Raw genomic sequence first — 246,110 nt, 5'->3', positions numbered from 1 at the left:
GCTGTGAGAAACATACGGAGGAAAGTTTAGACATCCTCTCATACGCCTGGGGCTCTCCCTAATCGGCCACTCAGCCAGCTTGTAACTGACTACAGTTACCTGAGTGAACCCAGCCATGATCAGCGGAACTTCCCAGCCAAACCACAGACTCAGGAGCAACAATCTAGCCTCCTTGCTTTAAGGCACTCAGTTTCAGGAATGCTTTTCTAGGAAGCATTATTTGGGGGCAATTGCTAATTGATACAGTAGCCAATGGATTATCAACATTTTGCGATTGATTGCAATAACTTGGAATATAAAAAGAGAAGGGTTTGGATTTTCATTTCCTCTTAGTCATCAGGGTCTATAAATCTGTGATGCTTGAATTAAAGTTCTCTCTGAGGAAGACCTGCACAGGGCTTTATCTGTGTCTGCAACAGTGTTACATGTTGGTCTAATACAGTTGCCTTCAGGAATCACATATTTCTAAGGTAGATGGATAAAGTTGTGACCTCTACAGCAGGACTTTTTCTTACTGTAAACAGCAAGCCATACTTGGTGTTCCTTCACCCCCATGGTCTCATATACCACTAGAGGGAGAAAAAAGACTTAGAATAAAATATGCATGGTTCTTAAATCCTATAAAGTGAAATAACTTTGTCCCCTGACAATCTAAATAACTTATGGTTTCCCCCCCATACAGATCCATTCATTTCAAGGAATGTTTTTGGTCACCTACAACGTGACTTTTCTCCTCAGAACACTGTAGTTGAAAAAAATTGAAAAGTTGAAAAGAAAAGATATTAGAATGTAAAACATTTTAAGTTTAAATATTTTATTTATCCCTAAACAGAATGTATGAAATTTTCTTGGTTTTCATAGGAGCAAACTCATCAGTAATATTTTCAAAATCAAGTTCTAGGAAAAATTAACCATTACGAAGCACGTTAAGGGGGAGAGGGATAAATTAGGAGTTGGGGATTAGCAGATGCAAACTACTGTATATAAAATAGATAAACAACAAGGTCCTACTGTTTAGCACAGGGAACTATATTCGATACTTTGTAATAACCTATAAAGAAAAAGAATATATATACAGTGGAAAATATTTTTATTTCTTGTTTTTTAATTGAAGTACAGTCAGTTTACAAAGTTGTGTCAATTTCTGGTGTACAGCATGATGTTTTAGTCACACATATGCATACAATATATATATGTTTTTGATGCCCCCTTAAATTTTGTGCCTGAGGCAGGTGCTTCTCTCCCCCCACCCTGGTGGTGGCCCTGGTCACGGGCTTTAGGGGGCAGATTTATAGCTGTTTTTTAAGGAAACAGGATAACATCCCTGTCACCCCTTGCTTAAAAACACTTGATTATTAAAGAATGAAATAATACCATTTGCAGCAACATGGATGGACCTAGAGATGATCATACTAAGTGAAGTCAGTCAGAGAGAGAAAGACAAATATTGTATGACATCACTTGTATGTGGAATCTAAAAAATGACACAAATGAACTTACTTACAGAACAAAAACAGACTCACAGACATAGGAAACAAACTTATGGTTACCAGAGAGGAAGCGTGGGAGGGGTAAATTAAGAGTTTGAGAGTAACAGATACAAATTGCTATATACAGGATGGATAAACAACAAGGTCCTACTGTAGAGCACAGGGAACTATATTCAATAGCTTGTAATAGCCTATAATGAAAAAGAATATCTAGACATTTACAACTGAATCACTTTGCTGTACACCAGAAACTAACACAACATTGTAAATCAAGTACACTTTAATTTAAAAACACCCGATTATTAATAATATTCCATTAGTGACACTTTCCTGCACGTACAGGGAGAACTATGAACTATATTCAGTATCTTGTAACCTACGGTGAAAAATAAGAGAACGAACGTATGTTTAAAAAAATTTTAATGTAAAAGTCACGTAACATAAAATTCACCATTTTAGACAATACAGCTCAGGGATAGAGCATGTGCTTAGCATGTACGAGATCCTGGGTTCAGTCCCCAATACCTCACCATTTAAACTATTTTAAAGTGCAGAATTAAGTGTCTTACAGAAAAGTCAAAATGTGCAATCATTACCTTGTGGGGTCATTTAAAAATAGTAACCTTGGGTTCCAAGCATACTTGGCACAAGAGGTTTGCAGTGGTCTATTCTAAGGGCAAGCTTCAGTTGACTTCCAGTGAGCCAGGCAAAAAAAAAAAAGAACATTTGTGTCAGTCACTAACCAGGACTGTATGGCATCAAATCTAAGCTGCCCTTCTGATAAGACACATACTGGGCTCTACTTGATTCTCGTGTCCTACAGGGTGTCCCCCAGGGTGAACCACCATCACCCTAATTCCAGCCAATTCCCACACCAGACCCCACCATTTCAAGCTGTGGGAAGTTTGCTGAGAAACCATCGTTTTTAGGTGACTGGCAAAGGAGGAAGTGGCATTTGTGTTTTATGCTTCAGGTCTACGTGTTGCTAAAAGGATAATATTTCCTCCTTCTCTTGAAACGTGGCTTCCTCTTCTGTGACAGTGAGGAGGGTTTAGCATTTGTCAGAGTGGGTAGAGCTGATTACAGCGCCGGGGTGTGTGTTAGCTGACGACTTGGCGAGCAGCAGCTGGCGCGGTCAGATGGATTAAATGAAGAGGGTTTCATGAAGAGACCATCTAAGTGTGGGCAGGTAAAAGTGGTTCCGGACCCAATTCCAATGTGTGTGGCTTTCACAAAACAATTCTCTGACACCAACAGGGTGTCCAACAATTCAACTCAGTTGTGACACTCTCCACCCAGAGGTAGCACCACAGGTTAGAGGCTTGGTCCCACAAGACTGCCTCTCAGCCCCTGACCAGCTTCAGATGCCAATCACAAGCCCCAGTGTCCCCTGTGCGTCTGTCCCACTGGCTGTAGACCAGAGGTTCCAACTTCTCTCTCCTCGAGTTCCATTAGTTTGCTCGAGCTGCTCACAGAACTCAAGACAACATTTTACTTACTAGAGTACCAGCTTATTATAAAAGGATACAACTGAGCAACAGTGAGATGGAAGAGATGCGTGGCTCAGAGTATGAGGAAGCAGCATGGAGTCGCTGTGCCCTCTCCAGGCACGCCGCTCTCCCCAGATCTCCGGTGCTCACCAACCCGGAAGCTCTCTGACCCCTATCCTTTTGGGTTCTCATAGAGGCTTCAATACACAGACACGACAATTAGATCATTGGCCATTGGTGATTGATCTGACCTCCAGCCCCTCCCCCTTCCCTGGAAATCAGGGGGTGGGGCTGAAAGTTGCAACCCTTTAATTACGTGGTTGGCCCCCTGGCAACCAGCCCCCATCCTTAGGTGCTTTCCAAAAGTCACCTCTTTAACATAAACCCAGTTGTGTTTATGGAAACCCATGGAAAGGGGCTTGTTATGAATAGCAAGACACCGGTTCACCTCTATGGCTCTGAAGTGGTTTCAGGAACCGAAGACATGATGTTTTAACACAAGACGGTTTCCTCACTCATCACTCAGGAAATCCATGGGTTTTTTTTGGAACTCTGTGCCAGAAATAAGGTGAAGCCCAAATACATATTTCTTATTATAAAACACAATATCCCCAGCAGGTTTAAGGGAAACCAGTAAACAAGTTTTGGCCATTCCTGAAAAAACCTTTCTTGCTGGTAAAATGATTGGCAGTTTTATTTGAAGGTGTGCAGGGTGATAAGGCTATCTTCACCAAGGTATAGAAGCAAGCCAAGGGGCCAGTCACTAGGTGTGTGTCTGGACTTGTCAAGCCAGGAGGTGTTTGCCGTGTTTGTGCTGGACCTTATAAAAGAGTCTTTTAACGTGGGTGAGAAGGCAATTTCAGGACCCCTCGCTAATGGGACCAGTCAAGAATTTTACCAGCCAAGTAGATGAATGTAATTGTATTGGGTGACCCTGTCTCAAAGATCAGGAATTATTTTCCCAAGGTGGTGAGCTGAGAAGTGATAGGGTCATAGGGAACTGGGTAAATACAGGATTGATCGCACTCTGGACTTCAACCCTCTCCCTAACAAGTTCATCACGTTAAAGGAGCCTTCTCAAAACTGGATCCACCTTCTTGACATAGATGGTGGTTGGCACTCGCCGTTACCAGGTTTTCCCCACTGGCCACCATCAACATCTCCAAATTCATTTTTGAGGTGCTTTAATACGGTCCACACTGGTGATGTACTATTTAAATGGCTCAAATGAAAAGAGAACAAATGGACCCTGCATTGTGCAAACTCTCCAACCAATGCCCCCAGCCGTCACATCCACCCACAAGACTCCTTGAGAAACTTGAGTTCAAGATAAGAAGCCGTGCACTTCCTTTTTCTGGTTGTTGTTCACTCTGAGGAGCTGCCAGACGGGGTGACAAGCCAAGGGCTTTTCGTCTTGTGGGTAAGGAGGAACTGGTTTTGTGTCTTTCCACGGAAAATAGAAAATGTTTCGCTTGTGACCTTGGGTCTAGAAAAATATCCTGGCTCTGGAAAGGTTTTCAAGGCTACCTTGTTACATGTACAAGGCTGCTTTGTTTCTTGAAAGCTGCTCTAGGGGCATCTGCCTCATGTTCATTTTCCCATCTCCGCTTGGGCAAGGGCTGTGTGTGTTGCATGGCGGGGTAGAACATACTGGGATGCTTAGGCGCACTCAAAAGAGGTGGTGAATTGAATTGTAAGGGGTTTGAAGAGAACTGAAACAGGAAAGTTTCAAGAACAGAGTCTGAAGCAAATGCTGGTTTGTGAAGCTTGGTTCATTCTTCTCTCTGTCTCTCTCTGTCTCTGTGATGTAAAATGTATTTCTTCCAGTGGGTCATGGTAAAAAAAAAAAAAAGAAGACCCCCAAATCAGCATTGCTAGATGTACGAAATAAATCAGGCACAAGGACAAATGCTATAGGATCTCACTCATGTGGAAGCTACACTAATCAAAGGCACAGAAGCGGAGAGCAGAATGGTGGATTCCAGGGACTGGGGAGAAAGGAACAGAGGAAGTGAGGTCGAAGGGTTATGAAGTTTCAGTTACACAAAACGGATCGGTTCTGGAGATGTGTGATACAGAAGTGCCTGCAGCTAACAATACTGTATTGTGTGCTTAAAATTCCCTAAGAGTGTGGATCTTCTGTTAACACACACACACACACACACACACACACACACACACACACACACACACACACACACACCATACAGGGGCAGGAGGAAGTCCTGAGAGGTGATGGATATGTTCATGGTCTTGATGCAGTGATGGCTTCATGAGTATATAGTTCTTCCCAAACTCAACGTGTTGTATACACAAAATATATACAGATTTTTCCACGCCACCCATAGCTCAGTAAAGTGGTCCAAAAAACCAAAAAACCTAACTCAGCATTGCCAGGGGTCTCAGCTGTGCTGAAAACATTATCACTTCTTTTACATAAAATACTCACTTCAGTTAAACTGGTTTCAAATGAGTCCTCAAAAAAATTACCCCTATTTAGACTGGGTTTCTTTATGTTGGGAGATTGCACAGTGCATTTTAGAGTAGGTTTTTGGAAGGGAGGATCAGTGCGAATGAAAAAGGGAAATGAATTCTGGGGGAAGAGAAAGCATCAGGAAATAGCCAAGTGTAACTCCTCAGAGATTCCAACACACAGGACTGAATTTTTAATCAGGCAAATCCTGTCTGCTGCAGAGATTGCAAGCAGTCTTTGTGGCCCGCTGGCTCTGCATTTAGGGGAAAAGTGGATCTGAATGTCTTCAGGCGAAGGCCAGGGTCTCCACATCTCCACTGTCTCCTGACTCGCCTCAAATTCCCCGGTGGCCTCCCTTACTTATATTACAAGTTTAGATCTAGGGGGCAGTGGGGTTTGGGATCTTGGTGCAGGAGTTATGTGTGGTCTTTGGACTCAGACTGACTTTTTCCAAGTCTTAGCTTTGCATTTTATGAGTAACACCACTTTGAGCCAGTGGTATAACTGAGCCCTCATGTCTTCATCTGAAAAATGGGAGGATAATTATGAGATCTACATCATAGGGTGGCTGTGAGCTTTCAATGAGATAGTACTGTCAAGGCATTTAGTTGGGTGCTTGACACACCATAGAAGTTCCGTAAGTGTTTTTAGGAACTGATAATAGAAAGGTTGAGAGAACTGTCTGCAGCAAAATTTGATCTACATACTAGATACCAGTGTGTGAGTCACAAATGTGTGACTAGCCCATTGAGGGCCATCAGAAATAAGAGACTTTTTCTGGGATGGGACTTCTCAGACCACTGCTTTGTTCCTGTGGGGGCTTCATGGGGCTCTTACTAATTCTCATCACCACTGGGTAATGGATATGTCCTTAGCATGCAGAGGCCTGGTTATACATAACGGGAGTCACGGAAGAGGCATGAGAGCTCTCCATGACCACCATCATCACTGCTACCTCCACCACCACCATCACTACCACCACCATCCCCATCATCACCATTCCCACCACCATCACCACAACCACCATCATGACCATGACTACCACCACCATCCCCATCACCACCACCATCACCACAACCACCATCATGACCGTGACTACCACCACCATCACCGTTACTATCGCATCCACCATAATTACCACCATCACCATCATCAAAACCATTCCCTTTGCTGTCACTACTTCCAAGTACATTACTTTCACCATTACCACCATCATCATCTTTATCCCCATGATTAATATCACCACCACCACCACCATTACCGCCATCATCATATCCTGTTCTCATCGGTTAACTTTATTCAGCACCTGCCCCGGGCCAGGCAGGTGTTGCATGATCTGAAAGGTTATTTCACTGAGTCAGCACAATTCTGTGAAGTATACGCTCTTTCTTTGCTCCAGTTTGCAGATGAGAAAAACTGAGGCTCAGAGGCATGGTCCTTACACCAGAGTCACTGAACTAGTAACTGAAGATTTGCAATTCAAACTCGGGGTTTCCTGGGCACAAGTTATGTCATCTAACTGTGCATGGCCAGCATCTAACTGTGGATGAGGCATTGAGAGAGAATTGCTCCACAGTCTGGCCTTAAAGGATTCCAAACGAAGAGATCAAAGCAGAATGGAGATATAAAAACAGCATAGAAAAGGCAAGGAGCTGCCAGAGAGAAGCCAATTTTTAAAGCCATTTTGTTTTCCCTTCGATTAAAATATTTTGATTAAAATTTTATCATTGTTTTCTTATTGCTAAAGTAATGTATAAAATTTAGAATTACAGTTAAATAAAAAAGAAATTTAAAATCACTCACAATGCCATTTCCTATTCACATTTATAGTTCCTTTAAATGTAATATTATATATTTTGCTCTACTACCTGCTTTTATCTTCATGCCGTACCACAGTCACTTTCCATGTTATTTTAATAGCCTCCTGCAGCGTCACTTTTTATTATAATATTGAATTATTTGCATTACACATTGTTAAATACTGTCTTTCTTCTTACTTACATTTTATGAACTATTTTCTTCAAATTCTTTAGATATATCTTCCCAATTGATGCCTTTATCATCCTTTGAGCATTATGTACTGTCTTTCTTTGTCTCTTGTAATAGTCTTTATTTTATGATCTATTTTATATGATATAAGTATTGCTACTCCAGCTTTTTGTTTGTTTGTTTTTGGTTTCCATTTGCATGGAATATCTTTTTCCATCCCCTACTTTCAGCCTGCATGTGTCTCCAGCCCTGAAGTGTGTCTCTTGTAAACAGCATATATATGGGTCTTGTTTTTGTATCCATTCAGCCAGTCTATGTCTTTTGGTTGGAGCGTTTAATCCATTTACATTGAAGGTAATTATTGATACATATGTTCTTATTGCCATTTTGTTAATTGTTTTGGGTTTGTTTTTGTAAGTCTTTTTTCCCCTCTCTTTCTTCTTTTTGCTCTCTTTTCTTGTGGTTTGAAGACTAGAGAAGTTCCTTTAACATTTATTGAAAGCTGGTTTGGTGGTGCTGAATTCTTTTAGCTTTTGTTCATCTGCAGAGCTTTTAATTTCTCCATCAAATCTGAATGAGAGCCTTGCTGGATAGAATATTCTTGGTTGTAAGTTTTTCCCTTTCATCACTTTAAATATATCGTGCCACTCCCTTCTGGCCTGTAGAGGTTCTGCTGAAAAATCAGCTGATACCTTATGGGAGGTCCGTTGTATGTTATTTGTTGCTTTTCTCTTGCTTATTTTAATATTTTCTCCTTATCCTTAATTTTTTGTCACTTTGATCACTACGTGCCTTAGTGTGTTCCTCTTTGGGTTGATCGTGTGTGGAACTCGCTGCGGGTAACTTTGTCATCACTGGCACCACTTTTTGAGTGGTTTAACAGAGCATATTACAGAGTACATTGTGTTTGCTAATATGCACTGGAAGTTCTTACACAGTGTTGTTTTTTGTTGTTGTTGTTGTTGTTGTTGTTGTTGTTGTTGTTGTTGTTGTTACTGGAAGAAACTGGATAGTTTGTCCTGTGGAGTTTCTTACCGTCTGGATCTTGCTGATTCCAATAGTCCAGGATTTCAAATTCTAGCAGAATATTCCATCGGAGGCATGTACTCTTTCCCACTTGTTGGGTGGTAACACTTGCTTCCTATAAGCCACCTGCTCTGATCATCCTTGCCGAATCTTTCCTTGAGATAATTTCCCAGAAGTGACATCATTGAGTCAACAGATGGGCAGAAATGGAAGAGTTTTGGTAAACACCAGTCACCTGGCTTCTCAACTTTGTGGCCATCAGAAATTGATTCTCATGGGGCTGATTCATTCCAGGAGCACTTGCCACACCTTGCGTGAGAACATTTCTCAGATCCAGCTCATGGTTCCTGGAATCTCAACTGCTATGGGAAACAGGTGCCTGTCCCTGCTCTTAGGTGAGTGGAACCAAGAATTCCCCTCTCTTCTCCCTGTGCCCTGGATATCCAATTCCGGCTTTGGTTGCTCTCTCAAATTTGGCACTTTCTCCAGATAGTACTGTGCACACATATCCTATGAGAAACTCTTATATTGAGTCTCTAAGTTGCTCTCTCTCAAGGCAGAATGGAGACAAAGACTTGGGTGTAAGTAACTTACTGGGGAGGGAGAGGGGGATGTCAAAGAGGGAAGGGAGAAGAGTGAATGAAAGGAGGGCTAATGAGGGGTTACCACTGTCTGTAACTGGCACTCAAATCCTACTGGGGACCCTTCCGGTATGTGAGGTGACTTAGAAGGGCAAGGAGCCCTGATCCTGGACCACTTGACCTTGTCACAGGCTGCAGGAAAATGCCATTTTCTAGAGTAAAGCAGTGAGTTATCTGAATGCATAGGAAAGCTCTCTGGGATAGGCGCAGGGGACACGTCAACCGTCTGCTATGCTGACTGACCACCAAGTGGGTCCATGCCACGGCTTAGTACATTACAGTGACCTGGACCTACCCATCCTTCTGCTCTGGGCTTGAGGGTCCTCAAGGTCATAAAAATACCCTCAGAGGACTTGAACACAGACTAGAAGTCTTGTCAGGAGTTGGGTGCAGAACCTCTTATAGCTGTAATCAGATGCAGCTCACGTTCCAATAGTGTAAGATGCCCTCCTGTGACTCTAGTGTTTCTAGCCTGCCAGGAGGAACCCACAGTGAAGCCAGCACACGGATGACTTGGCAGGAGACAAAGCCCCCAACTCACTCAGGTTTCAGCCAAGCAGAGCCTCAGGGCATCCCCCATCTGCACCATCCCCCCTCTCTCTGTTCCAGGTCTCAGTGTCCTGCTGGCTCTGTCAGGATCAGAAGCAAAGAATTCCGGAGGTGAGTTTACTCGTTGTGAGTTGGGATGTGGAACCTGCCTCCAGGGGAGAGCAGGAGCCCTTCTGGAGAGAACACCCAACCTCTGCTACTCTCTGCCAATTCCGTGGGGCGCCCAAGCACTGTTACCCTTTCTTCATCATCAATGTCACCACCCCCATTTGTTAGCTCTTGCATTGCACTGGGATCAGTGCTGAGCAAATTACATGCACCATTGCATTAAATCGTACTGACGTTCCTTCAAAGGAGGTTCTGACGTTAACCCCGCTGGACCAATGGCCCTGTAGAGAAGTAGCTGGTTCAAGGTCACAAGGCTGGTGGACATTGGACTATCCCGTTTCCTTCCCCAAAGCCCACCTTTCAACTCATGTTGGGAGGTACCTTTGCCTTTATCCCATTTCATGGGTTGGGTCTCCCCAGAAGCAGATTCTGAGATCAGGACGTGAGAACAAGTCATTTACCTGGAAGGCAATTCCCAGGAAGCACCAGCTCGGAGGGGAAAATTACAGGCAGAGGTGGGGCGTCAACACAGGACCCGCTGTCAAGCAAGTGGCACGTGGTGACCGGAGCTCGCTGCCCTGGAGACTGCTGGACAGACCAAGGACAGTGCAGCTCAGTGGATAAGGAGGCTGTTTTCTTACTGTTTATTTTTTAAAATGGCTGTACAATACAAATCACACAAAATTTGCCATTTTAACCACTTTAGGTGAGCGTGAAGCACATTCACATGGCTGTGTAACCACCACCGTCGTCCATCCACAGAACCTTCCTCCTCTTGCCAGACGTAAACGCTGCGCCCATTAAATAATGAATCCCCATTCCTCCTCCCAACAGCCCCCAAACCTACCATTCTGCTTTCTGTCTCTATGAATGTGGCTGCTCTAGGTACCTCATATAAGTGGAATCACACAGCAGTTGTCCTTTAGTGATGAGCTGATTCACTTATAAAAACGTCTTCAAGGTTCGCCCATATTGTAACATGTCAGAATCTCCTTCCTTGTTAAGCCTGGATAGTGTCCCATTGTGTGAATGGACCACATTTTATTTACCCATTCCTCCACTGATGGAAACTTTGGTTGCTTCTGCCTTTTCGGCTTTTGTAAGTAGTCCTGCTGTGAACATAGGTAAATATCTGTCTTCAAGACCCTGCTTTCAATTTCTTGGACTATGTACCAGGAGTGGAACTGCTGGATCCCATGGTAATTCTAATTTAAAAAAATTTGGTTTACAAATTGCCACACAGGTTTCCACAACAGTTGCACCATTTTACATCACTACCAGCAGTGCACTAGTACAATTTCTGTACATCCTGCCAACACGTATTTTTCTCTGTCTATTTTTGATAATAAGAAAGATGTTTTTTTTTCAATCCACTGTCATTTAATACATCCAGTCAGTCATTGATCGAGGGAGCTGCTCCTGGGTGAAGAAGGCATTGCTAACCTGCCATGTGGTGAGCAAAGAGGATGCTGGCGGCCAGAGAAAACCCTCGGTAGAGAAACACAGGTGCCGGCAGTTGGAAGTTGTACTGTCAGGCAAATGCGGTGTTGGTGGCAGAGGTGGGATAAGGGTGGGGCACTGCGAGCATCTGTGTTCAGCAGTAAGATGGGTGCGAAAGGGGTGCCAACAGAGCTATTCCCAGGAGGACGTTGTTCCAACCACAGCATAAGGAACATCATAGGTGTTCAATGAATATTTCTTGAATGAATGAATGAGCAAATGAACAAATGGATCCCATGTTCAATTGCAGCTTTCTGTCCGCCGTGCCCAGAAAATGCCGACTGCTACAACAGCACCCACTGTACATGCAAAGGTGGATTTCAGTCCACTTCTGGGAGGAGATACTTCAAGCCCAATGAGAAATGTGAAGGTAAAAAGCAGTCCACACTCACCTTGGAGTTTGGAAAGGGTCAGGGACATCCTTCCTGGCCCCAAATACTGTGTTTCATAGGGGTGCTGGTATTGTAAAGATGCAAAAATATTACAAGATGAAAAAGTCAGGGCTGCCTCAGTGGCCTTAGGGAAGTCCCTATCCCTTGTCTCCTTCTCACTCTCATCTTAGTACTGGCTTGATGATCCCTGATACTGGCTTGGTTTTTCTTGAGAGGAAAGCGGAGTTCCCAGGACCCTGGGCTCTTGAAGGCTGAAGCGCTGATTTTTTGTTTTTTGTTTGTTTGCTTGTCTGGGAATTCCACAAGGGCAGGGATCTTATCTGTTTTGTTTATTGCTGTACGCCTAAGACAGAGAATCATGTCACAGAGCAGATACCCTACAAATGTGTGTTCACCAAGAGAAAAAAATGAATAAATTATCTTGGCACTCCATGTCCTCCATGATCTGGTCCCACTTTTCACTACTCCCATCTGCTTGAGCCAAAATCCTTTTTCATCTCCAAAATTCTAAAGGTCTATTTGAATACCAAGGGAAGTACCACTCCTGAGCATCTAATTGCTGGAACTGGGTATCTGATTGATGGAGTTGTAGTGTCAGTTCAGAAGGTGAAGCAGAAAAGAGTAAAGCATTTAGGATTTATTTTATTTCATTTCACTTCATTGTTTTTTTAGTTTTTGTGGGGGGAGGGTAGGAAATTAGATTTATTGATTGATTGATTGATTGATTGATTGATTGATTGATTTTTAGAGGAGGCACTGGAGGTTGAACCCAGGACCTTGTGCATGCTAAGCACACACTCTGCCACTGAGCTACACCCTCCCCCTCAGTTCATTTTTATTGTGACAAAATATACATAACTTACAGTTTACCATTTTAGTCATTTTTAGGTGTGTCTTTCAGTGGTACTAAGTACATTCCCATTGCTGTGCAACCATCGTCACCATCCATCCACAGAATTTTTTCATTATCCTAAACTGAAACTGTATTCATCAGGGACTAACTCCTCCCAGTCCTTAGCAACCACCATTCCTGCCTCTGTTAATATGACTCCCATAGGGACCTCCTATAAGCAGAGTCATACAATACTACATTTATTTATTTAAAAATTTTTTAATTGTAAAATATGCGTAACATAAAATTTACCATTATAACCATTTCTAAGTGAACCATTCATTATTATGAGGTACATTTACTCATTTTTGTGCCATTATCACCACCATCCGTCTCCAGAACTTTTCTATTTCCTTTTTTTTTCCCCCGCTGGGGGAAGTAGTTAGGTTTATTTATTTACTTTTTTTTTTTTTTTTTTGATGGAGGTACTGGGGATTGAACCCAGGACCTCATGCATGCTAGGCATGTGCTCTACCACTGAGCTACACCCTCCTGCCTTCCAGAACTTTTCTCATCTTGCAAAACTGAAACTCTGTCCCCATTCAACATTCACTTCCCACTGCCCTTCCCCCAGCCCCTGGTACCCACCACCCTACTTTCCATCTCTGTTAGTTTGACTGTTCCAGAGACTGCATATAAGTGGAATCATGCAATGTTGGTTGTATTTATTTTTTTAACTTTTTGTTTTGAACTGTGTTTTTTAATTGATTTAATAAACTGTGTGATTCAAGCATTAAAAAAAACCAAGCCTCTATCCTTACTGCAGTGTTTTGACTTGCCACCATTGTTGTATTCCAAAGCCCCACGTATACGCGGGTGGGTCTACTTCTGGATTAGTTGGTCTGTTCCACAAGTCTATTCATGCACCAGCAACTCATAGTTTTATTGAAGTTTTATAGTGTGATTTAATGTTTGGTAAGGTCAGTCCTCATCTGGTAGTTTTTCTGATTATTCGTGTATGATAATATCAAGGCATCTCTCTCCATAAAATACATGTAGAAATTTTTTTTTTGTCGGGTCGTATTGGCTTTATCAATTAACTTAAGGAGAACCCACGTCTTTATAATACCGAGTCATCTTAACCAAGAAGAGACATCCTGGGTACGTCTCTGGCTGATGTTGGATAGTAGAGACGTCACAGGCAAGGGAAGGTGGTATGGTTTTATGAGAATAGAAAATGACATTTTCTCTTGATTCACAGATATTGATGAGTGTGAGACTGGACTGGCAAAGTGCCAACAGAAGGCATATTGCAGAAATCAAATTGGAAGTTACTACTGCAGCTGTGTTCCAGATTTTCCCATCTTCAACTGGGTGGCTAGCATCGTTAAACTGAATCATGACAAATGTTATGGTAAGAACCTCCGAATACTCTCGCCGCTGTGAAGAGGGAGGCAGGGGGAGAGCTTTTGAGAGTTCTGCCAATTTCAGGTCAGGGTAAGAGAGCAGAGATCTGCCCTGGCTTCTGTCACGCTTCAAGCCACTGTTGTCCTTGGTAATCTTTTCCTGAGAGATCTCATTCAAGCCCATGGCACCGACACCCATCTCCATGTAGATGCCTTACAAATTTCTGTCTCCTGCCCGGACCTCTTTCCTGGCCTTCCTAAACGACACTTCTAATTTTCTGCTGGGCTTCTCTACATGTTCCTCTCTGACTCTCGTTAAGTTCAGTTTCTGCGTCTGCCTGCCTGCCTGCATACTAACACCTGTGACTTCCTGCCGGGACCTCTGCTTCCAATCCAATGCCAAGGGTTGATCTAGTGTTCCTCTTTCCTTATTTGTAGCTCCTTTCTCCAACACTGAGAAACCTGGTTCTCACTGTCCAACCTGTGTATTAATTTGCTCATTCCTAGTATAATTCCAAGTTTTGAGTTAGATGGATTGGATTTAATTTTTGGCCCTACCACCTACCAGCTGCATTTTGGGCGATGACTTAACTTCTGTATGCTCCATCTGTAAGTGAGAATGCTAACAGTGTCTGCTGTATTGGTTATGGGTTGTGATGTAACAAATTACCCTGGCGCCAGTGGCTTTAAACAACATACAGTTGAATCTTGAACAATGTAGGGGTTGGGGCACTGGCTTTCTGCACAGTTGAAAAATCTGTGTGTAACTTGACAGTTAGCACTCCTATCCATGGTTCCACATCTGCAGATTCAAACAACCATGGATTGTGTAGGTCTTCCATACATATTTGTTGAAAAAAGTCTGTGTTTAAGTGAACCCATGTGGTTTAAACCCGTGTTGTTCAAGGGTCAACTGTATATTTGACCTGCATATTTTACAGAGTCTCACAGCTTCTGTAGACCAGGAAACGAGGTATGGCTTACCTGGGTTCAGGGTTTCTCACAGCTGCAAAGTGTTGGCTGGGGATGCAGTCTGATCTGAAGGCTTGATGTGGGGGCAGATCTACTTCCAAGCTCACTCACGTGGTTGCTGGCAGGATTATGTTCTTTGAAAGCTATTGGCCTAAAGACCTCAGCCCCTTTCTGGCGGTTGGTGAGAGGCTGCTCTCGAGTTCTTACACAGGTGGGCTTCTCTAGTTTGCTGTATTACAGCTAGTGCAAGAGAATAGCCACACAGAGACTGTAAGCAAAACAGAAGTCAGTTTTTTTTTAACCTAGTCTTGGAAGTCACATCCTCTCACTTTTGCTGCATTCCGTTCATTGGAAATGAATCACTGGGTCCAGTTAGGAGGGGAAGATTACACAAGGGTGTGAATAAAAGGGTGTGAGGTAGGGATTGTTGAGACACATTTCAGAAACCTGCTCATCTCAGGCTGTAATGGGTGGAACGTCACCCCCTGGCCCGATTCCTGTCCACCTGGAGCAGGTGAACGAGGTCCTATTTGGTGACAGAGTCTTTGCAGACAGAGCCAAATCAAGACGAGGTCATGCTGGATGCAGTTGAACCGAGCCCAGTAAGCCTGATGTCCTTATGTGAAGGGGAAATGTGGGCATTGAGACATAGAAAGACGTGCTGAGCCAAAAGCAGAGGCTGGAGTTACAGCGCTGTCAGCCAGGGACACTGGAGACGGCTGGCAAGCCCCTGAAGCCGAAAGAAACAGAGAAGGGTCTTCCCCAGAGGTGGCGGGGGGACCACAGCCGTGCTGACATCTCGATCTTGGACTTTCAGCCTCCAGAATCTTGAAAGAACCCACTTCTGTTTTTTTAAGCCACCCGGTCTGTGATACTTTGTCTCTGCAGTCCTGGGAAGCGAATACACCCCACTTGCGATGATTAAGGCAGGCAGGAGAATTAGCACAGTGCCGGGAACCTAGGGGAGCGCGATAAATATTAGCTATTATGCTATGCATATCTTGGTTCTAGAATCTTCTGTGTTCCTTTAAATGAGATAGTGGATAAGAAGGCACTTTAAATACCATGCTGTTGAGGGGAGGGTTTAGATCAATGGTAGAGCGCATGCTTAGCACGCACGAGGTCCTGGGTTCAATCCCCGGTACCTCTGTTAATAAACAAAAATCAAACAGACAAACCTAATTACCTCCTCCCCCAAAATAAATAAAATCAGAAGTTGGAAAAAATAAGTACCATGCTGTGCAGACAACAGCAGGCATTATTGCTGCCTGTATCTTATTATGTCAGTTAACACTCATTCCTTTGGGACACCTTCTCTGTGCCCCCAGTGTGACCCTTTTCAGTATGTTCCCAACTCATCTCATCCTATTTATTAAGAACATGTTGACTCTTGCAATAACTTAATTATTTATTTGTCATTATTTGCTTGGTGACTTTCCCACCTGACCGCAAACTCCACAAGGAAACACCTTTTGTCTCTTTATTAACTTACATCCATAAGATTTAGCCTGGCTTTTGTAGGTGCTCCATAAATACTATCAACTGAATTGTTTAGTTGGAAACTCCATCCTAATTCCTTTTAAACTTCTACTGTGGAAGGCATTTGGGCCTTCCTAAAGGGGAGTTAGGAGACGGTGTGGACACCTCGGGGAAACAGCCAACGCGAGGATGGTTGGAAGAAGGATGTGTATCCGGGCGTGTTGTCTGTTATAGTCCGTTGAACTGCTGATTTTCTTTCCCAGAGGATGCTGGTGAGCAGCCACCGCTACCAGGGAAGGTTTGGGTGAGTAAGGTGTCGCCTAGGTTTGGAAAACAGCCGATCAGTCTTACTATGTCATTCTCCTGCTGAAATACTACCATGGCCCCCTCTGGCTTACAGCACACAGCACTCCTCACCCAGGAGTGATCTTGTCCTCTATCCCAGGGGACAAATGGCAATGTCTGGGGATATTTTGAGTTGTCACAACTAGGGTGCTACTGGTATCTAGTGTGTAGAGACCAAGGATGCTGTTAAACATCCTACAATGCGCTGGGCAGGCTCCCGTGACCATTATCTGGTCTCAGATGTCAGTAGAGAAACCCTGGGGAAGGGTTTAAATGCCTCAGCTGTCATTCAAACACCGGTATCTAGAGCTGTGTTCCACCCCCTCTCTCCATCACCACTTCCAACGCACTCTTTGCAGGTTCCAGACAGCTCACCCTTTAAGCCTTCCTGTTCTCATAAACACAATGGACTGGTGATACACCCTTATGGGCTGTGTGTCATAGACGAGAAAGTACATATCCGCTTGATAGCACAGAGCCCAGCGGCACCTTAATACATGCTATTGCCTTCTGGGCTCACCCAGCCACGTTTAATGTGTCTTCCTGCTTTCTTTAGTTTCAACGAGTCTGCTTAATTAGCTTTTTTCTTTGAAAGGAAATTCTAAGGAACAATGGCAGCAAAAAACACATTGCAGAAAAGGCTACCCAACTTCTTCAACAAATAGAATTGCTCATATGGAATAAGAGTTTTGTTTCTCCCGGAAAGCATGAAAATGCTACGCTTGACATAGGTAAGAAACAGTCAGCATCTTCCTTATGCCCCGAAAAGTGTTTGAGGGTGACCTTCCATCAGACCTTGTGTTTATATATTTATATGACATGGAGAGAGTTCACCCAGGGGATTCTTCCCAAATGCAGATCTGCTTCTAAGTGATGATTTCCTTGGAAAACTTCTATTTTTTATTTTTAAATTAAAAAATTTGAAATGTAGTGGATTTACAATATTGTGTTAGTTTCAGGTGTACAGTGTAGTGACGGGTTTTTTTTTTTGGCAGATTATATTCTGTTATAGGTTATTACAAGATATTGGGGGTAATTCCGTGTGCTATGCAGTAAATCCTTGTTGCTTATTTATTTTATGTATAGTAATTTGTTAATCCCATATTCCTGATCTGCCCCTCCCTGTCCCTTTGGTAACCATAAGTTTATGTTCTGTGTCTGTGAGTCTGTTTCTGCTTTGTATTCAGATTCATGTGTATTAATTTTTAGATTTCACATATAAGTAATATTATATAGTATTTGTTTTTCTCTGTCTGACTGATTTTACTAAGCATTATATTCCCTAGGTCCATCCATGTTGCTGCAAATGACAAATTTCATTCTTTTCATGGCTGAGTAATATGCCACTGTATACCACATCTTAAGCCAATTGTCTGTTGATGGGCACTTGGGTTGTTTCCATGTCTTGGCTATTGTAAATAGTGCTGCTGCAAACATTGGGCTGTATGTGCCTTTTCAAAGTAGAGTCTTTTTTCCAGATGTATACCCAGGGGTGGAATTACTGGGTCATATGGTAGCTCCACTGCTAGTATTTTAAGGAAATTTCATACTGTTTCTGGGACACCTTTAAATGCTTAGCTTTTCTTTCTTAAAAATTAAGTTCTCCCCTCCCCAGACACTCCATTACACATTATTTTTTTTTTAATTTTTGCCCTTTAAATATTCTATGGTAAAGGCTGAGTTTGCCTACCCTAGCTCCAGCTCTGGGAAGCCTGGCCATCTCCTCTCTCCCCCTGAGCTGTGTGGCCAGTGCAGGATACTCATATCATGTTAACCACTTCATCTCCCTTGGCCAGAAAGGAGAGAGTAGTACCATCTGGTCTACCTTGCCTGCAGTAAATGAAATCACCAGTAGGGGGTCTTCCAAAGAAGAGTGATCTTCAGCAAGTTTCTTAGGCAGGAGATGTGCCCGAAGCAGGACTCACTTTCTTACCGTTTTCAGTCTATGAAACCAAGAGGTGCAACGAGACAAGTGAGACTATTCTGGAGGCTGGAAATAACACGATGAATATCGACTGTTCTGCCGCCTTCAAAGGAGCCACAAGAGGTACTGTGTCTAAGACGGACTCTCTTGACCTCCAAATTCTAGGCACTGCTGTGTCATTTCTGGGTGGCTGGGCCAAGAGATGGGGCTTCTAAAGGTTTCAAGGTAAGGAGATGCTGTGTGGTGGAATTAAAAGGTCTACCTTGACCAGTAACCAGGCAATTTGGAGGACACACTTGTGACAAACACACAGGTTCAGACAGAGATCCCTTGATATGCTTCCTTAAAAGGGAGGGGCTGGTGCATGCTGTTTCCACGTGATGATCCAAAAAAACTCCCTCTTGATGGTGGCAGATGACTGTCGCCTTAAACACTCTTTCCCTGGGGAAGCATTTTATGATCCCTCTATTTAAAATAGCCACCCAGTCTTCCTCTATCCTGCAGGTTGGCAAACTTCTTTTTGTAAAAGGACTAGGTAATAAATATTTTTGATTTTTCGGCCAGATGCTTTTTATTATACCTACTCCACTCCGACATTATAGTGTGAAAGCAGCCATAGATGACACATAAATGAAGGGACCCGGCTACGCGCCAATAAAACTTGATGTGCAAGAACACGTGGTAGGCGGGATTTGACCCCCAGGCCATAGTTTGCCACCCCTGCTGTATTCCATCACTTTATTTAAGTCTCTGCATCACATCCACACTATGCGATCTTTTTCTAATTCATTTATTTGCTTGTCCATCTCTCCCACTACAACATCGGCTCTCTGATACAGGGACTACTTTTTCCCCTGTCATGTTACAAAGTCTGGCACATGGTAGTTGCTCAGCAAATATTTGATGAATAAATAAATTAATTCATGCATGAAAAATATTTTAAAGAGAAAGACCCAGTTGCCTTGAGAGTGTCTTCACTACCACTGCAGTTCCTCTAGAAACATTCCTGGCTACTGATTGATCTTCACTCTTTACTGTGAGCTTTAGAATATCAGAGGGGGAAGGAAAAGATCTTAAAAGCAGTTGATTTTTTTTAGCGGAGCAAATAAAAGTGCAGGTGGCAAGTGTCTCTGGGTAAACCTGAGATGGTGGCACATGAGTGACTGCAGCTGAGGAAACACTGCAGCACGCTGTGCATTGAACTTCTGGGACTTAATTATTCTTGCGTGAAGGAGGGGACGGGAAGAGGATGGGAGGGAGATAGAGGGAGAGAAAAAGAAACAGAGGCAGATAGAGACACAGAGAGGTAGAGGAAGGGAGAGAGGGGAGGAAATTGAGAGAATGAATTAAATAGAGTGAGTCATCCTGCGAAATTTTCCATTAAGTTAGACACCCCAGAGTGAGCTTGAGATGGAAGAAGGGAATGTTTGGTTTCTTCATCCCACCTGAGTTTCACCTTCTGAGGATGAACATCTTGCCTCATGATTCTAATTTTGATGTCGAGGGCTCATATACATTTTTACCACACATCAATGGGATATTTTGAGTATAAATCCCTTATAATGTGTGGTGCATTATAATACATATTACACAGGCAAAACGCTACTCCCCAAGCCACATGTGATAGGTGAATTAGGCAGTGGAAGGGATTTCCAAGGAAGATTTTGGCTATACCTAACGTTTGCCGTATGACCCTCACACAAAACACTAGCGTACCCATTCCGCAAATTCTAGACACCCTATAAAATGATTTTTCTTCCATTTTCTCAGATAGCAATGTTGTTGCACTGATCACTTACCGGTCTCTTGGGAATATTCTAAATGGATCCTATTTTGGCAATAGAAGAGGGGCAAAGGGAGTCAAACTGAACTCTCAAGTGATGAGTGGCTCCATTGGTGTGAAGGAAAGAAAGGATCTATCTAAACCTGTGTTCCTGACCCTCCAACATACTCAGGTGAGCAAAACCTAGGCTAGTTCTGTGTGCATTACTTTGTGTGTGTGTGTGTGTGTGTGCGCGCGCGCATTACTTTAAGGGATGTATCACCACAGTCCTGGTAGGAAACTGAATTCTGTTCTGATCATTCAAAGAGAACCAACGGGAAATGTTGAGGTACTGTGGGAAACTATTATCACATTCAAACTTAAAATTGCAATGGAGGAATGAGCATTGCTGAGCCCAGGGCAGGCTGGAGGCATGGAAGAGGGATTGCCCTGGAGATGGAGGTAGCCTGCAGCAGAAAAGGAGTCTGGAAGAAATACGCATTCTGCCTCTCCTATCATCCAATGTTCTCTCACCAGTTCCTCTCATTGGTCCTACCAATGACAAGCAGCGTGAGTCAGGTAGTTCATAAGGGTCAATCCTGGGAGATCTGAGATGACCAGAGATGGGCAGAATAAAGGCAGAATAAACCCCACGGTCAACATGTGCTATGAAACTCTTCCCCACAAGCATTCCAGAGGAGAGAATTTTCCCAGTCCAGGTTCCAACCCAGTGCATCCATGATTAGCCTGTAAAACCAGAAGGAGACCCGCTTTTATGCTATTCTCTTTCCAGCCTGGCGGTAGCAGGAAAAAACATCTCTGTGTCTACTGGAAAGGATCGGAGGAGGGAGGCAGCTGGTCGACAGAGGGATGCTCTCACTGGGGCAGCAACGATTCTCACACCAAGTGCATGTGCTCCCACCTCTCCAGCTTTGCTGTCCTCGTGGCTTTTGCTCCCAAGGTACCACGAATCATGGGCGCGTCCCGTGAACGTGACTGTGTCCAGGAAGCTGTGAGGTCTTCCTCTCCGTGTCTTAGAAAAAGACTGTAAGATAAGGAGTCAAGCAGAAGTAGCTTACTTGAGAGGTAATTCCAAGAAGTACCAGTAGGGGGCTGGGGAATGGACGGGAAAAGGACAGAAGCCAACGCAGAGAGCATTGCCAAGGCAGTTACCGCTTTGGGTAACCGAAGGTTACTTCCCTCTGGGGGATGCTTGGAGTCCACGCAGGAGACACACCTCAGACTCATCCTAACTGAACAGTGAGAAAGCTGAGGTATTTACACACCACCTCCCCTTCAGCCCTTTGCTGAAAGCTGCATCCAGGGGCTGTCCATTCTCCGACAGCTCATTCAGAGTGGCCAGAACGAGCTCAAGCTGACAGAGGAAGCCCTCAGACATTGAAAAGCGGGGTTGTCAGCTCCGACAGTGGGAAAGTTCAAGGTGATCTGAGATCAAAAACGCCTGTTACTCTGCTAGAGAGAGTTAGAGAAAGCCCCTCCGTAGAGAAGACGACTGACTATCATCAATGAAAGAGCCTAGCCCCCCGATCTTCCCAGATCCCAACCGTGTCTCAGATAACTCAGGATTAAAGAAATCTACCTAACTTCTTTCCCCATTTCCTTTTAGCACCCATTTATTGAGCATTTACTATAAGTCAACCATCATATTGCATATTTAAATGCACAGCTTCATTTTATTCATTCAACAAATTCATGAGTACCTACTATATCAGATGCCACCCTAGGCACTGTAGATACAGCAGAGAACAAGACAGATAAAGAAATCCCAGCCTTCATGAGATGACTTTTGAGTGCCGTTGCCCAAAAGGACCACCGGTCACATGTGGCTATTGAACACTTGAAATGTGACATGTGGGACTGAAGAACAAAACTAAATTTTACTTAATTGTAACTTATTTAAATTAAGAAGCAGTGCAAAATATTTTTGCATTAAACTCAACTTTACTGTTTGACCACGTTTTACTTTAACCATTGAAAGCAGAGCATCTGAGCTGAGAAGCACTCAGTGTAAAATATACACTGAATTTCTAAGGCTTAATATGGAAAAAAAAGGATATCAAATATCTCATTAATAATTATTTTGCATTTAACAACAAGGTCTCACTGTATAGCACAGGGAACTATATTTAATGGTTTGTAGTAACCTTGAATGAAAAAGAAAAAATATATATATATATAACTAAATTGCTATGTTGTACGCCAGAAATTAATACAGCATTGTAAATCAACTATACTTCAGTTTAAAAAAATAATTGTTTTACATTGACTGTAGTTTGAACTGATTATATTTTGTTATATTATTATATTAATTATATTACATTCAACACGTTGAACTCAGTCTTTTGAACATATACTATTAAATTAATTTGGCATGTTTCTTTTTACATTTTCAAAAATATGGCTACCAGAAAATTTAAAATTGTGCATGTGGCTCACCTATTTCTTTTCTTTTAAAAAATATTTATTTATTTAGTTTTTGGGGGGGTTGTTATTAGGTTTATTTATTTATTTAATGGAAGCACTGGAGATTGAACCCAGGGCCTCGTGCATGCTAAGCATGTGCTCCACCACTTGAGCTCTGCCCATGTGGCTCACCTACTTCTATTGGACACTGCTGGCTTTAGTTTTTCAACAGCCCTGTGTGATAAATGCTATCGCTGCCCCTATTTTGAAGAAGGGATCACCAGATCTCAGTGAGATTAAGCCACTTGTTTGGGAGACTGAACTGGGAAGCCCATCTGATGCTTCATTAGAATCATGACAATAGAACTGGAAATTATAATGGATTCCTCCTTTGGTGGCTCATAGGAAGATCCTGTGCTGACTGTGATCACCTATGTGGGGCTGAGCCTCTCTTTGCTGTGCCTCCTCCTGGCAGCCCTCACCTTCCTCCTGTGCCGGCCCATTCAGAACACCAGCACCTCCCTGCACCTGCACCTCTCCATCTGCCTCTTCCTGGCCCACCTCCTCTTCCTCACAGGGATTAACCAAACTGAGCCTGAGGTAGGTGATTTAACCAAATTGCCTTGTTGTCATAATCCAATCTAGCCATCTTGATTTGAGGAAAGATGGGGAGAGAGGCAATGATCAGCAGTGATGGTGTAGGGGGAAAAAACAAGCATTTCCATTTCAACTCTCCTCCTATATAACTTTGAACAAGACCTGTACTTTCTGAAGAGCCATTTAGCAAAGTGACTGAGCGTCAGACTGATGGTGTTAGATAGTGTTACAACAGCTGCTGTAACAAATAAACTCCAAAATCCCAGTAGTTTATCAAAAGAGTAGTTAATTTTTTCCATATGGATCAGTAGAGGGTAAACAAACAGGTTTGAAGGGTGTCTCTCCTCCAACTTCAGGCCAGTGGAGGCTCTTTTATCTTCCATGCACAGCTTCCAAGGTCATCCTGGGGTCCTTTCCATCTTGGCCAACTGGCCAAAGAGAAAAAACACGGTGGAGTCCTAGGAGAGAGATTTATATGGACCACCTCAGGAAGTGGTGCATGTCACTTCCTCTTAAATTCCACTGGCTAGAATTCAGTCACATGGTCACACCTAACTGCAAGGCATGCTGGAAAATGTAGTCTCTGGCTGGGAAGGCATTCCCTAGTGACAAATCTATATTCTAGAATTGGGGCTGGAAGGAGGCTTGAATTTTTGGTGGACGGTGGCTTTGCCACACTAATCTACCCGTGAATCTCAACTCTTCATCCTACTTGCTCTATGTTGTTGTTAAAGTAGTTTTCCCATTGAAAACTTCCTCTCCAAAACAGAAGCATTGTCATAGAGCTTTAGTAAGGACCTAGCAAGATAAAACATTGAAATCATCTGGATTAATCCCTCAGGGAATGTTACCTTTTATCTTCACCATGATCATGATCATCATCACATACAGGAAGATTTGGAACTAGATGTTCTCCAAGGCTCCTTTGAACCCTAAAACACTATCATCCCATAGTCTGAAGGTTATGAAAGCACAATAATTTTTTTGAGAGGCAGTATAGTGCTATGGTTATGAGTAATTATGGTCTCTGGAGATAGTTAGGGTTTCAAATCCATTTTTTTTTTTTTTTTTTTACTAGCTGTGTGACCTTGGGGGAGATTTTAACCTCTCTGGGCCTCAGTTTGTTTATCTGAAAACAGGCAGAGGTTGTCAAACTACAGTGCTCAGACCCAGTCTGGCCCCTACCATCTGTTTTTATAAATAAACATTTACTGGAACCATGACCTCTGATGTCTGAAGGCTGGAGAAGATGGATGTCCCAGCTCAAACAGAGAGAGCAAATTCTCCCCCTCTCTAACTTTTTGTTATATTCAGGCCCTTAAGGATTGGATAATGCCCACCTTTACTGGTGAGGGTGATCTTTCTTAGTCTACTGATTAAAATGCTAATCTCTTCTGGAAACAGCCTCACAGACTCATCCAGAAATAATGTTTTACCAGCTATCTGGACATCCCTTAGCCCAGTCAAGCTGGCCCATAAAATTGACCATCATATCCACCCTAAAGGCTAGGTCAATAGAGTATTTATTTACTACCCTTGCCTATTATGGCTTTGTGGACTGCTTCATTTCTTGGCACTTCTGGCCTGCCCCATGCATGGGAAAAGCACATTTCAATGGCCAGTGAGAGCCCCCAGAAAATGTACTGCCTGTGGGCAAAAAGCCACAGGTGCTAGAACTGAAATCCCAGACCAGCATCCAGGAAATAACAAGTGCCAAGAATATAACCAGGGACAGACCACATGAGCTCCACACCCCTAACTCTTGCCTCTCTTCCAGGTGCTGTGCTCCGTCATTGCAGGTGTGCTGCACTACCTCTACTTGGCCTCCTTCACCTGGATGTTTCTCGAAGGGCTCCACCTCTTCCTCACTGTCAGGAACCTCAAGGTGGCCAACTACACCAGCGCAGGCAGATTCAAGAAGAGGTTCATGTACCCTTTCGGCTACGGGCTCCCAGCTCTGATTGTGGCTGTCTCTGCAATAGCAGGACACAAAAATTATGGAACGTATACTCAGTAAGCAAGATGAATTCATTTATGGTGGAAGTGGTGTCCATGGCCAATACATAATCCGAAACAATTTTTTTAAAAATAGATTTTCCAATTATGAATTATAGTTCCAACTAGTCCTTCCTTAAGCCTGAATTCTATTTTCTCTTGGAAATCCCTAGAGCAATATTTCTCAGCATCTTTGGGTTGGATCCTTTTGAGAATTTTGGTGAAATCCAGAGGCTATCTCCCCAGACAAATGTATGTACACACTAAATATTGAAATATAACTTTGGGAAATTCAGGGATGAAAAAAGCAAATCCATGACCCCACGTTAAGAACCTGTGAGCTCTATGTTTGTAGGATTCTGAACGAGTAGGTTGAATAGGTTGAGGTGAATCTCCAAAATATACAGAATAACAAAGTCTTGTGATACATCAGAGATAGTGCTTCCTGTAGCTAGTGTCTCATCTCATTCTCTTCATTATCTTACAAAGTTGTCACTGTTCATTATCTCATGCACAGGAAATCTAGGGCTTAGTGTATCTATTCAAGCTAAAAAGAGAGTAAGTCAGAATTCCCAAGGCAGCGTTCTGCAGGGCAATGTTTTGCTGCTTCACTAAAGAAGTTTTCAAAGCTCCACAAAGTTAGTTGAAGAGGTTAGTATTTTGGTAATGAGGCTTGAGTTCAGAAGCAGGTATGCCTGTGCTAAAACATGTGTGAGAATGTCCCTCTTTAAGTCCAAGAGATGCCCTGTCTCCAGCTTAAGCCCTCTGTCTAGCCAGATGATTCTGGCGATATAACGATGGGGTAGATCAGGGGTTGGCAAACTTTCTATAAAGGGCCAGATGGTAACTATTTTTGTTTTGCAAACCATTTGTGGCAATTACTCAACATTGCCCTTGTAGTGTGAAAGCATCCAAGTCATAGACAATATGTGAATGAATGGGTGTGGCTGTGATTCAGTAAATTTTTATTTACAAAAACAAGGGGTGGACTGGATTTGGCTTGTGGGCCATTGTTTGCAACTCTTGGAATATGTCTAAGTGTGGGAGGTTTTCTGCTGACTAAGTGTTGGCAATTGCTTGTTACTTTTACCAGCTTCATACCACTATGTCCCCTTTCAGAATAAATTATACCACCTTTGCAAACATAAACCATGATAGAATAAGAAATATTTGGTGACTAGAATACTTGGTACATGGACTATGCTTAATTATTAGTGTTGATAGTTTTTTGTAGCTATCGTTTGTTATTTTTACTCTTTTTTATTTTAGCAATCATTTATTATTAAGATACCTGCATTTATTGATCTTAACTCTGCCAGGAGCTGTACTCAAAAACTGTATGAACATTATCTCACTTAATCTTTCCAACAAGACCTATATGAGAAAAACTTTGATAAAAGAAATCAAAGAAGATTCAAATAAATGAAGAGATAGTCTATGTTCATGGATAGGAGGACTCAATTTTGTCAAGAAATCAGTTTTTCCCAACTTGATCTATAGATTTAATGTGTTCCAAATCGAAATCCCAGAAAACTATTTTGCAGATATTGACAAACTGATGCTCATGTTTACGTGGAAAGGCAGATGACTCAGAATAGCTAACACAATGTTGAAGGAGAGAAACAGAGTCAGAGACCTGATACTTTCTGACTTAAAGGCTTGGTATATAACCATGGTAATTATTTAATCTTCCCAATACTTCTGGGGAAACTGAGGCTCAAAGCATACAGCTTGTATGAGATGAGGATCTATGTCTAATCCCATGGAAAATCCGAGTCTGAAATAAACAGCTGGACGTACTGCTCAGATATCACTACAGGAGCCTGAATTCAAGTCCTTTGCCGTCTCCTAAGGAGTAAGCAGCTAATGCTTATCTTTCTCTCAACAGCTGCTGGCTCAAGCTTGATAAAGGGTTCATCTGGAGCTTCACGGGGCCAGTGGCCCTCATTATCTTGGTAGGTGACCAGTGATATTTACTGGTGTGTCCAACCTGGGTCAGCCAAGCATAGAGGGTGTTTCTTATCTGTGAAGGTGGAAATGAGATGAAGATAAGGGAATATAGCTTAATGTGATCAGCCCCTCTTACTGGAAATACTGTCTTCACATGTCTTTCCTCCTCTTCCCCCAGCCCACTGGTTACTTTGATATAAGATAACCCTCTGCAAGGGATTCTTTCAAAAATCTGGTACTTGTTCATTTAACAAAATTTAGTAATTCTTACTCTACATAGAGTGATGTTGTTCTGTCTGCCGGGAGCTTTCTGATTCCATCTGTTGTCCTGGTGTAAGTATGAATAGCATCCTTTTACTCTCAGGGCGTCCTGGCTTGAATGACAGGTATGTCGTTCTCATCGTCCATCGAGGGCCACAGGTTATACGCGTGTGCTGTACCCAAGACCAGAGCCTGTGTCCGTATCATCCTTATGAAGCCTGCATCTTTTGGGAAAGGATTCTTAGGTTTACCTAAAGTTGGGTTGCATGACAAGGATTTAAAAGAAAATTCCATGTCAATTTTCCATGCTGTTTCTACAGATAAACTTGGTGTTCTACTTCCAAGTTCTGTGGATTTTGAGAAGCAGACTTTCCTCCCTCAATAAAGAAGTTTCCACCATTCAGGACACCAGGTAAGACGGTACCAGAACCAGTGGCATCCACAAAAATTTTTTTTCCCTACAGGACCACACTGCCTGGGAAAGGAAATCCTATATAAAAATATGATATGAAAGTTCCTAGTACTAGAGAAAGAGTATATGAGGGCCAACTTATCGAAGAAATAAAAACTATAATTTTCAGTTAACTTAATGTACAACATCATCTCTTCAGTCAACAAACCCTGCATTGGGTGCCTCCTCTGTGTCATGTACTCTTCATATGAAGTTAATGCCCAGAGCATTGAGAAAATACTTCATACGAAATGCCCAGAGTATTAGCTTTCTCCTTCCGGAGAGTTTACCCCCTTCTGCTCTCCATTCTCCTTGGTTGTAGTAACTCAGTTCTCACCAATCATGATCTAAAGGCTTAAAAATAGTGCTGACAACTAATATGAACTAGGAACTTAGATGCTGGGCATTTATCAATATTATTTCACTGCATGCTCACAGCTCACACCTGTGTGTGGGCACTACTAATATCCTTATTGAGAAGAGGAGCAAACTCTGCACCTTGCTCAAGGGCAGGTAAGACTGTTGCATCAGAGAGTCACATGGATATGACTTAAAGGAATATCTGCTCAATTTCAGACCCTGGCTTCGATCTCATCTACTTAACAGATCAACTTAATGTTAATCTCTTAGCCTCGGGGTCTTCCATCCTGGAGAGAGAGGGCGTCACCTTTCTTCATGTTTCCTCCTCCCTCTGTACCTCTGTGGATGAATGCAGGCTCACACACGTGCACACACACACACTCACACTCACACACACACACGCACCAGCTCTCCCAGTCTCCATCAACAATACCACTCCATTTCACAAAACACATGTTTTTTTTTTTTGGAAGAAACCCAATACTATATTATATTCTGGTCATGATACTATCATCATCTAAAATTTTCAATAGAAATTTCTAGAAAGCCCTTTCCACGAATATTTCGATAGGTCCAGGCAAAAGGCTTTGCAGAGAAATCATTTCCAAGAGAAGGAGAAAGCATTATTCCCAGAGGCAGGGATTAGAAACATGGGTTCTACTTTCTTCAAGTTGCATGACTTTAAGTCACTTCGCCACATGAGGGTGTGAGGTTTACTGAAGGCAACGTGTGCAAAGCATCTGGCATGGTGCGCAACATGTAGTGACAGTGATAAATGATAGTTATTGTCATTCTTTTTCTTCCCTTCTCAGAGCCATGACATTTAAAGCCATTGCTCAGCTATTTATCCTGGGCTGTTCTTGGGGCCTTGGTTATTTTATGGTTGAAGAAATTGGGAAGACAATGGAATCGGTCATTGCCTACGCCTTCACCGTCATCAATATCCTGCAGGGAGTTCTGCTCTTCGTGGTACACTGTCTCCTTAATCGCCAGGTAAGGCAGATTATTTTTTGTGTCTCACCAGCCTCATCCCAGAGTCTTCTTGACTTCTTGTTCATATTCTTGCTCTTCTCTGACCTTTTGTATTTGTATTTCTGGTGTTGCCTTGATTCTGGGAAGAGAGTTTAGAAGCACATGCTTGGGTAGGCCATCTGCTCTGAGTCTCATCCATTCAGAATCCTAACATATCTCTTAAGAGCATGCAGTGTCTGCTGGCGCTGCCGTAACAAAATACCATAGACCGCCACAGTGGCTCAGACAACAGAAATTTATCTCCTCACAGTTCTGGAGGGTGGACGCCTGAGATCAGGGTGCCAGTGCATTTGGGTTCGGGTGAGGACTCTTCTTTGTAGATGGCCACTTTCTTCATGTATCTTCATGTGGGAGTGAGAATGAGAGTGAGCTTTTGTGTCTCTTCTTATAAGGACACTAATCCTGTTGGATCAGAGCTCAACCTTTATGACCTCATTTAACCTCAGTTACTTCCATAAAGGTCATATCTCCAAATATAGTCACGTTGAGGGGGTTAGGGCTTTCACATATGAATTTCAGGGGGGACACATTCAGTTCATAGCAGAGCATGTATCAGTCTGGATAAGGTAGATTATGCTGCAGTAACAAACAGCCCCTCCGTCTCTAATTTCAGTAGCATACGACAACAAAGGTTTATTTCTTGCTCATGTTCAGAGCTACGGCTTGATCTATATTGTCTTCACACTGTGATAGAGGCTGAAGGGGCAGCCCCTATTTAGAACATTGGTGTTCTCATAGCGAATAGAAAGGAGATTGTGGCAAAGCACAGCTTAGCTCTCTTTCATTGGCCAAAGCAATTCACGTGGCCATTCCTGGATTCACCAGAGAGAGGCTGAATAACCATCCTGCAGTCAGGTGCGCTATCGGAGGGACACTGGAATATTTGGCATAATCTACTACCAACTCAGAAAAACTTCAGTTCTAATCCCAGTATTTCCACTGACTGGGCTGCTATGTGACTCTACACAGGTTCCTTACTCTCTGAGCCTCAGTTTTCTCATCTGCAAATACGGCACTACATACCTTGCAAGATGGAGAATTAAATGAGATAATGTAATATAAATCTCCTAGAAGTTTGTGGTCCACATTAAGTTCTCAGTGAGGGCCATTGTAATTTTGCTCTTTATAAAATAAAGATTGGGAATAGTTTTCCTGGTACCCCCTCCTCCCCCCTTTGCTGTTGAGTGGAGCTACCGGCAGTTCAGATGCTGGTAACAAAAAGACCATCTTAACACATCATTAATTTCTATTTCACCTTTTAGTTCCTTTTTAATGCTTGGGCCTCCTCACACACAGAAGAAGTAAAATACAACTTAAGTGTCCTGGTGAATTAATGTCGAGTATGAAATATTTAGATGTATTTAAAATAATATGTTAATGAAGTTAAACGGAAGCCATTCATGGAACCAGTGGGTGATCTAGTGTCAGGGCTCTGGGTAAGAATGACAAGGTTTTGCATGCTGGCTATGTGACCTTAGACAAGTCAGTTTACCTCCAAGAACCTCAAATTCTTCATTAATTGGGAGTAAGAAAAGTACCTTTCTCATTGGATTTATGCAAGTGTTAAATGACATATTGGGTATAGAGTGCATCAAACATAGTTAGTGTTCAATAAAGGATGACCTTCATCATTGTCATCACCACCACCACCACCACCAGCATCTTCATTATCATCATCCTTATGACCATAATTCCCTTCATCATTACTGCCACCACCACCACCATCATCAACACCATCAACATCCTGATTATCGCCATATATAGAATCCTTATAGAGCCTGTCATTTAGTAAACACCTCTTCAACAGCCAAGGAAGTTGAATTTAAATCAAATGAATCAACATGAGCACGGCCAGGATTATGCAGAGAACCAATGGAAAGGCAGTAGAGAGCAGGGCTTGGCCTCTATGCCTTCAGTTTCTTATCTGAGAGTCCTTCCTCCCACACCAAGCTCTGCATGTAACATGAGCCTCTGTATCCCTTAGGTGCGAATGGAATTCCAGAAATGGCTTAGAGGGTTGCGGAAAGAGGCCGAAACTGAAAGCACTGAGGTATCGCACGTCGCCACCCACACCAAAATGGTACGATGTGCTCTCCTGCAATGCCGTGCGCCTGTCTCGGCCCAACATCTTGTCTTAGTCTTTAAAGTGTTTTGGTCAATCTCCTCTTCCTGTAAGTTTCTTTGTTTTGGCCACTGTTGTTTCCTTTCTGCCTAGATAATGCCCGGCCCATGGAAATTGCTCACTTAATTTGAATATCTAAATTCCTTGCGTAAGGATGGGGAACAGAAGCTGGGAAAGCTCAGGTGGTTTGCTCACAGCTGCTCAGCAGTCAGAGGAATTCAAAGTCAGATCTGTTTTCCAAAAGTTGACAGCTTTCCTTGGTTGCCACCAGTTGTTCATTCCTTCAGATGGTCAACACATTTAGGGACAAGCTGTTCATGGGACACACAGTTTCACACTGAGGATAATTCTGTTTAGTGGCTGCTGACTGTCCTAAAATTTTTCTATTTTCACACTAAATGCCACTGGTCACGCCTTGTCTGGAATCACCAACGGTCAAAGGATATGTCAACTCGAACTGTGTAAATGAACTGTCTCAACAACAGTGGTCACCAAAAACATGTCACATGGATTCTGGGGTTCACCAAATCTGAGTTCGAATCTTGGCTCTTTTGTATTCTCCTGGTAGATGCCTAGGAAGCAGCTTAACCTCTCTGAGCCTCAATTCACTTGTCATTGAAATGTCTGATTGGTTGGGGATCAAAATAATATACCTGGGATGTGAGGGCGATCTGGCTGCAACATCTGTCACCCCATGGATCGCCAGGTTTGATTCGGTTGATCTGGCTGGCTAGGCAGGTGTCCCCTTCCTCCCTCGCCGCTCCATGTGCGTGCCTCCTGAAGCTGCCAGCGCTCAGTCAAAGAGGACGACCATCCTCAATAGAGGAGGCCCATTCTTCTCGGTCAAGGGCACACGAGTAGCTGCCTTCCCCTGCTAGACCCTCCAAACAAGCTCCCAAAATAATGTACCTGGAAACACTTCGCTGTACACTGAACTGCATCAGCATCACTTTTTATTAATTCCAAGTGATCAAGAGTCAACTATGTAGAAGGTCCTGAGCAATAATCATAATCCTGTATCTTTGGGCAACACTTTACATTCTGAAAAGCATGTAGTCAATTTTATGGTTCTCATTAATCCTCCGTAGTGTTTCAGTGATCCATCACTGTTGTGTTTAAATGGAACCCAAGTGCCCAGGTTCCAATCCCAACTCCACCACCTCCAGGCTGTGTGACTTTGCACATGCCACTTAGCATCTCTGAGCCTCAGTTTCTCCATCTGTAAAATGGGAATAATCATGGTATCTTTCTCATCATGAGAATTAAATGAGGTTATATATGTTAAGTGCTTAGAAGGCTGTCTGCCACACAGCAAAGACAGGAAAGGTTTGTGAAAAGGTAAAGTAATATAAAATTTTAAAAACCCCATCATAGTTGGTGTTTGAGGGGTGGAGGGGAGGCTGTAGAGTCAGATATTAGGGCCTCATTCCTGAGCTTAGAGAAATTCTGACTTATCTCTAGGCATGCTAGAATTTTTGGTTAATTTCTGAGGTGTTCATTTCTCTTCAACGTTTTCTGCATTTTGTTTTCCCCAAGCAAGAAAAACTGGACAAGTCATCGGAGCTCTTCTGTGGGAGAGACCCTGCGTCTGTCCAGCCGCAGCCTAGGGCTCAACTTGTGACTGTTTATTGGCAAAAAACAGAAAGTTGAGCGGCGCGTGGACGACGCCCCCTCGTGGTCACACATGGATTGGACAAATGGCACCGTCCACCTACCATTCCCGTGAAAATGACTCCTTCCCCTATTTTGGCTTCTGTCTCCATAGAGAGAGGGCACATAGGGGAATTCTTAGATCCAGAATCTGTATTGTACATCACGTGCAATTAAATGCTCAAGGAATCGTTCTTAACGATGAGGGAAAATAAGCGGATTTTCTTCTTCCAGCCATTATTACCACTTAGTGGAAGACGAATTGGCTGACATCTGCATTCAGCTTACAGATCCCTCTCTGGCCTCTCTGTTGCATTCTGTGCTCCCAAAGATCTTGCATCACTTGGCATTTGCATAATGCAATAATTTCCATAGGGATTCATATTTAAAATGGGGTTGCAGTCTTGCAATGCAAAAATATACCACCATCCCCACTTAGGGGTGAATTGTCACCAGGAAGGATTTTGTGGTCAGGTCGCCAGACCTTTCCTGTTTTCTTTGCCTGATAACTGTTTTGAACCTACCGGAGAATTTTGTTTTCTTAGTGTCGTCTCCAACATGTCCTAGTATAAATGTTCCCAAATCAAAGCAGTGTGGCACGTCACAGCAGTGATTTGATCTCATTTGTTTTGTTTCTATCTGAAATGTTCCTATTTTACTATTATTTTTAACCCCCTTCATTTACTAACACTGAGATGCATGTCCTAATATTTAATATCCTGTTCTATGGCTTTGATTCAGTTTATTTTTAAGTTTATTTATTTTTCTTTTCTCTCCCTGGCTTTTCTTGATTGACAAATAAAAATAATGTATATATTTAAGGTGTACAATGTGATGATTTAAGGTGTACAATGTGATGATTAAGGTGCACTCTATACATACATATACATGCTATATATATATCACACATATATAGTACACTTATATATATAGTAAAATAACCATCATAGTCAAGCCATGATGATCATAGTCAAGCTAAATACCTATCCCCTTAAATAGTTAGCATTTTTTATTCTTGATGAGAACAATTAAGATCTACTCTCTTAGCAAGTTTCAAGTATACAACACGGTATTGTTAACTATAGTCCCCATACGGTACGTTACACCTCTCAAATTCATTCACCTTGCAGTAAAAAATTAAAACTTTATATCCTTTGACCAACATCTCTCCCCACCTCTCAGCCCCTGGCAACCACCACCCTACTCCCTGTTTCTGTGATTCAACTGTTTTAGATTCCACGTGTAGGTGAGATCACGCCATGTTCGTCTGTGTCTGGTTTATTTCACTTAGCGTAACGTCCTCTAGACTCTTCAATTTGTCATAAATGACAAGAGTTCCTTTTTTAAGGCTGAATCACATTCTCTTGTATATGTATTACAGCACATTTTCTTTATCCATTCACCCAGGGATGGGCACTTAGGTTATATCCATATCTTGGCTATTGTGACTAATGCTGCAATGAAAATGGGAGTGTAGATAGATATTTTTTGAATTGCCAAGCATGCAGTGTTGGCATAGTAGTTGCTGGCTTGGCTCCTTAGCACCCTAAATTTGTCAACAGACTACCTGCCTAATCCTTATCTCTGGATTCATTGAGTGGCTTAGGTGATCAGAGAATTCTGCAAAGGAAAGGATGTAGAAGCTGATGGCTTACAGATCTTGCACTCACGACCCTGCCTTTAATTTGACTTCTTGTTGACCCATGAATATTACACCAACGAAGACTGCCCTTCTTGAAACCCCCAAGACTCTTTAAGAAATAGGAAATAAGGCTTCGTAGTTCCCCCTCTGTTATCAGTTAGAAGCTGGGGGAGCCATGGCCAAGAGTACAAACGTTTTCCTGTGTGGTGAGTATTAAACATTTTATTTTCTTTGGTTCTAAGACAGTTACATTGTATTATTCAAGTAGAGATGGTGCAAAGAGTTCAGATGGAGTTGACTTGTGCTCAACCGCAACTCTGTAATTAAATAGCTGTGTAACTCTGGGGAAATTGCTTTAATCTTCAAAGTCGGACGTGGATACGTGGATGGATATTCATAGACCCTCCTTCCCTGTGGCTCCCATTCGTCCTTCGCTAACACCTCGTTGGGACAATGCAGGTCACTTTGCCCTGGAGATTTTTCTCCCATGGCGTCTGTGCAGTGGAAGCAATGTCTTTAGCATCCGATGTATCACTTCGGAAGTTCTGTGGGTCTCTTCTCTGGGCTCCATGGGACTGGGAATCTTCACACAAGCCCTTCACCCAAATGCCCATAATGTTAACAACTTAGGGAACTGTCAGTGAAAATAATCAATAAACAGCCTATAATAGGAATAGAAAAGTTTTATCTGAGCCAAACTGAGGACTACAGCCTGAGAGGCAGCCTCTCAGAGAACTCTGAGGAACTGCTCCAGAGAAGAATGGTTTTCAGCACAGTTTTATGTTTTGCCAGAACAAGGAACATCAGACAAGTCAAGGATACATTACTTCAAGGTTTCAAAAAAAACCAGATCAGTATGTACACAGGGGGTCAGTATGGCCTTGGTACCTGGGAAGGGAGTCGTATCATCCAGAGTACCAGCCTTGGTGCTTCAGGAAGGGAAGCACTTAATCTTCAATTTTAACGTGGACGGTCTTGACTTCTGGTCAATGCACCTTTTTTCTTTAATAATAGAAGCAGATGTACATTGTATGTTTGATAGGTCACAAACAAGCTATTCTAGAAAGCATAAAATTCAACTTAACTCATGTGTGAGCCTGGATGACTTCCCCATACCTTAATATGTGAAGATCTCTTTGATCAGAATCCTAGTACAACTCTTAAAACAGGAAATGAACACTGATACAATGAAAGCTATATTTCAAAATCTCTAAATACCATATGATATCACTTCTATGGGGAATCTTAAAAAAAAAGAGACAAAGGAAATTATTTACAAAACAGAAACAGACTTACAGACGTAGAAAACAAACTTGTGGTTACCATGGGGAAAGGGAGGGGTGGAGGGACAAACTGAGGGTTTGAGATTTGCAGATACTAACTGCTACATATAAAATAGATAAACAACAAGTTGCTACTGTACAGCACAGGGAACTGTATTCAATACCTTGTAATAGCCTATAATGAAAAAGCATATGAAAAGGAATATATTCATGTATGTTTGTATAACTGAATCACTATGCTGTACATCAGAAATTAATGTAACATTGTAAACTGACTATACTTCAATTTAAAAAGGGGAAAAATTCTTAATAAGGGCCCAGCGACAGCCTTCCCAGCTACTTACTTATATCCCCATTTTTGACTTTTAGAATGTAGGATCCTGCAGATTGTGGAGACAGAGCTCTTCTAATTAAAGTAGCAAAGCACTTTCTTTCCTGTGATGAGTCTGTGTCATTAATCTGCCTCATCCCTTTTCTGTCCTAGAAATCAGAAGTAATAACTGCCTTAAACTTGGCCAGAGGGATGCATTTTGACAAAACTGTGAGAATCAGGTAAGCATCACAACTTGATGAATTTGCATCTGCTTGGATAAAAGGCACACGGAAGGAAGATACTGTCAGAATGGAGTGGGGTACTGCTGAGTGGGCTTTTTTTCCATGGTGCCCATGTGTATTCGTCATATATTGCTGCATAACAAGTTAACCCAGAACTTACTGGCTTAAACAGCAATCATTACCCTCCAGTTTCTATGGATCAAGAATCCAGGGGGTACTCAGCAGGGTGCCCTGGTGCAGGGTATCTAAGAAGGCCGTAATCAAGGAGCGATGATGACATGGAGAAACTGGAACCCTCATCCACTGCTCGTGGGAAAGAAAAATTATACAGCTCCTCTGGTAAACAGCCTGGCAATTCCTCAAACGTTTAAATATGGAATTACCATATGATCCAGCAATTCCACTCCTAGGTACACACTCCAGAAAATTGAAAATGTAGCTCCACACAAAAACTTGTACATAAGTGTTCGTAGGGACATTATTCACAATAGCCAGAAAGTGGAAATAACCAACACATGCATTAATTCATGAATGGATAAAAGAAATGTGGCCTATCCATATCATGGACTATTACTCAGCCATGAAAATGAGTGAAGCCCTGACTTGCACTACAACATGGATAAGCCTTGAAAACATGATGCTCAGTGAAAGAAGCCAGACACAAAAGGCCACCTATTATATGATGCAACTTATATGAACTGTTCAGAATTGGCAAATGCCAAAGACCCCGAGAGTAGACTGGCAGTTGCCTCAAGACTTGGGGGTAGGTGGGTGGAAAGGCTGAGGAATGATAGCTGGGGAATGCACGGTTCTTTGGGGAGTGATTAAATTGCTCTAAAATTGATGGTGGTGTTGGTTGTACAGATTTGTGTATATACTAAAAACCCATTGAACTGTACACTTCAAATGGATTAATCACATGGTATGAGAGTTATATCTCAATAGTACTGTTAAAGGAAAGAAAAGACATTGGCTGGAATTGGCCAATGTGCATGGTTGGTCCCCCTAGTATCATCCAAGATTTTAGAGCCTGAAGATACAATCAAGACCATCCATTCTACCCCTTGTGTTTTCAGATGGGGAAACCGATGCCCAGAGAGATTTAAATGACTTTTTCAAGGTCACACTGCTGGATGGTGGCAAAGCTGTGTCTTGGTTGCATGTTTCAAGGTGTGCGTTTGGAGCTCGTCCGCAAAAACGACTAGACGGACAGTACAGCTGATGAAAAATAAAAAAAATAAAAAGGAAAAATAAATCATCTTCTTCTCTCTTAGTTAAAGGAGACCAATTCTCAGAACAACAGCAGAGAGACTTGCACCCGTTTGTCAAGGCTGTCCCATGACTATGGAGCAGGGAAGACTGTCCTTACAGGTCTGAGGTTCCTTGGCTCTGGTCTCGGACGGACAGTTTTTCCCCCCTACCCTTTGAAGTAGACTCTATGTTTCAGAGCAGTGGTAGGTTCACAGCAAAACTGAGCAGAAAGCACAGAGAATTCTCATGTGCCTTCTGCCCCGACATGCACGCATCCAGCACCAGATGGTACTTCTGTGAACCAACATTGACGTATCAGTATCACTCCAAGTCTGCAGTTTATGCTGGGGTTCAACTCTTGGTGTTGTATATTCTGTGGGTTTTGTCAAATGTACCATGACATATATGCATCGTTACAGCATCATACAGAGTAATTTCACTGTCCTAAAAATCTTCTGAAAAAGCCACCTATATATATATATATTTAATGGAGGTACTGGAGATTAAAATTGGGACCTCATTCGTGCTAAGCACGTGATCTACCACTGAACTATTACCCTCCCTCCTCACATAAGTTTTAAGAAATGTCTTTGAATGACCATTTTACCTATCTCAGGAGTACGACGCGGCATTTTGATACACATATACATAATGAAATGATTAATTAGCATGACAACAGTCAAGCTAATTAACATATCCATTTCTTCACACATTTACCTTTTTTGTGTGTGTGGTGAGATGCCCTGAAATCTACTCTTAGCAAATCTTCAGTATATGATACAATATTCTTTTTTTTTTAAATATGGTATTCTTAACCATTTTCATCGTGCCGTTCCTTAGATCTCAAGACTCCTGCATCCTGCCTAACTGCAACTTTGGACCCTTTGACCAATGCACAGGGATATTTTTAACAAAACAAATACTATAGGTCTGAAAAGTGTTGGAAGACTCCCTGGGGGATCGTCTACTGAGACAAAGTTTAGCACACAAGTCCTGTAAAAGTTCTCAGAATGGGTCATGACACAGGGTTTGCACATTCGGGGCAATCTCATCTCAGAGAGGTACCTTGGAGTTTATGTGTAGAGGTGGGTGGGGTTGTTCAGGCAGAACTTTGAGCCCCCTCAAATCTCCGTCAATGAGCATAGATGCCTCTTCTTTTTACACTTTAAAATTTTATTTTTTAAATAAATCCTGTGGCAAAATGTCAAGGAAGTGTCCTGCAAAACAAAATCTTCTCCCTCCCCAGACCAGAAAGGCGCTCTACAAAAGTAGAAGAGAAAGAAATCAGTTTTATTATGGAATTAGTAGGCTGGAGGGGTGGGGGCTATTGGTGGATTTGTTTGGGTAAAACTCAAGTTCAGATTTATTTGAGTAAAGAATCTGGACCTCACAAAGCCTCCTGTTCTTATAAGCAACCTTGTTTCTAACAGGGGATAAAGGACTCGTATCCGATCCTCACAAACCTCACTTCCCAGCTAACCGCTGGGAAGCAAAAAGAGAAAGCTCTGCTGGTGATGCTGTACCTGCAAAGGGTGGAGGAGGCTGTCTTTACAGCTGCATCCGGAGATGGGAAAGGCAGGCAGAAGGTGGAAGGGCAGTTTATGGGTAAGGAATCGCAACGCTCGTGAGTGCAGCTCCGGTTGTGTGTCGCCGGGCTGTGTCCTGGCCAGTTGGTGCCTCACCTCACAAAATCCCCCCAGCAGTGCTGGGACACAGGAGTGGTCACCTCCTCCACTTCACAAGGAGTCTGAGGTCTAGAAAAAGGGCATGAGTTCCTGGCTTCCTAAATGGCAGAAGAGCCAGGGATTGGACCTTCCAACCAGGTCTGAGCACAGACTCTTCTCTGAACCAGCACACGGACCGCCAGCGTTCACTGTCGGGGACCATTTTGGATTTCATCTCTTTGATTTTTTTCTGCAGGGACCCACCGTCAAGAGTTTGGAAGTAGCTCATTTCATTAGGCACTAAAAATGCTGCAGGGAGTGAAGAGGAGGTGGCTTTAATTTTGGAGTGGGGAGATCTCTTTAGTTCTTATTGTAAATAATTGAGGAAGCACAGATGGCTATTGTCAAAAGACAGAAGATAACAAGTGTTGACAAGGATGCAGAGAAACCAGAACATTTATGCACTGCTGGTGGGGATGTAAAATGGTGCAGCCTCTAAGGAAAACAGGATGGTGGGTCCTCAAAATTTTAAACTTAGAGTAATCACAAGATCCGACAATTCCACTTCTGACTATATACCCCCGAAGAACTGAGAGCAGTGTCTTGAGATGTTTGTACATTGATGTTCCGTATTTGTAATAGCCAAGAAGTAGAAACAACCCAAGTGCCCATCAACAGATGACTGGATAAACACAATGTGGTCCATCCACACAATGGAATGCTCTTCAACTTTAAAAAAGAAGGAAATGCTGACACCTGCTACAACATGGTTGAATCGTGAGGACATGATGCTCAGTGAAATAAGCCCATTACAAAAGGGCAAATACTGTCTGTTCCACTCATAGGAAGTCCCTAGAGGACTCAAAATCATAGAGACGGAAAGTAGGATGGTGGAAGCCAGGGGCTTGGGGAGGGGCTGGGGAGTCAGTGTTGTCCTGGATAGAGTTGCGGTTTGGGAAGATGAGAAAGTTCTGGAGATGGAGGGTGGGGACGGCTGCACAGCAGCATGAATGTGCTTAATGCCACTGAGCTGTGCACTTAGACATGATTTATATTATGTGTTAGTCCCTAGTTCACTGTTTGAACTTGGCCAAACTCTCACTGGGTTTGAACTCCGTTTCTCCAGAATAATCAGGAGGCAGACTTCGCTCTCCTGTCCCGAGCTGAGTGTGATCACACTGGAGCAGGTGGGTAAGTGGATGCTGGTGTCGACCACACGTGCTCTGTTTTTTTAGCCATTGAAACGCTGAAGGTTAAGCAGAGCTGCTCACCGGAGAAGACATTCAGGCTGAGAGCAGAAAATCAGACGGTGACCATTCACTGCGCCACCATCGCGGAGGGGCGCGTGGGAGGTAGCGCAGACGGGGCCCTGGGGCTTACAAGAAACAGCCCGACAGCTTCCCCAGTGAACTTCCATGTTGCTCCTTTATAACACATTCCCGGAATCCGTTCATTGTCACCTAAGTTCCACGCTTTTGTAAAGCCGCCAGGATCTAAGTCCACATGCAGCCCTCACAGCCAGGAAAAAAAAAAAAGATAATAAAGCAATTTCCTATTTCGTTTATTTGCAATGTTTCACAGTAGGAATAGAATGCTGGGTTTCTTAATGACTTCCTCTGTCTGTTCTTTGCGTTAACTCGCCTTTAACCTTCACGATGCTACAGGGTAATGTCCTTAAAACACATGTGTTGGGAAGAGGGGTATAGCTCAGTGGTAGAGTGTGTTCTTAGCATGCACGAGGTCCTGGGTTCAATCCCCAGTACTTCCAGTAAAAAAAAGGAAAAAAAAACAAACTCCCCCCCAAAAACAAAACAACAACAAAAAACACATGTGTCATTCCCCTGCACATGAGCAGTGAATGGTTTCTCATTGCCTACAGGAAAACCCCAGAAAAACTAGCCTTTTAGCTCATTTTTTAAAGTCCTATCTTTGTAGCAACATGGATGGACCTAGAGATGGTCATACTAAGTGAAGTAAGTCAGACAGAGAAAGGCAAGAATCATATGTCACTTATGTGTGGAATCTAAAAAAGTAATACAAATGAACGTATTTATGGGACAGAAACAGATTTACAGGCATAGAAAACAAATTTATGGTGACCAAAGGGGAAGGAGGGGGAACCTGTAAATTAGGAGTTTGGGATTAGCAGATACACACTACTATATACAAAACAGACAAACAGCTAGGTCCCAGTATATAGCACAGAGAACTATATTCAACATCTTGTAACAACCTATAATGGAAAAGAATCTTAAAAAATATATATATATATATATTTGTATAACAGAATCACTTTGCTGTACACCCTGAAACCAACACAACACTGGAAGTCAACTGCACTTCAGTAAAAAAATGATAATGCAAAAAAATCCTAACAATTTTAGTATTTATTATTTATTGACTTATTTATGCTTTGTTTTTAATTTAAACATTTTAAATTGAGGTGTAACTGACTATTAGTTTCAAGTGTGCAACATAATTATTTGATATTTGTCTGACTCATTTTTATTAAAAAAAATTTTTTTTAGTGAAGGATAGTTGATTTACCCTGTTGTGTTAGTTTCAGGTGTACAGCAAAGTGATTCCATTTAAAAAATATATATATATTTTTTTCAGATTCTTTTCCATTTTAGGTTATTACAAGATATTGAATACAGTGCCCTGTGTTGTACAGAGGTCTTTGTTGTTAATGTCTTTGACCTTCATTTTCCCCGAATTATAAAACTAAACTGTGATTATTTATGTGAGTGACTCACTCAGAACACTGTCCCAGAGCAGAGGCTCAACAAATGGGAACGAAAATTATTTTTTCCAATGGCCTGGCATCCCATTCACAAGTGAGATTTAACATGATGATCCCTTAAATTGTTGACCTGGCCACCAAGTGGGCATCACTGAAACCCAGTGGGGCCTTCTTCTTTATCTCAGGTGCTGTTGCATTTATATCCTATGCTTCGATTGGCTCCATCATCAATGAGAACTTTGTGTCTGAGGAGAACCTAAGGATGAAGGAAAAGCTGCATAATTTCTACCTGGACTCCAAGATAGTGAGCGGTACCATGGGATCCAGGAAGAATGCCTCGCTCTCCAGGTCTATTAATTTCACGTTTCAGCATGAACAGGTGTGTTGAAACCAGGTAACTTTATTATTACATCTGCAGGGGTTTTGTCATTAAATGGGAGTGTTTCCGTGTTGATAATTTCACGGGTAGAAAGTCTTTAAAAACAAGTTGGGTTCTCATATCTCTAAGAGAGTTTGGAACATGGTGTTGAAAAGTCCAAAATGAGCCAGAAGTATGATGTGGCTGTCTGGAAAATTTGCATACCCTTGAGGCGGATTTTCAGAAGAAGCCTCTCAAGGGTCCACCAAGGCTCTGGACTGGTCACACCCAATCTGGAGCAAAAGACTCAGTCCTGGGGCCACACAATTTTAAGAAGAAACAAACATGGACCAGCATATGGGATGAACGATAGTCATTAAATTTTTTGAAGTGCTTACTGAGTGCCACACCAAGGCATCATACCAACGACGTTTCAGTAGAAGAGCATCTTAGGTTTCAGGACAATGTCTAAATTTAAAAATGATTCCATCTTCTTCAAGGGGGTTATATTTGCTGTGTCACAATGACCTCAGAACTCGGTGACTGAAGGCAATAAACATGTATTAGCTCATTCAGATTCTGGGGGTCAGGAGTCTTGCAGTGGCTTAGTTGGGGTGGTTCTGGCTCAAGGTTTCTCGTAAGTAAGTGCTGTAGTAAATGCTGACCTGCCTCCAGTCACCTGAGGGCTTGACAGGGGCAGAAGCATCTGTTTTCAAGACGGCGCCCTCACATGGCTGGTGGCAGGCGGTCTCAGCTTCCTGCCGCGCGGGGCTTGCCAAAGGGCTGCTTCAGTGTCCGCACCGCATGGCAGCTGGCTTCCCCCCGAGTGAGTAATCCATGAGCACGAAGGTACGAGGAGGAAGTCTCCTTGTGCCTTTTATGACAGTCTCAAAAGTCACACTCTGTCACATCTGCATTCTAGTCATTACAAGTGGCTCGCAAAGTGCAGCCCACACTGACAGGGAGAGGAGTTAGGCGGGACACTTTGGAGGGAGTGTCAAAGAATTTATGGACAGGTTTTAAACCACCACAGGGATAGTATAGCGTCTGGAACTGAACAGTCTGTGTTCAAATCTCAGCTCCCTTCCTGCTCACCCATTAGGCAAGTTATCCAAACGTCGGTGCCGTGCTCAGCCTGGCAAGCGGAGGTTCTGCTTCTGATAATTGCCATGTGTCTTGTTGACACGTGGGTTAAATGAGTTAATGTATATAAAGTGCTTAAAATCATACTTGCCATCAACAAAGGATGTTGAGAAGACTGGATATCTCCTGCAAAAGTGTCAAGTTGGACCCTCACACCAAATACAACATTAACACAAAATGGATCAAAGACATAAATGTGAGACCTAAACCTGTAAAACTCTTAGGAGAAAACATAGTGGAAAAGCTTCATTACATTGCATCTGGCAAGAGTTTCCAGGGTATGACACCAAAAAAAAAAAAAAAAAAGGTGAAGTAGAAATAGACAAATTGGACTGTATCAAGCTAAAAGCATCTGTACATCAAAGGACACAAACCATGGAGTGAAAAGGCAACCAACGGAAGAGTAGGAAATATTTACAATTCATGTATCTGATAAGGAGTTAGTATCCAGAATACATAAAGAACTACTACAGCCCAACAGCAACAACAATGAATAAATTAATTTTTTTAAAAAAATACGCAAAGGACCTAAATAGACATCTCTCAATACACAGATGGCCAAGAAGCACATGAGAAGATGCTCAGTATTACAAATCATAGGAAACTGTCCATCAGAACCACAGTGAGATCTTACCCCACCCCCATCAGGATGGCTACTATTTAAAAAAAAAAAAAGCATGCAACAGAAAATGATAAGAAAGGAAAGTTGCTTTTAATCAGAATGCCTGCAGTCTGGGGAGATGGCGGACTCAGTGTCTCTCAAAGGCCATCTCCCCAGATTCTGCTCATCCGTGAAAGTTTTAAAGGGAAAAGGGGAAGTAATCTCAGTTAATCACTGAGACAGGAGGTCAGAGCTGTCTCCACCCCCACTGCCTGCAGGCTCGTCAATGTCTTTTGTGATCTTTCCTTGAGATGCTGTTTTGTTCACGAGAGTCTTTCCCCGAGATCACTGGAGGCAGGGCTCAGGATGAGATCTGGTCATCTGTTAATGCCTTAGTCTCCGTTCCTCCTTCTTTGATCTGGGAAAGAACCAACACATTAGGCAAGGTAGGGTGATCAAAAGATTTGAAAAGTGTGCTTGGGCTGGAGGTGGGTAGACCATGCGGGCACCTAGTTCAAGGTTAGTGACCAGATAACAGGGACCTCCTGCAGAAAGCTCTTTCCCACAAAGAGCTCTTTCCTGCCAAAAGCTGCTGACAAGAGGCGGTGTGATTGTTCTCCAGGGGAAGAAGGAAAGCGAATGGGCTCTCTGCGTTTACTGGCATCGGTCATCTTGGTCTACAGAGGGCTGCCAGGTCATTTCTTCAGACGAAAATCAAACCCTTTGCAGCTGCAACCACCTCTCCAGCTTTGCTGTACTCGTGGCATCAACTGAACTGAAGGTAATCTCTGCTTTGGGTAAACAAAATGACCTTTCATTGACATAGAACATTATCAAGTTCCATAAAGAAGAGGGTTGATTGCATTCTAACACTGAAAGGAGATGAGGTTTTCTTTTGAACACTTTAATTTTTTTTTTTTTTGCTTTGTTTTGGGGGATAAGGGGGCAGTAATTAGGTTTATTTATTTATTCATTTTAATGGATAAATTAGGTAATTAGGTTTCTTTATTTATTCATTGTAACAGAGCTACTGGAGATTGAACCCAGGACCTCGTGCATGCTAAGCACACGCTCTACCACTGAGCTATACCCTCCCCTCCCAACAGATAAATAGGACAGATAAATAACAAAGACCTGCTGTGTAGCACAGGGAACTATATTCAATTTCTTGTAATGACATATCATGGAAAAGAATCTGAAATATATACATATGTATGTGTATGTATAACTGAATTGCTTTGCTGTACACCTGACACTAACATTATAAATCAACTACACTTAAATAAAAAATAAAATTAAAAAAAGAAAAGGAACATATACACATATGTGTAAGTGAATCACCATGCTGTACGCTGGAAATTAACACAACATTGTAAACCAACTGTACTTCAGTTTTAAAAAATGAAATTAATCCTCTGAGCAGATTTCAAGTGTACAATGCAGTACCGTCACCACGCTGCACCTTAGGGCTCCAGGACTCATTCATCTCGCATACCTGAAACTTTGTACCCTCTGACCACATCACCTCCTTTTCCCCTCCCCCAGCCCCTGGCAACTACTATTCTGCTCTCTGCTTCTGTGAGTTTAACTGCCTTAGATTCTACATACAATTGATATTATGCTATGTTTGTCTTTCTGTATCTGGCTTGTTTCAGGGTTTTTTTTGTTGTCTTTTCAGCATTTTTTAATTACAAAAGAGTTGTCAGCAACTGGGTATATCCCCCAAAGAGTTGAAAGCAAGATCTCAAAGAAATATTTGCATGCAAGCATATCCACGACAGCTAAAAGGTCAACCGGTAAACAAAATGTGGTCCATCCACACAACAGAACACACTCAGCCTTAAGAAGGAAGGGGACTCTGACACCCGCCACCAGGGGGATGAACCTTGAGGACTTGATGCTCAGTGGAACAATCCAGTCACAAAAAGACAATACCATGTGATTCCACTTCTGTGAGGTCCCTGGGGTCATCAAAACTTCAGAGACAGAAAGTAGAATCGTGGTTGCCTCTAGGGAGGGCGGAGGGGGATTTGTCGGTTAATGAGTGTGGAGTTTCAGTTTTACGAGATGAAAAGAGTTCTGGAGATGGCTGCCGGTGAGGGTCACAAAACAATATGAACAGACTAAACATTCCTGGACTGTCCCCTCAAAAATGGGTAAGGTGGTAAAATTTGCATTATGTATATTTTACCACAAATTAATAATATAGTCCCCAGCATTTAAAAATTGAGAGATTTTGCACAGCCATCCTGATTTCCAGCTTTTTTGAAAGGATGAAAGTGATGGCCATTTGGGGCTCAATAGAAACAGTCGCTTTTTTAAAAAAATTGAAGTATAGTTGGTTACAATGTGTCAATTTCTGATGTACAGACCAATGTCCCAGTTATGCATATACATACATATATTCGTTTTCATATTCTTTTTCATTAAAGGTTATTACAAGATATTGAATAGTTCCCTGTGCTATACAGAAGAAATTTGTTTTTTAAATCTATTTTTATATACAGAGGCTAACATTTGCAAATCTCAAACTCCCAAATTTATCCCTTCCCACTCCCAGCAACCATAAGATTGTTTACTATGTCTGCAAGTCTGTTTCAACAACAGTTGCTTTTGATACAGGAAAAACGGGGCGAGAGAGGACGGCCAGGTCCCCGGTCCCCGGTCCCTGGCGAGTCCCTGGAATGTGCCCCGTCAAGCGAGGGTCCTTGGCTTCACGCAGGAAAGGATTCAGGAGCAAACCATAGTTGAGAAAAGGTAGATTTATTCAGAGAGATGCACATTCCATAGACAGAACACAGATCTTCTCTAAAGGCAGAGAGAGAGAGAAGGGGGGGGTGGCTCTGGGATGCGGGATTAGAAGCTTTTACGGGTCAGTAGCTTCATATGCTAACAAATGGGAGGTTTATTCAACTACCTTGGGGAAGGGCTGTCGCCCACTTTTTGACCTTTTTTGGCCATCCCTGAAGCTGTCCTGGCTTCTGTGGGGGGACCCTTTATCAGCTTTGTATTTCAACGAGTGTATATTAAAGTTCAAGGTCTACCGGGAGTTGAATATTCCACTGTCTTGGTGCTAATTGCTCTGTCATTCTTTTAATGGCTGTGCCCTGCCCCCTTCCCTCCTGTCTCACTTTTAAGAAGGGTCATGGAGCACAGTTTCAAACAGTGCCTATCCCCTAAATCTAGTCTGCTTCTCAAATATATTCCGCCTCCCTGACCCTCTGTGAGTATTTGAGGTTGAAACCTGTAGGCTGACTCTAAGAAGTGCAAGAACTCAATCTAAGCATGTTGCTCTGGACCACTATGTTCTACGGACCTTGTATCCCATTTGCCCAAAGAATGATGGGCATTGCTCTCCACGTCCCCTCAAACGCCCCTCCCCTCCAGGTGCTGTGCTCCGTCACTGCAGGTGGGCTGCACCACCTCTACTTGGCCTCCTTCACTGGATGCTCCTCGAAGGGCTCCACCTCTTCCTCACCGTCAGGAACCTCACGGTGGCCAACTACACCAGCGCGGGGAAGTTCAAGAAGAGGTTCCTGTACCCTTTCGGCTATGGGACCCCAGCGGTGATTGCAGCTGTGGCTGTCGGTGTGGGACACGAACTCAGTAAGCACGATGACTTTGTAATGAGGAAGTGATCATCTCCGTATGAATTCATATGTATCAAAATTCTGCCACCAGCATCGTTCAAGGTGCTGTGGGTGCCCCAGGAAGCAAAACGGACAATAATCAAATAGACATGCCCTATAATGTTAGGTACCATTGAAGAGAAGCAAACAAAGAAATGAGAATAGCAGTGGGGTGGTATTTTAAGTAGTGTGGTCGGAGGCGCCACTGAGAGGTAAACTTTCAATGTCACATGTTACTTCATTTTTTGTATGTCTTACTGTACTAGTTTCCTATTGCTGTGCTAAGAAATTAGCTCAAACTTGGTGGCTTAGGATGGTGCAAACTGATGCCCTTAGAGTTCTGTAGATCAGAAGTCCAACATCGATCTCACTGGGCTAAAAATCAAAAGTGCATTCCTTCTGGGGGCTCGAGGGGGAAAGTCCATTTCTTCTTTGTATGAAAGGCTTTTCCAGCTTCCGAAGGCTGCCGGCGTCCCTTGGCTGGTGTCCCCCTCCCTCTGTCTTCAAAGCCAAACCATTGCATCTCTGTGCCCATCCTTCACATCTCCTTCTGCCTCCCTTTCCACTTCTAAGGAAATCTGTGATTACATTGGATCCACTCAGGTAATCCAGGATAACCTCTCCATGTCAAGGTCTGGAAATTCAATCACACCTGCAGGGTTCCTTTGGCTGCATAGGGCAACATAGTCACAAATTCTGGGGATTTGTTCGTGGACATCCTTGGGGTGGGGAGAGGGTCACGCTATTCTGTCTACCACACCTGCAAATTTACTTCTTTCCTAATTTCTTTTAATTTGAAAGATTACATTTAGTAACAACTGAGCACTCCTGGGTTGAGGGTTGAGGTAACATTCGGAAAACACACAATGTACAAAAGACTATCCACTGAAGCAAGCAATCAGCAATTTATTTTTGAAGTCCCAACTGGAGAAAAAGCACACTGTCGTTTATGGATGAAAGTCAGAGTTAAATCTAAATATTACTGTTAGTAAAAACCTGTTAGTGGTCTATCCCAGTGGTTCTCAGCGAGGGGTGATTTTATCCCTCACCGGGGATATATGGCAGTGTCCAGAGACATTTTTGGTTGCCACAACTTGGGAGGGGGGTTGGCCAGAGAGGCTGCTAAACATTTTGTAATGCAGAGGGCAGCCTGACCATGAAGAACCATCAGCCAAGGTTGAGGGACTATGGTCTATTCAAAACCACTGCTCTGATTGCCATTGAATTCTATAATATAATGACATTGCAACTCTCAGTGGATCTTATATGCTTAATCGAATGGCTCGGTCCACAACGCCTAGAACATAATATGTCTTCAGTGAACGTTAATCACTAACTTTTCCTTAGTGTTACTGTTGCTACTATTATTATTATTATTTCTTCCTCCCTGACCCAGTTCCTGTGCCAATGTTTCTTCATAAGTTTCAGTTTAGGAAAGCTTTTTTCTTTTTCACTGAAGTACAGTCAGTTGCAGTGTGTCAGTTTCTGGTGTCCAGCACAATGTCCCAGTCACACATATACGTACATGTATTCGTCTTCATAGTTTTTTAGGAAAGCATTATTTTGAAGTTTCATTGCATTTGCTTCTTCTTATGAGGAGATGGGAAATTGTTGATCTATTTTTCCTTTCAGCTGCTGGCTTAACTTCCACAGAAGTTCTCTCTGGAGTTTTATGGGACCAGTTTTTGTTATTATTTTGGTAGGTTTCTAATTTTCCTTTTACTTTGGATATAAAAAATACCAAATTTAGTTGATGTGGTAGAGGGATACTTTGAAAAAGACCTATTTAAACTTCCTGGTGCATTCTTGGACTTCTTAAGACAGCACATGCCAAGGAATTATAAACCTTTTTATTTGTGGAAAGAATCCCACAGAACCCGACTGAATCAAAACTGAGATGTTCCATGAATTGAAGTTTCTGACATTTACCTTCCTTACATCACTGATGCTTTGACTTAAAAAAAAAAAGATTTTAGGCCAAGGCCAATCAGCTTTTTAAAAATTTTTGGTGAGACCATTTAACAGGAGATCTACCCTTTTAACAAAAATGTAAGTGTACAATACACTGTTGCTAACTGTAGGGGGTGGGGAGGTAACTAGGGTTATTTATTTATTTATTTATTTATTTATTTATTTATTTATTTATTAATTATTTACTTTTTAGTGGAGGTGCTGGGGATCGAACCCAGGACGTCGGACATGCTAAGCACATGCTCTGCCCCTGACTGGACCCTCCTCAATATTATTAACTTTAGACGTGACCACAGATCTCTAGGAGTTACTAATTTGCATAACTGAAACCTTTTACTTATTGAAATACAGATCCCCAATTCACCCTCCCCCCAGCCCCAGACAAACACCATTCTACTCTCTGCTTCTGTGAATTTAATTTCTGTTTGACTATCTTAGATACCTTGTATAAGTGGACTCAGACAGTATCTGTCTTTCTGTGACTGGCTTATTTCACTGAGCATCATGTCCTCAAGGCTTGTCTCTGTTGTCACATACTGAAGGATCTCTGTCTTTTACAACGCTGCATAGTATTCCACTGTGTGTGTGTCTGTCTGTCTACTATCATCTATCTCAGTCCATATCACATTTTCTTAATCCATTCATCTGTTAATCCACATTGAGATTATTTCCACTTCTTGACTATTGTAAATAGTGCTGCAGTAAACATGGGACTGCAAATATGTCTTCGAGATTCTGATTTCAGTTCTTTAGGCTAAATACCCAAAAGTGGGGTGGCGGAAGCATAGGGCAATTCTATTTTTAATTTTTTGAGGAACCTCCACGCTGTCTCCCATAGCGGCTGCACCAGTTTGCATTCCTACCAACAGTTTACAAGGTTTCCAATTTTCCACATCTTTGCTAACACTTGTTGTTTTTTTCATTTTTCAAATAATTTAAGACTCACAAGAAGTTGCAAAAACAGTACAGAAAGTGCCAGGTACCCTTCCCCCAGCTTCCTCCAGTGGTAACATTTTGCATAACCGTGGCACAGTATCAAAACCAGGAAAATGATTTTGGTACAATAATACTGACTGGACTCCAGACCTTATTCAAATTTCATCTATGATTTAACAGAATGTGTTTTGCAGACAGAATTTGATCATCGATCTTGGGGGTTTTTAATGGTCATGCAAAAATGTTTAGTACATAATTAAAACATTTTAGTATGTAAAAAGAATAACAATGACAAAAAGAAAAATTGAAAAGATAAAACACCAAAATGAAAATAGTGTTTCTCTCTGTGTATGGAAGGACAGATAAGTTCTGTATGTTTTTCTGCATTTTTCTGACTTTTGATAATGACCATGTATTACTTCTCTGATCAGGAAAAAAAAAGAAAGAAAGAAAGAAAAGGAAGCGAGTTTAAAGAATCACTGTGTACATCCAGGGAGTTTCAGAAATCTTAAGCACATATTGTATGTTTCTGGAATAAATTTCTATATCGTTTCTTATTGAAGCATTGGGTATGAGCCTACGCTAAGCTCCATCCTTCATGTCACTTCTACAGATCATCTTGTCCTTCTGTCTAACCACCCTGTGGATTTTAAGATACCATCTTGGTTCTCTTAATAGTGAAGTTTCCAGAATGCAGAACACAAGGTAAGTAGGCATAGAGCCAGAAAATGCAAAGGAAGGAAGGGGTTTTTTGTTTGTTTGTTTGTTTCTTAGAAATTTTCACTGTACAAATTTAGAGCAGTGAAAAGTTAGGGCAATTTTCTGGGGATATTTTTGGTTGCCCTGACGCGAGATGGGGGATGAAGGGATGGGTGCTACTGACATCTAGTGGAGGGAAGCCAGGTTTGCTGCTAAACATCCTATAAGGCACAGGACAGCTCCTCCCCCTACCCAACGTCAATAACACTGAGGTTGAGAAACCCTGAATTAGGGGAATAATGCCTGTGCTGTTTGCCCCATTTTTATGATTTGGGAAACTGTCGACTGAGAAAAAAGAAAGTACAACCTAAAAGTTGAGAATTATGTTTTATAGAGAGGACAAAACTGAGGACATGAGCCCAGAAGGCAGTCTCTCAGACCAGATCACTCTGAGGGACTGCTCTGAAGAGGTAAGGGAGGAGACAGGATGTACAGGAGTTTTCTCAACAAAGATCAAGTGGTCAGAACACCAAAAGATTTAGCGCTTTTCTATGAATGGGAAGATGCAAGAGTCTGTGAGCACTGAAATCGTTCCTTTGACGTGCACCTCAGCTAGCTGGGGCCAGCATCCTGTTCTCTCCCACCCTGAGACCCCTCAGGGTGCGCTGTTAGGGGCGGCTGCAGTGGCTGCGGGCTTGGCAGTGGGCAGCTCCTTTGTCTCCATCCTGAGTTCCCTTGGGGCTCACCCTCAGGGCGGCTGCAGTGGCTGCTGGCTTGATGACCACAGTGTCCTTTGTTTGCTGATATGGCAGGAAACTTCTTTCATTCACAGAACTGTATGGTCCATGGGAAAACTATCTGAACCTCCGAGGATGTATTTCCACAGTACTTAATATTATGAAATATACATTGTAATTAATATGATTGTGTTAACTTATTGCTGTATACAGATGTTTATTAAGTACAGTAAGGACAACCGATCAGGAGATGGTTGCACTGAAAAGATAGCTTGTTATACTCACAGATCCCAAGAGGAAGGGCGTGCTACGCTGGGAGGACCTGGGGAAGCACCAGAGTCTGTTAGGAGGCGAGGGAGAAGGAGAAATTGTGGACAAGAGCCTTTACTGTGGTGTCTGCGGGAAGGGACGGACGAGGAAGGGGAAGCAGGTGTAGCACTGGCTGGTTAGAATCATTGCAGCAGGCTGTGGGGTGCAGGGGCTGAACTGAGTTGTCTGGTGCCCGGCTCTGGGACGATCAGGGCAGCAGGACAGTGCCTGGGACTGCGGGAGCCGGACAAAGGAGGTGGGTGAGGCCGTGGTCTCTGGACTGGTTTATTTGCATTTGAAAGGCATGCAAGTGGCTGAGCTGTTTGTTCTCTCTGCATTGGCTAAGCCCCAGGAGGGAAGGGCAGCCCCTCGAGGGCAGACCCGCTGTTAAAGCAACAGAGTATAAACTTTAAAAATAATAAAATAGAAATAAAAGACATAGTTAGTACACTTATAGTATATAATTATAATACAAAGCCATTGTGTTAATATTATGAACACTAGAACAGAAGCGACTTCATTATACCCAACACAAATATGTATGTCTCTGCATGTACGTATTACCTTCTGAAAATGCGTACTCAACATATATTATCCATTATATGCCAGCATGACGTACCAGTTAATCTCTTTAATATTCCTGCCAATAGTAATCATCTTTAACAGTCTGACATTCTAAGGCAACCCAAGCCTCGAAGCAAGTAGAAAAGCATCGTATCGTGTGATGCGGGTACTGAGATGAAGCTCGGAGTTGTGATGGATGACACCCTTCCGTCTTGGTTTTGGCAGGATGCTGACGTCTAAAGCCATTGCTCAGCTCTTCATTTTGGGCTGTTCTTGGGGCCTTGGCTTCTTTCTGGTTGAAGAAATCATAGACCCCATCAGAATGGTGATTGCCTATTCTTTCACCATCATCAATGTTCTCCAGGGCGTCTCCATCTTCCTGGTCTACTGCCTTCTCAATCGCAAGGTAAACCCATCTGCCTGTCTAGCCATTTGATTGCCTCTGGGTGTCTCACTTTTTACCAGTATTTTCTTTTCTCTTGGGTTTTTCTATTTCTTGGGGGATGGGTGGGGGCTCTTTCTTCCATACTTTATAATTGTCCTGGGTACCACTTGTTTCTTGCTTCTGAGACAGGAGGGAAGGTGGCAGGGCACATCTATTAGGGGAATAACACAGCAATTAGTACCAAGGTGGCGGAAGATTCCACTCCCAGTAGACCTTGAGACCCAAGATGGCGGGAGAGTTGACTTCCAGTAGACCCTGAGCTTCATTATATGCTCGTTGTAATATATTAACAAGGTAAATGACACACCACAACTGCCATGACAGTTCTGAGGCTGACCATAAAAGGTCAAAAGCGGGTGGTGGCCCGATGCCTGGGAATCCCCGTCCATTCCCTAAAATAGTTGGAGTAATCCTCCCACTTGTTAGCATATGAAGTTACCCAGCCCCAAATCTAACAGCCCTGCACCTTGTATTCACTCTCTCTGGCCTTCTACGGTCCACACTCTGTCTATGGAGTATGTATCTCTGAATAAATCTACCTTCACTCTACTATGTCTCACCCTTGAATTCTTTCCTGTGAGAAGCCAAGGACCCTCACTTGTTGGGACGTGTCCCAGGGACTCTCCTGGGGCCTGGGACATAGCCATCCTATCCTATCATCCCATTTTTCCTGTATCACTTCCAGTCATTTGAATCTGCACCAAAATAGCAGAAACTAACTAGAGCCACATAAAGTCCACATTATCTGACAAGAAAAGAATAAAAAATGGGGACAACTTAGTAAATACTAAAAAAAAAAAGCCTTTTACTTGGAAAATACTGAAAAAGACTTTATCATGGGGGAAAAAACCCTACACTCTGAAATAAGTTTGGGTTGTTAAATTTGAAAACTGAGTTTAAATCTGAGCTAATTCTTAAGATGAAAAGGGAATTAATTGAATGCTGATTTTGGAGGGGTGTAATTTTATGCAATGATGCGGGAGTAATGATACAATCTTTTTAATGTGATGCTCAACTTTTGCAAACTGCGGTTTTGCATAAGCATTTTGGGATTTATTAATTTTCCAATGGTCTCTGAATCCTTTGATAGTCTTTAACTTTTTGTTTAGCATGTCTATCTTGTCATGATTCTTTTTAGAATTTCACTTCTTAAATGATCTGGTGTAATTTGCCAGATTCTTATTTGCTTCTAAGAAGGGTTGACAAGTGCTTCTTAAAGGATCAGATAGTAAATATTTTTGACTTTCCAGGCAATGAGACTTCTGTGAGAGCTCATTCTGAGTCCATTCTTCTCTTGCAGCATGAAAGTTGCCATAGGCAATATATCAATGAACAGGCAAGGCTGTGCCAATAAAACTTTATTTGCAAAAACAAGTGGTGGCGTGCATTGAGCCTGGGTGTGTAAGTTGCTGACCCCTGGTCTATTGTGTCTTAAGCAACTCTCCGAGATCACAGTCAATGACTTCATGAGCTTGTGCGTGCTTTTTAATAAAAATTTCCATTTCTCTTTGCAATCAATTTGCATTGGGATTCATGGATTAGATGTTTTACTGTGCGATGGGATTATAGGTGTAAAGAACCAAAATAAGCACTGCATGGGAGGGAGGGTGTAGCTCAAGCAGTAGAGCGCATGCCTGGCATGCGCGAGGTCCTGGGTTCAACCCCCAGTGCCTCCTCTAAAAATAAATAAATAAATAAACCTAATTATCTTCCCCTGCCCCCACCCCCATTTTTTTTTTTAATTTTTAAAAAGCACTACTTGGAATGCAGTTAATGCTCAATTATTAAACATATCTACCTAGTCATCAAATTGAAGTAAATTAATTTTCCTCATTTCATTACAATTTAAATTTAAAATACAACTACAAATTGAAGGCAATTAACCTGTTAGAAACCATGAAAAATAAAACAGCAGGCAAAATGCACACAAATACAACTATTACAAAACTTGTTAAGTTTAAATGTGTTTTAAAACACTAACACCAATGTTCAGTTATGCTTTTGAATAACCCTAGACCTGGTCTTTAGTTTCCAAAGGCTATGGTAATGTTACACTGTACTTATCTTGATAACTTCCTAGCATTATGGTAATTTTATGAGATCCAAAAGGATAAAAAATACTCGGTCCTATAAGGGAATCCTCCTACGCTGCCGGTGGGATTGTAAATTGGTACATCCACTATGGAAAGCAGTATGAGGTTCCCTGAAAAACTAAAAATAGAGTTACCAAATGATCCAGCAATCCCACTCCTGGGCATATATCTGGAGAAAAGTCTAATTTGAAAAGATATATGCACCCCAATGTTCACAGCAACATTGTGTACAATAGCGAAGACACGGAAGCAACCTAGGTGTCCATCACCAATGGGTGAATAAAGAAGATGTGGTGTATATATATAATGCACTGTGTGTGTAGACACACAATGGAATATTACTCAGCCTCATAAAAGGATGAAATACTGCCATTTGCAACAACACAGATGGACCTAGAGATGATCATATTAAGTGAAGTAAGTCAGAGAAAGACAAATGGAGTCTAAAATATGACACAAATGAACGTATTTATGAAACAGAAAGAGGCTCTTAGACATAGAAAACAAACCTATGGTTACCAAAGGAGAACGAGGTGGGGGAGGGATAAATTAGGAGTTTGGTATTAGCGGACACAAATTACAAAAAAAAAATAGATAAACAAGTCTTAATGTATGGCCCAGGGAACTACATTCAATATTTTGTAATGACCTATAATGGAAAAGAATCTGAAAAGGAATATATATATATGTATGTGTGTGTGTGTGTGTGTATATATATATATATCACTTTGCTGTACTCCTGAAACTAACACAACAGTGTAAATCAACTATACTTCAATTTAAAAATAAAAAAGAAAGAAAGAAAACCAATTTTGAAAGATTAAAAAAAAAGTGGGGGGAGGGTATAGCTCAGTGGTAGAGCGCATGCTTAGCATGCACGAGGTCCTGGGTTCAACCCCCAGTACCTCCATTAAAAATAAGTAACTAAATAAACCTGATTACCTCCCCTCAAAAAAAAAATTAAAAATGAGAGAAGTTACAAGAGGCTGTGGGAGTGGAGTTGGGAATTTATTGCTTAATGGTTACAGGAGTTATGAAACATTTTGGAAGTAGATAGTGATGACAGTTGCCCAATATTGTGAATGTAATTAATGTCACTGAATTGTGCACTCAAACATGGTTGCAATGGCAAATTGTGTGTTATGTATATTTTACCACAGTAAAACTATAGGAAAAAAAAAAGAAAAAGGAGTTGACAATAAAATGCATTTTAGAAAACATTTATGGGAGGGCCATTATGGCCAGTGAAGGAGATTGCAAAGGTGACCTAAGGAACTTTTGAGAGAGGGGAGGCAGGAACGCACGTCTCCGAGCTGCTGCTTTATAGCTCTCATCTCTAACTCACACTCCCAGAAGCGATGCCCACCTCTATGTGCTTGCGTGCTCGGGTTCGAGGAGAATACAGAAAATGGTTCAAGCAGATGGAGGAGAGGACAGAAACTGATAGCTACGACTTGCTTGGCTCCACCACCCGCAGCAGGACGGTAGGATTCTCCCTCCTCTCATCTCCCACCGCCTCCCGTGTCTGCCCCTTGTGATTTCATTCATTTGAAATCTTGGTCCTTGCTTTTCAAGAAAGAAGTGGTCTTCACAGACCAGTACCATCAACCAAGGATAAATCTTTCCAGAATCACTTGTGCAAAACTCTGCTTTCCTATTTCATGTCATTGTGAGCTGTTCTGGGGGCCAGAACATGGAATTTTTCTCTTTACGTCCCGATGACCTAGAGCTGGTCTGGTTCACAAAAGCAGACACCCGAGGGCCATGAGCAACAGAAACATTAAAGAAAAATTTCTTATTTAAGTGCAATTTCTTCGCAAGTTCAGGATGGTTACTAACCTTGATGGATTCAAATAAAATTGATCTGTAAATTTTCTTAAAAAGAGAGATTGGGTCTCAAGACAGCAGCCATGGAAGGGACATAACATAGATGCCATTCCTGGTCCCTCGATATTTTACTATGAAAAAATTCAAATGCAGAGAAAGTTTTAATAATTCCACCATGAACACCCATATATACACCACTTAAAGTTCATAACAGTTTAATATAGTGGCTTTATCTCATATCTGTTCATCGACCCCTCCCTAATCAAAGCGTTAACCTTTATTTTTACATCATCTGTATTTTAATTATTCAATCTGTAGCCTTCAGAAAGTGGAATCTGTTGCTTTGGTTCCTTTGAGGCAAATTATCCAAGAACACATAAATAAATCAGATATATATATAAAATAGCCATGCATTGTGCTAAATCCTGGGGAGTCAAAAATTTCCCTGAAGATTAAAATCTTCCAATGAAATGACTTAACACTAGGAAAGCAGGTGGAGTAACGCTGGCACACCGTAGGAGCCGTGTAAGTCTTTGTTAGATAAAAGCAACAAAAATAACAAAAGTTGGGTAAAACTGCAGTCTCCGCAGTGAGGCTATGGGCAGTGACGGCGTGTGCGCCCCGCTCGGTATTTCTGTCCCCGGCTCTCTCATAAAGCCGAGGAGGCTGGGATGCCTGAAACCCACGCATGCGAGTTTGTTTCTACATGAGGTACATTTTTATCTTTTGACCCTGAGTCCTTCAACGATTGGCCAAGCATTTCTCCCACTTTTGCTGTTTCAGGCTTTGAAAAAGGTCAGTGAGGAGTAAATGGTGTCAATCAGAGGCTAAGAATGAATGCATTGCTATCTATGTGCACAAGCTAGAGCAGCAAACTGGGAACGGTGCGGTTTAGGGGACAGCAGAGTGCAGGCGAAGTCGCATACAGAGAGAGGACTCCAACGGGAGGTCCTTCCGCTGAGAATGGATCTCACCAGCCGGAAGCTGTTGCAAGTGAAATGCTTCTAGTTCAGCCCAGCAAGCCTGCCTTTCCCTGACCTTGAGCAGGTGTTTCAGCTCCGGGGTCCTCGGTGCCGTCTGTCCAGTGAAGAGGCTGAAAGCATTTGATCTGGTAACAAGTACTCAGGGACAGCCTTCTCTGTGCGAGGCATCGTCCTGAGCCTTGAGAGGACAGTGATGAGGGGCAGAGGCTGTTCTTGCCTTCAGAGAGCTCAGAATGCGTGAAAAGATGGAAACGGAGTAATTCCCACACAAGCAAGGGCCCCATGGGTTATCACTGTAGCAGCCAAATTCCTTGCAACCTGCTGCAGATTATCGTTTGATGCAATAACTTCTATGGCTCTTAGATTTTAATCTGGCAAACACCGGCTCACTTCTTATTTCATTTATAATTTTCACACTTGTAACGTGTTTTCTTTCCCTTCTGTCAATTTCCCAAGTGAAGATGGTGAAAATGGTGGACTTTCCTGGGAAGAGCAGCAATGGATCCTCATAACGTAACTTAACAAATGCTCCGGATTCATCACCTGGCTTCCCTGGTGGTAAAAAGGAAGACTGAGTATCAAGCAACTTGTTAAAATGTGTTTGGAGAACTTTGCATCACACACTGGCTGTGTGGACAGAAATTATGTTTTCGTTCTCTAACGTGGCTTGTGAAACTTCGTCATAAAATCTTGACTCAGACTCTCACACTTGTTACATATTTAGCTTATTTTTTTGTGGAAGCAAACTGTTTTCTTCCTTTTTAAAAAAGATTAAGGCTCTCTGCCCACAGATTCTCCCAACATGCTTGTCTGGTTTAGCACGAGTTTCAGCTCCTCGGTGTATTTTTCTGTTCTCCCTTATTGCTTGTAAATTAGATATTCTGATCCTTTGAAGAAGGGTGGGTCTTTGATGCTGGAGACTCAAGAGGAAAATATAAGGGAGAGAATTTTTTTAAAAAGCACTGGTTGATTGGCTGACTTGCACAGTGTTTTCTTTTTTTAATTGAAGTATATATAGTCAGTTTACAATGTTGTGTTAATTTTTGGTGTACAGCATAGTGATTCATTTATATATATTTCTTTTCATATTCTTTTTCATTATAGGCCAATACAAGGTATTGAATCTAGTTCCCTGTGCTGTACAGTAGGACCTTGTGATTTGCGCAGTTTTGAGGAACTGGGAAATACCGAATACTGACATCATTGCTACTCCTAGCAAAGAGTGTCTCCAATTACTTTTACATTTTACTCGCATAATATTAGAACTTGAAGTTATCTACAGTGTGAAATTTACACATCTGTGGCACGTCACTGAGGTATTTGACGTGAATTTTTCCCATTACTCAGGACAATGCAGTTCTCCAGAATTAACACAACGTTGTAAATTGACTATCCTTCAATTAAAAAAAAAAAAAACCTTTAAGATTGGGATTAAAAACAAGCAAAACAGCTTTAAGATTGGGATAAAAAATGCAGTTCTTTTTTTTAAAAAACAGTTTATAATAAGAACTGAATGATGTATAGTTTTTCTGTAGCCACTTGCTCACGTAGTCTGGACGTGCTCTCCTGTTCTTAACTCTATTTACAATCTAAATTTGTCTTCTTTTATCAAAGCCTCACAGAATTGCTGTGTGTGTGTGTGTGTGTGTGTGTGTGTGTTAAATTTGCCTCTCTTACAGTGCTAAAAAGTGTAGCACCAGCTGTCGAAAACCATCTTGCAAGTTATCATCATGGCCAGGGTGATGACCCTAATGTATATGCTGATAAAGGCTGATGTGACTTGAGTAGGGTGTGTGTCTGTAATCAGAACTGATGAGGTTCGTTCTTTCACGCACTCATTGCTAAAAGAAATACTGTTTCTTATGTTCCTATTCTACGTTTTTCCCACATATAATGTTTAGGAGGGTGGACAGAATATATAATAAAACTATACTAATCTACAAAAATCAGTGTATTATTTCTACCATTCTATGGCTATGGGTCACTTTTTTTTTTAAGTGTTTTTTTTAGAGCAGTTTTAGGCGTGCAGAAAAATTAAGAGGAAGGTACAGAGATTTCTCATGTGCCCTCTGTCTGCACACACGCATAGCCTCCCCTGTAATAAACATCCCCCACCAGAGTGGTACTTTTGTGACAACTGATGAACCAAGATGGAGACATCTGTCACCTCCAAAAGTTTCCTTGGATCCCTTTGGGGTTTTTTTTTTTTTCCTCTGTGATAAGACCACTTAACAATCTACCCTATTAGAAATGTTTTGGGCCTACAAAACAGTGCTGTTAATTACAGGCACCAGGCTTATACAGCCACTCTCTGGAACACATTGACCTTGTAGAATTGCAACTTTATACCCACTGAATGATTTCCCGTTTCTCCCTCCCCCAGCCCCTGGCAACCACCATTTCGTTTCTGCTTCTCTAAATAGGACTGTCGTTACGCCCTTATCAATGGAATCATGAATTACTTGTCCTGCTGGGACTGACTTTTTTTCACTTTGTCTTTTGGGTCCCTCCATGCTGTTTGCAAATAATAGGATTTCCTTTATTTTTTTCAGGCAGAATAATATTCAATTGTATGAGCTCCCAAATAGAAGATTTGTTTCCTCTTTGTTACAATCACTGTTTATTTTTTAGATTCCATATACAAGTGGCAAGTATTTGTCTTTCTCTCTGTGACTTACTTCACTTAGCATGGTAGCCTCCAAGCCCATCCACGTTGTTGCAAATGGCAAAATTTCATTCTTTTTTAAAAAAAAAAATTCTTTTTAAAAAAAAAAGTATGTTGATTTATGATGTTAGTTTCAGGTGTACAGAAAAGTGATTCAGTTATACATTTACATATAATACATATATATATTCTTTTCAGATTCTTTTCCATTATCTGGTATTACAAAAAATTGAATACAGTTCCCTGTGCTATACGGTAGGTCCTTGTTTGTCTAGTTTATATACAGTGTGTGTGTGTTACTCCCCAGCCCCTAACTTACCCCTCCCTGCTCTTTCCCCTTTGGTAAGTGTAATTTGTTTTCTATGTCCATGAGTCTGTTCTGGGTTTGTAAATAGAATCTGTATCATTTTTTTTTAGATTCCACCCATAAGTGATATCATATGATACTTGTCTTTGTCTGTCTGACTTATTCCAGTCAATATGATCATCTCTAGGTCCATCCATGTTTGCTTCAAATGGCGTTATTTCATTCTTTTTTGTGGCTGAGTAGTATTCCATTGTATAAATATTCCACATCTTCTTTGTCCAATCATCTGTTGATGGACATTTAGGTTGCTTCCATATCTGTTTTGGGTTTTTTTTTTTTTTTTCCAATTCTATACCCAGAAGTGGAATTGCTGGGTCAGATGATAGTTTTCAAATGGAAGACCTTTATTTCAAAAGTTATCCAGGTGACCTGGGACATAACATAATACCACTCAGAGTCAGTTCTCCTCTGCCTCCACCCCAAGACCAGATAAAGATTCTACAGAAGGAGAGGAAGTCTTTGAGGAAGTTAGACCATGAGACATTCGTGGGGCTCTTGTCCACAACCACTGCCTGGGGGTTGTAGCACATGTGCAGAGCAATCTCTATGTAATTTGGGAGATGCAGGAGCAGGAGGAATCTGTTCCGGAATTAACTGGCCACTGCCATCCCAAACAGGGTCCCCTGTAACCAGGATGTATAGGAGTTTTACCACCAAGACCAGGTAATCCGAACATTGAAAGATTACTGTTAGCTAAAGAAAATCAGACATCTCAAGAAAGAATTTAGCGCTTTTCTATGTATGGGAAGGAGCAAAGGTCTGGGCTCATTGAAATCATTCCTTTGACAAGCACCTGGCTCTCTAGGGCCAGTATCCTGTCCTTTCACATTCTGAGTTCCCTCAGGGGGCACCGTTGGGGGTGGCTGCCTGCTTGTCTGCATCCTGAGCTCACTGTCAGGGGTGGTGGCAGCGGCTGATGACTTGATGGCTTCAGCATCCTTTGTTCACTGATGGGTCCTGCAGTATTTTTTGTTACATAAGCACTTGTTAAGAGCTCCATCAATGTTTGAGAAATGACGAAAGAAGAGAGAGCGAGAGCGTGAGGAGGAAAGGAAGAGGAGAGAGAAGCAGCTGAATGATATTTATGAAATCTCGATCTTTGGTCTCTCACTATGTTGGGAGTTTGAGATTTGCAAATGTTAACCACTATATATAAAGACAGACAAAAAACAAATGTCTTCTGTATAGCACAGGGAACTATATTCAACATCTTGTAATAACCTTTAATGAAAAAGAATATAAAAATGAATATATGTATATGTATGCATGACTGGGACATTATGCTGTATGCCAGAAATTGACACATTATAACTGACTATACTTCAATTTAAAAAAAAAGAAAGAAAGAAAAGGAAAGAGAATAACATTTTACAATTAGAGCAACTCCTTCTAACTCCCCAACCCTGAGTTCCATTTCTCTTCTTTCCCTTCCTCCAAGCAGGCAACTATCATTATTTATGTAGCATACACCCTTCCCTTCTGAATTTCACATGTATATGCATTATATACATCTAAACACGTATGCATCTAAACATATATTCATGCATAAAACATCCATATTCATGAACAATATGTAGCATTGTTTTATGCACTTACATTTTCACCTGTACATACCTACACATGTGTAATGAATGGATTTATTTATTTTTCCTTTTTCATTTTCTTTGTCATTATAAGTTATTACAAGATATTGAATGTAGCTCCCTTCTAATGAGTGTATCAACATTTCATCCTGTTCTTTTTAACTGAAGTGCAGTCAGTTACAGTGTGTCAATTTCTGGTGTACAGCACAATGTCCCAGTCATGTATATTAATACATATATTCATTTTCATATTCTTTTTCATTAAAGGTTATTACAAGATATTGAATATAGTTCCCTCTGCTATACAGAAGAAAACTTGTTTTCATCCTATTTTTTTTAATTAAACTAGTTTTTAAAGATGACTTCTGTGGAAATGGGACTTTCATGCCCTGTATTATAATGAACACAGACACGTATTCATGACTGGTTTGCACCCAGTACCCACAGGAAGAGAATGGGGGAAGTGGGTTTTTGCAAGAGCATGCATTGAGGCTCCACCCTTACAGAGCTAAACAATGTAGTCTGGGAGGTAACCCCTGTCGGTGTCCAGGAAACAAGGTTAGCAACCAGATAACACAAAATTAAAGCACCACTTTTTTGCAGGAGGCGCAGATCATTTAAGAAATGTGGGAAAAGACTGAGTGTTGGTATGAAAACTTTGAGAAATTATTTGGCTCCATCTACTATATCTCTATGGTTTCTCTGTCTATTTGTAATCATCTCTACCTCTGTCTCCACCTATCTATGTATATTTTGTGCTCTCTTTCTGTATATATATACATATATGTGTGTGTGCATGCACGCTCATGTGCATGCAAATTCATTCCTGGGCACAACCCCAAGAGAAGTGCATACCCATCTACACCTTTAGATATGTATGAATATTCACAGATAAATAGATGATGGCATAATCATGCAATGGAATACCACACATCAATGAAAAAGGACAAAGCACAGCTACATGCACCAGCACAAATAAATCTCACAAACAATGATTAGCAAAAGAAGGCAGATCAAAAGGACAACAGAGTTGGGGGAAGGGTATAGCTCAGTGGTAGAGGGCATGCTTAGCAAGCATGAGGTCCTGGGTTCAATCCTCAGTACCTCCATTAAAATAAATAAATAAACCTAATTACCTCCCCACTAAAAATTTTTTTTACTTTGAAAAAAAGGTCAATGGATGGTATGAGTCTCTTTATATGAAGAACAGACAAAAATAATCTCTGGTGGTGGAAGTCAGGAGAGTGGTTAATTCCAGGGTTGGGGGGATGGGACTGACCCATAGACTCGGTGCCTGTGGGGAGAGGGGCAGGAGCTGCTGCAGAAGTACCATCGAGGCCAGGGGAGTGCAGTGGAGGAGGCCTCCAGCCAGCTCTGGTTTTGCAGACCTCGTCTCTGGCCCGGACCTGGCACTAGTTGGCCACACGTGGAAGCTAAGCATGAATGCCAAGAAGAACCCAGGGGTCTTCTGGCCACGGGTGGCAGTCTTTCCCCCGAGACTCCACAGCCCCCATGGCACTGGGACAACTGGTGGCAAACATCTCCTGTCCCCTCCCCTTCTGGGTCATGAGCCCAGGCCTCTGGCCTCCCTCCTGCCCTTGTGCCACCCACAGACTGGCCTCTCCCTCCCAGATCCGTCCCCCTGGCAGCCCACAGACAGGCTGTAACAGGGAAGAACAAATCTGACTCCGTAATGACTCGATTCCTTTAGCTCTAAGCTTTGTGCTCTGCTGCCTGTGCTTAGCCGTGGTAGCTCTGCACCTCCACGGACGAGTGTTGCCTCGAGCCTGAAATATATAGAAGAGCCCATTCTCCAGGCTCTGACCTTTAAAGGTATAACACTTTTCCATTAAAAAGTTGCAGAAGTGAGAATAGCATTCATCTTGTTGGAGGTTTACAAGGACATCGTGACCTGACCTGCATGGCTAGCTGCAAGAACAAAAGATTCTGAAACCAAGAAGTTTGCAACAACCAGCCACGTGCCCTCCCCTTTTAGTATAGAAGCCTGAGCTCTAACTCAGGGGAGATGGTTCTTTGGGACACCAGTCCACCATCTTCTCTGTCTGCTGGCTTTCTGAATAAAGTTGCTCTTCCTTGCCCCAAGAGCTAGTCTCTCGATTTATTGGCCTGTCATGCAGCGAGCAGTATGATCTTGGACTCAGTAACAAGGCCAGCAGAGCTCTGGACTACCCAGTCCCCCTGGCCTGGAGGAGGATGGCCCCAGGATCTGAGGATTCTGAGTGTGCAGCCCCTGTGCTGTCTCCTAGCAGGTTGACCACCTCCCCAGCTGCTCCCTGGGTTCAGAGTAGCTGTCAGCCAATCTGCTCTCAGTTGCCAAGACACGGTCCCCAAGAGGACTTGCAGGGAGCTAGTCCACCGTCCTCCCCCACCCTCTGCCAGCCAGTGGGGGAGCCAGCTGCACCTGATGGGTCTGCCTCCTTGTCTCCCAGACCCAGTCAGCACCAGCAGAGAACTGCTCCTGTGAGCCCCCAGGGTGGGAGGACACACACTCTCCCCAGGACCTGACAGCTCCAGGCTAGAGGGCCAGATACACAGGGCAAGTTACACCTCTGCTGAGGGCGGCATTCCCAGCCAGGGCTGACCAGACACTAGGAGAGGCCTCCCCACAAGAGCCAGGGGGAGTCCCTGGCCTGGCCTTTGAGATCCACTATCATTTTGTTCCAATAATCCAATTCTTTCACTTACATTCTGCTCTTTTAAGAAAGATGACTTCATAGCCTCAATTTCTTTTCTTTTTAATTGAAGTATGGTCAGTTACAATGCTGTGTCAGTTTCTGGTGTCCAGCATCATGTTCCAGTCATACTTACACATACATATATGCGTTTTCATGTTCCTTTTCATTATAGGATACTGTAAGATACTGAATATAGTTCCCTGTGCTCTACAGTATCTATGTTATATATAGTAGTTAGGATTTGCAAATCCCAAACTCCTAATTTATCCCTTCCCACCCCCTTTACCCCTGGTAACCATAAGTTTGTTTTCTATGTCTGTGAGTCTCTTTCTGTTCTGTAAATAAGTTCATTTGTGTCATTTTTTTAGATTCCACATATAAGTGATATCATACCGTATTTGTCTTTCTCCTTCTGGCTTATTTCACCTAGTATGACTATCTCCAGGTCCATCCATGTTGCTGCAAATGGCATTATTTTGTTCTTTTTTATGGCTGAGTAGTATTCCATTGTATAAATACACCACATCTTCTTTATCCCATCATCTGTCGATGGACATTTAGGTTGTTCCCATGTCTTGGCTGTTGTAAATCGTGCTGCATAGCCTCAATTTCACATGTTGTACCCTTCCCAAGCCCACTGTTTTTCCTTGTCATAATTTTCTTGGCTAGTCTAAGGCATTTAATCTTTTTATACGAACTTAAAAGGATTTTGTCCTATCCCGCCACTAGCAAAAAACCCCCAAAATCCAAAAAACAAAAATAACAGCAAAAACAAAACAAAATAAAACAAAACACTAGCACCATGTTTCAAAATATAATTTCATTCACTTTTCATATCAGATTTGGTCCAATAGACAAATGCATTCATCCTAGGATAGAGATGTCTTTCTTTTTGTTTAAACCGTATTTAGGTTTTTAGTTAAGATTGTATCACTTTCTTGCAGTGTATATGCATTTTAATGTGGAAAGGCATTTATAAGTTAGAACACTGGTTCTCAACTAGGAGAAGAAGCGGTCATTTGGCCACGTCAGGAGACACTTTTGGTTGTCACAACAGGGGTTGGGGGAGGGTGCTTCTGGCATCTAATGGGTGGAGCCCCGGGCCGGCTCCGCACAGCAAAGAATAATCTGACCCCAATGTCAGTAATATTGAGATGGAGAAACAATATGTAGACCACAATTAAATTTTTCTAAAATACTAGTAGGAGTGCTGAGCTTAGAGATTAGATATAACTTTTTTTATTTTCTTCTTTCTAAAATTTCTATGATCGGCATTTTTGACTTTAAGATTTTTTAGACAATATTTCATTATGAACATTTGCAAACATAGGGCAAAGCTGAAAGAATTTTACAGTGAACTCCCATATACCCACCACCTGGAACTTACAATGAGCCCTTTACTTGCATTTTCACGTGTGTCTCCATTCCTGCATTCCTCTGTCCATCTATTCATCCATCTTATTTTTTTAAGCATTTCAGAAGAAGACGCTGCCTACAGTAGACTTGCCCTGTTTCCCTATTAAAAAAAGAAAAGAGAGGAAAGGACAAAATTTGCTATTCTCTTCAATTGCCCATTACAATACTAGAAAACTCTCCCATAGCAGTTGTTACAAAATCCCCAATTCTCCTTGAGAAACACCAAAGAAAGATAAAAGACGATGCAAGTTCCTATTTTTGCTTCCATTTCATCGTCATGGCTAGAAGTCACTTCTTGCCTTTGGGTGGTAAGTCTTTCAAACATTTTATTCTCTTCAACTAGAAACAGCAAGGACTCTTGGCTTCTCATATTCTACTTCGTTTTCGACGTTGTGACCTGGGCAGTGGGGGGCCGGGAGAGGGAATCCACTTTCTTTGTTCTTTGAAACCACAGCTGGGGTGTCTTCTATGGAAATACCTAGAGGAATTAAGAAGAAGAAGTAATTCAGAATGATTCCTAAGGAAATGGGAATTTTTTTCAAAGCCTACAATCTCTAATATTCAGTCAAACAAGGATTGGATGGAAGTGAACCCCTGGGCATCACCCTTCAAGACATGAATCGCTTTACCCTAAGAATGGATTCTTTTATGTCAGGGCCAGACTTTCGGCATGGAAGGCTGCCCCGCGCTCATTTTTCTTCCTGAAACTGAGATAGAATCTCCGTCTTTGGGACCCATTTACTTAGACAAGCCAGAATTCCCACAGTGTGTGTCCTCCAGGTTTTAGAGCTGACTGCAGCATCCAAAGAGCTCATCAAAGCACTGCTTTTCTCTTTCCATCTGAACATCCTGCGGTTGGAACTGAAAACTGAGAGAGAGCCTTCCTCTCTTCCAGGGAAAGTATAGTTGCTTTCTGCTCCTGATTTTGGAAGCTCCCAACCTCCCAATTATATAAAACATATTAAAATTCTTTCTCATTCCAGGCTATGGTTGGGAGGGAGGGGGTTTTGACTATAAATACAAAGAGGTATATATAGTTTTCTATGTATTTTTATATAGCATTTCCATAATTTTATTTCCATAACTTTATTTTTTAATTTACTAGCCAGTGATAAACTCACATCTAATTGTTCAAGTCCTACGACTTTTATGAAACACTTGCCAGATGAGAAAACCTGACCTATGTATTCTTTTCTTTTTTTAAAAAGTTTTAAGTAAAAAATTTTTATTATCATTTTTGTTTGTTTTGGTGGGCTGAGGTAACTAAGTTTATTTATTTATGTATTTTTTAACAGAGGTACTGGAGATTGAACCCAGGACCTGGCCCTCGTGCGTGCTAAGCACGCGCTCCACCGCTTGAGCTACACCCTTCCCCTCTATTTTCAAATATAATAAAGTGTTAATGCCTGAAAAATTCAACAGTTAATTAAGTCACATGACGTTACCTTTTGCAGGCATTAAAGTGAACATTTATCTATTGATGTTCAGTTTTCTAATTTTACCCCCTATTTTATCTATTTTTCCCCATGAGGTCTCAAATATTTTTATGGATCTGTGAACACTTTTAGCTCTAAATGATAAAACCGTCGCTAGAGGGCTAAAAGTACATTGGACGTACCCCGTGCCTTTGGAGGAACTAAGCACCCAAGAGCTATTTGAGGGAATAACAAAAAGTCAAGTCAGTCTCAAGAGAGTCAGATCCTCAGAAAACACTTAAAACATTAAATTCCCCTTTTGTTTTCTCTCCCAGGGCTTTCCTGCTTCATTTTCTTCACGAGCATTCATAATTCATTCCAAGGTACGTGGGTGACAAGCAGAGGGAATCCGAAATGACTCATGGAGCTTGTGTTTCTAAGATACTTATTTACAACGCAGTTTGGGGATAAGCAGACCAACTTTTGCTGTCCCCCAAATTCACACCTAGAAAGAGAAGTATGGAAATGGTGAGCACTGGCTCAAGTTCATGCAGCCATCCAGGGACACAGCCAAGTGTAATTCCAGCCCTTGTAAGTTTTCTCTCCACACTGTACTTACAGCATTTGAAAAGAAACAGCTTCATTGGTTTATTCTTACTATTCCTTTCTTTCTTTCCTTCCTTCTTTCTTTCTTTCCTTCCTTCTTTTTTCTTTCCTTCTTTCTTTCTTTCCTTCCTTCCTTCTTTCTTTCTTCCTTTCTTCCTTCCTAACTTCCTTTCTTCCTTCCTTCCTTCCTTCCTTCCTTTTTCTTTCTTTCTTTCTTTCTTTCTTTCTTTCTTTCTTTCTTTCTTTCTTTCTTTCTTTCTTTCTTTCTTTCTTTCTTTCTTTCTTTCTTTCTCTCTTTCTCTCTTTCTTTCTTTCTCCCTTCCTTCCTTCCTTCTTTCCTTCCTTCCTTCCTTCCTTCCTTCCTTCCTTTCCTTCCTTCCTTTCTGTCTTTCTTGGTTCTTTTGTGGAAGAGGTAATTAGGTTTACCTTTGTTTTTCTTTTGCTGCATAAAGCTTTATTGTTTTTGTTTGGTCCAAGGCTTGGGAGAGGGCTCCAGGACGGTTAACAAGCTGCCTGGTGACTGCAGAAAGAGGCTCCAGGCAGAAGCCCTGACACCAGAGGGGCACAGAGGCCGCTGGGGTGCAGAGGCTCCTAGTCATGCTCGAGGGTGAGCCTTTCAAAGAGATACTCGCCCAGCCCAGCCTGGGGACCAGAAAGCCTGTGGGGGTTGGTCAGGTGGTTGCCCATCTTCTTGATGAGTTTCACCTCCTCATCTAGGAAGTGGCTCTCCAGGAAGTCACAGAGGCGTGGGTCTGCGTGGGCAGAACCCAGGGCATGCAGATCCAGAAGCGCCTGGTTAGGGGTCTTCTCCATACCTACTCATTTTTAAGAGAGGCATTGGGCCTGAGCTCAGAACCTCGTGCATGCAAGGCACACACTCTACCACTGGCTGCGCCCTCCCCCCTTATCCTTACTGTTTAACTTACACAGGCTATTTACACAAAGAATCCACAAACATCAGGAGAAACGTTATATGGAAATAACAGATGACCACTCTTTTTATTACAACATTTATATACATATATACCCATTTAGCTATTTATATATACCTATATATGTGTGTATATAGATACCTGTATGTACTTATTTACCTATTTATGCATGTAAATGTATAAAATATGTTTATTTGCATATATTTATATAGATATATAAAATATATAAAATATGAATATAATTTATATTTATATAAATCAAATATATAAATGTATAAAATATATTTATATTATAATATATGATAATATACTTTTATGTTAATCATATATTTATATTATAATATATTAATATATTATTTATATTATTATAATGTATACTGTATAATATAAATGTATAAAATGTTTATATATTTTGATATATTTAATATATAAATATATATAAATTTATATATATTTATACAGATGTAAACATATATTTTATATATACCTATTTATGTAAATATATATAAATAGATAAATAGGTATATATAATATATACATATTTGGCATAGGAATATGTAAACATATATTACATATATTTATAAGTAGATAAATGGGTATATATTTAAACTCTTTAAAGCTCTAATAAAAAGTGACATCTACTTATTATTTCCATATTATTTTTCTCCTGATTTTTGTGACTTCTGTGTGAATAGCTTGTGTATGCTAAATAGTATATGCACAAATATGTACATGCATTTTTACATATATAAACAGGTATAAATACAGACCGAGATTTGATAGATGCAGGTTTGACCACGTACATATTATTTTACCGAATGCGGTCACAGTTTATAAAGTGTCCTACAGTGGGCTTTTATTTCACCTATTATGTGCTAAAAATCCTCTCTTGACAATAATCAGTGAGCCGTCTTGTCGTTAGAGGCTGAGTAGCATGATATTGCATCTCTCTATTTATTTATGAATATATTAATCTCATAATATAGAGAAGCATAAGATTCCATACCGCGCAAAAAGAATCTAGGCAAAACCCACGCAGAGAGAAGTATAAAGGAGTACGGCAGACTGGGCCGGCGTGGACGACCCCCCTTCCTCACCCCCACCCCAAGATCCCATTGAAATGCTGGGCAAAATTTAACATTAACGTTACCGTCTGTAGACAGTCAGCCAGACATGTGCTGCTTTCTGCTTTTCAGTTTTCTATTTTCACTGTGGAGCCAAAGACGGAACGCAAGGAGGAGGAAGGGATGGAGAAGGAGGGGGCGGGGAGGCTCACCAGGCGTCTGGCATGTTTTCCCTGTGACAGGCGCCGCGCGAGCTGTGCTCGTGTTTAATTACTGATACTCCTGTCACGCAGGCACACACTGTGATTAACCTATTTGGCAAATTTAACACAGTTACTAAGTAGAGAAGGCAAACTTTGAACCAAGGTGGATTGGTTCCGGGGTTATTTCTCTTCAAATTTCCATCCTCAATTCTCATTCCAAGACAAGTAACATAGCGTTGTGCTGACTTGAGGTGAGGAGCTCGCTCTGGGTGTTCTAAATTCCAAAGCTTCCAAGGGCTATCCTGTTCACTCAGAGTGAACTAGAAAAACCCCATCCACTAACCCAGAAGGGCAAAAAGAAAATTTTCTAGTGGCCCCTGCCCCTAGGTGGGGGGGAAAAAAAGAAAGAAAGAAAAGAAAAATCCACTGAAGCCTCATGCATTGGCCAGGATCGGGTCTAAACTTACATATTCAAATAGCAGGGATCTCAAACTATCACAATAGCAGGAGAAATTCACACGCCGTGGGTCCGCAGGGAAACTTTCAGGACCCAGTACGTGCAGAATGCCAGCAGAAAGAAAACAAAAAGTAACAATTCTCACTGCAGAGTCATCACTTGTAACGTGTTTATTTAACGAATCCCCTCGGCATCGGTGCTTGGGTTACGTCTTGTTTCCCTCTAGGGGGCAGTAAGCCTTCTTGAGTACACATGTTCACGCACTAGAAATTAAACTTCCTGAAGTTAACCTGCAGAAAGAGGAAGGACTTACATTTAAGACCTCTGATAACTATTATGAAATTTCCTCTGGAAGACTCCTTATCAACTTAGGCTTGCAATTGTGTCTTCTGTAGCATAGGAGGGACACTTTTGCCTGGTGGCTAAACAACTTCTCTAGGGTTCGATAGAACTGACTTTCCCATTTACCTGCTATTCCATCTCAGACAGGTCAGATTTTGGCTTCATTCCACCCTCCCCTAACATTTTATGAAAATCTTTATGGAAAACTTTTAAAGATCCTGCGAAAGCGAATGAATTAGATGCACTCTGAAACCCGGCATCATGCACCTGATTAATTACAGAGTTCTCTGTCTGTTTCTTTTTCTTCTCCTGAAGTCAACAGAACATACGATGAATTGCCAAAACCTTAAGTGGACTTATTTATGAGTTCTTCATGTAACTGTGCAGCTCAAGCCCCTGTCAATATATAGAGCATCAGAATTACCCCCCAGAGCTCCCTCGCGTCCTTTCGCAGACAACCTCTGCCCGTTCCACCTAAAGGTAGTATACCTGGAGGCGACCACCGTACACTAGCTTTACCTGTTTTGTAGCGTCATATAAATGGATTCATGGAGTATCTAATCCATGCCTGGCTTCTTTCATCCCGCATAATGTTTCTGAGATTTATCCACATGGTTGATTGCACCAGTAATTTTTTTCCTTTTAATTTTGAGTAACATTCCGTTGTGTTAGTAAACCACCATTTGTTTATCCATTCTCCTATTGGTGGAGTCTTCTATTTGCTTTCTGATTGTTGACAATTATGAATGGGGCTGCTATGGACATTCTTGTACAAGTCTTCCTGTGGACATGTGTTTTCATTTCTCTGGGGTAAACTTCTCTAAGTGGAATCTCTGGGTCATGGGGTGAATTTATATATTTAGTTCTATTTTTTTTTAAGTCAGAACTTTATCCTCATCTGCAGAAACTTTTGGTATTGTCTGTCTTTTTAATTCTAGCCATTCTGGCAGGTGAGTAGTGGGATCTCATTGTGATTTTTAATTTGCATTTCTCCAGGCTGATTTTTTTTTTTTTACTTTCATTTGATCATTTACAAGATGGAGTAAATTATTCTGCATAGTTGGGGGAGTTTTTGTGAGATTTCATGGAAACCACACAAATTAAGTACTGAACATAATGGCTGACACCTAGTACATTTCAAATATGTGCTGTTTCCCCGATGCTTATGGTACCCACTGGAAACTGTCAATAGTAGGGAAGAATTATTTTCAAGAATATTTAGTGGGAGATTGCCCTGGGACATTAACTTTTTAAAATTACATTTTGAACTCAGGGATGATCGTTCCTTCTCTCCCTGTTCACTCCTGTCCAGCTCTACACTCTGAGTTGGTCTCCATCACAGCTTCTGCCTCGGCTCAAAAAACCCTTCCGTCAGATTTTCCCATTCTCTGCACAAAATCATCTCCACCACACTTGCTCTGATCCTCCTACGGACTCTCCCCTCCTAGCTCCCTCTTAGCCTCTGGCTCCTTGCACTGTGTTTATTTGCGGTCCTTTCCACACAAGATAATTTGTTCACATGCCCCCCATAAAACTGTAAGCTCTGTGGAGCCAGGAACTGGAGTGCTTTCATCAACTGATGGGTCAGAGAGCAGTAAAACTTAGTGCCTGGCACCGAGCGACTGCTCCATCAATATTTTTTTTTTCCTGTAGGCACTCTTCTTTCCATTTAATTTTTTTCATGATCTTTGTTTTTACTGACGTATAGTCGATTTACCATGCTGTGTTAATTCTCATGTACAGCACAGTCCACCAGTATTTGTTGACAGAACGCCTGCATGACAGGTTGGTGACATGGACTGAATCCACCAGTTTGACCTCTTATTGATTCTTAGTCACAGATGTGAATGAATGCCTGAATGCCGCGACTTGCCCTTCGAAATCCACCTGCAGTAACACCGTGGGAAGCTACTTTTGCACCTGTAAACCCGGATTTGAGTCAAGCAGCGGGGAACAACATTTCACTGACATCGGAGTGACTTGCAAAGGTGAATGCCCTTTAAGAATGTTCTCGGAAAAGTATGTAAACTTATCCCACATACTTGAAGTTTGGACCCAGATTTTGATAATAACTGATCAAATCAAGACCTTTGAGAGTGGAGACCTACATATTACGCCTGAATAATATTTTTTTGTTGATTATCATAAAGATTCCTTAAATCCTTTAGTTCAAGGATTTTTGATCAGATCACAGTCTTTTTTTCCTTTTTAAATTTTTCATTACATCATTCTTTTTCTTTTTTTAATTCCTATTTTTTATTGAAGTTTACAGAGTTTGTTTCAGGAGTATAACAAAGCAATTCAGTTATACGTACACATACTTTTTTTTTTTTCAGATTCTTTTTCATTATGGCTTGTTACGAGGAGTTGAATACAGTTCCCTGTGCTATACAGTAGATGCCCGTTGTTTATCTGTTTTCCACATAGTCGTGTGTATCTGCTAATCTATCCCTCCCCTCCGTTTCCCCCTGGTAACCACAGTTTGTTTTCTGTGTCCAAAATCACATAGTCTTTTGATCTCATGGGCTATCTGCAAACAATAGATGGGGGCTGCCTGGATCTACTCTCTTTAGCACCGAGGGAGAAGGAATGTTAGCCAGGAATAAATAAAGGGGATTTGTCCTCAATTTGGAATACTTTAAAATTCCATATTAACAAGTTCATAGCAAGCCTGTTTATCATAATGATTTTTCTTCTCATTTGGAAACACATCTTCAAGTATTCAACTAAAAATGTATTTTCTCACCAGTTTCCTAATACATTCAAAAAATACAGATTATACAAAATTTTATTGTTACCATTTTGCATCCGGGGGTTTTCAAAAAACCTCTCTCAGTGCATAATGTATATTTATAGAAAAAAAATGTATTTTTAGGAAATATATGTATTTATAGGAATATATTTATAGGAAAAAGTACATGAAAAAGTTATAAAGATTTGTGCATGGGAGTTTGTTTTCATTATATTTTCTAACACGCTACGGCTGGTGTTTAGAAAATCATTTTTTTTTTAAGTGTTTTCCTGGAACTCAACTCCTAAAACACAGTAGTGATTTTTCAAATGTTGCTCCCAAATTTTTCATATTGAAAAATCAAATCATATAAAAAGGATTATTTATATCTTTTTTTTTTATGTAAAGAGAGTTTTTGTCTTCTCAGCATATTGACTGGACCCTTCAGAGCTCATTTGGAAAAATGGCTGCAAGTAGCCAATTGTATTTATCTGACTTCAATCGGAAAATCACTAATATTTATTTTTAAATAAGACATTTTCCGGGTTTTTTTGGGGGGGTTTGTGTTTTGCTAAATACTCTTTTTCATTTCAAGGTCTTTCCCCCTCTATTATTAGTTTAATAAGATTTTTTTGATTCTCAGAACCATGCATTGAATTTTGTGCCACTCTTGTTGACCTGAAGATGTTTTCATTGAATATATAGTCAAATAATCCTAAAGACTGCCTCTGTGAATAGCTAACTTTATCTTGTTCAGTATCTACAAGGGATATGGCTGCAGCTTACTTTTTGCGGGTTCTCTTTCCCTGGAAATTCTCAGATTCCCAGAAGGCAGCCCTCCATCCACGTACAGCCTCCATGCACAGTGACAACACTGTGCTAAACTGGGAAATGTCCACAAACGCCCACACACTAATCTTTTGAATTGGTGAATGTATTACTGTCTTAGTCTGTTTGGGCTCCTCTAATAAACTATCGTAGATTGTGTGGCTTATGAACAACCAGCATTTATTTCTCACCATCCTTGAGGCTGGAAGGTCCAAGGTCAAGGCACCGGCAGACGTGACGTCTGGTTCCATAGGTGGCACCTTCTCGCTCAGGGAGCTCTCTGGGGTCTCTTTTCTAGGCACTAATCCCATTCATGAGGGCTGCACCCTCTTGACCTAATCACCTCCCAAAGTCTCCATCTCCTAATATCATCACACTGGGCATTCAGTTTCCAGCAAATGAGTTTGGGGGCAGGGACACAAACAGTCAACCTATAGCAATTACCTTACACGTCAAAAGGGGTTTTCACAGATGTAATCAAGTTAAGGATCTCAGATGGGAAGATGATCTGAACTATCCAGGTGGACCCAGGTAATCAATGGTCCTCAAGTCATGGAGGAAGGAGGCAGAAGTTCAGAGTCTGAAATGAACTGAGTGATGCTCAGCTGCTGGCTTTGAGGAGGGAGGAAGGGGCCAGGAACTAAGGAATGTAGTGGCTTCTAGAAACTGGAAAAGGCAAGGAAATAGATTCTCCCTTGGAGCCTGTCGAAGGAATGCAGCCCAATTGACACCTTGATGATTGCCTTGTGAGATCTATGTTGGAATTCTGACCTCTCAGACAACAAGATAATACATTTGAATTGCTACAGAAATCATGGGAGGCTCACACAACCAGTGACCTCTGTAGATCCCTTGTATTTGATTCAAGATGGTGAGTCTCAGAACTGATGACCATGTTTTTCCTCCTTCCCAGACATAGATGAACGTCAAGGTGTATGACTTATATCTTCCTACCTGTGCCTTGAAGAACTCTTGTAATTCTTAAGCATTGTAGCCAGCTCCTGCAACCATCTTACACTGTTAAACACAAGCCTACCACCTGTGATCAGGACACAGAAAGCAGGGACTCATCCCTAAAGCCTTAATTCTTCTGCACAGGCATGCTCCGTTCTGCATCCTGACTCTTGCATCACTGTTCCTTTTGTCTGGGAATTTCTTGTACAGTGTTTTCTTATCCCCTTACATTTTGTCTTAAGTGTCACCTCTCCAGATAGACCTTTTCTAAACTTGCTCTCTAAAAATCTCTACTCATTCACTCTCTTCTGCCTTCTGCTTTTTGATCTTCCTTTCTGGAAGTTGCCCTTCATTAACAGGGACTCCTTGTCCCTGTCCTCACGGTGAGCCTCCAACATTAGAAAATAAATGCTGATTATCCTGTTCACTGTGCTGTTAGTGGCTGACAGTCTTGGTTTGGCTGGTACTTCGTGGATTTCTGGATGCAGAACATTCCACTTTATACCAAGACAGGCTTGAGCAAATTAAAGTGAATTGATCACCCCAGACATACATAGGACTGTGACTGGTGTGAGGTGGACATGCCACAAGCATGTGAATGCAGATTAGAGAGACGCCTCAGAGCGCTGTCATTGATCCCTTTTTCATCTCTTTCCTGCCACAGATAAGGATGAATGTAAGAACTCCACCTTGTGCCCACCTACAGCCACTTGCAAGAATGTCCCAGGAAGATACTTTTGTGTCTGCAAACCTGGATTTGTGTCAATGGATGGGAAGAATCGGTTTACTGGCCCTGGAACTTGCAGGGCAGATTCAACGACTCCTTCAGGTGAAAATTTTCCTAAAAAAAGAGTTGAGCAAAACAAAGAAACGAAAACAAACCAACAAACAGAAAACTCATCACTATGAATTTGACTTCAGTTACTCTAATAACCTTTAAGTTCTTCAGTTCTGAAACATTGTTATTTGATGCATGTATGTATGTGTGTGTGTATAGATATAGATATAGACACATAGATGGAGTTTTAAAAAAACACCCTTATGACACATGACCTCCATCACTGGAGCACATAGCCAATCACTAGGTGTATGAGTGAGGCCATCTGAAATCAGGCAACACTCAGGCAACCTGCCAATTTCTTAGATATTCATAAGTGAGTCCAGGTCAGTTGATAGCAGACAAGCCCAACTCAGACCAGAATAACTGCCCAGCTGAGCCCTGCCCAGATCACTGTGTGCCTGTCTAACTAGAGCCATCAAAGTTTTCTTTCTCTATAATATATAAGAAGATCAATGCAACCATGACCTCTATGAATTATAGTGAAATAAAACAAGAGTATTTTCATAGGAATGACCAAATAAACAGAGGCATTGAGCTAGCTTGAAAACAGCAACTGAAAAAGCAGACTTTCTGTTTTTATCTAAATCATGCCTAAATTTTTAGGCTATACGTTGCTTACAATGTCTTTTTCTTCTCCTCCTTAATTTCCTGTGCTAGGAAAAAATAAGTGTCCTCCTGTTGTTTTCCTGTCATTAAATTTTCCTTTTCATAGCATTTTCGCTATTATTACTTCTTATGTTGCAATATACAAACACCCCTACATGGGTCTGAGTTAAAATAAATCTTATCCTGAGAAATCTCTTTCCCAACTATGAAAGATTGAAAGAGGTATGAACGTTAAAACCTGAGGTAAAAACCCAACTTTAGTAACTACATAGGCCAAGATTATTAAATATTTATTTTAACAATTTGGTTAGTATTGTCGACTGGGGCGGGGTGGAGAAGCACAGCCTAAAAGCTGAGAGTTAGCTTTCTGCAAGGGGAATTTCTGAGGACTTAAGCCTGGAATGCTGCCTCTCAGATCACACTCTAAAAGACTCCTCTAAAGAAGCAGGGGAGGAGCAAAGAGCAGGTAGTTGAAACATCAAAAGATTGCTGTTAATTAAAGAAAACCAGACATGTCAAGTTGAAGAATTTAGCCCTTTTCTGTGTATGGAAAGATGCAAGAGTCTGGGCTCATTGAAATGATTCCTTTGACGTGCACCTCCACTATCTAAGGCCAGTATCTTTCCCTGTTCTTTCCCACCCTGGGTTCCGTCTGGGTGCGCTGTTGGGGATGGTGGCAGAGGCCGGGCTGCCTGCTTGTCACCATCCTGAGTTCCCTCTGGCTCACGGTCAGAGGTGGCAGTAGTGGCTGACAATTGATGTCTGCAGCGTCCTTTGTTTACTGACATGGCAGGCAATGTTTTTCATCCCCAGTACATAAGCATGATTTTCCTGTTGCTTGCATAGCAAATTACCAGACCTCTCATTGCTTGAAACAACACAAACGTCTTATTTTACTGAGGGCTGTAAGAAATCACGTGGAAGTCTGAAATGAGTCTCACTGAGCTAAAATCAAGATATCTACAGGGCTGAGTTCCTTCCCTGAGTCTCTAGGGAAGAATCCATTTCCTTGTTTATTCCCCACATTCCTTGGCTCACAGCCTCTTCCTTCATCTTCAGAATCAGCAGTGCTGCATCCGTCTGGCCATTCCTCCCTAGTCATCTCTCCCTCGGATTCCTACCAGGAAGTGTTACCACTCTTAAAATCCCTGTGTCAGGGTATTAATATTGGACCCATCTGGATAATCTGGATAATCTTCCCACATCACAACACCAACCTAATCACCTCCGAAAAGTCCCTTTTGCCACGTAAGATACTATAGTCCTGGGTTCTGGAAATTAGAACTCGGACATCTTGGAGGGAGGCAAATTTTGCTGACTGCAACATGTTAGACAGGTAACAGAAGGGACATACAACAAATTGCATTTTTTTAAACTTGTCATCTGATTCTAAAAATCATTGTCAAGATAAAATGAATGAACTCATAATATTATTGTTGATAAAATCACATTGTTAACTATACACTGTTGGCTTCCTAACAGCACGACTCCCTTCCAGACACGCAGCTCCTGTTACAGTAACACCAATGACTCCCCCTAGTGGCTGCCAATGATGTATTTTAACTTGTCATCCTGACTCCTATTGAAAAATCCAAAGATGGAGCAACCCAGTTAAAAAATGGGCCGAACACCTGAATAGATGTTCTTCCAAAGAGGACATACAGATGGCCAACAGGCACATGGAAAGATGCTCAACATCACTAATCATCAGGGAAATGCAAATCAAAACCACAATGAGGTATCACCTCACACCTTTCAAAATGGCTATCATCAAAAGAACACAAATAACAAATGTTGGCAAGGATGTGGAGAAAAGGGAACCCTTATACTCTTGGTGGGAATGTAAATTGGTGCAGCCCCATGGAAAACATGGAGGGTTCTCAAAGAAGTAAAAGTAGAGTTACCATATGACCCAGCAATTACACTCCTGGGTATATATCTGGAAAAAAAAAAAAACCAAAAACACTAATTCAAAAAGACATATGCACCTCAGTGTTCATAGCAGCATTATTTACAATAGCCAAGATATGGAAGCAACCTAAGTGTCCATCAACAGATGAATGCATAAAGAAAATGTGATATATTTACACAATGGAGTACTAGTCAGCCATAAAAAATAACAAAGTTTTGCCTTTTGCAATAACATAGATGGACTTGGAGGATGTTATGCTTAGAGAAATAAGTCAGAGGAAGACAAATGCTCTGTTAGCACTTATATGTGAAATCTAAAAAATGAAACAAATGAATGTATATAACAAAACAGAAACAGACTCACAGATATACAGAACAAACTAGTGTCTACAAGTGGGGAGAGGGAAAAGGGGACCAAGATAGGGGTAGGAGATTAAGAGACACAAACTACTATATATAAAATAAATAAGCTACAAGGATATATTGTATAGCACAACGAATATAGCCAATATTTTGTAATAACTTTAAATGGAGTATAATCTATAAAAATATTGAATCACTACATTGTGCACTTGAAACTAATATAATATTGTAAATAGACTATACTTTAATTTTTAAAAATAAACAAACATAGGGCGACCAGCAGGCATGACTGAGAAGCAGGAATCCCATTTGGAAAGAAAGTTGGGAGGGAAGTTGGGGAGAATTTTCCATCTCTTAAGGTAAAGTCACAATTTCAGACCATGAAGAAACATCTCTCTCTCTCTCTCTCTTTTTTTTTTTTCTGCTCTCTCATTCTATTTATAGGAATCAACCCTACTTCCTCTACCCTGAGCCAAGATACATTTTCAAGAGACTATAGCCAACCGGTAAGCTTACATCTTATAAATGTGTGTATGATGCACACCATCAGTATGTGGAAGGAAGCAATAATTACAAATAAAATACTCTCTAAGTATGAAATACAAAACAAGGGTTCAAAGCATCTTCCCCCACATATACACATAAAAAAGTGATCTCTGGGGGAAAAAAGTTTCCTGATACTTAATATTTTTACATCCTCTCATATACCTTCCATATTTTGTGCTTTATCAATTGCTTCCATTTTGAGCAACAAAGTATTATTTGAGAATAGATCGGAGCCACTAAATGTCCTGAGTCAACACTAGTTTTGTACAGGATTAATTATTTAAAAAGAGGCAACCCCAGGCACCCCTACAATTTAAACATCCTTATGGTGGATATAATTTCACTGTTGCAAGTTGCTGTGTGTTATTATAAGCAAATCTTTAAAATGTGACTTACAGAATAAACATATGTTACACCAAGATATTAGGGAAATCAGGACATACACCCATAAGATGAATTTTTAAAAATCCAAGCCTTTGCTTCATTAAAAGTTATTTGTAGTTTGGCCTAAATTGTCCAAGCTCAACATCATATGGGACTTAAAAATGCTGCCTTTTAGGCTGTTTAGGTGACCGCGTGCTTTTGGAAAATAGTGTGTCTCTAGTCACAGCCAAGAGTAAAGATCATTATGCTTATGAAGATTGTTTTTATTAAAACTGAGAGTGGAAAAACATTTCTAAATTATTATATTTTGCATACAAATATTATAGAGAAATATGAACATATTAAAATATTTTTATAAAAATACAAATAAATTTTAACATATTGATTATTATGAAAGGCATTAGATCTTTTTACCTCCATCCCCCAGCATTGAGATATTTGAATTGCCCCTCCTCCAATTTTAATTTGTTTCAATTTTCTCAGTGAGAAAACAGAGACTAGTCTGATAGTTGGGATTTTATTATATATATCTTATTATATACATTTATTGTAGATATTTTTAAACAGAGGTACTAGGGATTGAACCCAGGACTGCGAAGCGTGCACTGTACCCCTGAGTTATACCCTCCCCTCCGGGTATTATATTATATCTAGACATTAGCTTTCCAGAAATTACTTTTGGGGATAATGAGGTAGTTACTGAACTAATTTACCTTTTGCAAATGAACATCTACTTGTCCTAAAACAATTTATTGAAATCTATTTACATCGTGTGCATGTGTTTATACTCCCAAACCCTTTGCTTATCACGTTAAATTCCCTTAAGTTATTTTTAATTTTGCAGTCTTGCATTCACACGTACACCAGAGTATTTCTCCACCAGGACCAACTGTTTTCATAAAGCTTATATGAATTTAAGAACAATCTCTGGATGCTTTTAGCTTAATGAAAACTGATGAAATGTTCGTACTCTTTCCTTTTCGGACACCACTAAGGACCAGCGTATCAGCCAGACGACTTCCTCCGGTTCAATGAAGATAAAAGATGTATTTGAACATAGAAATGCTACAATTTCTTTACAGGTTTGAAATCGTTCCCAGTTTTGGTTAATGTTGTCTCACGCTAGATAATTCTCCATCTTTTCCATCCTCCAGTACCCTGAGGGAACTGACGATCAGGTAGGTGGGACCAGTCCTTTTTCCCTTCTGTCTTCCCATCGCGGGAGAAGTGCAATCCCCACGTGTAGATTTCTGCCTCAGTTCTATTGGCCATAGAGCGCTCCCTTCCTAGTTCTTCTCTGAAAATAAACGTCTTTCCATACTGGATGACGATTGAGCGTGTCCCCCTGGGGTTTACCAGAAAGCCGAAAGAGAAAGTACAAACGCAGGGAAATGAAGAAGAAACACAAAGGCGAAACAAGATAGAGGCAAAATCTAGGACAGGTGGATTTAAAATGCTCAATTACTTCACACTGGAAGGGGATGACTGTACAAGGTCCGAGTCCCTTCCTGCCGTGTGTAAACGTTCACACCTTGCTCCTAAGCCGTCGCCTACATCTCATCCCCTTCTTCCGCTGTTAGGAAACGGAAGTCGCCCCAGAGAAAGGTTGCAGTTATCTAAGCTTTCAAAAACGGTCTATTCGCCCCCCCCCCAAGTGTTTTAATTAAAATTTTTTAAAGTTAAAAAATTAAAAATTAAAATTAAAAATTTTTAAATGTATATAAAAAGATTTGGAAAATTGGATCTGTAGTCTATTTCCTTCTACCATTTCTTCCAAAAGAATAGGCATTTTTCACACTCACTATTTTTTTCAATGTGAGCTTCTGAAATAAAACTTGTCAGTTGAACTGAGCCAAAACATACTATTTTTTTTCACATTGTACACATGATTTTTTAAAATTGAAGTATTGTTGATTTACAATGTAGTGCTAGGTTCTGGAGTACAGAAGAGAGATTCAGTTATACATTTATATACATAATTTTTTAATTGAAGTATAGTTGGTTTACAATGTGCTAATTTCTGGTGTTCAGTTATACACATATATATTCTTTTTAATCTTCTTTTTCATTGTAAGTTATTATGCTATTGAATATAGTTCCCTGTGCTGTACAGTAGAACCCTGTTGTTTATCTACTTTATCTCTAATAGTTTGTACCTGCTAATCCGAAACCCCTAATTTATCCCTGCCTTCCGCTTTCCCCTTGGATAACCAGAAGTTTATTTTCTGTGTCTGTACACTTGATTTTTTTATGGCAGGAAATAGCTAATTCTATTGGCCACATCAACAACATCATGACCCAGTCATCTTTGAAAAACAGAAAAGAAACTGCCCTTTTAGCGACGCAGTATCTTCACAGAGTCCAGCTGGCGGCGTACGAATCTGCCCTCAACCAGTCCACAGAGGGGATACAGAGGGTAGCGTTGCCATTCGTGGGTAAGCTATGGTTATCCATCCTCAGGCTGGCATTTAAATTTAATTTGGGTTCAGGAAATGCTGGTGGAGATAAAATTCAAAAGCCACGACTGGCATGAAACAGCCTTCTCTGTTCTTACACTGGCGAGATCCCTGTGTGTACTTGGTGCAAAATATCCTGTTTCTCTCTAGAATCCTAAGTTTGTGTTGGAGGAGGCTTAGAAGTTCATCCTGCTGAAACATCATTCAAGTCTAACTTATTTTCAAAATGACTCTTTTGTGGCTGTATGTACTGTCCCTTTTAGTCTAAGAGTCACCGTACGGTTGTCATGGACACATCTTTATCAAGGATACATTGAGGGATAAAGCATTCTGGGCTTTTAGAGCTGACAGGTGTTTCCATGGGGGGAGGGACTAAACAGTGCCTGATAAAGTGCCTGATGCCTGAAAGTGTTTAGTAATTTTCCAATGAATGAATGAATGGCTAAATACATGGACACAAAAAAAAATATGGTGCTGTCATCAATTAGAAGACAACATCCTGCTTTTTTAGGTTAAAAATATCCCAGGGAATGTCAGAGAACAAAATAACAACAGATTTTATCTCCCCCAGGATGAGTGAATGTTGTGCCTTGTACAGTATTTAACTACAGTATTTTCTATATACGAAGTAGAAGGCTATAGAATAATTCAGAATACTTTTCCCCTCGCTCCACCCTATGCTCTTTTCTTCCTTCTCGAAGGCATGTAGTAGCAATTTTGCGTCCCTTGAGTCTGTGCGTTTGTATTTTTTATTACACATTTGTGTTCCCGGAGTAACTGGTGCTACCTATGGGTGCTTGTAAATTTCCATAAATAACCTCATAGCGTATGTTTCTCCAAGCTGCTTCCATTAGTCTACATTCTTTTTTGCATTTTTATAGTGGTAGGAACACTTAGCATGAGGTTTACCCTCTTAACAGAATTTTAAGTACAGTATTAACGATAGGTGCAACATCGTACAGCACCGCTCCAGAACTCACTCATCCTGCATCACTGAAACTACACACACACTGAGCCCCATCTCCCCAGGCACCTGCCCACCCGACCCCTGGAAACCACCATTCTGCTCTCCGTTTCTTGGTGACTATTTTAGATTCCTTGTATAAGTGGAATCATGCGATATTTTTTCTTTGGTGGCTGGTTTACTTCACTTGGTGTAACGCCATCCAGGTTCATCCATGTTGTCACACATGGCAAAATGTCCTTCCTTTCTAAGGGTAAATAATATTCCACCGCGTGTATATGCCACATTATCCATTCATCTGTCAAGGGGTGTTTAGGCTGTGTCCATATCATGGCTGCTGTGAATAATGCTGCAGTGAACGTGGGCTTGCACAGATCTCTTTAATATCTTGATTTCCATCCTTTTGGATTGAGTAGTGGGATTGCCGAATCATATGGTAATTCTATTTTTAACTTTTTGAGGAACCGTCATACTCTTCCACAGGGGCTACACCATTTTGCATTCCAGCCTACAGTGCACAAGCATTCCAGCTTCTCCCCAACAGTCTCATGTTTAGAAAAGATGACAGGGGGTCATGCCAGCCCCACCATATTGAATTTGTTCCTTCCAATGAGAGACTGGGTCCCCAAGTAAGCCAGCACTCTCAGGTGTCCACTCTAATTCCATCACCCAAGCTCCAGTTTTTAGTTGAACCTCCAACTCTCATCATTTTTTAATGAGATCGACAATGAGATTATATTTTTAAATAACTGATTACAAAGATATCCAATAGTCACATTGACTCTCTTTCTGTTTTGTTTGGGTTTTTTTTTAGTTATCAAAACACTGACCATCAAGAATGGCTGCAGAACAGAAAATGAGATGTTTAAATTAAAGACTGAAAAGGAGTCGATGGACATTGCCTGCACCTCCATCACTGGAGGAGGAATGGAGGGTAACAGAAATTTCTCACATTCTCTAGAAGTCTCTAGAATTGGAGGGAAGGGAAATTTACTGTTTTTATTGAGTTATGATTAACATACAATATTCTGTTAATTTCAAGTGTACAACATAGTGATTCGATATTTTTATACATTATGAATGGTCACCACAATAAAACAAGTTATGATCCGTTACCATACAAAGTTGTTACAATTTACTGACTATATTCCCCTCGTGTACATTTTATCCCCAGGACTTACACATTTTGCAGCTGGAAGTTTGTACCTCTTAATCCTCTTCACCTGTTTTGTGTGTCTCCCTTCCCCTTTCCCCTCTGGCAGCCACCTGTTTATTCTCTGGGTCTAAAACTGTGTTTCTGTTTTGTTTTGTTTGTTCATTTCTTTGTTTTTTGGATTCTGCCTATAAGCGAAATTTTACACTATTTTTCTTCCTCTGTCTGACTCATTTCACTTGGCCTAATACCCTCCAGCTCCACCCATGCTGCTGCGAATGGCAAGGCTTCATTCTCTTTTTATGGCTGAGTAATATTTCTATATAAGTACATATAAATTTATATTTAGATTTTATAAATGGAGTTTATCAATTTCTTGCAGTGGCTTAAAAGTAACTCAGTGCTTAGTACATTCAGACAGCAAGTCGTCTCATTTATTTTGGCATACTATTTACAAAAAGAATTTTTTAAGAGAATATTTATAGCAAAAAGTTACACTAATGAAAGGAAGTATTGGAGGCACTTTATTAAGATATTTTTTCCTTTACAGCTGGGGTGGATGTTTGATTAATCTAGTTGGAGATCTGATTAGTATTTTGTTAAGAATACATAGGAGATATATACATACACACACACACACACACACACACACACACACACACACACGTATATATGTATATCACATCTTTTGGGGGCGATTTTAAAAATTTTATTGAAGTGGAGTTGAGTCAGTTTCAGGTGTACAGCAAAGTGCTTCAGTTGTACGTACATATACATGCAGATTTTATTTTCAGATTCTTTTCCATTACATGTTATTACAAGAAATTGAATATAGTTCCCTGTGCTGCACGGTAGGTCCTTGGTGTTTATCTATTTTATGTATAGTAACGTGTGTCTGTTATTCCCCAACCCCTAATTTATCCCTCCCCACCCCTTTCCCTTTGGTAACCATAGTTTGTTTTTTATGTCTGTGAGTCTGTTTCAGTCTGCAAATAGAATTTGTATCCTTTTTTTTTTAGATTCCACATATGAGAGATCACATCTTCTTTATCCATTCATCTGTGGGTGGACCCTTGGGTTGCGTCTATATTTGGCTATTGTAAATAGTGCTGCTATGAGCAGAGGGGACTTAGCAACTTGGAAATGGCAAGACTTCAGAATCTCCCCCAATCTGTTTTATACGGATTTATGGTCTAATAAAGTAGGATTCAGAATCCTACATTCTGTACACCAGAAGTTGACACACTGTAATTGACTATTCTTCAATTAAAAAAAAAAAAAGAATCCTACATTTTGTGTTTGACTCCTAAGAGACTTGCCAGATAAACCCTTAACTTTGGCTAGACCGTCCCCCACTTCCTCCATAGGCTGATGGGTTCCTTGTTTCATTTCAGGTGCCGTGGCCTTTATTTCTTACAAGTCTATCGAGTCCTTCTTAGACAGCTCGTTTGTATCTAAGGAAAACCTAATTCTCGATGAAAAGGTGGATCGCTTTCAGCTGAATTCCAAGGTGGTCAGCAGCACGACGGGGTGCCGGAAGACCTGCTCCCTGGCCACCCCCGTGAACTTCACTTTTCTGCACACACAGGTGGGCAGTTACCAAGCTGCTTGTGCACCAAGACGTTTCTTATGATCACACCTGTAAGCCCAAGGGTGGGAAAGTGTTGTTTTTCACAGTCGGTGCTTTCTGCCTGAGAGACTGCGCGTGGAGGCTGGAAATACAGCCGGTGCTTGGTTAATGGCTACTCCACAAACATTTGCATGATGAAAGCCATTCTTTCAACAGACTGAGAAGCTGTATATCCTGTAGCCGTATTTTTTAGGGAGGAGGTAACTAGGTTTACTTATTTATTTTTGGAGGAGGTACTGGGGATTGAACCCAGGACTTTGTGTATGCTAAGCATGTGCTCTACCGCTTGAACTATAAACGTCCAGGAAAGTGAAGGAAAAAGACACATTTGCATCCTGGCAGTAGAGTACCTATCAAAAGTCAGAAAATATTATCATCATTCATGATGGTAAAGACCTCGAGTGGAAGTTTCTGGTTTGATTTGGGTTTGATTACTTTTTAAAATTTTAAAATTTATTGCTGTATCATTGATTCACAATATTGTGTTCGTTTCAGCTGTGCAGCATAGTGATTCTGTGTTTTTGCAGATTATATTTCACTATTGGTTATTACAAGATATTGGGTATGGTTCCCTGTACTATACAGTAAATCTTTGTTTCTTATCTATTTTATATATATTAGTTTGTATCTGTTAATCCTATACCCCGCATTTGTCCCTCCCCTTCCCTCTGCCCTTTGGTAATCATAAATTTGTTTTCTAAGTCTGTGAGTTTGCTTCTGTTTTGTATATACATTCATTTCTTTTTTGGATTCCACATGTAAGTGATAGCATAGAATATTTGCCTTCCTCTGTCTGACTTATTCCCCTAAGTATAGTGTTCTCAGTAGAGTCTTCTCTAGGTCCATTTGTGTTGTTTCAAATGGCAGTATTTCATTCTATTTTATAGCTGAGTAATATTCCTTTGTAGATATATGTATATATACGTTGTATATATATGCACACACACACATTTCTTCTTCTTAAGCCATGTTTTTGTTTTTTGAGAGGGTAATTAGGTTTATTTATTGTTATTATTTTTATTTAATGGAGGTGCTGAGGATCGAACCCATGACATCCTGCATGCTAAGCATGTGCTCTACACTGAGCTGTACTCTCCCCCGCCAATTGTCTGTTGATGGGCACTTGGGTTACTTCCACATCTTGACTGTTGCAAATTGTGGGAAGTTTCTGATTTTAAATGATGGTGTCTCATGAATGAGCAATTCTCTTTCCAGTTGACAGGGGAAAGCAAAAAGCCTCTCTGTGTCTACTGGAATGACATCTCATTGGGCTGGTCTAATGAAGGATGCCACGCCATCTTTTACAACGGAACTCAAACCATTTGCAGCTGCAGCCACCTGTCCACCTTTGCAATTCTCATGGCCTCGGTGGTGCTGACGGTATGTGTATAAACGCACTTAACGCTGAGATTGGCTCCCCTGCAGAATGGTGTTGGGCTGGGTGGGACAGGCGACTGTATCTTAAAAAAGAATGATATTTGTGTAGCCCCTTCTCTTTTCTTCTTCCTTTTTTGGTCTTACTTTAAAAATTGTCTCTTTTTTCTTATTAGAAAATATAGCCCTTTCAGGAGTGTGTATGGTATCTCTGTGGTTTGAGTTTGTGTTTCTTTGATGACTAACGGTGTGGAGCATCTTTTCATGTGCTTTCATGGGGAAGAGCTTGTGAGCGAGAGCAGCACCCCTTGTGTCTGGGAACCCAGTCACTCAAAACTGATGGAATTCGGTGATTCCACCAGCCTTTTGGAATTTGGTGAAATGCTGGTAGATTCCTTCACACTCGCTCCTGGAACAATGACCGCTTCCCTCTGTGATCTGTCGGAAGTGAAATAGTTCATCTGTCTCCTCTCTCCTTGGAGGATCTTGAATAATATCGCTTGTTTGCTGTGTAGATGCAACTTTCTGATGGACTTGAGAAAAGTTAATGATTTTGTCGGTTTTCTCATTGTTACGATGGGAGCCATGTTCTGTTGTGACTTTCTACATCTTAACCATCATAGAACCCTCTCTTTCTATTTTCAACGTTCACCTGAAATTTGTTTTTGTTAATTTTTTAAAATGTATTTATCCTTTAATGGAGGTACTGCGGATTGAATCCGGGACCTCTTGCATGCTAAGCGCACACTCCACCACTGAGCTGTGTCCCACACCCCCACCTCAAATTTATTTTTATGTGTAGAGTGAATTAGAGTTAAATTTTCTTTTATTCCCAATTTTATTCAGTTGTTGCAGTGCTACTAAGGCTTCGTTTCCAACTGGTTGAAATTTCCAATTTTTGAAGAAGCACAAGCTCCTTAAGGAGGTTATCCAAAACGCTTAAAAATTGGAATGAAATGGAAAGCTAGCCCCACCCCTTATGCAAATCTGTACTCCTATGTTAATGTCCTTGCCCTTCAGACGGCCACCTTCTCACTTGTCCTTTACTCAGCAATAAAACTTACTCTGAAAACTCCCGTCTTCACCTCTCCCTTGTACTCACTGCCTTGAATTATCTTTTTATCTTTTCAAGCCATCAGCACACTGGGGAATTTGTATTCGGCAGGGGTTTTCCTTACGTGGATGATAAATAATGAATCTGCTTGAAGGTTGCACATGTCATCAGATGTGTACCGATTCCAACTGGAAAGATATTCGTGCGTGGGCAAAATGAGGAGGACAAAGACAGCAAGGATAAAGGAGAGGCAGATGTCCAGGGAGGAAGCGAATGCTGGTGATGTTTTCTGCTCATTGACATTCTGTCTTGGGCATGTGCAAGATGAACCAAATGAGAAAAAAACAGACTGCATTCTGAGCTTGCTATAGCAAGGAAGTCTGTCACCATCGCTTGTGTTTTGGCAGAGACTCAAAGGCAAGTCGAAGCCTAGGGGAAATTTATAGTGGAAAGAAGGGACAGCTTCAGGCGTGCCCTGATTGGAGGTTGATGGACCGGTGAAGCTGAAGGCAGGCTATCTGGAAGTGCGGCATCCTGTGTGATTGGTTAAGGAAGTACTTTTTGTTTTCTCTGGTCGGTCCAAGTTGAAAGTGGGAACAAAATTGAGCAGAATTGTCAGTTACTAATCAAGTCTTGGCCATTTGGAGCCAATTGTTCTGGAAGTTATTGCTGGACGTCCTGAATTGTCACTAGAGAGAGCCCCCTGGATTCCTGCCTGTCTAGCACACAGCAGGCTGGCTTGCTGGCTTGTTCATTGCAGCTAAGGGGTTTGGTTTCCTGGGCACGTGGCTGCAGGCTGTGGGTCAGAGTTCTCTTTTTATCTATGGTCTGGCCGTTGTCTGTGTGTTCGGTCTCTCAGGAGGACATTCCTACTAGGCGATGCAATTGCTAACCTGGGTTGTTAGTGACCACAGCATCCCAAACAAAACTGAGTTGGAATCTCTTTTCTTCTGCTGGATCCAGGAGGATCCTGTGCTAACTGTGATCACCTACGTGGGGCTCAGCCTCTCTCTGCTGTGCCTCCTCCTGGCAGCCCTCACCTTCCTCCTGTGCCGGCCCATCCAGAACACCAGCACCTCCCTGCACCTGCATCTCTCCATCTGTCTCTTCCTGGCCCACCTCCTCTTCCTCACAGGCATCGACCGGACGGAGCCCAAGGTAGGAGAAGTAGCCAAAACTCTTTCTTCTTTAAAAAACAGCTTTATGTGTTGCAGAAAAGTCTGTTACAGCTCAGTGTTACAGCTCGGTGTTACAGCTCAGTTGTAACAGCAACCTGGATCCGGGCCAGAGACCAAGCAGCACGTGGAGAGTTAGAGAACTCAGGTTTATTACGCCAGCGGGCCCAGAAGAGTTAACACTCCAAGCTCTGGACCCCGTCTGCAGGTTTACACAAGCTTTTATAGGCTACCAGTCTAGACTTTGTGACATTTTGTAAAATCATATGCAAATAAAGTATAATAAAAGTGACTAATTAGGAACAAGCTTTGTAGAAATGAACCAATGAGGAGTGAGAGAAATGGACCAATCAGGAGTTAGCTCAGGGAACCAAGATTTTTAGGGGCAAGTTCCACTTTCCTAGAAGTAAGCTGTTTCAGAGGCAAAAAGTGAGATAAAGCCGCTGGGCCAGGGAACCAGATGGTGACAGCAGGAGAGTAGTGGCCCTTCCTGGGGGTCCTGCTGGTCTTTTTTATGGGGCTTCCCACCTCATATTGAGATATAATTCACACCTATCTAATTTGCCCTTTAAAAACATACATATCAGCGGCTTTCAATATATTCACAGAGCCGTGTGCCCATCACCACAACCCATTTTTTTTCTTTTTGCTAAATCTGTTGCCACACAGAATGTTTAATTGCATTGTAGTTACCCTTACACACTTTCTCTCTCTCACTTCTCTCTCACTTTTTTTTTAGTTGAAGTATAGTCAGTTTACAGTGTTGGGTCAATTTCTGGTGTACAGCATAATGTTTCAATCACACATGTGCAGACATATATTCCCTTTTATATTCTTTTTCTTTCTAGGTTACTACAAGATATTGAATATAGTTCCCTGTACTGTACAGTAGAAACTTGTTTATCTATTTTATATATAGTAGTTAGTATCTGCAAATCTCAAGCTCCCAATTTATCCCTTCCCACCCCTTTTCCCCTGGTAACAAGTTTGTTTCCTATGTCTGTGAGTCTGTTTCTATGTTGCAGTTCATTTGTGTCTTTTTTTTTAAGATTCCACATATAAGTGATGTCATGTCATATGATAGCGTTTTTCTTTCTCCCCTCCCCCCCTCACTGAACTTGAAACATGATTCATTTTCATGTTTCTTCAGTGGCCTCAATGACACCCTGCCTGAGGCATGGAAACAGATCAAGGGGCTCCCTCCAATCCATCTGAGGGCCAGACTCTAAATAAAAGAAGCACATGCTTAGCAACACCTCCCACTCAGTGTGTCCAGAGGCAGCCTTAGTGACTAGCGGATGCTGGGATGGCCGTGCCCATCAAACGCTCCAGGGGCTCTCCTCTCCCCGCCCCTCCCCTCCAGGTGCTGTGCTCCGTCATTGCAGGTGGGCTGCACTACCTCTACTTGGCCTCCTTCACCTGGATGTTTCTCGAAGGGCTCCATCTCTTCCTCACCGTCAGGAACCTCAAGGTGGTCAACTACACCAGCGCAGGCAGATTCAAGAAGAGGTTCATGTACCCTGTTGGCTACGGGATCCCAGCAGTGATTGTGGCTGTGTCTGCAGGGGTCAATCCCCGTGGATACGGCACACCTTTGCAGTGAGTACGACGCTGAACTCATGCTGATGGGACCATGTGGACACAGCCGTCCCCGTGTGACAGTGAGGCAGAAAGGGAAAGTTGAGCTCATCCTGCCTCAGGTTGATAATAAACATGCTCACCATTTACTCTTCCTGCCCCCGTGTGAAGTGTTTCATAGACACCATTTCTCATCTCTCTCCAGGGAGGAGGGTAAAAGCTCAGTGGTAGAGCGCATGCGTGAAGTCCTGGGTTCAGTCCCCCACCACCTCCAGGAAAGAAAGAAAGAAAGAAAGAAAGAAAGAAAGAAAGAAAGAAAGAAAGAAAGAAAGAAAGAAAGAAAGAAAGAAAGAAAGAAAGAAAGAAAGAAAGAAAGAAAGAAAGAAAGAAAGAAAGAAAGAAAGAAAGAAAGAAAGGGAGGGAGGGAGGGAGGGAGAAAAAGAAAGAAAGAAAGAAAGAAAGAAAGAAAGAAAGAAAGAAAGAAAGAAAGAAAGAAAGAAAGAAAGAAAGAAAGAAAGAAAGAAAGGAAGGAAGGGAAGAAAGAAAGAAAGGAGGGAGGGTGGGAGGAAGGGGGGAGGGAGGGAAGGAATATTATCTTTCATGAAACAGCTACAGGGGAAAATACTCCTATTTATTTTGTAGGCTAAGTGAGGTTTAGAAACAGGGTGAATGACTGGTCTAAAGGAACACAGACAATAAACTTGGAAGGGCATGAATTCTGGGCTTGATTGCCTGGTTTCACGTTCAAGGTCCCTCACTCACTAGCCTGATGACTCTGGGGGAAGTTAGTTAAATTCTTTTCTGGGTTTTCTTATCTGTGAAATAAAGATAATGATAGTATCCACTTCATCATACTTAGACACAGTGCAAATGCTCTATAAATATTATCTATTACATATCATTTATTTTATCACATTACCTTTTTAAGTGCTACTAATATCGTTGTTTGGTTTTTATCAGTTGCTGGATCAACCTACAAAAAGGATTTATCCTGAGTTTCATAGGACCCATATCGGTAGTCATCCTGGTAGGTTTGTAGTATGTGTGTGTGTGTGTGTGTGTGTACGTGCTATGGGCACTAAATGTGTATACAGTATGTGTGCGTAGTTTGTAGTGTTCAACTTAATTTGAAGATCAAAACAGGTACTATCTTAACAGTCATTTGTTTCCTTTTAATTGCTGACATTTGAGCATATTGACTGGTTGATTTAAAAAGATCTTTGAGCCTATTTAAATGCTGATGTATAGAGAGGAAATCAGCCCTGTCTCTCTAGTACCTAGCATATCTCATGTACTTAATAAATCTTTCTTGAATAAGTGAATGAGTTGATGTGAGAAAAGACCATTGTTTGTATAATCAGTTTAACGTGATCTGGAGGAGATACCACTCATGTCCTTAAATTTTCTTCCATCTTTGTGCTTGTTCTACTGTTAGGATAAAGTCTGATGATTAGTCAGTATAGGCTAAAACATGCTGCAGCAACAAATAAGTCCTGACTTCTCAGTGGCTTAACACCACAAGTGTTTGTGTGTCTGTTCTTGCAAAGTCCACTGTGGATCAGGAGGCTCTTCCCCTTTAATTTTGTGGCTCTCTTATTCTGACACGTGGCCTCCTGGGTTGTTGCTGGAGGGGAAGAGAGCTGGAAGACTGTGTAGACCTCAGGCATACATCACTGCCACCAACATCCCACTCACTGGAATTCAGCCACGTGCTCCAGGCTATCTGAAATGAGCCTGGAGATGTCTGCCTGTGACCCATGTGCCCAAGGAAAGGAATTGATGGAGACATCACATTGCATTGTCCCTGGACCACCTGATCATCCATTCATAGTTCTTTTGTGGACTTCCAGGAGTGCTTAGCAGTATCATATAATATCCACAAGCCACTGAAATGAGTTTCAACATCTTCTAACTAAAAACTTCACACCTTTCCCATACCCACTCTCTATACCGACTGTAGGTATTTGTCCACAGCTGTTTGTGTTTTATGTGTTTTTTTTTCCTTTCAGATAAACTTAATCTTCTATTTGATAACCCTATGGATTTTGAGAGATCGACTTTCTTCCCTCAATAGAGATGTGTCCAAGATACAAAGCACAAGGTAAGACAGTTTTCGATAGTTAGACGGGCTTAGCATGAGTTGCATTTCTCTAGGATTTTTTTCTGACACTACGCAACATGGATTTTCCAGATATCCATGAAACTGAGTGTGTGTCTGGGGATGGAGATGAGTGTAGGTGGGAATAGGAGAAGGGAGGGAAGTGTTACTGAACACCTACTGTATGCATCAGACACTGTATTAGAAGCCTATGAAGCAAACATATGTATGCACATGAATGCCTGAAACATGATGCTGTACACCAGAAACTGACACACTGTAACTGAGTACCAGAAAAATAAATACACTGAGATAAAGCACGGATGTTCACAGACACAGCCAAAAAATATAAGCCTATGAAGTAAATACATTTATCCCACTAAACAGATGGAGGTTGAATACATTTAAGGGTGACAACAACCTATGTTAGAGGATGATTTCCACTCTACATAAGGATTCTTCCTTTTTCCTCTATATTCCTTGAAATCCAGGTCTAGCAAACTACAGTTCATGGACCAGATCTGGCCCTCTGTCTGTTTTTGCACAGCCTTTAAACTAAGAATGACTTCTGTGCTTTCAAATGGTTGGTAAAAATCAAAAGCAGAATATTTAGTGACATGGGAAAGTTATATGCCAATCAAGTTTCAGTGTCCATAAGAAAGCTGAATTGGAAAACCGCCACATGTATTTATGGAGAGTTAATCTATGGATGTTTTCCCACTACAATGATAGAATTGAGTAGTTGAGACAGGGACCCTGTGGCTCACACAGCTGAAAATAATTTCCTATCTGGCCCTTTGCACAAAAATGTACTAAACCCTGCTTTAAATAACAAGGCAACAATTATTGGACCTTATTTAAGGATACAATTAAATGCAACCACATAAACAGTCATTTATAGAGAGTTGGCTGATATGTCAGGAACCAGTATTAAAAGAGGATCAACCCTAAAATCATGTGTATTTGACAAATAATAAATGCTGGAGAGAGTGTGGACAAAAGGGAACCCTCCTACACTGCTGGTGGGAATGTAAATTGCTGCAGCCACTATGGGAAACAGTATGGAGATTCCTTAAAAAAACTAATGATAGACTTGCCACATGGTCCAGCAATCCCATTCCTGGGCATATATCTGGAGCAAACTCTAATTTGAAAAGATACATGCACCCCAATGTTCACAGCAGCACTGTTTACAATGGCCAGGACATGGAAACAACCTAAACGTCCATCAACAGATGATTGGATAAATAAGTTATGGCATATTTATACCATGGAATACTACTCAGCCATAAAAAAGAATAAAAGAATGCCATTTGCAGCAATATGGATGGGCCTGGAGATTGTCATACTAAGTGAAGTAAGCAAGTAGAGAAAGAAAAATACTGTATGGTATCACTTACATGGGGAATCTGAAAAAATGACACAAACAAACTTATTTACAAAACAGAGACAGACTCACAGACATAGAAAACAAACTTATGGTTACCAGTGGGGAAGTGGGTGGGAAGGGTTAAATTGGGAGCTTGGGATTTGCAGATACAAATTACTATATATAAAATAGATAACCAACAAGGTTCTACTGTACAGCACAGGGAACTATATTCAGTATCTTAGAATAGCCCATGATGAAAAAGAATATGAAAAGGAATATATATGTATGTATTTATGACTGAATCACTATGCTGTACCCCAGAAACTAACACAACATTGTAAATTGACTATACTTCAATTTTTTAAATGTATATTTGAACCCTTAAGATTAATGAGAAAATTCAGAGAGACAGAACGTAGAATTGTTGTTGCCAGGGGCTGGAGGGAGAGAGAAATGGAAAGTTATTGTCTACTGGGAGCAAAGTTTTGGTTTTGCAGGTTGAAAAAAGCTCTGTCGATGGGAAGTGGTGGTGGTGGGATAACAGTGTGGATGTTCTTAGTGCTTCTGAACTGCATTTTAATATAGTTGTGATAAACTTTATGTGTCTTGCCACAAATTTTTAAGTCCTGATTAGACACCATTCCAGTTGCAAACATTCACATTAGAGGAATAGACCCAAGGAAGAAACACATGATCATTTATTACAAGAGTTTTCACATTTAAAGGGACAGCCAAATAAATATTGTACACACCACCAGAGTTTCTCCAAGTCCATCCCAGCTTGAGAAGAGCTCACCAGTAATTGTAGGGAAAGGCAGATGGGTACCTGAAGGCAGGACAACAGACTACTCAGGGGAGAAGGTGAAGAGGTTGGTGACTCTCCTTCTTGGTGTTACCAGGATGCTGACGTTTAAAGCCATTGCTCAGCTCTTCCTCTTGGGATGCTCCTGGTGTCTGGGCTTCCTTCTTGTTGAGCTTATAGAGGAACCATTCAGGTCGGTCATTGCCTATGCTTTCACCATCATCAACGTCCTGCAGGGGGTCTACATCTTCGTGGTCCACTGCCTCCTCAGTCAGCAGGTAACGTGAACCGCCACGTCTTCTCCCCAGCTCCCCGCTACAGTCCCTTCCCGTTGCTCACACGGCTCATCCTCCTCTCCCACATTCGAGCCCTCCTTTCTGTCGCCTACATAACTGATGGCCTGTTCCCATTTTTCCCATTCCTCCTATTCTCCACTGAGTCTAGGGAGTTCATGCCTCTGTTTTCCAAGTTTCCAGTTTCCCGATACATGAAAATGCAGTGGGGATTGGATGGTAGCTTTCCCGTTCATCCTCCCTGGGTCAGAAATATGGGGTCTGAAAGTAACAACACAAAGGTTTGGGGGACAATGGTTTCCATTTCTTAATATCCAAATTATATTTTAATGATTATTACAAACCTGGCTTTGAGAGGATGCAGTGGCTGCTTCCTGAAGAGGGAAGAAATCAGAAACAAGACAGAGCATAAGCAGACATTGAATTACCATCTGTGATTTGCACCATGGGGAAAAATGTAGGCAACATTAGACAACCACGTGAGGCTTCTTTAGACTTGAGAGCGAGGGGCTTAAGGTGGGTGGGAGTCAGCCAGGCAAAGAAGGGAAGGAAAGCTGGTGTGGAAACTTGTAAGAGTTCCAGAACCCAAAGAAGGGCAGTGCTGTGAGCATAGGACAGAGTGGTGGGGTGACGGTCCAGATGTCAGCGTTGGCTGGACCACATAAGACTTTTTAAGCAGTGATTTTGCATTGCATTTGGACCAGATAAATAGGTAGCTATAGCTAAGTTTCGCTCCATAGGGGATGTATAATTTTGCATTTTGACTAGTAATGAGTAAGAATCCTTGTTTTCAGGGGTTGGGTGTGTAAGTAAGTGGTAGAGCATGTGCTTGGTGTGCATGAGGTCTGGGGTTCAATCCCCAGTGCCTCTGTTAAGGTGGGGGAAAAAAATCCTTGTTTTCCTCCAGAAGCACCAATGGAGGGTTTCATCCAAGCTTTGAACAACCAAAGAGAAATAGAGAAATGCAAACTAAAAGTACACTGACAGATGAGATAATATAAAATATTATATAGAAACATATAAAATATTATATCATGTATCAGTGATTCCTCTTACTATGAATGATCTTGTTTATCTTTTCACATATTTAAAGGTCATTTCTTTCCTCTTCATCATTTTTCTATTGGTGTTGGCCCTTTGTCCTCTTGATTTCTAGGAGCTCTTTACATGTTAAAGACACAAGCTCTTTGTCTTTGATAAGTTACTGATACTTTTTTTCAGTTTGTTGTTGTCCTTGAGATGTTAAGTCTTGAGAATTTATTTTATACCATGTTCTTTACAAGATAAGTCACTTCCCATGTGACCTCATCCTTTGTTCCCCACACACACTTCCTTCCAAGAGAGACCATGGTTTCCTCTGCCTCTACTGTTGATTTATTTTGCGTGTGTCTTTTTTCATTATCATGTCACTAAGAGGAGGGGGTTCGTACAATTTGGTCTCAGCAACTTTCTGCACTTGATCAAACTTCAGTTATGTTCTTGGCTTGTCTCTAATGAGTACAAACACATAAACATATAAACCTGCCACTATCTACGCTTCTCTCTCCTGGTTTTCCAAATGTCTGGGTAGACAGGACATATTCTCCTAGACTCGCTAGCTTAACAAGATTATATTGCTACTGAATTTTAAGTTACAGATCATATCTCTACAAACCTAACAAATGTATTTTCTATATATGTATCAGGGAACATAATTGCATTCATTTCCTAGTGCTGCTATAATAAGTCACTGCATACTAACTGGCTTAAATAATACAAATGTATTATCTTAAAACTCTGGAGGGCAGAACTCTCACTGGACTACAGTCTATGTGTCGCAGGTCTGTGTTTCTTCTAGAGGCTCTCAGGGAAAATCTGTTCCCTTGCCTCCTCTGGTATCTAGCAGCTGCCTGCATCCCCTGGCTCATGGCCTCTTCCTTCAAAGCTGGCTATCGTATCTCTCTGTCCTCTGCTTCTCTCTTCTCGTCTACTTCTCTGATGCTCCTGCCCATTCTTTCCCTAATCAGGACCCCTGAGAATATATTGTCTCACCCAGATCATTCACGATAATCTCCCCATCTCAAGAGCCTTCACTTAATCCCATCTGCCAAGACCCATTGCCGTGGAAGGCAACATATTCCTATGTTAAGTGAATTAAGATGTGGATTGACTCTTAGATGTGGGGGTCATTATTCTCTGTACCACAAATCCATAGGATGTTTCCTTTTTCCCAAACACCATATCTCCCTATGGATTAATACGACCCACCACGAAGAAGACCTAGAATACGCATTAGGTATGGTTTTATGTGACATTTTAATTTTGTTATTTCAGCAGCCATTTAGAAAGAGCTATTAAGTTACCAGGGTTGCTCTGAGAGATTGGCTGGTGGCTATTGGCTCCAGAAAATCTGCCAGAAATTAATATGCTTGCATTGATTTGTGTTGAAATCTATAACCCCATTCAGATGAGTTTCTAGTGATTTGCTGGATTCAGAGACAGAAAAGGACTCTGAGCCTAACCTCTGTCGTATATTTTATCAGCGTCAAGGTTTAAGCCTAAGACCTAAAATTTGCATTTATTTGCATTTCTCATTTAGTTTTTTCTTTTTAAAGACTTCATTTGCATTTTATTTTTTTTTTACTCTCCATCTTGTATGAAGAAAACAGAGTAGGTCTTCCTTAAATGAGACTCATTTTTCTGAAGCTAACATTTTTACCAAAAAAATTTTTTTAAACAATACTCTGATAATATTCTGAGCATGTCTTTCTCCTAACAACTGAAAGGACTGGAAACATTAACGTCGTTTTACAAAGGAAACGTAAGACTGGTCAGGTAAGCAACTTGGTCAAACTCGGTGAAAATCATTCCATAGAGACATCCTACCATTTGTGCTCCCAAAAATCCAAGCACAGACTCCATACATCCTACTCATCTTGGCGCTGGTGCCTTATCTCCAGTGACGGGGGTCACTCTGTCCTCCTGGTACAGGAGATGGGAGGAAAATATCTCTCCTTCACAAAGGGAAATTTATGCCCCCGTTTTAGGCAAATGAGGGGAGGGCAGAGAAATCTTCTTGCATTTATTGATTCTCAGTTGTCTTGAGCTCAAAATTATCCATGTGCCAAAGTGGCTTATTTGTGAACCCCCTTCGGGATCTCTGCTGAGCACAATACTCAAAATCCATTAGCGCACATGCGTTGAATGAAGGAATACGCCTGCGCAATGAGAGACTAAAATCAACAAAGAATCCCAATTCACACGTATTCAATATCTGTTCAGCTAAACGATGGATGTCTGCTGTGTACTGGGCTCTGTGCATAGAAAGAATTCTTCCTCTGAAAAGTTAAGGAGTTAAACCCATAATGTCATTAGGTAGAGGCATAAATTAAGGTTGAATATCCATCATGGCTATCCATTTGACCAAGTTCAATAAGACCCAGAAAGAAAGAGATTAAAAAATCAGATCTCAGGGAGGAGGGTATAGCTCGGTGGTAGAGTGCGTGCCTAGCATGCACGGGGTCCTGGGTTCAGTCCCCAGTACCTCCACCAAAAGAAGTAGGTAAATAAATAAATGAACCTAATCACCTCCCCCCCACCAAAAAGAAAAATTGGATCTCAACTTCCAGGTCAGTGTTTCTACTAAGCAAGATTTGAAAATGTATTGATTTTCATTTAATTACTAAATTATTTATCTTGTCATTTGAGGTTGCTCTGTTAAGAGGAGGTCGCAATTCTCAGTGGTTACAGAAAAGTGCTCAGGTTCTTAGTCATACATCAGTGCTGTGTGATCGTTAGCGTAAATAATGCACAAATAATATCTCTTACCCACTCTTGGATAAAACTCTTGAATATAGCCTATATGAACCATTGGCAAAGATTAATGGAGGAAAAAAAGCCCTATTTTTTGGTAGCATCCTTTTGTAGTCTTCGTGCCTATAGCAGGAAAGCATTTAAAGGCAAGATTTTCAGTTACAATCTTTTTCAGGTGAGAGAGGAGTATGCCAAGTGGTTTAGGATGATGAGTAAAGTGCCCGAATCCGATAGCTACGTCCTGTCCAGCTCCACCGCCCACACCCACGTGGTAAGGCGATCCCTCTCCCCGTCCGTGCGGTTTCTTTTTTGTGTTTATTTTTCTAAATTTCTTTTGTTTATTTGTGTGTGGTGGGGGTAATTAGGCTTTTATTTATTTGTTTGTTTGTTTGTTTCAATGGCGGCACTGGGGATTGAACCCAGGACCTCGTGCATGCTAAGCAGGCGCTCTGCCCCTGAGCTGTATGTACCCTCCCCCCCACCATGCTGTTTCCTAGTTGGAGATGCTCTCTCCTGCCTGCAGCTGGGTCTGCCACCCCGATAGTGATGGAGTCACACAGTGATTCTTGGTAGAGGAACCTGTTAGCATTTCTGTCTCAGCTGAGTATCTCCCACCTGACTGTGAGCGCCCCTACGTGGGGGGATGGTACTACACTGTCTGCACACCGAATTATTTTGCTTTTCTAGAATATGGTTCTATGTGAGTCCAAATCTTGGAGTTATAGAAACATGAATGAAAGTCTTCCTTGGTTACATGAGATTGGTTCATGAGTTCTACAAGGTTGCCAAACAGGTGTTTTATTATGGTTTCCTATGAGCCAAAACCATGCACACATTTTGTAATCCTCCAAAGGGTCCATGGGATTCTGGACTTTCCCAAAGTATTTGTCAAACTTTTTTTTTTCCTGTTGAAAACGTCTTTACACTTTGTGGAACACTGATGTTTGAAAGAGCATAATTTAAGGATTGGTATACGCAAAATAGTACATGAAGAAAGAGATAAGATGCTACAAGCCGCTTCTTTTATTTGATAATGATGATGGGAAAAATGAAGGAAGGGTTATATTGATGGGTTTAGATGAGATTTCAGAGCAGGAGACCTAGGTTTCAGTGCTACTTCTGCAGTGAATTTGGTATGACTTTGAGGTCAGCCTCCTTATTGGTGAGATGAGAGGACCAGACCCCATCATCTTATCCTTACTCTCCAATCTTTGACTTTCTGAGATACAAAAAGCAAACTTAAGAACATTAAGCCTGGAAGAAAGACCCTCAGACTTTACCTGGGATCTGCACGTTAAAATGAATCTCATCCTTTTGCCAGGAAATTCCCAATGAATGATTTCTAAAAATGACTTTACTGAATATTTCAACATTAATTCTCTTTATGTCTCTCCCACAAACTCACGTATGGCTCCTTGATGGAAAAGACATCCAATTTTAGGGGGAAAAGAAGCAATACTTCAGACTGAAAATTTCAGGCCACTCCGTGTCATCATCCCAACCATCCTGGAGAAAGAATCAGTCGTGTTACTCAAACATCCATGAGAACCGCTTCATGGTCCAGGAGAATTGTTGGCAGAACGTATGCTTTGGTTGAATGATATTTTGTGCCTTGCTTCGCTTACAGCCCTTACGTTTTCAATTAAAGTATTTTACACGCAAACATATAGATCTTAACACATACATTTTGATGAGTTTTCAAATGTATATACTTGGATAACTATCCATCTTATCAAGCAAATCAAGATATAGAATGTTTGCATCACCCCTGAAAGTTCAATCGTTTATCCCATCTTCCACCCCTGAAGCAGTCACTCTTCTGATTTTTATCACAGTAGATTAGTTTTGCCAATCCTTTAAGTCCATAGACATGGAAATTCACAGGTATGTCCTCCTGGTATCTGCTATGTTTTGCTCATCGTGATTTTTTTTTTTTTTTTTTGCAATTCATCCATTTCATGCATATATTGTTAGTCTGATCCTTTTATTTGCTGGGTAGTATTTCACACTATTATGTCTTGCAATTTGTTTATCTATTCTCCTGCTCATGTACATTTGAGTTATTTTTTCTATCATAAATAAAGTTGCTATGAACATTCTTATGGCATTATTTTATTAATTTTTATGGCTGAGTAGTACTCCATTGTATAAATACACCACATCTTCTTTATCCAGTCATCTGTTGATGGACATTTAGGTTGCTTCTGCATCCTGGCTATTGTAAATAGTGCTGCTGTGAACATTGCGGTGCATGTGTCTTTTCAAAGTAGAGTTTTCTCCAGATATGTGCCCAGGATTGGGATTGCTAGATTATCTGGTAACTCTATTTTTAGTTTTGTAAGGAACCTCCATACTGTTCTCCATAGTTGGACTAGCCACGTTTTGAATGCTCAGTAGTGACATGTAGCCAATGGCTACCAGATTTGGGGGAAAAAAATCATTAAAACGTGTCTTTTCAGAGCAGTTCTAGATTTACAGAAAAGCTGAGTTGAAAGCACAAAGATTTCCCGTGTACTCCTCCCCTACCCCACCCCACAGTTTCCTCTTTACAGTGTCTTGTGCACCTTCTCTGCAGTTCTGTCCTGAAAGGGTTAAACAGAAACCCCAATATATGAGTGTTACCAGCATCCATCCCACATCACAGCGCTTGAAAACACAGTCAAAGGTCTGGCGCAGAAGAGTTTATACATTTGTTCAGGACTCATCAGAAACGCAGCTGCTGTTGAAATCAAAAATCTGTAACTTGGTTAAGAACTGAATAACACTTTGTTTCAAAAAGGACTTCCCTTGCCTCCCCGCTGCTGCCCAGACAGCAGGCAGGGATGGACAGGTCTGTCTCACTGAGCTTCCAGCCTTGAAAAGGGAAGACTAAAAAGAAAAAAACAGCAAAATGTTAAAAACTCTCTTCCCCACCTCCTCCGTTGGAAATAGCAAAGTCAGCGAGAAGCGAAGAAATAAACGATGGATGGTTCAGGGGTGGGGGGAGGAGAAAGCACAGGACAGGTGATGCAGAGAGCTTTGGTCCATCTCCACCAGTCCCCAAGGCACCACTCATCACAACCATCAAGCAGAAAATAAAGAAGTTAAAATGCACTTACTGCTGGAAAATGACACCTTTGCTAGGTCTCTGGTTCCTGCTATCTGGGAAAAACGTATAAAGGGGGAAAAAGTCACTAATCACCACACCTCCATCTGTGTACACACTGCGTTTCATTCTCAGAAAGCAGTTGGGATCAGCCAGTCTGCATGCAGAGAGGAAGCTACAGGAGCAGAATGGTAAAAATTAAGAGTAACGTATTAGAAGCCTCGCAAAGCCCAAAGTCCGTCTGCAAGGTGCGAGGCGTAAAGAGTGTAAACATGTCCTTACACTGTGTATTAAATCGTCATTTTCCAACTTATTGAAATGCTAACTTCATCATATACTGATCTTCAATATACACAAAAACCTGTGTCTAAACCCTCTGAATCACTCCCTCAATCGTTTGTATTTGATGATTCTCTTTCCTCCAGTAACAAACCTTACCGAATGTTTTGGTATATCACTTCTTCCATATTCCCCACCACAGTTCTTCGTTTTTCTTAAATGTTCTTATTTCTCCTTTTAAATTTTCTATTCTATGTGAATTTGAGAATCAACATTTCCATCTTTTCAAAACTACATCATGGTTCTAACTTTATTACAATGAATCACATGGTTAGGGTGAAAGTTACCTCTGTACAATGTGGTAAGCATTGATAAATTTGGCATTTTCCTATTAAAAACCAGAATTCTTATTTCCTTTCATAATGTATTATCATTTTTGTTTTATTTTCCCTATGTATTTGCTTTAAATGCACTGATTTTTATTTTTTCCATCCCTCTACTTGCTTTATTTTGCTCTTCTTTTTCTAATTTCTCAAGAGGAAACTTTCATTATGGATTTGAGACCTTTTCTACTTTCCAGTGTGTGCCTTTAGTGTTATAAATTGCACTCTTAGCACTGCTTTAGCTGCATCTCACAAATTGTGATACATTGTATGTTCATTTTTACTAATTTCTATGTATTTTTTACTTTCCTTGAGAGTTCAGACACTGCGGGATATTTATATTCTTTCATGTTTTAGTTATCACAATGATGCTAGAAAATGCTAGAATAAAATTGATTTAAAACTTTAGTAGGGAAAATGATGTGGGAGAAAGGGAAGTTCTGTGCACTGTTGGTGGGAATGTAAATTGGTGCAGCCATTAAGGAAAACAGTATGGAGGTTCTCAAAAAATTAAAAATAGCACTGCCATGTGAACCAGCAGTCCCACTTCTGGGTAAATATCTGAACAAGACAAAAGTCACTATTCTGAATAGTCATCTACACCTCCATCTTCACTGCAGCATTATTTACAATAGTCAAGACATGGAAATGACCTAAATATCAAAAGATGAATGGATAAAGAAAATATAATTCTACATTTTATACATATATATGTATGTGTACACATGCTCATATCCATACACACACACACACATATGTACATACTCTTTAGCCATAAAAAAAAATTAGAAAATCTTGCCGTCTGCAACAACGTGGATGGCTTGTTGAGGGCGTTACACTAAGTGAAATAAGCCAGAGAAAGACAAATACTGGAGGATCTCATTTATATGCGGAACCTAAAAAAATTTTTTGTATTTTTAAAATCTCATAGAAAAAGGTATCATATGTGTGGTTACCAGAGGTGGAGAATTGGTGGGAGGAGAAATAGGATGAAGGCTGTCAAAGGCACAAACTTCCAGTTATAAGATGAATAATTACCAGGGATGTAATGTACAATGTGATGACTACAGTTAACGCTGCTGAATGATATCTATGAAAGTGTTAAGAAGGTAAACTCTAATTCTCATCTCAGGAACAAAGCATTTTCTTACATCTTTTTTTTTTTTTTTTTTTTTTTTTTTTTTAGTATACGAAATGATGGATCTTAAAGTTATTGGGGTAATCATTTCATGATATGTATGTCATGTAATTACACTGCACGCTCTAAATAGTGTTGTATGTCAATGATATCCCATAAAACCAGAAAAAAATTGAAGATAAAAAGTGCAAAATTATAAATGAAAAAGGACAAATTACACTGTTTTTCTTTTAGAATTACTTTATTAAATCATAAATGTACAACTGCTTCTTAACTCTACACATGAACTTTTTAAAGGAATACATTATGTCTTATTACACCATAATTCTGGCTAATAGTTTTTCAAAACTTTGAGAAAACCCTTTAAAACAGTTTTACATGTCACCCAAAATGCATACATTTAACATTATCAAAAGAAGAATGCTTCTACCTTCTTACAGAGACTCCTAGAAAGAAACAATTAAGAGCCTAAGAAACTGTCACAATGGCATTTTTTTCTAACAATCTTTCCTCCTCGGTCAGGTAATGTTATTAAATAATCCAACCCATTCACAAAATGCCTCTCTGCATCTGCTTTTGTGTCTTCTGCTACATCACCGCATAATTATGCATGAGTGAGATGTGTTGCCTTAACATGGTTGTTTCCATAACCTGAAGCCATTCTGTGACCTCTGGGCTCTCATCCTCTCCTATTAATACACTGAAGCCCATGGCAAATAGGAAGAAGCTCAATATGCACTTCTCCCTCCATAACCCTCACTTCCTCCACCATATGGTCCCCTCATGTTCCTGCCAACACCAAAGTTCCCATTCTTCATTGGACCGTAATTACAAGGTTGCTGGTTATAATTCCCAAAATCACTGTAATTCCCACTTTCGTAACTTTCACCTCCATAGCTGTCAGAACCACCTCCAGAGCCCCCAGCCTGGTTGTCATATCCAGGTCCTCCACCACCATGTCCTCCTCCTCCTCCACTGCCGGGGATACCTCCAAAACTCCCACCTCCAGGTCCTCCTCCATAACCATAATAACCATCCCTAAATCCAGGACCACTTCCATGTCCATCAAACCCTCCTCTAAAATTCCTTCCTTGTCCTGGTCCAAAATTTCCATCACCACCAGGAGAATCTCCAAAACCAAAATTACCTCCTCTTCCACTTTTAGAACTTTGGATTTCCTGCATTTCTTGTCTAGACAAAGCCTTGCCTACTTCCACATGATGACCATTGATGGTGTGGTGTTTCTGCAACACAATCTTATCCACGGGGTCATGGTCATCAAAAGTAACAAATCCAAAGCCTCTTTTCTTTCTAGACCACCTATCAGTAATTATCTCAATGCTATCAATTTTTCCGTATTTCTCAAAGTAATCCCTAAGATGATGTTCCTCGGTATCTTCCTTAATTCCACCAACAAACAGCTTCTTGACCGCTGCATGAGCCCCCGGCTTTCCAGACTCCCCTCTTGCAATAGCACGTTTGGGGTCCACCACTCTCCCATCAATTGAATGGGGTCTGGCAGCCATGGCGGCATCGACCTCGGCCGTGGAGGAGAAGGTCACGAAACCAAATCCTCTGGATCGTTTGCTTGCAGGATCCCTCATTACCACGCAGTCTGCAAGGTTCCCCCACTGCTGGTAGTAGTTCCTCAGACTTTCTTCTGTGGTTTCGGAGCTCAAGCGACCAATAAAGAGTTTCCGGAGCTGTTCCTTTTCTCTCGTGTCCCCCTTCACAGCGGCCGATCTCAAAGTCGGCTCCATCGCGGACCCTGTGGCTTCCGCGAGATTTCCGACTCCTCGCCGCTGGGGCGGACAAGGGAGATCTCGCGAGATGAAGGCAGACGAACCGGCCCCCGCCCTGCGGCGAGGCCGTCCGCTGGTCCGGGAGCGGCGCCTGCGGGAAGCGCCTGCGGGGGAACCCGGCGCTGCTGCTCCTGCCTCTGCCGCCGCGGCCGCCCTTGAATCAGTCTCGAGCTCCTTTCAGTTTTCCTGCAAAACACCGTTCCACAGAGTGACCTTCCTGATACAGTCATCAAAATCAGTATTACATTTTCTCTGTTAATTTTTTCAGTTCACGTATGTGTATTATTATCTGTTTTTTTATATTATTTTTCTCACTAAGTTGGATCCTTAGTGACGGGAAGACTAACGTGGACTTCAGTGCTTTTACACTGACACTCATTTATTCACTTTGCCCTTAGAAGGTGCTCAGATATGTTTTTTGAAACTAGTCAAACTCCAAAAAATAAATACTTTCTGAATTTTTCTAATAAATTCATTCAACTAGAGTCATACAATGATATAATCTCTTGTGGTAGACTGCAGTTGTCACTATAATTTCAAATCCTTTCTCTCTGTAATCCACTCTAAGACTCTGTTCACAATGATCTGGTTAAAATGTAAATCAAATCAGTGCACCCTTTCTTTTAAATCTCTCATTTCTGTCTTCAGACGCTATTTTTAAAGGAAGAAACTAAAAATCTTGTTTTATTCCTGTTGTCCCGCCACAATTATTAATACTACCTCTTTCGTTACTCAAGACGTCTCAGTTTGGGAGGAAAATTACTTGATTCTCCCATTTACAGAGCACCTACTATATGCCAAGTTGTGAAATGAAACCCAGGATTCTGAATTTAACAAAAACAGTGCCCCATGTTATTTCAGTTTTGATGAGAGGAAGGGGTTACAGACTAAAGAATGTCTAATATAGTGTTAGGTACAATTGAGTGCTGTGATAACCAGTAAGACCAACACAGAGACAGAGAGAAAGAGGGAGATATGAAGGAAGAGAAGGAAGAAGGGAGAAAGAAATAAACAACAATTATTGATGAAGAAATTGCGGAACGTCTTAACTGATGACATATTTGAAGCAGAAAACAGAATTTTGAAAAAAAGAAAAAAAAGACCGAGCACATTGTGGGTAAAGAGCTTTTCAGAGACAGTTATTTAAACAGCACAGTCAATTACTACTTCCACAAATAGTGATTTTGTTAAATAATTTTTTAAAACTCTGGCCTATTATCCCAAAAAGTGTCATACACAAAAATATACAAACCCTTGAATATTTCTTAATACTAACACTATGTAAATAGCTTTCAATAAGATAGCTTCTTGTTTTAAAAGCTAGCTCAAAGAGATTTTTACACCACCCCCCCCAAAAGAGAAAAAAAGGATACAAATGGGCTCTCTTGCCATCAGTATGGATTCCACACTCACCAGAAGAGTTTGGCTTGGAAAACAGGCGGATGCAGCTTCCCCTACGTTCAAAGGGCTGTCCTCTGACCCACTCCTGAGATGCAGAGAGCCTGAGCTTGCTAGAAAATGAAGTGACTTCTGCCTCTGTTCCCCCTTTATATCGGAAAAGGGTGGGTAACCCAATCGGTGGATAATCCAAAGGACACACCCTGTCTCAGATTGATGGGATTGGAGAGGTCCCTAAGTCTTTATACACAAACACAAGAACTTGAGGCTACCAACATGGTCAGATACTGACGTAGATGAAAAAATTTAATACATTTGTGTATGGGAGTGGTATTTGCAGTGTCTGCCAATATTTTAATGTTTTCCTTCACTCAGTGTGGATACATTCTACAAAAATAAGAATGGAAGTTTCTATATACAAAAATATCCATACAACTTATATTTTAACAGAATAAAATGGAGACCGTTTAAATGTTTATCAGTAACAGAATGCCCAAATTTTTATTAACAAATCTGCAACGTCTATAACACACACAGCCGTTCAAAAGAAATTAGTGTTTCATGCATTCACGTGACACCAAATCACCGGTAAATTTGAGATGATCTCACCCATTTTATTCTTTCTTTGCCCTTTGACCTAGATAGTCTATTAACTCTCTTCACCTCATTATGATTTAATTCTTTCATTATTTCATTTTCCCTCTGTCATCTTATTTGAAATTATACACAAATCTTGGTGTAGTTACATTAGTGATGGTGATTAGCTTGTAAAGCCTTGATTCGATGTAGTTGAACACAGATAATCACTTTTACTACCTTTCCCGAAGGCTAATACCTTAGAACACTTTCAATTCCATTTTAATGTTCCTGACTTTTCTACGTTTTTTTTTTAATGGAGGTACTGGGGATTGAACCCAGGACCATGCTTTACCACAGAGCTATTTCCCTCCCCTGTTTCATGCATTCTAGTTCCATATATATTTGTACACATAAATATATAATATATAAAATACATGTATTTTTATCTTCAAGAGATTATTTCTAGAATTGCCTTTTTCCAAAAAATTCATTTATATTTATGTCTAAATTATCTTTTCCCTTTATTCTTTATCCCTTCCTGTGTTCCTGGTTTTCGATCTGAAATTATTTTTCTTTGGAACTTAATAATTCTCTCTAGTATGTTATCTTATTCAAGGCTGCTAACAATGAAATGTTTCATTTTAAGTATTTCTAAGACATCTTTATTTGGGGCAATGTTGATGCTGGTTATAGAATGTTTGAAATAAAATTATACTTTGTGTGATATTTATTATATGTGACAGTGTCACTGGGCTAAGGGATACCCAGGTAGCCGGTTCAGAATTATTTCTGGGTGTGTTCTTTAGGGTGTTTCTGGAATAAATTAGCATTTGATTCTATAGACTGAGTTAAGAGATCCACCCTCACCAGTGTGGGTGGACGTTATCCAATCTGCTGAGGGCCCAAATGGAAAAAAAAAAAGAAAAAAGGTCAAGGAAGAGTGAATCCATCCTCTCTTCCGGAGCTGGGATGTCCATCTGTTCCTGCCCTTGGACTCAGAGCTCCTGGCTCTCAGGCCTTTGGACTCAGACTGAATTACACCACTGGCTTTTCTGCTTCTCCGGCTTGCAGGTGGCAGATTGTGGGACTTCGCAGCCTCACAACCACGTGAGTGAACTCCTAAATAAGTCTCCTCTTCTGTATGCTTTACATCGTGTTGGCTCTGTTTCTCTGGAGAACCCTGACTGATACACATTATTCAAGTAAGAAAAGTGCATCTGGAGGAAATTTTCCAAGGCATAGGCGTCTCCCCCACACCCTTGAAGGAGGCAATCCATCCTACCGTGGCAGCTGGTGCACATGAACATGCAAAAAACACACAAAAATGAATAGATGCTCATGCTCAAACTAACTCTGACTCTCTCTCTCTGCCTTACCGTTGATCACAGCAGTGATTTCTATACAACAGGTTATAAACTTTTTACTCTATTTATTGTCTCTTTCCTCTTATGAAGATTAAATTAGAGGGCAGTTGATTTCTGGATCAAAGATTTTATACCAGAGCTTTGCACATAGTAGGTGGTCTATAAATAGAGTGACCCAATGATTTTTCTCTCCAAACTGGGACACAATGGGGAGCAAAGAAGATAGTGTTAATCATTAGAACAGGAAAACAGGATAAATATCTGCTGAAGACAAAAATGAAGGACTGAAAAATTACAGTGAACCATCAGGTATTCATTTTAAACAGATCACTGTGATTAGAATCTCATGATTGGATTACAAGCAGAAAGAATTTGGGATCTAAACTGTCATTGCAACTTACTGCAGTCTATCACTCAAAAATGATTATCTTTGCATAAGTGTAGTTAAGTAGATGGATTTTAAATATCTCAGGAAGTAAAGGTTAAGTGTTTGAATAGTTTATTACATAAACGGGTCTGGATTTGGCACTGGGTAATGACCTTCACTTTTCTGTCCTTGTCACACATCAGCTTGACATCCCAGAATCCCATTCTCCACGTGTGATGCTGGTACCTGCCGCTGCTTCAGCATCACCTGGGAACCACTTAGAAATGAAAGTTCTCCATCCCCACCCCAGACCTACTTGGGCTGAGGTCTACAATCTGAGTTTTTAAAACCCTCCACTATATATAAAATAAACAACAAGATCCTACAGTATAGCACGGTGAACTCTATTAAATACCTTACAATCACCTACAATGAAAAAGACTATAAAACAAAATATACATGTAACTGAACCACTATGCTGTACACCAGAAACTAACACAACATCATCAACCAACTATACTTCAATAAAAAGGAAAAAAACCCTTCAGATGATTGCGATGCACTCTATAATTTGAGACACATTTCTCCAGGGAGAGGAGGGTAGACTATCCAGATGAGCTGAGAACATTCTCTGTGGGCGGCAGACTTTGTCCCATATTTTATTCAAATTTCACACTTCTTTTGCTTTTAATGGGAAAGCTCAGAAAATATACCCCAGCTTTAGAGAGGAGACCATGAAACTGAGGCCAAGCAGAAAACTGGTTTAAACTCTCCACACCCTGTAAGGCTGACCAGCTGCCTATTTCAGAGTTCAGTCGCTAGAATAATTTTCCATCCTGACAGTAGGTCAGGGACAGTCAATGGGAGGAGAGCTTGGGGGAGCCCCGGCAGGTCTGCGGGAACAGGAGATGGCAGGGCCTCCAGGCTTGCAGCAGTGAAGGAGAACTTGAAAGTCCTTTGGATTTCGCAAGTACCTTAAAAGCATTTGCACTGGGTGGTCCAGGCGAATCCCTGGACCAAGCTGGGGGTGGACGGGGGTCTGCACACCAGCCGTGACTCCACTGGGCGGTGTCTGTGTTGGGCAGAGATGAGTGCAGAAATTGGTCTGGGTCTCTTACAGCCCCTCTACAGGCAACGAGTAACTACCGCAGGTAACGGAGATCAGAAGCCACGTGGGAAGTGAAAAAAGCACAGGAGGGCCTGACTGTGATCCTGAGGGCAGATGGGATTGTCAGGCAGGCAGAGGGAAACAGGAGGCAAGAAAAACTGCCTGAAAACACAGGGAGAAATAGAGTCTTTGCAGATCTGATTAAAGAAGTGAAGATGAAGTTATCCTGGGTTGAGGGTTGGGACTAAACTGAATGACTGGTGTCCCTCTAAGAAGAGGACATGGAGACGTGGAGGCAAGAAGACTGTGGAGATGGAGGTGGAGGTTGGAGCTACGCTGTCACAAGCCAAGGAATGCAGGCGCTTCCAGGAGCTGGAAGAAGCGTGGGAGGGTTCTCTGCTGTTGAAAAACTGTCAGTCAGATGTGGGACTGCCCATTTATTCTCACTCAAACCATCAAAACCTGATAGGACTTTGTCTATAAAATCCTAATGACCAGGGGGCCCATCTTATGGATAGCCTGACATCGCTGACAGGACAGATGCCATCATTTAAATTCCTCAGGTCCGCAGTAATCACACCTGAACACCTGCATTTTTCCACTAACTCCCGGAAATCATAGGTCACATCTGGGAGGCGCTCAGCAATCCTTCTAATGCATGGGAACAGAAAATCCAACTAAAATTAACATAGGATAAAATGACTTAGTAGAACATGAGAGGAGAGAAGAGAGGACTCAATGAGGGAAGAAATCAGCTCCTGTTAACCGGACTTGGGGAGTAGACTGTGTCCAGGCACAGATACACACAGTGCACAGAGGGGGCAGGTCTTGTCCTGACCCTCCTCCCTGCCCACACCCATCTTGCTCTCCTCCTGCTTGGCCTCAAACCCAGGCCGCCCCACCTATGCTGTGACCTCACACAGCTCCACTCCCCAGAACTCCAGGTCTGGCAGATGAGAACCAAGCATATACCCGGCTCCACCTCCTGTTCCATAAAGAACCGTGTTGCTGGTCCCTGTGGGACCAGACAGGGCCATGTGACATCCCCTGTCCCAGGACACTGGGGTTGGAATATGCAGATTACCTCACACTGAAGAGCTGGAATCTGTCCTGGTCCTGGGATGGAGTCGGCCCCACACCAACGCTGTGGGCTCTGGGAGGGACCTGTCACTCAGTTAAACCCAGAGCCCGTGGTTAGGGGCCCCAAGGCACAGCTGAGGACTCAACGCACGTTCTGCCCTTCTGTTCTCAGTCACTCTTTGGCCCTCTGTAATCAGCCTTCCCTCTCCACCACTGATAAAACTGCTCCATCAAAAGTGTTCAAGGAAATCCAAAAAATGCCAGATTTTTCCTAACCTACATCATACTCTTTCCTTCTTGATCTAGTGAAACAGTCTTCCCCTCTGACTTCTGTAACACAACACCTTTATTCCACCATTTATGTGTTTGGCACAAATGATTAATTAAGACATCTATTGAACAAATGGTTTACAAATAAAATGAACTGTTTATTAACAAGCAATGTTGTGTTTATTGAATAACTACAAATTACGATGTACCCCACACTGTGAGGTGGACAAGTTTTGGTGACTCAGGACCTACTTCAGGGCAAAGGCAATAAGTTTGCTGGCAAGTCATTTGCAGCATAAAATATTTCCAAAGAATATGTTCCTTCTTAAGGATTGAAGGTCAAATCTCTTTTAAAAAATCAACCAGGAAATTTTTAGGTAATAGATAAGGATGTAACACATAGCTTAAGTGCTAATTGAATTACATTAAAATGTCTTATACCTGATTTAGCATTTGGCACAACAATGACCAAAAAAAAAAAAAAAAAGGTTGTAACTCATGTCAGAATGAGAAGCAAAAGCAAGCTTAATAAAATAAGATTTTTCTCAATTTAATATTAAAAAAAATAATCTCTTTAGAGTAGGTATCATTTCCTCCTTGAGTGTAATTAATGTAAGCAAATATTATACTAAAAACACTAAAGAATCCCTCAGGCTAGGTTACCTCCATAGGCTTCAATAAAAAAGTCATGATAAACAGAAATTGAGGACAGCAAAAATCTTTTTCTTGTCACATGAAACCCCATCTCTTAACACAAGACCCTTTACTCTTCCCATATTTGTCAAACACAAGAGTTCAGTAGAGTATAATGTTAATATCACAGAGCATCTTGGTCCAGAGCAGGAAGCAGGGTTGACATCCAACCTTCACAGGGGTCACACCACTCGGCTACTTCAGGATGACCTTCTACTTTTCACCTAGTTCTCAGGACCTTCTTTTGGGCTCCTGGCTCTCTCCATCTCCCTGGCGAGCCTGTCTGCCCTCAAGGCCACAGCCAGTCTCTCCCTTGCTTTCTTCACTTTCCGAGACTGTCGGCGAATATCTGCATATGTGACTGGTTGTCGGCACAGGGGCTGCGGGAGGAAAAGATCCAATCCTGGGACCGTCTCTGACCCATCTGAAGACTGGACAGTGATGGGCTCAGGGCTGGTGGGCAGAGACCCTGCGCCAGCGTCACCCAGGGATTCACCTGCCACACCCGCTGCGATTATTTCTAAGATACTTGAGGAGCTTTCCAAAGTGCTGAAAGGTTCTCCTTCAGGGCTGCAGGCCTGGAGTCCCTGCAGTCTCCTGTATGCACAGACTTGCTGGGGTTTCTCCAAGGTCTCCTCCCACTTCCTGCACTTGACCACATTGCCAGGATGGGAGGTAACCCTTGTGACCGGGCTCTTGAAAATGCAGCTGGTCAGCCTCATTGGAAACGCAGCTCTGTCCCGTTGTCTCCACTTGGCTCTGGCTAAATGGACTTTTCTTTTCTTCTCCAACATCTGGGGCATCAGACTTCTTCTGAGCTTCCCCTTTGAAAACAAAGTGAAATGTAAAATTTGAATAAAATTGGGGGTGGAATGACTGCCAGTCAAGGAGAATGTTCTTAGCTCATTGGATAACCACCCTTCTCTCTCCCTGGAGAAATGGGTCTTGAACTGATCTGTGCATCACAGTCATTTGGAGGGCTCTTAAAACTCAGATTTCTGGATCTCAACCCAAGTGAGTCCAGCGTGGGGACAACAATTTGCATTTCTGTGTTCCCAGCTGATGGTGACACTGCTGGTACAGGCATCACACGTTGAGAACTGGGGCATCGAGCAGATATGCGTCAAGGACAGAAAGCTCAAGGTCACTCCCTAGCACCAATTCCAGACTCTTGCCCCTCCACCAGCCTCCTTTGAGGATGTTCTCCTCTTCCCATCTCTGTCACTGTCAACCACACACATGCTGGTATCCCTTACCCACCATAATTTGGACAGAGGGATCACAGTATCATTTGTATCCCAAGATATTAAACTTTTCAGTATCTCCCTTTCACTTTGCTTTAAGACACACAATCACTTAGTTTTCATCGTCCTTTAGTGCCTCATCTCCAGCAAAATCGTGTACCTCTCAGCCCTTAAACTCATTTTCACACCCAAGTCCCACCTTCACTCAAATATTCTCCTGCTCCTAAAGCAACTTAGAAAATCCATATTTCCATCACACAGTTCCATTTAAGCACAAAGAACTCCTCTGTAAACAGTCATTTTTACTCCTCTGACTCCCTTCCTTCCCTGCTCCTCCTCCTCTCTGTCAGTCTGGGCTCTACCATCTCACTTAACACAACAACCAATGCTCCTTAGAAGTCGGTCCTGCTCACACATCTGTTCCAGATCTATACCTTCCTCTAGACAATCCCATCCATCTCCCTGGCTCCAAATATCATCAATGAACTAGAAACGCACACAGAATCGGCACCGACCTGGCTTTAATCATAAAATCCAAGTATCCCTCTGCCCACTCACCATATCGTTGATAAAATCAATGACTCAACTCACCAATCAGTGACCAAGTCCCATGTTGAACCGGGTGGTTCCCCAAATCAATCATGCTTATCTCAGTGTCCCCTAAACTCATTTTTTGGTACTAATATCCCATCTGCCCCTGAATGGCATTCTGGACACCCTACCTTCCCACACTCTTATTCCAATTAATCATCCATTTGCCTTCCTGAATCCACCTGAAGTTTCTCAAATTTTGAATAATTCTTGCACACCTTTCATTTGACCTAAAAAATGCCATTTCCACAGAATGACCTTTCCTGATCCAGCATCGAATTAACATTACATTTTCACTGTGTTAACTTTTTTCAATTTTTAATTTGATTTGTAGTATTATCTATTTATTTTCTATGTCTTCCTGACTAAGTCGGGTACTCGAGAGGACACATGAGGAACTGAATGTTTACACTGATGCAGTCACATCACTTTCACGGCTGAAGGAGCTCAGATATCTTTTCTGAGAGAAGTTATTCAAACTCCAAAAAATACTTTCCAAATTTTTCAAATAAATATACAGAACTACCAATATTAAATGATTTCATCTCTTTTCTGGTAGACTGCAAGAAATTATTCCTAAGATTTCAAATCCTTCCTCTCTGTAATCCACTCTAAGACTCTTCACAATAATCTATTTAAAATGTAAACCTAATCAGTGCACCTTCCTTTTAAATCGCACATTTCTGTCTACAGAAGATATTTTATAAAATAGAAAAGCATAAATCACATTTTATTCCAGTTGTCCTGCTGTTATTAATACTACCCCTTTTATTACTCAAGATGTTCTAGTTTGGAGGGAAAATCACTTGATCCTCCCATTTATAGATCACCTATCATATATGCCAAGTAGTGCACTAAAACTCCCCACTCAGAATATAACTTAACAAAGTCATTGCCCCAGACTATTTTACTCTTGATAAGAGAAAAGGGTTATAGACTAAGGAATGTCTAATAGTGTTGGGTATAGTTAAGTGCTATGATAAACAGTAAGATCAACACAGAGACAGTGGCAGAGGGAGATACGGAGGAAGAGAAGGAAGAAGGGAGAAAGAAATTAACTACAATTATTAATGATGATGAGATTGGGGAAAGCCTAACTGATGACATATCTGAAGCAGAGAACAGAATTTTTATAAAAGAAGGAAGAAAAAAAAAAAAAAAGACCAAGCACATTGTGGGTAAAGAATTTTCTGTGAAGGAAAATAATTTAAACACCCTAGGACCAAATACTACTCCCACTACATAGTGACTTGGGTTTAAAAATATTTTATCTACTATCCCAAGAAAGCAGCATATATAAAAATATACAAAATCTTGAATTATTTCTTAACAAATATTAACACCTAGGAAATAACGTGCAATGAGGTTACTGCTTGTTTTAAGAGCCAAAGTCCACTAACTTAAAGAGATTTTACAGAAGGAAAAAAACATACAACCGGACACTCTTGTCATCAGTTTGGATTCCACACTCACCAGAAGAGGCTGGCTTGGAAAGGTCGATGTAGGTTCCCCCATCTTCCAAGAGTTGTCTTCTGACCCACTCCTGTGATGCAGTCTGTGGTTTGCTGGAAAGTGCATTGACTTCAGCCTCTTATTCCCCTTTTATAGAGGAAGAGGGTAGATAATCCAATCGGTGGATAATCCAGAGGAGACACCCTATCTCAGATCAAAGGGGTTGGAGAGGTTTCTAAATCTTTATACACAAGCACAAAAATACGGGGCTGTTGACACTGTGGCATGCTGTCCTAGATGAAAAAATGTAATCCATTTGTGAATAGAGGTGCTATTTGCACTTTCTATCAAAACTTTACTGTTTCCTTTTTTATTGATGTACAGTAACAATTTCTGGTGTACAGCACAATGTCCCAGTCATGCGCATATTAATGTTTCCTTTTTCACTCAGTATGGATGTCTTCCACAAAAAGTTATGAAAGTTATGCATCTCACAAATTTTGATGTTGTATTTTCATTTTCACTTAGCTCTATTTATATTTCCTTTGAGAGGTCCTATCAGAACTATGGATTTTTTAAAAATGTGTAAATTTCCAATTGTTTGGTGATTTTCCAAACAAAATTGACTTGAAGGATGGTCAGAGAACATACTCTGTTTGATTTCAATTCTTTTAAATGTGTTTATGTTTATTTCATGACCCAGAATATGGTCTATCTTAGTGAATATTCCATGGTGCTTGATTTGAGTGTGTATTCTGGTGCTGTTGGGCAGAGTATCCATTACGTCAACTGTGTGTCTTATAAACGTCAGTAGATACTGTTGTTTGATGGATTGTTCGGTACTTACCTATTCTCACTTTGTCTAACAGTACTATCAACTGCTGAGGGAGATGTTGAGAGGGGCGTGGAAGTTCCCAACTATAATTTTGGATTTGTCTACTTGTCCTTTCAGTAATATCAGTTTTTAATACATATATAGATGCTGTGTTGTAACTACTGTCTTCGTGGTGGATTGACCCTTTTTTCATGATATAACATCCCACTTTGTCACTTGTAATTTTCTTTGATCTGAAATCCACTTTATCTTACAGCAGTATAGGCACTTGGCTTTTTTTAATGTTTGCACCGTGTAAGTTTCCCTCCGACGTTCTGTGTAGAACTGAGCCCCAGCCCTTCGCACATGCCAGTCTAGCCTTATTCTTGCCACGTGTTCGCCCAGCAAACTCGCTACCCGCTCACAGCCCCGCCCCCGGAGAGCCACTCCCCCAGCTCCAGGGGCCGCCCCCGGGCCGGTCGCCGCCCACGACCCCCGCTTCCCAGGCAGATGCTGGTCCCCATTCCCAGGCAGATCCGGCTCCCGCCCAAGTTTGCACAAAGTAAGCAAACGAAAAGCCCTCGGCCGGAGGCTAGGGTGCGCGGCCGCTGCCCCCGCCGGCAGACTCAGGTGGGAAAGCCCGAAGATCCCCATCTCCGCCCGGCAGCCCGAGACCGGAAGCGGAAATGCGGCGCGGCGGGGGCGGGGAGGGGGCGGAGTCTTGCCTACGGCGGGGAGTCCAGGCCGGTCAGCACGTCGGGGCGGAAGCCCGCGTGACGCGCGGGACTCGGTGAGCGGCGGGAGGGCAGGGGCTCGGGGGAGTCCGGGGCGGGGTGGGCGGGCGTGGACGGCGGGCAGTCCCTAGTCACGGGCTCTCGCGTCCCAACGTCCCTCTCGGGAGCCCCTTTTCCTCCCCAGGGGCTTCGCATCATTTCCTCGGCCTGGGAAACTTATGTTTTCACGCTGCCCCCTCCTCAGAGTCCCCCGCATCACTCTCACCTGGGGGCCACCCTTCCCACAACCCCAGGGTGCTTTTGGCCACGTCCGAAGATGCTCTAGGTTGTCACCACCTGGGAGGGAGAGAGAGGTGTGCTGGCACCTGGGGGTGGTGGCCCGGGACGCTGTTCAACCTCCTGTAATGTACAGGACGGCCCCCATGACAAGGAATTTTCCAGCCTCGAATGTCAGCAGTGCCCCGGTTGGGAAACCCTGCTCAAGGGTCTTAAAATCTCTGAAGTTTTGAATGAACTGTGGAAATCGTCTACAATTCAGCTGTCACTTGTAGGGCCCGTAAGTGACAAGTCGTTTTTAAAGTGTCTCGAGTCGCCATAAAATCTCTGTCCAGCCAAATGAGCTGAGCTAATCAAATGCACACAGTGTGAAGCTTTTTGTCCCATTTGGGGAGCAGATGGCTGGATAGAATTCAGCAAAAGCTAGCCACGTCCAACAGTTAAATCAGTAAATACACACGCACAAAAGCTGAATGGGGTGGTTTTTCTATCCAGTAATTGTATTACACCCTATTAAAAGCCTCAGAAGCAATATTTGTACTTTTTTCCCCCCACAGACAAGAAAAGCATCTCTGGATCTAAAGTTTCTGTTGACAACGGCCTTAAAGGTCCATGTGTCCTGGGTGATCTGTGGATTTCTGTGTGACCAGGTGAGTAGTGTATGGAACTTGTAAGATCAGGTTCCAGCAGCTTCAGCTGTGTGGAACTGCTCAGGGGCCTTACCGTGCTCAGGTTGAAAACGCAAGGAGTCGCTGAGAGTCTGGGGCTAAAAATTAAATTACTCAATGTCCTTATAAAATATTCAAATGTTTAAAATTTTGATTAAAACTTTTCTTTGCAGTTGGTTCAAAACTAAGATGATGTAAAAGGTTTACCTTACAAAGTCTTGCCCTCACCTGTTCGTGCATTCTATTCTTAGCCACCTATGGGTAATTACTTTTATTGGCTTACCATGCATTTTTAACCTTACAGGTTTTCTTTAAGTAAACGCAAGCAAGCAAATATATTATCATTTCCACTTTACTTACACAAAACATTGTGGAACTGTATGCATTTTTCCTTGCCTTGCTTTTTTTTTTTTTTTTTTTTTGGCTTAACATATACTGAAGATTTTTCCATTGTTAGTGCATAGAGTACTTTGCTCTTTTTAACTGTGAATAGTGTTAGAAACCAAAATCTAGACACTGGGTGTGCTAAGCGCATCTGGAGTATCATGGCTTTTAGGACCTTTCACTGGATATAGCTAGGAAATACACATTTTTTTAAACCATAAGTTTAGCATATTTCTCACTCAAATTTAACTTTACAGTGGCTTTTTTCCTTATCTTCTTTGATTTCATATTAATCTCTCATGTGTTATATTAAAAATGTTGGTTCCTAATAACACTAATCTGTTTACTTGGTGGTATTCTCCATCAGTGTATGTAACAAACTACTCTCCGAAGCTTTGCTGTTCTTTCCTAGCAGTCTCGCTTCTGGAAATATGCTCTGAATGTAAACCTCCCAAAATACAAAACAACATATACACATGAGGTTATGCATGGGAGGATTATTTCCAACAGCAAAAGATGAGAAACAACTCAAATGTCCATCAATAGGAAACTGGCAGAATTGGCAATATACTTTGTTTTATCGTCATACGAAAGCATTTTTTTCCGAACTGTGTTGTGATCATGTTTCCAAGTTGATGTGCAGTTAGGCTCATTTGGTTATTTGTTTTCAGTGGGAAGGATTGCAGTTGTGTTTTTAAAATATGGTTCCAAAGTCAAAACTATATAAAAAGTCATGTCTAGGGGAATCTAAATTCAATTCTCGTCTCCTCAGTTATTCTTCTGCCCTTATTGGTTACCATTTACATTCATTTGTTTTATCCTCTCTGCATTTCTTGATCTGGTAGATAAGAAATAGCATCAGTGTGGTTGCAACATGCATCTCTGTTTCTGTGAATAAGATCTCAGTGATTCCACCAAAGGCATTGTCCTTGAAATGTTAGTGGTAGAAACCAGAATGTGCCATGTAGAGTGAGCAGGAGGGGAGAAAATGAGACCGAGTGAAAAAACTGGCTGTGATGAGGGAGACTGGGTGATAAATGGGAAGAAAGCTGTGCTCTTGGGGTAGATTTATTTCGCTGCTGAAAATACTACGTTGGGTTTAAATGGTGTGAGGAAGTCTGGTGGAGTGGGAGAGCTTGAAGAGAGGGGGGACTAGACATAACTGATAGTGTACAGCTCCTAAATGTGGGCGGGATGGAACACAGAGCAGAGCTGCAGAGCCTGGCCCAGGACCTCATGCATGCTAAGCACGTGTTCCACCACTGAGCTATACCCCTACCCCCCTGATTTATTCATTATTTAATTACTGCATAAAAAATTATCCCAAGCCTTAGTCCCTCAAAACAACAAAAATCACATATCATCGCTCACAGTTTGTGTAGTTCAGAAATTCAGGAGCAGCTTAGCTAGAAGGTTCTGGCACACTGGAGAAAAACCTTAAGAAGGTAACGAGTGTTTTCATGTGTTCTGCACTAGATGTATCCTCAAAAGGCACAAGAGTTCATATTGGGGAGAGTCATTATGAATGAGATCAGTGTGGCCAGGCCTTCAGCGTGAGCTCCTCCCTCACTGTGCACAGTAGAATTCATACAGGAGAGAAGCCTTACGAGTGCAGTGCTTGTGGGAAAACCTTTAGGAAGAGCTCACATCTGACACAGCACATGAGAACTCATACTGGAGAAAAACCTATGAGTGTAACCAGTGTGGAAAACCCTTCAGCAGTAGCTTTCCTCTTACAGTGCACGAGAGAATACACAGTGCAAGAAACTCTATGGACGTAGTAACTGTGGGAAAGCCTTTAATAGTCTGTCATCTCGTAAGAAACACGTGAGAGCTCCCACTGGAGCAAAACCCTGTGAGTGTAATCGTTGTGGAAGGGCTTTCAGTAGTAACTCTTACCTGTCTGTGCACAAGAAAATCCATAATAGGTAGATACGGCTGCAGTAACTCTGGGGGAGCCTTTGCTGACTTCTCATCCCTCAGACACCTTGGGAACTCTCACTGGATGTGTAAATTGTCTGTTGTAACAAATTGGCCCCAAAACTTAGTGGTTTAAAAACAGCAGGCATTTATTATCCCACAGTTCATGTAGGTCAGGAGTTCAGAAGCATTTTGGCTACGTAGTTCTAGCTCAGGCTCTCATGAGGTTGCAGTCAAGGTGCCACCTAGAACTGTGCTCGTCAGAAGTCTTTAGGACTGAAGGGTCCCTTCTGAAGACAGCTTACCTCACGTGCCTGACCAGCTAGAGCCAGTGGTTGGCATGGGACCTGCAGTTCCTCACCATGTAGGCCTCTCCACAGTGCCGAGGGTCTTTACAATATGGCGGCAGGTAAATGATCCAGAAAAGGCGATGCAGAAGCCGTGATGTCTTTTATGACCTAACCTCAGAAGGATATATTCTTTCTTCATCTGTATGGTGTTGGCCACCCAGAAAGATCCTGACTCAGTGTGGGAGGGGCCCACACAAGTTATGAATACTAGTAGGAAGAGATCACTGGGAACCATCTTGGAGGCTGGTCATGACTCAGTGAAGAAAAGCTCTCTTCAGACCTTCACCCTCCCAATTTAATCAGTATGGAGTGGCATTCTGTAACCCACATGTTAACTTACTCTGGAGAGAAACCTTATAAATGCGGTCTATGTGGTGAAACCTTCAACTCAACTCAGAATGTTTTTGTGCACACATGCAAAAAATTGCCTACTGGGGAGAAACAGGAGGAATGCAGTTCTGTGATATCTCTGGTGAATCAGAATGGTTCACACCAAGAGAAAACCCTACAACTACCATCAGAATGGAAAACCCTTGAGAGAACGCTCACCCCTTAAGATCTATGTGAGAAGTCACACTGGAGGAACACTGTGTAAGGAATGTGGGATGGAAACCAACTGGCCCTGAGCCTGGGGAGGTTGATGGACTGCATCAGTGGGCTTATTTGTCGTGATACAAATATTCTCCAGTGAACTATGGTGATAGCTGTGCATTTCTGCGAGTCTACTGAAAGCCACTGAATTGTGCACTTTAAATGGGTGAATTTATGTGGTCATGTTACTAAATCCAGACTCGCTCTGCTCACCGCATGACAGGCCAATAAATTGGGAGATGAGGTGTTGGGGCAAGGAATAATGACTTTATTTGGAAAGCGGGCAGACTAAAAAGATGGCAGACTAATGTCCTGGAGTACCGTCTTCCCCAAGTCAGAAGTCAGGCTCTTTTTATACTAAAAAGGGGAGACACTGTGGTTGTTGCAAGCTTCTTGGTGTTGGAATCCTTTGTTCTTACAGCTGTTCACGTGGGTCAGTTCATGGTGTCCCTGTAAACTTCCAACAAAACGTGTTATTTTTTATTCTGCAACTTGTTATCTTTGTGTGAATGGAAACGTCTTAATACCCTTAAAGGTAGAGCCTTGAGAATGGTCCATCCTGTCTATTTCAGGCTATAGGCAACAGTCTTTTACAAAATGTGCAGAACCAGCCCAGGAAACAGCACAGCATTAAAGCCAAAGGAACACATCTAATATGGAGTCAGATTTGTTCTTTTCTATTACAGTATGGCATTTGAATTATATCTCTTAAAGTTATTTGAAAATTTTAAAGAAATGAAGGAGATAAATGGACCAGAAAAATACACATTTGCTAGGGCAGGTTTTACTCATCAAGCAGGAAGGTTGTGGGTACAAAGATGCTCAGATCCACCCTAATTCTCAAGTGGAGAATTGTCCCATGAACCACTCGGTGGCTTCCAGGAAATAGGTCTCTGGCTCCTGGACGTTGAGAGAATGGTTGTGACGTTGGCCCTGAAAGGAGAAGAACAGTTAGAAGGGATAGGACTTGCAGGGGACCTGAGCTGTCCCTTGTAGGAAGCTGACTGATGGGTTGAAGGCCCTCTCTGGAATCAGTAGGGGCCAGCAGGCAGCCAAGCCATCCTCTGGCTAGCTTTAATTACAAAAGAAAGATTCTGAAAAGCGCACTAGCTTCACAAGCCCAGCCCTTGAGGTCAGTACCCACCCTTGTTGGAATGACAAATGGCATTTAGCCACCTGAGAGTGACGAGTGATAGGTCAGACATGCCCTTAGATGTCCAGGGCTACACTGAGGGCCTCCGTGCTAGGCATTGGGAGTATCACCAGTCACGAGTCCTTCCTATGCCTGTAAAAGATGATCCGACCCAGCCACCCCCAGCCCCTGCAGCGGACGTGGCCATGTGACTTATTCTAGCCAATGAAATCTGAGCAGAAGGCTGGGCAAGTCTCCAGTTTTTCTTCTCTTACTGGCACAATCCTGGCCTCAGAGACCCCAGGCTGGGATCTCTGACGCCAAATCACAAGGGAGAATACTAAGCATCTGCAGCCGTTTCCAGCAGTTCAGTGGGGCATCCTGAGGACGCTCTCAGTTTGAAGACAAACTGGGATGTGGCACTGATACTCTAAATGGTAGGCAGACAGGAAGGGAATCTCCAGTTCCTCACAGAACTGATGGATGGCATTTTTGGAGGGAGACCAATGACTGTACCTGGGTGATGCCCAGGTATTTTTTTTTGTTACTGACCAGGGTTCTTGGTCTCCTTAATCAATGGAAATTGTTAAGAGAGGTCAGACGAGAAATTCAGGCAAGGCTTTGTTGGGGCTCAGCACAAGGGAGCAAAAACAAGTCACAGGCTCCCTTGCTTGCTCCTTGGAGGGGGTGGGTAGTGAGCTGGTCCCTGAAACGAGGTGAGGATAGGGGCAGATAGGTGAGCGAGGCTGGAGGGGCGGCTTAGATGATCTGCCCACCCCCTTGGTGGATCTGTGTGCAGGGATCACATGCAGGACTTGCTTTTGCTCCTGGCACCTCTGAAGTGACGGGTTTTTGGTCTTTTCGTATCTTGTTGTTCATAACTTGGTCCAGCTGCACACAGTTATTTTTAGGCCCTTGTAGTTTCTTTGTATTCTGTTGCTCGAGGAGACGTTTGTCCAGGTGCAAGCATTGCAGCAAAAGGCCCCAGGTCCCAGCCTGTCTCATTTTCATCAGGTCTGGTAAGGTGGAGACAACTGCCTTTGAGAGATGAGTGTATTACTCACAGTGCCCAAGAGGATGGGGTAGTCCGTGCCACACAGGGCAGCACAGGGAGGCGCCGGGGGGGTCAGGTGGCAGGAGGAGTGGCAGGAAGCATGGGCATGAGCCTTTATTGTGGTCTCCATGGGAAAGGCAAGGCAGGGTAAGCAATATTAGGACTGGCTAGTTTGAATAATTTTTGGGAGCTCTGGGCTGTAGGGATGGTCCCTTGCTCTCTGATACCGGCCCTGGGGTGACTGAGAGCAGGGAGACTATTAACTCATGTGAGAGTCAAAAGAGGTGGGTAGGGTATGGACCCTGGATTGGTGGGTGTGCATATGAGAGGCGCACTCCCAGGAAGGTTTGTCCGCCGTCTACGAATTGGCCAGCCCTGGGAAGGGTGCCTCTTCCAGATCAGCAAGATATCAACACATCCTAAAGTACAGGAAAATTTTAAAACATGATCAGTACATGCAGACCCTAAATACATCTCTTCAGAGCCTCTGGGCATTATCCCTGTCTCTTGTTCCAGCTGCCCCTACAGTAACCATTCTGCAAGAGTCAAGCTAGCAGACCTGAGTTAAACATGTATTAAAAAAAAAATTGAGGGGGATCATATAAAAGAAGAGCACCCTACAGTCTGTCTTTCTAAGAGAATGTGAAGGAAGTCCAGAGGTAGACATTCCAAAATGGAACATGCTTTTTAAATATACAGCCCCTCTGTCTGCTAATTCCCCGACTTCTCCACGAGCCTGGATCCTGGACAGAACAGGACGTGGAGCGGAGCTAGGGGCAGTCTGCAAATGCCACGCGGCTTGGGAAGAAGGAGTGTTGTAAGCTGCTGAGGCCAAGCCTGGGGCCAGAAGTGAACCAGGAAAATAACCATCTCGCCCTCATTCTCCTCCCTCTCCACCCCGCCCCCCCCCCCGCCAGGTCTCCACCCTGCCGATGAGGAGGAATGTCATTGTCAGAACCCACCAAAGCCAGAGGGCAAGGGTCCCTGCTGCATCCACTGTAGGTCAGCCTTCTGGGGTCAGAGTACAGGGTGAAGCAGCATGCGGAGGGACAGACAGAAGCCATCGGCTCGGCATTTGATCAAAATGCAAACTCCCTTCTGAAAAAGAGTGAATAAACTAGGAATATGCACTGCTTCCCCAGTGCAATAGAAAAACCTAAAAACTCACACTTCATAGCCAGGCGCTGTGCGAAGGGCTTTCGGGTATTAACTCACTCACCTTTCACAGCATCTCTATGAAGAAGATACTGTTACCCCCGTTTATGCTCATCACGGAAGTGCACTGCTCAGATCTCACCCGATGGGGTGAGGGGAGGGTACCACAAACTGACCACCTCCAGCTGCCGCATCTTCAGACCTGCTGGAGGTTCACGCCAAAGCCATGTTGTCCCTGGGCTGTTCCCAACCAATGCCCGAGCTTGAGGGATGGGAGTACCAGAGCCAGGTCATTTCTCACCAAGGCAGGGCTCCTCTCACAAGAATTCTGTGCTCTGGGTGCCCCCATCGGCTTTATGGAGACTTTCTCAGAACGGTCCTGAGAGCTACTCCTGCTCCCTCTCCCCTTATCCACACATCCGATTCTGTTTTAGTGTCTGCTTTTCAAAGAACCTAAGTTACGGCGCTATTTTTCAGATGAGAAAACTGACATGAAGGCACAGAGAGGTTAAGTGACTTACTCAAGGTCACACAGCTCCTAAAAGATTAAAAAGCTGACAGTCTCACTTCAGAATCTGTACTCTTAACCATTCCACTATGAGAGAGAGAGAACCCAAACAACATCTGAAATATTCCTCCTCATCTTGATTTTGTAACCCCGCTGGCCCATCTGAATTATGATTTTCTGCTACTTTGATCCATTTTTCCAAAGGCTGACAACAAAAACATCTCTGGAGTGTCCTTTTTAATTCCAAAATAGTCCCTGAAGATGGCAGTGTTTCATCAACAAACCGAACTGTTCCTAGAACCAAGGATCACAACCAGTGAGGCAGTACATTGTTTTATAACCTGCAGATCTTGATTCCACGTAGTGTACACATTGGTTAACTAGCCCACGGAGGAGTTTCAACATATGTAGCAACTAATCAGAGGACCCAAACCCAGAGCTACAAAGCACCAAATAAAATTCCCACCCCCCGCGTCACTCCATGCGCTGGAACACGCACTGACTTTTACAGAACAGCAGCAGCAGAGCAGGAGCAGGAGATGGAAATGCTCTGTACAGGCATCAGTGTGAGGGAGGTGAAGTCACATTTTGGTAACAGGTGGTCCTAATGGACGTGGGGTGGCTGAAAAAGAATCTGGGATCCTAGGATGTGGTGTCAGCGAGCCCTGAAAACTGGTTACAGAGTATGGGAAGCATCTGCATTTCAGGCTCATTTCATTGCTCACAACCCAGATAACAAAGCAAGAACAGTTAATGATTGCAGTGAACTGTATGTTGGCGCTGGCCAGCAGGATCATCTGTTCATCTCCTCGTGACTTCAAGCTCTTATCCAAATGACTCCCCTGGGACAGGGGGGAGGTATAGCTCAGTGGTAGAGCGCGTGCTTAGCATGCATGAGGTCCTGGGTTCAATCCCCAGTACCTCCATTTTTAAAATTAAATAAGTAAACCTAATTTCCTCACCCCCACCAAAAAAAATGACTCCCCTGATGGCTAACATATGTCCACCTTCTGAAACCAATCATCACCAGTTAGACATTTAAGCCAGTTAGCACTTGACTTCTTTTATCCTCCCACTCAGAACCATAAATTGATCTTCTAGAATCCAGTTATACAAGTATTCACTCTGAAGAAGGGGAAATCTCTTCAGGGTCACAGCCGTGGTAGCCATGACACTTGTGATCACTGATCACCCCAAGGGATGGAAAATCATAGTCACTTGCTCAACAACCCCTTGTCCGGAGAGTAGGACTTGCATGTATCTTTTGGAGGGGAGGAGGTTGCAATCGGACCCATAACATGCATTTAGGCACAGGGGTCCGGCATTTGTACCCCTGGACCATTGCCAGATGTGGCTGCCCCTAGGGAGGGGATATGACCTTGGACAAAGCAGCTCCCTTGAGCCCAGGAGAGTGCTGGCAAAGGGACTCGGGTGTGAGCCCCCAGCAGACAGCCTTCCTGGCAGCTGGAAGTGTGAGCACCTGGGTTCTGAAGACGTGGTCTGTGTGGTACTACAGCATCAGCTACGGTGGGTCACCGCAGTGGCGTCCTGCAAGGCTCTGATTATAACGAGGGCTTCTAGAGGTGCCTGGGGTTTGTGATTCTGGATGAGTCACCTTAAGGACCCAATTCCAGGCAGCACTGTCAGCTCCCTGGGGAGAAGGGGCCCCAGCGGAAGGGTTGGCAGCATCCAGAGAGGTTGGAGATCAATGGCTAGAACCTTTGGATCTCATCACACATAGTCTGGACCACCCCACAACCCTGTCATCCCTTCCAGAGTATCACTTCCCTCTTCTATGGAGTGCTTTGGAGAGACCAGAGTTCTCATGTGCTTCCTCTTGCTTGTGCACCAAGCTGATGACCACTGTCCCACCTGTTGTGCTGTTCACATCTGGGGCAGAGCCAGGGCCCCTGCTAAGTTGCACTGACATCACTTAGCCAGGAGTTTGAGGAGTCCAAGTGGCCCCTCTGGGCCTAGAGCCCACCACCCACCTGCTCACCCTGAGACTGAAGCATCCCTGGGACTCTTTCCTGGGGAGACTCTTTCCAGCCTCCGTTGTCCAAGAGGCTTCTACTGAATTTAACAAACCCAGAGAGGCACAATTCAGGCTACCACCTAGCAGGGGCACCAGCTTCTTGGAGGACGGGGATCCTGGAGGGGTGTGAAGGTGTGGGAAGGACATCCTGGAGGGAGCATGAAGGGTAAACGTTACCTCATTTGATCCTCACTACGGTCACATGAAGGAAGGTCTATCATCTTCAGTCATAGAAGGGTAAAGTGAGACGTGTGGGCTGTTGTTGACTCTCAGTTGGTTCACGCCTCCCTGTATCCAAACTAATGTATATAAACAAGTTTATACTGTACAGCACAGGGAACTATATTCAATATCTTGTAATAACTTGTAGTGAAAAAAATTAAGAAAATGAATATATGTATGTTCATGTATGACTGAAGCATTATGCTGTACATGAGAAATTGATACAACATTGTAAACTGGCTATATTTCAATTAAATATATGTATACAAAAAAATTTAGCATCTAAGTCTCCAGCATGGTGGAATGGAGCAAGGTCCTGGTGGGGGGGGGGGTCCCCCTGGCATTCTTCTGGTGAACCACTTAAGTGTTTGGATTCTTGGAAGGTTGGAGTCCTTGGGGGAGCAGTTACTTACCAACTAGCATAGAAATAGTTCAGTATTTAAATGGTTGGTTCAACTGTACAGGTATGTACCAATGGAGCAACAGCCCTGCTGGTAACAATATTTAACTTCCTGCTTCAGTGTTTTGATGAACCGGGGGGGTTTGTCCCCTCTCCAAACAGACACCCACAACCAGCCAGAAGGTGTCGGGTAACAGCCCATCCCATAGTTACAGCTCCACACTGTTCACAGGTCCTTGCTTGGACACCACACAGAAGCAAGAGTATTCTCAGATAATTTATTCAGAATTTTCATATAAACAGGTAATTATCCCATATTTTACATGCAGAGCAATTTCAATATCCAAAAAACAAAAAGGCATATTCTATACATGGTGCTACTTGCCTCTTTTAGGAAAACATTGAAAAAAAAATAAGAATTGAGCTTTTGGTGGGTTTTGTGTCTCCGAGTTGTTTTCCGCCTAAGCCGAGGCACATTTGATCCTGCGTGGCTGACAGCGGATGGGTGTCTGCTGCAGACACGCAGGGCCTGGACCCCCCACCAGGCACACAAGGTCAACAGAGTAAACAAGCCATTCCTGAACGTGTGTGTGGACACACATTCTTGGCGGGGAGATGGGTAGGTGTTGCCTTCCTTCTCAAATGGGACCAGGAGCCCCAGAGTCATGATCTGAGTTTCAACAAGGATTTTTAGGGGCCACACCCAAATAAAAATGTGGCTGGAGGCTGGTTCTGAACCTTGACTGCTATGAGGTGACAGTGAACTCAAAAAGTCATTATTTCCCTCTCTTTCTGGGGGACCCCATAGGGAAACATTTACCTCCAGTTGCAGCTTCTGAACATCCATCACATTCTTTCATGTGTTTGAAAGAATGAACGCCAGTCTGTTCTTTGCATTCCCAACCTCAGCTCTGGGGTAAATCAATACTCTGAAGAACATTCTGGAAGGTTTTCTGAAGGGACACCATCCTACGTGCATCATTTCTAAACAATCAGCATTTTCCCATCCCCCACTCCCAACAAAACCATAATTTCTAAGTAGCCTGAGGTGTCAACGACTCACCAAGTGGCATCTGATAGACATTTAACCCCCAACTTCCACCCACCACAAAGTAGAAAAAAGATTGTCATTGAGGGCGCAGCACACAGATCACTTATGCAGGTGGCTAGCACGGGCCAAGCCCTGATGGTGTTCCTGCCCACTGGCCAATGTTATTGCTGCTGCCAAGAAACATCTCCCAACCCAACAAGCATGTTTCACAGCAGACCGTCTGCTCTGGCTGGAGGAAGTGGAAGATCTGTCCCTCAGTTGGTGGCAGTCTCCAACCATCATGGGATTGTATGTGCAGACCTTTGCATCAGTTTTCTTTCAGTTGTGCTCGCTGTCTATCCAGAGAACCAGCAGCATTTCCCCCCTTTCTTACCAGCTTAAAATGACAGAAAAGCACCCTGGACAGCTCCCAGGATACAAACATTTCCAGATGTGTGTTTGACATCACTGGTCCAGGGAGAAACCACTATGTGGATTTTGCCACACAAATAAAAAAGGGTTTTAAAACCAGCAAGACATCTTTAAAAACACAAACAACAAAAAGGGTCAACCAAAGCTGGCTTTGTTGCTTTTTTTCTGTAGCACATCACTACAACCCTCCAGGACATCCATGACTTTCTAGGACCAAAACTCTGTTGTTACAGAGCGAGTCAACATTATCTGATGTAAAAAGGGGGCTGTTATTCCAGGCTGCTTGCTCTTTGACTGCAGCAAGAGAGACAGCTAAACGAAGGCGGGGAGATCCCGTTCACACAGGGCAGGCCCAGCGCTCTGAGCTGCCTCTCCAGGACGGGTGGGGAGGTACGGTAAGGGCGGTGACGTCTGCTGAGGATGACAGCATCCCTGCTGGCCCTGCCCAGACTTAGCATGTGGGCTCTCAAAGCCCCACAGGATCAAATAGTATCATCTTGAGGTCAACCAAACCACAATACAGGGGTCCAAGGTTTTGTTGCTAAAAAATGTGTTCAGCATGGTGGGTTTTGGTTTGAGATTTCTCAACGTGCCCCCTTTTCACTCAGAGAATAAAAGAGACACCACGTTGGGTGTCTGTGTGCAAGGTGCCCATGAGTGTGATTGGTTCCATGCCCCTCTCCAAAAAAAAAAAACAAAACAAAAAAAAAACCTCAGCCTGAAAGGAATGGAAATAAGCCATACAGAGCCCAGGGCACCTTGGTGCTCACACCAGAAGGATGCTGTGGGACAGTGGGGGTGCTGGCCCTGCATCACAGCCTGTCTTTGCCCCAGCCGGGGAGCTTCCCTCACCAGAGGGTGGCACTCAGGCCAGGGTGTCCCCCACACATCAGATACATCATGATGGCCTGGAACTTGGTTCATGTTTGGAGAGCACAGTGTCAATGGATGGAGGATTTAAAAAAAAAAAAAAAAAAAAAAAAAGAGGAAGATTAAATCCAGAGAAGAATATTATCAGCCAGAAAAAAAGGATCTGTGTTCATATGAAAGCCACACTTCAGCCCAACTCCCTCCCTCAAAATTCTTACTGGTCCCTGGCATTCGGAATCAGCTGATACAATTTTCCCTGATTCAGATTGGATCCAGGCAGAATTCTGAAGTCTCAAAGATGTTGATGATTGAACCACATCCTAACAGTACACTGAGGTAGACTGTGCTGGAAAAAAAAAATCATTAGCCCACATTCACCTGTTTATTTTTTCTTTGAAAAAAAATTTACATGCACTCCATTTTTTACGAAAGTGATTTTTACAGTGATTTTTATATATTAAAATAAATAATTTTTCCCCTAATATAAGAAAACCTTTCTGAATTAGAAAAATGTGAAAATTGCTGCTAGTGTAGTATATGGCCACTACAAATTTACTACGGAAAGAACAAAATACCTAGATCTACGGGTATGTGTTTTTTTAATTTACGTACAGACCCTCTTATATGTACAAAATAAATTTGGCGAAAATAATTTCTGTACTCTTGCTCCTTGTACCCAATCGCTGAGACTCCCCAGAAGTATTTTACATGCTGAGATTTCTCAAATCATATAAATAACAATAGGCAATTGGGATGTGTGTCTACCTGTGTCCTTAATCAAGAACTGAGAAGGTTCAGAGGTCGCCATTGTGTCTCTATCCTGTTCTTCAGCCCACAGCTCTTAAGAGAAGGAAGCAAGCAAAACTTTGTGAGAAAGTGCACTCAAGGGATGACCCAGGGGTGACGATTTCGATGAACCAGAGTGAGGAGTTCACCATGTTCTCTCTTTGAGCAGCTGTCGTCCTCTCCCCTGAGGGAGGAAGCTGTGGACTCATGCCCATTCGGAAGTTCTCGGTAGCGCTGAAGGTCCTTGGTTTCTCCTGCAGACTCCTCTCTCTTAGGGACTGCGACATTGTAAGCACCTGAGGGTTCGGCTCAGGCCCCACACCTGGCCCAGCTGAGGTCCCTGGGCACAGAGCAGCTTCTGGGAGGTCAGTTTTGAGGACAGTCAGATGCCCTGAGGGCGGAGGGGACCGCAGGCACATCTTGCTTCATATTGCTAGTGTTCTCAGAGGCCGTCCGTGCTGTCCCACTTTGGGGTCTGATTCTGTTGTGTTTGCACAGTAACTGTAGGACGTGCCCACCCAGTTGAGGAAGCCCAAGAGGTACACACGGGACCAGAGGATCCGAGAGCCACACGCGTGTTCGAAGGCAGGGCTCAGCTTACCCGAGCAGAAACCAAAGCATCCATCAAACCCAGTCGCCCACACCCTCCGCGTGGCCTCACCACGACGTCCAGAAGGGTTAGCAGCTAACGTGGCTTTATTCCCAGAAAAGCAGATGCCTTTAAGACCACACCGAGAGGCCACTGGTGCCTCGTTCCCCCTCCCCACACAGGCAGACCAACCCACAAGCCCTACCCCCACCCCGGGGAAAGGGGCAATAACTTAGGAGGCTGATGCTGGAGATTTCTTTCAAAAATTAAATATGTTACAAATATATTCTCAAAACTTATCATCTCAGTTTTTTTTTCTTATTTTTTTTTCTTTTTTTTAAATGTCCTGGCTTTGTTTTGGTCTTGTAAAGATCCATTATCACTCCAAAGGACTCCCTCGGCTCCCGGAAAACGTTTTTCACCAAAGTTAAGGGAGAGAAGACTCCTGAGGCTAGACTTGGGACAAAAGAAAAACCTGTTGAGGGCACAGTCTCCCAGTAAAGAAGAAGGAAGGAGGCGGGGGACCAAGGGCTCACATACTTGAAAAGCAGAACCTTCATGAGCTGATCCCCAAAGCAACAACTCAGCCCAAATGATTGGCGTGCACACACACTCAGACACACACACGCCAGCTGCGCCTAACCTGGACACACACCCGCACACACACGCCCGAGTACACACGTGCGCCACACACCCGGACTGCAGGTCCTTATCGAAAGTACAAAAGCAGCAGCTATTGGTCAATTTGAGGAACTGATTTTTGTGAAGGAAAAAAAAAGTCCTTCAGCCTGGATGAGAAAAACTTTCTCGAAGCCCACTCGACAAAGCTTGGAATTCTACTTGAACAGGGTTTTCTTTCTTTCTTTCAAACTTTTGTTCCACAAACAAGTGTTATGTTTTATACTGTAGCTCAGACACCAGCAAAAAAAAAAAAAAAAAAAAAAAAGTAAAAACGGGTGCTTTCTTTCAATCTACCGAAAAAGTAGCATCTTGGCTTGAAACCGCGGTGGCCAGAAGGGACAGCAGCGGTGGAAACCTTTCCCCTCTGTGTTCACAGTTAACTTCTCAGACGAGTCAAGTTGGCAATGGAACCAATGTGTTTTGAAGTCATCAGATGAACAGAAATGGATCGCCATGATCTCCGAGCTCCGTTTGACACTGTGGCAGAGTCGTGTGCAAGTCCTGAGTTTTCTGCAGGCCTTCAAACCAGGAGGAAGTGAAGCCGGGAACCCCTGCCCCCCGCAGGGGCCGTTAGGAAGGGTCGGACCGCGGCAGGGTCAGGATGCGGCCGTTCCTCTTGCCCCCGTTCATGTGGGTGTAGGGGATGTGCTCCTCGTAGCCCCGCTTCAGCCCCAGCGCCGACCCCGCGTCCCGGCCCCCGGCCTCCTCCCGCTGCGAGTGTGCCGACCGGTCCAGCGGGACGCTCTCCATGTCCTCAAACTCCATGTCCAGCTCCTCGCTCTCCGGCGCCTTGTTCTCCTCGCTGTGGAAGAAGGAAACTTCGGGAAAGCTGGGGTGCAGGTCGTCCTTGAGCAGGTCGACGATCTCCAGGAAGGTCGGCCGCATCTTGGGGTTGAACTGCCAGCACATGCGCATCAGGTTGGTGCTGTGGGACGGAGGGGCACGTGGAGGGTGAGCCCCGGGGTCCCCCCACCGCCAAGAGGCCCCGCCCCGCCGCGCGGTCCACACCCACCGCGACCGCCGACGGCAGCAGGCAGAAGCCGCAATTCTACGGCGGCTGAAAGATGATTTTGGCAAGAGAGCCACGGGCCCTGCCTCATCCCAAAACCAAATCCAGAAAGGCCTGTCCTGATGTTGCCACTCGGTGAGGACTGCAGCTCATCACTGGACGTGTCCCTGCCCGCGATGGGTGTGTGCAGCTGCGTTGACTGACCCTAGGGGTCCGCCCTGCACGCCCAGCCCTCACTCTCCGCAGGGGACCTTGACTTTGCTCAGGACAGGCACTGTCCTGCTCCCCGGCTCCCTTCTCCCAAGGCAACCACCGCTGCGGGGTTTCCTGTACAAGCTTCCAAAGATACGATGTGCAGTAAAGCATCGCGTGCAAAGATGCAATACACACACACAAATATGTACAGTGACACGATGTGCAAACACAAGTGCGCGTGCAGAGATACAACGGGCTAACACAAGCACACGTGGACACAGGACACGCAAACCCAAGTAGCCATGCAAAGGGCAAAGGCTTCTGAATGAGCGGCCCACACACTGCACCCTTTTCCGCACTTACACTCTGTCTGGACAGTTGTCAGGTTGATCCAGATACCCTCCATCCATGACGAATTTCAACACCTGCTCATTAGATAGGCCTTGGTAAGGCTGTTCTGCCAAGCTGGTAATTTCCCAGAGGACCACGCCGAAGGACCTGCCAAGGACAGCTGGGAAGTAGTACCAAGGAAGCCATTAAAACACACACACAACACACCTTCTTGGTGTACGAGAACCTGGCCGGCCAGTTCTTTAAACAATCCATGCTGCAGTTCAGAAATGCCTGTGAGATTAGTTTCACAGAAATGTCACAGTGGCTGCAGAAGGGTCCCCAGCCCTGACATCGCCTTCCGCGAGGAGGGCAGTTTTTGCCTGACTGTCTTGCTGGTCATTCCAGTAGAGCAACCTGGAATTCAAGCCCAGCGTTCTGGCCGTCAGCCCACCCGCGACTCACCACATGTCGGAAGAAGTGGTGAAGACCCCGTCCTTCAGGGATTCGGGTGCCATCCACCGCACGGGGAGCAGGCCCTTGCCCCCTTTCCGGTAGTAGTCCGTTTCGTAGATGTCTCTGGTCATTCCAAAGTCTGCCAACAAACAGTTCACATGCTCTTAACCTTCAGCCTGTGGCCCTGCTGTCTGCCATCTTTACTGCTCCGCCCCGGCGTGTGCTCACCTGGGTCATGGTCAAATCCACTGAGAATGGATTCTGAGGGCACTCATGAGGATGTGGGGGGAGAGAATGGTCCGCCATTTAAAGGGAAGGAAAAGGAGCCACCAAGTGGCAAAGAAATGACGTTCTGGCCTGCAGCTTGGGAATCCCATTCTCAGCAACGCTTCCTTCCCACCCATGACCTCACAGGCATCTCAAACAACTTCTCACTCTCTGCAGCCAACCTACTGTTCTCCATTGGATACGGCCCCACCAACCACCCAGCTGCCCAGCTGGAAACCCAGGTTTGGGTCCCCCTTTGGCCATCTCCTTTTCTCCCATCCCCCAGCGGAGATAGTGGTGAGTTCTGCCCGCTCTCCCTCCACATCCCTCTCTAACCTAGTCTGCTCCTCTCCATTGCCCTGGACGCACACAGGCCCACCACCATTTCTCACCTGCAGGACCCTCCCTCCGCCCTGACCCTGACAGCCCACTGCCCAAGAGAAGCTACATGAGCTACGTGCGGCTCGCTGCGTCACACTGGTGATGTGGGATGTAGGGTGACGTCTGCACAACTCACCGGGACTCGCAAGGTCCTCCTGGGTCTGGCTCCCGCCTCTCCCCTTAGCCTCACGTCTCATGCTGCTCTCTGCTCCCCTCTGCGTTCATTTTATTCACACCACATCAGCCATCCTTCCAACCTCAGGGCCTTTGCATGTGTTCTAACTCCCCCAGGTCAACATCCAGTCCTGCAAGTCTTGCCTAAAATGTTGCCTCCTTACAGAGAGAGGCCTTTCCTCTCTTATCACGCACCTCTTACTTCCTTCAGGGCTCCTTCCCGTCTTCATTAGCTTACCTAAGTGTTAACTATTTTACCATTCGTCCAGAACAGCTCTGGCCAGGAGAACTTTCCGCAGCGATGAGCATGGCCTATCTCCGCACTGTCCCATATGGCTCCAGGTGGCTACTGAACACCAGAAGGGTGGCCAGTGCGACTGATGGGCTGAGCATTTTATTTTACTGAATTTAAATTTATGTAACTGTAAATGGCCACACGTGGCCAGTAGCTACCGAGCTGGACAGCGCGGACAAAGGCTGCAGGGGGCACAGGGGCAGTAAAACCGCGGCAGGTTATTCAGCCCTGCGCCCGGCGCATGTGCCGCAGCGGCTTGCCCAAATACTGCTTAAAGAAGTGAACAAGTGAGTTAATGAGCAAATGCAATTCGATTACAGTGTCAGGATGGGGCCCCCGTCCAAAACCCTGCCCCTTTGCACTATTAGAAAAGATTCCAGTGCTCATCACAGACAATTCCTTCTTGAAGTCAGAAGTCCTGGGATCTACATTTCAAAGCAGAAAGCCAGACGCACCTCCGATTTTGACGGTAAAATCATGAGCGACCATGCAGTTCCGAGCTGCGAGGTCCCGGTGCACGAACTTCTTGGCGTTCAGGTACGCCATCCCATCGGCAATCTCCGCCGCCATCTGAATCATCTCTTGCAGCGTAGGGGGAGGGCGACCAGGGTTATTCTAAAGTCAAAACATGGAGTCGTGTTCAGCGACACTGGTGCCCGCAGCCCAGAGCGGGCGCCCTGCCCGGTGCCTCGCGGCAGCTCACCTCGGCCTCCGGCCGCAGGGAACGGAGGTAGCTCTTTAAGTCTCCGTGAGCCATCAACTCCATCACCACCAGTGTCGGCTGGCCTTTGGACACCACCCCCAGGAGGCGGACCTGCAAAGCAAGCATGGGTGGGAAGGGGGCTTCTTGAATGAGGGTCTGTGGGAAGATTTCAATGCAGCCATCTCTCCCTGTCTGGTACCTCCATCACACACAGCATCCTGCTGCTGAGTGGACTGTGGGAAGCCCTGGTCTGTCTGGCTGAAATGCCAGGGTCAGCATCTTGCTGGGTGGGGGCTTTGGGGGGAGGGAGATTTCAGGACTCACAGTCTGGTGGGTGAGGGGAGCAGAGAGACCTGCCCACCCATAGCAACATAGCGGGGCAAAGCCCTGGATATCTCCATGCCTCTGAGCACTCAAGGCACATTCTCACCTCTGGGCCTTTGCACCAGCTGCTTGCTCTGCTTGACCCTCTGTTCCCTATTTGCAGCTCAGTCCCTACATCTTTAAGTCTCTGCTCAGACAAGCCTTCACTGCGGCTGCATTCCCAGTTCCCCAGCTCTGCCCTCCTTTCCCATTTTGCCATAGCATCACCTCCTAAAGTATGACATAATTAACCTATTGTGTTTAGATTCTGTCTCCACCCGCTGGATTGGGAACTCCGAGAGGGCAGATGTGTGCTGCATCCCAGAGAGGGGAACAGGGCTCAGTACAGAACAGGTGCTTCGTTAATATGTGTGGGGCAAGGAGACATTAAGGGACCACTGTGGGAGCAGAAAGACAGGGAATCTGTGCTGACTTGGCGGGTGGGGGAGGGAGATAGGGGTGGGTGGACCACAGTGTGTTTAAAGGTTACAGAGGAGCCAGGAAGATAGGAGAGATGGAGGATCCTGGAGAGTGATGGGACAGGAAAGGGTCTGGCTCTGGGTGAGACGGGAGAGGATGGGACTGGAGAAATGAGAAGGGAGGGACCCTCTCCCCAGCTTAGGATGCTCAGCAGAGAGGGGGGCCAGGCAGGGGGGTCCATACCCAGCCTCCTCATGCTTTGTGCCCTAGGAGGAAGGATGGAGGCGGCGGGATGAGGGAACAGGCTTAAAAGGAAGCCTTGTTCCCCTCCCAGGGCCAGTGCGGGACTCACCACGTGGTGGCAGGTGAAGCCCTTCATGACCGAGGCCTCGTTGAGAAACTCAATCCGTTCTCGCAGGCTGGCCGACTCGTTGACCGTCTTCACCGCCACGCGGGTCTCCGCCTCGCCCTTGACGATGTCCCTGGCGTTGCCCTCGTACACCATGCCGAAGGAGCCCTGCCCGAGCTCTCGCAGCAGCGCGATCTTCTCCCGGGGCACCTCCCACTCGTCCGGCACGTACACAGAACACGGGAACACTGCTCCTCATTATCTACACAGCAGCCTCAGTGGCTCCCGCGGGGGCCCCTGGCCACCTCCCACCCAAGCCCTGCCTCGCTAACGTTCATCACTAAGTGACGTGTGATGCAGTATCTGTGCCGGGCAGTGGGCACACGGCCAAGAACAGGACAGGTGGAGGCTCGGGAAGGAGCCACAACTGGTCCAGGGTCCTGGCCAGGAAGTGCCGGGATGGGCCTGCATCCCCATCCTTCCTGTCTGAGTGCAGAGCCCTGCCACCAAATGACACTACTCTCCACCCGAGCCTGTTTTCTGCAAAGTGCCAAGGGGACGGGGGAGCACCCAACCTGCCAACCCACAGACATGTGAGTGAGCCCATCCAGGACCACCCAGTGCCAGTGGATCTGCAGACCGGCCTCAGCCAACTGGGTGAGACCAGGAGAACCAGCACTGCCCAGGTGGCAAACCCACCAAATTGTGAGCTAAGAGATGGTGGTGGTTTTAAGCCACTAAGTTTGGGGTGGTTTGTTACACAGCATATGATTCTCAGACAAATGCACAAAGTCCTCATGAGAAAAGCCAAGATGCACCTGCCTTCCTCTGCACCGGTTGTGGGCTGAGCTGTGTCCCCTGCAGATTTACATGTTGAAGTCCTAACCCTGGCATCTCAGAATATGGCTGTATTTGGAGACAGGGTCTTTATAGAGGGGATCAAGGTAAAATGAGGTCATTCAAAGAGGCTCTAATCCAATCTGACCGGTGTCCTTGAAGAGGCGATTAGGACACAGACCCACGCACAGAGGGAAGACCACGTGAAGACACACGGAGAAGGCGGCCGTCTCCAAGCCAAGGAGAGAGGCCCTGCCAACACCTCGCTCTCAGACTTCCAGCCTCCAGGACCGCGAGGAAATCAAATTAAGTTTCTAAGCCTCCAGTCTGTGAGGCTTTGTTACAGTGGCCCGAGCAAACACAATACAGTGACCAATGCCTCCTGCAAGGACACTGGGTCAGACAGGAGCTCTGCACCTAAATGACTCATAGATGGTCACTGGGGTGGGGGTGGGGGCACTCTGCCCCCTGGGACCCTGAGCTTGGACCATTCCGTGTGTTCCCTCTGCCCAGATCTTCCTGGCCTTAAAGACTCATGAGCCCCAATTTCTGGCTTTCACCGAGCACCTTTCTGCCCTCAGCCATCGCTGCATCCCCAGAAGGAAGCAGGCCGGTGGGGGAGCAGAGGCAGCCACGAGCAGACAGCCTGGCCTAGCCTGACTGTGAGGCCAATGGCAGCCTTGGGGTCCAACTCCCCCGTTTCTGATGTCATTGACACCATTCCCAAGCAGGTGAGGGGGCTCTGGATCCACATTCATCCCCTCCTGCTCCTGGGCTCTGTGCATATTCCCCCTGGGGTAGCCGCCTCGTCTAGTGTCTCTGCTCTGATGCTTTGAGGGCCTGCTGACTCCGGAAGCACTGCCTGTCCCGGGGCAGCCAGTTCCCACAGGTAGTAAATGGCTCACCTGGGAGTCTGCCTTTCATACCTGCACCAGCCAGTTCAGAGCCCACACCCCAACCCCTCCCTGATCTGGGCCGCTATGCCCCTGCCCTGATCACCCCAGGGCCAAGGAGCGGACATGCAGGGACAGCCCCTGTGCCCCAGACTCTGCCAAAATGGTTCAAACTAGTCCCTCCCCCATCTCGCCCTGCCCTGCCTCGCCCTTCCCGTGGGAGCCACAGTAGAGGCTCTCGCCCACAGGCTCCCTCGCACTCTTGCCTCCTGACAGGCCCTGGTGCTTCCCCAGTGGCCCTGCCTCCCGTTCCTAGGAATCCGTGAGGATAAACTTCTTCCTCATGACAGGCACCTCCGTGACTGCAAGTCTTACCAGACTTGTGTAAAGCAAATCCCAGGTGCCCTCAAACATACCACCCCCGTATCCCGAGGCAGCCTCTCGCTGGGCAGTGCTGTTCATGCTTTGAAAGTCACTTTTTGATTTTTTGCTGCATGAAGCATTTTAGAAGCTTGTAAAGCAACAGCTGCCTTCACGTCTGAAGGAGCAGCCAGGCCTTATCCACAGGGGTCACTCACTGGCCTTTGGTTCAGTCAAGGGGAATATGGCCATCCGTCCTGCACTCCTGCCACCAACATAAGCATCCCATCCATGTTCCACAGATGTGTCCCTGGTACCCACCCAGCCTCCCGTCTGCCCCCTCTCGTCCCTGCTCCTTATCTCCCCCCTCCCCGACCCCCAGGACCCCTCTTGGCTTCCGACTCTCACCGCCCTGATGAGACGGCCAATTTGGTCACTGCTCTCTGGCTCTGACCCTTGGCACTCTCTGGCACGAGCCTCAGACCGCACAGCCCCCACGGCTGGGGGACCAGGTTCTTGGCCTCCCAGCCCAGCCCGCAGATCCCAAACCAGCTAGATCAGCCCATCTAAACAGGCGCCAGACAGACAGCAGGTGTCTGTCTGCTCCCAGTAACAGGGTTTCTGAAGCAAAGGGCAGGTCTGCAAGCGCAAGTGAACAAGAGGACCCTTCTCAGCATCCCGGGGGTCAAGCCCTGAGTGTCACTCGACACGGTGGCAAAGGGAACTGCACAGCAGGGTTCTGGTCACCCGTGGGGAGGGGGCTAAGACTCACCATCGCTGGCACTGAGGTACTCGGGGTTCGAAGAAGCATACAGTGGTCCCAGTGGCCCATCCGGCTGCCTGGATGAGAAAAACAGAGGCACCCTCATAGGACTCTGTGGGTCACTAGTGGGAGGGCAAATGGCCACCCTTATTAGCAGCATCCACATAACCCTGCATACTCTCTGGAGTGAGGATGTGGGACCCTTTTTTTTTTTAGTGGAACCCATCAGATGCCTACTTAAGTGTGCCACCACAGAACTGCTCACCCATAAACTGTAATTTATGGTTGTTCCACGTGACACCTTTTAAAAACCACTCACCCACCGCTGTTCTGAAGCCATCTCTTTCCAGCTTATAAGAAACAATTTTCAATTTTCAGGAGATTTGCAAGCCAGTTGTTAAATACAGCCATCATTAACATTGAATCGCATGGGCTTATAATTAAATAAATTGTATACGAAGCAAAGGTGACGGTTATTCAAGACCCACCACTTCCTGATAATCATACTACACTTTACTAGGATCCACACTCTTGAGCCCGCCTAGTTACCGCACGTATTTACATTATTGCATCCGTGTGGCAGAAACACTGTATGACAGTGAGCGGCTGCTTATCTCCTCCCGACTCTGCGCTCAGTGACATCACGTCTGGAGCTGGAAATTGGCCCCGGTGGGAACAGCCACACCACAGAAGTAGGCAAACACTACAAACCAAGACTGATTTATCACTCTGTTGTATGTCCAGGCTTGAGAAAGTGATGGCAAAAATGTTAATAATGCAGACGAAGCTTAAAAATATGTCATCTCCGGAGCCATGACATCGCAAAAGGCACAAAAAGATTGAGAAAATGTGCTCTCAGAAAATAATCTCAGAATTATTCTCTGATTCTGCAGAGTCACTCCTATTACCGATAAGCATGTATGTACATCATTTTTGTCTCGCTCTTTAATGCACAGTATCAGTCGACACTTATCCTGGAACTACACTCATTCGTGAACTGCAACCATACGTTGGCTACAAAGGTTTGGGCGGGGAAAAATTGGCAAAGACATTTGGTGAGGCTCAGCTGGCCAGAGAGTTTATGATAAAGAGTACTGTATGCTGCATTATGACCATTATCCGTAAATTACATGCTATGCGTCCTTTGCACCAGTAAAACGCATAGCAAGTCTAGATGCAGCGCGAGCCGGTTGTTAACCTTTTACACTCACCTCTTTCTCAGGAACAGATAAATACTCCCAATCACAACACTGAAGAGAAATACAAAGATGAGGGGGCCGATGATAATCTTTGCAATATTTGATGGGACGTCTACTGAAATAGAATAAGAAAATACATGTTTCACATCAAAATGCGTTCCCATCAAATTTCACATCAGAACTCACATCTGCATGCTTTAACGGTGGGCCGCACAACCTCGCTGTCCCTGTGCCTCTCCTGCTGGTGTCCACAGGGCTGGGCAGCAGGCTCAGAGGCCCGTATTCTGGAAGCAAGTCCCTGACCCCAGACCCCTGCCCACTACCAGCTTTCTCCCTTTGCCACCGACGGTCAGTTTCCATCAGCCACATCCCCAGGTTTAATGCTTGGCTGTCACAACCTTGAAACTCTTAACAATTTTTAAGCCAGGGGCCCTGCATTTCACACTGGACCCTGTGAATTAAATAGCATATTTTAATCCCAGCAGCACCCATGGTAGATGAAAAATTCACCAGGAAGTGCCCTGAGTATGCTGGGGGCTCCTCCCACCAAAAACTAAACCAGTTGAGGAAATGTTACGCAGCCTTAATTTTTTTTTTAATTCACATGCAAGGCCAAGTTGTCTGAAATTATAAACATGTATTCAGACGCTTCCAAGCCCAGGAGGAAAATGAGCTCTGAAAAGTCAGAGAAGAAACCGGGTCCTTTGGGTCTTTCACTAGAGCAGCTTGCTGAATGCTTGCCACCACACCCGGCGGTGTTTAGACTGCTTTGACAGGTGATCTTAATTAATCATCCCATACGCCAGCGTGTGAGATGCTACGACCAACACCAGTTAACAGAGGCTCAGAGAGGTGACGGGTCTTGCCCAAAGTCCCAGAGCTGATCCACAGGGGAGCAGGGATTTGAACCCGGGCAGTCTGAGTGAGTTCTTGGCCACTGCCCTGAGCTGTCTTTGGTGGCCAGCTCTATCCTGAGATATCTCATCCTCCCGGACCTCCCTGTATTGACAGCCAACTGCCTCCTCCCATCTCCGGTGGCTCCTAGCATTCAGAAAGCCTCCGTAAATATTTGATGATTGAATGTGACTTGAGAAATGGAAACCATCTGGTCATGTGCAGTTGTCGGCGGGGTGTCCCTCCTCTCCGCCCCTTAGGAGGTGGGAAAAGCTGGAAGCTACCAAGTGCTCAGGACCCAGCACATCTCAGGGCAGAATATGAGAGCCATGCCGTCCCCCTCTCTCCATCTCTGCCTCCCCGAACCCCGCTGTCCCGCTTACTCCCCAGGTTCCAGGAGCTGCCAGAACTAGGCTGAGGGAAGGGAGGCACCCAGGGCGGAATTTGAGAGGAACCCTTGCTCTGGGCCATGACAGTGAGCGCCTCTCTAAATTCTGCACCCCGGGTGTCTTGCTGGCTTCCCTATTATTTAACAAAGAGTTTTTCTTGTAAGTAATCTAATGAGTCAAACATTTAATTCTCCAGATGTTTTGCTCTTGTTAGTAAGCTGTGCTGGATTTCCTTGAACATTTAGCTTTCTTGGACATCTACGATCACTTCCTTAGGATAAATTTCTAGAACCCAGCACCACTGGCTGAAACAGTGAGAGCCTTCGTAAGGTTTTTTTGATAGGTATTATTAAAGTACTACGTTTTAGCAGTCACCTGCCATGACAAAGAAGGGCCATGTGCTGGCACTCTCGGACAACACTACATAGGTCATTAAAAGACAGAAATAAACAGAAATCTTGCCAATTTGGTAAGTTAGAAATTACACCTTGTTTTAATTTGCTTTTTTGTCTCTTGTTATGGTTTTGAGTGAGGCCGGACATTTTTCTCTTGTGTTTCTTATTTTTCAAATCTTCTTAAATCGGTTATTTATATTCTTTGCTTATTTTTATGTTAGGACATATCTCTTTTACTCATATGAGATACATATATATACACATATATAGTTATTTTGTATTAAGGATGTTAACTCTTTGTCAATGATATTACAAATATTTTTCCCACCTTGATATTTGCCTTTGAATTTTATTCATGGTGTCCCTGGTTCTTAAGACAGGGACTCCAAATCCTTGAAATACCCTGAGTATTAGAAGTGTCTCTGTTACTGATGAGCCCCCGGGAACACACCTGAATTTGTTCTGAGAGAGGAGAGGGCCCGGGATGGGGGCTGACCGCCGCGAGACCAAGCACGCCGCCGGAGGCGCGAGGCTTTCAGCCTGACCTTCGCACGGAGGAGGCGGCTGGAGGTGGAATCCTGTCACGTGGTCAACGATCCGCTCAGTCACACCCATATAATGAAACCCCAATAAAAACTCTGTTCACCAAAGTTCAGAGGAGCTTCCGGGCTGACGAACGTCACCGCGCCAGGAGGGTGATGTGATGTGTCCTGATTCCGTGGGACGAGGACAAGGGAGCTGGGTCCCGGACCCTCCTGGCTCCCACCCTACAGGGCTCTTCAGCTGGGAGGTCCTGACTTACATCCTTTATAATAAAACTGTCACTGGAAACCGCGTTTTCCTCGGTCTTGTGAGCCATTCTAGCACACAACCAAATCTGAGGGGGTCGTGATAACCCCCGAGTTTGTAGCCAGTCGGAAGCGCTGGCGGCCTGGAGGACCCAGACTTGGACCTGGCGTCTGACGGGAGGGCGGTCTTGCTGGGAACTGGGCTCCTTAACTTGCAGAGTCTGCGCCACCTCCGGCAGACAGCACCCGACTCACAGCACAGTGTGTCCGGCTGGTGTCACAGCACTCACTCTCTCCCTGGCCTTGGCCAGAACCACGGCAGCAAGAAATCACTTCCCATTTTCCACCCTCCCCCCATGCCTAGAACCTGAAAATTCCACCAGCCAAGCAGAGGCTCCGTCTCCCCCCTCCCACCCAAGTTCCCGCTCCTCCTGGTCTAGAGTCTTCCCTCCTTCCAAGTCATGTGTTTGTTCACTCATCCAAGTTCCTACCACGAGTTGGGCTGAACATGTTCTTTTGCCCCGACTCAGACATTCTTCCAGGTTTCCACCAAGATGTCACCACCTCCGGGAGGAACTCCCTGACCAGCTCAGCCTTGCCCACCTCTCCCCGCCCTGCTGTCTACAGTGGGTCCAGCTTGTCCAACAGCAGCACTCACGGCCAGCATGTTGAGAGCACACCCAAGGCTGAGGAGGTGAGCTCCCACAGCCTCCCTCGGAGGGCACGGCCCATCTGAAAAAAAGGTTCAGACACCAGGAACAGGAGCGTGTTTATCAGATGTGCCCTGGGCCAGCCACTTGACAGTCACGTCATGGAAACCTCCCTTCTTCTCCAGAGGTGGTCCTATTATTACACCCACAGCCAGATGAGGGAGCACGGGCTCAGAGAAGGCAAGGACCTTGCCCCGGTCACACAGCGGCAGCCGGTGGAGCCAAGGCTCAAGTCAGGGCCAGTGCCCACGGCCTCCACGCTTCCCCATCCATCCTCTGAAATGCTCTGCTGTGCCCAGAGCCAAGCACAGACCCTACCGGTCGAAGCGGCCGCGCAGACTTACAATAATCTGTCACATAGAAATAAGTGGCTTCTGTCCAGGAGCCGTTGCCCGCCAGGGAGGTGGCCCGAACTCTCACGCTGTAATTCCCGGGCGGCAGCCCGCGCAGCCTGCAGCCCCGCTCCAGAGCGAAATGCCTTCGAGAGACGCACAGGTGCAGCTCCTGAAACACAAGGACGCCTCTCAGAGGTGGCACGGAGGGAGCAAAGCACAGTCAGTGTCACAGGAAAGCAACTCAAGGAGTCCCCGAGCCTTGGCTCTACGGATAAGGCACAGACGCAGAGGTCATGACGGTAGCAGCCCATCTTCCCAAACCACAGCCAAGCACGTGGCCGCATCCAGTCATTTAATCCTGACAACAGCCTTGTGCTTAGCCTCAGGTTAGAGACGAGGAAACTGAGGCTCAGGGCAGGGGTCGGTGAACTTTTGCTGTAAAGGGCCAGATAGTAAATATCTTCAGCTTCAAGGGGCCACAGGATCCCTGTCACCAACTCCACCCTGCCATCCTGGCTCAGAAGCAGCCAGAGAGGAATCTTGAATCCGTAAGATTCGTTAACAGCTAGGCGCACTGGATGCCCAGTGAGACCCTGTGGATGCTGAAAGCAGACCCTCGTCAAAATTTACATGTATCATGAGATACTGTTCTGCCTTTGATTTTTTTTTTCCAACCATTTTAAGATGTGGAAGTGATTCTCAGCTCACGAGCTGTACAAAAATAGGCTTCCATAAGTAGTTTGCCCTCTCCTGGCCGGGGAGCCGAATGGTCTGGCCCTGACCTCACAGCTGGTGAGTGGCAGGGCAGCCCTTGAGCTTTCTGGCTCCTAAAGTTCTCCTTGAAGCCACCAAGAGGTCTCCAGAAGCGGGGGAAAGAAGGGACCTTCGTTGCTTAAATCGCCTAAAAACCAAATGGATACACAGGCTTAATGTTAAAACGCCTTCCTTCTCCTGGTGCAACCTTTCGATCTGATTTTATTTATTTTGCCATCGTTGAAAGAGTTGGGATCTACCTAAATGTCTGGTAAGAAGAGAGGAGGTAAGTAAGCAGCTACAGCCCAGCAGCAAACATGTAAAACAGAGGAACCCAGGGCTGATGACAAGAGGCGTGAGGCTCGCTGGGCAACAGGACCACGAAACCTGCACGCATCGGCCCCTGAGGGCTCCCCTCCTGTCCTGACTGTGAAACATTTCCAAAACAGCTCCAGGCTAATGGTGCATGCAGAGAACTGGACTGGAACATGTCAGGGGGGCGTGGGGGCAGAGAGAGCGACGTAAAACTCCCCATGCTTATCATGTGACAATAACAGCAAGAAAACAGACTGAGCTGGCGGCAGGGGTGGGGACTCTAGTCCAAAGGTCCTTCCAAGTAGGATGAGTCACCAAGTGGAGAGGGACAAATAAGCAAATATAGAAACCAAAGGAGGCTGCTATCCGGGATAAAGGGGAAATGCGTCCTCCAAAGCTGCCCGTGTGCCCCGGACACCTTGAGGGCGGGAACAGAAAAAGCCAGAACCTCTCTCCATAGGCACCAAAAAACCCAAAGAAAAAAACAGCAAAACAAGAAGCAAATCTGATCAAGAGTGAAGGAGCCAGTTACAGAAAAGTCTGTGCAAACAAGATAAAAAAGCTCAAACCTGCAAAAACATACTGAAGCGAAGGATGTAAGTGCACACACGAAAAGACTGAAAATCGATCAATGCTCTTTGCAGGGAGGGAGTGGTCTCTGGGACCAGGCTTTCCCGGGGCAGGGAGGGGAAGGGGTGAGGGTCCTAATGTGAGGTGTGAGGGAAGACAGCTGTGCCTGAACTCCTTCCGCTGCTCAATTATGGGAGCTAAGCAGCTCCCTTTTGGTCATAAGCTAGTTTGGGGGGGGGGGGGGGTTCTTAGATGCTGGTGCCAAAGGAAGGAGAACGGCTTGGAGGAGCTGAAGTCCAGAGCCTGTAACCTCAGCCTCTACATCACACTGCACAAAGAGCTTCCCAGACGTGGTTTCCGAATGGCGTCCATCCACCAGTTCCAGGGCTATACCGTCCTCTACGTTTCCATCCTGCAGTGGGTAGACGTCTAGCGGCCTGTGATTTTTGCTAGTGGTGAAATCTTATGCATAAAGCTTTGCCACCACCCCCAACTTTGAATTATTTCCTTGGGACATATGGGTTTTATATATAGGGGCTAATGTATTAATAAGCTCTGCGATCATGGCCCCTAAGAATCATGCCTCCCGTTAACGCACCCCTGAGGGCTCCCCTCCCATCCTGATTCTGGGCTTGGCCACTGGACTCGTGCGGATGTACATTCTTCCTTGTTCCTCTGGATTACTCTCTGCAGGACATACAAAAACTAGCCGAGGGGTCACCGTTTGCTGGTTTCAGTTCTAAATCATCATCAGAGCGGAGTATTTGGACATCAACAGCAGACGTGGTCGAGGAGGGAAGACAGAGGGAGTTCAGCCGCCCTCTCTGACTAGGGGAAGCCATGCTGAGCCCACCTGGTTACAGAATGACTCTCCCCCAATGTCCAGGAAATCAGGCAGTTTTGTTACAACCTCTGTTAGGCGTTGGCAAACTATGACCCGCAGGCTAAATCCAGCCCACTGCTTGCTTTTGTAAATAAAGTTCTACGGGCACAGCCACTCCCGTTCATTCTCTGTACTGTCTGTGTCTGCTTCGGAGCTGACCAGTTGATCCAGAGACCGTGTGGCTCCCCAGGCTGAAAGCACTGGCTCTTTGCCCCTTATAGGAAATGCCCTCTGACCCGCATGATCACCCTCATTGTAGACGGCAGGCGCCAGAGCCCAGTGGTCTGGGTTTGAGGGCTGAGTGTGTGTGACCCTGAGCAAGTCCGTTCAGCTCCCCGAGTTTCCATCCTCTCAGCCGTAAATGGAGACACTGGCAGGTTTCATTTCCTGGGGTCATTGTGAGGTGTAAATGGATCATTGCAAACGGCTCAACCGAGGGCCAGGTGTTGCCTCTGGGTCAGGCCCAGGGAGGTGACCTGACTTATCTGCCTGAAGTCACCCAGTAAAGGGGGAAGCTGTCCTCTCTCAGGTCCAAGCCCCGGGAGTGCCTCTCCTGGCAGGTGTAGACCCCAAGCCCTTTCTGGGGATAGAGAGCTGCCCCATGGTGTTACAGGCTAAGAGCAGGGGCCAGCAACCAACGGCCATTGGGCCAAATCCAGACTGCTTGCGGCCTGTTCTTGCAAATAAAGTTTTATTCACACGCAACCATACCCCTTCCTTTATGTGTCACCCCCGCGGGGGCTCTCACGGTGCAAAGGCAGAGTTGAGTATTTGCATCAGAGACCACCTGCCCACAAAGCCAAACCTGTTTCCTCTCTGGTCCTCGACAGAAAAAAGTTTCCAGCCGCCGGATGAGAACATCAGACGGGCTTGGGTTTGAATCTCGACTCTGTGCTGAGAAACCTTGGTGCCACGTAAACTCTGGATGCCTCAGCACCAGGCTCACGTGGCTCACTCTGAGGTGTCACTGCACTTCGCTGATTCCAGGAGGCCTGTTAGTTCCACGTTTTGACATTTCTGCAATTGGAGCGCATCTTACAGTTGGCAACGCCACCTTACGATTAGAATTGGCAGCAGCTTTTCCTTTCTTAGCGGTCCAGAGGGGTAACGGGGCCTCTTGTCAACGTCTCACGTGGTAAAATAGGGTAATGAGATGCTGCATGAAAAGCGCTTAACGCGCTCGGGCGGGGCACGCAGTGAGCCGGCAGGACACCTTAGCTTCTCCTTAAGAGTCCGCACCTTGTGCACCTCTGCGTTGGCCCATCATCTTGCAGACACCTTGTGTCTGGGAGTAAAGAGAGGCATCCAACAAAAAGTCCTTTATCGTTTTCAGTGATTCATTCCAGACTCAGACGGCTGTCTCTAAAGTGAAATGAGTCTCCTGTCAGGTCGGAAGGGCCGCACATGCAGACAGCCGTCACTCAGCGTGCGGACGAGGGCTAGAATTCAACGTGAGAAACTGAGGCAGGAAATCAGATTTGTAGGTTGGCATTTCTGACCCATCTCCCTGGAAAGTCGGGGCTTTGAGTCCTAACGACAAAGCATCTAATGAGAGGAGCATGAGGACCAGAATTTAAGAAGAGGAAGGAGGTACCGATGACAGCCCTGAAGGCACACGGCCAAGCACCAGGGGCCTTACCTCATCGCCGTATCGTCGGTAGCTCACTTCATAGAGCACGATCAGACCGTTGGGTTCCTTGGGCTCCTGCCACATCAGGTGGACGACGTTGTTCTCGAAGATTTCGTGGGTCACGGGGCCCACAATATCATCGGCCTTGGCTGTGTGGAGCGGTGGTTAGAGGTTGAGACCCGTGCCCCGGCTTAAATCCCACCTCCACCAACCAGCTGAGCCACCTCGAGCGGGTCACGCGACTGTCCCGTGTTCCACTCCCCTTGTCGGGAAACAGACATAAAACTCACCCCACGGGATTACCAGCATCTCTATGTCTGTCTGTCTGTCTGTCTCACATCCAGTTGGTTCTCTTTCTCTAGAGAACCCTAATACACTACACATGTGTATTTCTTAATTTTACTTTATTTTTCTCATGATTTGTGTGTACCTTCTAAAGTTTATATAATGGCTATGCAGGACTCATGTCATTAAAAACTAATAAAAGCAAACATGCATGCACCTTCAGGGCATTATGTCAAGTGAAATAAGGCAGAGAAAGACAAATGCTGTATCACCTCACTTATACGCGGAGTCTGAAAAGGCTGAACTCATAGAAACAGAATTGAATGGTGGTTGCTGGGCGGGGTGAGGCGAGGAGGTGCAGCGGGGAACCGGGCGATGCTGGTCAAAGGGGACAAAATTCCACTTGTAATATGAGTAAGTTCTGAGGATCTCATGTACAGCATGGTGTTTGGAGTTAATAATACTGTACTGTATACGTAAATGCTGCTGAGAGAGAACTGAAATGTCCTCACCACAAAAGAGAAATGAAATTATGTGATGTGACAGAGCTGTGAGCTAAAGCTACCGTGGTCATCATGTTGCGATATGTCAGTGTATCCAACTGACACACGGTACATCTTAAACTTATGCACTGGAATATGTCCACTGTATCTCGATAAAGCTGGGGGAAATTTTAAATGATTAAGGCAAATGAGTTAAAGTCGCATGTCTGCTGACGAGAGGGTGGAGAGCTGCTTTTGGCCCCCCGATGAGCCAACCCACCTTCGGGCATGGTCCTGGCGCTGACGTAGGCGGCCACGCTGCACCGCTCCTCGGGGGCATCTTGGTTGCAAGCCTGCAGCTCGATGCGGTAGCCGGTAAAGTGACGCAGCCCCGAGATGACCAGTGACTCTTTGCTCACCACTTTCTCGAAGGGTCTGTGCTCCTCCGAGCTGGTGGGTGCGCTGGTGGAGGAGGCGTTGGGGAACCCCGGGAGCGTGGGCACGGCCGCTGTGCCATTCCCTATGTCAGCCAGGGCCCTGCGTCTCCGCGACGGCCTGTCACAACAGTAGGACACACGTGGTCCCTCAGTCACCATCTCTACGTGCTGCTGGGGAATAAAGGCTTAAAACCAAGGACCATGGTGCAGCGATATTCAAAGGGGCCCATAGGTTAAAATGCAGATTTCCAGGAATTACAACCCAGAGCAGCTTTCAAAGAAGGACAGGCAGGTTCACCCCAAGATGGGGGGGAGAGGGTCCCCAGGACCATCCGTCATAGACATCCCAGTAGTCCCCTCCACATGCTTGATTTCAGATTTTCATTTTGCAGGTTAATAGTCCACCCAGGGTCAGTGTTAAAAACAAAACGCCAAAAGTGTGCAAGAGTCTGGCTTTTCAGGACGCCCTGCCGAATGGTCCCAGCTATTGCCATCACCAGTTTAAACAGGAGAAGTGCACCTACTGATCCTTATGACCACTCGGGACATCTGCCTAACTTGAGTAATTAAACTTCAGTTCTTGGTAAAAGACTCGTATCACACAGGTTGCTAGGGGTAACGGAAAACAAAACCCGCCTATGCCATTGGCATATTCTGCCCCACCCCTTACATAGATACATGAAGAAAAATGTGATAGCCTAAAAAATAATAAATACAAAAAAAGTCTAAATAAAATTTAAATTACTCATTATTCCACAGCCCACTGGGTCCTAGTGTTACTTTTTCTGTAAATACTCTGTATGAGTGTAATGGGGACCAAGCCAGTTTTATAATCCACTTGCTCACTTGCTGTATTGGAAGCATTCTGAAATAGATTCCTTAAACCCTAATGTCTTAAGTAGGACAGAATTTATGCTTTGTTTTTTTTTTTTCAGCGTGAGGTTTTCCCCTCTTTGTTAGGAAAGTACCGCAGGCGTGTTGCAGAAAACTTGGAAAACGGTAGAATATTCCATTTAATGCATGAGCCACAAGCTAACTTAGTCATCCTCTCCCTTTTTTAATATAAGCGTAGCCCTAATTTTTTTTTCTCTTATAAATATTGCTTTGATCACTGTCCAGTTGTCTTATTAGTCCCTGAAGTCGATTCTAAGAAGAGAAATGAGTTGATTGTGCCTCCTGGCCCGCATGGCTACGCTGCCCTCCAGACGCTTCGCGCGGACCTGTGGTCTCAGCGGCAGCCCAGGAAACCGCGCCCCGGGCTAATCTCAGCCGTGCTGAAGGTTAACAGGAGTTTTTGTTTTGTTTCTTTTTTCCCTTTTTCAGATTTGCAACCTGACGCTTTTTTTTTTTTTTTTTGGAAGCATCACTCTGCTGCTTTATTGGCTCCTCTCTGTACTGCTGAGTGTAAACTCTTTTTTTCCTTTGTTGATTCTTTTGTGTTTCTCTAAGGAATAGCCCACCCTGGTCCTCTGTTTTTCCATGAAGTTCTAGGACCTTCCGCCTTCCTGTTCCTGCACTGCTCCCTCAGCAAAGGACATCAACCTTTTATCGATCTACCCTGATTTGCTGTGTGCCAGTGAGTTTTCTTGAAATGATCTGAAACAATCTTTCTCATTTATCTGTAAAAGTTTATATCTCAGCAATTTAGAATTGATTTTTCTCCCCAGGTAATTCTATATGGGGTTACTAAGGTTTTAGGGCAGTTATAAAAAGGGACCTTTCCCCCTGATTTATATCGTAATTATTGCCAGTGTATCTACTGGCTTTTTACTCATTTACGCTGTACCTACTTACCCAAACTCTCCTTCTGAGAGTTTTTATGATTGATTTTCTTGGGTTTTCAAGGAACACGCTAGAAAAAGGGTCAGCAACCTTTTCCCATAAGTGCTAGGTAGTAAATATTTGGGGGTTTGTGGGACATGTGGTTTTTGTCACAACTACTCAACTTCCAATGGCTTTCAAGCCATTGCAGATCGAGCAGCCACAGACACAATGTCAACAGATGGGTGTGGCCACAGTCCACTAAAACTTCCTTCAGAAAAACAGGCAGCAGCCGTCTGCCCACCTTCCCACTACAGGATTTGCAAATATCAGTCATTTTATTTCCCTCAATCCATTCTTTACAATTCTACTTTACATCTTTACTGCACTGGCTAAATGAAAGAGAAGTGTTAATTAGTGATGATAAGATTGGCTTTTCCTTCCAACTCCAACAGAAATAGTTTTAAGAAAGACATCAGCTTGGCTGTTGGTTTCATTTAGGTAGTATTTATCTTGCTGCAGAAGTTCTCTCTTCCTAGTTTTATAAAAGGCCTCTTTCCCACTCACTCCCCTTTCTCTAGCTGAGGAATTTTTAATTAATGTTATTGAATGAGGTGATTATGATTTTCCTTACTTGGCCTCTTGATGAATTACATTATATCATCAGAACTCCTGATCTTGAACCATCCTTGCACTTTTGAGATAAACGATGCTGCCAGCACAGAGTTGTACTTAGGACATTTGGATTTAAAGTCCCACACTAGCTGGTCCTGGGGTTTTCTTTCAATGTAGCATCTTTGTCAGGTTCTGCTAAGGGGTGCTGTGTCAGTTTTATAAAACTAGGAAGAGTTTCATAGACTTCTATGCTCTGGAAGTTTCTATATTACAGAAAAGAGTTGCTCTTAGTGTGGAAGAATGTACAACTCTCTGAGCCTGGGGCCTTTCTGCAGGGGTGGGGGTTAATTGACACTTTTTTTAAAGTCCTTTCCTAAGGTTATTAGGATATTTAATCATTCTGCTTCTTCTTGAATTCGCTTAGACAAGTCAAAATTTCTCACCTCTCTGAACGTTTCAAATTGAATGGCTCATGGTTATCCAGAGAATTCTACATATTAAAATCTCCCCCAGACCTTAATTTTATGTCACCTCCTTTACTTCTAGTTATTGTGCACATTTCCCTTTGATTATATTTACCACAAGTTTTGCTATATCGGTTTTCCACTCCCTCCGTGACACATTACACTTTACATTTTGAAGTTTTTTCTTAATTTATGAAACCATTCAAGCCTACTAATTTGCATCGAAGTCCAGCTTCGGCAATATGTTTACAAGTGAAGGTATGTGAGATTCACGTGTCCATTATTTTCCAAAAGGACTTTAATGAAAGTTTCCATTTTTACTTTCACCCAATAGATGTCTAAGTGATCCACTGCTAATTACCAGGAAGGAGAACTTTCTATTCAAATTTTGAAGTTTACTTTTCGTTTTCATTGCTCTGTGGTCAGAAATCAAACCCTACTTTGGCAGGAGGGTCCCCACTAAGATTTTCTTTGTGGTCTTTTTATATGAAAAGACCAATGGATTGGAAACCAAAGCTGTGAAACCAAAGATACATCCATATTAGCAAGATTCAGAACATTTCTAAACAACCACAGATGGGCCTTCCAAAATTGACTGAGAGGCTGGTTCTTCATGAGAAACTAATGAGAAACTGGTATCTCAACAAGCGGAAACATCCGTGCTCTCCGCAAATAGGCCAAATATGCATATGTGAAGAGGTTTATATCCAAAAAGACCACCACGTGGTCACGAAAGGCCCCCGCCCCCACCCACGGGGCAGCATCAACTGATCTTCCCACTGGCGACCTACACAGCTTCTTCTTACCCCCCAGTCTCACCCCAGGAGTGATTCTGCCCTCTGGTCCCACCACCCAGGGGACATCTCGCCCCAAATGTCAAGAGGTCCGAGGTGAGAAACCCTTGTCTGGATCAACGCCTCAAATTTCTAGACCTTTCTTTCCTACAGATTGTGTTCCAAACGGCCACTAGAGGGCAGATCGGGGCCGCAGGCAGGGCTGAAAGTGAATAAATAAACCCTCCGCTCCAAGAACAGAATCCGGCCGCCTGGCCGCAGCCTGCCTTTCCGCCCCCCCTGCCTGTTTCTCCCCCTAGGAGCCCCGGACTGGGCCCACCGACTTGGCTCTCCGCCAGTTCTCTCTGCCTGGCCTCTCCTCCAGGACAGCCCTCCTTAATTCTTGAAGACGCGAGTCAAAGAGGAGCGCCCTTGTCCTCAGCGGAATTAAGGGGCTCCCGTCTGTCATGAGGCACTTGTCACGCGGCGTAAACCCGTCCCGCTCGGCCTCGCCCACTCCCTGCCGCACGTGGCTGAGGCTCTGGTCCCGGGGACGGGTCTGCACACACGCTCGGCGTTGATAAAATGAATGTCTAGTGAGTGGCTGCACGGAGAGACACGTGTGGCATCTGGCCGGTGCCCAGAAGTACTCCCTGGGTTCTGTGCTTTGGTTCAGAGTGTGTTAGTTAAGATTCCCCACCCCCGACCCCCGACCCCCACATTCGTGCCCAGGTCCCATTTCTGGGTGAAGGCGTTTAACGTGCGGGTTTGTGCAGCGCCAGGCCTCGGCGCAGCGGCGCGTCGCATGCATCAAGCCACAGAAGCCCCCTGCGGTCCCCAGGGCGCACCACATGCTTCCCGCCCCGCGCGCCCCGCCCGCACGTCCCACAGGTGAGTCGTACCTGGTGTCCTCCGCGCCAGGGCCTGAAGAGGATTTTCTGTGAAAACAAAACCAACTGCTTTTGAGGACAGACAGAAGTTCTTTAGACAGACCTCGGCTTCTGACAGCCCGGTAGCCACATTCTGTACCAGCAGCCCAAGGGCGCCCTGCCCTTGCCTATGGACCACTGTTTCCCATCACCTGAATCACGTCTTCCCAGCAGGTGCAGAGAACACAGCAAGGAGGGGTGGGGGGCAGTCAGAGAAAACGCACCCCCCTTCCAGAGACCTGGCCATCTGGGGTTCCCTCTGGATGTCGGACTCGACTACCTTTAAACACCACCACTGACCCAGCCTCTTCCTTAGGTCTGGCAGCTTTTTAACGTGTGGAACAGTAACCGCCTCAACGCCCGGGCTGGGACACTCAGTGCTCTTCTGAGCTCAGGGTGAGGGATGAGAATGCAAGAAAGAGGGAAAAGGAGAAGTGTTACGTGTTGATGGTGCCGGGGAAGCAGCTACCAAGCGCAATGGGAGGTATCTGAAGACACCCCGTCTAGAATCTTGTTCTATCCCAGTGTAAACCTCTGGGGGTCTCAGTCCACTTTGGAAACAGCCAATTGGACCGGACTTTTCTGGGTAGCTGTCTGGTGAAGTCTGTAAAGGGAAGAGGTCAAGGGTGGAGAGGGAGGGGGCGGGTCAGAGTCCACATCACACATTTACTGTGAAAACCTGGGCAGTCACTCATCTGCTAAAAAAAAATAATAAAAATAAAAACAAAAACAGGTTTCGGACCCAAAACAGGGAGATGCTGCTGCTTCAGTGGGTTACTGGGAAGGTTCGCGAAACCATCTGATGCAGACGGTGCTACCGGCGTCACGTGAGGAGAGGCCAGGGGTGCTACCCAACATCCTGCAACGCACAAGATGGTCCCCGTCACAAAGAATGAACTGGCTCCAAATACCAGGAGTGCCAAGGCTGAGAATCCCTGTAGGACTCGTGCAGACTCATAACCCTGACAGCAGGGACTCGTCTGCTCTCCACTTTACAGGTAGGTCAACTGAGGCACTGAGAGGGGCGGGATAACCTGAAACCCACACAGCCTTCTACCTAAGTGTCTGCACAAAAGGCAAGGACATATGGAAAACTGGGAGTCATTTTTATCACAAACCCTCGCTCCATAGATCAGGTGTACATCAGCATGTGAGCCCCTTCACTCACTAAGGGAAGTATTTAAATAGGAGCAGCCTCTGGGGTTTTGAAGAGGCCATGGAAAGTTCTGGAAGGATGAGAAGGTCACACAGATTTTAAAAAGAGAATGCACTGTGCTTGAGACAGTAATAAGTCAAGCACGGGGCCAGGCAGGCATTCCTCGGTAATCTAACCTAATAATTGAATCTGTCGATTATTAATTACTGTCTATAAGAATCTATCAGATAATAATTAACCACCAGTAATCTAATGGAGTTGGTTCCAGAACTCAGACTGAGGCCAGAGGCTGGGCTGAAGCGTTCATGAGACATCGGAAAGCAAGTGTGGAGTCTTTTCAGCTTTTTCCCCTGTTCTGATGGTCACGTGCTCTTCCTGGTCAGGAGCCTACGGAAATCACAAGATCTCGTCCTTCACCCCGGGAAGCGGCTCAGCAAGGACTCTGCCCGCCCTCTGTGTCCCCACTTCATCTTGGTCCCTAAATAAGGTTCCCCAACCCCAAGCCAATGGCAAACCCTGACCTGGGGATGAAAACCACATTGTGCAGGTAATCCTCAAATGTCTTCCGGAACGAGGATTCCTCCAGCTCCTTCAGGATCTGAGAGTCGGTCTTCGGGCAGGAGCAGCACTCTCCGGCAGCCTCCTCGTACTCGGTCTGATTGTGCTTCTGGGAGCCCTCAGACTCAAACGGCGGAGACCAGGTCCGGGACGGCAGCTTCAGCCCTAGAGGAGGGCAGAGCAGGTGCGCTCAGGTCTCTGCCTGACACACACCCCTACCCTGAGCGAAGGGGGCTTTCTCAGAGCGGCTGGGCACCCGGGCCAGAGCTCTCCCAAGTTCGACTGGGAAAAATCAGATCGCTCACTGGAGGGTCCTGACACTGTCAACTGAGAAGGTTCTTGTCAACGTGCAGCGGGAAGCTGTCAGACACCATAACCCCTCAGGGCTAGAGGCTGAAGGAAACCAGGCATGTCCCTGCCTTCATGGAACTTACATTCTAATGGGTGAGCTGCATCAGGGCACCGGGGGAGGAATACAAAAATAAAAAATAAATATAATAGAGACATATGCCGTGGATCAGAGGGCAAGGTGAAAGGACACAGGGTGGCTGGGGGAATATTTCAGAGAAAGTGACCACTAAGCAGTCTCCAATTAAGTACAAGAATGAGCCATGCACATATCTTGGTGTAAAGCAATTCAGACAGCAAAGAGCATGTGCAAAGGCCCTGAGGTAGGAGTTTCGTTGGCATATCAGAAGACACCAAGGACCCAGTGTAGCTAGAAGGGGATGAGGGAGAGAATGGTGAGGGATGGGATTAGAAAAGGACAGGGGGCCCAAGTCACAGTTAAATGGATGAATGATGCAATCATCAATCAACCACGTAAAGTGTGGAGAGGGCAGAGCAGAATTCCACATGGTCCGACTTACAGACCCAGTGGTTGGACTGAGCAGTCAAACTGTGCAGCACAAATGAAAGACTCTACAGTCATTCAGGAAAACAGAAGTCAGATTAGGGCAGTGATTCTCAGGGGGCGGGCAGGAGGGGGGAGTGATTCTGCGCTACACCCCACCCCCTACCACTGGGCAAGGTCTGGGGACATTTTTTGCTGTCAGGGCTGTCTGGGGAGACAAGGGGACGAAAGGCATCCAATGGGTGTCAGCCAGCGATATTCAACATCCTACCTTACACAGGGCAGCCCCCACCACAAAGAATTATCCTGCCCCAAATGTCAACAGTGGTGAGACTGAGAAACTGTGGGCTCAGGACATGAGAGAAAATTGGGGGAAGAAATTTTTCAAAGAGGCACAGAAAAGGAAATTTTAAAAAGAAAGAAAGAAAAAAAAAAAGAACAACTTCTCAAGGTAGTGCTCTTAAAAATACCACACTGCTTTTTCAAGGACCACAGCTGGTATGTCTTGACCCCTGAGGTCGGGTCCGGGGAATGCTTGCCGCCTGTCGTGTGAGCACAGCCACGCGGTTGGTTCAGCCTCAAGGATGCAGGCTACTCCTTAAGGGCAAAAACAGTGCCCTCAGTGCTGGGCGGCTACTCAGCGAGGGGAATTCCATTCCTTCCTCTCTCCTTTAATGGCTCCGGCAGACAGTGAGCTCTAAGTAGCTCCCTGAGGATGGTGAGTACCCACTCGGAAGCCCAAGTATTTATACAGTTTTGGAAATACTTAAAAATACTTCTTACGTTTATTAATAGGCATGGAATAACCCGTCTGGTTTAGCTGTTAGAAGGGCTATTGATGGCACTATGGATGGGAAAAAAAACCTTAGGATTTCCCTAGTAAAGGGGGTTCCTGACATTTTTTTCTGGGGAGGAGGGGTCTTTTGATCAGGCACAAGCCTAGCGTCTGACACGTGTCACTCTTCCCAGCACCCACTGCACGACGCTTGGGGCCCCTACGGATTCCCTGTGACTATAAAATATAGTGAAGTATCTAAGACAGTCACATCCATAGAGACAAAGCAGAAAGGTGAGCGCTGGGGGGTGTGGGAGGGGGAGGGGGAGTCCATGGTGACTAGGGACAGAGTTTAAGTTTGGGAAGATGAGAAAGTTCTGGAGTTGATGGTGGGGGTGGTTGCACAACAATGTGAATGTGCTTAATGTCACCGAGCTGTGCACTAAAAACTGGTTAAAACAGGGAGTGGGGAGGGTGTAGCTCAGTGGTGGAGCGTGTGCATAGCATGCGCGAGGTCCTGGGTTCAATCCCCAGTACCTCCATTAAAAATTTTTTTAAATAAATAAACCTAATTACCTCCCTCCCCCAAAACAACAATAAAAGACTCAATAAATTTTAAAAATGGTTAAAATGGTAAGTTTTATGTTATGTGTGCTTTACAATAGCCAACACAGAGTTGGTAAGACCACTGTACAGTTGGCATATGCTGAGGGAGTGGAACCTAGAAGTTCTCACCAACAAACAAAGAAACAAACAGTAAATACGTGATGTGGTGGGTACATGAATTCACTGGACGGGAGGAATCCCTTCACAATGCGTATGTGTATAAAAATCATCATAGTTTACACATTAAACATCTTGCCATTTTACCTGTCAATCATAACTCCATAAAGTTAGGGGGGGAAAATCACTTGTGATACGAAAGGAAGCTACTGCTGGTCGCGGTTAGTAAGTGATTTGTCTCGTGTGTGTTAGGAAGGTTATTTCTTTGTGTGTGTATTTGGTTTTTTTCAGCCATGGCAAAATACACATCACATCAAATTTACCATCTTAATCATTTTTAAGTGTACGATGCAGTGGCATTGAGCACACTGATGTTACTGGGCAGCCATCCCCACCCTCTACCTCCAGAACTTTCTCATCTTCCCAAACTGAAACTCTGTCCCCATGAAACTCTCATCCCCTCCCCCAGCCACGGCCCCACCGGCTCCTTCCTGTCTCCATGGATGCGACTCCTCTAGGGGCCTGATATAATACAATATCTGTCCTTGGTACCTAAGTTTATTTTTAATGACATAAACTTTGGCATCATTACGAATAAAGCCATGTTGAAATAGTCATGTTGTAATGATAGATTTCAACTTCCAGAATAAAAGCTGTTGCTCTTAAAAAAAAAAAAAAGCTTTGCCTGCCCGGCTGCTGGTGGCGGTTTCGGTTACTCGAAGGCAGGGCCAACGGCTCACAGCTGAGACCATGACTTTGCTTGCTCTCGAGTTATATAAAGCATCCAAGGAGATAAATCACGTTTGCAACCCTCTGCTCAGGCGGGAGATGAGGTCACAGGCACACACATAGCACATGCTCTGACAGCTGGGACCTCTCCCGGAGATCATCTGGCCTCCCGCCCCTTCTCCCCAAAAGGAGGCAGCCGATGGCAAGCCGGGTGACCGCCCGAAGCCCTGCAGCGGGTCAGAGGTCGTCGAGCCGGGAGCAGACCTCAGGTTCCCGACCTCACCCACACCTCGTCCGCGGCCCCGAGGCCTGAGGATACCGCTAACTCAAAAAATCTAAAGGAAAATATATACAGACAAACAAAACCCACTAAAGAGAAAAAAAAATGACTTCTGTTTCTCCGATTTGATGGGCTTTTTAAAAACCCAGTTCTAAAATAAACTAATTTATACAAACTCATTTGAGGCTTCAAATAGTTTTCCATTTTTCTATAGATGGATGGAAGCCCATTAAATAAACAAGATTAAAGACTGGAAAAAACCTGTCATGAGGGTACATGTTTAATGGGAAGCACAGGAGGGAACCGGTTATCACCCTCTGCTGTCTCCGATCCTTAAAGCTTAAGGGTCTACGATGCGGGGCCAGACTTCCGCCCTGACTTTGTCCGTCACCGCCGCACACATCTGCGGGTCTGCACCTTAGCAGGGGAGCCTTGCGTGGGTTAACACAGCTACACTCCCACTGGGGGAGGCGGACGAGGGAGGGGGGAGGAGAAAGTTCCACAGGGAAGTGGTGCCAAGACGTAGGGAGTGTCTGATTCCGACCCGAGTCTTCAGAGCATGTTCTCGGGCTGTGATCTTTAGAAATGTGTGCAGACCTCCTCTTACTGAGCTGCGCAGATACGGCGTTTTTCCACAAACCAGAGATCTGCGGCAACCCTGCCTTGAGCAAGTCTATAGGCACCATTTTTCCAACAGCATTTTTTCCCTTCATGTCTCCACGTTATGTTCTAGCAATTCTGGCGATGTTTCCAACTTTTTCATTGTGATTATATTTGCTTTGGTGATCAGTGATCAGTCATCTTTGATGTTACTATTGTAATTGTTTTGGCAATTTTTTTAGCAATAAAGTACTCTTTTTTTTTTAGCAATAAAGTACTCTTAATTAAGGTATGTACCCTTTTTTTTAGATCTAATGCTATCGCATATTTAATACACTTCAGTATAGTGTAAACATAATTTTTATAGGCACTGGGAAACAAACAAAAAAAATCACACGACTCGCTTTATTGCGGGGGTCTGGAACGGAACACACGATGTCTCTGAGGTCTGCCTGTGTGTGCGTTTTCGCAGGAGACCAGAGGGAATGTGTGCACCCACATGCACTCGTACGCACACTGGGAAATGGGAGGAGGGGAGAGAACAAAGCAGGTCCAGTGTGTAAAACCAGCCCCTCCCGCGCCTCTGCCTGCACTCACCTTTGAGGCAATAATCCAATTCATACAGCTCGCTGTCTTCCGCCTGCCTCTCCCAGAATACCAGGTAGTGTGTGATGTTGCCGTTGGGGTCAGAGGGAGGCTTCCACTTCAGAATAATCTGGGACGAGGAATTAGAAACCGAGATGGGATCCAGCGGGACGGAAGGATCTGCACAGGGGAAAGGAAACAGGTCCACGGTGAGGAGGAGGACGCATGGGTTACAAAATTTCAGTCCATTCAAACCACAGCTTTTGTAGATGACATAGCCATTCGTGTTCAACCACTGATGCAACCAACATTCATCGCGCTCCAACTCTATGCCAAGCTTTCTCTGTTCTGGGCCCTGGAAAGGTGCTGGGGATGGTAGAAGTAGACAAACTCACATTTTCTGGTTATGATTAGCCCCAAATGGAACCCAGTCATGACAGGGCAAATTCCAGCACTAAGATGTCACTCAAGCGTGTCCCTGAGCTGGCAGCCCATTTAACATCCCCCTAAAACGCACCACCTTTGGGTGGTGGAGGGAGTCGGTGAGGGATGGGGCCAGGGCGGGGGTGTGGTCTCAAAGCAGAGGACACGGTGTATCCAAAAGCCTGGGAGATGGCAGTTCCTGGAAACTATTCATCCTTTGGTGTTGCTGGAGGGTACAGGATGAGAGGGCAGTAACCAAAAAAGCTGGGGCTGGTGCATAAAGTTTGGACTCTATCCTACAGGACAGGATTTCTCACCCCCGGCACTACTGACGTGCAGGGCTAGATAATTCTCATGGGGGCCGTCCTGTTCATTGTGGGGTGTTGAGCAGCGTCCCTGGCCTCCACTCACTAGATGCCAGCAGCCCCACCTCCGCAGTCATGACAACCAAAAATGTCTCCAGACATCGCCAAATGCCTCCTATCACAGTGGCCGGAGAGGACTTAACGCTTGATGGAAATATAACTGAATTGCTATAAAATCCTCCAGTGCGCCACCCCCCCCCCCCGCCTCAAAAAGTGGAGATGGGGGAGGGGCACAGAGGTGAAACCAAAATGGCAATATATGGGTAATTGTTGGAGCTGAGAAATGGTTATTACGTGGGAGGAGGGGTGTCATTTTCTTCTTCTTTTGTAAATACTTGACAATTTTCCAGAATGGGAGGAAGAAACACATGTCCCCCTCTCGTGTCTTCCTGCTAACGCCTCATCTTCTGAAATCATAAACCTCGGTGCCCGTCTCTTTCAGAAGCCAGCAGCCACGCCAAGGGGCATTTTAGATGACGTCACTGCGTCCGCCTGTTAAAGGCAAGACGTGTGACTCACGCACGGGTTCACATCCACGAGAAACGCTTACTAGTGGCATCTGTCTGGACATAGATGATGTCGCTCTTGGCCCCGTACGTGCGGCGTTCGTCAGAAAAGGTGACCAAGGTCTTGACAAAGATGGCGTACTGGGTCCAGGGCTTGAGACCCCGCATCAGCCACCCGGGGTGGTTCTGTGACTTGGGGTCATTGGACCTCATCGGCGGGTCAATGTCCACCACCGTCCAGCTGTTGGAGCCGCACGCATCCTGTCCATCGAACTCTGTCACGTTCTGATAAGGGCTTTCAAGACAAGAACAGGAAAAGGCGGTTACCGTTTCTTAATTACAGCCCTGAAGACCAAAGAGATGTGGCCAGGGGAAGTTACATCGGGTAGGGGTGCGTCCTGTTCGCCAACGGTCTTGTGCCACAAGGGAAGAGCACACAGGAACGGCCAAAGAGAAAGGGACCACATCCCTCGTGTCTCAGTTTCCCAACAAGAAGAATGATGATGGTGATACCAACTGCCTGACTTATAGGTAAGATGACACGAGAGGACGCGTGTGACTTCTCGGCACACAGCCTGGCACCTGGTCAATCTTGAGAGATGGAACAATCATGCCTCTTCACTCTCACCACTCCCATTATCTTCCTTTAAAATTTCAGCACAGTCAAAACTCAAAACGACGGGCTGTTACTGAACGGGGACCGAGTTTCCGTGTGGGGTGACGAATAAATTCTGGAGGTGGACGGCCGTGATGGCTGCACAACACCGTGAACGTATTTAACGCCACCAAGCTGTACCCTTAAACCTAGTCAACACGCTAAGTTTTACGTTGCGTATGTTTTACCACGACTTTTTTGAATGTTGAAAAAAATAAACTTTTTAAAAAATCTGCTAAGTAGACAGAGCAACTTTTTGTGGAAGATGCCTGGTGAGAGGTGCATTTAGGAAACTAAATGGAATCTCGCTATAGGAAACTGCCCCATCTGGACTTCCAAAAGAAACCCGTCTGCTTCAGTTTTCTGGCTCTTGGCAAAGGGCAACGTTCCTGATGGCACACCCCATCCGCCGGTGAGACCCGACAGAGGAGCCTGTGGTGTTTCTCCCCGAGTACGAAGGCGACAGAGAGGAACCTCCAGCGGGGCCGTCTGAGCCCAGAAGCGACCAGCACGCCTCTTCCACTTTCTACTTACGCCTCTTTGTAGAAAAGCATGAACCCCAAGAGATCTCGGAAGTCAGGGGGCCAATAGGGCTCCCATTTCAGCAAGATCTTGTCATGAGATGTCCGAATGTAAGAGAATTTAAGTAATTCATTTTCACCTGGGAAGGTAAAAAAAAACAAAAACAAAAGAACTCAGTATCAGAATTAAATAATTTGTTTCAGCCCGAAGTTGGGGACCCTATACTCCCAAGAGCGTCCGTGAGAAGGAGGCTGTCAGTCTGATGTTCCCTCGACAGGCCTCATCCCCACGTGCCTCCCCCGGGTTCAGAGGGAAGACTGGGACATGGACGGTGGTTCCAGCTGCAAGCCAGTCACTTGGCCAGAGGCTCAGAGGAGTAGCAGCGGTCAGCACCGACATGAAGACCAAGGGCCAGTAGTTACTGGGAAAGGAGGCTTTGGAGAATAACGTTTGTCCTGACACAGTTTGTCTTGCATATGCGACTTCCATGCCTGACATACGAGAAGTCGTAACTGCAGGGCAAATGGACACATGCCAAGTGGGTTTAGAGAGTGTGGAGGTCATTATACTTTGGAGGGAAAGTTCTTTGGAAAGATGATGCCTTGGAGAGAGTAGTTCCCTCTGCCCGAAGGCAAGCCCTCTCTTAAGTTCCACCCTAATTGCTGTCTCTCCCTCCGTCCCCCGAATTCCCTTGGACCACATTCTAAGGAACTGACTGCATGGAAGCCCTGGCACCTCAGCGCTCAGATATCCCCTCAGGAGAAAACCTGTGAGCGTCCTGCATGAGAGGACTGCAGTCAGCTGACGATGTCTGGCTGTGGCAACTGCAGAATGTGCTGTCACATTTGAGCCAAGGCCACATTTAAGGGAGGTGTCATTCATTCATTCATTCAACGCTTATGTGGCATCTTCCAGTATCAGGCACTGGGTTTTGGTTTTTGGCAAAGAGGTAAGATGTACAACACCTGTCCTCAGTGTCAGAGAGCCTATCACACACACAGTTGTACTAGTTCGTTGTGTGGAAGTGCACTTCCCCTGGGGACCAGTGTGGTGGGGGGTGGGGGGCAGCCACATCATCTAGTCCATGAGCTGGAAAGAGCACAGCATCACCACTTACAGGACGCCTGGTCCCCATTGGTCTTCAGGGCAATGTCGTTTCTCTCCTGGCGCCCCTTGGTTCCTGAAACTTCCTCCATCTTGTGAATTTCTGACAAGCAGAGCTTGGGGTTATAGTGGAAGAACAGTTTCCCCTGCGTGATGGTGAGGTTGTGTTTGCTCCAGTCCCACAGCTGCCTTAGGTTCTGGTTGTCCAAGGCGTAGAAGGAGTAGTTCCTGCAGGGACACACAGACACGCCTAATCAGCCAGCTTGGCGTCTCCAACTCCAATCGGCGGGGCCGCAGCTGGAGCTGATCTCGCTCAGGGCTGCGTCCTCAGTCCTGACCACGTGCCTGACACCTACTCGCTCCCATGGTGAATGGAAGGCAGGAGGGACGGGGGAAGCTGGGGAGGTCTTCATGGCCGGGAAGGTGTCTGAGCTAAGTCTTGTCGGGGAGGAGGGTAAGACTGTGATGGACTGAGACATGGGCTTTGCAAAGGGGAAAGATTAAAGACACGGAGGCATCCGAGCTGGGACCAGGGGAGAGCAAAGGCGCCTGCTCTGGCCGACAGGTGACAGGCAAAGCTGGAGAGCTGCAGTGGGCCAAGCCCTCTAGGGCCCTGCACGCCAGACCGAGACCCAGAACACACGGCCTTCCTTGGCAGGCAGAAGGGGACCACTGAAGGTTTTATGACAACTCAGTAACTCAATCAGACCTGTGCCTTGGAACTATTAGTGGGCCACCAGCACATGGGGGACAGAAGACACAGAAGCCACGCCTGGCTGCTGAGCACCTGAAATGCAGCCCTTCTGAACTGCACTGTAAGTGAAAAACACAGATCTCAAAGGCTTTGCATGCAAAAACAGAATGTAAAAGATCTTTATATGTATTTTTTATATCGAGTCCATGTCCAAATGACATTTTAGATGTAATGGGTTGAGTAAAATGCATTATTAAAATTCATTTCACTTATTTCTTTTAAAGTTTTTACCATGTGGCTGCCAGGACATAGTCTCACATGTGACTTGCATCATATTCCTGTCGGATGGCACAGGTCTCGTGCTAGGACCGGCTAGGAGATCACAGGAACAGTCCAAATGAAAGGGCTGAGCTTCAAGAATCAACATGAGCCAGTGATTCAAGAATGGAGTCTGAATAGTTCAGTGGGTTGGCTTCTCAAAAGCCGTTCACAGCCGCCTCTTCCCTTGCTTTCCTCCACTGCACAGACTGGAAGAGGTAAACAGTCGCTCTCCCAGCCGCCCTTGCTGCTCGGGCGCAAAGTCTGGGCCGCACCCCCTGTGGCTCCCCAAGAGAGACTATGAAATGGGTACCGTTTTCCTTGGCTGGATCTTTAGATGTGTTCTTACCCCCATTCCTTCCTCTCAGGACTTTTCCAGACACTTTCTCCTAGTGGATGTTTTGTTTGTTTGTTTGTTTGTTTTGTTTTTAAAAGCCCCTAAGTTACAGCATGGTGACTATAGTTAATAATACCATACTGTGTATTTGAAAATTGCTGAGAGAGTAGATCATAAAAGCTGTCATCACAAGGAAAAATAAAAATGTAACTATGTGTGGTGACGGATGTGAACTAGACTTATTGTGGTGATCATCCTGCAATATAGACAAAATAGTGAATCACGATGCTGTTCACCTGAAACTAATATAATGTTATATGTCGATTATCTCATTAAAAAAAAACTCGGGTTTTCTTTTTCCTCCAATTTTACTGAGATATTATTGACATATAACGTTGTATTTGTCAATACACATATATTGTGAAATGATTGCCTTAATAAGTTGAGTTAACCTCCACCGTCTCATATAGTTTTTAAAAAATTGTTTCTTGTGATGAGAACTTTTAAGATTTATTCTCTTAGCAAGTTTCAAACATATAACGCAGTATTGTTAACTACAGTCACCGTGCTGTACATTCCAGCCCCAGAATTTACTCATCTCACCAGTGGAAGTTTGTACCTCTGGAATCCCTTCACCCATTTCCCCCACCCGTCAGCCCCTGGCGCCAACAATCTGTTCTGTCAGACTTGTTTCACTTAGTCTCATGCCCTCAAGGTCCGTCCATGGCACTGCAAATAGCAAGATGTCCTTCTTTTTATGGCTAAATAATATTCCAGTGTATATATAGACCACACCTTCTTCATCCATTCGTCCATCGATGGAAACCCCTAAGTTTTTTCTAACTCATGAACTTCCTGCTGAGCGACTGGGCCACAGTGACAAAGTCAGGCTCACATACCCAATCTCCAAGGTCTCTCCTCGAATCAGACGTAACTTCCGGAAGAAGGAAAGTGACACGAGGGCGTAGGACCGGCGGATTTTCAGGTACCCTGAAATTTCTTCAATGAGTCCAAGGTTGGCCTCCAGCTCAGCTGCCAGATTGTCTAAGGAAAGGAGAGGATATCGGTGGGTTTCTGCTGAGATACATTAACCTTCCTGTAATTCCCCTTGGTGAAGACTTAACCCACAGGCTGAGGATGACTCTGACGCACCCTGCTCGAAGCACACCTGCAAGGCACAGGTGAGCAGTTACAGCAAAGACCGTGCTGCCCACAAAGCTGAAGGTATCTGTTATAGTCCCTTCATAAGAAAAGGTGGCCGACCCTCACCCCCTCCGTCAGCCCACTCTGGTGCCCTTCGTAGCGTGGACCACCGCCTGGGTTTACATTATACGTGCATTTGTTTATTTGCAAGACCCACCACGTGCGGACTTCGCCTCGTTCATGGTGAGTATTCAGTAAATGTTAGCTGGATGAACAAGCAAAGGAACGCCTTTCTGCCTGTGACAGAGTTTCTAGAAACACAGTCCCCAGACCTGCATGTTGCCTGCTTGTTAAAAATATAAATTCCTGCCACCCCAACACACAGCTTGGAAATTCAGAATCTCAGGGGGGAGGGCAGGACTGAGCTGTGAACTTCAGACTTGGAACTCCTTGCGTGCCTCCGCTGAGGGGCATCTGGGCTGTTTGCTTTCTGTGCTCACAGGGAGAGTGGGTCCCCGCAGCCAGCGCCCCTGCCACCCCCCCAGGGCACTCACTGCCCCCTCGAATGTTGATGATTAAGCTCCCGTTGACAATGGTGCAGCCTCGGAGCTCCTGGGCGGACGTCACTGAGTCGATGGTCTTCTCGCCTTCCAGGAGGTGGCAGACCTTGGGACAGGGGCCCAGGCATGGAGTGCACATCAAGCTGCAGAAAGAGTGGGGAGAGAGAAGTCAGGGTACACAGGAACACACGCACACATACGCACACGCGCACACACGCACGGCAGGCTGCACATGGTCCCAGGTGACGGGACCTCCACTGTCACCCTAAGGCAGGGTGCTTTGACCATCGATAGCGCTGCTGATATTTGGGGCAGGAGAAGTCTCCACTGTGGGGGACTGTCCTGAGCATTTAAGGGTGTTACGCAGCAGTCCTGGGCTCCATCCACTCCAAGCCAGCAGCACCCCCAGCACGGCACGACAGCCAAAACTGTCTCCAAACATAGCCCCTGGGGAAGGAGGGGCAAGCCGCTTCAGGCATCTCTCTGTGCCGGCAAGTCCTACAGCACTACTCTGAAGTCGAAGGACTCACGCTTTTACCACAAAGCCAGCGGGACTCGTGGCGTTATCATGGTGATGGGAATCATACAGAGCTTTGCCGCTATGTGGACGTGGCAAAGCTGATGCTGTTACCCCAACTAGCAGAACTCAGGCTGCTACTGCAGGATGATGGGACATTGGCTGTGCTATGTGGGGTTTGACATGAACTTCCCGGAAAGAGAAACTGTCTTCCTTCTGGAGTATTTAAGAGGGTATTGCTATATTGCTAGCACGGGGCAAGGGGTGAGGAAGAGGCTGTCTGAGAACAAAACCAGCAGGGAGAGAAATAGAGCCAAGAGCGGAATGCAAGTGATCAGGTACATCCCTTGAGCTCCTGGATACAGCTGAACCTGAAGCCGTTCCCTGAACGTTTTGGTTTCAGTCACCAGTAGACTCATTTAATCTTGCTTAAGCCAGTTTGAGTTGGGCTTCTGTCGCATGAAACCTCAAGATTCCCAGCTGTTACATCCTCCAGGTCTGTGGCCTCATCGGTAAAATGGAGTCAATAACAGAGCCTGCCTCACAGGCGGGTGATGAGGACGAGGTAACACATACCACCTGAAGCACTTGGCACATAGAAAGCAAACACCATTAGTCCCTTGCGAGGACATCACTTTTTACTATGGAACTGTCACTACTGTCGTGTCCATGCTCCTGCATATTCTTAGCTTTGTGATGCTGGTATAGTAAAGAACACATCTGGTCTTTGTCCTGAGTCCTGGCACAGAGCTTCAAAGAGCCCTTGGAATTTCCTGAGTAATAGGAGCATCTTAGTTGTGTTAATGAGGAGTGGCGGTCCCTACTCACTTCAGGATGGGGGTTGGTTACCAGAAAGACCAAGTACTTGACCTCCAGAGAGAGAAGAGGGGCTGGGAATGGAGTCCAAACCTGTGGCCAGTGATTTAGTCAATCACACCAACGTAATAAGACCCCAGTGAAAACTCTGGACACCAGCCGAGTTCAGTTTTCTGGCCAGTGAACACACTGACGTACTGGAAGGGCAATGTTTCTGATCCCACGAGGGCATGGAAGCCCTGTCTCTGGAATTCTCCCAGCCCTCACTACGAGCATCCTTAATAATAAAGGTATAAGTGCCTCATATGCCGCTCTTTGACTGCTGAGGCCATCTTATTTCAAAAGACATCTGTCTTGAATAAATGTCTCACCAGCTCTGTGACACAGCCACTAGCAAAACAACCAGATAAGGAACGAGGTTGCCCCCATCCTTCTTCAGAAACCCTGGGGAACCTAGATAATGACCAAGCTTCTCCTTCCCTGTGCCCAACTCCTGCTGTTAAGCTTTAAATTGACCATCAAGTGAACCCATACAGCCCTCGACATCCCACCCTTGGACCCTAACAAAAGCAGACCCAGAGGTGTTTCTCTCTGCTCGGGACTGAAAGAGGATAGCCCCCCCCCCCTTTTTTAAGCTCTGAGTGTTGTTCTAACAAATTACTGAACCCAGAGGGTTTGTGGGAGCCCCCAAAGTTGTAGCCAGCTGATCAGAAGTGTGGGTGGCCTGAGAACCGCCCCCCCCCCAACAAAGCGTGGCTGGTATCTGATATAAAGCCGGCCTGGTAGAGGACCAAGCCTTTCCCTCGTGGCGCTGACGCTCACTCCAGGTGGCTGATGTCGAAGTCTACTGTAGTACACCCAGCTGGTGTCAGAACAGCTGGGGTGGAAGCGGAAGACTGACCAAATGTTTGGGTTCTTTTGTTGGTTCTACAAATATTCCCTGAGCCCTTATCATGGGATAGGTGACACTCTAAGCCAGGGATAAGCAAACTATGGCCCGTGGGCCACCGCCAGCTGGCCACCTGTTGTTCTAAACAGTATTATATTGGAACACAGCCACACCCCCTGGTTTGTGTATCATCTATGGCTGCTCTCATGCTATATGGCCAGAGTAGAGGAGCTGCAACAGAGACCATATGGCCCTCAGAGCTGGAAATATTTACTACCCGGCCCTTTGCCAGTGCCCATTCTAAACTGCAGGCACACAGGAGTGGACAAACAACCTGCTTTCCCTGTGGGAAACGGCTTCTTTTCAGCCCTTCCCACTGACAGGTGGAGTCCGCTTCCTCATCCACTGAACTTGGACTTGGCCATATGAATTGCTTTGGCCAATGGTACACGAGCAAATTGATACAGCAGAGGCTTAAAAAGGACTTGCACCTTGAAGCATGCCCTTCCTGGCTACACATGGAGAGAGGCCCCAGCTGCCCATCCAGGCTATGAGAGGCTAGCCTGTACCAGCTAATCAGAGCTGATCCACCCCAAGCCAGACAAACTGCCAGTCAACCCATAAAGTCATTAGAAATCATAAGTGAGCATCATCTTAAGTCACCAAGCATTGATGTGGTTTGTTACACAGCAAGAGCTAGCTGATACACTTGAGAAGTGTGTGGTCTAGTTGGAGAAAATTAATAAATTGACAATTAAAAGATCAGCTAGTGGTAGATGCCATGAAAAGAGTTAAAATGGAGTGGTATGGCAAAGAGTAGTTGGATGGCTAATACAGACACTGTGGTCACACAAGGAAGGATTCTCAAACAAAGTGACTTTTTAAAGCTGTGACCTGGATGACAAGAAGAAGCCATGTAAAGATCAAGGGACAGAGCATTCTAGGGAGAGGGGACAGGGATGCCCCACACCTACTGCATACTTAACATGCACCCCAAATATCAAGTCGTCCTCATCTCACTACAGAGCGCCCCACCAGGAACCTCAGAGCGACCACAGTTGGCAAGGTCTCTTCATGAACCCACGTGGTTTCCCAGACCTCTGATCTAAAAACACCAAGAACTATTTCCCAGATAAGCCACAAGAATGGAGGAAAACATATCTGGCCCTATTTGATATCAAACCACATTAGAAAACATGACAGTCCTAAAGTCTTTCACACACACACAGAAAGCTTCCAAAGGAGAAAAAGAATTTTTTTTAGCCTACAAAGGAAAATACTGCCATGATGGCTCATAATTAATATCCCTCACTTTCCCCTCATTAACTCAGTAAAGGTCCGAAGCATTAAAGGATGAGCTGTCAGTTTCCTGGGGCTTCAATCCCGGGGCCCCTGCCATCAGCAAGAGCATCAAAGGAGGTCGCTTTATTTTTCAGGTCTTAGTGATGATCAGAAAAAAAAAAAAAAAAAAGAACAACTTTCATTTAAAGCCAATGTCTTTTAGACAAACATCTCACCGGATGTTAATACCCATGCTTTATTTCAACGTGGAAAAAAAAACAGAAATAAATCAAAAGGAATATGGTCATTTTCCCAACCTTACTGATAAACTGACCCAAAAAAGAAAAAACAGCTCTGTCTGGCACACAGGTGATTTATAGAAGCCTATTTTTGGTCAACAAAGCCACTCGATAGGTTTTATCAAAAACGTATAAAACAAAACATATTGTACTTGCAGGTTTCACAAACACTCCAAAGAGGCTCATAAGAACCGAAATATTGTTTTCCTTCCCACCCTCCCCACCCAGGGAAATAAAATTTCCCACCAGAACACTCTCACTTGGCTAATTTTCAAGTCTGAAGAGGAAGATTTTTTACGTAAGCAGGTCAGCTCAAGGCCCCTCAACATGCGTCTGTTTCTGATTTGTTTTTGTGTTGTGTGTGTGTGTGTGTGGGGGGGGGGTGTTTTTCAAACCCTCAACACAAAAACCAGGAAACAGATTTTTTAAACTTGGTTACAGCCCCGAGACACCGAAATAGCTCATCTGAGAAGCTAACAGCCTGAACAAAAAGTCTCAGATATGAGTAGGAAATCTGACTCACCCCCAGGGGAGAGAAAACCCTGCTATTTCTTACCCAAATAGTAGGAAATGGTTTGACGGTACTGTCCTTCAAAATACAATAAAGCCTTGAGAATAATCTAGAAGTGAGTCTGTTCCTGCTCGTACTCCAGGCTAACCTCCGCACACCATCCAGCTCCAGCTTAGAGAAAACATTTTAAAAAATCTGAGCTCTGATCTTGCTGTGAGAGTCAGGCAGCTACACAAGAGGGGACAGGCCCATCTGTGTAAAGGACTATATATGAAGCCAAGGAGTTCTAGTCCCAGTGCTAAGCACAGAGAGCTTTAAAAATAGTATGCAGCAGATGACTGGATAAAGATGATGTGGGAGATATATACCATGGAATACTACTCAGCCATGAAAAAGAATGAAATAATGCCATTTACAGCAACGTGGGTGGATCTTGAGATGATCATACTAAGAAAAGTAAGTCAGAGAAAGACAAATATCACTATCACTTACATGTGGAATCTAAAAAAAAAGATACAAATGAACTTATTTGCAAAACAGAAACAGACTCATGAACATAGAAAATAAATTTATGGTTACCATATGGGACAGAGGAGGGCAGGGATAAAGCTGGAGTTTGGGATTCGCAGATACAAACTACTATATATAAAGTAGATAAACAACAAGGTCCTACTGTACAGCACAGGGAATTATATTCAATATCTTTTAATAACCTCTAAGGAAAAAGAATATGAAAAAGATAATGAAAAGTATATATATATATATATATATATATATATATATATATATATATATAACTGAATCCTTATGCTGTACCACTAGAAATTAACACAACATTATAAATCAACTAAACTTCAATTTAAAACAAAAAAAATTTTAATAGGTATGCAAGATGCCAAAAATATTTACTCTCTGGCCCCTTGCAAGAAAACGTTGGTAGAGTCCTGCTCCAAAGGCTAGCACAAAAACAGGAGGCACTAGGGGAGGGTCTAGCTCAGTTGGCAGAGCACATGCTTAGCATGCATGAGGTCCTGGGTTCAATTCCCAGTACGTCCGTTAAATAAATAAATAAAGCTAATTTATTCCCGGCAAAAAATAAATAAAACAAAACAAACAAACAAACAAACAAAAAACCAACCAGGAGTCATACATGGTTTCTAAGAGGCTCGAGCAGATCCCTCGCCATCAGTGGCTCCCTCGCTCATGGCCAATGAACTCAAGGTTTTCACACAGTTTTAACAGGCGGCACAACCAACACCAACTCCAACTCCATGCTTTTTTTCCCTCTTTGCTACCCGCCCACCCCCCGCCCAGAACCCACACCCAGGACTCACTTGCTGGAATTCATCGTGTACCCAGAGGGACACTCGGGGATGCACTTGTTATTGTGAATGACGTACTGGTGGCAGCCCTGCCTCCGAGAGTTCTTGCATTTGTTGTGCAGATCCTGGCAGAAGCTGAAGTTCACGCAGCGCCAGTCTTGGAAGTGGTAGTAGGGGGGCGGGCAGGTCTCCACGCAGCGGCCGTCCAGGTAGAAGTTGCGGCAGGCCACGCACTTGGTGGGGTCGTCGGGCTCGGAGCAGTTACCCAAGCACTCGCTGTGGCAGCAGAGGCCCTCCGCGGTGCAGCCGTGCGACTTGCAGATGGTCGGACAAACTGGAGAGAAAAAGAAAACAGCTGGTCAACGGCTTTGCCCAAATCCTGTCTTCACGGCAGCAATCCTGAATGAGGGAGTGCAAGCCAAAGAAAATAGTAACAGTAACAGCTCGCTTCTACAGCATTTGCTACCCGCCAGGCACCGCTATTCACTCACTTCAGCCCCCAAACCAGCGATGGGCTCGTAAATGTTTAACAGCCTCTTCAGGGAGGGGGAGAGGGAGGGGACAGGGCGGGCGGAGGGCAGAGAGGCTCCGCTTTATAGCATTTGCTAATTTCCATGCTGTAAATACTGCCCCCCATGGTCCCTGTCAAGCCACCCACCTACAGCTACTGGATGTGGAGCCAGTAGGAGATACATAGCAGCGCAGCATTAAATAGTCCCCAACGCAGGGCTACAATAGTAGCAAACGACCTCAAAGGCATAAATAATGGGGGAAAAAAAGAAGAAAAATGCAGCAAGATGATTAGGAAGTGGTGAATTTTGACTATTACCTTTGCTTTGAACATCATTTGGTTGTAAGTTCCTATCAGTTAAATTTTAACAACAGCTGGTTTAAGAAATAGTCTGCAGGTTTCCTGAAAATCACCCAGTTGGCTCTAACATGCAGCTGTAGGGCCGGCATAAACGGAGAAGTTGCCATCTCCGTTTTCTCCGCTTTACAAATGGGGAAACCAAGGCACAAGGTGGTTAGGCAAATGGCCCAAAGGTCATTTACTGCTTCAACAGACGTTTGCTTGCACTGATCTGATCTAGGTTTTGCAGGCACTGTGGGAACAGTTTTCGAAGACCCTGCCCTCCAGACCATGTGCTCTAAGGGAGGAGGCATTTTAGTTACTTTAAAGTTTACCTGTATACACTGCAAGTGCTGAAGGTGAGAGGGGGTGGCCGTTCTGCTGTGACCTGAAGGAGCTCATGAATAGGAAAGAAGGAGGGGGCATGGATTTCGTGGCAGAAGTGTATCTTGTGTGATGCGACTGCACTTGTCCGCTGAAGGCTGGACTCCGCGCTGGCTTTCTCCAGAGGCGTGTGGCGCATCCCCTCTCTCCCGATGTCTCACTACTCATCCCTTCCTGTTTACCCTTGACTTTGGTCCCTCAGCATCTGGCCTGGACCTCAAGGACCAGCCCTCCCTTCCCAGACTGCCGGCAGATTTGTCCGTGGACAGACGGCTTCCCTGAGGCTGGAAGACCTGGGCCACGGTAGAGTCTTTTCTCAGGGTGCCTTCTTGGCTCACTGCCTAGACAGCTTGAAACACGGTTTGGAAGCTGGGGAGTGTGATTCACCCCAAATCCTCAGGCCCTTTGATTGTTGCAGGGAACATCACAGCCCAAGTGGACCCCACCCACCAGACCCAGGGAACCGAAGTGGCTTCAGAAGCCACATTCCCATATGAGAAGCAAGCACTGTCTGATGGAACTCACTGCGATGACGGAAACGGGCCGGCTTGGCGCTGTGCAACACGGTAGCCATTTCTGCCCCGTGGCTGTTGTAGGTGGTTAGTGCAACGCGGAACCAAGTATTTTTTTTAATTGTGGCAAAATATGCACAGCATAAAATTGACCATTTTAACCGTTTTTAAGTGTACAGTCCACTGGCATGAAGTATATTCACATTGCTGTGCATCCATCCATCTCTGGAACTTTCTTATCTTCCCAAACTGAAACTCTGTCCCCATGAAACACAGACTCCCCACCCCCTCCCCCAGCCCCTGGCCCCACCGTCTACTTCCTGTCTCTGTGGATTTAACTCCTCAAGGGACCTCCTGTGAGTGGAATCACACAGTATCTGTCCTTTTGCGTCTGGCTTATTTCACTGAGCGTCACGTTCTCAAGGTCCCTCCATGCTATAACCAGTGTCAGCAGGTCCCTCCTTTTGAAGGCTGAGTACTATTCCATCATGTGTATACACCACATTCTGTTTACCCATCCATCCGTCAGTGGACACTTGGATTGCTTCCACCTTTTGCCTATTGTGATTAACACTCCTGTGATCATGGTTGATTGACCATCTCTTTGAGACGATATTTTCAATTTTTTTATGTATATACCCAGAAGCTAAATTGTTGAATCAGAGGGTACTTCTATTTTTAGTTTTTTGAGGAACCAATGTGCTGTTTTCCACAGCATCTGTACCGTTGGACATTCTCACCAAGAAGACGCAAGGGTTGTAATTTCTACTGAGGAATCAAGCTTTTAACTGTGTTTCAATTTTAATAACCACAGGTGACTACTAGCTCTGGCATCGGACAACAGAGGCTTAGAGAATACAAATAAACTCCTTGCCAAAGCCTACAGGTCTCATGCGCTCCCAGCCCCGGGAGCAGGGACCCCCCTGCCCTGGAGCCCCCCTGCCCCTCACGCACCCAGGCTCAGCCCCACGGCAGGACCTCTGTGTCTGCTGCTCTGGCTGCGGAACCTGCCCCTTTCTCTCCTGTAACTGGCTCTTTCTCGACCCTCAGGTCTCAACCCCAAACTTCCCTGACGTCCCCACTCCCTCTCCTTCTCAAGGCACATTCTAACACATGATCTTACAACATTTTTCTTACTTACCAGTCTCGAAAATTATCTTGGGTGCTTGTTGACTGTCTAGAGGGGAGCTGGGGGGGGGGGCAGGGCCGTGTCGGCTCCATTCGCTGCCCTGGCTCCCGGGACACCCAGTCCGAGGACGGAGCCTTGGACCAGCAGGAGCTCCGTAGACACATGTCCAAAGAGACAAACAGGAGGCCAAAGGAAGACTTTGGGGCACTTGTAAGTCCCCAGATTTTAGCCAGTGGCTCAGGAGTTCGCCCAAGACCCCCCGTTGCAAGAGCCCCGCAGACACCACAGAAACTTACACGGAAAATCCAGAGCATCTTTGCACGGGTGCACATTCTGATTTCCTGCTTGGATCCAGAAAGAACAGGAACAGGATAAGGGCCAAACCAATAACGTCTGTGCAGCTTTTTTAGGGTTTACATACCTCCCCTCTTTAGATTCTTACTTCATTCTAACACAGACCCTGGCAGGGAAGGGGGTAAGCAGCATTACCTCCACCTCACAGCGGAGACAAGACTTGCTCAGCCGAGAAGCATCAGGGCCCAGACCAGAACCTCAGGCTCATGGCTCTGAACGCTACGTTCCTGGGTCAAAAGAATGACAGGGTCCACCCAGTCGGGGGGGGGAGAAGTGACATGTATAACGCTTCCCACCACACAGGCACGCCATGAGGGTTTCTCTAAGGAACTACTGGGAGCCTCAGTTTTCCTGTCTGTAAAGTGAGTCCCTCGACTCCTTCTCACACCTAAAAGAGAAGCTGTGGGTAAAACACTGGACCCTTTCAGAGGCCCGCTGCAGGCTTGATATCAGGTAGCCGCTGTGGACACTATTATTACTACTATTACCATTATTAATCATCTGTCTGCAGGGACCCAAGGGCTGGAATTCAATGGCAGGAAGCAATATGGAAGGCAGACAATTATCTCGGACCCACAAGGACCCCACCCTCGGGGAAGGCCTACGTGAGGGCAGGAAGGGGCCTGTTTCCTGGGCTGGGGCTGCATCCAAGGGTCAGTCCTTAAGTTCAAAGGAGGTGTCAGCAAAGACCTAACAAAAACTTCCCGAACACATAAGCCTTCCGGCCAAGACAATGGTAAGAAAAATTATCCAACACTCGCATACAAGGCCAGAGGCTGACTGTAGGGCCATTCAGTTTTCCTCTGGAGCCCTGTGGGAGAGACCCACCCCGGGGCGCTGTGTCCCATGCCCCAGCACAGGAGGCGGGGCGCTTTTTCTGTAGAGGGTCAGCAAGCAAACGTTCCTGCCACACGCTCCAGGCCACTCAGCTGCTGGGCGGGAAGGCATGTGGCCAAAAGCACGTTGTGTCCGATAAAACTTTATTTACAAAAGCAGACGATGGGCCGGGTAGCTTGCCAACCCCGCAGCCAGGGAAACGCACCTGTGACTGACATTCTACCATTTCTGTTAAGGCCTCAGCTCCAGGGAGCCAGATGTCCTCGTACAGACAGATACACTGTAAGTCATTTTTATCCCGTGAAGAAGTCAGCTCCAAAGATGGCAGGTTTATTGCCCCCAGGACACTGAGCGTCCCCAAGCGGACCCTCGCAATCCCGCTTGGGTGATCACGAACGCTGCGCTTTTACCACCCTGTCGGCGCCCTCGCTAGCGGGTCAGAAGTGCTGCAGGTGTTCCTCTCTGACTTTTTTTTTTTTTTTTTTTTTTGCCTGAGAGTCATGTTTTTTTACCTTTCAAAGACTGTACTTTGATAACGATAAGCCAACCCTGGTGTGTCCCACTCGGTTTCCAAGTAGTTTATCTTATTTAATAGAAATGTCACTGAGGGTGCCCCCCACCAAGTTTGAATTATGAAAACCATGTATTTTGCAAGATGAAAAGGGGCCCCGATTTAGAAGGGGGCTGGCTCTCCTCTCCCTGTGACCCGTGCCCCCTGTTACAGACACCAAATGAGCCCTAGCCACAGTCCCAGCAGCCAGGCTCAGAGGGCCACCACCGCCAGGCTGTTTCTGCCGCAGAGAATGGCAATTTTTTCAAGACAACACTGAGCAGTCCGAGAGCTGCCGACCTTCCAGGACAGGTGACTGTTGTACGCGTAGGAAACATCTGCCACTTCTCAGGGACAGCAAGCACCAGCCCTCCCCCTCCAAACACACAGATTCCTTGTCCCCAGCTCCTACCCAAGCTGCCTTGGGCTGCTGGCCCCAATTTCTTCCAAATTCTCCCTAAAGTTTCTAAAAGCCCCTGGCTTCTAGTTAAACACTAGCCAAAGCAGCCACTACCTTCCTCAAACTTTCAACTCAAGTAGCTTTTTCACTAGACTCACTGAGAAGATTGAAAACTGAACTCTAAATAAGCCATTGGAGTGGGAAGGAGGCAGCAGACGCAAAGCCTTCCAGTTGGACCCTCTAAAGCAAGCAGAATGTGCCTCACCAAATGATGCCTCCCCCCAGGGAGAGCTCTACAGATGTGCCAACCTGCTTGAGAGGTGGTTTCACTCCTGGGCATATAGCTAGAAAAGATGAAAACTCTAATTTAAAAAGATTACAAGTACCCCCCACGTTCACAGCGGCACCACTTGCAACAGCCATGACATGGAAGCAACTGAAGTGTCCACCGACAGACGACCGGACAAGGAAAATACGGGCGATCTATGCAATGGAATGTTACTCAGCCAAGGAAAAGAATGGAATACTGCCATTTGTAGCAACATGGATGGCCCTGGAGATGATCATACTAAACGAAGTAAGTCAGACAGAGACAAATATCACATGATATCACTTATATGGAATCTAGAAAAAAAAATGGCACGAGTGAACTTATTTACAAAATGGAAACAGACTCACAGACATAGAAAACAAATTTGTGGTTACCAGGGGAGAAAGGGGAGGAGAGGGATAAATTTAGGAGTTTGACATTAACAGATACAAACTACTACATATAAAATAGATAAACAAGGACCTACTGTAGAGTACAGGGAACTATAGTCAATATCTTGTAATAACCTATAATGGAAAAGAATCTGAAAAAGAATATATATGTATCTATCTCTATATATATATACACATACACATACACATCACACACACATATATATACATATATACACATATATATATAACTGAGTCACTTCGCTGGACTCCTGAAACACTGCAAATCAACTACACTTCAATTTTTAAAAAGAGAGAGGTGATTTAAAGCAAAGGAGGCAGGTACAATTTGACCCCAGTATTTCTACTGCTAGGAACTATCCTGCAGACAAGAGAGAACATGTGCACTTAGACACCTGGGCAAGGATATTCTTTACCCCACGGGAAATTAAACATTCCAGTTTACAACAACAAAAGGCCAGAAGACGGGTGTAAATAAATAAATGACTATGGATGAAGGAGGTGGAATAGTACGTAGCTATAAAAACGCAGGTGGCTCCTATGCATTCTGATGTTGGAGTCAAGTTCAAGATAGCATTAAGTGGAAAAAAAAAAAAAAACCAAAAAACAGTGTCTAAAGAACATAACTTGTTAGTGGAAAAAGTAAAGAGATATACATAGTGCAAATACAAAATGGACAGCTAGTCTGGAAAACAGTTTGGTTGTTTCTTATGAAGTTAAACATATACTTCTGACCCTTACCACACAATCTAGGGATTTACCCAGGTGAAGTGGAAAAAATATTTTTTTTTTTTCACAAAAAGACCTGTTACCTGAATGTTTATAGTGGCTACATTTGTAACCACCCCAAAATTGAAACGTCTCTCAGCTGGGGAATTGATAAACATTGTACCTCCATACAATGAATTCTACTGATCAGTCAAAAAAGAATGAAGTGCTGACTCCCACAACACATGGATGAATTGCAAATGCATCGTATTGACTGTGAGAAGCTGGTCTCAGAAGCTACACACTGTATGATTCCATTTATATGACATCCTGTTAAAGGCAAAGCTAGAGGGACAGTGGACACATCAGTGGTCATCAGGGGCTGGAACTGGGAGGAGCAGGGACTGACTGCAAGGGGCACAAAGAAATCTGAGGGATGATGGAACCATCCCCTATCTTGACTGTGGTGGTGGTTACATGACTGTATATATCAGTCAAAACTCACAGAACATTACACCAAAATGGGTGAATTTTGCTGTATATAAGTTATATCTTAAAAAGAGAGGGAAAGAAAAAGACAAATGGGACATATGTTCCTCTGGAAGGGCCACAAGATATGTGCCGGATGACTGCCTGCAGGGAGGGGGACACAGATGGAGGGGAGGGTGGTAGCAGTGTCCTTACGTATCAGCACAACTTGATTTGTTTTTCCTGTGCATGTGTACTGCCCTTCTAAAATTTACATCTATTTGAAAGCACATTTTTGAAAACACATTTCCTAAAAACCTCTGACAGATGATTAATAAATGTTATTAATCAATTATATCATCCTACCTGCAAATATTCCAGTAGTGCCTGTGTAAGAATAGCTGACAGAGAGACTTCACAAAAGTTCTTTTAAGATCTTTGTTGCCTCAGTACAAAATCAACAGTCAAAGCAACTAAATACCACGTGTGATCCTAGATTGAAATCTGGACCAAGAAGAAATATTATTGATGGTGAACAACATTTGGGACGATGGATGAGATTGATCTAAGGGACTGGGGATTAAAACATTGCTTCAGTGTTAATGTCCTGATTTTAACCATACTGCGGTTGCCTAAGAGCATTTTCTTGTTCTTAGAAAATGCCCCACTGAAGAATTAAAGGTAAAGGGACAAAATGCCTGCAAACGACTCTCCCATGATCAGGGGAAAAATAATATGTATTTAACGTGTGTACATAAATAGACAATAAAACAGCAGGATACAATCTAAGTAACTGATGAATCTAGGTACAAGTCTTGCAGATTTTCTGTAAACTTGCAAACTACATCAAAATGAAAAGTTACCAATTTATATCCAAGCAAGGTTAAAAGCTAGAATAGGGGGAGAAACAAAGGCTGTACCGTGTGGTAAATGACATGCCTACAAAAATACAGCCACTTTTTTTTCCTTGGCGTTTTTAAGTTCAAATCAGTTTGGTTTTTCTCAATTAAGAAGCTATACGGTAAAAACAAAACAAAAATTTAAAGAAAAACCCACTATTAAAAGTCTCCATAGCACAGCATATGTTAACAACATTTTGCTACATTCCTTTCCGAAACCTGTAGTTAAAAAAAAAAAAAAAAAAAAAAAAACCTCAAGATTTATTATTTCAAAAATTACTACTTTCCAGAAATTTCCAAACGGAACAGTTGCGTCATGGGCCTGCAGATACATTCACCACAGAGCCTTGTGGCTCTCCCTGAAAGTGTGAATTTTATAAACTCCTTAAAGTAATTTACTTTGTTTCCATTCAAAGACTTTCTCTCTGGCGCTGGCCCCAGACCCTGAGAGTAGAGGTTCGAGTCCCCGGAGCCCTGTTGTTAGGAAATTCCTCCCCTTGTAATCTGTTGATTTAATGGTGGGGTGGGGAGCTGGGTGAACTTTTGACAGCTGGGTGGTCAACAGACTGCCTTTCGAGTCTGCGCTCCCGGAGAAGCGGCGACCGCAGAAGTGCTGTCCTTGAAGAAAGGAAGCTCCGTTTTTCCTTCCCCAACCATGCCGCCCCTACGCGCGAAAATAGATTCGATTCCCAGACGCGTTTGGACTCTAGTTGCGGAGCTCTTCGGGGAAATACGGCGCGCGCAGGCCAGAAAGGAGGTGGAGCCCCAAAGGGATGGGCCGGAGGGGGGGGGGGCTTCCTCGCAAAGCCGCCTCAGGATTGGTCGGTTCCAGGCATCTCTGTGTTTGCTCATAAGGGGAGGGCCCAGGGCGGGCGATGCCCCACCCCCGCGAGCCCCCGGCGCCTGCGAAGCACAAAGCCTGCGGCGCGCTCCGCTCCGTGGAATCCAGGCCGGGCGATGGCGGCGGCCGCAGCGCCGCCCTCGCGTTCAGCCAATGGGCGGGCGTGCTGCCGGGGCGCTGGCCCCGCCCCCGAGCGCACGGGGCTCGGCTCGCCCGGCTGGCGCTCGGGCCGTGACCGCCGCCGGGCGGTCCGCGCCGGGGGGCCCCGGGAGGGCCTCTCTAGGGTGCAGACCTTGCAGGGCGGGCCTGCGAAGGATGGCGCTTCGGAAAAAGTTAGAAGTAGAAACCGAGCGTGCTGGCCGCCTGAAGCAGCCGCTGGGCGTCTTGGGCCGCGCGCGGAGCTGGGCGTGTTCCCGGGAGGAGATCGGGTCACCGCGTGGCGGGCAGCGCCCGGCATGGCCGAGGGGCGCCCTGGCCCCAGGCTGCCCTCGGGAGGGGCCCAGCGAGGTGCGGCGGCTCGCCGGGGTCGCACAGCGAAATCTCCCAAGTAGGGGCGAGGGGGTGTGGCAGGGGCAGAGTCCGCAGCACGCCGGGGGCCGTGCTTTCAGACCCTGCCGTCCGTGTTTCCACCCACCACTCGCCCAGAATACTCGCTCATAAATTACGTTAAGAAAACTTACAAGGTTTCTTTTTGGGGTGCCCTCCAGCGAGTGTTACCCCTGCATTTGAAAACGTCAAACTTGTGCTCCACATATGTCTGCAATACCAGTTGACCAAGACATCAAATGGGCATTCTCCAACCCCCTCCGGGGGGGGGGGGGGATACACTAAAATGTATATTCCGTTTCCAGAACACAACATTCAACCCATATCGGTTAATACGCTCTTATTAACCCTACTATTCAGACAGCCATCTCCATTACGGATGGAGAAACTGAAGCACAGAAGGGCTGTTGATAATGCCAGCTCAGATGGCAAACAGCAGGGCCAAAACTGGAACCCTGATCTCCCAGGTAGACGGGGACTGGGTGTGGCATCATGGACTTACCCTGTGGGTTTGACTCATAGGGTTTGCCATCCTGGCCCACCTGCCTTTGGCCCCTTCCTGGCATTGGGATGCAGAAACGGATGGAGACACTGTCTCTACTCTCCCAGGAGGCACAAAAAAGTTAAGCTACATTTAGGGGAGGCTTGGTACTGTATCTGTCTTATTACTGCATCCCAGTGCCATGCACACAGTAGGTGCACAATAAAGCTCATAGGGGGAAAAAAAGTGAGGGGAATCAGGTGACTGGCTTTATCCCAGCAGGACAGGAACAGTACATGCAAATGTGTGAATCATCAGATCTGTCTTTAACTATAAACAGTTCAGAGTTGATGAAGGGCAAAGTACAGAGGAAGCAGTGTGGGACACCAGGCCGGACAAGAAGGTTAGGGCGCCGAGGGGCTTGGACTTTGCATCACAGGACAAGACAAAGAAGGGCTTTAACCAGAAAAGACAACACCAGATCCACATTTGGAGCCAATTTTCTGGTTTTTGGTGGATGGCTGAAGAAGGCAAGGGCAGAGGGAACAGGGAGGAAGAGTCTGGCTCCTGAAGCCATCAGGGAGGTGGAGCCATCAGGACTTACCACGTGGATGACTCCCAAGTTTCCACCTTGGGCAGGTGTACGAGCTCACAAGAAGAACTACAAAGAAGCTAGGTACTCAGACCTGGACGACCTGGATTTGAGATGTGGAGTCCAGGACATCAGGGCTTCTGCACATGATTGACTGTGTTTGTGGCTGCTAAGTCATGTCTCAAACCACCCCAACCTGCTCCTGAAAATCATTCTTACTAAGGTGCATGGGCCCTTGTTTGCTGTGGACAGTTTTGAAGTTTTCCCTCATTTACGTATGCAATACATACACATTTTAGGCAATTAACTAGAGCAATAACTTTTACAAAGTTGAGTTTTCGCCTACTCACGTTTTCTGATTCTTGAGCCAATGTAGATTTTACAGGCTATTTAGAAATTAATAATGGTGAAAGAATGCAACTTATGAGATGCTGGCATAGCTGTTCTCAGGGGCAAATTCAGAGCCTTAATGTCTTGCAAAAGGAAACAATTAACCTAAATGAAATAAGCACTTAAACCAGTAAATGAAGCTATCTTAATAATATTTCCCACATTATTTTTTACCAGAGCTGTCTTTATAACTTTTTCATGGATTTTAAGTTACATTTCCATTTCCATTCTTAATTTTATATATTTGTTCTTCCCGCATCCTTTTTCCCCCCCTCAGTTACACTATCTGGAGTCTTCCTGCTAAAACAGCACTGTCCAATCAACTGTCAAAGTTCTGTATCTCTGCTGTCCAATTTGATAGTCGCTAGCTACATGTAGCCACTGAGTGCTGAAAATCTGGCTAATGTGACTGAGAAACTGAATTAACTTTCCTGTGTCTAGTGGCTGCCCTCTTCTGCATTGCAGCTTCAAAAGGCCTAGCTGTTGAATTTGTCACTTCTATCTGTTTTCTAGTCATTTAGTCCCTGCTCATTTGTTTCCCTCGTCCTGCATAGATTAGTCTCATGATTTGTTATCTCATTTTTGTGATTTCTCTATATAATTATTTAAGGCTTTGCCTTTTACATCTGCATCCACATTCCCCCCATCTTCTAAAGAGACTGTCCTTGCAGTGTTGAGATCCTCCTTTGACCAAAGTTAAGAGTTGTGTTTTTAATTATCACATGGTGGGAGTTTGTCTTGCATGCTTGTTTGGTTAAGCTTTTAAAAATTAATTTCCAGTTACGTTTTCTCACAGCCAGAGATTAAGCTGTTCAATGTCTGCTTTTGGGAATATATTGGGTTTTGGGGTTGGGTGTTTTGTTTTGTTTTGAGATTTAACAGATGATTAGTTTTTATAAATACTCCAAGAGCACTTTAAAATGTGTACTGTTTGCAGAATACAAAGTTCCACCCATATCTGTTACCACAATTTTATTAGCCGTATTATTCAAACTCCTTGTTGCCTAATTGAGGTTTATCTACATGATCAAGGTGTTGTTTGTGTCTCCCCTGAGGTTTTGCAATTCCCCTTGTATTTCCTACAACGTGCTCTCTAAGGCTGGTTCTCTGGGTATTTGACTCTTACCAAGGACCTTCCCTTTACCCAGTGACAAAATCTCTCTCCGATAATGCCTTCTGCCTCGAATCCTTTGCATGCTTTTCTCATTCACATTTGCCCACATGTTTAAGTTTTCTGTGCCATTTTTTGGAATTAGGTAGAATCATTTTCTAGTGGGGAGAGGTGAGAAAGAGAGAGAGAGAGAAATGCAGCCTCTGTGGGAACAAGGAAGTGGGAATGGGAAATGTCAGGGTCTGAAATCTGTCACTGTGGAAGGTCTGAGTTGCAAGGAGGATTTCCCTGGGGACAATCTTGACCATAAAAAAGGTTCGCTCACATGACCGATGGCTTTTCAATGACAAGCACACAGTGGTCTTGAATGTGTACAGGTTGGCAGAAGCCAGTTTCCCGGGAGCTGCTATGCCCACGAGTTGGCAGAGTTTAGGCACAGGGACAGAGGATGGAGAAAATGTCCTCGGTTCCTAAAGGACAAAAGTAAACAGTAGGTGTACTGCATTTCTGCAGAGACACTTGAAATAGAATCATTCATCAGAATGAAAGAGAAAAAAAGAACAAAACACCTATTTCAAATTCCATCACGACCAAAGAGAGACAGCTTTTCGGCTTATTTCCTTTTTAAGTTGGTCCCTAAATCCAGTCTGAACCTGTAGTGAAAAAGAATATGAAAAAGAAAAGCGTATACGTATGACCGAAACATGATGCTGTACACCAGAAATTGAGACAACATTGTAAACTGACCATACGTCAACTAAAAAGTACAAAATTAATTAATTAAAAAAAAAACAAAAAAAAAACTAAAGCCAATCTGGCTGCTTTACTTTCCATCTAGAAGAAATGAGAAGCTGCATGGCGTGCCCACCCCAGGGAGCCTTGGGGCTGTTCCTGGGACACTCCCCTGTGCTCACGTCAGACACCGCTGTTCTGTTAGAAAAAGACGGCATTCTCTGATGGGGAGCGCCTATCTCCCGCCCATGTGTGTTTCCACTAGAGAAGAGAATGAGTTTTCCCTCTTTGCCACTGGATCCTCAGACTCTGCTGGCTCTTTGGGTCCACTTGGCAGCCCTCCGTCTACCTGAGTGAAAAACCCATCCACCTGAAACCCCATGGCTCCAGCTCTCTTGACGATGCCAAGCCCCAGTGCGCACTTAGGGGAAAGCGCACGAAGGAAGCTAAAGCTGCTCCAACGCCTTCCCATCAGACGGTACGCAAGGTATCATCCAAGAAATTTCTAAGAAAGGTGGATAACGTTTCAACTTCCCAAACCGGATGGAGAGAAAGGTCATTGGTAAAAAGCTTTTTTACATGCAGACTGCGTCTACGGAGGAATTTTGTTTCCCCACCAGCATCAACAACCTCCACACCCTGCTCTCCAGCCAGTATTTATTCACAGGTGGATGTGTTCTGCACCGTGGAGATGCCCTAGAAACCCCTTTGACCTTTACAGACAGGCTCTTTGACTATGAACTCTTAGTTTCTTAATTAAAAAGTTGACTAGGCAGCAAAACATCTCCTCTCACCAGTCCCATCATCATCTTCCTTCTAGGTCCCTCAGTCAACGGCCCTGAGCTCCCACTGAGTGGCCAGCACCATCCTAAGCTCTGAACACAAGCTGCTGAACAGAGCAGACATAATTCCGCTGGCTCCTGGGGAGACAGATGGACGTCAGTGCACCGCCTCTTGGGGAGGGATGGAAGTGTTAGGTATCTTGATTGTGGTGGTGGTTTCTTAGGTGTATATACATCTATCAACAGTCATGTGTGTAGTTTACTGTACAGGAGTTATATCACAGTAAAGTGGTTTAAACATTTTTAATAAAAAATAAATAAATGTTGCCAACCCCCCCCCCCCAAAAAAAGAAAAGAAATCAGTGCAGCAGCACAAGGACATTTAGTTACAAATCGTGCTGATACTCTGAACAAGTTGGCAGTGGGGCTGGAACACGCCTAGCATGTTAATTTCCTCAGAAGGTTATCCTGTAAAAGCTACAGTGTTTCTTTCTTGCATTGAACAGCCAGAGAGTCCAATGCCATCTTCTGGCTGAACCCTCTGCCTTGCCTGAGGCCCCCCCAGTTTCCCTCTCTGTCTTTGCCATATGATTAAGCTGATAGTCAGCCACGCATCCCAGTCCCTCAGATGCCCAGCCTGTGATGAGGAAGGTGTGATGGGCTCAGAGAAATTCTGCATTGTCCAAATCTGCTCTTTCGAGGCTCTCCCTTCAGATCTGAGGTCTACAAACTTCACATCCCCCAGGTGTGGAGCACAAGGAATTATGGAGCCAGGCAGACCTGGGTTTCCAGTGGACGCAGCCACTTCCTGGTCACATGACTCCACTTTTTGTGCCTCGGTTTGCCCATGTGCACATGGGCACAGTAATGGTACTTGGGGCTGTCCTGAGCATCGGATGGGATGATGCACGAAACATGCTCGCCACAGCAACCAGCCCCTTGCAGAGCCCAAGAAAGGGTTTTCAATGGTGTCCTCAGCACCAGCAACAATTTCAGGGACCTCATCTCTCAGCCTCCTCCACCAAATGGCTATAATAATCCCCAACATCTTATGGAGGTTAGATGACCAAATTTAAAGTGCCCCCCCTGCAAACACTCATTTCCTTCCCCCTGAGGCATTCTTAGAGGAACTGCTTTTGCGTGATGCTCCTCAAATCTGCCAGGTATGGGAGGAAGGGCAGATGGAGACTTGGCATCCCTCGTGACCCTGGACTGATGGCTGCTCCTGCAATTCCAGCCCATCACTGTGCTCCATCCAATTCAACAAATGCAAATATATACTTTCTCTGGTCAGTGCAGCCCCAGGCCAGGTACAGGAGGCAGCAACAACCGAGCTGTCCCTGCCCACCAGGATCTGCACAACTGAGCACAGACAGGTCCCGGCTAGACACTTCTGCGTGTCCATCCAGATCCGAACCCACATTCCCATCAACCTCACGATGACCTGTTCCTCCAAAGGAAATAGCCTCAAAGAATTGTCCAGGGCTCTCAATAAAGCACTTTGAGTGTTCTTTCCAAAGCCCAGCTCCTTTGTAAGATAACCAAGCTTCCTGACCATATCTAAATGGTCTCTGAAGTCACTTGGAAGTTTCTAGAAGGGCTCACCCACAGCAGCAGAACACTGGGGACTGAGAGGGAAAACACAAGATGCCCAATTTTCCCCTCAGAAATCAGGATTTAACAGCCTTCCAAGGAAACCATAATTGGAGGGCGATTGGGCGCACTCCTCCCCGAGGCCTGTGATTACGGAGCACGGGGAAAGGCTGGGAATTTGGGCCACGAGCAGCTTTGGGCTCAAACTAAACTGAATCTGACCCAAAGCAAGAGGGGTCGCTATGTCTCTTCACACACACACAGGCACTGAGAGGAAGCCGGACGGAGCACAAGGAGGTTGGTGGGGTGAGGGGGGAGAGAAATTCTCACTCAGAGAAACCAAGCTCCAACTTCAGCTAAAACACGTGTCCCCACCCCGGCTAAAGGAAGGATCATTGCACAGAGTTTGGCCTTGGCCTTCGTGGGGAGGGATTTATGATGAAGACCTGCCCCCGTCCCCCTTCCTGCTCTTGCGTCCCCCAGAAAAACCACCTCATGCTTGGCTCGCAAACTTCTGCTTCTTGGAACGGGTGTGAGGCAAAGACAACACCCGCTCTCGGAGACACCCACTGACCCCGTGCCACGTAGAGCTTGCGTGGCCGCCAGGAGGAGCTGAGCGTGTTTGGCGGGGGGTTACTCCTACACGCCTAATCCCCGGCTCCCACCTCACCTTGTGCTCCTCACTTTGAAATGAGACGATCAAAGGTGCATCTCCGTGCTGAAGCAGACGCCCCCCCTCCCCCCAGTTCCCTTCCTGTCTGCTTCCTCGGCAGTCCTCGCCCCCCCGCTGCCCATTATTCGCAAGGAGTTCCGCGGGGTGCAAAGGTAAAACGTTACGTGCTTTTCCTTAGCGGAAAAACGGGGGTAAAAAGAAATGAAAAGGAAAAAGCCTCTTGGAAAATTAAACAGCAGGTATCTAAATAGAAACTTTGCATTGCATTGGTGTCACACACACACTCACACACACACACAAACATATTGACCAGCTTCAGAGGACAGTTCTCACGTATGTGAGAAACCAATGGTCACAGCCATGGAAACGGGGGTGGGGGAAGACCCAGCGGTGCCGAGCCAGCCAGGCCTCCGAGACAGGGGGGAGCAGGCAGCTGCGAAGCTGAGGGAGGGGAGTCTAATGGGGGGTGAAATGTGAAGCAGTGCTGTCTTTACACCCCACTTAGTACTCGATTTAGGGTAGGATGTGCCAGTGATTAGAAACAAAAGCCAAGGAATAAGAGCCAAAGAGGACCTTGCCACTCCCTGACTCTGGGCCCTTGGGCAAATGTCTTAGCTCCTCCAGCCTCAATTTCCCCTGTTGTATAAGGAAGATCACTAGGCCACCCACTTTGTAGAGTTGCTATGACGTTCTTTCTATGCCTCGGTCATGGCGCCGAATAACCAAATAAAAATCTTTTCCTTCAAGATCACCAGGCACAGGAGAGGGTATAGCTCAGTGGTAGAGCACATGCTTAGCATGCATGAGGTCCTGGATTCAATCCCCAGTACCTCCACTAAAATAAACAAACCGAATTGCCTCCCCCCTCCCCCCAAAAAAACCACCAGGTGACCTCAGGGCCTTTGTACATGCAGTTCTGACCACCCAGAACTCACTCTGCTGCCCCTGTGCCTCCTACCACAGCTTCCACTGCATCCTCTGGTCTCAGCTCAAGCATGAGCCTTAGAGGGACTCCCCAGCCTCTTTTCATCTAAAGGAGACCCCTCTCACCTCGCCTGTCTTGTCGCCCTGACATACTTCCTTCCAGGACATAAAGCAATCTGGAATTATCTTGTCCACATGTCTCTGGACATGTTTACTGGCCCCAAGCCCACGGAAGCATCGGCTGCCAGAGAGGAGGCCCCTTGTGTTTTTAATTCACTGCCAGACCCTAGAGACCACCACAGAGCGAGAGCTGCCCACAGTAGCCGTTGTTTTAATGACATCCTCATGCGGGTAAGAGGTCTGCCGGCCCACAGTAAACACGGGGGCCGGTCACAGACCTGGAGGTGACGAAACTGAGGCCTCGCAGGTGATGAGCTGGACCCCAGGCCAGGTCTCAACTTCCCTGTTACCATCTGACCAATGAAGTACAGCTCATTCTGCGATGGGGTGATGTAAGCATTTTTATATAAAAATCACATTTATGGGGAAAACGGGGTTAAGGCCACCGAGGTCAAACAAATCTTCGGTGACACATAATAAAATTAAATGGGAATCTAATTTTTTTTTAAAAGAGTAACAGTTTTACATGTGTTCCATGGTTAAGAAATACACAACTACAACAAAACATTGACACTTGACCTTGAAAGGGCCTGAAGTTTGCTTGTGCGGAAGTGGGTGTCAGAGGGCTGTGAAGAGACAGAAGGAGGGTTTTCTGAAATCAGATGCAAAGTCGGAACCTCCGATGTGGATGGCGGCAGCTTGTTACCCATAAGGGGTGCTGAGGGGGCCAGGAGATATTTGAGATGCGAGCCCACATTCTGTGGACGCCCACGTGGCTTGGTTTGGCTGAGTGCAGTTTTCAGAGTTCAGTCCCCCTAGCGTTTCTCAGAGATGGGGTTGTGCAAAAGCAAACTCAAAATCTGCACCATGCTCAGATTCTTCCCTCGTGTCACCACAGTGCTGGAACAAATTCAAGTCTTCAAAAGGAACGTGACAGCAGGGCTGACTGTACCACCTCGGGAACAACTCAGGCCAGGAGGGAGCGTTGATGGTAATGACCCACACCTGGAGCTTGGAGGCATGAGCCACCTGAGGCTGGTGTGGGCCTCAACACGAGCCTGGCATCACCTTAACAATTAGGGCCAATTCTTCCGCACATGCCTTGCACAGAGCAATGAATGTGTAACACACCTCACCGCCAGAAGCCTGCAGAGGCCAAATGTTTTTTAGAATTTCCAGTTTCTGCTCTTAAATGTATGCGAAGGTGGAGATCAGCTCTGTAAAAGTCATGTGTTTTACTCCGTCAGATTCGTGTGGGTTTGAGCAAAAGATAATGTGTGAATAACTTAGCAGGTTAAAATACAGGACGTTCTGCATCAGCCCGCATCTTTGCATACTAATTCAGCCACGCTCCTCCAGTCCCAGAGAAAGGTCTAGGATGTCTTCAGCATCCCCGCCCCCCTACACCCCCCTCCCCAAACAAAACTCCAGTGCATTTCAAGTGTGAGGACACTCGGCTCCTTTCCCACTTACAATAACAAAGGGCTGGAAATGTCCATTGATTGCGGGTTGGATAAATACACTACAAATGAACATGGCCACAAAAGAAAAAGATTTAGACGATTTCCAAGAAGTGTTATTATGAGAGAAAGTCGAGGCGCAGAGCAACCAGCAAAGAGCATTTTTGCAAAAGGGGGGGCAGGCAGACGTGTGTGGCATCCGCACACATACACATAAAATTCCTCTCCACGGTGAACCGGGAACTCAGAGGGGTGTTTGCCTCTAGGGAGAGGGCGGACTTGGAAAGGCCTTGCTTTTCCTTGTAAATCTCCTGAAAATGGTTCTGACCATTGCATGTACAGTACTCTTTTTAAAAATCAGTTGGATTTGGAGGGAGGGAAATCGCTCAGTAGTAGAGTGCATGCTTAGCATGCAAGAGATCCTGGGTTCACTCCACGGTACTTCCATTAGGGGAAAAAAAGGAAGCAGTTGAATGGAGGGAGCGGGGAGGAGCAATATATGGGGGAGGGGATTAAAGGGCACAAAGAAGTGTGTATCAAATAAGCTCCAAGGATGTACGGCACAACCCGGGGAATGCAGCCAGTATTTCATCATAACTATAAATGCAGTACTGCCTTTAAAATTGTGACTCACGATATTGCACACCTGTAACTTACATAATACTGCACATTAACAATACTTCAGTAAATTTCTTTTGAAACACTGCATTGACGACTGTAGCTCTATAGCAGTGTCTGAAGTCTGGGAGGGTTATTCCTCCAGCTTCGTTCTTTTTCATCAGTACATTGCTTTGGCAACTCTAGGTCTTTTGTGATTCCATGTAAATATTAGGGTTATTTATTCCAGTTCTGTGAAAAATGTCCTAGGCAATTTCATAGCGATGGCATTAAATGTGAAGGGTGCCTCGGGCAGGACGGCCATTTTAACAATATTGATTCCTCCAACCCAAGAGCATGGGGTATCCTCCCATTTCTTTAATTTCCTTCATCAGCATTTTGCAGTTCTCCCTGTATGTCTTTCACGTCCTTGGCCAGACTTATTCCTAAGTATTTTATTGTTTTGGATATGATCTTAAAAAGGATTGTTTCTTGACTTTCTTTTTCTGATATTTCACTGTTAGTAAAAACACTGCACTGAAATACTGAGGGTTTGTTTGTTTGTTTGTTTGTTTTGATGCCACCAAATATTTTATGCCCTGGGGTCCCTCTCCAGAGACCTCAGTCAAACTGTCCTTGATACAATCAGGTAATTTAAGAAAAAATCGCCCCCTGGGGATCATGTTGTTGGTTTCCTTAGCAAATAAGCTAATTCCATTTCAGGAGCCGACCCTGCCATCGAGGGGCCAGCCCTCCTGTTCCAGGGAAGGATTTTACTCCACCCTCTGCTTTTCCCAAAGCAAGGACCTGCCTGCCACCCAGCTTTCTCGATGACCGGAGGCTTCAGGGCCAGGTAAGTTCCGGATTTTATTACTAGTAACAAATTAAATTAGCTAACAACAGAAGCAGAGCACGCAACCCAGCGACCCTCTGAACCAAAACGTGCCCACGCACACGTACTCGGGGCAGAGCGCTAACAGCTGAGCAGCTGCCTCCTCTCCCACAGGCCGGGCAGCTTCGGGGCCAGCGGCCGCGGGGAAGGAAGCTGTCCCTGTCGACGCAGAACTGGAACAATCCACAAAGCTTATCAAGGGAGGGACTGGGGACAAGAGGCAACAAACACATCTGCCAAACAGGGCTCTGGAGGGGATCCCGGGCTGCGAGGCAGGACGGGACCCCTGCCGGCTCCCAATCCTGTATCCTGGCCAATTCCACACCTGGCAACCACGGGGAACTTTCCCAAGGCACAGACTCGGTCCGAGGAGGATCCAGGACTGTCAGTTCCATCGCTGTGGTCCTAGAGCACAGCTTCTCAACATCCTCTGGGGGCAGTGGGCGTCCTGGGCACTGCAGGGGGTGGAGCAGCCTCCTTGGCCCCACCCACTCAAGGCCAAGAGCAGACCCTCTCCCTCACCCAGTTGTGACAACCACAGATGTCCCCAGACGTGCCAGAATCACCCTCGGGTGAGAACCACTGCCTTCACACGTGACCCATGGCAAAGACGGAGGGAAATCCTCAAAGCGGATGGGGCTGAATTGGCTGAGTTCATCTGTCTGTTCACCCAGCCCTGAGTACCAGCTTCGGAGTCGCCAGCACTCCTCCCCCAGGCTTCCCTGCAGTCACACCACAGTTTCCAGTCGTCCCCACAGCCCAAGTGTTGCGACGCCAGCTCGGCTCCCACCTTACCCATGTGCATGGAAGCCACGGCACCATCCACCTGTCCGAATTTTGCAGAGAGCTGGCCACGTGCAAGGCCATGGGTGTCCTCTTACTACTGCCCTCATGATGCTCCAGCCTCACAGGCAGGCAGAGTCAGAGAGAAGTTTCTCCTTCCTTTTTAAGGCTGAATAATATTCCGTTGTATGGATGGACCACACTGTGTTTATCCAGTCATCTGTCGATGGTGCCCCTTGGGTTTTAAAGCCCAGCTTTGCACTGACATCTTGCACACATGTGCGCAGGCAGTGGGCAGCTAGTGGTTTCCCACCACATGCAGGTACAGAACAAAGCCCTGCCTTCCCACCCTCTGGCTGTGTGTGCCCTCAGTCAAGTCTGTCTGGGAGAGACGAGAAAACCCAACCCATTTCGCAAAATGGCCTCAGGAAATGGGATGAAACAAGACATGTGAAATAGTTTGGAAATGTCCAACAAACGCGGACCTCAAAGTGCCTGCTTCCTTCCTCTTGCACAGAGCCCTTCTGACTACTTGACTTTTTGTTCGGAAGCCTCCCCCCCTGGGTCTGGGTTGTGAGTGGTGGCCTTTTTCTTCGTGAGTCATTTGTACAGCCCATGCACCGGGCTAAGGATTATCCGGCCGTAAAGGTGGGCGGATGATTCGCAAGCTTTGCTTCTGAAACCATCCTCTCCAAGCTGCTCCTTGTCTTGATGAATGAAGAAGCCGTAAAGGAGAATTCACCCCGAGCATCCCCGGTGAGAGACACAAAAGGAAAATGAAGCTTAATAATAGCCCCCTGCCCGCTTCATCGAGGGCGGGTTCTCGCAGGGCCCTGTAATGCTTTGAGGCATCCTCAGTATCTGTTCCAAGCCTCGCATTTTAAACGGAGCTGGATGCACAGGAGAAAACCTGTGAGCTCAAATAGGACCCAGAATAAAGAGACAGAATTCTCTGAGTCTGAGAAGTCATCCTAGAAGAGAGCCACGTAAATATGGGTTTTTGGAGGAAACAATGGCTGATGCGCAGGACAGAGGCACTTGAACTTCCTGAGACCCAGGCAGGTGGGCTATTAACAATTCCTTTTCAGGACGGCTACCAGGGGAAAGTCTTTTCTTTTTGTCATTAAACTACAAACTCATCCAAAGAGGGAAATTCAGTTTATAAAGCGAACCAGGTAGGAGACGAAACATTTCTACCCGGAGGGAGCAGTGACCTCCTGCCTCCTGGCCCCTGAATTCATTTCTTCCAATGCCTTTTCCTTTACGTTTGGGCAGTGCCTGAGAAAGCAGGCTTGGGTCATATTTCCACCTGTGCCCGCCCTCCATAAATGTTTCCTGAACAAATAAACCAATGGGTTGGAGGCAACAGAAACCTCAAGACGGTGGGTCGCCCAGCCACCTGACCGGAGGAAACCAGTCGTTAGCACTCAAGTTAAAAGTTAAAAGCCTCCCCAAGGTCACGGAGCCAGGTCTCTAACCTGGCCTGAGGTCTTTGTTCCTCTCTGCTGGGCTTACCCAGGTTAGAAATGCACCCCCCCACCCCGACTTTCTCTGCAGGTGGGCAAACGTTGGGGGGGGCTGAAACCTGCCACAGCTAGAGATTTTCAAACGCTGTCTCATGAAATCCACTCAGCAAACATCTGCAGTGGATGTGACTATTATCCCAATTTTGTAGAAGAGGAAACAGAGACGTTAAGTAAGTCCTGAGGTCACACAGCAAAGAAGTGGCAGAACCTAGATTTGAACCCAGGACGAGGGCCCCTGTCCACACAGGTTAACGTGAGCACCGGCCAGCTTGAGCATGCCCAGGCTTCTCCCGGAATGTCAGGAGCTTCCAACCAAGACACAAGGGACCCCGTTCCACTTTGCTGTGTCTCAAAAGACACAGAAAGACTCTCAAGCAGGATGCTTTGCAGGAACAGTCAGCGAGCCCTGGGACAAAACCCGAGCCTCCTTTGCCAAGGAGGTTCCCCTTTCTGTTTCCCCATCTTCCTTCTAAGACACACTCACACCAGGAGGCACAGCTCCTTCGGGAATTTGGATGAAAAGTGAAACAATTTCTTGAGGCACATAGCCTCGTTTGAGGGGAAAGAAGAAAACATAGCCGTGTGCCCAGCACACAGCAAGCACAACAGTCAGGGGAACAGCCAGAGCTCTTCTGCACAATCGGGAAAGGCTGCTTCAGAGACCCCGCGGGTTAAAGGCTGGAGGACACGCGGAGCGCACATCCTCGGTAAAGCAGCAGGGCGGCTGAGCGGCGCTGGGAGGGGAAAGATGGCCGGGGCGCTGGGGAGCAGAGGGGTTCTTGACCAGCCCCTGACCCCGCTTGACCCTTTGGGCTGCAGCCGCACTCAGATCCCTGGTCTCTGATGACCTTGAGCTGTCTTGGCCCCGAATCCTAACCTCAACCTGTTTCCTATTTACTCTGCTAAGACCTGACACTCGACACAGGCGGCTTCCCTCATTGATGGTGATTCTGCTTACTCCTTGCTCTTGAGGGGAGACAGCTCTGTCCTCGAGGAGGGCCAGGCCGGAGGAGTCAGGCTTCCTTGGCAGAGGCTGCAAGGGGGCCCACCTGCTCCAGGGACAAGGGTGCCGGCTCCCACGCAGGGCAAAGAGGAAAGTCGACAGACAAGAACGACTAAAGTCCCAGGGTTGCCAGGTGCCAGATGCTTTGTTTTGCTTCACTCATCTAAGCACTAAATACCTCACTTAATTCTCACCCAAACCAAGAAATGGAACAGACTAGAGAAAGAAGCCAAGCACAATGCTACAGATAGGTGTTTGGGGAGATGACCGGAGTTCAGGGTGCGGCAAAGAGAATCCAACGGGTCTCCAGGCTCCAGTGTAAGAGTCTGCCGCTGGGTGAGACCTAGGGTGACCACCTGTTCTGGTTTGCCTGGGACTGACCGGTTTCCCAGGGACTGACCGGTTTCCCAAGAAGCAGAGCTCTTAGTACTAAAACTAAGACAATTCTAGGCAAATCAGGACAAGTCAGTCACCCTAGTGACCTAATTCTGGTTTCTAGGTATTGGCCTCTGGTCAGTTTAAGGAGGAGCAGGAGGCCGAAGTCATTACAGGATGCATGGCTTCTTCACCAAACTCCTATTCACCCTTCAAAACCCAGTGCAAAAGTCCCCTTCCTCTATAAGGCAGAGTATAGCAGGAAAAGCTGAGGATCTGGAGCCAGATTCTAGATTCAAATCCCAGGCACATGGAAAGACTATCGTGAGGGCCACGTACCTGGTAGATGGATGGTGCTTAATAAATGCTGGCTTGTGGATGTTCCCAGGTGCTCCAGAGTCCCTAATCTGCTGTATCTACCTGTCCTTGTCCTTCATTAGACCCGGAGTTCCCATCTTCCCTTCCCTGAACCACTCAAACAGACTAGCACACAATTAAAAAAAGATAAAATCTTGTAATGTGTGCAAACCAGTTAATGCAAATCTCCATTTCAGTCTTTCTCCATCGACCTCAAGCCCTGACACCAAGCAGGGCTGTTTTTCACTTGGCTTTTCCTCTCCCAGTGATTTCACAAGAGCCCACAGAGAGGCGTGCAGCGAGGTAAACAAGAGAAGCTCTGAAAACCCATTCACGGGCAGCTCAAAGGTGTCGGGCAGTGCAGGGGTGCAGCCGAGTCTTCAGCCGTGGGGACAAGGAGCCTCCGTGAAGCCAAGGAGACTTGCCGACGGCCCCACTCCGGGCGACCAAGCCACATCTGGACCAGGGGAGTCAGAATGCACAAAGAAAGACAGTGTCATGGCCAGAGGACGGAGGTCTCAGGCAGCACCCTGCGAGGGGCAGAGAGACGTGCCGTCCCGGGGAGACTCACTGTGGTTAAATATAGCTGCAAGCGTTTTGATGAAGCTCGTGTTTGAAAGTGGAGATGGTCCAGGCTGGCCAATAGTGGGTGGGCTTTTGAGCAAACAAATCAGGGACTTTTTCACAGAGACATGCGCACAGTGTGAAAGACTCTAAGCTCTGTTACACATCTAGGTGACACTTATCTCTCAGCTGGCTGGCTGAGAAAAGCCTGCAGCCAAACTACATCAGAGATGGGGGGAAAGGAGGAGAAACGGCCAGGTTAGGGGGCAGGAGTGGGGGTGGGGAGGTCACAGCTGACAGAGGAGACAGAAGAGGACAATGGAAGGAGAAGTCAGCGCCATCAAGACAGCAGGGGAAAGGGGAACCCGTGTCCGCGTGCTGCCTGCGCACAGGGATGCCTGTGTGCCCAGCCCTGCCCCAGCGGTTAGCCATTTATTCCTCCCAACAACCTTAGGCACTGCTTCTCCATCTTACAGATGAGAAAACAGAGGCCCAGAGAGGTGACGTCACTGCCCATGGTCCCACAGCTGGTGAGTGGTCCAGCCACAGTCACACAATCCGTGTTGCCCTGAGCCAGCTGCTGTCATGGGTGTAAGATGAGTCCTTTTGATTCCACCCTACTGTGTGTGAGGCACTCACGGGAAAATGCTGAAAGTCCCTTTCCCTGACTCTTCCTCCGGATCCAGAAACTCCTCGAGTTCCCAGCACCCACCCTGAACCAAACGACCTGGACCTGCACCCTGGGCTCTCCCGGTCTACAGCGTCAGTGACCAGGTGTTGAGCGGACGGCTTCCAAGAGGGCAGGCACCTGCCTGTTCCGCTCCCTGCTGCTGCGCCCCCGCCTCCCAGCGCGGCACCGGGGAAACGCGTAAACCCACCGGCCTTGGCCTGTAACCGCATTTCCTCGGATTTCTCGGTCTCCCAAGGGTGGAGATGTGGTTTTTGTCAGCAGGTGGCATCGTGATGCCAAACCACTGATTCTACACACACGTGGCTGACAGCTGGCTCCTGGTTTCCATTTTGCTGTGAAAAGCAGCAGAAAACACCTTCAGAGGGCCCTCCCCGCCCCAGATTCCATCATCCTTGTCCAGTGGTCCTCAAACAGGGCGAGCCTGCCCTCCAAAGGGACGCTGGTGATGTCTGGAGATATTTGTGGTTGTTACAACTGGGGGGAGGGGTTTTTTTTTAAATACAACATAACAACTTTATCTAACAAAAGTAACAAGTAAAGTCAAACAGGCACTCACACTAAGAAAAAGACTGACCAGAAGAAATTTTATCTTAAACACCTTACAGTAACCTACTTGCAGATGCATTTAACTGAGCTCTGCTGCTGTGAAGAATAGAGCTCTTGCACACAGAAGGATGAACAATTTGTACACTTTTCAGCATTCACTGAATACTACCTTATATACACATATACATTAAACTTGAAAAAGGTTTCATTGATGCTCCCCAGAGAAACTTCATTTTGTATATGCTCCTGGCATCGGAGAATGGGGCCCAGAGATGCTTCTGAACACCTCACAGTGCACCGGACAGTCCCCATCATGAAGGACTATCCCACATTGACTATCCTAAGTGCCGAGGTAGAGAAATCCTGTCCCCGAGTGAGAAGACCCCGTCTCAATGGTACCACAGCCAAGATCTCATCATTTCCAACTCCAAAACAAGCTGAGGGGGAGAAATGTCTTGTCTTTCAAACAGCTGGCTGCAAAGCTTTCTTTAAAAAAATGCCTGAGAGAGGAAGTAAATCCTAGAAACCAGCACAATTTACCCCTACTCCAAACAGGTTTCCCAATTTCAAAAACACCGATTAAAAAAAAAAAATCCCTTAAATCTGATGTGATCCGCCCCCCGCCCCCCGCACACCCTGCTGCTCTTGAGCAATTCCACTTGGACACTGAAAAAATATGCCAGAGGAGACTTATTACGCTGATTTCCTTCAGTAAACAGTTCAGATCTTACCTTGGAAACCCATGAAACAAGGAGACCCAGCCACGGGGCCAGGCAGAATCCTTTCCTCTCAACGCTAAGCATCAGACATTCTGTGACTTTTGCGCTTGAGGTGGTAAACACAGATGTTTCTAGACATGGCATGAGTTTGCTCTGCAGCATCTGTATTTTTTGTTTTATTTTTAAGAGGCTTTAGTGTGAAAGATGAGACGACCAGGAAACAAGCAACAGAGAATATTAGAAAGTGAATGTAATCACTGTTGGCCGCTAGACAGCCCCTCTGGGGCGAGGCGAGCTGCGTGTTCAATAACCATTTCAGAATCGAGCGAAAACTTGCATTCTTGTCTAAGGGGCACTTGTGTTTCCAAAAGCATATTAGAGCTTCGTATCGATTCCAGCCAGCTCAGAACAGTTCCTGACGCCGGTCTCCCCTTTCACCAAGAGGACCAGCAGTTCTTGCACATTCTCTTGCAAGTTGCACAACAATTTCTCCACGGAGCCACACGGGGCTATGGACGAGAAAAGCGGCCGCCTCCATGAAAACCACAACAGAAGCCTAATCGCTTTGGTTTCGTTCAGTTTTTTTTCCTGAAAACCAACATGGATCGCCAACGCTTAACATAACATTCTGAAAGGTGTCTTTCCTGTTTCTTAACATACCTGGAACAAGGTAGTCTGAGATCTGTACCTTCACACGAAGATCCTATTTCAACCCAGGAAATAGGGTGGCATCACCTAGAAAAACTGCTGGCACACTGGACCAGACTGTCCCAAACCTGGGGCCTCTCTCAGGGCACAGGAAACAGCCCTGAAGGGCCCCAGTAGGTCCTGCTCACAACGGCAGCTTTTCTCTGGCCACCACCATGCAGGGCAGTCCTGAAACCTATCCTCACATTACAGAGGACACGGGGCTGCAAGATTTCCCAGGCCTGGAGCCCACCAGACCACCCCCCCCCAACCCACCATAGAAAGCTGCTCCGGAGTGGATGTGGCCTCTTGGCAGGAGGCGACAAACCGATACTCCGCTCTGCTCACAAACTGGGGTGGGGGGGTTTAAAAGCTATTTTCACAGCTTAACAGCTTAACACATTAAATCTGCTGTCCTCAAAAGTGGACAAATGCCATTTGTACCTCTTGGATATATGAGACAGTCAAGAGTTCATGATTGCATCCCATTGACTAAGCGAGGCTAAAAACAGGAAGGTCAAGAGTCTTAACAATTATATAATTATCCTCCGCAGTGAAACAATCGAAGCATTCCACCCCAGTCAGAAGCGAGCCTGGGCTGAGCACGGCCGACTCTGCCATTTAACACGGTTCTGAAAGCTCCTGCTCTACCACGGCTGAGAGCAATGACAGCATAATCGCTGGTAAAAGGCAGCAGATCATTGTTACCGGCACGTGCTGTGATTATGGAAAATTGAAGGGAACCGACTCCCTGGCTTTTAGAATTAGTGAGCACTTAATAAAGTAGCAGAGAGCAGAGAATACACAATCCCTGTCCCATATTCTGAAAAATTGCCACTTTGAATGCTTTTTTTTTTGAGGTGTAGTTGATTTACAATGTTGCATTAGTTTCAGATGCACAGCAAAGTGACTCAGTTACGTATATACACATAGATTCTTTTTCAGATTCTTTTCCATTACAGGCTATTACAAGATATTGAACATAGTCCCCTGTGCTCTACAGTAGTTCCTTCTTGTTTATCTGTTTTATATATAGTAGTGTGTATGTGTCCATCCCAAACACCCAATTTATCCACCCCCCCCACTTCCCCTTTGGTAATCATAAGTTTGTTTTATATGCCTGCGAGTCTGTTTCTGTTCTGTAAATATGTTCATTTGTATCTTTTTTTTTTCAGAGTCCACACAGGTGATATCATACAATATTTGTCTTTCTCTGCCTGACTTGTTTCACTAGGTATGAAAATCTCTAGGTCTATCCATGTTGCTGCAAATGGCATTGTTTCATTCAATGCTTTTTAAAAATCTCTCTCACATTAGATAGACAATAGAGAGATTAGATAGGTAGGTAGGTAGGTATGTAGGTAGATAGACAGACAGACAGATAGATAGATAGATAAAGAGGTAGGTAGATGGATGGCTAGATGAAAGAATGGATGGGTAACGGTGGATGAGTAGCTGGGTAAACAGACAGATGGATGGATAGAAAGCCAGCCAACCTACAAAAAATGCTCGTAAGAATTAGATTCTGCCTGAAGAAAAATCATAAATCATTTCTAAGAATAGAAAAGAACCCTTGGGAAGACAGAGAGGTACAAGAAAATATTGTCAAGATGTCACTTCTCTCCAAATCAACCTACAGCCTTGACATCCCACAATAAAACTCTCAAAGGGCCTCTGGGTCTGCTTTTTTTTTTTTTTTTTTTTTTTGTCTTGCGCTTTCTCTCCTTTTTCTTTCTTGGAACTGGGTTACACTTTCTACATTTTGAGAAGAATAAACAAAGTGAGGGTGCATTTCAAAAATGGGAAGGAAGAATGACCTAGAAGCTACCTTTAGGATCCTTTTACGATCATTTTTATTGTGACGTGAAGGCCAAAGAGGAATGGGAAGATTGATGGTTTAGAGTACGTGGCTCTAAAAGCAGACTTCTGCTCTATAAGTACACTGCCCCTAAAAAGCAAATAAATAAATAGAACCAATGTGACCCGCTTACCCGCCCATGAGATGGACCATCGCTGCACAAATCTGAGCGTCACGGTCTCACTCTGTGCCACAGTGTAGCAAACCCCAGGTGTTTCATACACATGGTGCAAAGCAGAACTTCTCAGAATGGAAGCAATGGTAGAATCTCAAATCTGAGGGCTGGCGGGAGCCCAGGTCCAAACTTAGGAGACTCAAGAGATGGGGTGGGGGGAGCAGGTAGGGTAGAGCTCAGTGGTAGAGCACGTGCTTAGCATGCCCAGGACCTGAGTTCAATCCCCGGTACCTCCATTTAAAAAAAAAGAAAAAAAAAAAAAGGCAGAGAGGAGCGTAAACTTCAGGCCCTGGCCACTTGAACCCTATTGCGGCTTCCAACCCACTTCTTTTCAGAGACGGAGCCTGGGTCAGCTTGCTAAGCCTGCTCAGACAAAGCGCCCCAGACTGAGCGGCTAGGACATCAGAAATTTGTCCTCCTCAAAGCTCTGGAGGCCGGAAGTCCGAAATCAAGGTGTCGGCAGGGTTGGTTCCTTTTGAGGAAAGGACCTGTTCTGACCTCTGTCGGTCCCTTAGAGATGACCGCCTTCCCTCTGTCTCTCGTCGCATCACTTGCCTGTACACGTTTGTTTCTGTGCCCAAATTTCCTCTTCTCATAAGGACACCAGTCACATTGGATTGGGGCCACCCCGGTGACCTCACTTTGACTTAACTGCCTCTCTAATGAACCTATTTCCAAATAAGGTCACATTCTGATGTCCTAGGGGCCAGGACGCCAATGTTTCTTCCTTGTGGGGCACACGATCCAACCCATAACAGAGCCCACTGGGGCGGGTGGGGTCCCAAGATGTGGCCCACGCTACTTCTGGACCACAGCAAGCCCACTGGTGACGGAACCCAAGCACCTACCTCTCTAGTCTCCACTCTCCTGTCTGACAGCACCCCCACCCCCGGCCCTGGGCACACTTAATGCCCACTTCTTTCCCCCGATGGACCCGAAGTCCTCACACCTCCATCCACTGAACGACACTGCTACTTGCCACGCTGCAGCCACCAAGCAAATACTGGAGCCACCAAAGATGGAGGGCACACAGCCCTCTAAGTGAGACAAGACGCTTCCTAGCCTGCCAAGGGCTTCGCGGTACCTGGAATAATATCCCAACTTTCCCCCGTGGCCCATGGCTTTTTTTTTCTTTCTTCCTTTTTTAGTTTATTTTTTAAATTGTGACTTAAAATATAAATAATATAACATTTACCATCTTTATCCATTTTAAGCACACAGTCTGGTGGCATGAAGTACGTGTACGATGTCATGCAAACATCACCACGCCCATCTCCAGAACTTTATCTTTCCAAACTGAAATCTGCCCCCATCAAATAGTAACTCCCCATTCTCCCCTCCCCAAAGCCCCTGACCCCTACCATTCTACTTTCTGTCTCTATGAATGTGACAATTCAAGGAACCTCCTACAAGTGGAATCACACAGTATTTGTGTCCTTTATTGCAATGGCTTTATTTATTAGCATGAAGTCCTCAAACTTCATCCACGTTGTAGTCTGTGTCCCAATTTCCTTCCTTTTCAAGGCTGGATAATATTTCACCGTGAGGATACGTTACACGTCTCCTAACTATTCATCCATCGATGGGCATCTGTGCTGCCTCCATTGTTCGGCAATTGTGAACAATGCTGCTATAAACACGAGTGTCCAGTCATCTCTCCGAGTTTCTGCTGCCCAGTGTTTTGGGTGTATGTTCAGAAGTGAAACTGCTGGATCATCTGGTAAATCTACGTTTAATTTTTCTGAGGAACCACCATACTGTTTTCCACAGTGGCTGCACAGGTAACCCCCCAACAGCGCACAAGGGCTCCAGTTTCTCCACATCCTCACCCACATTTGTTATTTCCTGTGTTTTTTGATAGGAGCCTTCCTGGGGGGGGGGGGTGCAGTGGTATCCCACCGGCCTGCAGCTTATCAACAACATCTACCATTTCTCCGATGGAATGTCAACCTCAAAAGGGCAAGAACTCTTACCTTTGTTGTTCTCAGCCACCCCCTCAGAGCCTAAAACAGTAACTCCCTTGGTAGGTGGATTGAAAGTGAAGGTCAACTAAGAAGCATCTTGGGCTGGGAAGATGGATTCGAAGGACACTTAGAAGTCAAAGATAGTCTTCGATAACTGATTAGGAAGAGGAAGGTTCTGGACCAGAAGATCTGGGTCAGGCTCCCTTGGGTGCGGAGGGAGCTGGAAGCAGCTGGGTCCCCCTGAGTGTGGTCCTGATCTTTCTCTGAGCCTCAGTTTCTTCCTCTGTAAATTGGGGGTGATAATGGTGTCCACCTCATTGGATCACCAAAGAGCTGGTGAGATAAGCTGCCCAAAGGGTCTGGCACAGTGCTCTCCATCAGTGTCAGCTCACAACCTCCCCTAGGAGAGATGAAGTCACACTGTGAGGCCCTCCAGCAAGCCCAGGAACCCCGGAGGTCTGCGCAGAAGAGAAACCATCTAGGGAATGTGTTTTCAACCAAGCATATGCCAAAGGAACACGTGTCTACAACCGGGGCTATGGCCTTTAAAAGCCTCCAGCTTCCCTGCCTGGCTCGGGGCACTCACAGCCTTGGCTGGCCCGAGCCCTCGGGCGGCCTCCGGAGCCGGAGCCAGGAGCCGCGAGCCGCGCCACCAGCCTGCTGAATTGCAGAAACTCAGAATTGCCCACTTAATCTGCACAGCTTGCTCCGAGAAAACAGAAAAAAAAAACATCTCCGTGGAACATTCTGGCCGTTCAGCAAAGAGGAAAGTAAAAGTTCCTGATCGTGAACTTGCCTGTGCAAGTTCAGACGCTTCACATTGTCCGGATAAAGTTCAAAGTCATCAGGTGTCCGGGTGTCTATCTGCCACCCAGCAGTCTGCCAAATGTCCTTCCCGCTCCGACCACCACCAAATTCTGGGTCTTCCGATCTTAAAGGCTCACGGCAGTGAATTTCATCGACTACAGCCTGCCAACAGCTCTCAGGCTTTTCCCAACAAGACTTTCCTGAGGCCACGTCTCATACACTTTGGTTTTTTTTTTTTTTTTTTTTTGCATGAGAGGTACGAGAGGTCTGAGTGACAAGGAATTAATTGGAAAGGGATACGAGAGGACTCCTGGGGTGATGGCAGCTTGTTTGCGGCAGTGGTTACACGAGTGTATATGCTTGTTAAAACTCACTGAACACTGAAGTCTGGTGCATTTTATTGTATGTGAGGTGTTGCAAGTATTTAAACTAACTAAAAGGGATTACACAACAGCAACATTATGAATACAATGTATAGTTAAAATATATTATGATAATAGTAACAATGTAAGTACAATGTCTATCACCCCTGTAATGTCTTATCTGATCCTCACAGCCCTGTGATATATTTCCATAGCAGTCGCCCCTTATCCACGGGGGGTACGTCCCAAGACCCCCAGTGGATGCCTGAAACCAAGGACACTACGGAACCCTGAATATACATACTATATTTTCCCTATACACACACACCTATGATAATGTTTAATCCATTAATTAGGCATGTAAGCACATCCAGATTGCCAGCACCCCTACTCCTGTGCTTTGGAGCCATTATTAAGTAAAATAAGGGTTACTGGAACGCGAGCCCCGCGATACCACACCAGTCGGTCTGATAACTGAGATGGCTACCAGTCGTGTATACAGGATGGGTACTCTGGGAAAAGGGATGATTTATGTCATGGGTGGGACAGAGCAGGACAGCACAAGGTTCATCACACAACTCAGCACGACACGCAATTTTAAATGAATGAATTGTTTACTTCTGGAATTTTCCATTTACTATTTTCCGACCCCAGTTGACCACATGATTAACTGAAACCATGGCTCGTGAAATGGCAGATAAGGGGTCTGGTGTGTTCCCATTTTACAGATGAGGAAACTGAGGTACCATGGAGAATTCCAGTAACTTGCCTGGGGTCCCACACCTAGTGAGTGGCAGCACCTGGTTCCAAATCATAGCAGCTCCCTTTAAGCCCTGGTATGTGCTTGGTAGGGGAATGAAAAAATACAATGTGACTACAGCTTTTCAAGAAACGTCCCCACGGAAGTCATAAATCCAAGTGCTGTGAGCCACTGCCAGTGACAAAACCTCATTAGCAAAGACAGAAACCCCATCACACACACACACACACACACACACACACACACACACACACACACACACACACAGTGCCACTGAACTTCCCTACCACCCTGGACACTCAACACATTCAGACCAAGGATGTCCAGTCCCTGCAAAGTTAAGCAGCCCAGGAAAGCTTTCATTTATTTCTTTTCTTCTAACTATTGAAAGATCTATTTATTATTCTGACTCTTAACAGAGTTGTTCAGTAATCCAAAGCTACAGTATGCATTTGTGTGTGTGTGGTTTTGTTCTTAATAAAACAAATATAGACCACTTGTTTTTTAGCAGGGTCAATAGTCTCTTGCTTTCTCCCTCACACACCTTAGTCTGAACTGTGATGTCCTCGCACTAAATGACCGCTTGCTAGCTTACAGCTCCAGGGGAAACTTGGATTGTATTTTATCTTCTACAAGTGGGAAAGCAGAGGCCCCCAAAGGATAAACAACCTGCCCAGAGTCGTTGTCAGTTAACAACAGGCTCAGATTTAAACTCACTTGAGCCCTTCATCACAACAACAAAGTGGCTTCCTTGAATTTGACTGCGAGTTGCTTCATCTAAAAAAAATTATCTTTAATTTTGATAATTTGATGCTTGTGGACAAAATCTTGTTGATAGAAACTTCTGAACAGCTTTAAAAATATAGCCTTGGATGCATTAAAAGATGCTCAATACCACTAACCAGAGAAATGTAAATTAAAACCACAATGTCACCTCACACCTGTCAGAATGCCTATCATCAAAAGGACCACAAATGACAAATGTTGGCGAGGATGTGGAGAAAAGGGAGCCCTCCTACACTGTTGGTGGGAACGTAAACTGGTGCAGCCACTGTGGAAAATAGAACGGAGATTTCTCAAAAAGACTAAAAATAGAACTATCATGTGACCCAGCAATTCCACCCCTGGGTATTTATCTGAAAAAAAAAAATGAAAACACTAATTCAGAAAGATACATACACCCCAATGTTCATAGCAGCATTATTGCAATGGCCAAGACATGGAAGCAACGTAAGTGTCCATCAATAGATGAAAGGATAAAGATGTGATATAGATAGATAGATAGAGAGAGAGAGAGAGAGAGAGAGAGAGAGATCTCAAATGGAATATTACTCAGCCATAAAAAAGAATGATATGTTGCCACTGCAACAACATGGATGGACTTGGAGGGTACTGTGCTTAGTGATATAAGTCAGACAGAGAAAGACAAATACTGTATGCTATCACTTATATGTGGAATCTAAAAACGAAAACAAACTGTTAAATATTATAAAAAAGAAAACAGACTCACAGATATAGAGAAGAATCTAATGGTCACCAACGAGGAGAGAGAAGGGGCAGGGACAGGATAGGAATAGGGCACTAAGAGGTACCGACTACTACATATAAAGCAAAGTTACAAATACAGCCAGTAGTTTATGATAACTCTAAATGGAGTATAAGCTTTAAAACCTGTGACTCAGTCTGTTGTACACCTGAAACTTATATAATATTCAGGGCTTATTACTTTACGTCTTTGCTCAGAATTTCTTTGGAACTTAGCAAAGGTAACTTTTTAATGTGTCTACATGCTCTGTGTGAAATGTGATACTAAGTTATGGTCAGCATGGAAGCCTTGTAAAGACCCAAGTCCCTGATACATGAAAAGAACAAACACAGTAAAATTCATCCAGTTGGGTTGCAAACTTTTACACAGCGAGTAGGATGCAGTTTGATCCGCTCAAAACGCATGCAGCACTGTGCGTAGGTCAACATTTAGCTGTTAAGAATACAGTCTTGGCAACCATTTAAAGACACAGTTACCTCTGGGAAGAGAAAGGGGATTTTGACTGGAGGGACGTGCAGAAGGACTTCCAAAGCGCCCCGGGGTGTTCCGACACTTCACCTGAGCCTGGCGTTCTTTATAATTACTTGCTAAACTGCACAAATGTTCTACACGCTTTCCTGTCAGCATGTTTCAAACTACAAATAGAATCAGAAGGAAACGAAAGTGAGAAAATTGAGAATTCAGACTGTCGGGACCTAAGGATAAGATTTTAAAACACTCCCTTTCATATCTTCGAATCATGAAAACAAGGTTTTTTTAATCCCTTCTTTTAAATATATGCATGTCTGTATAACTGGATCATTATGATGTACGCCAGAAACTTACACAACATTGTAAATCAACATACTTCAATAAAAGGAATTTTTTTTTAATTTGTTGAGCCATAGTCTTCAAATATGTGCATTTTATTGTTGGTAAATTACATCTCAATAAAGCTAGAAAAGTAGAAGTTGAAAACAATCAGAAAAGTGAACAAAAACATTTGGGGCGCAGTAGGCTTCCATGCCAATGACAAACTGGAAGCAACCTCAAAATGTGCACCAATGCCGGGATTTAAAGTGGGATGTAGGTTCATATCCACACAGAAAGAGTCGGAAGCTCCCGGGGGAGGCAGGCGGGGACCGGCAACACGGCTGTCACACGGCATTGCATCGTCTCATTTCCCTCCATGCACAGTAGGATTCCACTTGACACATAGATGTTTGCAGACACAATTATGGAAGACTTTGCATCAAAATTAAGAAGGCATAGCTCTGGGGCAGTGGGTGTTAAGGTGCCCTGACGTTTTTCCTTTTAGCTATATTTTCCCAAAATAAACATGGATAACTTACGGAATAAAGAATATGTGTTTCTAAAAAGACATAATACAAACTTTTAAGTGGGCAAGATAAAAGCACAGAATCTAGGGATGCACTCTGGCTGGTAAAACTACACAGAAGTGCAAGGCAGTGATCACTCTACGTCCGGACACCTGCTACTGTGGGAGGAGTGAAAGGCACTAAGACCGCCATAGCTCATGCAGGGGGCTAAATGGGAACTGGCCAATTCTTGGACCGGGTAAAGGAAACGAGGCTATTTGCCCTAGAGCAGTAGTTCCCAACCAAGGGACATTTGGCAGCGATGTCTGGGGACATTTTTGATTGTCACCACTTTGGGGGGCGGGTGCTACTAGCATATAGTGGGCGGAAGCCAGGGATCCTGGTCTCCATCCTATGATGCACAGGACAGCCCCACACAACACTGCAAAATGTCAGCAGTGTTGAGGTTGAAAAACTCTGCCTAAGCTCATTAAGTTTAAAAACAAAAACAAAAACAAAATACAAGAGACAATATGAATAGGACCAACTTTGTGACCAAGAGAACACATGTTAAATGCACCCTAATGTTCACAGCAGCACTATATACAATAGCCAAGACATGGACACAACCTAAATGTCCATCCACAGATGACTGGATAAAGCTGTGATACATTTATACACTGGAATACTACTTAGCTATAAAAAAGAACAAAATAATGCCATTTGCAGCAACATGAATGGACCTAGAGATTGTCATTCTAAGTGAAGTAAGCCAGAAAGAGAAAGAAAAATATCATATGATATCACTTGTATGTGGAATCTAAAAAAGAAAAAGGAAAAAAAAGGACACTGTGAACTCATCTACAAAACAGAAACAGACTCGCAGACATAGTAAACAATCTTATGGTTACCAGGGAAAGGGGGTGGGAAGGGATAAATTTGGGAGTTTGAGGTCTACAAATGTTTGCCACTATGTATAAAAATAGATTTTGTTTAAAGTTTCTTCTGTGTAGCACAGGGAACTATGTTCAATACCTTGTAATAACCTTTAATGAAAAAGAATATGAAAACAAACAAACAAACAAACAAAAATGCATGTTAAGGTCACTATATTCCTTTCCCACACCCTCCACTAGGACCCAAACTAAAAAGTCTGACATTGTTAATTCGGGGAAAAGATGTGGAAGGGAAAATGGTGACTTTTATTCACTACAGCCGTGTTCAATATTTAATTTTTTAAGGTTTAAACCTGTCTATGATCCTATGTTAAATAAGACAAAATTCATGATGCAAAAACAACACTGAAAACACTGAATGTTGTGTGTCTTAGGAACTATTAGAAAATAAAAGATTTGGGGGTGAAAAGAGATTTTGGCCTAAAAATAAAGAGGAAAAGAACATAAATACAAGGGGACACTCCTTTAAGATCAGCAACCCACCCGCAGTTTCTGGCTGCAGCCAAGACAGAGAAAATGAGATTTTTTTTGGATGATAGAGCTGAGCCTCTGGGTGGATGTTAAGGCTATGTCGCCAAACCCACCCGCCCCAACACCACTCTTAGTCATGAGCAATTAAAAAAAAAAAGCGTCAGGAGCACAGATTCCAGATGGCAGATTAAAAACCTTTATTAGATCTCAAATGAACATTCCTACTGTAATACTTCGAACGTGATGCAGTCCCATAAAAATAAAGATGAATCACAGGCCGTTTTAAAGGAAAGGTTTGGCTGCATTACGTCACAGCAAGCCGCACTGCCTTTCAGCATCCTCATGCTGAGAGCAAGACCCAGAAATAGACGCGGAGGCCAAGCAGCAGGTCAGCCCACAGGTCAAGTTCAGCCCTGGACCAGCCCTCGCTCTTTTAAGCCAGCATCACAGAACTATAAGCACATGATGAGGGAAGGAGAGAGAAAGTGTGTTTGGGAAAACTAGTTCCAGCTGTCTCGGGTGGCGGGGCAGCTGGAAGAGCAGGCAGCATGGAGTACGAACTCTCCAGAAACAGTTCCTAACTCCGGGAGGGCAGAGGTACTTTGCCAGTGAAATTAAGCCTTTATTTTCACTCTCCACGTATATGTGGGTCCCAGGGGAATTCTTCTGTGTGGAACTGTAGATTCTGAGCTCTGATTCTAAATTCACAGGCTCTTCCAGCTTCTGTACAACATCTACAGAAGCCACATTGAACAGTTACTCAGCTACAAAGAAGCCACAAGCAATTATAAAAGGCAGAAACTCTACGACAAGTTAATTTTTTTTCAAACCCCATCAACCGGAAATTGAGACAACCTATTAAAATGAACAGTTAATTTTTTTTTTAAACCCTAACTACTAGTGATTAAAACTCACTCAACTGGAGAGGCAGTGTAGCAGAGTCAAAAAGGCACATGGTTTAGAATCAAAACAGACCATGGGCTAAATTCCAGCCCTACCCTGCCCCCACACCATTATCCATGTGACCTTGGGCCAGTCGCTTTACCTCTTCTGGAGCTATTAAACCAGGGTAAAACAAGGATAATTCTTAGGGAGGCTATGAAGGTTGATTGAGATAATTTATATAAAGTGATTAAAAAATGATAGGCACTCAATCGCAGCTTTCATGATACTAATTATCAAAAATAACAAATCAAAGCTATCTTCACAAACTCTCTAGAAAACAAGAATGTTATTCAGTCAAAACCTGTGAGGGCAGCCAAAGCTGTGTTTAGGGGTGAATTCATGGCTTTAATTGTATTAAAATTATGGTATTAAATTCTTCACTTATTTATTTATTTGTTCCCCAACTTATTGGATTTATTGGATTTTAAAGGATTTCAGTGTCTGGTGAGTTATCCAAACACTTCACACCAAGGGGAAAAAAGCAAAATCATGGCTCAGAATAATCTAAAAATGAAAAAAAATGGGAAAAAAAATAATTGAATAATAAATCCAAGGTCTGCTTTTCTGAAGAAAAAAAAAAGGGAGAGCAAAACTGGCAAATCTAAATAGACACAAAGAAGAATACACCAACAAGATATAAAAGCATGCTATTAAATCTGAAAATTTCAATGAAATGATCCCTAAGAAAATACAAATCACAAAAGTTGACTCCAGAAGATCTTACCAGAGGTTAAAACAATTTTCAGCTGAATTCTATAAACTAGCATGAATTTTTTTAAGTTATTAAAGAATGACTTCCTTAAAAAGTTATTGCACCATATGATTTTTCCAACAAATTTCAAGGAACCATTAGTCCTAATGTCATAATTCTAAAATATTGAAAATGGAAACTTGCCTAGTTCACTTTATGTGGTTAGAATATCAGATAATAAAACCTGATGGAGATTGTAAAATAAAACACACCAAAAACATAACATGATTTCACTCATGAATACAGATGGTAAAAATCCAGAAAAACAAAATAAACCTAGCAAATCAAATTCAACGTTATACTAAAAGAATAACTCATCACAACCAAGTAGGGTTTACTACACAGGAAAGCAGGGGTGATTTTATATTATGAAATCTATTAAACATGATTGTCAGGTAATACCACTGTTAAATATTTAATATTAGTCTTGAAGTTCTTTTCAGTAGAATAAGATTTAAAGTAAATGAGAGGTCAACATTTAGACATGATTAAAAATTTTTAAAATGGAGGGGGTATAGCTCAGTGGTAGAGCACATGTTTAGCATGCATGAGGTGCTGGGTTCAATCCCCAGTATCTCCTCTAAAAATAAATCAACCTAATTACCTACCCCCACTGCCAAAATAAAATAATGAAATAATACAATAATAAATTTTAAAAATATAAAGAATAAAATCTTAAAATTAAAAAATAAAATAAAAAATAAATTTTGTAACAGATAAAATTGTATACAATGAATAAAAATATTAAAAACCTACTAATCAATTTCACTAAAGGATCTGGATTCAGGATTCAGGATAAACATGCTTATTCACGGGAGCAACAACTAACCACAAAAACTCCATGTTACAGGAATTAGGAATCATCATAGTAAGAAATATATGGGATAAATATTTTTAAAAGCACAACATGAAAAGATTTGAACAAACAGAAAAACTGATCACATACCTGCATGAAAAGGAAAAACATTAAGGCATCAATTTCTTATGTTAATTTATCAATTAAGTACAATTTTTAATCAAAATCACAATGACTTTTATGTGTACTAAAGGATGTTGATTTGGAGATTCTTAAGTTCGACAAGAAGAATAAACATTTTGAAAAAATGTAAAGGAAAACACTGGATCTATCATTAATAAAACATGTTCTAAATCTATAATAATTAAATCAGTATGTTTCTGGGGGAAGAACAGACACAGATGCATGAAATAGAATTGATGTCCCTGAAGCAGATCTTGGTTTTTGGTTGAATTTAACAAATGATAAAGAAAACATCAAGAGTCTTTGGGAAAGGAACTGATTATTCAATAACTGAAATTCAGGAAATTAAATAGCTCCTGCGGAAAACCATTTTAGATCCTCAGTTATACCATACACAGTCTTGGGTGTCTGATCAAGCTCTAAGTCCTGGCTAAAATATTTCATGAGTTCCACTGTGTTTCCCGTCCTGAGATTCTGTGTAGGTGACAAAGACAGCCACAAATGCTTCCTCTCCATCCAACAGGTGGTGTCTATATCCACACTCTTCCTTCAAGCTTGCCTTGGTCATGTGACTGGCTTTGACCAATGGGATATTAGCACACATGAAGCAAACGGAGATTTGAAAAGTGCTTGTGCACTGGGGATTGATCTCTTGCTGATCTTGGAACCTTGAGACCACCATATGATCCAAATCTTAGCTAGGCTCCTGCAGGATGAGTGACCATGTGGAGAAAAACCAAAGCATCCCAGCTGACAGCCAGCATCAACTACCAGTCACATGAGTGAGGCCATGTTGGGCCATCCAGCTACCAGCCATCCCACCAGCTCATTCCAGACGCAGGGAATAAGCAAGCCTGTGTCTGTGGTGAGCTGTGTGGGAGGGCATGTCCAGCCCAGAAAACCTACTTAGAAAACCTACTTCACAGAATCATGAGCAAAATAAATGACAGTTGTGCAAAGCCATTATATTTGGGGGAAGGTCTGTTACACAGCAAGAGCTAGCTGATACAAGTTCCAAGAGAAGACCTCATGTCCTCCCAGTAAACCACCCCCTTGTGGTTTAAGTGAATCTGAGTAGATTCCCATCACCAGCAATCATGAGTTGACTTTGATGCTCAATGCCGAGCCAGGAAGACAAGCTCAGGCTGAGGCCTCCCTCGGTGTCCTACCCATCCTGAGTCTATTTCCTCTCTGCCCACACTCATTCTATTCTGCTTAGGCTGCAAAGCACTCTGTTCTCTGTTCCCCAGAGAGCGAGGAGAAGCCAGGAAGGAGCTGACACATTCCTCGATCTTGGCCACCCATAGACATGATGACACCCTCAGCCCCAGTCGACATTCTCAGCCCTGGTCGACACCATTTCCCCTTCCTTGTTCCTCTTCTCCCACAGATGTACCTATAATGGCCTCTTTGTTGTGCTCAACTTTCTCAAGCCACTCCTGCCTCTATTCCTGGGACTCTCAAGGGCTTACAAAGGTTGGAAAAAAAAAAAAACTCATTGTTATATTTCATGTTTAAGGGGGAAAATATCAAACTCAAAGTCAGAGAAGAGGAATGAGATTTTTACTTTTATCAAAAGAAGATGTATCGGTTAAAAGTCGAGATTAAAAAAAAAACTTTGAGGCTGGTTCCCTTACAATTCCTCATTATAGATGAGCAAACAGAGGCTGAGAAGAGCTTGGCAACTTGCCCAAGGTCGCACAATTCAAAACCAGGCCCGTGTGACTCCAGAGCTGCCCTTAACCATCAAATGAAATGCCCTAGAGCAGTGCTGCCCAGGAGAACTCTCCGCGGGGCTGGACATGTCCTCCATCCGTGTTGTCCAAATGTGGTGAATGTGACCAGGGGACCAAGGCTTCATTTTTTTTTTTTTTTCATTTTAACTCAGCTACATGTGGCTAGTGGGGTTACCTTTTTGGACAACGCTGCTCTAGAATGTCACCAAGTTGGTTCCACGCCACCACTCAAGCTGGGACCTTCAACCAACTTACCTTTCCTGAATCCCACCCGCAAACCTAGGAGAGGCGGCAGCTGAAAGCGGATGAGACCTTAAGAAGGAAACAGCACAAGGGAAGCCGGTGACAAGCAAGCCCAGCAAGGCCCCTCTACAGATATTCTAATGTCCTCCGAAATAAAACCAACTGACGACCAACGTCACGTTGCACGCAAGGCGTGAACAAGAACAGGTCCTGAAGAACGGATTCCCACTGGTCCAGCTGGCTGGCTAGCTCCCTCCCTAGGTCTCCTTCACGGAGCCAGGAAGAACTCAGACATCCACTGCCCCTGTGTAGGCAACATTTTCACTTTGCATCAAAGGGGAAAGAATTGATGTCATTTTCTGACTTCTTTGATTCTGAATTTGTAACTCATCTGACCTGAGTCTGTTTTAGCTCCCTTCAGCCTTCCTTCCAAGACCTCAAGGCCAACACGCCAATGTGTCCTTCATTTTCTTATGTCCCTCCAACTCCTGTGTTTCATTCCACCAGATGCCCACTGCTGTTATTTCCAACCCCCAACAGGAAACACTTGTAAATGTAACGCTTCAAAGGCCAGTAGTCCTCAGATCAAGCCAGGCAGTGCATCAAGCTTGTGGGTCTCAAAGACATCCTTTCAAAGCTGTGCACGTCTACGCAGAAGTGCAGCCTCATCTGAACTACATGGGAATCTTCAAGACGTTTTCCAACGTTTTCCTCATCAAACTCATCCCCACTTGGGGTATCTTTCCTTTCTCGATTTGCCTACTGTTTTCCCTCTGACATGAGCCTCAAGGTCTTGAATTCGTGCTGCCTTCTGTACAACCACAACTCCTAAGATCAATTGCTTGTATTTTTTTTTTCTTGCCCTTGTAAAATTCCTTTGCAAATAACCCTCATACCTCACTCGCTTATAAAAATAATTTTCCTAGCAAAACTTGCCTTGGTAAAGAACACAGAGTTTTGTTATGAAGTTCAGTCTGTGCCTTGTTTATCGTAAACTAAAAAAGGGAGGCCAACGAGTACCGACTGTATAAAAAATTTTCAGATTTGTGAAAAAGAAAAAAACAATAATAATGGAAGCGCACACCACTACCCATGGCCATGTTTCAGGGGAAGAGGAGCCAGTATGATCATCTCTCAACACAGCCTGTTGCAAACAGTGCTGGGGCTGGGGGTGTGGATGTTAAAGAAAGTCCACAGAAGGAATAGAACCCATGTTTGACCCTGGCTCTGGGTCCATAGGACAGAGGACCATGATTAACTCCACCGGGAGAGGGCAGTCAGTGACACTCCGATTGGAGGCATGCCCCAGGGTGGAAGAGCCCGGTTCCCCAACAGGGAGAGGATAAGGAAAAGAAACGGATGGAGGGGAACCTGTAGGCTAGGGGTTCTCACCCTCAGCTCTACTGACAGTGGGGCTGGATCCTTCTTGGTGGTAAAGGTTTTCTCTGCATTGCAGGGTGTTGAGCAGCACCCCTGGCCTCCCCCCCAATGCCATGCCAGGAGTACCCCCACCCCACAACCTGTGACACCCAAAAATGTCTCAAGACATTGCCAAATGTCCCCTGGGAGGCGAAATCACCCCCAGTTGAGAATCACGTCTGTAGATCCAAAGGGACATATCCATTTTTTTTTAATGGGCAAGACTAAACAATATTGTCTAAAGACTCACACTCGAGTGATAAAAATATACAGAAGGAAGTGACCAGCAGAAAAGAGAGAACAGTGACCATTTTGGGGGGAAGAAGGGGGCTGTGACTGGGATGGGGACCCTGCAAGGGTTCCGGAGGCAGGCAAAGTGCTATTGATCAACCGGGCTCGGGGAGGGTGGAGAGACGATTATAAGGTTGTTTGCCTTAGAGTAATGCATTAGGCTGTACATTTGTCTTGTGCGGTTTTTCTGAATCTGTGTTTTCTTTGATAATAAAATGTCTTTTAAAAAATAAAATCAAAAGCAAAAAACAAGAAAACAAAAACAAAAACCCTTGACTCTTGACTCTAAACAAAAACATAGAACATCCTTAAATAAAGCAATACCAAATTAGTACTAGGTACGCCAAATACAGCACTGGCAACACAGACCGAGCAATTCTGCTCCTGGGCACAGCCCCCCAAGAGAACTGAAATAAGTATTCAAACAAAAACGTGCCCACAAACGTCAGCGGCAGCACTATTCACCATAACCAAAAGGCGGAAGTAACTCAAACGCCCACCAGTTGGTAAATGGATAAACAAGACACAGTGTATCCATACAAAGGAATATTACTCATCCAGAAAAGGGAATGAAGTCCTGGTGTGTGCGACAATGGGGATCAACCTCCAAACCACACGTAGTGAACGCAGCAACACATAAAAGGCCACATCTTGTGTGATTCCATTTATATGGGACATCTACAACAGGGAAGTCCACAGAGACAGATGTAGATTGATGGTTGCCAGGGGCTGGTGGAGAGGAAATGGGGAGTGACTGGTAACAGGCACAGAGTTTCTTTGTGAGGTGATGACAAGTTCTGGAACAAGACAGTGACAATGGTTGCCCAGCACTATGAACATGCTCAACCGTCACTAACGGTAAATCTTAAGTGCATTTTGCTACAGTGAAAAACACCGTTTCTAAAGAAAAGAAATCTTGAATGCTTCAGCTCAAGCATGCTCTGCCTATCGCCTGTTAGGCTACTCAACTTCTTTGCTAATGTGGAAACCTTTCAACTTGTCACCACTAACGAGGCATCCGCGATGGGAGTCCCATCCACCCGCAGACAAGCACTGCGGGTGGTTAACAGACAATGTTGTGCTGGGCGCGCTTGCTACAAACGCGACTAAGCGCCAGGGCGCGACTGAAACCCTGTCCTTATCAGATCTTCCAAAGAGAGCAGTTTCCTGCATAGGTGAGGGCTTGGAAACACCCCACAGGTAAAGCCTGGCAATCAATCTCCCTTTCTGGACTGCAGCCATCATTCAAGACCTTCTTTGATGGAGCAAAACAAGAAATGAACAAACAAACAAACAAATAAACAAACCTCCTATAATACAAACGTCAAGTGATCCTCTTTCCCAAACCCTCCAGGCACTTGACAATGACGGACTTTATCCAGCAGGTACCACCCCCTCCCACCCAGAGCCAGTTTGATGACCGCACTCCATTCTGTGCCTCTGTGTCCTGTGGCTTAAGTCCAGGTTGGGAGAGTTCAGTCCACTTCCCAAACCTGGAACTGGAGAGAAAGAGCCCACTCTGCTGCTATTCACGTGACCCACCCATGACGGACAAAGGGGGGACCCAAAGGAAAGCAATTTTTCATTTGTTTGTTTCCCACTCTTGACATCACTTATCTCTAAGTGTGGACAGACATTTAGCCCGAGAACAGACTCGAAGCCCAAGACAAAGAGAAGGCAGAGAGAGAAGGGGAAGTGGGAGGTTGGACTGGGGGGAAATGGAGGGAGAAGTGGAGAGAGAGGAAGGAGAGGAGATAAAGGATACAATTTTGAAACCCACTACCCACATCAGGTCTCTTTTACTGGGAAAAGGAGTGGTCTGTCAGGCACAGGTGCAAGGAGACAGAGGGACTGACCACAGAGAGCACCTGACTCCCAGCCTGACGGGAGCTGAGGTCCCCGGGACCTCCCTGGGGCATTTCAGGTGTTCAGTCACAAAGAACAGATTTTAATGCCGACAAAGGGTCTGGTGACATGGTGGGAGATGACTGGTCAATGAATTTCATCAAGTAGGAGGGAGAAAAAGGAAAACTCGTCAGACCAGTTACCAAGTTACCAGACCTTTCCATAATTATGTATTTAACTCTACCCCACCTTCTGCCAAAGGATCGGGCCAATTTATTTCTCTAGGCGAAAAGGTGACTGGATAGGGTCCCAAAGCCCCCTCCGGGGAGCTGGGCACTTGTTAGAACCATAAGTCTGCATCTTCGCTAATAAATTCTTGGCCAGTTCTGTCCCCAAGATGTCAGGTGTCTATGCGGACAGCCAGCCTACCTGTCTTCAGTGCACCCTTGAGCCTATGGAAACACTTCCTTGCCTACCTAAGTTTATTTCCCTATAGTTATCTCTTCGACTTTCTCCCAGACTCAGCAAGGACGTTGGGGCCCCAGCAACATGCCTGTCTCAGCACAACCGCCCGCTCAGTATCAGCGGAAGCAGCCTGTGCTGCACGTAGAGCCCCAGATGGAGCCTCCGTGAGCTCTCCATCGCACCTGCAGGAGAGCTTCCGGCATTCAGAGCACCTGACGGCCCAAGCCTCTCTTCACAGCATGAGGCAGCCTCCTTACCCTTGCCCGCGCAGGTACCATGTGCTTTGGTCGCTGCCTTTCCACGCACCTGGAACACCCTTCCCTCACACCCTCTTTCTGAGCATCCTTTGCCACACAAACCAAACCACATCTGATGGACCACTCCAATCCGGAACAACCTCTCTCCTTCTCCAAATGCCAGTGGCAACTTGTCATCAATCCTGGAGAAGGGAGGAGGGGCTCAGAAAATTACTCTCTGGAGCTCTTGCTCTTTCCTGCTACACAAAATCCAGTCATCGCCAGAGTCAGAAGTTCGTTTTACAAATTCCAATCATCTCAGTGACAAAGAAATTACAAAGACCATGGAAATTTTTTCAGTATGGTGCTTTCAACTCTCTCCTAGATTTTTTAAGAAGAGATCTTTGACAAAACCCAAAGGAATAAATAGGAACGAAACATGCAAATCGCCCACTATGCTATGCAATCTACCGTCTTTTGTCTTTTGTTAGTATCATTCAAGACTTTTCCACTTTCTGCATGGACTACAGTGACATAGCCACCAAGGAATTTAATTTATCAATATTCGGCAGTGTTATCTGGAGAACATCATGACTTCCAGGTGCCCTGGCACCAAACGTGTCTAGAACCACTGGCCCAATGACTCATTTGCTGGGGAAAGCAGCGGGGGCGGGTGGGGGGGGGGTTCCTGTCTTGCCTTGTGACATCTCCTGCTGGCTGGGCTGCCTTGAATGGCTAATTCATTACTGCCTTTCAACTCCCCAGCCACACTGAGAGCTCCTGAGGGGCAAGGATGATATCCTCTACTTTGTAGCCCCTTCCCTTGGTGCCAGCAAGGGGCAGAGGGACCATGTTGGACTGCTACTGAGATGGTCCCAACTTCCACTGTAAACAGCCTCTATCCCTAAAGATCTCTCTCACCTTCACAAGCTGCACAGCCAAGAACGGACGTCGGCACACTTTATTTTCTGTAAAGAGCCGTATCAGCTCTGTTGTAACTGCCCTTAGTACTACAGCAACCCCAGGCAAGATGTAAATGAGCAAATGACCGAGCATGGCTCCAATGAACTTCATTTAGCGACACCGAAGTGTTCATTTCATATCACTTTCACCTCTCACAAAATACCATTCTTTATATTTCCCCCCTCAATATTTTTAAAGTATAAAAAGCATTCTGAGCTCACAGCCCATGCAAGCGCTGCCAGAGGGCTGCACTTGACCCGAGGATCATAGTTTGCTGATTTCTGGTCAAGGGCTTTACACCAGGCAAGTCTGAGATCAAACCACTTCCCAGCAATGTCTCCTAGTTTCTTAATTACTATCTGAGCCTCAGTGTTCCCTTCTGCAAAATGGGAATAACATCTTCTCACAGGCTCCGGTGAGGATTCCAGGAGGCAGAGCCTGTCCCATTCTCGGCACAGGACTTAGCACATAATAAGTGCTCAGTAAGCCTTAGCTAGTGAAGAGCGGTCAAAGGTGGCCTTGTTTATCTACGGGACACAACAATAAACGTCCTGGTCCCTGTATTCGAGAGAACGTAGTCTGAAGGAGGAGGCAGCTAACTGAAGACGAGATGAGAGGGGCTGCAAGAGAAGGCAGCCAGAACGCTGGCAGGGGGCAAATCCTAAGGGCCCTCTCCCAACCCCAGATTTCTTTGTTCTCTGCAGTTCCGCAGCTTTCCGCAATGAGCGCAGGAAAAGAAAGCACAATGCTTAAGAGCTCGGACTGTAAGCCAGAGCACCTGGGTTTCGGGTTCGAAGCCCATCTCTACTGCTTACTACCCCCGTGACCCGGGGCCAGCGGTGTAGCCCGCCGGGGCCTCCGGGGCCTCGTCTGGGAGAAGGAATTGTTGCAGCATCAGACGCAGAGCGCTCAGAACCGCGTCTGGCACGAAACTAGCGTTTGCTGCCAAGAAGATTCTGATGATTAGGATATCAAAGGGAAAGTTTTAAAAAAAAAATGGAAGAAGGAAAAGAACATTTCAATAGGAAGTGCAAACCTTTGCCTAAGAACAAATCCTTCAAGGGTGGCTGCGCATGCATTTAAATACCTGGTGTTTACGGTAGAAATGCAGACAACATTGTAAACTGACTACACTTCAATCAATCAACCAATCAGTACCCGGTCCTTAATGTAATAGTGCATCCCACCTTCCAGAGGCCCTGAAACACGGACGGAAGGGCAAAGTCAAGAAGGAGAGACTGGCCTCCCTCTGCACCCCGCTCCTGCTTTCTTGCTGATGTCCAGAGACGGCATCGCTGACCAGTTCCCTGGCGCCCAGCAGGCCCCGGCTTCACCCACCCCTCTGACTGGCAGCGAGCAGCTGGGGTGGCCTCCCAGAAAAAAAATGCCAGTGGGTTTGGCCAGAGCAGCTGGTCAAGCAAGCCTCGTGGTTTCTGGTCCCCCCTCCCCAAAAGCCCAGAGCTTGGGGTCCCCAGAGTGTCGGGAGCCGAGCACCAGGTAAGCGTGAGTCCGAGCGCCCAGCCCTCCTCAGCAGGTCACGCGGTGGGCCTTTCCCTCTGCCTGCCCCCAAGACCGAAGTCGGAAATGGAGCCAAGCTTTGGCAGACACTTCCCCAGCGGCTGGTCTGCCCAGAAAGGGTAGTAGCCTTATGGTGCCTGAGAGAAGCTTCCAGAACCTTCACAAGTGCCAGGGGCTGGACTTAGTGCACCCTGTGTAGAATCTCATTCCACCCCCAAACCACAGCCCTGACAAGCAGGTCCCATCATCATCGTGGCTCTTCAGATCGGGAAACGCAGGCGTGGTCCAGCTCGTGAGCAGCAAATGGCAAAGCGAGACTCGGAACAATTCTCGTGACCACCTGGAAGCGGGGCCAGCAAGGCCGGCCCTCTGGATCCTAAGGGCTCACGAAGGTGGGGGGCGGGGAGGTGTTCTCCGACCCTGGAGACCAGTTAGGGCTTCGCCCCAGGCTTTCGCCCACAGACCTCCCTCTTGTAACCTTCCCCACAATGTCTGTATTTGTCACCAGAAGGTCCTCTCCAAGGAGGCAGGGGCTGTTCCCTCCTGTGGCCCCGAGGACCCCAGTACCTGGCACGTAGCCGTCTCTCAATAAACACATTTTGTGGCCCAGCGTACATGGACTCTGCCTGTACTCTGCCCATCCAGGACTCCTTGCACTTGACCTCTACTGGCACCTCCACCCTGAATACACAGACACAGTGATGGAGAGGGAGCATCTCAAGCCACACAACACAGTGACTTTTTTTTTCCTTTTAATTACTTTAACCATTGTGAATTTTTTTTTCTCTCTCTGCCAAAAGCATCATTGTTGGGGTCAGGTGGAAGAGGGGACACTGTAGAAAAGGCTTAAACTGGGTCCAAGGACCACCCAATGCATTCATGCCAAATGCTGACCAGACCTTTGATGTTTCCTGAGCCTGGCCATCGTGCAAGAAAAAGGCTCGAAGAGACCTCTAGGAGAATGGAAGACTTGATGGATAGCTTTCACAGGTCTGTGTCTGTTGCCTAAGACAGGGGAGTATTCTCCAAAAGCTCATTTCAGTCTGTTTTGCATTCAAATGTCCCACACCATGTTGTATAAGCCTTCTAAAGCCACAGTAACAAAGTAATATTTTAAAAGCTGGAGGTGTACACTCATGTTCAGAGCAACCTTATTCAATAGCCAAGAGGTGGAGGTAACCCAAGTGTCTATTGGTGGATAAATGGATAAGCAAAATGTGGTTCATCCACAGAATGGAATATTACTCAGCCCTAAAAAGGAAGGAAATTCTGACACCTGCTACCACATGAATGAACCTTAAGGACATTATACTCAGTGAAATAAGCCAGATTTAAAAAAAAAAAAATACTGTATGATTCCATTTATTTGAGGTCCCTAGAGGAGTCAAATCCACAGAGACAGAAAGTGGGATGGTGGGGGCCAGGGGCTGGGGGAGGGACGGTGAGTGAGTGTTTCATGGGGACAGAGTTTCAGTTTGGGAACATGAGAAAGTTCTGGCAATGGATGGTGGGGATGGCTGCACAACAATGTAAATGTGCTTAATGCCACTGAGCTGCACACTTAAAGATGGCTAAGATGGGAAATTTTATGTTATGTGTATTTTACCACAATTAAAGAAATGGAAGGGGGAAAAAAAGCCAGAGATGAGTTGTACTCAATAGACAAGAGTGTCTGTTCAAAAAAAAAAAAAAATCATATCTTGACATCTGTTACCAGGACAGGACAATGCCTTGCCTAGGGGACCCCATCACTGATTACAAACCAGGGGCAGCTGACATCAATGCCAGACGCCAGGATCTGGTACCTGGAAGGTCTCAGCCGCAGGAATACGTGCAAAGCCACACCTTCCCTGGTGGCGAAACCCCCAGTGCTGGAAAAGCAAGCCCTGTTCTCAAAAGCACAAGATTAAAGAAAAAAAAAAAAAAAAAGCACTGCTCAAAACATTAGGGACATTTCTGCAGATAATACCATCCTGGATATTTTGACTAAAATCGGTACAGAAATAAATCCACAGAGGAATGTCTTAAATTATATCTCAAGACGTGTGAGCCTGGAGCATTTCAAACAAGAATGTGAATTTGGAGGACGGAGCACTGGGATGAAAAAGTGTTCGCTGTTTTCCTGGTGCCCCAGCTAGAAGTGGCTTAAGCAGCTCTAAACAGAAGGGGCAACCCCCACCCGCCCCCCCACTCTTCCTCCAAAACACACATGCTATTTTTGTGTCTCAGACATGCTACAAACCCTCACTGTATTTTATTAGCTGTGTGGTCTTAGCAAATTAAGTAACCCCTCTGGTCTCTAAAGCAAGGATAACAGAGCTCCCCTTGCAGCTGTGTGTCCACATAACACAGGAGGTCCTAGGCAGCCTCTCCTCCCCACCCCCACCTCCAGATTCTTCGAGATCATCTCTCCCACCCGGTTCATTCACCCACACCCCGAATCCTACCCATGGCTGAGAAGTCTCCCTGTTCTCATACAAAATTCCAAGTCCACGGGTGGTCCTCTACTTCCGCCAGGACTTTGCCCCGGCTTCGATCCTTCCTCTCGGGCATCACTTGGCTTCTCTGTGTCCCTGACCTACCGACGTTCTCAAGACTTTTCCACAGTATAATGATCATCATTCCTTCCCCATCCACAAACCACCAGGCTCTCGTTCCCTTCATCGCTCAACCTCTTAAAGAGCGGTGTCCACTCTCACCTCCTGTTTCCTCCCGTCCAGCATCCCAGACCTGAAAGGGCCCCTCCCCGGAGGTCAATGGAGTCCTCCCTACTGAGTCCAGGGATGCTACTTAGGACTCACCCTGTGTGGCTTCCTCATAGCTTTGAGCTCAGGTAAGAAGCCCCTCCTTTATCCCTTCCCGTATCTTTTGTGATACAACCCTTAAACCATCCTCTCACTCTCTCTCGTTCCGTCTCACATTCGCTAATTCTTCCCCGGGAATTCCGCAATGTGGGAAAGAGTCAATAAAACAATCAACAAGTAACACAGTGTGTGTGTGTGTGGAACTAGTCTTCCTGGAAACCAAAACATTACAAAACAACACTGATTAGAACAGTAACAGCCCCAGAGAGAGAAAAGGCAGGAGTATTTACAGAGACCCAGAAACAGACCCCAAATCAATGACAAAGGCGTAAATTTCTTCAATAAATGGCATTGAGACTCTGACTAGCTTTTGGGGTGGGGAGGGGAACGGATACTCTTTTGAATCATGAGCACAAACAAATCCCAAATACCCAGGACAGTTTTTTTAAAATGATAATAATTAAAATTAAAATAGAAAACTTGGAGGGAAAAAAAAGCATTCATTTTTATGGATAGAAGGGAACTTTCTCAGCATAAAATAATACGAGAGGCATGTGAAAATCCAGCTCTGACCTCCATAAACATTTTAAGCTTCCCGAGCAACTGACACCCAGAGTACTTTCACCACTGAACAACAACGTCTGAAAACGTAATTGGCAAAGAGTTAACAGTCTTCGTCAAGGAAAACCACACACAGATTAATATTTCAAAAACCACTAAAGCACAAAAAAATAAACGGACAAAGGCTACGAACAGGAGGAAGAGAAAACCCAAATGATAAACAAACATGTTTTAAAAGGTTCGACCCTGATAGGAATCAAAGAAACGCAAATAGAACGATGACACCACCTCAGCACCTCCCTCCGGGAAGTTAGGAAAGACTTTTCAAACAACACTCAAAAGCTGGCCAAGGTGTTCCCTCTCAGCCAATGCGAAGAGTAGTGCCCTCTGGTACAACATTTCCGGAAAGCCATTTGGCAATCTGTATCAAAAAACTTTGACCCAGAAATTACACTTCAGGAAAAGCAAGATGTGAAGGGAAAAAAAAAAAAAAGTTCCATAAAGCTTTGACCCACCCCAAATGTTCACCCTTCTTTGTGAAAACTGACAATCATCCAAATGCCCCCAAAACAGGGAGAGTTAGTTAAGACAGAACAGAACCACTAGCAGGAAGTACCCCCAATCATTGTGGAATACGGATGGCTGTTTTGGTTTTTTAGCTTTACACAGTTCTTTTTTGCAATCTGCAATCTCACTTCTATAATCAGATAGAAAATAAATTTGGGTTTTTTTGACAACAAAGTCCATGCTCATCCGCTTGCTCGAGCAAGAGGAACATTCAACTGTCTAGCCCAGGATTTGGCAACATCCGGCCCCCTGCTTGGTTTTGCAAATAAAGTTTTATTGAAACACAGCCACGAGCACTTGCTTATGCGTTGCCTGTGGCTGCTTTCCCACGCCAATAGTGGGAGGCTGAGTGGTTGCCATGGAGACCAGTGCAGACTGCAAGGCTTAAAATATTTAATTTCGGAGGCTTTGCAGGAAACTTTGCCACCACCTGGTCTCGTGAATGCCTCCAGCTTCTTTCTAACCAACAAACCATGAGAAACGGCTTAGGCCCCCGCAGACCCCGGTGTACCTTTCTGACAGTGGCTGTGCGTCCAACACCGCTCGACAAATTGCCCATTGATGACAGTGGCAGGGCAGTTGGTTTTGCCCTTGGCAGTGCCTGGACAAATGTCCCCACATTCCTCGTTGTCATCTTTGTTCAGCACGATGTAATTATCCTCCACGGAGTCCAGGATGCGCGACCAGTCGATGGTGGCCAGGTAGCAGAGCTCATTGTTCTTCTCGATGCGGACCGAGCCCCGCGTAATGTTCATCAAATTGTAGAGGCCAAGCTCCTTCAGATGAACCATCTCGAAGATGACCAGCGCATAGTTGAAGAAGAGGCGGGAGCCCCGGATGACCGTGAGGTTGGGGAACAGGTCCTTCAGGCTCTCCAGCCCGTAGACCCGGAAGAGCAGCAAGTAATCGGTGATCATGATGAGTTTGGGGAAACTGAGGTCTCGGAAATCCTCAGGCCTCGTTTTGAACATCAGCAGTATCTGCAGATGTCCTTCGATGACGGAGCAGTTGGCCAGCTCGTGCAGCCGGGTGAGGTTGTTCCGGATGTCCATGCCGGGGCACACTGCAAGTGCAGACAAGCAGAGAGCGGGACAGGTGAGCAAACCCCCCAAGGATGGTTTGTAAGAATCAGCGGCAGAGCCAGCTACACGGGCATGTGACCCGGGTCCTGCACCCGCTCAGAAGAGCCCTGCGCTTGGCTTAATGCTCTTCCCTCCACCTTGAAATCCCTAATCGTTTTTGACCGAGGGGCCCCAGGGTTTCATTCTGCGCTGGGCTCTGTGAATTCTCTAGCCAGCCCTGATCGGTGGCTTTCTCTGTGAAGTGTCCATGCCTAAGTAATTACTCTCAAAGGGCAAAATAATAATAATAATAATTCCTTTGGCAGTACCTGTGAGAAGCCTTAAAGTCATTGCATCAAAGATGACGCAATGGAGACACTGGGATTACGAAGGATTGAGTAATGCAGCAGGTGCCAAAGGGGAAAGGAGAACCGTCCCCAGTGAGTCAGTGGCGATAATCTTCAGGAAATAGATTTATGGGGGTAAAGGTGCCCGCCTCAGAAACGGGACAAGGAGAACTGACACTGTTTTGTCAATTCTCCCACCTCAATGACGCTCCTTCTCAACCTGCCTCCCTGGCAGGCAGCCAAGGCCTAATTACCTTTACCTGGATGTGGCAAGGGCTTGCCAGAGAGTCTGATCTCCCCTGCACAAACACCCTGCATGCTCATTCTCCCGCAGGTGGCCCCTCCATGGCTCCCCACGGCCCTGCACTTTCCTCTCAGGGCCATGGAGGTTCTGCTCCTGCATCTGCACCATGTGACAAGGCCTGCCCACCACTCACACAATTCTGCCCTCCCTGTAACGTGACCTATGAAGAGGAGTGAGTGAAATCACGCAGTGGCTGGCACATAGTAGGTGCTCTGTTAGCGTCAGCTGTTTTGTTTCGCCATTGTTTGTTTCTCCTGAACGTATCACAGCCATCTCTAGGGGAATACGCCTTCATTCCTCTGGACCAGGGGTGGGCAAACATTTTCTATAATGGTGCAGACAATAAATATTTTCAATTGTGCGGTCAGACAGCCTCCATCCAGACTACATCACTCTGCCGTTATAAGCTCAAAAGCAGCCAGAGACAATGAGTGGCTGCGGCTGTGTTCCAATAAAACTTTATTTATAAAAGCAGGCTGTGGGCTGGTGTTTCGCCCTGCCACTGTAGTTTGGTGACACTTGCCCTAGTCCAACACAGTCCAACAGAACTTCTAGAGTGATAGAAATGTTCTCCATATGCATGGCCGCCGTGGAAGCCGCTGCCATTTGTGGCTGTCAGGCACTTGAAATGTGGCTAAGACTGAGGAACTGGAGATTTGATTTTACTCTAGTTAATTTAGAAAGAAATAGATACATGTGCCTAGTGGCTACTGTACCGAACAGGGTAGCCCTACCCCCTTGGGCTGTCAAAGTCCTTTATACCTTAGCTCCCTATTTCTAAATCCAGCCCATCATCCTCCAAGATCCAGTTCAGACACCACTCCTCCAGGCAGCCTTCTCTGATTTCCTTTCCTCCATATACCTATTTGGATCTTACCCTCATCCTGTGTTCCTAATACTGGAGTTAACCTTCAACAGAACTGGATTCTTTAGACAGCTTCTCCTTGCAAACACACACACACATACACTCACTCACTCAGAAATTAGGAGCAAGCTTTGAGGGGACTGAGATGCCAGTTCCAGCCCCACACACTCATGCCACTCAAGTCTGGTCTGGGGCTCTCAGCTTCTCACATACACAGCAGCCACATACAAAGGTCTGGACAGGTACTGCTTCACGGACACCCCCCAACAGGCCCCCTCTGCACCCCACAGGTGGGGAAACTGGACCTCTGAGAGGCAAAGCCAAGGACACTCAAGGACATATGGCACCCCGGTGACAGTCAAGGTTGCCAAATTTAGCAAATAAAAATGCAGGACACCCAGTTAAATTTGAATTTCAGATAAGCAACAAGTACTTTTTAGGATAAGTATATCCCATGCAATATTTGGGCCATACTTACCCTTAAAAATTATTCATTTTTCTATATAAAATTAACATGGTGCCCTATATTATACCTGGCAACATACAGCTTAGACTCGGCCACAGGTCTGGGCTTCTGAAGCCTGAGCCTCACACTCTGTATTTCACACAAACACACAAAATTGTGAAATTGATGCAAATACAAAGAACACAAGCCCACCGTTCTCCCCAAGCTGTGGGAGGACCAAAATCAGATATGAATGTGCATTCAAAGATTAACCAGCTGTTGGACATCAGAGAAATGCAAAAACAAACCACGATGAGATACCACTTCACTCCCACCAGGATGGCTAAAATTAAAACAACAGACAATAGCAAGTGTTGACAAGGATGTGGAGAAATCGGAGCCCCCATACTTTTCCGGTGGGAATGGAAAATGGTGCAGCTGCCACACAAAACCATCTGGCAGTTCCCCAAAAGGCTAAGCAAAGAGTTACCATCTGACCTAGCAACTCCACTCCAAGGTAGAGACCCAAGAGAAATGAAAACACAGGTCCACCCAGAAACATGCATACAACTCCACAGCAGCGTTATTCATGACAGCCAAAAAGCAGGAACAACTCAGATGTCCAGGAACTGATAAATAAATAAACAAAATGTGGCGTGTCCATACACAGGGAGATTACTCGGCAGGAACACGGGAGGCAGCACTGACACAGGCTGTGACACAGAGGAGCCTTGAAAACGTCACGCTTGGTGAAAGAAGCCAGACACAAAAGACCACATGTGGCGTCATTCCTTTTACATGAAACGTCCAGAAGAAGAAAACCCGTAGACACAGAGAGCAGGTTAGTGGTTTCAAGGGGCTGGAGGAGGGGGGATGGGAAGTGACAGCCAGAGAGTATGGGACATCTGTGGGGGTGATGAAAGGGTTCTAAAATTGATTGTCGTGATGGCTGCACAGCTCCGTGAATGGACCAGTGCACTAAGAGCTGCCAAACTGTAAACTTTACAATTGTAAAGTGAATTGTATGGCACTGAATTAGATCTCAATAAAGCTGTTATAAAAAAATTAAACAACTACAATTGTACAGGACAACAAAGAATTGCTTTTTTTTAAATCTCCAATGACTCTAACAACTCATTTAAGCCATGTGTGTCTCTATGAGTCTAAGACAATAGAGCAATTTATTCTTGGGACAGGAAACACTCAGAGGATGTTAGAAATGGTGCCAGCGATAGATGTCAGGCCTTCTACTGGCTTTTAATTCCTCGGGGTGGGAACTGAAAGGTGCATCAGGTTCTTAGCAAGTGGCACCTGGCTAATCACCACTCTGCACACAGGTAGGGAAGGACCACATGGAGCAGGGGGAGGAGGGGGGTCCTGGTGACAGCTAAGGCACTTACTATGTAAAGCACTTGGCCACTTTCTGGAGGACATGTTCTCTGGATTAATTCTAAAAATAATCCCCAAAATAAAATTAAAAATAATCCCAGGGGAGGTGCCATTTTCACACCCATTTTTGTGATGAACAAATGGGGACTCAGGCTGTTTCAAGTGGTAAGGCTAGGATTTCAACCAAGCATTCGAGTGCCAAGTGTATGCTGTAACTATGTTACAATTTTACTGTTTTTGTTCTCTAAAAAATATCCCAAAGGAAGAAGCAGGTGAATGTGACTTGGAAACAATAAAATAAGGAAACAATGAAATGATTTTCATGTAGTGGCAACCTGGAGGAAGCTTGTGAAAGAGAATTGCCTTCCATCACTCCTCTTTGACACAGCCTGGGACAACCAAGGAGGGCTTCCCAGAGGAGGTGATGCCAGGACTAAAACCTACGCAAACAGTGCAGTAAGAATTATTCAGCTCTGCCTGCTTCATTCTAAAATCAAGCCACAGCTTGTTGCTGTCAGTCGCCTGGGTCTAGAGGAGCCTCATCTGATAGAAATACAATGTCAGCCACACATAAAATTTTAAATTTTCTCTAAAAAGGTAAAAAGAGACAGATGACATTAAAGACACTTAATTTAATCCAATGTATCTAAAAATTTCACTTCAACACGTAAAGCAATACTAAAGAATTATTCAAATGATGTTCTACAGGATCATTTTCAGACTCGCCTCCAAATACTGTTTCACACTTACACCATGTCTCACTTCAGTTGCTAAACTTTGATCAGAAATACTCAATCCATAAATGCAGATTTCATAAAATGAATCACTGAGTATGTGGGTCCTTCCTGTCCCCAAGTTGTTCCAAACATATTAGAGAGCTCTCCAATAACAGAATCAAGTCGTGCTTTCTTTTTTTAACATTTCAATCCACTAAAGTGAAATAAAACTTTACATTGACATTTAGATGAATTAAAATTAAGTAAAAGTACAGTTTTAGTCACTCTGGCCACAATTTCGAGCGCCCCACATGGACAGTGGCCACCAGAGTGGATGACATAGCTATAGAGACCATTTCCATCAAAGCGGTATGTTCTCTTCAGCAGTGCTGGTTCGGAACTTCCCCCTCAGCTGGAGGCATCTGAGAATTTTCCAGAAGGAGAGAAGACTGACGTAAGACTGTCCTGGAAAGTGTCCCCCCTCTCCTGGTTTTCTCTCCACCACGAAGGAAGCAAAGGAGAAGTATTGAGCTGGGAAGGCGGTACCTAGAAGATTCTGAAACTCCTTAAGAATGCTAAGAGTTTCAGACCTTCTGCTTTCAAAGTGATTCCTTAGACTGATTCCTTAGGCTCAACATTCTTTAAAGGCTCCCTGGTGACCAGTTCTGGGGCCACCCATTCCTCTCCGCAGTCTTTCCAGTCTTAACATTGCTTCCTCTGAAGTTCAGGAGTCCTGGCCAACAAGCCTTGGGTTCAGGTGTCAGGCCACCACCCTGCCAGTTTCAGGGCACGCTAGAAACCCAACGGGTCTGGCTTCCCAGACCCGGCACCTCCCAGCTACATAATCCTGGGCCACATGCTCAGATGTCTGTGTGCCTCAGTTTCCTCACCTGTAAAGGATAGTGATCGCATCATAAAAAGTATGAAGGAGTGGTGAGACCTGGGGTCTGGCCACATCCACGTATTAGTTCTCCACTCCAAGCGACACGACCCCAATTCCCAGATTTATTCCCTTCAGAAATTAGAATGCTGAGGTATCAGATACCCTTAAGATTCTCCATCTGCCTGAGAGACTGGCTCTCCGAACAGACCTCCACAGAGAAGGGAACACGGAGGAACTGCGGCAGGTGGCGGCAGCAGGAGACCTGGATCCCAAAGTCGGGTCTGGAACCGGTAAGTCACTCTTTTATTCATTCAATAAACAAAGGCTGGCTGGGCATCCTGGTGTGCCAGGCATCCTGCTGGGCATGGGGACTATCAGGATGGATAAGGTGCCTTCCAGCACCCAGAGACTCCTGTTCTGGAAGTCTGCTGCAGGTAGGTTCACACATGCAATATGACCTTGATGCCAGCCCACTGAACCCCGCACTGTCCACAACGGCCCAAGACTCAAAACAACATAGCTGTCCATCAAAAGGGGATCAGTTAAATCAACCATAGTCCATCCACATTCTGCAATGGTTCTTAAAGTGAGGTCCCTGGACTGGCAGCATCAGCATCACTGGAGAACCTGTTAGACAGGCAGATTCTCAGGCTCAACCCCAGACCTCCTGGATTAGAAACTCAGATGGAGGAGCCAGGAATCTGCATTTGCCACGCCCTCTAGGCGATTCTGATGCCCACTCAGGTGCAAAAAAGCAATGATACAACGCAGGGGTCAGCAAACTTTTCCTATGAAGGGCCGGACAGTAAATACGTTTGGTTTTGTGGGTGATGTGGTCTCGGTAGCAACTACTTAACTTCTTATTTGCAGCACTAAACCATGACAACGTGGTGTGGTTGTGCGCCAGTAAAACTTTATCTAGAGATACTGAAATTCAAATTCCATAAGTTTCATGTTTCGTGAAGTAATAATTGGAATTTTTGTTTAATCACTTAAAAATATGAAAACGATTCTCAACTCAGGAGCAGGTGATGGGCCAGACTTGGCCCGTGGGCCATAGCTTCTTCACATCCAATGCAATGGAATGTTATGCAGCTGTTAAAAGGAATAAAGAAGCTCCTTAGGGGAAAAAATCTCCAGGATAAATTGTCAATAGTAAAGAGCAAGATGATTAGTCTGAGTGATATGCTATCACTTATGAAAAATGGGGGGAGGGAAATAATTACACATATTACTGTATATGCACTGTTCTCTAGAACGGTAAACATGCCCTCCCCCCCCCCCAAAAAAAATGCAACACTGATTGTGGAAAAGGAGGGAGTAGCCAGGTGACAAGAAGGGAGAAAGAATTTCACTGCCAATGCCCTTCATACCTGTGAATTTTAGCTCTGCGGCTGGATCATATAACCAAAGTCACAAAAGGGTTAAAAGGAAATATAAATGAATAAGAGGTAAGGAAGTGAGGCTGCAGGATATTCTTTCCAGGGATCTTGTGAAAGGAAAGAGCCAGCATGACTCGTGGGGGCATCAGCTTCAGGGAGATTTATGGATGGGTCAAAGACGGGAGCTGAAGCATTTCCCAGTATTTTCACAAAAATTCCCAGCAAAAGCAAGGAACAGTCCACAAAGAGAAGATCTCAGGAGGCTGGTCTTCAGCCCAGATGGAGGGATGTGACTTGAGTAGAAGGGAGGGTCCCTCTGCCACCACTGAGGCCAGTCATGCAGGGTGGGAGCCCCCAAGGAAGAGAGGGATGCAGATGAGAACCATGGACCATCAAAGATGGAGAAGGGGTGGGGGGGATGGTGTCATCAGTGGCCCAGAAATGAAAAAGGGCCACGATGAGACTTTCACCATCCAGACTTCGCCCGATGCCACCAGTCTTGGGTACCGACAGCATCTTTTGAACAAACGAAGAGCCAGCAAGGGGCTGTGGGGGATGTGGAAGTGGAAGAAAGTTCCAGGGAAAGACAGCACCCCAGGGGTCCCCATAGGGTTCCCTCACCTCGGGTGGGAAAGGCAGGTGCCTGAGCCATGACATTCACAAGGCAGGGGCATCACAAGGCTGGAGGAGACCTGAAAATTCCATGGACCGTCGGTCTGCTGTGGGAGACGAGCTCAGAAAAACAGGCTTTGAAAGGGCAGCCCCCGAAAAGCTACAGCAGGAAGAAAGGCCAGCCGGGGCGCGGGACGGGCTCCAACGGGAACCGCTGGGAGGGCGCGGGGGGCGGGCAGTGCCCAGCTGGGCTGTGGCTGATACGCAGAACGCTGTCCGCTTGTCTAGGAAGAGGAGAGGAATCAAGGCAGAGAGAGGAACACGTCCCCCTCAAGGTCACAAAGCAAGGACAAGACAGAGCTGAGATTTGAGGCCAGGATAATAGTCTCCTGAGGCCACCCTAACAAGGGGCCACAGGCCAGGTGGCTGAAGCAAGGTAAACTTATTTTCTCCCAATTCTGGAACCTAAAAGTCCAAGATCAAGGGGTTGGCAGGCTTGGATTCTGCTGGGGCCACTCCCTCTGGCTTGCAGATGGCCGTCTTCTCCCTGTGTCCTCACGTGGGCTTCCCTCTGTGCGTGTCTCAGTCTTAATCTCCTCTTCTTATGAGGACACCAGTCTTACTGGATTAGGGCCCACCCTGAAGATCTCATTTTACCTTGATTACCTCTTTACAAACCCTGTCTCCAAAGGCAGTCACATTCCGAGGTGCTCGGGTTAGGGCTTCAACCCGTGAATTCTGGGAGGGGACACAGCTCAGCCCATCACACACAGGCCCCCAGGACACCGGCACCTGCACCCTTAGTCATCACACAGGGTTTCTCAAAGTGTGCTCCGTGGACCACCAGCATCAGAATTCCCTGGAGTGGGGAGGCGGGCAGATTCCCGGGCCCAGCTCTAGGCCCAAGAATCTGCATTTTAAGCAAGGTTCCCCGAGGATGTGTAAGGGACTCAAGCAGGACAGACATATGGTCTACCCGGCCTGGGCCACCTCTCCAGCCCGCGTTCCTCTGAGCTCTTTGCCCCAGGACCAATGCCATCAGATTCCTTCTTTGGGGTTATTGATTGTTACTAGAGGGAACCCCATAAGCCTGGCGGACTGGCTTCCACGAATTTCAAAAAAAGCTGGACGCACACCCATTTTACCTGCCTGAGCCCCCGGCAGCCGTGTCTTCAGAGCCACTCCTGCCCTCAGTTCTTGTCCTGGTCAGCTCGGGCCGCTATATAACAAGATACTGTGGCTGGCTTCAGCAACAGATGTTTATGTCTTACAGCTCTGAGGCTGGATGCCCAAGATCAAGGTAGGCAGCATGGTCAGTTTCTACGGAGAGCTCCCTTCTCGGCTCGCAGGCGGCCACCTCCCTGTGTCCTCGTGTGGCCTTTCCTTGGCGCGTGCATGCCAAAGGGAGAGAGCTTTCTCTTTCTCCTTCTTCTTTTAATGCCACCAGTCCTATCAGTTTAGGGCCCTCCTCTTATGATCTTGCTTAACCTTCACTACCTCCTAGAAGCTCTCTCTCCAAACATAGTCACACACGAGGGTTAAGGTTTCAACACATGAATAGGGAGGAGGGAGGTGGCAATTCAGACCATAGCAGTTCTTTTCCAGCCAAACCCTTCTGCTCCTAACTTCAAGCCATCCCATCCTCTCCAGGACTTGGCCCCTCTGGGCTAGACTTTGCTTCCTGCTTTGGACAAACATGTATCAAGCCCTTCTCTGACCCACACTTAGAGTGTGGTTTCATTGATCCACACAGTCCATGTTTCACTGGAACGCACCTCCAACGGGCAGACCAATGTCTACGGGGACCCAGACAGATACTCGCAGTCTGTACTGACAGGGAAGGAGAATGGGATAGGTGATGAAGCAGAGAGGGGAGGAAGGAGGCCTCTGACCTGGTTCCGTGAGGAAGAAGCAGGTGTCCATGGGTGAGAAGGGGGAAGAAGGGTGCTTGGGGCACAGGAAGCCAAGGCAAGCACGCGAAGAACAGAGAAGCCCAAGGAACTGCAGCCCCGAGCTTGGGGAAGTGAGATGCACATCCCACAGCTGGGGCCAGGCTCAGCTGCCGGGGGCGGGGGGGTGGGTGGATTTAGCTGGCAGCTGCGGGAGGACAGAAGCAGGAAGTAGAAAAATCTCTCCGGCAGCAGGGAGGAGAAGGTTCTGGATGGGACCCAATGGAACCACCTCTATGGCGTGGTCTAGGGGCCTATCGTGGGGGTGGGTACAAGGGAACAGGTGAGACCACAGAGATACTAGGGAATGAGAATCCACGGGATGTGGTCCCCAGGGACGTAGAGGAGCAGGGGGAGAAGTGAGGGGCCACCGCTAATGGACTTGGAGATGATGAGGTAGGACCAGTGTTGGGTGGCGAGGACAATAGGCTCAGTTCAGGGCACACTGAGTCCAAGGAGGCTCTGCGATGCTCCCCAATGTGGGTCCAGTGGGCGTTGGGAAGATGTGGGTCTGGAGCTTGGGAAGAGGGGCAGATGCTGACAGAAGTGAAGACAGAGGGTGATATAACCAGGAGGGGCCAGGGCAACTGAGACAAGAAGAGGATGGAGGGTGGGGGGAGGGGTTGGGGGCACCTGGAGAGCACAATATTTAAGGGCAAGGAACTAGAGAGAGGACCAAAGACACACAGCTACCCCAACACCGACACCTTCTACAAGCCTGTCTAAAAGTTCTGGGACGTCTGGGCTAATTCTTCCAGTCAATGTCCCAAGGACATCACACATCCAACCACAGGATCCTAAGGGGCTTCCATGCCATTTCAGGAATCCTGCCTTCTCGTGGCTACAGATAAGGACGAACAGCGCCACAGAAGACACAGGAAAGAAAACCAAGAGAGGTCTTGCAAGGTCAAAAAAAGTAGCAGATGTCTTTGATACAATGTAACCGGATATAATTAGGAAAGATCCTCCATGAGAACTCATCCCGTTTCTAATCTTCTGCAAGGAAACAGGATCCATCTTCGAAAACAGACGAGCGACAAGAAATCACAGAAAGGCCACCAGAAAACAGGTAGGGCCCAGCCCTTTTTACGCCTTTGTGTCCAACCACCACCTTCTTCTGCACTGTTAACAAACGCAGCTTTTTGGAAAGTACCTATGTTTTCCACGGTCCCTCAAAGGCAAAGGAGAGGAGAGAGAAGCTCCTGCTAGCAGGCTGCTATTCCTAAACACAGACCAGAAGCTACCATATAAACCTGCTGTGACACCATACCCTTATGGAATTGGAAGAAAAACCCAGCTTTGAAATCAAATTTTAATCCTCACCAGTCTGCCTTGAAATCCAACTGGGACTCATATCCAGCTCTACTGGAAACAAAACATGCTTCTGAAACCCCTGAAAGCCATGGGGCACCTTCCAGCCCAGGGTCAACAGAACACAGGAGACCCACCGCCTCCCTGAAGCACAGGCCAGGAGCTTTGTGCCGTCTCATGGAATTGCCACGAAGTAACCAAGGATTTGTGCCCAGATGAAAATCTGACTATGCATGGGGACCATGCTAAACAGCAAAACCACCACCAGAAAGCATATAAAATATGCAAAACCTGGCACTAAATACATTGCCAAAGAGGATACTTGCTTTAATCCTTGGGGTTGGTATGAATCCACATTGGAGACCGTATGAATCCTGCTTGTAGCAGAAAGGCAGGGTGTCACCTTATTTGATCTGAGCTGGAACGTGTGTGTCAGGTGAGTCTAAGTCTTTGCCACTCAGTGCATGTCCAGGAATGACCACTAAAGCGCCGAATACTGATGGTGGAGTTACAAATACATTTCAGCGAATAGGCGAATTCACAAACATGGAATCCGGGAACAACGAGAAACGTATGAGCACTGAAATTTAAATTTTTTAAATTTTAAGAATACTGATCCAATGCTAAGATACTTCTTAAAGCCTGGAGCAAACTACAGGGATGGACAAGGATCAGCGTTGCCGGGGTTCGAGGTGGGGATGTTGTCATAATAAGAGGGTGGCTGGAAGGAGTTTGGGTAGTGATGGATGGGAACTCTTCTGCATCCTGGCTGTGGGGACCACCACCCAACTCTGCTGGGGGCTGAAATGCAAAAACTGTGCACCCCAAAAAAAGGCAACTTTACTGTGTGATCATTTTCAAAAAAAAAAAAATGTTTAAAGACACACACCAAACTGGTAGCATAGTCACCTCCCAGGACAGAAATGTAATGGTTTTAGGGACAAAGTGTTGAAGGAGGACTTTTGTTTTTTCCTCTCTGTACTCTTATAAAGTTTTTTGCAATGAGAGTGCATTACCTTTTTTTTTTCTTTTTTAATTTAAAAGCCATAAACACAGTCCGACTGCAAAACAGAAACCAAGCCACCCTCAGGTTCTTAATAGAAATTAACATAAGGGGTCTCAGGAGAGCATTTCCTAGCAGACACCACTTTCTTTTGGTACCAGAGGCAGAGCACAGAATCCTCATTCAATGCCAAGAGGATGGTTTAAATAAATAAATCCTACGATCACACACACACACACACACACACACACACACACAGGGAGGGAGCATCACCGTTACCTTCTCACCATCATGCCCTTGCTGCAGCTCGCTCTGTAAGGGGAAGACACAGCATCCCTGGGCCGTTCCTTCAACTGGGTTCATTCGAAGTTGTGCAGGACTACACGGGCCATTAGGCACGTCATCATGACCCTCAAGGAGTTTGTTCTGAACCAGGAGTCGGCAAACCTTCTCTGGAAAGGGCCCAAGTGTCAATATTGTTGGGAGCCACACGATCGCAACTCTTCAGCTCTGCCGTCAGGCACAAAAGCCGCCACAGAGGATGCATGAACGGTGGGGCATGGCTGTGTGCCAGCAAAACTTTATTTACAAAAACAGGTGTGGGCGGGCAGGACTGGGCCCCTGTTCTAGATAAAGACGGTTGGCTGCATATAAATTAAAAAGGAAGTGAGAGAGAATCAGAGGAGGGAATGCAGAGGGGGCGAATATCTTAGCCCAGGAAAGGAGCAGAGGAACAGAAGAGAGAGGCTGGGGAAAGCCAGGTGCAGGGGACAACGCACTGGGAGGCTCCCCTCCCAGTGGGAGGCCGTGGGGAGTGGCAAACCCAGAGAAGTCAACTGGGGTGAGGCTGCAACTGGGGGGTGCGGGATGGCTTCTCTAGAGCCATCAGGGAAGCGATGGAGACACAAGCCAGATGCCGTGGGCAGAGCAGCGGGTAAAAGGTGCCAGAGCAAGGGTGGTGGGGGCCTTGGAGGCCGGGGGCAGGCTTGGCAGGGGACAGCGAGAGGTAGGTAGTGAGTAATAGGTTCAGGGGAGTATTGAGTATTTACGGGCTGAAGAGAAAAAGGCTCCTGGGCAGATGGAGATCCCTGAACAAACAGAAGGGAGAGAGCAGGGGATCCAGGTGGGTAAGTGTCCTACACAAGGAAATCGTTATCTCCCCAAATGCAGTGGTTCTCAAGTCAAGATGGTTAGCAAGGTCTGAAGACACTTTAGGTTATGATGATTTGGAACGGGGAGGTGGCATCTAGCGAGCAGAGACCAGGGATGGTGCTCAACATCCCACAATACACAGGACCGCTCCCCTCCACCCCATGCTTCCTGCCACCAAGAACTATCCAACCCCAAATGGCAAGGACACAGAAGCGGAGAGGTTCTGCTCTAACCAAGTAAGAATGGAAGTCACTGATGGAGTGGGGTGAGGTGGGGACCCCAGGGGGACTCACCCCAGTGACCTTTATGAGTGAGTGGGGCAGGGATGAGAGGCAGGTCTCCAGTAGAGAAGCAAAGACAAGGACTGGACTAACCCCAGGGAGGTGACCGAGCGAGCGGAAGCTGTGCTCTGAGGGTCCCGGATCTTGTGCCAACCTCGAGAAATGAGGGGGGTCTGGGAACATCTCACACCTCAACTAACCAAAGCACTGGGTGGCCCCCACCAAAGCCCGGTCGGTTTTCACTTTACTTAATCCCACTTTGCCTTCATTCTCTGCAATACCCCGGGGAGTCTCCGGCCAGAGGCAGTCAACCGGAGCAGGAGCGGAGGAGGAAACCATTGCCCAGTTCGGCAAAGCAACAGATCCCCCACGGGAGGATGAAGCCGGGTGGCCCATCCACACGACATCTCCGAGAGAGTCCTCATTCCTTAAAACTTCCCGTTGATTTCCCTCTATCCCCCGTCCCGCACCCCTGCCCAGCGCAAAATGCCGAATTGGTTGATACTGGAGATGAACGGTGTGTAGAGTTTCTCACCCCTCCCCAAAGCCCCAGAGGGCATCACGTGTTATTCATTGGGTAGTATTTTCTTAACCTTTCCCACAGGGCTGGGGTGGGGGAGGCTCGGATCCAAAAGAAGATCCTTTTATTAAGAAACCGGTGCTCCACAGTCAAACTGAGGTCCTAATCTCAGCTCTGCCGCCTCGCTGAATTTCCTCACCTTCAAAAGGGATGATAAACTTTACCTCAGAGCGCTGTGATGAGGATTAACTGAGGTCATCTACGTACAGTGTGTAGAACAGCACCCCCTGAGTGCGTGCTCTTATTTTGTTTGTTTATTGGGGGCAGGGCGATTAGGTCTACTTATTTATTTATACATTTATTTCATGGAGGTGCTGGGGACTGAACCCAGGACCTCATGCATGCTAAGCAAGTGCTCTACCACTAAGCCATATACCCCTCTGGTTAGTTAGGAATTATCTCGAGAATAAAGGAGCCGTGGCTTGGTGAACTAGTGAGAACAGGAAGGATAGGTGTTGACTTAAGAATAAATATTTATCAAACACCTAGTAGGTGTCAGTCACTGTTCTAGATTCTGGAAATGTAGCAGTGAAAGAAAGAAACATAAGCCTCCGCCCTTGTGGAAACTGTAAACATGTATGAAGTTGTAAATCCATCTACTGACCCCCAAAAGCCCAGGCACAAATCCGCAATTAATTACCAAAGCTGCAAGGAACAGAAGAGCAGGGAACCACACGTACATATGGGTGTGCGCACACACAGAGGCAAAGCCTGACATAGGTCTAACAACTGGTCTGGGGTTTTCTTAACAAGAACCTCAACCAACTGCCACCCTGCCCTCACGGAGCACCCATTGTATACCAGGCACCTGGAGACATTGCCTAGTTGGCAGAGATGCTCAGCAAACCCAGTTTGTCAACTCACAACCCTCTGTGTGCTTTCCCACACACCTCAGTCACCATCAGCGAACTCAGGAACTTTTCTTTCCCTCCCTGACCCATTCCTCATCACAACTGATTTCCTTTTATGGAGAAATCTGAAGTCACCCGACAGATATTTTTTGAAGCAGGGTCTCAGCCATCATGGTGGGAAACCCCAACTACATTCCCTTAAACGACTCTTCAGTCCCTGACCCACAGCCAGAAAGACGTGCTGTCAACCCCAAGAAGGATGCTAGGGTTTGCCTGGGTCTGCTGCCGGCGCAGAGACGCCCAAGAGGGAGGCTCCCTCCCTCAGGGCTAGGGGCTGGGAGAGGCTGACCACGGGCTGGAGACCCCTGGGGGCTGACACGTGAAACTGCGGAATGGAGGAGGGAGGTTATCAAGGAGACATGGGGTGTGGGCAGCAGTCCAGAGCCTCGAGCCCGCGCCACACACAGAGAGTTCAAGTCCTCCCTGCGGCACTGACTTTGGGGCAAGTGAGTTACGTATCCTCCCTGAGCCTCAGTTTACTCCTCTATGAAATGGATGAATAACGGTATCCGCCTCCAGGCGCCGCTGCAAAGGTACGGAGAAATAAGACTGACTAGCCTGTAGCCTGGGGGGGGGGGGGGGGCAGATGCCCGCGCCAGCAAGACGGAGCCCGTCTTTAACGTTTTGCTATTTTGTTCATCGTGGACTTCGGAGGATTCATCCTAAAGCCCAAAGTTACTACCGCTACAACTGTGCTGTCGCCAAGGCGCTAGAGTTTGCCTCTGGAGATCTGGAAATAGAACCCAAAAGTGTAAACACGGACCTGAAGTCAGAGGCAGCCAAGGGGCTAGATACCAGGAGGGGAGGGGCGGAGTCTACAGTTCCCCGCCCTGGGCTGCGACACCTACCAGCTGGGACCCCCCAGGCGACCTCCAGTCCGTCTCCCTCGACTCTGGCTCCAAACTGTGTGCACCCCAGGCATTTGGCTGTCCGAGGCTGTCCAGTGACCCCGCTTCTCGGAGACGACCCAAAGAGGACGTGTGTCGCGTCTCCGGAGCCAGCTGGGCTGGGAGAGGTCCAGGCACGGGTCCGAGGCGCGCTCGGGAGAGGCGCCCGCCGTGAGGCGGGCACTGGGGCAAGGTTCCTCCAGCCCGGGGCCCGCACGCGGGGCGTGGAGCCGCGAGCCCAGGAGGGCAAAGGCCAAGGTCAGCGGCTTCCCGCCCCCCGCGGGGCTGGAGCGACCGTCCCGGTCACCCGCCCCCCGCCCCCCAACCCCCACCGAGGAGGGTTCTCAGTCCACGGCGGGGGTTCCATTTTGGCAAGCTGTCCCCTCCCCACCGCGCTGTTCCCCGCCCACTCCCGCGCCCCCAGACTCACCCTCTCCAGGGTACAGGTGGCCCGCGGCGCCCACCAGCAGCGCGGCAACGGCCACCAGCAGCGGCACGGCCGCCGCCCCCCGCCCGCCCCCGGCGCCCATGGCTGCGGGAGCGCGGGGCCCCGGAGGATCAGAGCGCGCGGCGCCGGCCCGCTGGGGACATGCTCCACGGCGGCCGCCCGGGAGGCGCTGGGGGCCGCGCGTCCTTCTCGTCCACGCCGGCGGCCCGCGGGCCGCAGCCTCCGCCCGGGAGAGCCCTTGGAGCAGCCTCGGGAGGGGCGCGCGGCCTCGGCCGCTGCAGATCGGGCGGCGCGGCCACGGGGAGGCGGCCCCGACTCCGAGCCACTGAGGCCCGGGCCCCGTCCCGCGATCTCAGCAGGGCCCGGAGCCCCACGCTGAGCCCCTGTCTCCCGGCTCTCGGCCCCGAGCGCTCGGGGGCCGCGGGCGTCGGACGCGCGAACAAACGGACGCGCGGATAAACGGACGTGCGGCCAGGCGGGCGGGCACCTGGCCTGGCGGGCGGCGGGCGGGCAGGCGGGCGGCGGGAGCGAGGGCTGCTCGGCCCGTAAACAACGCGGCCCGTCAGCTGGGCCCTGTGCGGGCCGCGGGAAAAGGCGGCGCGGATCCCTACTCGGAAGGGACTCTGCGCCCGGGTGAGGCCCGAGACGGGTGGAGGGAGGGCCGGCAGAGGGGGAGGCGCCGCCCCGCCCCGCCCCGCCCGCCCGCCCGCCCACCCGCCTCCCCACCCCGGGCCCCGCGCCGGAGGCCCCGCGGCGCCCCAGATCCCTGCCCAGCCCCAGCGCCTCCCGTCTCAGAGCCGGGGAGGGGGCGGGGGGGGGCGGGTCCAGATGCCCGCGCCCGCAAGACCGAGCCCGTCTTTAACGTTTTGCTATTTCGTTCCTAGTGGGCTTCGGAGGATTCGTATTTATTTTTTTTTAATATTGCGTTAAAATACTGCTTATCTTGGTTCCTCGGTTTTTTGATACTCCCTTAAATGTTGATCTCGCCTCACCCTCGTCCCAGTCCTGCCAGCGAGTGTCGTCCTGGAGCGCGCGGGCGCCCCAGAGGTCCTGCCCCGAGCGCGCCCCGCCCAGCGCCAGGCCCCTGGGGACAGCCACGTGCACGCGCGCCCCGAGCGCTCGGCGTTCTCCGTGGCCGGGGCCCCTCCGCTCGGCTCAGGTTAGAGAAACGACACCCGGGAGAATGCACACCAGGCGCTGGGGACGTTGGGGTACAGCGCAGGTGGGCACACCCAGCTTTCAACCCGCAGCCCCAGAGTCCACGTGTGTTAGAATGTCCAGCAAATGCCATTCACGGATAGGACATGACAATGGTCAACCGGCCATGCTGAAGAGGGACGAGGGGCCTCAAGTACAGGAAAGCCAGAACCCAGTGGGAAACTGGTTCCTTCACCCTTCACTTCCTGGGTGACCTTGAAGGAGTAATTTTACTGTCGCTGGTTTGGCCTCACCCGTGTGATGCTAATAACACCTGCGTGCCGGATCTGGGGGAGCTGCAGGGGAAATAAAGCCTGCGAAAGCACCCAGCACAAGTCTCGGCTGAAGGCATGCATTCCTCCTCTATTAAACAAAGG

General features: G+C 45.1%; 4 protein-coding genes, 1 long non-coding RNA gene, 2 other non-coding genes and 1 pseudogene across 11 annotated transcripts; 4 read left to right on the top strand and 4 right to left on the bottom strand.

Moving 5' to 3' along the window:
* The first annotated feature begins 4,254 nt into the window (after positions 1-4,254).
* Positions 4,255-34,041, top strand: LOC105078269 (putative adhesion G protein-coupled receptor E4P). The gene is made up of 17 exons (XM_010966791.3): positions 4,255-4,400; positions 8,763-8,863; positions 9,719-9,769; positions 11,517-11,636; positions 13,752-13,904; positions 16,611-16,651; positions 17,288-17,423; positions 18,635-18,739; positions 20,387-20,571; positions 21,172-21,339; positions 23,208-23,402; positions 25,177-25,412; positions 27,283-27,349; positions 27,926-28,017; positions 29,229-29,409; positions 31,433-31,528; positions 33,107-34,041. The coding sequence occupies exons 2-17, from the start codon at positions 8,809-8,811 to the stop codon at positions 33,218-33,220; spliced, it is 1,995 nt and encodes a 664-aa protein (XP_010965093.1). The 5' UTR covers positions 4,255-4,400; positions 8,763-8,808; the 3' UTR covers positions 33,221-34,041.
* Positions 12,971-13,043, bottom strand: TRNAA-AGC (transfer RNA alanine (anticodon AGC)). The gene has a single exon. It is a non-coding gene; the product is annotated as a tRNA-Ala (tRNA).
* A 10,535-nt stretch (positions 34,042-44,576) lies between the features above and the next one.
* LOC141574678 (uncharacterized) lies at positions 44,577-60,575 on the top strand. The gene is made up of 8 exons (XR_012501662.1): positions 44,577-44,906; positions 45,083-45,241; positions 47,848-48,066; positions 49,722-49,788; positions 51,610-51,701; positions 53,531-53,711; positions 57,197-57,327; positions 59,115-60,575. It is a non-coding gene; the product is annotated as an uncharacterized LOC141574678 (long non-coding RNA).
* A 7,067-nt stretch (positions 60,576-67,642) lies between these two features.
* Positions 67,643-103,382, top strand: LOC105078400 (adhesion G protein-coupled receptor E3-like). The gene is made up of 17 exons (XM_010966949.3): positions 67,643-67,688; positions 69,131-69,178; positions 74,235-74,387; positions 77,577-77,741; positions 81,078-81,139; positions 82,559-82,645; positions 83,821-83,998; positions 85,798-85,917; positions 87,531-87,724; positions 88,982-89,146; positions 91,158-91,352; positions 92,733-92,968; positions 93,908-93,974; positions 94,957-95,048; positions 97,317-97,497; positions 101,480-101,575; positions 102,732-103,382. Exons 1-17 carry the CDS (start codon positions 67,658-67,660, stop codon positions 102,771-102,773), a joined length of 2,112 nt encoding a protein of 703 aa, XP_010965251.3. The 5' UTR covers positions 67,643-67,657; the 3' UTR covers positions 102,774-103,382.
* A 3,077-nt stretch (positions 103,383-106,459) lies between these two features.
* LOC105078401 (heterogeneous nuclear ribonucleoproteins A2/B1 pseudogene) lies at positions 106,460-107,985 on the bottom strand (annotated as a pseudogene).
* A 7,089-nt stretch (positions 107,986-115,074) lies between these two features.
* Positions 115,075-118,200, bottom strand: LOC105078402 (methyl-CpG-binding domain protein 3-like 2B). The gene is made up of 2 exons (XM_010966950.1): positions 118,159-118,200; positions 115,075-115,674 (listed from the first exon to the last, which is right to left on the bottom strand). Exons 1-2 carry the CDS (start codon positions 118,198-118,200, stop codon positions 115,075-115,077), a joined length of 642 nt encoding a protein of 213 aa, XP_010965252.1.
* Positions 118,201-128,577: 10,377 nt separating this feature from the next.
* On the top strand, positions 128,578-128,649 carry TRNAA-AGC (transfer RNA alanine (anticodon AGC)). The gene has a single exon. It is a non-coding gene; the product is annotated as a tRNA-Ala (tRNA).
* A 1,995-nt stretch (positions 128,650-130,644) lies between these two features.
* Positions 130,645-245,139, bottom strand: INSR (insulin receptor). 5 transcript variants are annotated; one of them, XM_074350938.1, is made up of 22 exons: positions 244,519-245,138; positions 228,522-229,073; positions 175,704-176,025; positions 170,051-170,199; positions 169,253-169,397; positions 167,018-167,232; positions 165,913-166,039; positions 164,768-165,018; positions 163,442-163,609; positions 158,848-159,049; positions 157,144-157,179; positions 152,472-152,746; positions 151,434-151,573; positions 147,283-147,442; positions 143,775-143,874; positions 142,573-142,640; positions 139,714-139,958; positions 138,579-138,689; positions 138,331-138,490; positions 136,768-136,897; positions 136,336-136,470; positions 130,645-135,693 (listed from the first exon to the last, which is right to left on the bottom strand). In XM_074350938.1, the coding sequence occupies exons 1-22, from the start codon at positions 244,616-244,618 to the stop codon at positions 135,339-135,341; spliced, it is 4,146 nt and encodes a 1,381-aa protein (XP_074207039.1). In that variant the 5' UTR covers positions 244,619-245,138; the 3' UTR covers positions 130,645-135,338. The 5 variants fall into 5 exon arrangements, with proteins under 5 accessions (XP_074207039.1, XP_074207038.1, XP_074207040.1 ...); XM_074350937.1 differs by having other exon boundaries at positions 143,775-143,877; positions 244,519-245,137; XM_074350939.1 differs by lacking the exon at positions 244,519-245,138 and adding an exon at positions 244,050-244,184 and having other exon boundaries at positions 143,775-143,877.
* Positions 245,140-246,110: the final 971 nt, after the last annotated feature.

Source organism: Camelus bactrianus, chromosome 22 (genome assembly GCF_048773025.1).
Source record: "Camelus bactrianus isolate YW-2024 breed Bactrian camel chromosome 22, ASM4877302v1, whole genome shotgun sequence".
NCBI lineage: Eukaryota > Metazoa > Chordata > Mammalia > Artiodactyla > Camelidae > Camelus > Camelus bactrianus.
Note: the sequence above shows the minus strand (reverse complement) of the source record. Positions and strands in the feature narration are given on the sequence as shown.

What these genes read in the sequence shown, in the direction of transcription:
- LOC105078269 (XM_010966791.3), top strand. Translation starts at nt 8,809, where the DNA reads ATGGTTCCTGGAATCTCAACTGCTATGGGAAACAGGTGCCTGTCCCTG. An exon ending in GCCCAATGAGAAATGTGAAG is followed by an intron (nt 11,637 to 13,751) that starts GTAAAAAGCAGT and finishes CTTGATTCACAG; the next exon opens with ATATTGATGAGTGTGAGACT. An exon ending in AAATGCTACGCTTGACATAG is followed by an intron (nt 17,424 to 18,634) that starts GTAAGAAACAGT and finishes TACCGTTTTCAG; the next exon opens with TCTATGAAACCAAGAGGTGC.
- LOC105078400 (XM_010966949.3), top strand. Translation starts at nt 67,658, where the DNA reads ATGGCTAGAAGTCACTTCTTGCCTTTGGGTG. An exon ending in TCGACCGGACGGAGCCCAAG is followed by an intron (nt 91,353 to 92,732) that starts GTAGGAGAAGTA and finishes CCTCCCCTCCAG; the next exon opens with GTGCTGTGCTCCGTCATTGC. An exon ending in CCATATCGGTAGTCATCCTG is followed by an intron (nt 93,975 to 94,956) that starts GTAGGTTTGTAG and finishes TTTTCCTTTCAG; the next exon opens with ATAAACTTAATCTTCTATTT.
- LOC105078402 (XM_010966950.1), bottom strand. Translation starts at nt 118,200, where the DNA reads ATGGGGGAACCTACATCGACCTTTCCAAGCCAGCCTCTTCTG. An exon ending in TTCCAAGCCAGCCTCTTCTG is followed by an intron (nt 115,675 to 118,158) that starts GTGAGTGTGGAA and finishes TTGTTTTCAAAG; the next exon opens with GGGAAGCTCAGAAGAAGTCT.
- INSR (XM_074350937.1), bottom strand. Translation starts at nt 244,618, where the DNA reads ATGGGCGCCGGGGGCGGGCGGGGGGCGGCGGCCGTGCCGCTGCTGGTG. An exon ending in CCCTGCGGCCGGAGGCCGAG is followed by an intron (nt 138,491 to 138,578) that starts GTGAGCTGCCGC and finishes TTTTGACTTTAG; the next exon opens with AATAACCCTGGTCGCCCTCC. An exon ending in ACCACTTCTTCCGACATGTG is followed by an intron (nt 136,471 to 136,767) that starts GTGAGTCGCGGG and finishes TGTCCTTGGCAG; the next exon opens with GTCCTTCGGCGTGGTCCTCT.